This window comes from Hypomesus nipponensis, chromosome 12, assembly GCF_054491055.1.
Source record: "Hypomesus nipponensis isolate SF chromosome 12, ASM5449105v1, whole genome shotgun sequence".
Lineage (NCBI taxonomy): Eukaryota > Metazoa > Chordata > Actinopteri > Osmeriformes > Osmeridae > Hypomesus > Hypomesus nipponensis.
Window position 1 is genome coordinate 13,094,945 of NC_140372.1, and position 238,924 is coordinate 13,333,868.

Sequence of the window (238,924 nt, forward strand, 5' to 3'; positions counted from 1 at the left end):
CCTCCTCTCTTTCTCCTCTCGTGACCCTCTCCTCCTTTCTTCCTCCTCTCGTGACCCTCTCCTCCTTTCTTCCTCGTCTTGTGACCCTCTCCTCCTCTCGTGACCCTCTCCTCTTCTCCCTCCAGATCTCCATCAGAGAGCACCTCAAGCAGCTGACGGACGCTCACAGAGATTTTGGCCCTCATCTGCTACTTGGTAAGTCTTTCTTGTCTTCCTTTTCCCTCTCTTTTCCTTTCTCTGTTCATTCCTCTCTCTTTCTCATTCCCAATCACTCTAACCCTTTCTTTCTCTCAATTTGTCTATTTAAACACTATTTAAACGTGCCTCCTAACCACCTTGTCTCTCTCCATCTGTCTCTCTCTATATGTCTGTCTGTCTCTATCTGTCTGTCTGTCTCTCTCTCTCTATGTTTGTCTTTCTGTCTCTCCCTGTGTCTATCTGGTGCAGGCTCAGTTCAGGAGCCGTATGAACAGGCCATCTCCCCCAACAACGTGCCCTACTATATCAAGTAAGGACCCTTGCTTGTCTACTAGCTGGTCTACTTTTAACATTTTAAACCAGCTTACAACTGTGTGGTCTGTTGAATCCGGCCTGACAAGCAGTAACCCTACTACACATAATACTGACCGCTCTGTCCACTTACAACAGTGTGCCTTTAATATGGTCTCCAGTCCCAGAGCTCAAGAGCCCAGTGTCGTCTCTGCTGTCCTCAGCTGGTCTAGACCAGATTCATCTGGTCTACTCCTTACACAACTAGGCCAGTCTAGTCTGACCTAGTCTGTACTGGTCTATTCTAGAAGTGAATTGTCTTGTTCAGCTCGGGTCCAGGTTCATTGATCAGAATCAGTCCCTATCAGAGTGGAGTTGGAGCAGAGACCCAAGGGGACTATATCACCTGTAGGAGCAATCTCACCTGGCCTGAGGTAGAAGTAGATCCGGCTCTAGGTGGAGGGATACAGCGCAGTGCTGAGGCTTTGTGGTGGAACCTACCTGCTTTGCTGTGGTGGTGTGGAGTTTATATGGCTCGCCTGTGTGTGTGTGTGTTTGATGAACTACTAAGTGCACCAAGTTCCATTAACATACCTGGCTTGAAATTCAAACAAATGCATTTTAGTGCATTAATAGATTTCGGGTGTGGGTGTGTGCATGACAATGAAAACATGTAAGAATTAAGGGAGAAAGCTTGACTTTGAGGAGAGAGTGAGAGTGTAAATGACAGGGGTGAGAGTGAAGAGAAGTGACAGATGTTCCTCTCTACATGCAGAGACACAACAGGACCCGATGACCTGACGCAGACTCTGTGAGTGAGAATGCAGGACACACACGCACGAACACGCATGCACACACGCACGCACGCCCGCACGCATACACACACGAAAACCTCCAACAACCTATACAGCCACACATGCACAAACACGCACACACACACACCTTACCGACACACAAACACGCACACACACACCCACCCTCCCCCCTGCACGCTCATAGTAGCTCAGAGATGAGAGCAGGCACAGAGGAAGAAGGGCAGGGCTGTGTAGTGTGTGTGTGTGTGTGTGTGTGTGTGTGTGTGGTCCCATAGAGACCATAGCTCAACTCCTGGAGCAACAACCTTCGCTTCAACTGGACTCCTGTGTTGATACTGTTCTACACTGTTTTCTGTAGTCATCTACGGGATATTAACCTACTTAACCTGTTAGTTTGTAAGTAAGCCTTCTGTGTTGGCGGGTGAAGTAGGCTTAATATTTGTTGGGAAGGCAAACACACACATACTTACGGAAGATTGACAGAGTGTGAGCACATTGAGCCTGATAGGCACCCCACTCATACCTTCCCCTCTGAGGACAAGGCAAGGCTACATTTCAACTACTCAGGCGTAGCCAGGGCAACTTCTGTGTTGTTACCCTTTCTGGGATGGATTTCCATCCCATCATTGTAGCTGAGACTTGCCCAGTAAATTACAGAGAAAGCATTTAGCTAGAGCTGTACTTCCCCCAGTACTGTATACCCCCACCCCTAGCCGAGAGAGGGGTAAACCTCAGCTGAGCACAGAGACTCCCACTCAATAGAATGGGGGAAGGGAGACTGGGGTAGCTCCGCCTCGTCTTAGAGCCCAGCCTCTGCGAACCAACACACGGGCGAACACACGAAACCACGGTCGGACAGTTGCTCTCCTACAGAGGACGGTTCATCGCCGCGGTAGCTAGCTACGTGGTACGGGATAGCCACGGTTAGGAAACCCGCGCCGTTTCTGCTGTTAACATTAGGATCTGCGACCTGAACGGCGGAGGGATGAGGGAGCAGCTACGAAAGTAAGTGGACGAAAGATGCGTCGGGACCGCCGCTGTTTTTGTGTATTTCTTTTTTCCCCAGCGAGATGTGTCGGCGTGCCTAGCAAGCAGAGAGGAGGGAGAGGGAGAAAGAGGACATGACCAGCTAGCTAGTAGGACGCAGTGGAGGAGCTAGGCTATGCTAGCCAGTATTCGGGCTCAGCCAGCGGTAGACAGCAGATGTTAGCTAGTCAACCACAGCAGGTGCCCTGGCCATAAACCCCCTCGCCCCCTTTGGCCATAGCATTGGGGGATGTAATATAACTGATATGGCTCTGTTATATGACTCTTATGAGGCTTGATGAAAATCTTTACATTATTCCCTCAAATGGAGGTGTGGGAGAAAGGCGAGTCATCATGCATTTCGCTGTTATTTCATTATTTACCCTACTGTGAATGTATTTAGCAACCGTTAGCTATCTGTGATGCTTGTATTTTGTTGCCCCACGAAAATCAGTGCGCCGGACTAGCATTCCTTTACACTCGCTCTGCAAACATCACCCTTGTGTCAGCTAAATCATGGTTTCTGAAAGGGATTCTTCCTTGTTGCTAACGCGTCCTCGGTTTGCGGTGGTGTTTAAAGGTATACGGAATCATACGGTGTGTATTTGGAGATTTCGGCTGCCCAGCATGATTGTGTAAAGCAAACGGCCTCACAGCGGGCTTAGGTGCTGAGCAGCGGTCAAAATTTCCACTCGTCCTTCTCAGTCACGAGAATGATCACCGGGCAAATAAGGTTGCTCGGTCATGGTCTGATACACTAACACAATCGAGCTGTAAAAAGCTTTGCAATGTTATATTTCTGTTTATTTAATGTAAGTACAAGTAGTCGTTAAATGATAGCGGAGAATGTGGGATGGATGGTGCAGATTTTTTTGGCACAAGTGTGACTGCAGGTTTTGTGCGTGCTGTGTGTATGTGTGTGGGCGCGCGTGCATCCGTGCGTGCACGGACTCAATACAGTTCAAGCGTGAGACCAAATCCCTGTGATTCACCTCCACTGGCGAGATAACGATGTGCCTAGGCACGTTTAGTAGTGTGTGTGTGTGTGTGTTTTGTTAATTGCACAGGTCTTGTAGCGGTTCCAGGGTGGGCCTAGTAAGGAGGGCTTGTGGGAAGGTGATGAAGCTTCCTTACTTCTGGACAAACCTAGAAATGACGCAGGTTTCATCTAAAATATTTAGGTGCCGAAAACAACCGCGGGTGAATTATTGACTTTTTAGAATGGCCAACGTAGTCTGTTCTTTTCCGGTATTATTAGCCTTCCAGAATGTTACATTAGCCTGCTAGAGACATGATTTAAACCCTAACATGGTGAAGTAGTCATTTGAAACCTTTAGGCCAAATATTGGATGGGTCAACCAGAGAGAGAGAGAGAGAGAGAGAGAGAGAGAGAGTTTCTGATACATTTTACTTGCAAAGGGAACAGTAGTTGCAACTGTTTAACGACATCCAGACTGCCAGCTCAATTATCCATGTGGTGTGCTTGTGATTAAGACTATGTGTGATACTGTTGCTGTGCTTCTCGGTGATGTAGCTAGTTGTCCTTGAGTTGTTTATAGCAACGTTTAGGAGTGGGTCTTCCTGCAACTAGGGGAGGAAAAAAACAGGTGTCAGAATATCTGGGAATTCCTCTGGTCGAACGGTAGGTGTTGGGGCATGTAAATAGTCTGTGCTTCAATCCCCAGTGTTTTCTACACCTGCTGGATCTGAGGTGGTTCTGAGGTGAATGAGGTCCCTCAGAACAAAGGCTCCTAGCCCCAACACTCATATAGTAACCAGGACACACACACTTAAACTCTTGAACCTTTAAACCCTCTTCTGGTATCTCAGACACGCTGATAGACCCTCATGTAAGCTGTCCACAGGCACTGGGAGTAGGTGTGATACAGCAAAAATCCTAGACAAACACACACACACACACATGGCACAACCACATACAAATGCATGAAGAGACAGTAGGGTTGGTGTGTGTGTGTGTGACTGGTTTGTCCTCTTCCAGCCACCAGACCCAGACCACTTGCTGGGACCACCCCAAGATGGCGGAGCTCTACCAGTCTCTGGGTAAGATCCCTCCCCTTCTGCTGTCTGGTTGGCTAGCTCGTTGCCAAGGCGCAGTGTTATGATGGTGACCTTTGACCCTGTATTCTCAGCGGACCTCAACAACGTGCGTTTCTCCGCCTACCGTACTGCCATGAAGCTGCGGCGTCTGCAGAAGGCCCTCTGTCGTAAGCCCCGCCTCCGTCCGTCTGTCTCTCCTTCCTATACCGACAGCTATCTCTTCATCTATCCCTCCATTCATCCATCCATCCATTGGTTCGTTTGTCCATCCAACCATCTATCCATGCATCCATCTATCTGTCCGTCCATGCATGCATTCGTCCATCCGTCCCTCACGTCTGCCGACCCTCACACTCCATCACCTCCATCACCTCCCTCCCTCCCTCCCTCCCTCCATCACCTCCCTCCCTCCCTCCCTCCATCACCTCCCTCCATCACCTCCCTCCCTCCCTCCATCACCTCCCTCCCTCCCTCCCTCCCTCCCTCCCTCCCTCCCTCCCTCCCTCCCTCCCTCCCTCCCTCCCTCCCTCCCTCCCTCCCTCCCTCCCTCCCTCCCTCCCTCCCTCCCTCCCTCCCTCCCTCCTGCCTTTTCTCACTGCCTCGTCACTCTCCTGTCCCTTCCCCCCCCTCCCCTGGGTAGTGGACCTGCTGGGCATGCCGGCGGCGTGCGAGGCGTTCGAGCAGCACGGCCTCCGCCAGAACGAGGCCCTGATGGACATGGTGGGCGTGGCCAGCTGCCTGACGTCCATCTACGAGCGCCTGGAGACGCAGCACACCAGCCTGGTCAACACGCCGCTCTGCGTCGACATGTGTCTCAACTGGCTGCTCAACGTCTACGACACGTACGCTCACGCACAGACACACACACACACACACACACTACCCAGGGTGATACATATGCTGAGCAGATAAAGGCACACATTCACGAGTAAGATCCAGTACTGTCTGGAGTAACAGATTGATGCGTTGGCTGCTGCTGCTTTGTCAGAGGTCGGAGTGGGAAGATCAGGACCCTGTCCTTCAAGACTGGGATCATCTCGCTGTGTAAGGCTCACCTGGAAGACAAGTACCGCTGTAAGTTGGGAATACACACAACCACTGACCCACACGCACACGCTGACCCACACAATCACAAGTGGCATCAACAAAGACTAAACTCAAATACATCTCACACTAATCCCCCCCCCCCCCTCTCTCTGTCTCTCTCTGTCTCTCTCTCTGTGTCTCTCTCTCTCTCCAGTCCTGTTCCGCCAGGTGGCCAGCGCCACGGGCTTCTGTGACCAGCGGCGCCTCGGGCTCCTCCTCCACGACTCCATCCAGATCCCTCGGCAGCTGGGGGAGGTGGCCTCCTTTGGGGGCAGCAACATCGAGCCCAGCGTCCGCAGCTGCTTCCAGTTTGTACGTGGACCTACTGAACACACCCTTACAACACACGCACACTCGTAGAACACACCCTTACAACACACACACACACTTACAGAACACACTCGAAACAGAATATATGTACTATATGTAGACACACTGAAACTAGTCCTGAGAACAAGTACACACACACACACACCCTCTCTCTGGCATGTGATAGTGCTGTTGAAGATGAGCTATGTAATCTGAGAGCTAATCCAGGCTAGTGGAGCTAATCTTTAATCTGGTGCCATGGAGAATCTATTAACCACACAGAAGCTCTCACACTCAGAATACCCCAGTGTGTGTGTGTGTGTGTGCGAGAGTGATTCCATGGCTGTGTGTGTGAGTATGTGATCAGTTCCTCTCCCTGCCCCCCCCCTCTAATTGGCTGTGTTGACGTCCTCCAGGCCAATAACAAGCCGGAGCTGGAGGCGTCCATGTTCCTGGACTGGATGCGTCTGGAGCCCCAGTCCATGGTGTGGCTGCCGGTGCTGCACCGCGTGGCTGCAGCCGAGACGGCCAAGCACCAGGCCAAGTGTAACATCTGCAAGGAGTGTCCCATCATAGGCTTCAGGTCTGCACGCGCGCCACTCCGCCAACACACACACACACACGCAAGACACAAAAACACACACACGTAAGACACGAAAACAAACACACACACACGACATACTCACACACACATACATGTTTACTTATTCTATTGGTTTGTCTGTGTGTGTGTGCCCCTCAGGTATCGGAGTCTGAAGCACTTCAACTACGACATCTGTCAGAGCTGCTTCTTCTCAGGACGCGTTGCCAAAGGACACAAGATGCAGTACCCGATGGTGGAGTACTGCACACCGGTGAGTGAGTGTGTGTGTGTTTGCGTGTTATGCTGTCGTGTGCGCAGACATTGTGTTGTGCCAGCCTGATAAGACCTGTGTGTGTGTGTGTGTGTGTCTTGTAGACGACATCAGGGGAGGATGTGAGAGACTTTGCCAAGGTTCTGAAGAACAAGTTCAGGACCAAGCGCTACTTTGCCAAACACCCTCGTATGGGTTACCTTCCTGTCCAGACCATCCTGGAGGGAGACAACATGGAGACGTGAGTTACACACACACACACACACTTGTACCACATGCACCAACACACATACTACACACACTTACGCATGCACCACACATACAGACACACACTAACACACATTTATTACACAGAAACGCATACTACACACACATACACGGAGGCGCACACACTCATTGCTCAATGGCCCTTATGGAAAGGTCGTGTGTGTGGGTGTATATATGTGTGTGCAGTTGTGTCACACTTGTTATCACTTGTAGCCCCCCCCCCCCCCCCCTCCGCTTCTCACACCTCAACTCCCATCATGCTTTGCTGTCAAGGTATCACCATCTCATGTTTCTTGTCTTGCAGTCCTGTCACTCTGATCAACTTCTGGCCTGTAGAACATGCGTGAGTACTCCTGCATACACACACACACACACACACACACTCACACACACATAGACTCACACTAAGTTTTTGTCTATCATGGTATTTGCTGCTTACACTTTGCAACAAAGTTGGTTCATGTAATGGGGTCAAAAAGTAGTCCAGTTAATGTTTTGTTTAGAACTACATTTAACACACAACCATGCACTGACACTCTCTTACAAACATGCACACACACACACACACACACATACAGTTCCCTATCCCCTCCCTCAGTGTGTGTCGCTGTCATCTTTGTCAGAACTGTGGCGGTCTCATGTTCCCACGTATCATCATGTACCGCTTGAGAGAGGTCGGCATGTTAGGGAGCTGTGTGTGTGTGTGGTGGATACTGGTGTTGCCTGTTGTGATTAGACGTAAGATTGAGGTGATGCAGGTGTAAGAGTCTTCTTATCCTTCCTTCTATCTCCTCTATTCTCTCTTTCCCCACCCTCTTGCTCTATTCCCCCCTCTTCCCATTGCTCTCTCTCTTCCCATCTTTCTTCCTCTTCTTCCTGTCCACAGCCCCGCCTCTTCCCCCCAGCTGTCTCATGACGACACACACACGCGTATCGAGCACTACGCCAGCCGGTAGGAGGAGCCTATCCTCTATATTTCCTGTTTTTCTGTCTGGCCGCTAGGCTTGTCCCTCCCCCTTCCTCCCCCTCCCTCCCCCTCCCTCCCTCCCTCCCTCCCTCCCTCCCTCCCTCCCTCCCTCCCTCCCTCCCTCCCTCCCTCCCTCCCTCCCTCCCTCTTTCTCTACCTCCCTCCCTCCACCCTCTCCCCTCCTCCCCCCTCCCTCCCTCCCCCCTCCCTCCCTCCACCCTCTCCCTCCCTCCCTCCCTCCCTCCCTCCCTCCCTCCCTCCCTCTTTCTCTACCTCCCTCCCTCCTCCCCCTCCCTCCCTCCCTCCCTCCCTCCCTCCCTCCCTCCCTCCCTCCCTCCCTCCCCCCTCCCTCCCTCCCTCCCTCCCTCCCTCCCTCCCTCCCTCCCTCCCTCTTTCTCTCCCTCCCTCCACCCTCTCCCCTCCTCCCCCCTCCCTCCCTCCCCCCTCCCTCCCTCCACCCTCTCCCTCCCTCCCTCCCTCCCTCCCTCTTTCTCTACCTCCCTCCCTCCTCCCCCTCCCTCCCCCCTCCCTCCCTCCCTCCCTCCCCCTCCCTCCATCCTCCTTTCTACCTGCTTCTTCCTCTGTCCTTCTCTTTCATTCCTCCCCCCTCTCTTTGTCATCCTATTGCTGTATTTTCCTTCCTTCTATCCACCTCCAACTTCCTTTCCTTCCTCCTTTTTCATCTCTGCATTATCTGCCAGAGGCATGGAGGGATGACATTGAAATGTAACGCTGTAAAAAAAAAAAAATCTGATAGGGTGTTGGTGTTAGAGGCAGGTTGTTAGTGTTAGAGGCAGGTTGTTAGCGGTGGAGGCAGGGTGTTAGTGTTAGAGGCAGGTTGTTTGTGGTGGAGGCAGGGTGTGGATTAGGACTGACCACTGTGACTCTCTGTCTCCCCCTACAGGTTAGCAGAGATGGAGAATCGTAACGGCTCATATCTGAATGACAGCATTTCGCCCAATGAGAGCATGTGAGGCCCGCCATATCCCCCCCCCCAATCTTCTATTTGATTGGCTTGCCAATTGAACAGACTAATGGTCTATCCCTTGTTCTTAGAAACCATGTGTCTAGGCAACAGGCCTACAGCAATAGCCCGACCATAATATTCATTTCTCCAGGCAGTAGGCATACAACACAGCCACCTAAATCTCCATCATCTCACTCCCCATCATTTTCTCAGTCTCTCACACACACACACAATCTCTCTCTCTCTCTCTCTCTCTCTCTCTCTCTCTCTCTCTCTCTCACACACACACAATCTCACTCACTCACTCACTCACTCACTCACTCACACAATCATTCTTTCTATCGCTGTCTCTATCCTCTTTGTGGAAGGATTGTCAGTCCATTAGCTGGTTAACCAAATGCTGCTCCACTGATCGGTCCCCCTAATTGTCTTTTTCCTGTTCCTCTTTGTTTACATTTGTGTGTGTGTGTGTGTGTGCGCGCGCAGTGACGATGAGCACCTGCTGATCCAGCACTACTGCCAGAGTCTGAACCAGGGCTCTCCTCTCAGCCAGCCCCGCAGCCCCGCCCAGATCCTCATCTCCATGGAGACGGAGGAGAAGGGCGAGTTAGAGAGAGTCCTCAACGACCTGGAGCAGGAGAACAGGCAAGACAGACTACACACACACACACCTTCTGGGAAATCGCCTGTCATCGCACACCACCAACCCCTCCTCTTGCTGCCTGGGCAGGAAGTTGCAGTCGGAGTACGACCGCCTGAAGAAGGCCCACGACCACCAGGGTCTGTCCCCGCTGCCGTCGCCCCCGGAGATGCTGCCCGTGTCGCCGCAGAGCCCCCGCGACGCCGAGCTCATCGCCGAGGCCAAGTTGCTACGGCAACACAAGGGCCGCCTGGAAGCCCGCATGCAGATCCTGGAGGATCACAACAAACAGCTGGAGTCTCAGCTCCACAGACTCCGACAGCTGCTGGAGCAGGTACACACACACACACACACACAGGCGTGTTTGCTGGGCGCTGGGTTTTCTGTCTGTTGCGTTGTGTGTTTTGTTGAACGGAGGAAGGTAGGTTGTGGATCCGATGTAATATTGGGAGTTGAGAGGATTAGAGGTCCGAAGACGCATTCGAGGCTAAAAGGAGTTTTGGGACCAGGGTGATCTGGACCCTGCTGTGGGGGTCTGTTAGGTTTGACCAGGTTTCAGGCGAGTCGTGGTCATGTGACTGACGGACCCGGGTGAGCGGCTTTCACTGCTGGTGTTGACCAGCTGTGTCTGTGTGTGTTCCAGACGGACTCCAAGGTGAACGGTACAGCCCTGTCCTCTCCCTCCACCTCCTCCCAGCGCTCCGACTCCTCCCTGCCCCTCCTCCGCGTGGCGGCCAGTCAGACCACCGAGACCATGGGTGAGACCCCCACACACACACACACACACACACACACACACACACACACACTGTTGGGTGAGCAGGGCGTGGGTGACAAGGTGGCTGACTCTTTTCCCTTCTGTTGCAGGTGACGACGAGTTGTCCAGCCCTTCCCAGGATGCATCAGGGCTCGAGGAAGTCATGGAGCAACTCAACAACTCCTTTCCTCACAGCCAGGGTAGGACACACACACACACACAGAGTCAAATTAGGGTCAATAATATTTTGCATCCATAGAAATGGTTTTGCATCCGTATTTTCTATTTCTACGGATGATCGTTTTTTTTCAATCGTTTTCAAAATATTATTGACCCTAATTTGACTCCATACACACACTCTCTCTCTTAAAGTGTAGCTTTCTATTTTTCTGTTCTTCAAGCTGATATTCTCCCTCCCTCCCTCCCTCCCTCCCTCCCTCCCTCCCTCCCTCCCTCCCTCCCTCCCTCCCTCCCTCCCTCCCTCCCTCCCTCCCTCCCTCCCTCCCTCCCTCCCTCCCTCCCTCCCTCCCTCCCTCCCTCCCTCCCTCCCCTTGTGTGCCAGGAGGGAGAAGGGGACACCTGTGAGAGGTCAGTACTCTTCCCTCCAGCCTTCCTCCTCTCACTCATCCTTCCTCTTTCCTCCGTTTCTCTCTTCCTCTCCTGCACATACATGTTTGTTCCTACATAGTGTTCATAGTTATAAAGCTTGTGTAAAAGTGTGCGTGTGTAAACCCTCGCTCCTCTGTTCCAGGTGTGGGCGTGGGCAGTCTGTTCCACATGGCCGATGACCTGGGCCGAGCCATGGAGTCATTGGTCAACGTGATGACAGACGACCAGAACACCCAATAGCACGCCGCCCTTGCCCCCCTCCTGCCCCACCCCCACCGCATGCTTTTCTAGTCAAAACAACTGGATTGGACAAGTTTACAAAGAGAATATTCATCTATTTTTGTGAAGGATCGCGATTAGAGACGTGAAGATTTCAGTAGTTTCCTAAGTCTTGAAATTGTTTTATTAACAGACGCAGGTTTTTAAACTTCTATGCAATTGTATAAAAAAAGAAAAGAAACCAGTATGTGTGTGTGTGTGTGTGTGTGTGTGTGCGTGTTTGTCCTGTGGATGTATTTGCCATTTCTTTGTAATGGACAAGGCATTTCAGATCTTCGTATGGAAAAGAGAGATTGTAACTATAAGGGTGCTTTGTATTACAAAACGTTTATAACCACAGAATATATACTACTGTAAAGGCCATGCAGACACCCTGTACCCTTTTAGCGTTGTGTGCCTGTACGTGTGTGTGTGTGTGTGTGTGTGTGGGGAGGTATGTTTTATCCACATGACATTATAGCTTTTACTTTCTGGCTAATCCACTTCCATGTTTTTCTCCATCCATCCATCATCCATCCATCCATTTGTTAGTCTATCACTGCACATCTGGCAGAACTAGCCTGTCACTCCTGTATGGGCAGGGGCGGGGCTTAGAGGAGGGCGGGGCTTAGAGGAGGGGGGCGGGGCAGACTAAGGTCGAATCTTTTCTGAATGTAATCACTTCCAGGACTGGAGTGTTTAAGATGACACTACTCTCCTAATCTGACCTGGATGAACCCTCCAGCACGCTCGGTAACGCCGTCCCGCCACCCCCCCCCCCCCCCCCTCCACGACACTACTGACCAGACAGACTACTGACAGCCCCAATGCACATTACTGTTGTCCTGGAAACAGTCCATCTTCATCTTTGTGCTGATGATGATGATGTTTGTTTTAGTTGTGTTGCTGTGGGCGTGTGGAGCCACAAGTGACTGCATGTGTGCACGCACACCCTTTATTTAATGTGTGGAAACCCACCTCAAGGTACTCTGCGTGTTGTCATGACAACAGTCTCGTGTGCTACGCTGGGAAAGCATGATCAAAGAGATTATTTTTGAGTTGTATCTGGTCGTTACCCTATTATAATTATTCATTACTTAATTTCTAACGCTTGAGTTACATTGTCGTCCATTGCTTTCTCAATAACTCATTTCTTTTTTGTTTTTCCACAACATATCAGACTCCACCAGATATATGCCTTACTATTGTATCATAACAGGCTTTACTGTGTATATCAATAAAGCACGCAGTTGAGTTGACTTGTACTGGAGTCTAGGAGTCTTCTGTACTTCCTGGATTTCACTGGCTCACAGATCACCTGACAGGTACAGGAAGAGACCAGCTTCAGAAACACAGAGACCTGGTGTGTGTGTGTGTGTGTGTGTGTGTGTGTGAACTGACCGTGCGGCGGTGGTGGGCGGAGCCGTTCGGAGAGGCAGGACCACTCCTCGTCTGATGGGGGGAGTGGAGGAGAGCAGATGGACCCTGGACCCCCCTGTGTGGAGTGAAATGGTACGGTCCGAAACCTGCCTGTCATACAGGCTCCCAGGCAGGATGGGTGAAGAGGGGGGTTAAGGAAGAGAATCATCACTGCTAACAGCAGAGGGGAGAGAGGGAGGTGGGCAGGTCTCATTTAGACTAGATAGGGGGGAGAGAGAGGGAGATGGAGGCAGTGGGTCAGGATATTGGCAGAGACGGCCAGATCCAGGGTCTCTGTCTCGGTGTGAATGAGGAGGCTCTGGGAGAGCTGGACCTCTCCTTCCCGTCTGTCCTCCTCCTGCCCTCCACCCTCCTGCCCTGCCGCCATGGCAAACAGCTGCACCAGGAGATCCACCTTCATGCCTGCTGCCACCTACACACACACACACACACACACACACAGGGTTAGGGAAGGCTGTCTGTGGCCTGGCCTGGGAGTGTGTTTGACGGGGTAGAGAAGAACTCACAGGTCCAGGACTATACGTCACTCTAAGGCCAGTGGAGGGAGGAGGCTGTTTCACGGTAAACCTGGAAGTTTTACACACACAACCACAATCATCAATGACTCTGTAGAAACAACAACGTTGTGTGGTAACCATGTGTCAGTCTCACCTGCAGGTGTCCACGCCCACGTTCCTCATCACCACGGTAACGGCGTAGGTGGACCCCTCCCTCAGAGAGCCGAAAGACACCTCTGAGGGGAGGAGCTCGAACCCTCGCCGGGCGGCCTGCTGGCCAATCACAGACACTGTCCTCACTTTCCTCCTCACTGGCTCCTCCACAGACAGGAACTAGAGAAACACAGGTTTTGGGGGGGGGTGTATGTGTGGGCGCGCATGTGTGTCTGCTGCATATGTATGGGTGAGTTTGTGTGTGTGTGTGCATGTGTGCGTGCATGTGTATGCGTGTGTGAGTGTGTGTGTGTGTGTGTGCAGTACCTGGTGGTTGGGCCAGCTGTGTGGTTTGGAGCTGAGGATGGAGGCTGGGAGTCTGACCGGCTTTGTCCTGGGCTGACCTGCTACGTCCACCTGGAGGCCAGACGTCCTACGTCTCTCTGCCCTCTGCTCTGACCAGCCAGCACCACCTCCTTCCCCTACACACACACACACACACACACGTCAGGGTATAGCTCAGCGGTTAGAGCACAAAACAGGAGGTTACACTTTCTAAATCGCCCTGTACTGTAGGTTGCATAGGATGAAAAGCGTCTGCCATCTGAATACATAACATGGATACACAGTGCTATACGTGGAGGTGTGTTCACTGTTGTACAGTTAGGGTGCGTTCTAGTGGGCGGGGCCGACCTGCCGTCTGCGGCGCGGGATTGGTGGGTTTCCCGACCGATGTCGAGTCACTTCCTGCTGCATGAGAAGGCGCCGGATTCAGACGCTGGGCTGCAGAGAACAACACAAACAATTAACACACACACACACACACACACAGAGCTGGGAGCATGTCGAAAGGGTTAGAACATGTTTGGAGTTCTACAGGTCTTCATGGAGGAGGTGTTACCCTTCTCCTGGGGGGCATCCCTGAGGAGGCTGTCTGATTGGCCGGTCTGGGGGAAGGGGGGCAGGTCCCTGGACAGGGCTGTCATGTCTGGTGCCTGGAGGAGAGAGGAGGGGGTGGGAGTGGACGTGGTGGAGTCAGGGCTGGCTAACACCTAACAGGCTTAGATGTGTGTTGGGTATGTGTGTGCGTGTAGGGTAGGTGTGTGTGTAGTAGGTATGTGTAGGGTAGGTGTGTGTAGGGTAGGTGTGTGTAGGGTAGGTGTGTGTGTGTTTAGGGTAGGTGTGTGTGTGTGTGTAGTAGGTATGTGTAGGGTAGGTGTGTGTGCGTGTAAGGTAGGTGTGTGTGTGTAGTAGGTATGTGTAGGGTAGGTGTGTGTGTAGGGTAGGTCTGTGTGTGTAGTAGGTATGTGTAGGTTAGGCGTGTGTCTGACCTCCAGGGAGGAGTCAGGCTGGAAGTAGGGAGGGATGATCCTGTTCCTCAGAGCTTCTCTCTGCAGCTTGTCCTCAGCCAGCTCCTGTCTGGGACACACATCACGGGCATCACACATGCAGACAGACATGCAGCCACTGGGACAGATAGGCGGGCAGGTCGGTAGCTAGGTGTACCTGTACTGCTGCATCCTGCTGGGCCACAGAGAACTGTCTGTACACTCTCTGTACAGAGACAGAGGGGAGGGGAGAAAGGGTGAGGTGGTCAGATGGGGACAAGGATGTTGTACTGAATACTCCACCTTGTAGTTGATGGAAAGAGAGGTGTGTGTGTGTGTGTGTGTGTGATGCTGTGGTCAAACCTCTCTGTGTCTGTGTGTGAGGTCTTGGAGACAACAGCAGCTGCATCCCTCTGCTGGTCACAAGACACGGCCTGACAGTACAGGGCAGCTATGTCCGCTACACACACACAAAAATAATCATGTACTTATCAACAGGGTCCAAAAGGTTTCTTGTTTTTGAGGAGCGCTGAGAGGGGCGGCTGGAGTCATACCTCCCCTCTTGTTCATGCTGGGCTCCTCAGAATCTGGAAGAGACTGCAGACAGACAAGAACTACCTCAGTGGACCTATTCAGACCCCTGTGTGTGTGTGTGTGTGTGTGTGTGCGTGTGTGCGTATGCGCTGACCAGGAGCAGCTTGAGCAGGTGGCTGGAACGCATCTTCTCCTCCTCAGAGCGAGGGTCCTTCAGCAGCATCTCCTCAGACCGCAGCTCCTTCTGGATCACCTGCTGCATGTAGTCCTGCGACACAGTCCCAGGTTACACCCCCACAACCGCACGGTCCCAGCTTACCCCCCCACAACCACACGGTCCCAGCATCAAACAGCACCACCACAACCCCACGGTCAGCCCCCCTCCCCCCCCCCCTCCTACCCGTAGGCGTGCTTCCAGAGTGCGGCGGAGGCGGAGGCTGACCGGCCGGTAGCGGAGCAGCTGTCGGACCTCCAGGGCGTCTGGGCAGCTGAGCAGTGGGGGGTGGGCCTGGGAACACAGGGTCCCTCCCAGACTCAGGCCCCGACCCAGGGATGACCCAAACACAGGGCCCGGAGTCTTCCTCTGGAGAAAGAGAGGGAGGGGTGGGGGGTGTTGTGTGACAGCTGGTCCTGATGTCACAATCTGATATCATCATTGACATCTAAATATGCCTATATATATATATATATATATATATATATGTGTGTGTGTGTGTGATTGTGTGAGAGGGGCAGGTGGTGTGCAGTGCCTCTGTGCTGGGGAAGTTGTCCCAGTTCCGTGACTTGAGGTTGGGAGGCAGAATGTCCTGGTTCTGTTTGGGCATCAGCCAGCTGGACCACACACTCTGCTGGCAGGGTTTCAGCATGGTTATAGCCACCACTTCTACACACGCACACACACACACACACACACGCACACCCACACTTTATAGTCTTGCACACAAAGCAAGGTGAGTGTGTGTGTGTGCGTGTGGGTGTGGGTGTACCCTCCAGGTCTGGTAGAGGCTCCTCCAGCAGAGCGATGGTGGGGTCAGAGTAGGCCTGGTCCAAGACATCCTCCACAGCCTGGACATGCAACAGCTCAGTCCCAGAGCCATCCTCATGGACCATAAACAACCTGACAAACACACACAAAGCACCATTCCACAATGAGCAAACACTAATCCTTGGCTGGAAAAAAGTCCACGAGCTCAGAGTCCTACACTGTGGAGGAGCTGAGCTGAGGAACATCACCTCGGAAGGTGCCGTTTACGTCCCATCACACGATCAGTCAACTCTCTCTCTTCTTCTTGGCTCTCCTCCTCCTCCTCCTCCTCCACTGAGGTCTCCACTGGGCTGGAGATCACCACTGGGCACTGACCGTCGACCATCACCTGCACGCACACACACGACCACACCAAACCAGGATGATGAAGCCTCTGTGTGTCACACAGGTTCTTGCTAGTCAGTCCTGCTCCCTGGCTGTCGTACCTGGAACTGGTTCCCCTCTGGGTCCACCACCTCGCACACAATGTCAGCGGTGTGGCTCATCACGTAGCTTCCTGGTTGGTCGCGGGGGCTCCGCCTCTGGGAGGTCAGGGCAGGGTCACGAGCGGGGTCAGAGGTCAGCGTGGGGCCGGGGGCCGAGTCAGACGTGTACGCGCAGGATCCGTCCTCCTTAATGACCAGCAGGCCCTCGTTGGCGGGAAACACCTGGAACGCACAAGTCTAGAACATCGGGAACGGCCGTGACACTGAAGCACGCCGGGAACCTTCTAGAACACGCGCACGCGCGCTCCCACCTGGTAAGCGCCGGTGTGCGTGGCGGTGACGACGGTCCCGTCTGCCAGGAAGATGTTGCAGGAGCGTTCCTCGGGGAACACGACCACTGACGCAAAGCCCTCCTTCTCCACCATCAACACCCTGTCTCGCTCCGGCGCGCTCTCCGCCCGCTCCGGCGCGCTCTGGGGCCTGGGTGCGTGTGGGGGCGCCCTCTGCTGGTAGAGGGTGGTGATCCTGGTGCCGTCGGCGTGTTCCACGGTCACAGAGCCGTCCGGCTCCACCACGGTCAGAACCTGGTCCTCCCTGGTCACCACCATCTGGTACACACCAAAACACACACATCAAGAAAAACACGCGAGCATGGAAGACCAAATATGACGATCGCCTTGTCAGCTCAGGTGTATCCAGGCCCAGAGTCTCCTCAGATGGGGGTCTCACCGTCTGGGTGATGGGGTCGGTGGCGCGGTAGGCCAGCGCGGGGGGGGCGGCGGTGACCGTGTGACCCCGCGTGGCCACTCTGAGGCCCGAGGGCGTGGTCGTTACCCAGCAGCCACTGTGGCTGTGGGCGGAGCTACGCGTGTCCACGGTGGGCTCCAGCTCCCCCTGCTCTGATCCCACAGTCTGTTTAGAGCTCAGCTTCCCTACACACACACGCGCACGCATTCATACACACACCCACAAGGACAAACACACACACACAGACAGACAACCACACACCAACACAGATACACCCGCGTATGAGGTAGGGCTGCATCAAGACAGCATGATTTCTTCCACTGACTGCTTAGCTCCACCCACCTTTCTTGTCTTTGGCGTTCTTGGGGGCGGGGTCCTTGGCTGGCTCCTCCCCCCTGGAGAGCAACTCCGGGGCGAGGGGGAAGACGGGGCCGGAGTCGGAGCTGCTGCTGACTGAGCCATCGGCAAACAACACCTGGGGGGGGGGGCGGAGTGGACTATGAGTGTGTGTGTGGAAGTGTGTGTGTGTTTCCTAGTGTGCTGATCCATCCAGTAACCTGCGTTTGTGGATGCGGCCACTCAGGAAGCCTGTTCATCTCCAGACACACCACACATCATCTGGTTTGAATCTGATCAGCAGGGTTGTGATAAAGCTGGTGTGCAGCAGTACCAGTGGCGCGTGCGTGTGTGTGTGCGAGCGCGGCAGTACCTGGGTGGAGCCGTCCCTCATGTACTTGACCACGGCTCCCTGAGGAGTGATGACCCGGGACAGCTCACTGGTGAGGGAGGGGTCAGGCTGGAGGGCGACTCCGCCCCCGCCCCCACGGAGGGGGAAGCTCTGCCTCAGCAACACGGCCTGCTCCGAGGGGGCCACACCTGCACACACACACACACTATTTAACACACAATACCACACAGACAGTTGTAGCCCACGCGGGGGATCGTGCGCGTGTGAGCGCGCGTCTGACCATCTGTGCTCTCTCGGAGGACCTGCAGCAGTAGACCACTGGGGGTGGACAGAGTCAGGCCCTGGAAGGGGGGGCAGGCTGCAGGGAGGGGGGGGCTCTCCCTGTCTGCGGGCTGGGGGAGAGACGGGAGGGGAGGAGGGGGGAGACATGGAGAGGGAGAAAAAACAGAGGCGAGACAGGAACACAGATGAAAACAAGGAACGTCAAAGATTCGAGAGAAACTGGCTTGTCACACACCGTGTACAGCACGTGATGGTGTTTCCATACATTAACCGAGAGCTCCTGTGTGATTCGTTGGTTGTTTGTGTGGGGGAGGGGGGGGGGAGGAGTCACCTGACTAGCCTGGTCCTCAGGTCCGACTCCCTCTTTGGTGTGGGAGGAGGAGGAGGGGAGGAGGGGGGAGGAGGCCAGGGGGGGAGGGTGCCCCTCCAAGCTAGGCCCGACACTCAGATCACCTACAGGTCAACACAAGCACACAGAGACCCAATCTCTCACAGGATTCTACGTACACACCGTCCCCCCGTCCCCCCCCCATACACGTACACATTACACATGAACGTCAACCCAGCCCCGAACGATCACCCAACACACGCGTCAAGGTCGAACCTGTGCGTTCTCCTGTGTCTCCATAGTGACTGTAGGACAAGTGGACGCCGCTGGCCAGCACCGCCGAGAACAAGCCCGTTTTCACACTCTGATTGGTTGGCCTGCTCCGTGGGGAGGAGTCTAGGGGGAGGAGGGGGAGTTCAGAAGTCATAGTGGGCCGTGTTCGAGGCAGAGTGGATGGATGGAAAGAAGAAAGGGAGGGAGGGAGGAAGGATCTGGAAGGATGAGGGACGTCCACCTACCTCCTGGCTCCCTGGCACCAGGCTCCTCCTGGCCTCTGTAGGGCTGACAGATGTGTGTGTAGAAGCGATGCTGGTCTTTCATCACACACACCTTGAGGAGAGAAGACCCTGGGAGAGAGCGACGGTACTGTGACTACAGAGCAGCAGGGCACAGCAGGTGTGTGTGCTTGTGTGTGTGTGCACCTACCCTGGATATATTTGATGCTCTCCACCTGGATGCTTCCTCCATCTGAGGGGAAGAGGGACTGCACCTGGCCAGACACCTGGATCAGGTTCCCCTCCATGCTGTAGCCGGTGAAGCCCTACATGCACGCACACGCACACGCACACACACACACACACACACACACACACGGGTCTGGATGAATCCACCGAGGTCGTTCTTGTCTGTCTCTCCAGTCTCACACATACACAGAAACGTCACAAACACGCATTTTCTCCAGGCTGTGTGTGTGTGTGTACGCTTGCATGCATGTGTGTGTGTGCAGCCAACACTCACAGCGAAGGCGTCTTCGGCGGCCTGTAGTTCCCCGGCCTGGTCAGCAGGGGGCGGCGCTGCAGGCGTGTCGGGGGTCTTGCTCACGTCCTCGCGGCTCTTCTTGGCGACCGGAGGGGTCTTCTTCTTGTCCTTGGACGAGTCGGCCCGCTCCGCTCCCTTCGCCGGCCCCTTCCCCTTCTCCTCCTTCTTGGACCTGGACACCTGATCCTCCTCCTTCAGCCTCTCCTGCTCCAGCTTCCAGGCCTGCACCCCCCCCCCCCACACACACACACACACACACACACACATCAGACTACAATTCTTTTTAGCTCTCAAATGAAGTTACAAATGTTTCTGATAACATGCACAAAAAAAATGCAAGCCATCCCTTATTAAGAGATACCCCAGAGAGAGATTGAGAGAGAAACAAGAAACAATAAGAAGGAGAGACAGAAATACAGAGAAAGAGCCAAAGATGGAGGCATGGAGACACACAGAGACAGACAGGGACAGAGACAGACACCAACTTTGAGGGAGCCTTCTCTGATGTACTGCTCACTACTAACAGCTTCCGCTAGAACAGGGGACTTGGTTGGAGAGACTGCAACACACCAAAAAGGCTGTTACGTACGGTAATATATCAAAACATATGTACATGTTTATGAATATATGTATTTATTGTATTGCATTGCTGCGGTCTGTCTCTTCTCACTTGAGTCTGATCTGAGATCTGCAGACCCTGTGTTGGAGCGCTCTCGCTCCACCTCCGCCGCCAACCACTTGACCTCCTCCTCTTTCGTCCAATCAGATATCGAGGCTGCCACATGCTCCAAGTACTTCCTGCCACAACAGGAAGGGATGTCTGACTGTCACTATCAGTTAGAAGGAGTGTAGACAGACGCAGAGGCAGGTCTGTGCTCCTCGGCGACATCGTTACCTGAACCCAACGTCAGTGTGGAGGGCCACGTCCCACAGTTCCTTGCACTGCCGCTGGGGGCTCATGGGATTATGGCAGATGACGTACACAGTGTCGTCACGGCTGCGGAATGTGTCCATGCAGCGGTACGTCTCCGAGGCAACCTGGAGGACCTGGAGAGAGGACAGCCAATCACACGCCTGGACGCACAGCACAGCCCAGCCCAGCACTGCCCAGCCCAGCACAGCCTCACCTGAGGGAGGACGTGGGCAGGGTGGTGTTCGGTGTAGTTCCAGTCCCGGAGAGATCTGAGTCTGCTCTTCTGGATGTCTGCTGCACTCAGCTGCTCAGGGTCACACCTCTCACCTGGAGGACAGGGGCAGACATCACATCACACACCTCACACACACACACACACACACACACGTATGACACACACGCACACACAGGTCACAGACACGCGTGTCACACACACAGGTCATAGACATGCACACGCATGTCACACACAAACACACCTCACACAGGACACAGACACACGCGCGTCACAGACCACAGACAGACACCCGGAACTCCGCGCACAGACCACCCACCCCGCGTGCCGCTCCTGAGCCTGTGGAGGCGCTTGGCGAAGGCCTCGGGCTCGTCCCAGGGAAGGAGGACGGGCTCTGGGGCTCGGCTGCGGGCCAGGACCCCCTCCTGGTCCAGCTGGGTCAGAGGCATGCCCTCCAGGACACCCCGACGGAGGCCACGCTCCACCTCAGCCCACCTCAGGGAGCCTGGAGGACACAGCCGGGCTCAGAGACACAGCACAACACACACAGCAGCCGGACACCAGGAGGCATGGCTTCATCTCTGTCTGAGACGTCGAGGCGCCTTCCTGGGGGCGACTGACGGGGCTAGGGGTTGGACTGGCAGTGAAGAGAGACTAGGGGTTGGACTGACACTGGGGAGAGACTAGGGGTTGGACTGGCAGTGGGGAGAGACTAGGGGTTGGACTGACAGGGGGAGAGACTAGGGGTTGGACTGGCAGTGGGGAGAGACTAGGGGTTGGACTGGCAGTGGGGAGAGACTAGGGGTTGGACTGACACTGGGGAGAGACTAGGGGTTGGACTGGCAGTGGGGAGAGACTAGGGGTTGGACTGACAGTGGGGAGAGACTAGGGGTTGGACTGGCAGTGGGGAGAGACACGTCTAGGAGAAGGGAGATGGTGACAGACTCACGCCAGCGTCCATACAGCAGAGTGGAGAGGTCTCACCATCGGTACAGTGGTGGATTAACTGATGGGTCCTGGCTTGCTGGCTGGAGGAGGAGGAGGAGGAGGAGGCAGGGAGGTTGAGCAGTGATGTCACCGGGGACCTCCTCATCACGTCTGCCTCTATCTGCATCGCCTCGAATCCTTTACACACCTGACAACACCAACGCAACTCTGGCATGAGCACAGGCTACTGTGGCTTACTAATGTGTATAGGGCGATGTGTGTATGTGTCTATGTGTGTATGCTGTACTTACAGGCAGCAGTTGCAGTCTGAGGGCCCTGTAGTCGTGGCTGTTGAACAGCAGGGGGCGCTGAGAGTCCATGCTCGGCTGAATGCTCGGCTGCACGCCTAACTCCTCCTGCAGCCTCTACAGTACCACGGAATAAACAAGATTCCCAAGTTCCTCATGGGTTAATTGAAAGTTTGTACTCTTGAGCCAAAAGGTGTTTTGATTGATAATAAGGGGGTGAGGGGTGCATCTCATTATTTTGCTCTTCTCTTTTCTAGTATCCTAAACTTGGTCATTCCAAACTCTAAACCTGCCCAAACCAAGTGATCCGAGTTTCTTCCAAACACGACACAGAGTGAACGTGGGCCCTGCGGGACCCGACTGTTACCGCGAGTTCGTCGCCGGGCCGGGCCAGGCCCAGCACGGTGGCCAGCATGTGGGAGGCCAGTCTGGGGTCCAGGCCCTCGGCTCTCTGCTCCGTATCAGACCCACTGAGGGGCGGAGACGTCTCCTCGCTCACCACCACCTGCACACACGGGATGCAGAGGTCACCCGGGGGGGGGTCACAAACACGGGGGGGGGGGGGGTCGTCCAGGGGTCATCCGGGGGGGGGGGGTCGTCCAGGGGTCATCCAGGGGGTCGTCCAGGGGCCGTGTGATCTCTCACCTGCTCCAGCATGCAGTGCAGGATGAGGGGCACCGAGCATGCCTCAGGGGGGATCTGCTCCAGCAGGTCGCTGTACAAACGCATGTCCACCTCCGTCGTCAGCAGGGGGGAGGGCTCGGACTCTGCTGGGGGGAGCGGGGGGGGGGGCTCAGAGTGTGAGTGTGCATGGGGGGGGTGAGTGTGTGAATGTGCATGAGTGTGTGCATGGGGGTGTACCTGGAACAGACTTCTTCTTCGACCCAGGGGTCTGAGGTGTGGGGGTCGGGGCAGCCTGCACACAAATATAAAACATGACATACCCCAGTGTGTGTGTGTGTGTGTGTGAGTGTGCGCATTTGAAGGTGTGTGTGTGTGTACCTCCACAGGGCTCTCCTGGCGGGGTAATGGGGCTCTGACGATGGAGGGCACCTGCAGCAGCCTCATGCTGCTGAGGTAGTGCTGGTGCTGCCTCCTCCAGTCCAGACTGTCATAGATCACACACACCAGACCCTCAAACACACACTGGCCCAATGCCAGCTGGACACACACACACACACAGAGCGACAGAGAGTCAGAATGAGTGACAAGAGACACTGATAGAGACAGAGAGAGAGAGACACAGACAGACAGACAGACAGACAGAGAGACAGAGAGAGAGAGAGAGAGAGAGAGGGAGAGAGAGAGAGAGAGAGAGAGAGAGAGGGAGAGAGAGAGAGAGAGAGAGAGAGAGAGAGAGAGAGAGAGAGAGAGAGAGAGAGAGAGAGAGAGAGAGGGGTTAGAGGAAGTGTAGATGTGGAGGTGTGCCCACCCGAGCCTCAGCGCTCTCCCCGTCCAGAGACGGCAGCGTCTGATTGGCCGTGTAGCTCAGCCTGGCCACGTCCCACAACTTGGAGAGGGCGGGGCCAGAGTCCAGCACCGCCTCCAGCTGAGCCCAGAACAGCTCCAGATCCCTCTGCCTCCTTCGTAGTCCAACCTCTACACACACACACACACACACACACACACACACACACACACACAGTCAGTCAGTCATACAGCCTCCTCCGGTCAGGGCGACCCAGGCGAGTCTCACCCTCATCCAGGAGTGGGTGCCCAGACCCTGGGTCAGGGGTGCGCCTCTTCCCCGAGGACAGCCTGATGACGTTGGCCACGTGCACGCCCATGGAGTCCAGCACGGCAGGGAGCTGAGCCTGGTGGAAGCCCACCACCAAGATGTAGTGCTGCGGCCCATCATCTGGCTCATCATCTACACTCACACACAACCATGACCACACACACACATGCACAACCACAATGACACACACAGACACGTGTGATATGGCAGGCTAACAGTCTTGTGGTGTACAGCCAGACCAGGGTTGGGTCCCCCCAGGATGGCCTTCTCCACCCTCCCCCCCTCCCCACCTGTGTACTTGTTGGTCTCGTCCTCGTCCCCCCTGCGTTTGAGATGGGTCTCCTTGGGCGGGGCGCTGGGCTCGGGGGCCTTCTTCCCCTCGCCCCCCTTGGCAGGAGGCTTCGCCGGCCCCTTGTCCTTGTCCTTGGCGGGCGGGGCGACGCCGGCCTTAGTCTTGGCCTTGTCATCTGTAGCCTGGGGCGGAGAGTCAGGAGAGGGGGTGAGGAGAGAGCGGGGAAGACCAGCTCTGACACAAAAGTATGTTCCTATTGTGGACGTCTACATCTGCCTGATGACATGAGCCTCTACACTACACCGTCTACATTAGACTCCTGGTTATCGATGACCTTCTGCTCGGCAGCTCTCCTCTGCTGGTCGCTGGTCTTCACTCCCAGCAGCTGGAACTTCAGCACTTTCCCCAGAAGATCAGCCGGCAGGTCCTCCCCTGCATCCAGCAAGGCCTTGGCAGCCTCCAGCACCTACACACACGCATTCACACACGTACACGCTGGTCAAACCATACTGCATGTCTTCCGGGAGACTGGCAACCATCTTTGGAGGTTCCCATCACCATCCATTGTAGCAGTAGGTAGACCTACCTCCCAGAACATGGGGGAATCCTTGGTCTTCTTGGTTTTTGGATTGCCCAGCTCGTGGATCTATGGGATGGGACTACGTCACTGAGTGTTCCAAAGGTGGCCAGAACTGTCCCCAACTCGGACACACACCTACCAGAGATACTTTTATACAGCTCTTGTGTTGGTAAAGTTGTCTTCTTTCCACCCAAATACAGTGTTGTTCCGAGATAGTAGGTATCAACACATTGTAATGGATATGCTGTAGTCATTGCTAACCCAACCAGCTAGCTACCTTCTCTAGGGTGTTGTCCCTGGACACCAAGCTGAAGAGCCGGCGGGTGGGCTTCAGCATCGCCAGTTGGAGAGCCGAAATGAGCTCCTCGTCCTCCAGACGCTCCCCCACCACTAGAGAAATACTGGCCCGCCACGATTCCTAACGACACAACACAAACTCTAACTAAGCAGTACAGTACTTAAAAAAACTCAATTATAATATCATTAAGATACGGGGGTCTTCGGGAAGTCTTCTTCTAACTTCTGTTAGCTCACATTAAAGTTAATATAACAAGAGCTAGCTAACTAGACTAATAATAGATCAATAAAATAGGGCTGTAATCGTTTTGTCACTTTAGTAACTCAATGCTTGATTTCCGTTGTTTTGTTTTATTTTGGAATAACGGAATAACCATATAACACAAATGGTATGAAGGACCATTATGCACGCTGGCTCAAGTGCAAAAGAGAAGGAGGAGGAGAGACGTGTAATAATTGGAGGTGTTCAGAGCACCAGAGAGCAGCAACGACTAGCTTTTTTACTTGTAATTTATCGGCGGGATTGGCTATTTAGGCTATTTGTATTATCTTGACATGTTCTTTAGTAGAAGACACACACACCCAGCTGGATGTACATGATGACCGAGTTTGCTAGTTACTTGGTTAATAAATAATGATCTTTAATGAATAAAAGTTTTAACAGCCTATAACGGATGCCTATAATGGATGGAAAAACAACTAACCAGGAACAGCAAATTTTGAATTGTCGAAACGAGTCCATAACCCTGACATAACCCTGACCCATCGCGGAGAGGGATGAAAAACACATGAAGAAATAAACTAGCATATTGTTTATGGGCACTGTACTGGAACAATGAGGGAAAAGGTTAGTTGTGAGCTGCCCCGCCCGCCCCGCCCTTTTCTCTCCTACCCTTCCCTACTCTAGTGGTGTAGTTTGGTGTGTATAGTTCTTGTGCAAGTTTTAGGCACAAAGAGTAAAAAGTAAAGCTATAATGCTTTAAGAATGAATGGAAATGAAAAGCTAAACTTTTTTTTTGAGCAACGTTGCACTTGCAGTATTGCCGCACAAATACAGAAGAAGAAAAAAAGGTCAAATTAATATGCAAATGAAAAGACAAAACTATGTACAAAATCTTGGAGGATTAAGACTTTTGCACAGTACAGTAAATACAGGGTGTAAGTACTGTAAATGTTCTCCGGTGGTGTCAGTGGCTCGCAGTACCAAAACACCAGTCACCTGAAATGTCCAGTCAAAGCCTGAACAGAAACCCAAATGGAGATGCGAGGACCACAGAACCTTCCTGACAGTGGTTGGACTTCCGTATTCGGGGAAAACCCATTTCAGAAGAGGCATTTCTCTCTATGGCTCTAGGTTTGTAGTGTGAGCAAATCAGAGATATTTTGGCATGATTGCCTTTGGTGAAATACGTAGCACTATGCATGATCTATACACTTCCATCTCTTAACTCGCCACGGTGTGTGAAATCTTATTTTTAACAGTATGTTTTCCCCTGGAGGGGAAGTGCACCGTTCCTGGAGGTACTGCAATACCAGGTCGATGCGTGGAGTGGACGGAGCAAGCCCCTATTCCATCTCCCTGTTCCAAAAATCAATTTAATATATGGTCCCCGGGTAGGGGACGTATCAGATATTAAACTGATAAGAACAGATACTACACTTGATCTTAGCCAAAAGGCCGAGAAGCGATACCGAACTGCCCCTCGAGGGACCCGAGTCATTTCCAGAAACGTCATATTACTATACGGCGTCACGATTGTAGCCTTATAATGAGCTAACGTTACATAATCCGTAAAAAAAAACTAAACGGTGTAAAAAAAAACAACATAATTAGCAAAGTAAAATCGCTTTCATCAACATGTAGTCTTTTAAAACTAACGTGAAAACGTGGTGTAGCTGTCACGTGATACATGGCCCTCCAATTGGAAATGAAATATAAAACTGTTGAAAATAATAGCAGTTAGACTACTCTTCCGAGAAACAACCAGCCAATAACATGTTCATTGTGTAATGGTGAAATATTTTATATTTTCGAGGAAGCCTATTTGAAGAGTGTTATGATAGCTCACGGAAGAGCAAACAACAGCAGCCATGCGAACAGCGGACTCTGGCTACGACAAAACCCTGCCCTCTGCTGGGCATCATACAGAACAGCAGCATCCACAGCATCGGGCTTCCCAACAGTCAAAAGACCGGTCTGTCACGCTGTTAAGCATAACCAACATGGGTGGATATGGATTTTGGCCATCAATTGGGACAGAAGATCAATCTTGTCTGAATCATTTAAATGCAAAAGTGGAAAAGATCACATTAGCCCTACTTCAGTTACCTACAAGTTAACAAGTGGCCTTGAATTTGACACACACGGTCAGGAGGATAACTATTGTAGTTATCTATAAGTAGTAGTATAATAGTTACTATAATAGTGAACTACCATGCGGAGGCGTGTTTTGAAGCTGCGCATCATAATCAGCCCTTTAAACGGCTAACAAGGTCAATGGTAAGCAAACGCGTGGTATTGAGTTAATAGCGGGCGAGGTACAGTTGCGCACTAAATATTAACATTTGATAGAGTTGGCTTTAAAGACAACAGTTCATTTCTATTCGACCGTAATTTGCGAAAACATGTAGCCTATTCTAGCTTGCAGTTCGACGTCAGCTAGCTGGGTCGGCAGCTCGCTTCTCAAGACGTGGTGCTATAGGGCCTTTTTGGAAGGCCCCGTGACCAAACAGCCAGGTAGCAAGCAAATACATCAACGTAGGCCTTCCTAACTCTACATGCCAACTACCAACTACCTCTCAATGTGTCTTCTTTAAGTCAATGCCGGGATGCATTTGCCGTGACACATTGTGCATCGAGTCGTTCGGTAATGGGGCCTAGGCCTGCTACCAGGCCTGGAACACACACAGGCCACGACGTTAACACAGGCCAAGTGTCCTACAACTCAGCAAAACTCAAACAACAGACACGAATGTCCTGACTATAGCTGAGCGATGACTTAACATTGACACACGTTAACTACATACATTGTCACGCATTTGGTAGGCTAATAAAAAAATTAAAAACTACAACAACAAACGCGCTTTCCGAATGACTTGGATCAGTGCGCTATAGTGAGAGCCCTTTCCTTTCTCCCCATCGAAGCACTTCCACTACAAATCCTGAAAATAACTCCGAAAAGTGCTATTTGCAGATTGCACTGAAGGCAGTAAATTCTAGCGAAGAGGAAATAGACAATGAAAGTAGCCTATGTATTTTCTTTTACTCGTCACAGACAGTTCACAGCACATCGGTCTGACTTCAAACTTGATTTTTGACTTGATTTGCCACAAGGCAAGCGAAATAGCCAACAATTCGAGGCTCATCAATTTGGCAGACTTGGAAAAAAATGTGTAGCCTAGGTCTGTCTATACGACTTGCAACAGGAGTTGGCTTAGTCTACCATTAAACATACTCACAGTTTGAAGGGTTGCATGCGGAAAAAACGACAACGTCGTTCCTCACGACATTGTGGCCTCACAGTTCAAACAAAGCATCCTGCAAGGCGTCAAATGTACAAAATACATTTAAACTGCTTTTCCACATATCCGTGTAGTTGTAGGCTATGGGCCTATTTGGTCCGTTGTATCCTCCCGAAGACAGTGCCACTTGCAAAAGGACAAATCCCATACTATGTGTTGACCTGCGCACACCTGAGAAATGTTAATGAGGTGCAAAACTTGAGCGTCCTGGGGGGGTTGGGAGGTGAGCAGGTTAGTGGATCTTCATTCCTTGATGGCTATTTTCCTAATCTAACAACAGATTCACAAGTCGTTGTGCAGAATTTTCAACCGTTGACAGACGCAAAATAACTTTTTGGAACTCAAATCCACATTTAAGTGTATAGTCTAACGACTTGTTTTTTGGTAGTGTCGCTTTATTGGGGAATAATGTAATAACAATATTACACACATGTTACAAATGTGACAACGTGTCTCCAATGTCGTCCGACGAGGCAAGGAAAATAGCCAACAAGGAATGAAATACAGGCTAACATGGGACCTACACAGCAAGTAATACAAGAGATCCACTAACCTGCTCACCTCCCAACCCCCCCAGGACGCTCAAGTTTTGCACCTCATTAACATTTCTCAGGTGTGCGCAGGTCAACACATAGTATGGGATTTGTCCTTTTGCAAGTGGCACTGTCTTCGGGAGGATACAACGGACCAAATAGGCCCATAGCCTACAACTACACGGATATGTGGAAAAGCAGTTTAAATGTATTTTGTACATTTGACGCCTTGCAGGATGCTTTGTTTGAACTGTGAGGCCACAATGTCGTGAGGAACGACGTTGTCGTTTTTTCCGCATGCAACCCTTCAAACTGTGAGTATGTTTAATGGTAGACTAAGCCAACTCCTGTTGCAAGTCGTATAGACAGACCTAGGCTACACATTTTTTTCCAAGTCTGCCAAATTGATGAGCCTCGAATTGTTGGCTATTTCGCTTGCCTTGTGGCAAATCAAGTCAAAAATCAAGTTTGAAGTCAGACCGATGTGCTGTGAACTGTCTGTGACGAGTAAAAGAAAATACATAGGCTACTTTCATTGTCTATTTCCTCTTCGCTAGAATTTACTGCCTTCAGTGCAATCTGCAAATAGCACTTTTCGGAGTTATTTTCAGGATTTGTAGTGGAAGTGCTTCGATGGGGAGAAAGGAAAGGGCTCTCACTATAGCGCACTGATCCAAGTCATTCGGAAAGCGCGTTTGTTGTTGTAGTTTTTAATTTTTTTATTAGCCTACCAAATGCGTGACAATGTATGTAGTTAACGTGTGTCAATGTTAAGTCATCGCTCAGCTATAGTCAGGACATTCGTGTCTGTTGTTTGAGTTTTGCTGAGTTGTAGGACACTTGGCCTGTGTTAACGTCGTGGCCTGTGTGTGTTCCAGGCCTGGTAGCAGGCCTAGGCCCCATTACCGAACGACTCGATGCACAATGTGTCACGGCAAATGCATCCCGGCATTGACTTAAAGAAGACACATTGAGAGGTAGTTGGTAGTTGGCATGTAGAGTTAGGAAGGCCTACGTTGATGTATTTGCTTGCTACCTGGCTGTTTGGTCACGGGGCCTTCCAAAAAGGCCCTATAGCACCACGTCTTGAGAAGCGAGCTGCCGACCCAGCTAGCTGACGTCGAACTGCAAGCTAGAATAGGCTACATGTTTTCGCAAATTACGGTCGAATAGAAATGAACTGTTGTCTTTAAAGCCAACTCTATCAAATGTTAATATTTAGTGCGCAACTGTACCTCGCCCGCTATTAACTCAATACCACGCGTTTGCTTACCATTGACCTTGTTAGCCGTTTAAAGGGCTGATTATGATGCGCAGCTTCAAAACACGCCTCCGCATGGTAGTTCACTATTATAGTAACTATTATACTACTACTTATAGATAACTACAATAGTTATCCTCCTGACCGTGTGTGTCAAATTCAAGGCCACTTGTTAACTTGTAGGTAACTGAAGTAGGGCTAATGTGATCTTTTCCACTTTTGCATTTAAATGATTCAGACAAGATTGATCTTCTGTCCCAATTGATGGCCAAAATCCATATCCACCCATGTTGGTTATGCTTAACAGCGTGACAGACCGGTCTTTTGACTGTTGGGAAGCCCGATGCTGTGGATGCTGCTGTTCTGTATGATGCCCAGCAGAGGGCAGGGTTTTGTCGTAGCCAGAGTCCGCTGTTCGCATGGCTGCTGTTGTTTGCTCTTCCGTGAGCTATCATAACACTCTTCAAATAGGCTTCCTCGAAAATATAAAATATTTCACCATTACACAATGAACATGTTATTGGCTGGTTGTTTCTCGGAAGAGTAGTCTAACTGCTATTATTTTCAACAGTTTTATATTTCATTTCCAATTGGAGGGCCATGTATCACGTGACAGCTACACCACGTTTTCACGTTAGTTTTAAAAGACTACATGTTGATGAAAGCGATTTTACTTTGCTAATTATGTTGTTTTTTTTTACACCGTTTAGTTTTTTTTTACGGATTATGTAACGTTAGCTCATTATAAGGCTACAATCGTGACGCCGTATAGTAATATGACGTTTCTGGAAATGACTCGGGTCCCTCGAGGGGCAGTTCGGTATCGCTTCTCGGCCTTTTGGCTAAGATCAAGTGTAGTATCTGTTCTTATCAGTTTAATATCTGATACGTCCCCTACCCGGGGACCATATATTAAATTGATTTTTGGAACAGGGAGATGGAATAGGGGCTTGCTCCGTCCACTCCACGCATCGACCTGGTATTGCAGTACCTCCAGGAACGGTGCACTTCCCCTCCAGGGGAAAACATACTGTTAAAAATAAGATTTCACACACCGTGGCGAGTTAAGAGATGGAAGTGTATAGATCATGCATAGTGCTACGTATTTCACCAAAGGCAATCATGCCAAAATATCTCTGATTTGCTCACACTACAAACCTAGAGCCATAGAGAGAAATGCCTCTTCTGAAATGGGTTTTCCCCGAATACGGAAGTCCAACCACTGTCAGGAAGGTTCTGTGGTCCTCGCATCTCCATTTGGGTTTCTGTTCAGGCTTTGACTGGACATTTCAGGTGACTGGTGTTTTGGTACTGCGAGCCACTGACACCACCGGAGAACATTTACAGTACTTACACCCTGTATTTACTGTACTGTGCAAAAGTCTTAATTTCTTCTTCTGTATTTGTGCGGCAATACTGCAAGTGCAACGTTGCTCAAAAAAAAAGTTTAGCTTTTCATTTCCATTCATTCTTAAAGCATTATAGCTTTACTTTTTACTCTTTGTGCCTAAAACTTGCACAAGAACTATACACACCAAACTACACCACTAGAGTAGGGAAGGGTAGGAGAGAAAAGGGCGGGGCGGGCGGGGCAGCTCACAACTAACCTTTTCCCTCATTGTTCCAGTACAGTGCCCATAAACAATATGCTAGTTTATTTCTTCATGTGTTTTTCATCCCTCTCCGCGATGGGTCAGGGTTATGTCAGGGTTATGGACTCGTTTCGGCAATTCAAAATTTGCTGTTCCTGTTTTTTTCATCCGTCATAGGCTGTTAAAAAAACTGATATTTATCAAAGATCATAATTTACGTTTAGTCATTTAGCAGACACTCTTATCCAGAGCGACTTACAGTAAGTGCAAGGACATTCCCCCGAGGCAAGTAGGGTGAAGTGCCTTGCCCAAGGACACTGTCATTAAGCACGGCCGGGAATCAAACCGGCAACCTTCTGATTGGTAGCCCGATTCCCTAACCGCTCAGTCATCTGACCCCCCTAATTTATTAACCAAGTAACTAACAAACTCGGTCAACATGTACATCCAGCTTGGTGTGTGTGTCTTCTACTAAAGAACATGTTGTCAAGATAATACAAATAGGCCTATAAATTACAGGTAAAAAAGCTAGTCGTTGCTGCTCTCTGGTGTTCGGAACACCTCCAATCATTACCAGTCTCTCCCCCACTCTCTCTTTTTCACCTGTGCCAGCATGCAACAATATGGACAAACAAACGAGTGAATGGTCCTTCATAACATTTGTGTTATATGGTTATTCCATTATTCCAAAATAAAACAAAACAACGGAAACCGAGCATAAAGTATTTTCCCTTAGTCTGGATCTGACATCCGAAATGGACAAAACGAACCTATTTGTCTTTTTTCTTGCAGATACCAGCATAAAGAATATGGAATAATCAAACTGACGATTAATCGCTCATTATACCATTTGTGCTATATTTCATTATAAAAAATAAATAAAACAATAGCTACAACACAAAACAAGCCGTTAAACGTATGATACTGTAAATATGTGTTTGACTTGAATTACTAAAGTGACAATTATAACGGCCCTATATTGTGTTTGTCAACATGGGTTGCTTAATAGAAGAAGAAAAACACGGCCACCAGGTACAAGGACCCAACTTGAAATCCCCGTTTTGAAAGTCGCTTTATAAACATTTCTTACTTAGAATTAGCTAGTGCTAGCTCTACTTGCCTCGTCAAACTGTGCAGAAGTGAGCCCAGCGTCCCACGCCTTGTTTCCAACAGCTGTTGCAGCAGGGGTGGAGACTGTGCCACTTTTGACTCTCTTGGGTACCATTATCAAGACCACCTAGCTATTTACCTGTTTGCAAATGACATCACCTCATCTATAAAAACCAATCGTCTCAAACCTTCAAGTTGCTTGTAAATTTAAAAGTTTGCTAGCCAGCGGGATAGCACTAGTAGCAGTGATAGTTTGTGTACTGTCTCCAGACGCTCCGGTTGCCGTTAGCAACCTCTCCAGTGAGCTCAGGCGATTTTACCGTGGGTGCATTTGCACCCCCTATTGTTGGGATGAAAAAAATTACTTTTTCAAATTAATGTAAAAAACCTTACAATTCGTTAAGATCAAAGATTGAAGATTAACATCTACGATACATTTTGAAGACGTTTTTTGTAAGCAATCACTAGCCTACCCTTTGCACCTCCAATTTTAAAACCTAGAATCGCCTATGCATGTGAGGGTGAGCCAGGCGACAGACGGACCCAGAACCTGAGAAAGGCACCAACACATACGTGTCTCTTGGTTATACAAAATAAAATACAGAATACGGGAGTGGAACATTTCTTCAATTAATTTTATCTATGTCATACAATCATATAAGAGTGACCAAGAGAAAAAAAGCTTTGCATAGAGTGTAGCTCTGACAAAGACACAACCACAAACACCCCACACCTGCCGGTCAGCTAGCCAGTCAATGGCCAGTGACAGTCAGGAAGTCTGCTGGAAAATCTAAACAACCAGTCAGAAAATCAGCAAGTCAGTCAATGACCAGTGACAGCCAGAAAGTGACTAACGACAGTCAAGCAACGCGCCAACAAGTCAGTCAACCAGGCAGCCAGTAGCTAGGCTGTTGCTGGCAGGGCGAGGGCAGTGAAACATTCTGAGCAGTGAATTAAACATTCTGATACAAAACATGTGAGAATGACTGAAACACGGATGCAACTTTCAGATTAGTCACAAAGGTGGTAGTGTCCTCTGTGTGGCAGTGTGCGTGAGTGTTTGTGTTTAGATATGGTTAAGGGTGGTGTAACATTCGATGGTAGTGTAATCTTTGTAAGAGATTTAGGAGAGAAATGGAGATAGAGAGAGAGAGAGAAGGCTGTTTATGGCCCCCAACCTTTGGTACATTCAGTGCAAATACTTAGGAGCACTGCAGAGGCATGTCTATCATGATATGAAAGGAAAAAGGGTTGTGTGTGTGTGTGAAAGAGAGGGAGTAAGATAGAGACAGACACACACACACACAGATGTATGCCTGTGTGTCTGCATGCCTGAAATAGTGTTATGTGTGCTCCTTACTGTAATTGTGTGTGTGGGTGTGTGTGTATGTGTAGCTGCACGCGTATGTGTGCATGTGTGTGTGTACGTGTGCAGCTGTTAGTTACCTACTATCACGGTACATCCACCTTCATATGTAAACAAACAAGTGTCAGCAAGTCACAATCCTCAGTCTGCATATCAAAACATTAGTTAGATTAATGTACTCAACATGGCCCACTTAGCAAAACAGGGCAGTATATACGAGGAAAAAACTAACATCGGTAGAAAGTGTCAGACATGTAGTAGACAAGAGAAGGAGGTTAAAAACACAACAAAACTGTCAAAGTTGAAGGTTTTTTAGGAGCGTTCCTCAATCTTAGCAGAGTAGGTTGACGTAAAGCAACAAGGATAAGATTACGCCCTAATTATGAGAACTAAAACATTGACAAAGTCTTGCGGAAGATAACGGCAGTTTACTGTTCTGTCTGAGCCTAGTTCCATGACTCATCCAATCAGAGCTGCAGACTCCCATGGTGAGTCATCTGAGGGCTGCTGCTGTTGTTGGTGCACCACCTCCAATACCTCCAGACCACCAGGGGAGCCACCCTCTGGTAATCACTGTGAGCTCAGGCACAACCTTCTGAGTGAACTCAGTCCCGGCAGTGTGTGTGAGTGTGTGTCATGGAGTCTATATTCCCATTGTCTTGAATGTGGGTTCCTAGATGTTGACTGATATCAGGAGGAGAGACAGCCCCCAGGACTGGGTCAGGGGTCAGGGGTCACTCCAGTCCGAAGGTGGAAGTCTCCTCCACAGCAGTAAGCATCTTCTCATACAGCATGGAGAACGACGGGTACGGAGGCAGGTCCAGACGGTTGAAGCAAGTGTGAGCCCTGGACACACACACACACACACGTTTGGTATATTAGACCACCGTTCCTAAGTTAACAGGAGTTGCCAGATACTAGAGGTAGGGTGAGGGTGTATTACCGGGGTAGGGAGGTGACCTTGCCCCACTTCTCCACACAGAACCTGCGGGGTCCGTTGCTGCCACGCAGAGAAGCGAAGCCTTCGTAGGGAATACTGGAGGTGCCTGTCACAAACTAGAGAGAGAGAGAGAGAGAGAGAGAGAGAGGGGGGGGGGGAAGAGATTGTTCTAATCATTGACAGCAAAGGGAAAGAAGGAAATAGAAAAGAGAGAAGAAAGTGGAAGAATATGTACACCCCTCCCAAACACACACACACACACACCTGCAGCAGTCTTAGTCGCTGCTCGTTGTTGAACCTCTCCACCGCTGCCCAGAACCACCTGATCACTATGTGGTTGTCATGGTAACCTGAAAGGCAGACAGTGGAAGGGATTAATCAATAGTCATCCTTCCTATCCTTCAGATCTTCTCCAGAGCTGCCCCTCCCCCCGCCCATACCTCCTCTATACTCTGTGTTGTTCCTCCAGTCCACCAGGTCGATCTCAGCCGTGCCAGCAATCACCAGCTCCAGCTCCCGAGCATCGAATACTGATACCAGCCTGGCATCCACCACCTGGTAAGACACACACACATTGGGCCCCCGTATTCTAGAAAGATCTGAGATGAGACGGCTGTTTTTTTTTTTAGAACCTCAAATCTAGCCGGTCCGTTTTCTAGAACTTCCAAACCAGGCTGACAATGTTTTAGAACAGTGGTTCTCAACCCTGTCCTCAGGGACCCCCTGTCCTGCATGTTTTAGATGTTTCCCTGCTCCAACACACCTGATTCAAATAAAAGGGTCGTTATCTAGCTCTGTAGAAGCCTGGTAACGAACATGCATTTGAATCAGGTGTGTTGGACAGCCAGGACTGACAGCGTTCTAGAACCCCAGGCATCCCACCTCGTAGAAGCCCCGGACCAGGCTCTCAGTCTGCTGCACCACGCCCCTCTCGATGCGCCACTTCACCATGCGCTCCATGTACTCCTTCTTGTTCTTCTCCGTCACTGGGATGTTGGCTCCACCAGGCTTCAGCTCCCGCTCCGTGATCTACACACACACACACACACACACACACACACGCATTAGAAGACCTCTTTAAAGATGGTTACTTTGTGTCTATGGCCATAAGGCTGTCTGTGTCTGACCTGTCCGAACACCTCCTCGTTGACGGTGAAGGTGAGCTCCAGGGAGTCCTCGATGTCGTTGTCCTTCATCCACTGCAGGCTCTGGTGGAACTCCTCATCCAGGTACTCCAGATCACTCAGCTCGCACATGCTAGGGACACAGGACTGTCGTTAACATTGGGCTGTATGTGTATGCGTGCGTATACTGTGCGTGTGTGTTTGCGTGTATGTGTACGCATGTGTTTGCGTGGGCTTACATGCGCAGCAGGCCCTTGTAGAAGGGTCTGGTGAAGAAGGCATCTAACAGATACTGGTGGATCAGGGTCAGACCCAAAATACGACCACTGAACCTGAACCTGAGAGGGGCGAGAGAGGGAAATTGACAGAGGGAAAAAAGAGATTCATTTACTGTATGTTTGTGTTTTAAGTTTTACAATAAAAACGACATACAAACGGCAATTCCAGTGTCATCATCTTCTCCCATCCACCGCCATCTTTACACACAAACACACACACACACACACACACACACTCTCTCTCCCCAGGTCTTACCACTCATGGTGGTTGTCTACGAAGGCCGACATGGGGCTGATCTGCACGGTGTAGGTGTCGTTGGCTGAGTACTCAAACAGACCATAATAAGGGTTGAACAGCTCCCTGGAAACCAGGAAGAAGAACTCCCTGGAAGGACCACTGTAGTCCAGCCTGGAACACACACACAGACACACACCCACACACGTTGACACTGGTGGATTGTATCTGTGAGAATTCTGTATTGACCCTCGACCGAGCCTTCTTTCAGACGTCCTCCCCCCCTCCCCACACACTCACCCCTCCTCCCCTACGAAGCTGACGTAGAGCTTGCTCCTCTGCAGGTCTTTACGGGAGTAACACATGATCTGGTTGAAGGCATCTTCCAGCAGGTGGTCCCTACGGATGATCAACCTGGGGGGGGGGGGGGGGGATACGTTAATTCCGTGTTTTCCAGATTCGGGACTTAAAAGGTGAGAGGATCTCGGCATTTCAAATTCAAGTTCCACATTTTTTGCCATTCGCAACAAGGACAAGTACACTGGAATTCTTTGGCCATGTTCAATCACTGAAATAGGGTTAGGGTTAGTATAGGGTGGGAGATGGCCCCTACTTTAGTTTGCCAGGGCCCTGGCCGTAGCCCTTGGTCTCCAGCTTCCTGTAGAAGTTCCTCAGCTTGGCCTCAAAGTCCCTCTTATACGGGGCAGGGGCCCTGGCATTGGCTCTCTGGGTACCTGCGGTGGAGAGAGAAGGAGAGAGAGAGGGCGAGAGACCCAGGTTGAGACTCTAAAAGGGCTGGGTGAGAAAGAGAGAGAGAGAAGAGAGAGAGACAGTTCTCACCAGGTGAGTTCTGAGGGGAGGATACAGGTGATCCTCGTGGTGAGTGGCAGTAGCTGGGGTGCAGTAAGGCATGGGGAGGGACATACGACATCACTTCCTCCTCAAACAGACTGCCACGGGAAGACCAGAGAGTCAGTTGACTAACAGTTTCAGAAAGACAATAATACGAATCTGTATATATGTCTACCAGCCTGCCAATCTGTCTTTCTGCCTGCCTGCCTGTCCACTTGTCTGTCTGTGTTGTCTGTCCATCTATCTGTCTGCCTGTCTACCTGTCTATATGGCTGCCTGTCTGTCTGCCTGTCTGTCTCACCTCAGCAGGATGACCAGGTCTGCATCTCCTGACAGTCTGGCCAATCCTGACACTCCCTCATTCCGAATCAGCTGCACCTTCTCCCTGTAGACACACACACACACATATATACAGTATATATATATAAGCATTTTTGAGTTGGTGTGTATACAGTTTGTGTACGTACAGTGTGCATGTTGCCGTGCACAGACCTGAGCGAGTGGTTCCTGATATATTCTGGCTGTCTCTCCTGCAGAATCTCAGTGATGTTGGGCTGACGTAGAAATGCCACAATCTTGTCGTTGTAAGCTGAGAGAGGATTGGAGGACAGATTTTTTGAGGGAGGGTTCAGTGCTGAATTTTGTCCTGATTTCCACTGACTCTAGATGGTGTAATAGTGTATGGTAGTAGGAAGTGTTGATATGCAAAGTGCGTGAAGTGTTGATACTGATACTGAGGAGAATGCGGTGTGTGGTTACTCACCCACTGGTACCATGTCTTGGTGTTGGCCGCGGTTGGCAGAGCTAAATGTGCTGGAGGGCCGAGGCAAGACTGGAGGCCCAGAGTGACGAGGGTCATCACTCACCTGGATCACGCACACACACACACACACAGAGGATTGAGTTGAGTAAGCATACCATGCTGTGTGTGTATATGCGCTGTACACGTGTGTGGGCTTGTTGGTCCACAGGAGTGTGTGGGTGTGTGTCTCACCATGCGCCGTGGGCTGACTTCCCCTGCACTGTGGCTGCGTTGACGGGTCAGGTGTTGGCGGTGTGCCAGCAGGCCGGCAGGGCGGGCACTCTGCAGGGGCAACCGAGGATCGATGAACGTGGTGGCACGGCAGTTATGGTCCACAAAGAAAGGCTGTAGAACACACACACACATGCTAGAGCTGCTTGAGAGAATAGAGGCTTGTACCAGGAGCAGTGTCCTCTACCAGGTATGTGTCCTGTACCAGGTCTGGATCCTACCAGGAGCAGAGTCCTGTATCGGGTTTATGTCCTGTACCAGGTGTGTATCCTGTACCAGGTGTGTGTTCTGTACCAGGTGTGTGTCCTGTACCGGGTGTGTGTCCTGTACCAGGTCTGGATCCTGTACCAGGTGTGTGTCCTGTACCGGGTGTGTGTCCTGTACCGGGTGTGTGTCCTGTACCAGGTGTGTGTCCTGTACCGGGTGTGTGTCCTGTACCAGGTGTGTGTCCTGTACCAGGTCTGGATCCTGTACCATGTGTGTGTCCTGTACCAGGTGTGTGTCCTGTACCGGGTGTGTGTCCTGTACCAGGTGTGTGTTCTGTAACAGGTGTGTGTTCTGTACCAGGTATGTGTCCTGTACCAGGTGTGTGTTCTGTACCAGGTGTGTGTCTTGTACCAGGTGTGTGTTCTGTACCAGGTGTGTGTCCTGTACCTTGCCAGTGTGGTCGTGCTTCATCTCCCAGCCCCTCGGCAGCTCCAGCTGCTTGTTGGAGAACATGTTGAGGAAGGTCACTAGGTCACGGTTGTGCTGGTAACGCTCATAGTGATGGCCGTCTCGCCGCACCTTGCTGATCATGTGCTTCAGACAGGCGTTGGTGGTGAACATACGGTAGGCACTCTGGACACACACACACACAGTTAGATTTCTTCTTCCAAAAAGGATACTCGATTGTGTGTGTCTATTAATGTGCCTGTATGTATGCGTGCGTTTGTGTGTGTGTTTTTGGTGTGTGAGTGCATGGCGTTTGTGTTTGTAGTGTGCGTGTGTGTGTGTGTTCTTACAGGGTTGGAATGCAGCACAGTGAAGAAGTCTGGGCTGGTGAGGAACTTGGCGCTGGGAGACTGGAGGAGCAGAGACAGACGAGACCTGGAGCTGGAGGGGACCACCACACCATCCCTCCGGTACTCTGGAACACACACACACCATAAATACAGGTTTTCAATTCAGGGCACCGACATACAGTAAAGCAGACTAGCTGGTTTGACTACATCTCCCAAGATGCACTGGGAGGCTACCGGGTAGGGTGGGGCTGGTCAGGTCTGGCTCGTCAGGAGGCAGATCATTTATCGGCTCCTCCGTCCTCTCATTGGTCATTGTCCGGTGGATGCTCTGGTACCTGAGAGAAGAGGAGGATGGACAGAGAGAGAGAGAATGTGGGTGTGCGAATATACATATGCGTGCACTGTATGTATATGTGTGTGTGTGTGTGTGTGTGGTCCTGACCGTCTGTTGAGCTGCTCCATCTGCTGGATGGAGTCGGACCTCTGCAGCAGCTGGGGTGCGGGGGGGGCGGTGGGTCTCTGCCAGGTGGTGGTCCTGTTCACATGGTCCACGTAGAAGATCCGACCGTGACTGTCGATACGAGCCTCCCAGTCTGAACACACACACACACACCGGTTTAGTCCAGCAGTTCAACGAGCACAGTCACACACACACACACACAGATATGAGCCTCCCAGGTGTCCACACACACACACACACTTACTGGGAGGAAGGGCCTCTTCCACCCTCTGGTATCGGCTGATGTCATGACGGACAGAAGGAAGAGAGCGGACAGACTGGTGACCGTTCACTGCAGCCCCTGTGACACGCACACACACACACAAGTTTACAAAAGTCAAGTCTGAACAGTCCAACCAATACAACCATCCAGCTCTAGTAAATCAAGTGCACCTATAGTCCCAGTCTCACCTGGCTCTCGGTCCATCTCAGCCACACTGGGACAGGGCTCCGTAGCTCCACCCGGCTCGGCCGCCCCCTCTGTCTTTGGCGCACCCCCAGAGGCCTGCATGCTCTGCCTCCTCTGCCAGATGTCGCCGCCCTCCTCCTCTTCATTGGTCCTCCCTTCCGATGCCCCTCCCCCACCACCCTGGTCAGTGATGTGACAGACTCCTCCCACCTCTCTGGTGCAGGACTCCGCCCCTTCCTCCTCAGCCTTGGGAGCTATTTCCTGTATACTCTCCCCTTCCTGGTAGAACAGAATGTAAATTAGGGGTGGAGCAAGGGAAGGAGGGAGGGGTGTAGAGAATGGAGAAAGAGGGGGAATAGGAGGACTGTGTTCAACATGGAAAGTTACCACAGATGTTCACTGGAGCCAATGCTGCTACCCTTGGGTCAGCCTGAACTTTTCTGTGCTAATAAGACATGGAGAGGAAGTATAAAGGAGGGAAGAGGAGGTGGAGAAGAGGGCAAGTGGAGAGGAGGTGGAGAGGAGTTAGGCAATAGGGGAGAGGGGAGAGGAGGGCAGGTGGTGAGGAGGTGGAGAATAGGGCAGGTGGAGAGGAGGTGGAGAAGAGGGCAGGTGGAGAGGATAGGAGGTGGAGATCTCACCTGTCTCTCTTGAGCTGTCTGGGTAGCAGGAGCAGGGAGGGAGGTGCTGGCTGTCCTATCAGCTGGGGTGATCTGGCTGCTGCTCTCTGGCGCCCCCAGGGCTTCAGGTGGAGCAGCAGCACCGGCTTCACAAGTCGAAGACCGTGAAGAAGAGCCAGCCTCAACTTCAGATGGCGCCTCCATCACGCAACTAGCCTCTTTCTCAGCCTCGACCCCAGCCCCGACCCCGGCCCCAGGCCCGGCCGTGTCTCCCTCCCCCCCGCCTGCTCCTCTCTACCTTGCTGTCCCTGCTCAGAGACCACGGGGCTCCCCCCACATGCCTGCACCCCATTGTCCAAGCCTGTCTGCGCCACAGCCTTCCTGCCCAGCTGCGATTGGTCCACGTGTGGCTCCGCTTCCTCGTCCTCGTCAGAGTCGATGTGCAACATGGCCGACAACCGCGTGTCCGTGGGGAAGCTGGAACGTAACCGTGGCGACACCCCACCCATAGGCCCCACCCCCCCCGGAGCCTTAGATGCCTCAATGGCATCCAGGTAGTCATTCAACGAAACCTGCCGGTGGGTGTGGCTTCCTGTGTTGGTTCCTTCCAGGACCTCCTCCTCTCCTCCCCCTCCCTCCAGACTTCCTCGTCCATCTCCCCAAGCCCCTCCCCGTTGCGCAGACCCTCAGCCACCAGCGAGCCTTCAGAGCCGGTGGGGGAGGGGCCCCGGTGGCGGGGGGCGGGGTGGAGCTGGTCCTCATCGTCTGACGGGCTGCCAGGGTCCCCGTTGGCTGATGCCCCCAAAATGGAGCCCAGCGCATCTGGAGAGGCCTCTGATTGGATGAAAGAAGGGAGGGATAGACAGGGAGGAACCAAGATTTGATGACAAGCACACACACCCTCATATAAACACATCATGCACGCTCTTCCAAACATTTCCACACACACACACATGCTTTTACAAACACTTCCACACACACACACACTCATACAAACAATTCCAAAACGCACACCCTCATCTAAACCCTTCCAAACACCCACGCAGGCTCTTGTCTCACCGTCATGCCCGGTGGAGGTGATCCTGAACTGCAGCTGCCCACTGACATTGTCCGTGGGCAGACGGCGAGACAGAGGGTAGCTGACACACTGCTCTCTGAGGACACACACACACAGCTTGATGAGGATCGATAGGTCGTCAATATTGATGAGATAAACCGCGTGTGTGTACATGTGTGTGTCAGTATGCATGTATATGTGTGTGTGTCTATCTGTACGTACTCTGCTGCAGGCCTCTCTAAGAGCCTCTGCACAGGGATGGTCAGCTGACCTAGGAAACGCTTGATGATTGGTCGACTCTTGGCAAACTTATCCTTCACTTCAATTTCCAGCACGTCAGTCATCAGAGCCACAAATGTATACTTCTAAAGAGACAGGGATGGAGGGATGGAGGTCAAAGAGGAAGAGTGATGAAGGAAGAAAATAAAAAAAAGAAACATAAAAGGTGAGATTTCAAAAAATAAGCTGCCAAACGTTTCAGCCAAGTAAACATCCCCCCCTCCAGACAGGTGGGTGCCAGACAGGGTTGGTGTGTGTGCCCCACCTCTCCGTGCCAGACAGGGTGTGTGTGTGTGCCCCACCTCTCCGTGCCAGACAGGGTTGGTGTGTGTGCCCCACCTCTCCGTGCCAGACAGGGTTGGTGTGTGTGCCCCACCTCTCCGTGCCAGACAGGGTTGGTGTGTGTGTGTGCCCCACCTCTCCGTGCCAGACAGGGTGTGTGTGTGTGCCCCACCTCTCCGTGCCAGACAGGGTTGGTGTGTGTGCCCCACCTCTCCGTGCCAGACAGGGTTGGTGTGTGTGCCCCACCTCTCCGTGCCAGACAGGGTTGGTGTGTGTGTGTGCCCCACCTCTCCGTGCCAGACAGGGTTGGTGGTGTTGGTGACGATGGCGGAGCGACGTTCTTGTCCGTGGTGTGTGAACGCCGGCAGGCCCCGCCTCCTTCCTGGCTGGATGGACATCTTCAGGTACGGGTCAGGGTTGAAGAACATGCCCTTCTTCAGACCCAGCGCACGCAGGTCTGCACACACACACACGCACAGGAGTCATTCATACACACGGAGCAGAGTCCACGAGTTCCACACCTCCAAATGACCATCCCCCTCAGGATTAAGCAACCGTAGACAACAGGATAGGAATACTGCTGACAGACAGGATGAAAGATGATCAATCATTCAACCCGTATATTAATCCGTTCCTGTGGGTTGGGGTGGGGACCCTGACCCCAGGACTCACCTGATAGGGTGAAGCTGACCAGTCTACGACAGTGCTCTGTCACCGATTGGCCCTCCGCTTGACCCTCGGCTCCCACCTGATCAGGAGAGAGCCAATGAGAGATCCACTGGGAGGATGTCACTCAGCAGTTTCACAGACCAACACAGGCCTCTTGCCAGCCAATCAGACAGCAGGATTAACACCCTCGCAGTTTCATATCATATTAATACATAACAGCTGGTGACATTGCTCCGAGGGAACACACACACACACACTGACCGTGACTCCAGGGTTTTTGACCGTGATGCAGGGCGTTGTAGCTCTCAGGGCTCCACTCACTCCATGGTAGTACTTAAAACAGATCTTTGTCTCAGCTGGGGAGAAAAAACACACCACCACACACACACAACGGGCACTTGAAAATACTGCTTCCACACGAGCCCATGTTCATATCAACACGCACACGCACACACACACAGACACACTCACGCTCCATGTAGTAGGGTCCAGGCTCCAGCCTCCAGACGATCTGGCCCCGCTGGGTTCCGTTCACCCCACGGTTCTTGGAGTCCCACACGTTAGCAGGGCACGACTCATCTGGAGAGACAAACACGGCAACGTCACGCTAGCGTCACGACAAGAACACGCTACAAACATGCTAGCTACAGAGCCAGCACAGCCCTAACAGGTGACACACACACACATAAGGAAAGGAGGAGGAGGAAGGGAAGATTAGAAGAAAGGACCCTGTCTAGTAAGGCTGCTGTTACTCAGACTGACCTCCCCCTCAACCCTCCCCCCCCCCCCCCCTCACCAATGTGGTATAACCCGATCCAGTCCGTTGCATCTACTTCCTCCTTGATGTCCCAGGAGATGACCAATGGGCTCTGGAGGGCGTGGCCTAGTGTGAACTGGTAGGTGGAGGCGGTGAGAGAGGACCGGCTCTCGGACGTCATCAGGTCCGTGTCGCTATTGGCTCGCTGCAATCCCATAGGCTCCGCCCCAGACTCCCCAGACCCTCCCCTGGACCCACCCCCTTGCTCTGATAGGCTGCGGAGGTTCTCGGGGCTGATGGTGTAGCGCATGTGCGGACTCCGCCTTTGGACCACCATCAGGTGCTCCCGCGCGGAGGACGCAGCCGTCGCCATGGTCACAGAGGAAGAGGTTGAGGAGGGGGGAGGGGTGACGGATGAGGGTGTGGGTGCGAAGGGTGGTGATGGTGGTGATGGTGGTGATGATGATGGTGGTGAGTGGGGGAGTGGGAGGGAGGGTGGGAATGGGGGTGGGGGCGGGGGCGGGGGGGGAGGACGGCCGTAGCGAGAGAGGGGCGAATGGTGGAGGCTGGGGGGGGTGGGGCTAAGTAGGGAAGGAGTGGAGATCGTAGGGGGAAGGAGGAGGGGGGGGAGGCCGGTAGGTGGGCAGGAACAGGATGGACTAGGCTCCCCCAGGAGCACTCCTCAAGTCTGGCTCCCACTGATCAGCACATCCTCCCCTGAACGCCCTTGTGCCCCTGAGCAGGGCACTGTCTTGTAACTCCACCCAGGAGCGCTGCCCAGTGGCTAACAGTCTAGTCCTCTTGACAATGGTAAAGCTTTCAGGCTGCCCCCGTTTCCAATTTTTGTGTCTTCTTCTTGCTTTTTGTGTCCTCTCCCTGCTTCTTGACTCCACGCCCTGGTTTTTGCTTCCTCTTTCTGTTTTCTGTGTCCAGGTTTTGTCCAACAAAGTTGTTTTGCCGCCTCTGCTGCTAGCTTGCAGTCTCTACACACAATCCCTACAGCAGCTGAGGGGAAAAGCAATGGAGGAAAGGAGAGGTGGAGGAGAAGAGGAGAGGTCTGTCGAGAGGGTTGGGGGGCCACAGTTGGGTGAATCCTGCTGGGTGGGGAAGGGGGGGGTGAGGTAAGTCCAGCCCGGATGGAGAGATGCCAGAGGGAGGCTGGAGGCTGGAGATCTGTGAGAGAGGGAGGGAGAGGCAGAGGGTGGGAGAGAAAGGGGACGGTCAATATCACACAGCAAAACATCCCACAGAACCAAGCTCCTCCGTCCGGTGAGTCAGGAGGAGGAGGTGGGTGAGGATGGGGAGATAGAGGAGGTGGGAAGGAGGAGGGATGGTGAGGGAGGGAGTTGGGGGAGACAGTAGAGTGCTGGGGGACTGCGTATCACAGAACCGTACTCTAGGCCAGGCTGCATTAGTAACACTTAGATCTATTGATCCTTCCTCTGCTTTCTCTTTCAGCATATCTACCTTATCTACCTCTCATTTCCTCTCTTTTCGCTCTAACCCCCCCCACCCCCACCCCCCTCCCTTCCATCTCTATACCTCATCCTCCTTCTATCTCAATTAAACTGTCGTTCTCCGGGCCTTGTGTTGCCATGGCGAAGGCTGATTATGCTGGTTCACACTCAGTCAGCACCCTAAACATCAATGTCTCCATCCACACTGTTTCCCTCGGTTTCGGAGTTCTCTCTCTCTCTCTCTGACCCTCTCTCCATCACTCTCTCCCTCCCCCACTCCTGCTATGCCTCCCTCTCTTTTCCCATCTCTCTTTCTCTCTCAACTACCCTACTGACAGCAGTGCCTGAGAACGCTAATTTGGGAGACACTTGGGAATGGTGTGTGTGTGTGTGATGAGGGGGGTGGGGGGGTCAGGCTGGACAGATACCGGGAAAGGTGGTAGGGGCTGGAAGGAGAGTTCTATGGTTAAGCAAAGGTCACTGAATGATTAATATGGCGAGTGTCTGAGACAGAGGGGAGGTGAGAATCTCTCAGCGAGACGGTGATTAACAATGTACAGTGTGTGTGTGTTCCCTCAAGCTTATGCTGTGGTTGGTCCCACACATACACACACCAATGGTGTGTAAGTACTGGCAGGAGAGAAGGCAGTATTGAACAATACAGAAGGTACACATAGAGAGGTGGAGAGAGAGAGAAAGAGAGTGTGTGTGTGAGAGAGAGAGAGAGAGAGAGAGAGAGAGAGAGAGAGAGACATCGCATCAGCATCAGGGATCATTTTAAAAATATCTCAAAGGCCATATCTGAGTGTAGCACAGAGAACAGAGGCACACGTGCCCTCATACTGTATACTATATGCACACACACACACACACACACACACACACACTCTAGCATACACACAAACAAAAAACACTGTGCCGGCAAATATGACACCCATGCAGGCACACACACGCAATAGGTGTGTCCTCGATCCTGGGTGAGGATTAGCAGGAGAATGGGGGGATTTGGTGTTCACAGTCCTCACTCTTAATCCTTGTATTACACGGCTCAATCTGACCATGCTCCGCCCCGTGCCCTGCGCTGACCTCCCTCCCCCCCTCTCTTTGTCTCTCTCCTTCCCTCCAGTCCGTTCCTCTCTTTCCATCTCGCCTTACATCGGACTCCCTTCCTCTTCATCTCTTTCTCATCCTCCTTTCCTTCTCACGTGGACCCTGTTCCTGACAACGAAAGGCTTCGTTGTCAAGACCTTCTGTCCTCCCTCTCCCTCCTCCATATTCTTTGGAGTGTGCTTGTTGTGCGGCCCATGACCCAGGGTCAGCCACATGCAAAGGCCTCTGGGAGACACTTAGCCCAGTTGTGCACACACACACACACACACACACACCACATACACACAAAGACTCCAGAGGTGCTGGCGCTGTGGCTGTCCTCAAATCATCCAGGCAGCTCAGCTGATTCACATGTTTGTTTCTCCTCGGTGAAACACACTTATAGTCCTGTATGGAGCTTAGTGTTGTGCCTATGTAGGCCCTAGAATGATAAGTGAATAAATATGTTAGTGATATCTGGATGGTAGCCAGCCTTTGTTAGGCTATTTATACCATTTGAAGGCTGCGATATATATACCCTGACACCAACAAGATTCTTTCTCACACACACGCACACACAGATAGTGATATTAATGGCCGAGGACTAACAAGCCAGAAACCAAACACCCAGCAACTGACCCATATCTCTGTGTGTCTCTGCACATGGCATATAGTGGCACCACATTTGAAGCGTTATTTGAATTCACAAATGACTCTGTTTCAATTCTGATCAAAGTTCCCAGAAATGCCAACACTTATAAACACTGATAGCTTCATCCCACCTCGCTTTATATTGGGCTTCCCCTAGAATCTGAGGGCCATGTCCCTTGGCTGCCAAATATAAGCACCAGGAGCCTGCTGCTGTACCCAAGGTCCTACATGTGTAGCGACTGTTTGATACACACACATACACACAAACACTTTGAGAAAGAACAAGGGGAAACAGGGACGGCAAAAGGGCCAGAGGGGAGCTACTGTATGTGATCACACGCACACATTCTTTCCCAGGCCGTGACACACAGGAATGCAGTGGGAGGGGGCTCTCACAGGAAGTTTGACATTGTTCTCCAATCACGGCTCAGGCTATATTAGTCCTCCCAGCAGCCCCCCTCTTCTAGGCCCCCTGCCTGTATAAACCATCCTGGGATCCATTACAAAGGGTGCACTTGATTTGCCTCCCAGTTGGAACTCATAGAACTGACCTATAGTTTGAACACCAACGGGGACGGAAAAATCGAATGTGTTACATTGACCCTATTTATTAGCTAACTGTATTTTCGTCAGACCTGTCTAGGATGAACACATAGGGTGAAAGATGGTATGAACCAACAAGTCTCTAGGTGTAGGAGCACATGCTCAACAGGAACAGGAAGTGACCTCATCTGGACCAGGCGCTTTCAAGGGCTTACTACCAGGTCAGTTTGGTCAAACGTTCCACTGGACAGCTATAGAAAAAAACACCTGTACCATCTTATGATTGGTCCGTTTAGGCAGCTTGTTGAGAAGCCCCGCCGCTGATGAATTAGGCTCCTCATTGGTTCTAGATCCTGCTCTGCTCTGTTACTTTAGGCCATTGGCCTGGGGTTAAAGACCTACTCAGCCAATCAGGGCAGTACCAATATACTGACATCACATCCTGTTCCCGTGGTTGCAGGGCCAGCAGACCTCCTGGCTCCATGTTCACACACATCAGAAGGGCCAGACACACATCACTAGGTTTGAGACTTCCTGGTACTCTGGGAGACCTCACGTGTGTGTGTGTGTGTGTGTGTGTGTGTGTGTGTGTGTGTGTGTGTGTGTGTGGTAGCAGTACAGGTACAGTAAATAGGTTTCATAATAACATGTAGCCTTTCTCTAACCGGACCACGCTATAAAATCAACCTGACAAATTATTTAGGAAGTCCTCTTCTCTATCTTCTCCCTGGAGACACAGCCCTCAGTAGGCTTTATACTTACTTAGCTTCTGCATCTCTCAGCCTCCCGGTCTACCAGCTCTGCTGCTCTCTGCCTGCATCATCTTCCTGTCTACCAGCTCACCTGCTCTCTGCCTGCATCATCTTCCTGTCTACCAGCTCACCTGCTCTCTGCCTGCATCATCTTCCTGTCTACCAGCTCCGCTGCTCTCTCTGCCTGCATCATCTTCCTGTCTACCAGTTCACCTGCTCTCTCTGCCTGCATCATCTTCCTGTCTACCAGCTCACCTGCCTGCATCATCTTCCTGTCTACCAGTTCACCTGCTCTCTCTGCCTGCATCATCTTCCTGTCTACCAGCTCACCTGCTCTCTCTGCCTGCATCATCTTCCTGTCTACCAGCTCACCTGCCTGCATCATCTTCCTGTCTACCACTTCACCTGCTCTCTCTGCCTGCATCATCTTACTGTCTACCACTTCACCTGCTCTCTCTGCCTGCATCATCTTCCTGTCTACCAGCTCACCTGCTCTCTCTGCCTGCATCATCTTCCTGTCTACCAGCTCACCTGCCTGCATCATCTTCCTGTCTACCACTTCACCTGCTCTCTCTGCCTGCATCATCTTACTGTCTACCACTTCACCTGCTCTCTCTGCAGGCATCACCAGTTGTCTCAGACTGGTCTCACCTGCCAGATCACCAGGGCTGAGATACAGCCCCACACAAACTGCTAGGGTCTATTTGTTTGAGGCTACCTCGGAAAGGTAATATATACCTGATAATAAATAATAACCTGATTGTTATTATTATTATTACGCAATGTCTGGGATGATCAGAGCCATCATAGTAACTGTATCCATCCGGATTACTTACCTAATACAAAATAAATTGCATCAGAATGTAACCCTCTTAACGACGCAATCTGTTTCGAGTTGATATTGGACTGACATTAGAAGTGTGTATAGCCCCTCTAATGTGTTTTCACTCTAGCCGTCACAAACGCTGCTAGTGTCTGCCAGCGCGAGCCCTCGGTATAAAAACAATAACCGAATCCCAGAAATACATTACGTAAGGGCACTCTTACTCTTATTACTTACCGTCAAAATAACGGTGAAAACCCCCGTTCTAATATGTCACGAATCATCAATCACGCCCTCACATCAACATGTCACACGGTGGCTTTGGTTTTCATGACCGGACAGCGTCTCTGACTCCCGAGATTTGGTCATGGAGGACAGCCCGAATAGGGCCGTACCCCCGACAATCTGTCAGCTTTCTGCCGAGGATCCAACTCTCCTAGGCGGCTGTTCCCTACCGCTCCCACACGTTGTTTCTCCAGGTTCGGATAGAAAAACGGGATGAACTGGACTTTCCGTTTCACGATGAAAGTGATCCGTTTCCCAGTGGTGAGTTATTAACCGCTTGTTACAGCGATGTATTTTTGACAGCGCCAGTATAAGTGGAGACAGTCTTCATATCTTATTTATTTTGAAGACTTCACATCCGCCGCCCAGTTTCCGTTCTGCCGGTCACTATGGAGACCTTCCCAGTTCAGTGGTATCCTGCACGGTTAAGGAACGTGCATGATGCCAGGCGTGAACAAAAATAACACATATTTCAACAACAAAAAAGAAAGCCGGAGAACTTTAGGAGAGCTCTTACCAAAAGGCCTGCGAGATCATGGGGTATGGTCTGACGTTTGTGACGGCGGCATCAGTGTACCGAAAGTAGAGCGACTCAGAAAGAAGATGTTAACGGGCAGACGCCGAGGCAGAGGATCAAGCAAATCCTACTGTCTCAATCCCAGAGGAAACACAAAGAAACTACTCCACACACGGCCGACGACGTCACTTAATCACAGTAGATTAACACACACAAACACTCAATAAAAAGGAAGACGCGTAACACACATTTTATTTTTGTATAAATTAAAAGAAACTGTTGAACATACTCCACAACTTATATTAACAGCCTCTGTTCAAATCAGTTATAAGCCCTGTATAAAAATAAAGCATTTTGGCCTAGTGAGCTGTATAAAGGGAGAGAGGGAAAAGAGGAAAGGAGGGGGATTGACACAATTTGCTGGACCACAGGCCCTAATATTCAAGTGATAGCATAAACAAAGCTGAGATATGTGTGTGTGTGTTCAGACAGTACAGTGTGTGTGTATGAGGTAGCGTGCCATCTCCACGTTCCCACTGGCCTGGTATATGAGAGACAGGTTGAACGCAATCTCTCTCCTGAGGTCCACCTGGTCATCTTCTATGCCCTGGAAGTCAGGAGAGGAGGAGTCAGTCGTGACGTTGTGCGTGTGTGTTGCATGTGGTGTGTTGTGTGTGTGTGTGGTGTGTGTACCTCCAGGCGTGGCGGGGGGAGACTCAGGGCCAGATGGTAGTAGTGTAGAGCCAGGTGTGCCAGCCCCATCTGCTGCAGTGCTCTGCCCAGGTTGTACATACTTTCCTGGCAGTGCCCACGCTGCTCAACATAACGCCACAGGAACGAGAACCCCTGCCACACACACTCGTGTTACACAAACGTCACGGAAACACAAACCGCTAAACACACAGGAATCCTAGACACATACGCAAACACACCCCTGGACACAGACACACACACACACCTGCAGCACCAGCGGATGGCGTTTAGCAGTGAACCTCTGTGCGGCCATGTGAAAGAAGGTGAGGCCCACACACAAGCTGTAGAGAGGGTCTTCTGGGCGCACACGGAACGCCTGCACATATTGACCTACACACACACACACACACACACACACAAAGTTGAGGAACAGAGCCGTGTATATTGTGTGTGTGTGTGTGTTCTTGTTGTTCAGCGTGAGGCGTGTACACACCCAGGGCGTGTTTGAAGCTTCCAGACACCAGGGCGTTGTGTCCACAGAGGACTGACAGGGCGTGGTTGTCGGGGTTCTTCAGCATCAGACGCAGGCAGAAGCGGTGATGACGCAGGTCCTGGGAGTTGATGGTCACCTGGTTAAACAGGTTCCACAGCTGGGGCCGGTCCAGGTCTTCCATCAGCATCAGTCTGTACACACACACACACACACACATGTAAATACACACACACTTAAATACCCCCACACACGTAAATACACACACGTAATTACACACACACGTAAATGCACATACGTAAATACACAGATGAATAAACACACACGTAAACGCTCACACACACACATGTAAACACGCGCTCGCAAATACGCACCTGACCCTAAACATTGAAAACATCTCAATCTGTTTTTATTGGCAAATGGAAGATAAGGAAGTAGCTTGTTTCGATGTATTACAGTGAAGGCTACGCAGCCTGACGAGCTCTCCACATCCACCACTGGGATTAGTCTTTCTGCCACAAAGACCCGAGTCTCCTCACTAGAACTATCCAGGAGTGGCCATGCGCTCGACACCACTCCCATTCTTGTCTTAATCACATTATACACACAACTTTTGTTTTCGTGAGCACAGTAACCCACCCGCAGCCAGATTAAGAAGGGATCCCCCACACCCACCAACACACACACACACCTGATGTAGTTGTAGGCCTTGCGGTAGTTGTGGTCCAGGAAGGCGGCCGACAGGCCGAACACCTCCAGCTCCTTCCTCTTGGGCTTGACGTCGTAGAAGGAGTAGAACTCCAGGGAGGAGTCCACCAGGAGCTCGGCCTCCTTGTAGCGCTTCACCTCGCACAGCGTGCACACGCTCTGCACCAACAGCTGCCACCAGTCCTCCCGCGACAACACGCTGGTCTTACCTACGGGAGAGACACACACACGCACGCGCACGCTCACACTTGTTCCTTCCTGCGAAAGGTTCGAAAGGAAGGTAAGGGAGTCAGGCGGCTGAGCGGTTAGGGAATCGGGCTAGTAATCGGAAGGTTGCCGGTTCGATTTCCGGCCGTGACAAATGACGTTGTGTCCTTGGGCGAGGCACTTCGCCCTGCTCGCCTCGGGTGGAATGTCCCTGTACTTCGTGTAAGTCGCTCTGGATAAGAGCGTCTGCTAAATGACTACATGTAAATGTAAGCTGATGCCGAAGCACACACACAAACACACACACACACACTCCTACCACTGATATCCTGGTAGGCTGCCTCCTGGTCGTCGATGTCGAACACCTCGTCGCTCGTGGCCTTCACTAGGCACAGGTGTCTCACCCCGGAAACACTGGTGGCTCTCAAACACACCTCGGCACGCGTCATCGCCACCTGGAATACACACACATAGGCGTGTACACACACACGCAGGTATTAAACACACATACGCACATCCGGGAGAACAATGTATATTATGATAAGAATACTGAACTAGAATGAATGAGAGACGGGATAACATGCGTGTTACAGAGTGCGGGTTTCATGCGCGGGGCTGTGAGCGTGTGAGAGATGGTGTCGCATGCGTGTTACATGTGCAAGTGTGTGTGAGAGAGCGTGTATGCAGGTGTGAGAAGATGACGTGTGCAGGCTGGGCTGTAGCCTTCTCTCCATCTCTCGTATGCTCAAGACTGGAGTTGTTTTTGCATGATGGTTGTCAGACCTCATGGTGTGACTGTAACTGTTGCGCTGGTCGTCATTTGTTGATAAGCAAGGGTCAAGATGTGGTCTGATTGGTTGTTCTTGTATGTAATAGTTGGGTGTAAAGGGAATGCGAAGCATTGTTCTCTAGGTTCGTCTTCTCCTGAGGTTCTTTTCCTCAGGTCTGGCTTCTCCTTCTCCTTGCTCTCCTCTTACTCTCTCTCTCCGATTTGCAATAATAACGGTACGGTAGGTACGATTTTATAACATGTTTGCCTTGTAATTGATTTAATTCATTTTGGTGTTATCGAATATAAATTACATTTAACTTTACTTTAACCAGCCTTGCTTTGATTTAACCCAAAGAGTCAAATAAATGCAATTCCAGAACTATTAAATATGAATACAATGTCCAGTTTAACCATCTTCCATTAGATCAAGGGGCATACTTTGGGTTGTTTGGCCTATATACATACGTGTGTGTGTGTGTGTGTGTGTGTGAGAGAGTGATTATATATGTATGTGTATTTATATGAGAGTGTGTATATTGTGTGTGTGTGTGGTAGCCAGACCTTCAGCAGCATTCCCAGCATGGTGAGCATGGTGTCCAGGTAGTCCTCCAGCCGGCCTTGAGACCGCAGCAGAGTGGAGCGATGCAGCAGCAACTTCAACTCCTGGTGACACACGCACACACCAAATAAACACACACACACACGACAGATACAGAAATGACAACCACACAGAAGGGTTACACATTTTCAAACAGAAACACACACCCACACAGACAGCCCCCGCCCAAACCTCCCACCTGCTGCGCGGCGGCGGCGTCCTGGGCCAGCGTCTCGGGGTCGTACATGGGCTGCAGGGCCTCCAGGGCCCTCAGGGGCCGGCCCAGCTGCTGCTGCAGGGTGGACAGGCACAGCCTGGCCTCCAGGTGCTGGGGAGCCATCTCCACCACCTTCAGGTAGCTCTGCACAGCGCCCTCCATCTGGCCCAGCGCCTTCAGACACTCTGGGGAGGAGAGGGAGGGAGGGAGGGGGTGGGGCCTTGGGTCCATGTGTGCCTGTGACCCTGTCTGTGTGTTTCTGTGTGTATCAGTGTATGCGTGTGTGTGTACCCACGTGTGTGTGATTTGATTTGTGTGAGGAAGGGCGTGTACCTGCGTGCCGGAGCCAGACCACGGCCAGGTTGTACTTGTCGGAGCAGACGAGTGCAGAGAGGAGGGGCAGGGCCGAGGAGTACTGGCCCTGGTCCAGGAAGGCCTCGGCCACGTCCAGGTACAGATCTCCCAGCTCCTCTGGGCTCTGGTCCGTCAGGCTGGACAGCATCACCTGGACACGCACAGGCGCCAGAGGGATCACTGCGGGTGTTCAGTGGGAGGCAGGGAGAGGACGGACAGAAGGCTCACTCACTTCCAGGGGTTTGTAGACGCGCCGATGGATGAGGCACACCATCAGCTTCACCTTGATGTCTACCGGGACCGTGTCTGGGACCTGCACGTCTGTCACCTCCCCTAGTGGTGGGAGGTGGGACGTGTGGGTGAAGGTTTGGGTGGGAGGTGGGGCAGGCACAGAGAAAGGGGGAATGAGAGAGAGAGAGAGAGAGAGAGACAGGGGAAGCGGTGCAGAGACAAAGAGCAGAACGGAGAGGAAAAAGAGATTACGGTGGTAAACAAGTGTGTCATTGGAACACTAAGGATTATTCCAAGATGTGCTCAGTGCTGAGGTAGGCGAAAGTACAATAGGCTAGGAAACAATGGGAGGGCTGTGGTGTTGATATCACGGATATGCTGATATATATTTTTTGTTCAATAAATGCATGATGTTTCCAAAGTCAATGAGTAATCATATGGAATAATCGGGATCTCTCCATTATCTACGCCATAATCAAGCAGACCTGCAGTAGAGTTAGACGTCCACTGTGGCTATCCTACCATTCCTCTACAGTGATCCCTCTCTTTGAACAAGTCAAGTAGGAGCTTGATTGTTCATTTCTTCTCTGTAATGAGGAGCTGCAGATCCCGCCCCCCCCCCCCCCCCTCTCTCACCCTCCTCCTCCGTCGTCTCGTTCTTCTCCTCCTCCTGCTCTGTCTCCATCTGGTCCTCCCCCTGTTCTGCTGGACCCTGTTTCTGTTCTTCTGGAACCTGTTTCCGTTCTTCTTTCACCAGAACTATGTGACAGAACCGGATCAGAACCTACACACACGAGGGAGAGAGAGTAGATGATGAGAAGGTCAATTCATTCCCGCTGTATCTTTATAATGTCATCCTTACATGGATACTGGAGTAGGAGGACTTTTCTTAGGCCTGACTCTTAAGGAGAACTGAGTCACACACACCTCCAGGGCCTTCCCATGTTGGTGGTTGGCAATGTACAACTCAGCGGCCATGTTGATGATCTCATCATTGACTAGTTCTGGGTGGCGGCCCAGAGAATCCTCTATCACCCCGATGGCTGAGGTCAGATCACTGCTCTCATAGTAGCTCCTACACACACACACAAACACAAACGTGTGGTTAGTTCAGCTCAAAAAAGCTAGGGTTTCAAGTTTATGAACGGCCTAATCTGTTTGAGTGCGTGGGTTTTGTGCACAACGGGGCTTCTTTACAGTGCGTGTTGTACAGATGTGTCCCTTAAGTAGACATTTTGGGTAGGCCCATCTATACTTTCTACTCCTTACATTTTAAAAATAGCCTCGTTACTCCAATTTCAGTTCGGCTTGTTTTCATTCCGGCTTTTCATCGTTCAAAAAAAACACAATAAAAAAAACTATCCAGACAGATCGCGCCATCCGGATAGAGTGAATTCGATTGTGGTTGGATGAGAAGTATAAATATATACCATTACAACACCCTATTGGGTTGTACACGATCCATCCCACCTGCACATGACACAAACCATGTCACACTCCAGCAAGGATATAGCAAACATATGTAGCCTAGTACATAGATGTCCGTGGCAGAGACTCAAGAGAACTCGAGCGAAATGTCCCAACCAAGCACCAGCGAGGAGGTTGGTAGCCAGGAAGACCAGCCAACCCTTCGACATCCCTGGCCGTACCTGGAGGAATCTTTCAAAATGGTTGGATGCAAAAACAACTTATTTCGAATGCGTTGCAAGCTCTGAGCACCCAAGTACGACGAGCTAATGGATTTTAAAAACGTTAAAAAGCCGTCTAATTTTGGATATAGGCTATTGATAACATGCCTCTGAAGTTTGATTTTTTGCACCATTACAATATAAATATGTTTCATGGAGCGGAATATGATGACTAGTTGCAACTAGTCATCATATTCCGCTCCATGAAACACTTGTTAATGCTAAGTAGTACACATATATGGTTCTTTAATGTATTTGCTTCGTACTAAAATGCATTCATTTTCAATGGGCATAAATGCGGCTGAAGCAGGTGCATCCCAAATTTTTCAACATTAACATTTCAATACAACATTAGTCATTATGGCCTTTAGAAAAATGTTTTTTGGGGGAGGTGGCTTAGTGCATTATAGGCCCTGTGGGCGGCCTAAGCTTTCGTCCTTAATGGCATTTTTTCCCCTTACATTAATACTTTTACTTTTATACTTTAAGTCGTTTTGAAACCAGTACTTTTACACTTTTACTTGAGTAAAAAGTTTGAGTTGATACTTAAACTTCTAACTTCTACTTAAACCCTAGTATCTATACTTCTACTTGAGTAATGAATGTGAATACTTTTGACACCTCTGGTGTTGCACCAGGTGATACGTGTGTGTGCGCGCGCTCACTTGGCCATGTCCCTGGACAGCTGCATGAAATGGAGTCCGTCAGCAGGGGGCAGCAGAGAAAGGATACGGCGGTACCCGTCCATACACTGCCTGTGCTCCCCCAGCTGCATGTAGAGGCTGGAACGCTCCCACAGGTAGCGCACGTTGGTGGGGTCGTGCTTGATGGCTGAGGGAGAAAGGAGAGAAACGAGGAGAGCGACAGGGTACATCAACGAGGTAGAGGGCACGTCAGTTCCTGTCAAATCTGCGCGATGATGCCATTTGGAAGGGGTCAGGGGGTCGGACCTTTACTGTAGCAGATGATGGCCTGCTTGACGTTGCCTTGCTCCAGGGACATGTCCGCCAGCTTCACCCACTCCTCACTGTCACTGGGGTTGAGATGGGCGGCAATGAGGCCAAACTGGAGGGACTTCTCCATGTCCCCCTCGTCCTCGTAGATCATAGCCAGGGTGGAGAAGGGCTCGTAAGCCAAGGGGGCTTGGGGGGAATGAATAGGGAGGGATGAGCAGAGGGGGGGGGGGGGGGGAGAGTGGACAGGCTTGTAATGACAGGCTTGTGAACAAACACACATACACAGACAGACCGGCACAGGAACACACACACACACACACACACTCTGTAACCGTGCTGCTCACCTTGTCTGATGATCTCCATGCACATGAGGATGGCGTCCTCCTTCTCTCCACGGGCGTAACGGATGTTGGCCTCGCCCATCAGACCCCTCAGAGCTCTGGGCAGCTTGCTGCGGTGACGTCTCTCCTGCGTGCACACACACACACGATCAGTACATTGGCTAATCACCTAAACACACAGTCACATAAGCTCCTCTGAAATGCTCACACACACACACGCGCACACAGACAAACATACAAGCGAGCTCACCTTCATCATCTTCTTGTTCTCTCTGTTGAGCTCCATCTCCAAGGCAAACACGTCTCCAGCGGATGGACCCTCGCCCCCCTCCGCCTCGTCTTCGTCCTTGTCTTTCGTCCGCCTCTCCTTCCGTCTCCTACTGCTCCCCTCCTTACGCTTCCCCTCATCGTCACCACCCTCTTCGTCCTCGTCCTCGTCCTCACCCACTTCATAATCTTCATCATCGCCGTCTTCGTAGTTCTCGTCGTCCTCGTCCTCAGACTGCAGCTCTTCTGCCCCCCTCAACATGGAGTCAAAGGCCTGCTGGACGGACGGGCGGACCCCCTCATCCGCCACACCTGGAGGAGAGAGGGCGATGGGATTTGGAAAGACGTGAGGTACAGGAGATATTTTAAGTTGGTTCCGGCATCAAATTGGCTCACTTGCTCGGCTACAAACTACTGCTCGAGGTCAACCATGCAGGCTGATCCGTATCAGCTCAGAGGCTGGGAGACGCTGCTCACCTGTGGGTGCCCTTCTGGCTCTCTTGGGGCTTTGGTGTGAAGTTCCGGGGAGAGTGGCATCAGGACCGTCCTCGTCGCTTGCCTCTGGAGCCTGGAGGAAGAGAGGTTGGGAGAGAGTAATGGCCGGTCGGCCAAGCGACAGAATTCACTGTCTGGTGTGGAGCTGCTTCCTTCCATAATGCTAAGTATGATCACTGTAGCCTTTAGCACTCACCTCACACCAGGGTTCAATTGAACTGAAAGTGCACTTACTTTGACTTTGTTTTTGCGTTCCTCTCTCTGCTTTTCAAACTCCTCGAAGGATATCTTGCCTTCTAGGTAGTCTATAAGCTCCGCGCTGAATGCCGACATCACTAGCTAGTCAGGTACCAAAGCAATGTTATCGGGTACAGCTAAAGCTAAATCTGACGTTGTTATCTAGCTACAATGGTCCCTTGAAAATATCTCGTGTAAAACTAGCATTTTATGAGAGCACCTGATACCGCACGTTATACGATCAAAAGTTTACACAGCCCATCTGTCTAAAAACACACTTTAACAACAATCACATGGGCGACGTGTTGTGACGTGTCCACCGTGCGACGGAAATGCTCCCTGATTTAGCTCTCCCTGCAAGTAATGGCGGAATATAAGCACAACACTAAGACGTTCTCCGACGATGGAGGTGATATTAGTACATTTTAGAGACAGTGTGTTATTGTCTGTCTGCGGCTAAATGAGCCGCGCTTTGAAAAAAATACCATTCATATGCTCATGTTTGTCTTCATGTGTCTTGATTTCGTTTAGCAATGGCGTAGTCTTTGGCCTATTTCTTAGCTAGCTGGCAGACGTTAGTTAGGGCTGTTTAGTTACAAACAAGCTTGCCAGAGACTGGTTTTCCTTCAGCTAGTTATGTAATCAGAGTTTAACCCATGCAAACCTGCCCTTACCTGCTGACTGATGACAAAACATATACTGTAATGCAATCCGGCTGCTGTTGTAGCTAATTAGCAGTCGTTACCATAATTTATGGCATAAGCCTATTTTGCACGAAGGTACCCTCCCCCTCCCACGCTCCCCCTCGCACGACACTCCCCAGCAGACTAACCCCCCGTCACCCAGGTAACTGTAGCTCACACTCGGGTTTCCAAGGTAACAGTTGCTCACCGTGGTAAGTTGTTTCGCCTCAGCAGGGTCCGAGGAGGAGGGAGGCAGAGTGAAAACTAAGCCTGTCTCTTCCAGCACTGGAGGAGGAGGGGTGGGAGGAGGGAAGCGATCGGCCCAGGATGATGCCCCGAGTCCTGGGAGGTCGTCCACAGACCAGCCAGCGCCACCAAAAGTCGCCAAGATCGGCTTTGGCCTGATAAGCCAACCGGTCAAGAAGCCTAACCCTATCTCCATTAAGCTTGGTGCCAGTGTGAGTATTATTTGGAGGGAGTGCGTTGACTCAGGTTTCTTAGACCCTCCAATCTAATGCACTACTAAGCAGGGCTGATCCCTTCGTTTCAGAAACCCAAAGAACCTGTGCCCACACTTCCAGCCAAGAAACCACTGTCTTCAGTCTTCAACGAGGATGATGATGTGAGTTTGACACCCAAACACAAATATACACACACACACACACACACAAATACACACGCACACTAAACCAGACTGTACCCTGCACAGAGTGAGCCAGAGGAGATGCCACCAGAGGCTAAAATGAGGATGAAGAACATCGGCAGGTGAGCGGACCATTTCTTTTTTCATGGGCTCTTACCTCCTCGCTCTCTCTCACTTGGTCTTACTATCTCCCTTAATCCTCCCTCTTCTCCAGAGAAACCCCCACCTCTGCAGGTCCTAACTCCTTCAACAAGGGGAAACAGGGCTTCTCCGACCATCAGAAGCTCTGGGAGAGAAAGCTGAAGACCCAGTCCGACCACCAATCCTAGACTGGCAACACCAGCTCTGGATCGGATTGGATGATGATGATGATGATGATAATGACTGACGTCCTGTTTTAGTATCAAAGTGGGCCGGCCGGGTCACTGTTTTGTGTGTGAACCTTTTTGTTTGATACCAGTGTAAAAATGTAAATATGTAACAATTTGTTTTCACGCTCGCTTTTCTCTCTTTTTTGTTCTTTTTTTTACGTGTGTGTATGTGTGGTATAATCTTGTCCAGTGGATATACCAGACGTATGTTGGCAGGGTTCAAACATGACCTGGTGAGACTGATGGCTGGAGTCTCAGGGGCTAGACTGGGATCTCTACATCTGTGTATCACCGGCCTGTCTGTATATTCAGTCCAGAATCCTGACCATCTGTGCCCACAACCCCCCTCTTCACCTGTCTGTCATCCCAGTGCCTGAAAACTCACCTGTGGAAAGGGACCTTGGTTGGAAAATAAACTTTGATTCAATTCTGAGATTACCTGTTTTTTTATGATCCTTGTCTGATGATTATATATTTAACAAAAGTTAGAAAAAAAGTTTTAACAAGTTTGAGGCTTGAATATGAAAACAGGTCAGGGCTGTTTACAGCAGGCAGCACAGATGTATTCCTCTGTCAGTTGGGTTTGAGCACAACAGTGATGGGACCATCTGAGGCAGCTTTCACAGCCAACCTGAGATTTTGGATAAACAAGACACATTTTTGGAATGATAATGAATGATCAAACATTAGGAATGGCAAAAACTGTGCTTATAATGATCACAATTACCATTCCCTTATCAACTGTTCATACAGCAAACACTGTTTTTCATACCTGCCGAAATCCCCCCCCCCCACCCCATATCTTGGGACTATATGATCTGACACACCCCAACCATGTGGGAATGTGGACTATCTGGATGGCGACACTAACTGGGTGATAGCTTGTCAACTGGTATTGAATTCAATACTTTTTCACTACTAGACACATTTATAATGAAGCATTGGTATTTCTTTGTGTAAGAGGTAATGTTATTATAGGTGACAGTTTTTCTAATGCCATTCCTAATGTTTGATCATTATCATTCCACAAATTCGTCTTAATGTTTATCCAAAATCTCAGGTTGGCTTGGACAGCTGCTTCAGATGGTTCCATCAGTGTTGTGCTCAAATCCAACTGACAGAGGAATGTCTGTGCTGCCTGCCGTAAACAGCCCTGACCTGTTTTCATGATCAAGCCTCAAACTTGTTAAAACTCGTATTTAAAGTATCACTGTATTTCTTTCTTTTTTTCTACCTTTTGTTCAATATATCATCATGTTTAAAACTAATTTGATGGAACCATGGCATTTTGATGGCATTATCCCTTACATGTAGCACAACATCAGCATCGTTTCTTAAGTGCAGCTCAACATTACTTTCATGTAGTCTTCATTAGGTCTACGACATACAAATCGTATCCAGAGCTGGCAACTCTCACGGTTTCGCTGGCTGGCTGGCTGGCTGGCTGGCTGGCTGGCTGGCTGGCAGGCAGGCAGGCAGGGAGGGCTTTCAGACAAAAAATAAAATTCAAACAAACTTCCTCATTTATTTTGTTTTGACGAAGTAATTTCACAAGGATAGCACCGACCAACCGTAGGCCTACTTTTAACTCACGCTTAAAAGTCTGTCACAAAATGCAGGAGGCTAATAAACCCACCTTTACCGAGGGTGAATTTTATCAAGTTCATTTAGACTCGGGTGTATCTCGACTCCTTTTACTCCAATCTTGATGGTAATCCGGACGGGAAGGATAACTTCTCATTGGAGAGTCTAAACAAGATTTTCTCTTCCGGTGACGTATATTTGTATGCAAAGCCTTTATTTCGGAATGAATTCCAGTACTGGATGGTGTGACCAGAATGTATTGTACACTACTGGTCAAAAGTTTGGGGTCACTTAGAAATGTCCTTCTTTTCAAAGAAAAGCACAGTTTTTTTTAATGAAGATAACATTAAATTAATCAGAAATACACTATACATTGTTAATGTGGTAAATGACTATTCTAGGTGGAAACGTCTGTTTTTTTATGAAATATCTACATAGGTGTATAGAGGCCCATTTCCAGCAGCTATTACTCCAGTGTTCGAATGGTACATTGTTTTTGCCTTTAGAAGACTAATGGATGATTAGAAGGATTAGAATTAGAATGCCAAAGGTCTGCAATGTTGTAATTGCTGCAAATGGAGCATTATTTGATGAAAGCAAAGTTTGAAGAACAAAATTTATATTTCAAATAAAAATAATTATTTCTAATAATAATAATTAACCTTGTAAATGTCTTGACTATATTTTCTATTCATTTTGAAAGTTATTTAATAAATAAAAGTGTGAGTTTTCATGGAAAACACGAAATTGTATGGGTGACCCCAACATTTTGAACTCTTCCCAGTGGGACGTGCCCGGAACACCTCACCAGGGAGGCGTCCAGGAGGCATCCTAATCAGATGCCCGAGCCACCTCAGCTGGCTCCTCTCGACGCAGAGGAGCAGCGGTTCTACTCTGAGCCCCTCCCGGATGACCGAGCTTCTCACCCTATCTCTAAGGGAGAGCCCGGACACCCTGCGGAGAAAGCTCATTTCGGCCGCTTGTATTCGCGATCTCGTTCTTTCGGTCACTACCCATAGTTCGTGACCATAGGTGAGGGTAGGAACGTAGATCGACTGGTAAATAGAGAGCTTCGCCTTTCGACTCAGCTCCTTCTTCACCACGACGGACCGATGCAGAGCCCGCATCACTGCGGACGCCGCACCGATCCGCCTGTCGACCTTGCGCTCCATTCTTCCCTCACTCGTGAACAAGACCCCGAGATACTTGAACTCCTCCGCTTGGTTCAGGATCTCCTCCCCGACCCAGAGATGGCACTCCACCCTTTTCCGGTCGATTACCATGGCCTCAGATTTGGAGGTGCTGATTCGCATCCCAGCCGCTTCACAGTCGGTTGCGAACCACTCCAGTGAGAGCTGAAGGTCGCGGCCCGATGAAGCCAACAGGACCACATCATCTGCAAAAAGCAGCGACTCGATCCTGAGGTCACCAAACCGGACCCCCTCAACACCCTGGCTACGCCTAGAAATTCTGTCCATATAGGTAATGAACAGAATCGGTGACATAGGGCAGCCCTGGCGGAGTCCAACCCTCACCGGAAACAAGTTCGACTTACTACCGGCAATGCGGACCAAACTCTGGCACCGGTCGTACAGGGACCGGACAGCCCCGATCAGGGAATCCGGTACCCCATACTCTCGGAGCACCCCCCACATGAGCCCCCGAGGGACACGGTCGAACGCCTTTTCCAAATCCACAAAACATGTGTAGACTGGTTGGGCGAACTCCCATGTACCATCCAGGACTCCGCGGAGGGTATAGAGCTGGTCCACTGTTCCACGGCCAGGACGAAAACCACATTGCTCCTCCTGAATCCGAGGTTCGACAATCCGACGGACCCTCCTCTCCAGGACCCCTGAATAGACTTTCCCAGGGAGGCTGAGGAGTGTGATCCCCCTAAAGTTGGAGCACACCCTCCGGTCCCCCTTTTTAAAGAGGGGAACCACCACCCCGGTCTGCCAGTCCAGAGGCACTGTCCCCGATGTCCACGCGATGTTGCAGAGTCGTGTCAACCAAGACAGCCCTACAACATCCAGAGCCTTAAGGAACTCCGGGCGGACCTCATCCACCCCAGGGGCCCTGCCACCGCTGAGCTTTTTAACCACCTCGGCGACCTCAGCCCCAGAGATAGAAGGGCCCCTCCCCGATGTCCCCAGACTCTGCCTCCACGTCGGAAAGCGTGTTGGTGGAATTAAGGAGGTCTTCGAAGTATTCCTTCCACCGATCCAGGACGTCCCCTGTCGAGGTCAGCAGCGCACCATCCCCACCGTATACAGTGTTGACAGAACTCCCCCTCCTGAGCCGCCGGATGGTGGTCCAGAACCTTTTTGAAGCCGTTCGGAAGTCATTCTCCATGGCCTCGCCGAACTCCTCCCATGCCCGGGTTTTTGCCTCCGCGACCGCCAAAGCCGCATACCGCTTGGCCTGCCGGTACACATCAGCTGCCTCAGGAGTCCTACCAGCCAATAAAGTCCGATAGGCCTCCTTCTTCAGCTTGACGGCATCCCTCACCTCCGGAGTCCACCACCGGGTCCGAGGGTTACCGCCGCGACATGCACCGACCGCCTTGCGGCCGCAGCTCCGGTCAGCCGCTTCAACAATGAAGGGGCTCCGCCCCTCTCTTCACCCGAGTGTCCAAGACATGCGGCCCCAAGTCCGACGACACGACTACAAAGTCGATCATCGAACTGAGACCTCGGGTGTCCTGGTGCCAGGTGCACATATGAACACCCTTATGCTTGAACATGGTGTTCGTTATGGACAAGCCGTGTCTAGCACAGAAGTCCAACAACAAAACACCACTCGGGTTCAGATCGGGGGGGCCGTTCCTCCCAATCACGCCCCTCCAGGTCTCACTGTCATTGCCCACATGAGCATTGAAGTCCCCCAGGAGGACGAGGGAATCCCCGGGAGGAGCGCTTTCCAGCACCCCCCCCAGAGACTCCAAAAAGGGTGGGTACTCTGAGCTGCCGTTTAGTGCATAAGCACAAACGACAGTGAGGACCCGTCCCCCCACCCGAAGGCGGAGGGAGGCTACCCTCTCGTCCACCGGGGTGAACCCCAATGTACAGGCGCCGAACCGAGGGGAAACAAGTATTCCCACCCCAGCTCGACGCCTCTCACCAAGGGCAACTCCAGAGTGGAAGAGAGTCCAGCCCCTCTCAAGGAGACTGGTTCCGGAGCCTATGCTGTGCGTCGAGGCGAGGCCGACTATATCTAGCCGGAAACTCTCTACCTCGCGCACCAGCTCAGGCTCCTTTCCCGCCAGCGAGGTGACATTCCACGTCTCTAAAGCTAGCTTCTGCAGCCGAGGATCGGACCGCCAAGGCCCCCGCCTTCGGCCGCCGCCCGTCTCACACTGCACCCGACCCCCATGACCCCTCCTGCGGATGGTGAGCCCACTGGAAGAGGGTCCCACGTTGTCTCTTCGGGCTGTGCCCGACCGGGCCCCATGGGAAAAGGCCCGGCCACCAGGCGCTCGCCATCGAGCCCCACCCCCGGGCCTGGCTCCAGGGGGGGGCCCCGGTGACCCGCTTCCGGGCAGGGGCAACTGAGAACCATTAATGTTTTTCTTCATGGTTGGTTTTTTGAGCCACGCTTTGTCTGGTCTTTCACCTGGAACCTGTTTGCCTTGGGTGACCCTACCAGGGGCATAAAGCCCCCGACAACATAGCTTCCAGGATCACTAGGACACGCAAACCCCTCCACCGCGGTAAGGTGGTGACTCAAGGAGGGGCTATTTTTCACTTGATGGCTAAAAAATCAGTTAAATCTGGTTAACTACCTAATAAAAGTTTGCATATGCTAACTAGGCACTAGCTTAGAAGGCCTACATTTCCCTCAGGATCAGTCATAAAATATTTTCTTTTCAAAAGTGCCTTCTCCAAATAATTGTCTGCTTGTATTTTAAAACTATACTGTATGACATTTTTGTATTGTATATCATTTTATTGTTGGTATTTTCTATTATATGTAGCGCAACTGCAATATACAAGATGACATTGCAATAAACAATGAGCCCCATTTACCAATATCTTCCTAAGTTATTTCTTACGCATTTCAACCATTTCTCACGCTCTCACGCCACACCTTGTATCTCACGCTGAAAAGGCAACGCCAAACAAGTAGCCAATCTAACGTTGTAAACAGTAAAGGACGATTTATACTTCTGCGTTTTTACGCACACGCACACGGGGAACGCCCTCTCCGTCAAGAAACGCCCTCTGTGTGTCCTCGCAGAGCTCTGCGTGCGCCTCCTGATTTTCCTGACTATCCGTCTGTCCGTGCGTCTTTTTACGGATACCCCTTGGCTATGATTGGTCCATATTAAGAACCGCTTGCGTCAGGGGTGGGGGCGGGGTTGCCATGACCAACAAGAGAACAGAATCCTTTGACCGCCATTGTTGTAAGTTTTTACAACTCTTATTTCAGCTAAACAGTACATGTAAATCAGCATCTGAATTAAAATGTGACGAGAAATGGGCAGTGTAGTTGCTGAAAATTTGCTTATTTTATTGATGAAACGGTTCATTTGTAAATTTGCTCCGACTTTTCGATAACCTAGCTAGCATCGCAGTACAGCGCCATCTACTGTTCTGGCTGTGAATTGCTTTCAGCACGCAGAGCCGTCGGAGTAGTATAAATTCAACCAATCCGTCCGACTTCGTCCGACTCCGTGCGTGCGTCTGTCCGTTAACGGAGACGCAGAAGTATAAATCGGCCTTAACGGACGACGCGCAAGTTAACGGAGTGAAGCAACATTGACGCGCAAACAGCCGTGTAAACTCGCATTCTCTCCCCCCACTCCATGGCGAGTTACATTGGGGGGGGGGGGAGGGGGGGAGTGAAGCTAGCGAAAGCTCGCCTCGGGTGGGGGGGCGGGGGGAGTAGGCTAATAAAATAGCCTACTGGCAGTTTCCTCAAAGCCTAAGACAAGGGACCTAGGCTTAACATTTTACTCGTAAAAATCGCCTCGGTTCGCCAATCTACACAGCAATACAAGGCGTTCACTCGCAGTGGCGGAACTAGAGTTTTATACATGGGGTGGCCAAGGGGTGGCCAAGGCTACTTCAGGGGGTCCATAGTTCAGAGTCTTGGGTCACTGTTTTCATTAATATATACAGTATAATCTGGGTCTAGTATTTTTAGGAAAAAAAGTTCAAGCAGGGATTTATAATAGCATTTCTGTGTTACAGAAATAACACAGTGCATAGTTTATTTGCAAAACAAAGTGAATTTACACACCCTAAAAAACACTGCAATTTGACTTGACAGGTAGCAGAAATCAAGCAGAAATGGACTGCCCAACAACATTACAAATTTACAGTATAATGTTTATTTCCCTCGGGGGCTCATGTGGGGGGTGCTCCGAGAGTACGGGGTACCGGATTCCCTGATCGGGGCTGTCCGGTCCCTGTACGACCGGTGCCAGAGTTTGGTCCGCATTGCCGGTAGTAAGTCAAACTTGTTTCCGGTGAGGGTTGGACTCCGCCAGGGCTGCCCTATGTCACCGATTCTGTTCATTACCTATATGGACAGGATTTCTAGGCGCAGCCAGGGTGTTGAGGGGGTCCGGTTTGGTGACCTCAGGATCGGGTCGCTGCTTTTTGCAGATGATGTGGTCCTGTTGGCTTCATCGGGCCGTGACCTTCAGCTCTCACTGGAGCGGTTCGCAACCGAATGTGAAGCGGCTGGGATGCGAATCAGCACCTCCAAATCTGAGGCCATGGTTATCGACCGGAAAAGGGTGGAGTGCCATCTCCGGGTCAGGGAGGAGATCCTGAACCAAGCGGAGGAGTTCAAGTATCTCGGGGTCTTGTTCACGAGTGAGGGAAGAATGGAGCGCGAGGTCGACAGGCGGATCGGTGCGGCGTCCGCAGTGATGCGGGCTCTGCATCGGTCCGTCGTGGTGAAGAAGGAGCTGAGTCGAAAGGCGAAGCTCTCTATTTACCAGTCGATCTACGTTCCTACCCTCACCTATGGTCACGAACTATGGGTAGTGACCGAAAGAACGAGATCGCGAATACAAGCGGCCGAAATGAGCTTTCTCCGCAGGGTGTCCGGGCTCTCCCTTAGAGATAGGGTGAGAAGCTCGGTCATCCGGGAGGGGCTCAGAGTAGAACCGCTGCTCCTCCGCGTCGAGAGGAGCCAGCTGAGGTGGCTCGGGCATCTGATTAGGATGCCTCCTGGACGCCTCCCTGGTGAGGTGTTCCGGGCACGTCCCACTGGGAAGAGGCCCCGGGGAAGACCCAGGACACGCTGGAGGGACTATGTCACTCGGCTGGCCTGGGAACGCCTCGGGGTCCCCCAGGAAGAGGTGGTGGAAGTGGCCGGGGAGAGGGAAGCCTGGGCCTCCCTGCTTAGGTCGTTGCCCCCGCGACCCGATCCCTGGATAAGCGGAAGATGACGAAACGAGACGAGATGTTTATGTTCATATATATTATGTTAACTAATAGCAAAGAAAAGTTTTGGAAATGGCCTAAACAAGACAAAATCAAATCTGTGTGATAAGAAACCCTTTGGATGTATAATTTTAAAATGTCGGTGTACAAGCTAGTACACAGTGCAGGTATTATTTATTACACCTACTAACATAGATGTAAACACTGTTAGGCTAAATTGGGAACCGATCTCCCGTCTATCTGATTACCGTATTTTTCGGAAAATAAGCCGCATCGTGTATAAGGGCACCCCCCCAGAATGAGCATTTTGTGTTTGTAAATCGGAGTATAAACCGCATTGGAATACTAGTATGTCCAGAAATAAATAAATAAAAAGTCACTCATTTAGTGGCAGAATCCATTGTTATGTCTACACAATTATTTTAGATATAGTATAAGTTTAGCTAGCTTGCAAATCCTGAGCATAGCCTACTGTAGCAGACCTTTCTATGTGATAACGGACAAGGGTGTTTTGTCCCTCGGAAGTTGCCGTAGGCTTGATGCTGAAAGCATATGTGAAATCAGTGAGGGCTGTTCGAAGAGCGATGTCAAGAAGAGCAGTGGTAAAATACAAGTTATGAAAAGAGACAAAATACAAGTTATGAAAAGAGACCGCGTCCGTGTCTTATTGTCCACAAGATCATATACAATTAGATGTAAAACGAACTTACAAAGAGCTTGGTTACACTACCAAAGTTAAATTAGTAATGTTGTAAGCGATGCTAGCGTTATTTTGTTAGAGCTAGCTAGCCTATAACATTTCACTGGGTCTACTAGCCATTCGCCTACTTTAGCAAGTCACTGTATTTCCAAGCTCTGATGGTGTAACTGAGACGACACGGTAGCCTAAATAATTCCTCTTTCAAGTAATAAGCCCCCGTTCAAGTGTTGAGCATTAAATTAGCTGCACGGTCTGTAGAGATCTTGAGACAAAGCCACTTTTTGTGGTAAAACCGGATTATAAACTGCTTCGAAATATAAGCCGCACAAGCACAAGAAAACTGTAAAATCGGAGTACAAGCCGCGGCTTATTTTCTGAAAATTACGGTAGCCTACTGATTGTCTCAGTTTGTCTGTTATTGGAATCGAAGTTCTAACATTAACTTTCACAACTAGGCTAATCAACATTCGTAAAAAAAATTCTGGAAACCTAAACCCAATGCAAACCTTAAAACTTACTTCAAATATTATGCCTTTGTCAATCGTGAAAAGAGCTTGTGGAACTGTGGAAATATTCTCTATTCTGCTGGCTGTTCTTCTTATTCTTCTGTATCTGGGGACATCTCTCTTCGATTTGAATAATGCACCGCAACATAGCAAAATAAATGCCTCTCTAATGAGGTCAAATGAAATGTCAATCAGCATCAAATTTCCATTAGCAAATTACATTTTGGGGTGGCACCCGGGGTGGCCAATCAGATGTCAGGGGTGTCCAGTGCCATCCCAGACACCCCTCTGGCTCCGCTACTGTTCACGTGTAGGGGAGTTCTGGAGGGGAGTGAGATTTCGGCCAGGGGCGAATCTAGGTTCCCACTTTTGGGGGGGCTAAGCCCCTAGATAAAACCTATTATTTTTCCTGTGACCCAGCAAAACTAGGGGAGTCTGGGGGCATGTTCCCCCAGAATAATTTAAAAAAAATATCATTTAAATAGTGTCCTCTAGTGGGTTTTAGGAATCGAAATTAACACATTTTGATTTAAAAAATGAAAATATTATTTATTTATTAAAGAAATTTGGGGGGCTAATGAAACTTTTGGGGGGGCTCCAGTTCGGCCCAACACCTGTTCTGCACTCTGTTGGGTAAAGAGGACGTATGCAGAATATGAACTTTGCAGAGTGACTGGTTCAGGGGCGAATCTAGGTTCCCACTTTTTTGGGGGGGCTAACTAAGTCCCTAGATTAAACCTATAATTTTTCCTGTGACCCAGCAAAACTAGGAGAGTCTGGGGGCATGTTCCCCCAGAATAATTTTTGAAGATCCTTTTAAATAGTGTCTTCTAGTGGGTTTTAGGAAGAGACATTAACAAATTTAGATTTGTCTTTTTTTTCTTTTTTTTATTCATTTTTTGGGGGGGGGGCTAATGAAACTTATAGGGCTAGATACGCCCATGGACCGGTTCTTTCTCTGATCGTGGGAAACTAAACCCATTGTAATTGGTACACACACACACACACACACACAGACATTCCTGCAATTAATAAAGAGATGAAAACGAAAGTGGCAGTGTATTAATTCCAGACAGACAGGTAACTTAAAGTCCATATCGCAGGTTAATTTTTCCAACGAATTTGCGCTATTTGTTTGTTGGTAATAAACATTTAAACTGTTACCCATTGTATTTGATGTTGTTGGGTGTCACAAAACGCAATATAATACGAAAAAGTAACCACTTTTTGCAATGATTTTTCTTTCCCCCACAATGCACTGCATGACGTCACGTTGGGGAGACAACAGACAAAAGTCTGCTTTGAGACCATTGAAATCGATTAGAAAAAACACTAGGCTAGTACCAGAGAATGTCTAATATGGGCTCTGCTAGTACCATCAAAATGTGGGACATCTAATTGGAAAGGTGTTTACAACGTCGGGGAAAATATTTAATTTGGGATGATCTTGGGTGGATTTTACAGGTGGGACTGGCAAGTTAGCCCATAGCTAGCCCATAGCTAGCATGATGTCTTTTAGATCTAGATAGAGCTACGTTTACCCGGTAGTTTACTTATCTGAACTAGTACAACGACATGATTGTCCGGGACAAGTGGATTTGTAGGAAAAGTGGAAGAGAATGTAGTACTTGCCCCACTGGACTCAAACAAAATAAAATGGCATGTTACTTGCACTGGCCAGCTTGCAATACTGAGGATAACCGAATTGTTGAGTTAGCCAATGTCGTTAGCGATGCTAGCTAACGTTAGGTTGCTAGCTGTAGGCCCTATATAACATTTCACTGGGTCTTGCAGCTGTTTGATTGACTGAAATTATATGTTATTTTATACTACTAGCCATTTGCATACTTTAGCAAGTCACAGTATTTCCAAGCCCTGATAATGTAACTGAGAAGACGCAGTAAATAATTCCTCTTTCAAGTAGCCTAATAAGCCCTCGTTCAAGTCAAATTAGCTGCACGGTCTGTAGAGATATTGGGACAAAGCTGAAATACAGTACTTAAAAGAAAGTGTTTCATTCTGCAGAAATTGTGTAAATGTTTAATGTAACAAATACAGTTTTTTATAACACCCTAAATTGTTATCATTTGTATAATATTACAGCTCATCTTTGTTGGTCAAAGGCACAATGTTTACCCGGACGTGACTTTTGTGCATGGAAAAGTGAAACGTAAATGTAGGCTAGTGTAGTGCCTCAAAAAGTAATGTCAGGCCCTGAATGATCACTAGATATAAAGAAAACGTTGACTTCCACTTGGTGCTATTTACTGACAGTAACAATAAATTGTGTGGACTGCTGTTCGTAGACGAGCTCCAGAGGTCGTTGCTAAATGATAGCAACTCACAATACAAGGAGGACACTTCAACTCTCCGCTCATTCTCCTGGGTAAAATGAACCGTTTAATAAATGAATGATTTAATAAATGATAAATTAATAATTTATTTGGCTTTGACGGCCGGCTGCGGACCATATACATTAGTGGTTCTTGCCACCTCTTCTTCATCCCGGTCAGTCACCATAGTTTTAGTACTAGATTGAGGCTCCTCTGCTCCATGACTCCCCAACGTGACTTCATCGTCGAATTGCGCTAATATGCTAATGCTAACACAAAAGACAAAAACTGGTCTTAAACACCATTTGGAGATTTCTTGTATAATATTCATATCTTGAGTGCTTTGTGTACCCATTAATCGACAGTGGTGGTTAACCTGCCACATGGCCTTTAAGACAACAGATGAACATTATAGGAGAAGCCACCCCCTCCGCCCATGCCACTGAGTTTCCGCAGCGCTCTTTTATTTTCCTTAACTTTGCGGAAATATCGGGGTCACACTGTCATCGACTCAAGAATTCCCTGACAGTCAATTCTAATTTCTCTCAGATTTTGACACTTGCCGCCTCATGAGAAATGGTAGGACCATTCATAATCATTAGGATCCTGTATTTTTTCAATTATTGTTGAGCAGTTTTTAACTAAACAGTTGTTGCCTGACGTGTTTGTAATAAGGTGCAGAGTTGCAGACATTGCGGCGAACTTTGTCTCCAGTCTCTGAACAGGCTGCACTTTCTTATAGACGGAGAGACTATAGGCTACGTAAGTCTGAAAGCGAAAGTGTTCCTGGATTTAAAATATCTGACGATCGTGGCGGTGAAGACAACAATAGAAGCCCGTGGTAGGTCAAGATAATTAACTCTATGTCAAATACCCACCCCTGTATAACATTTAAAATTTGCTTGTGTTTGTTAATCTAGATTCTGAAAATTAGAATGTAAATGGCAGGTAACTTGATCCATCGCACAGAGCTGAGGATTGTGCTGCTGGGGTGGATAGGTGCAGGGAAGAGTTCATCAGGAAACACCATCCTGGGCAGAGAGGAGTTTGACCTGAGGACAGCTCAGTGTGTGAAGAGACAGGGAGAAGTAGCAGGGAGGCAGGTCACTGTGGTCGACACTCCAGGATGGTGGAGAGATCTCCCTGCAGAGCACACAACTAAGCTGGTTAAACAGGAGATCGTACGGAGTGTGTCTCTGTGCCCCCCAGGACCGCACGCCCTCCTCCTGGTCATACAGGATTGTTCATTCACTGAGAAACACAGATTATCAGTAGAGAAGCACCTGCAGCTTCTTAATGAGAGAGTCTGGAGTCACACTATAGTGCTGTTCACTCATGGGGACTATCTGGGAAACACAACCATTGAGCAGCACATTAAACAAGAGGGGAAGGCCCTCCAGTGGCTTGTTGAGAAATGTGGGAACAGGTATCATGTCCTCAACAATATGAACAGTGGCGATGGCTCTCAGGTTACAGAGCTGCTGGATAAGATAGAGGAGATGGTAGCAGGAAAAAGAGGAAGACATTATGAGATCAATAGAGGAATACTGGACAAGTTAAAAAAGTGGAGGAGAACAAAAGAAGAAAAAGAAAGTCAGAAGGTGCCAGAACAGAGAGAGATCCACCAAACAATAGGTGAGTTTGTGTGTTTTGTGTGAGTGTTTTTTAGTCTAAGGAACATGCAGTGAAAATGGTGGTTGTGATACAAAAGTTGTTTGAGAAACATCACCCCTTCGTGTCTCTTAAAAATGTATTCCTCGTTTATATTTGAATTGTTATCATCTTTGAAACATTTTTAGCAGAAGGCCCATTGTCGAGCATTTAATCAAAAGCACAAGGTGTTTAGGAAAATGCTCTTATTTTTAAGTTCTCTCTGACAAATAAGACATTTCACAATGAGACATAAATAATAATAATAATAGCATTAACTATTGTTTAAACTAAGAGCACTGCATAAATATGCATTATTGAATTTAAGGGGTACAGCTGGTTAGGACACGACCGTTAACAAGATTTCTTTCGCCAATAGGTGACTCCCTCAATTTCTCAGAGCTGAGGATTGTGCTGTTGGGGCGGAGAGGTGCAGGGAAGAGTTCATCAGGAAACACCATCCTGGGCAGAGAGGAGTTTGACCTGAGGACATCTGTTCAGTGTGTGAAGAGACAGGGAGAAGTAGCAGGGAGGCAGGTCACTGTGGTCGACACACAAGGATGGTATGGGGATCTCCCTGTAGAGGGCACTATTAAGCTGGTTAAAGAAGAGATAGTACGCAGTGTGTCTCTTTGTCCCCCAGGACCTCACACTTTCCTCCTGGTCATACAGATGTATGTTTCATTCACTGAGAAATACAGAAAATCTGTAGAGCAACACCTGCAGCTTCTCAGTGAGAGAGTCTGGAGTCACACTATAGTGCTTTTCACCCATGGGGACTATCTGGGAGACACAACTATTGAGAAGTACATTCAACAAGAGGGGAAGGCTCTACGGTGGCTTGTTGAGAAATGTGGGAACAGGTACCATGTCCTCAACAATGAGGACAGGGGTGATGGCTCACAGGTCACAGAGCTGCTGGACAAGATAGAGGAAATGGTGGCAGGAAACAGAGGAGGACACTGTGAGATGGACAGAGAGCTGCTGGAAAAGATAGAGGAGAGAAGGAGGGCAGAGAAAGAGAGAGCACACGAGAGGCTGGTGAAAGTGCATAAACAGAGAGAGAATCTCAGATCACAAATGGGTGAGTTTATTTATATTTATTTTATTCATTTACCAAACACTTTTATCAGAAGCAATGTACAAATATTTCCCTTTCTTGCAAAGTGTAACATGTAATCTGCATAGTGCATAGAAACATATTTTGTTTTCCACCACAATCTCTGTGGGAGCAGATGCTTCATGTCCACCAAAGGTGTGGCATCGATTCAGGTCTGGCATCTATACACTTGTTGTCTGTCAGCTGAGAAGAGAAGAGAAGTTATACCAGACAAGTGACCAGATCTACTGTAGGAGAACAACATCTATATGAGGCAGGAAGATCAGAGAGCTCAGTAATGTAGAAATAGCATGAAATAGAGAACAAGGATCATCACAGATGTTTATACAGACACACAGAAGCAACTCTTATAGGACCAGCCAAATAAGTGCCCCCTTATCTACAGTACATCCATAGATGACTGAACCTGAACTTAGTCATGAACCTACAGTGTGAACGATGACACTTTTTAACATTGGATGTAAAGTAACACAGATGTAATAAATAGTTTATAAAATGTGTTGTACATATAAGCAGTAAATGGGTTACATAACAGCAGTACACATTGTAGAGATCTTACAAACATATGGATTGGGATTAATGTTTACAGGGGTGCAGAAAATAAATCCTTCCATTTTGCTCTCTTTGTTTCTTTTCTTCTCTCTTCTTCTTTTCTCTCTCTCTCTCTCTTTCTCTCTCTCTCTCTCTCTCTCTCTCTCTCTCTCTCTCTCTCTCTCTCTCTCTCTCTCTCTTCCTGTTACTCCATGCAGGTCACTGCCACCATCTCTTAGAGTTGAGGATTGTGCTGCTGGGGTATCGTTATGCAGGGAAGAGTTCATCAGGAAACACCATCCTGGGCAGGGAAGAGTTTAATTGGATGACAATATCTCAGAGTGTGAAGAAAGAGGGGGAAGTAGCAGGGAGACAGGTCAGTGTGGTCGAGACACCAGCCTGGTGGAGGAATTGCCCTGTAGAGGACACTACTGGGCTGGTTAAAGAAGAGATAGAACGCAGTGTGTCTCTGTGTCCCCCAGGTCCCCATGCCCTCCTCCTGGTCATACAGGGAATGACTTCATTCACTGAGCAGGAGGCAAATTCTATAGAGCAACATTTGCAGCTTCTCAGTGAGAGAGTCTGGGGTCACATTATAGTGCTGTTCACCTGTGGGGATTATCTGGGAGATACAACCATTGAGCAGCACATTGAGACAGAAGGAAAAGCCCTCAAATGGCTTGTTGAGAAATGTGGGAACAGGTATCATGTCCTCAACAATAAGAACAGGGGTGATGGCTTTCAGGTCACAGATCTGCTGGACAAGATAGAGGAGATGGTGGCAGGAAACAGAGGAAGACACTATGAGATAGACAGAGAGCTGCTGGCAAAGATTGAAAAGATAGAACTGTGGAGGAGAACTGAAGAAGAGAAAGCTAAAGACAGAAGGATGAAGGTGCAGAAACAGAGAGAGATCCACCAAACATTTATAGGTGAGTTGTTTTGGTTTGGTTTACAGTAATAGAGCAATCAGCCTAATTTGCAAGAACTGGAATAGGTTAAAGTCCAGTTTAGGAGTTTATTGAAAAACGAGAGAAAAGTAGAAGGTTTACACCTGTACCCATAACTTACTGCTTTGAGGAGAGCTTTGAGGGCTGGCCAGATGTGATCTTGTCAAGTCATAGAAAACTCTAAACGATAGGACAATATAGAAGGGGTACCAATTAGTCCAAAAGGAAAACATTTTCTGGCCCTTACCTCAGAGTTCTGGGGGTAATTTTGTTTAAAGTGTCTATGCTTTGTGTCATAGTGACATTTCACGTTACCACTTTTGACAAGGGCAACCGTCTCATTGCAGATTAAACACATCGGTTTTGTGCTCCCCACCGGCAACACAAATGCATACTTGTCAGTCCATTCTGTCTGAAATTTGCAATTTACGGAATCAACTTTTAGCTTTTTGTTGGGGTTTGTCACGTCATGATTTTGGCTAAGGAAGAAACAGGTACGGTTAGCAAATCGATGAGCCTGCGTTGTTGCGAAGGACACACACAACCTGCGAGACCCACAGAGGTTGCGGCCAACGTTGAGTGAGTGAGTTGTCATGGTGATTACAGTTATTACAGCTCCCGATTGGACCTTTGGATTGGACACGGAATATAGAAACCACATCTAGTAGAAAAAAAATATTACCTTGGATCATGACTAAATCAGACTGTTGATTTTGGCTTCGGTCCCAATTGTATTGCGTCTGGGTCCGGATCCGGACCGAAGTCCGCCTATTGAGTACCCCGCAATATAGCATCAAATAGAGTGTGTGAACTAAGAGCACAGCAGTTATCTGCATTATTGAATTTGAGGGGCACAAATGGTAAAGGGACAACAATTTATTTGGTTTATTTCTCCGACAGGTGACTCCCTTCATCTGGCAGAGCTGAGGATTGTGCTTTTGGGGTCGACAGGTGCAGGGAAGAGTTCATCAGGAAACACCATCCTGGGCAGAGAGGAGTTTGACCTGAGGACAGCTCAGTGTGTGAAGAGACAGGGAGAAGTAGTAGGGAGACAGGTCACTGTGGTCGACACTCCAGGATGGTTGGCGGATGTCCCTGTAGAGGAGACTACTGAGCTGGTTAAACAGGAGATACTACGCAGTGTGTCTCTATGTCCCCCAGGACCCCACACCCTCCTCCTGGCCATAGTGGGGGTGGTTTCATTCACAGAGGAAGACGCTAAATCTGTAGAGCAACACATGGAGCTTCTCAGTGAGAGTGTCTGGAGTCACACTATAGTGCTGTTCACCCATGGGGACCGTCTGGGAGACACAACCATTGAGCAGCACATTCAACAAGAGGGGAAGGCTATACAGTGGCTTGTTGAGAAATGTGGGAACAGGTATCATGTCCTCAACAATGAGGACAGGGGTAATGGCTCTCAGGTCACAGAGTTGCTGGACAAGATAGAGGAGATGGTGGCAGTGAACAGTGGAGATGTGTTCTGCCTGGAGGGCATCAGAGATGAAGAACAGATTTCTGAGTGGAACATACCAATTTTGCCTGACAGAAGGATTAGGAGCATGGATGATCCTCCTTCTTGTGAGTTTGACATTATATAGTGATAAAGTAATGATGATACGTAATAACATTTAGACAATATACTGTAACTGTATAGTGAGTAACACAGATTGCCAGTAGAGGCAGTGGACACTTCTAGTTGGGGTGAAGTAAGTGATACAAATGAAACCTGTCAGATTTGAGTAATAGAGTATAGCCAAGTAAAAACATTTCAAGGTATACATTGTGTGTTCAAAAATCTTAGAATGACAGAATCACAATTCTTACATGTAAAACTTTGTCCCAACTGGAAGTAATATTACGTTTGATTTAATGTGAAGTAGTTATTATGACACCTAGAACACTTGGTGCTGTTGATAACGAGTGTTGTTGTTCTTCAGTGAGTGGGGCCAGCGGAGCAGAAACCATCAACAACTCTGAAGACATATCTGAGTGGGGGTCAGAGGCTGGATCACAACCTGACGGTAGGACCAGGGTCAGAGGTCATAGAGGGTCATGTCTGATGAGGGTAGGACCAGTGTCAGAGGTCATAGAGGGTCATGTCTGTTGAGGGTAGGACCAGGGTTGGTAGGATTCAGACTGCTGACTCTCCTCAGTCTAGCCTCTGGTGTTCAGTGTGATCTGGTCTGCTTGTTCCACAGGGATTGGCGATGACAGATCTGAGTGCCAATCTCTGAGAAGTTCTGCACATGACTCCGCCTATGGCTCTGACACTTCTGGTCCGTCACGTCACCTGACCCCAGTAGTGGGATCATCCAGATCTAGGACTGGTGTGAGGTATGCAGATTAATCCTGGAGTTCTTGAGACAGCTGTATCTTGATCTGGTCCATTCAGTCAACACTGTCTTCTCTCCGTCTCCACAACCTAGGAAACCCCTGCTGGCTGGAGCCACTCTGAGTTCTACACCAGAGGAACTTGTAAGATCCAACACCTTGACTCTGAACATCTGTGGAGACAAACCAAACATGATATTTCAAATAGAACAGCAGTACATATTCCAGTTCTTTACATTGCCAAATGTTATAATACAACCCCCTCCATCTAGATCTGCCCTGTAACATCAGAGAACACTGAGAACTCTTGGTTTGATCAAGTTTTTCCTTTGTATTCCAGACTCCGACTGTAGTGACTCCAGAAACTGCAGTAGAACTCACAGAAACCTCATACAGGTGAGCTTTCCAGCCTCTAACAACATACTATCAGGGTTCAGTGGTATTGTCCCAGGTGTTTCTGCAGTAGTGAGTGAGCTGGTTCTGTTGTGTCCCCAGGCTCTGTTGCCCTCAAGCAGGCCTGTTCCAGTGCAGTCTGACTGGCCTCATGTTCCTGATGGAGGGCCAGGGGGAGGTGCTCTACAGGACTGTCCAATGGGACGAAAGTCTGCTGAACTCCACAGGCCGCTCCCCTGCCGGACCCCTGTTCACCATCGATTGTCCCCAGGGCTCTGTCTGTCAGCTGCACCTCCCACACTGTGAGATTCTCTCTGGTGAGTTACACCTAGAAACGTCTCACCCAGCAGACTGTATGTGCTTGACTTCTATCTGTCCAAGATGTCCTATCCTAGACTGTCTGTTATAGACAATGAGGTAACACAGTGAGAGCGACGGGTTACTGTGTTTCAGGAGAGGGGCGTGAGGTGCTGTCTGTGGCTCATGTTACTGGAGGCAGCGTGGAGCTTGTGCCTCCACTGAGGGTGACAGACTCTCATGTGGTGGTGGATGTGACAGACCTGTCCCTGTGGGGCCTGGTCAGGTGGTTTCTACCCTCCCTCACCATCAAGGGCCAGGTGCTCCTCTTCCTCCAGCAGCTGAGCCCCATGTATACCATCCTTAACGTGATGGTTCTGCCCAGCAACGTGCCTCTCTCTGAGGTAAACCAGACATCCCTGCTCCACATCCACAGTGACCTGCTGGAATCATGGAATGTTGAGCTTTTCCATGATAGTCTTCAGGGAAGATAGTAGCCTCTGTCTGGTTTGCAGGTGAGGGAGAAACAGGAGGGAACCACCTACCTGCGTGTCAGTTCTGACTGCCGGCTAGCTAAGGGGGAAAGGTACAGTCTCACCTGTCATCTAGAAGAGACACCCAGGATACAACCAAAGGTAGGTGACTCATTGGGTCACACTAGTTCCAACATTGTGGTTTCAGTGTTGTGCTACAGTAGATGCTGACTCATGACTGGGTTCCTCCCTGTTCCAGTTTGTTGTGATGGACTCGAACTACGGACCCAACTACCACCCCACCTTCCAGGTGTTCCTGCCCCCCGTCACACAGGAGGCGGAGCTCATCCTGTTGGAGAGGAGGCTGGAGGGGGTGGAGGTGTGGTCAGGGCTGGTCCCACTGACAGGTAACACCAGCACCACCAATTCAATGTGTTTGTAAAACTATTGTTGTTGGTTAGTAGGGTTTTTGTCATAACATGACAAAGGTGAATGAGTATCTGAGGTGGATCCTTAGTCTGTTAGCTGAGTCTTCTGCTCTGGAGGGTTCTCTCCATGGAGTGACATGATGTCACTGTTTGCAGGTGCTGCTGTCACCGGGGCGACGACGTCAGAGGGACCGTCTGAGCGCGCTCAGAGTGAACATGCGGAGCAGCAGCTGAAGGCTGTGAGGTCAGAGTTTGTGAGGCGTGTCTCGGTCCCCGTGCTGAACAGCCTATTGGACGAGCTCCGTCAGCATGGAGTCATCACGCAGGAAGAGGAGGAGTCTGTCAAGGCCATCGCTGAGCGGGCGGAGAGAGCCCGCCACGTCATCGATGCCGTGCTGAACAAAGGAGCTCAAGCCTGCCACATGATGACAGTGTTCTTACTTGAGCAGGACTCCTTATTGAGCACAACGCTTGGTCTCAGATAGTGTGGCTGTGGGGGGGGGATGTCTGGACACCATTTGTGCATGAAAACAGGGATGTATAATGTTAATCACACTCAGAAGATCAGTCATTGCCGTATCTGTTCATATGTTTTCTTTTGATATTTTCCACTCAGGTAAATCCTACTGTAACTCTGTAAAGTCTGCAATGATCTGAGCAAACTCAAGCCTTTCATCAGCAATCCAGTTAGCTGTCCTACTCTGTATTCTTTGAATCTGACCTTAATCAGGTTCTTCAGAGTGCATCAGGTTAGTGTGCCAAGGCAGAGTACACCAGAAAGCTTGCATAGAAAAGGAATAGGTGAACTGTTTATGATTAATGAAAATGTTTACATGGGACCCCTGCAAAGTACGGTCTAGCCCTCTCACACAGTGCCATACACAACATCCAAAAGGGAATGAAACCTGTGTTTATAGTTAGCTTGGCACTGGTACTATATTGGAGATCTACGCGTATTAAATAGTGAAATACATGTACTTTAATTCTGTAATTGATTACATTTTGCAATACATGTTTTCTTTTGTCGTCTGTCAATAAAAACAATTAGAAAATGTACAATGTTGTGACACCACTCAACACGGAACGAGTTTGGTTGCCGGAGTAAAATGAGTCGTCACTTCTATAGGCCCAGGGTCATGATGTTCATCTGCAGAGGCTGAGCTGTTTACATGGCGAAGAGGATAAGGAACGCCACCATGAGACAGAAGAGACCCATGGCCTCAGACAGAGCGAACCCCAGGATGGCATAGGAGAACAGCTGCTGCTTCAGGGAGGGGTTCCTGGGGAGGGAGGTGTGTGTTAGAGACAGCCACCTTACAGTTCATCAACCTGCTCCTGCTAACCCTCCCCTACTGTATTAGCTACTGTATCACTGAACAGTTCCAGTAAAGTGACATACAAATATATAAGCCCAAACTGAACCCTCCTGGTGGTGCTGGTTGAGAGGGGTTGGTTAACTGGCATAGCCTATGATGAGAGGACCAAACACTGTTCCGATTCCAGCTGGACCCTGTAATACTGTAATAAGGCTTCTCATAGAACCAAGGCATAAAAACAGCAGACTGGAGATGGTGCTTTTTAAGTACGACCTGCCTTGATCAGCCATCACAACGATATACTGATTGGAAAAGCACAAGTAGGTTATCTGTACTCCATAGCATATTTTCCCATTGGGACATGTCCCATTGGGACATGGAAACCTTCCACATCAAACCAATGTAATAAGCATTCAACATTGTCAGCTTCTCTTACTCTCCCTCTAGGCCTATGTAATAATGCATACTGCATCTCTTTGTTTAAACTACTTACTGAAGGTCAGCCATGCGACTGTAAGATTGTAGTTCATACCTACTATAAGCTCTATGCTAAAAATTACATTTATAATTTTCACTATGTAAGGCTGGTTGTCACCCTCACCCCACCTCTCCTCAAAATTAAGTTGCTGGATGGTGTCTCTACTTGATGGGTCTCACACCTCATTGTGTAACTTACTGTTGCATTGCTAGTCATATTCTAAATAAGGGTTAAGATGTGGTCTGACTGGTTGTTCGACAGATTATAGTTGTGCCTAAAAGGAATAGTGAAGCTGTTCTCTAGATTTTTGATCTCCTGAGGGCTTCCCCTCAGCTCTGGCTTCTCCTACCCTTTCTCCTTCCTCACCTCTAACCATGTATCCCTCCGATTTACAATTATCATGGTAGAGTAGATACGATTCAAAGTCTTCACTTAGAAACAAGTTTGGCTTGTAATTTATTTAATTAATTAGCAATATCATTAAATATACATTTAATTGAAACATACTTTGACCAGGCTAAGTCTGATTTAACCCATCAAGTCAAATAACTGCAATTCCAGCATATTTGGTTCCATTTAGGCTACCCCTCTTCCTTTAAAGATCCCGTGACGGGATGCTTTTAGATGGATGCTTTTATATAGGCCTTAGTGGTCCCCTAATACTGTATCTTGAGTCTCTTTCCTGAAATGCAGCCTTGGTGCAGAATTACAGCCACTACCAGCAGTCCCACAATGAGCTTTCCTCCGGACGTGCCGTTTCTGTGTCTGAAGCTTTAAATGCTATGAGGAGAGAGGTGGGGCTAACTGCCATGCTTCGGTCATTTGCAAGCCATGAGGTCTCACAAGGAAAAAACTATATTGCACTCGCACGTAGCTCAGTTTCTCATGGGCGGGCCAGATATTCTGGAAGGCAAAGCAGAGAAAGGGGAGCTAACCTTCCTTCTTATGACGACACAAGGAGAGTATTTTCAAAATCGAGCATTTGAGCTTTCATTTTCTCTAAGGCGGAGAGGAATACAGAGGGCTTGGTTTACACCTATCAAAATGTATATCCACTGGTGGACCAAAGGCTAGGGGAACTCACAATAATGTTAAATAAACCTGACAAAAAGTGACATTTTCATATCATGGGACCTTGAAAGGTTTTTGACATTTTCAAAATACAAATCTAGTTTTTCTTGTGTTCGGGTGCACTGAAGATCTGTCTGTGGATTCTGTCACAATGACTGCCTGCCTGAGACAGAGAAAGAGGCATTTTAAGACATTTCGAACAGAGCCAGAGGGAATTCCCTTCTTTGAAAATCGAAAGATGCGTTGTTTTATCATTGGATGAATAACCCAAGAGTGTTCCTAATTAGTCAGATGATAAGTGAGAGCTTCCGGTTTAGAAGCAGTGGTACCAATTTGGTGACTTTCTCGCTATATCTGGCGACTTTCCAAACCGTCTTGGCGACTTATTTTGTCCGAAGTGACTAGCGACAAATCTAACAACTTTTTGGTGTTATTGGAGACTGTCTGGTGTTGTGGAGACTTGCGTGAAAGGTGTCATTCTGCAGTTACTGTCTTCAATGAGCACAGTAATTTTGCACAGAAAGATTGAAGTCTAAATTTGACATTGCATTAGCTAAAATATAGAAGATATCTTTCTCTGTGGTATATTCTTACTAAGTACAATCTCATATCAACAGTAACCTACCATTTTGAGCTGGCGTTAGCATGTTAACAATTAATGTAGGGTATAAATTGGGGGAAAGTGTTAGTGCTGCCACAATGTGAAACTGTGATACAACTGTAGTACATGCCAAAAGTAGGTTCACAAAAGCCTGTAATTACCTGCTGCATTCTAATCAGGGCCTGAACCTGGACTTGAGCTCTGGTTAGGGTCTGCACCTCTCCATCAGGGTTCGGGCCTTTGTCTGGTTGTGAGCCAGGGTCATAAGCTGGGCAAGAGCAGTCATGGTCAGTTATCGGTTAGATACTCCAGGCACAACACACACACCAGGAGAGCTGATCCATATGTAGACAGCAGGCTGGAAAGAGACAGGACACATATTATGTTAAATACACAGTTAGATACAGTAGACACCCAAGGTTTTTGATGCCACCTTGTGTAGCACACATTTAAGAAATAAATTCCTGTATGGTTTACACCTGCTGTGTGACACCAAGGCAAGGGTGTAGGCATGGGTCAGGACCTGGGTCTGGGTCAGGAGATGGACCCGAGGCTCGCTGACGACTTGCTTTACCTGGGCCTGAGGCTGGGTCTAGACCTGAGGCAGGGTCTGGAACAAGGGTGGGTAATCAGTCCAGCATAAAGAGCCAAAAATAAAAACGTACCATAGCAAAGAGCCACACATGCACGCCCGCACTACAACAGCGGTTTACAGATCTAATGACAGTAATAATACAAAGCATAACAGTTTTTGTACGACCACACAGTGCCTGCAAAGACCGATTTTGCAAACATGAGTCGGGTGCTGAGAAGAGAAATAAAACAAAAAAGAAGCAATAATTTCACAAGTCAATTCGCTGGATACATTTGTCAGCACGTCTTGCAAAAATGGGGTGGCTGGCTCTGCACGTGCGCAGGATAATAGCTGTCGGAATTATGGACAGTCTCGCGGGTCCATGTAGGGTCCATAAACAGTATATATTTTTTGTATTCCTTTTATTCCCCAAGCTGCTCAGTAAGAGCCTCACAGGAGCAGGAAAAGAGCCGCATGTGGCTTGTGAGACGCAGGTTCTCCACCCCTGGTCTGGACCTAAAGTTGGGTCTGGACCTGCTTGACTTGGGCCTGAGGCTGGGTCTGGACCTTGACCTGAGGCTGGGTCTTGAACTGGGCCTGAGGCTGGGTCTTGAACTTGGCCTAAAGCTGGGTCTGGACCTGAGGCTGGGTTTGGATCTCAGGCTGGGTACTGAACTGGGGCTGAGGCTGGGTCTGGATTTGAGGCTGGGTTTTGAACTGGGCCTGAGTCTGGGTTGGACTTGGGCCTGTGGCTGGTTCTGGACCTGCTTGACTTGGGCCTGAGCCTGGGTCTGGATTTGAGGCTGGGTCTGGATCTGAGGCTGGGTCTGGACCTGCTTTACTTGGGCTTGAAGATGGGTCTGGACATTGACTTTGATTTGAGGCTGGGTGTGGACCTGGGCCTAAGGATGGGTCATGGCATGCTTGACCTGGGCCTGAGGCTGGGTCTGGACCTAATTCTGGGGCTGGATAATGGATTTGAAGGAGGTGGACTTGAGGCTGGGTTAGGACATGCTTGACCTGGACCTTAGGCTGGGTTAGGACCTACTTGACTTGGGCCTGAGGCTGGGTCTTGACATGCTGGACTTGGCCGTGAGACTGGGTCCAGACCTTGACTTGGACCTGAGGCTGGGTGTGGACTTGGCCCTGAGGCTGGGTGTGGATCTGGGCATGAGGCTTAGTCTGGACCTTGGCAATTGGCAGTCTGGACCTTGGCAGTTGGCATGGATCCGGGCACTCATGTGCTGCTGAGGGTTGGCAATATGTGGAATTAATAATTGAATATTTATCAAAACATTGAAATGGCATCTTTCAAAAATATTTTTTTTGAAAGTTTTATTGTCAGCAAGTTGACTGATGATGATATCTATATCTATATACCTGCTATATAAATTATTTGTATAGCATTGTTAATAATATTGATAGGATTTGCGTATAAAGCAAAAATAGATTTATATGTTTATGTGTTGTAATTAGCTATAGTCAAATTGTCCACATTTTTTTGTGGTGCAGGCAATTGAACCAATAGAAATATTTCACATTTACTCATATGGTAATGCATGTTGTGTGGTGAAACGTGTGCAATGTTTCGTTTACAAAAATAACAAGGTTGTAGTGAGAATAACAATAATGTGGTAGTTTATTGAAGTTTTATTACTTAATTTAAATGATTACTCACCCTCTAACACCTCCCCTTGGAGCAGTGTTCGGACATTGCCCTGGATGGAGCGGAGGTAGCTTTTGTATTTCTTTTATTTCTTTTTCCAATTCTGCATATCTAGGGTTACATGAAAATACAAAAAAGACTAAATACATGTTTATCCTTAATTTCTACTATAATACTAAAGAAAACTACTACCATAACTACATGTCCAGAATTCTAGAGATGAGGAAAATATAAATGAGGAAAATATAATATTTTGTACAATTATCACTGGAAATAACAACAAAAATCTCAATGACAATTTCATTAAATCTTATTTTCATGGCATTTCATTTATGCAAGGCTACAACTTTACTTACTCCATTTGTGTTCTAAGTAGGCTACTTACTTCTCTTGAAGATCTCTGAGATCCACTGACAGTTGCTGTTTTTTTCTTTCTTTAATTGACGGTACCCTTGGAACAATTGATCGTAAATTTGCTGAGGGACCACTCCACCTTCATCTGTGCATTCTGAATCCTAATTGTGAAGGAGAAGCTTTGTCTTTTATCTGGAGATATTAATTACATGGCTTAGGGGCTACTTGTGTCAACTCTGTCTGGCTAAGAAATGTGAGATAAGCAACAATGCCATACACACCTACAAGTCACAGTTTAAAACAGGGTTCGTACAAGGTGCTTAAAGTGCTTGAAGTATTTGAATCTGACTTTTTGAAATTTAAGTCCTGGAAAACCCCTCATATTAAAATAAAAACAGTAATAAAATACATAAAATAAAAATAACAGTCATATTATTGACGAGGTACTTGAAAAGTACTTGAATTATTTAAAGACATTAATTTACAAAGTCATTTTTACGTTTTTGAAAAAGTATTTTCGCTCAAAATGAATGCCTCCGCCCATCCCCCTCCTGCTAATTTAATTAAAGCACCATCCGTTTTGGCATTCTTTGGATTGCGTTATAGCATATCATCATGTTCTGAATTAATTTAAGTGTTTTTCAAGCATGATAAGAGCCAAACTGGAAATCAATTCGGTTCTGAAGAAGCGCTGTCTGAAGCGGCATTCTTTGCACTAACACCAGACTCAAACACCGAGAGAAAACCCGCTTCTTCTCAGCCAGTGCGCGCCAGTAACGTAGGCCTATCAATTAGGCCTACTTGAGGACTAAACCGAAAATTGTGAAAATTACCATTTTGACGAGTATCCTCGTATGCAGTCTTTAATGAGTTTCAAAGTCTTAAATGAAGGTGAAGAGCTGGAAGAAAACTGGATTTGTGTCAGATCCGCGACATGTGCGTTAGGTCTTAAAGAAACAGACGTCTAATAAACACACTGCTGTCCGTCTCATTAATGTTAATCAAAGAAAGAGAAAATCACTGCTCTTGATTGAATAACATATGTAGCTTTAATAAGGATTATTTTAAAGTAAATAAAGTAGGCTATATGTTTTATAAATTAGATTCATTTTAGTCCTTGAAAACCCCCAAAATAGTGCTTGAAAAGTCCTTGAAAGTAGGCCTATGGAATTTCATTATACAGAATCTGTACGAATCCTGTTAAAATAAAATGCATAACCAAACACCTAAACGTGAACTTCTGTCATTGGGTATCTGCTTGTAAGTCCTACCTCATCATCCGAAGACAGCACACTTCTTTTTTTTCTTCGGTACTCTCTCCGAGGTATCCTAGACAAGGCTAGATCAGTCAGTTAACAGACCTGAAGGTTCACTATCACTAAAAACAACTCGTTTTCAGTATGTTGTGATATGTAGTACACTTTAGAGTTACATTGCAGTCACATGACATAAATAGGGGTGATTTCGGATAATATGGGAACTTTTTTGCATTGATTTTCTCATCGGAGCTTCCTGATTGACTAGTGCCCTGACCCTTTCTGTGATAGCCTACTACACCAATCACGTTTTGTGATTTCAGTCACATAACATCCATGCTAAACCTGTTCTGTGGACATAGAACTTTGACTCTAGCAGAAAAGCAGGAAAGAAAACGCTCTGGAGTTCAGGCGTCCCACATTACCCAATGTCCCAGATTACCCGAATTCACCCAGACCAGATAGGCTACTGTAGTGCAGAGCCATAGAAAAGCCATCTTTTTCTATGGCTCTGGGCTAGTGCAGTACCAGAATGTCAGACATAGGACAAGCATTGGAAAGTAAACTATTTACCAAAACAGATTATCTTTCCCTACACAGTGGGTTTTTCCTTTAGGCAGCGATAATTTTTCTAAGCACGTTGCCTTTCTTCTTAGTCTACAATTCACGTTGAACTTTGGTTTTTAGCAAAGTCAATACTGTTTAACATAGCGAAAATTAGCATAACCGTTATGGGGGGGGGGGGGGGGAGGGGGCTTGAGTAAATCGCCGACGTAACGCTCCGAACAGTAGATGGCAGTAATGTACCTTTTATGATGGAGAGAAGAAGAACACCTGGTGCTACGAATCTCTGGCTGAACACAGAAGTTGCCGATTAAAAATGCCTTCTTGTGCTGCTTTCAACTGCACTAACCGAAGGCTCCTCGGCGGGGCCCGATCAACTTTACATTTCTTCCGGCATGTATTTGTCGTAAACGTTTTATTACTTAAAACATTATTTTGTTAAAGTCCCATAAAGAAATTCCTAGCTAGCAACTTCTTTCCGGCATTTACAGACTGCCTATCTATTGACAATCTAACTATGTATCAAAGTGTCGATAGACTTGCCTATTTTAAGAATGCACACTGTATCATTTGAAACCAGTGTCAGTCATTACATTTAGTCGATTATGATTGTGTTAGTTTTCATCCAGTAATCACCTGCCCAATACAAACATTAGTGAGGCTGGCATTGATTTTGAGCTAGTATGTGACCGTCTCGGGTCATCCGAGTTTACATGGGGATTATGAATCAGTTGCTTTTTCTTGAGTAGGCGTGAACGGTACAGTTCGAAGCGATTGAAGAAATTGCTAAATAAATCTTTAGTATAACCCCTCTGTATGATGCCAATCTGATAGGCTGATGAATGCAAAAATATAATAATTTTCAAAAAATATGTTTAATTATCTATCTAATTATCTATCTTCAATAGAACTATTAGTGCTAATTAATGCTAAACAAATCCATGACAGCTTTCCTTTAGGCGACCAGGCCAGGCTGCAGCAGTGGGTCCTCAACGTGAGACGTTTACACTGGAATCCAAATCCCAACTCTCGACTGTGTTCGCAGCATTTCAAGGATGACTGTTTTTACAAGGACCGCAAGGGTAATATCAAGCTATCCACGTCTGCAGTGCCCACCCTTTTTTCCTTTCCATGTCTACGGAAGAAGTCACACACAAAGACAATAAAGCGAGAAAGTGTTATTAGGGAGCATTGTTATAGCCTCGATCTTCCAATAACACAGGAAACACAGGACATTCCAGTTTTTGATCTTCAAGCCTTGGACAACTTTTCAGATGTCGGAAACATTGAGGAAATTGATAACACTGAGGCACAAGTTGTGTCACTGAACAAGTCTGTGGTAATAGATCAAACATTTGGTATTGCGGATGACACTGAAGATGCTAGTGAGTGTGGATTATCTGAAGACAATGAAGACCAGCTACACTACATCATGTGTGTTACACATGATCACCACTACTTCACAGATAAACACCCCTGCCCTCTTGGGGAGCACGGCTACTTTGTTGCGGAATCCCCAAGAACCCTAAAGCGACGTTTAGACATAGTCAACGACCATCTGACTACATGCAGGAAGCAGCTTAAACTTCAGAGAGCGAAGAACTCAAGGTTGAAACAAAAGGTCTCTGCTTTGTCTTTTATCATTCAAGATCTAAAAGAGAGCTTGTTGATGCCAAAAAATAACTTGATGAAAAAATCCCACTCCCAGCTTGTGCCTTGACTGGTGTGTGGGCTTTCAAGAAAATCAGGTCTTTGGTGGTGGTGGTGTTTTGTTTAAGAAGTTGTACCAAGCCACAATGTAAATACTTGCTTTTGTCTCTTAGTTTGATTTAACAACCTAAACAAAGTTTCCTGGAGGCCTACATGGTTTCATTTCAAGTTTGATGATGTAAATGGAAAATCTGTATAGCCCATAATGAACAGGGACCATTTACAGCGATTATGTTTCGCTTTTCGAAGTGTATGTGTGCACTAATAATTAAATTTGCTCTAGTTATTATTTTGTTTGAAGTATTTGGGAACCTTAAAACCAAAATCTTGTTATCAATGCTAGTCCAGCAAAGCCAAGGTCATTTGATAATTATGACTTGGATCAGAACAGCATTAATGTTCATATATATTTAAAGTTGTGGTGAAACAAACCCTATGTAAAGCCTTGTTTTTTTCTTGTCTACAATTGTAAACCCGGTGTCAGGGGTTTGTAAATGTCTGTACATAATATTTGTTTCTCAATAAATAGGAGAATTAGCGTTTGCACTATAAACCATGGTCAAATTCATCCCAGACCACCACAGCAGGTGGTTATAGTGATCAGATCACAGTCAGTCTTGGTGGTCTTTACACTTCTGTTTAGCTGTGGCCACTTGTGATCCGATCCCCCAAGTTTAGGGAGTCAATAAAAGGAGTCAGATGGCTGAGCGGTGAGGGAACCGGGCTAGTAATCTGAAGGTTGCTAGATCGATTCCCGGCTGTGCCAAATGACGTTGTGTCCTTAGGCAAGGCACTTCACCCTACTTGCCTCAGGGGGAATGTCCCTGTACTTACTGTAAGTCGCTCTGGATAAGAGCGTCTGCTGAATGACTACATGTAAATGTAAGTTTCAAGTGTTAGCAGGCTTTAAACAAGGCCACTTTGTATCGCTTCTTTAATCAGCAAAAGTTTTTAGCTGTGCTAACATCAATAAGCCAAATGATTTTCTAATCAGTGAGCCATGCATTAACTTGGATTTGGAAACATATCATTGGAACTCAGGTTGCTGATAATGCCTATACAGTATTTCTGATCAATTTGATGGCATTTAACAAAAATTGGCTTTTGAAAACTGACATTTCTAACTGACCACAAACCGTTGAGCTATAGCGTGTATCATATCCATATTCAGATGGTGGGATGGTTAGTCTTGAAAGTATTGTTTTCCTTGTCCACATTACCTCAAAGAGGACAAGTCAAGAAGGCAGGAAAGTTCTGGATTAAAAACACTACATTTTATTTCGCGGTTTACAGAGAGCCATACAGAAAACATCATAAACAAGTGAAAAGGCGCTCAGAGTGACGCAGGTCACATGACTGGGTGGAGAGGGAGGTGTGGGTTTGTGATTGTCGTCAGCGGTCTAATTTGGCCTTCTTGGCGTCGGGTTCCACTTCAGGTGCTGGAACACTCACGCCAGGGATCTGGAACATGGAACAGAACCCAGTAAGCAGAGATAGGAAGCCTCTCAGGACTAATAAACCAGCAAGCTGTGTGAGGCAAGTTACCATCGGCTCAATCAGGGACATCCGGATCTTCTGGTGCTGGATGTTGGAGGAGTCCAGACTGATGGTCACCTTCACCTTGTCAAACATGTTGAAGGTGTGATCCTCCACCTGCAGAGTAGGACCCTACACACACACACACACACACACAGACTGCTTTAGCTCTTCTTCAGTTGCTAGTGTGTTGGGCTGGACATGGTCTGGGCTGCGGAGCCTACCTCCTCTTGGAAGCTCAGCTTGGGGCCAGGCTTGTCCTTGTTCTCGAAGAACACGGTGCCCTCCAGACCAAACTTGGGGATGAGGACGATGATGGCGTTCTTTCTCACAAAGAGGATGAAGCCCTCCTCGTTCAGGATGCCTCGGTTCCTGAAAAACAGCTGGAGACCAGACACACACACACACACACAGTTGAACAGCACACACCAGACACACCACTGTCCAGATTCACATCAAAACCAGTGCACAATGAGAACATGGTGTGCGTGTACCTGTGTGTGGAATGCCACCGACGCCCTCTGGGCGTACTGCGCCATCTTGTGGCGGTAGTTGAGGTTGTTGCACAGGCCAGACTGCTTGTGCTTATCCATCAGATCTGGGTAAGTGCTGTCTGCTCCGATGGCGACCGCCAGCAGACGATGCACGATGATGTCCGAGTATCTGGAGGACGACGGGAGGGGGGGAGAGAGGGTGAAGGTCTGGGTTTTGTTCACTGTCCAATACTCAGCAAGCGACTGTAATCGAGATGTGCACTGATGTGGATACAGTGCTAAGTGGCTCGTTCCTTGACTGTGACCACTGACATACTGTAGAACGACGCACTCCTGATCCATGATCTTCTACTGGGTTTTTTTACATGCACTTCATGTACGTCGCTTTTGATAAAACCATTTGTTAAATGAGTTATCTATATTGCACGTGTGTGTGTGTGTGTCTGTATTCCTGCCTCCTGAGCCCTCTGTGAAGTGCGTGTGTAAACGGGCTAGGGCCAGTCTGTCGTGTGTGTGTGTCTCTCTAAAGAGGGGTGTGCGTTCGGCCCGACCTCCTGATAGGCGAGGTGAAGTGCGTGTAGATGGGCGAGGCCAGGCCGTAGTGGTGGAAGTCGCTGTCCAGGCCCGAGCAGAAGTAGACGGCCTGCATCATGCAGCGCGTGGCCAGGATCCTCAGCAGGGTGTTGAAGTAGGGGAAGCCCTCCACCTGGGCCGCGTCCAGGGAGTCGGCCAGGGCCTTGGCCGTGTCCGTGTGGATTTCCAGCTCCTGTCCGGGACCACGGGTTGGATGTGAGGCCGGGAGACGGGGGGGAGGAAGCGCGTGTGTGTGTGTTTGTGTGAGGTTAGAAATCGTTTGCTTGTGTGTGTGTGTGTGTGTGGTGAGAGAGGGTGTTTTGTGTGTCGGAATGTATAGTGTTGAGTGTGTATGGTTATGAGACGTGTGTGTGGGGTGAGGGGGAGAGTGTGTTTGTGTGCGTCTGTATTTAAAGTGTGTGTGTCTACCTTGGACTTGGCGGCCCTGTGGAGGATGTCGTAGCTGGAGGGTGGAGGAGCGGGGTGCTTCCTGAGGAGAGCACATTCCGGAAACTCCTCGTAGATCTTCTGCGCTACGGAGATGTTGGCTAGCAACATGAACTCCTCCACCATGGAGTTGGTCTCTCTGGTGACACACACATACACACAGTGTGAACCAAGACTCCGCTGATGTCCGTCCATCAAAACAGACCAAAGGAATTCACAAAACATGTTTCGCTCCATGTGTGCAGGTGCAGTGCCACCCAGTGGACAAGGCCTTGGAAGCCTCTAGAACAAGAGTCTAGTTTGTCCTTCCTGGTCAGTGGAGGGCCACTGAGGCCAATCACTCACACAGAGATTAGGAATCACTCACTTAAGCTCCTTTGCCTGCAGGTCGATGGGGTCGTGGGTCTCGCTGTCAATATGGAAGCGAACTTCTGGAGAGGATAGGGTCAGTGCTCTGGAAGGCCAAATAAAAATGCCATGTTAGGGTGTGCTACAAATCATCTCCTTGTCCCGTTGGGTATTAGGCTGGGGGGGGGAGGACTGTGGCGCAATGGTAAATGAGGCCCCCTTGACTTCGATGTCATAGCAAGCTACACACACCATGCTGCACTGGATCATGGGTGTATATATTTTTCTGCATTGCAGATGTCTTTCTACCAATACGCCATACACAAAACAATGGCACCAACCCTTTCTCTATCCTCTGTCTCTTCAGGATCTTGGCCAACCGGTTCAGACCTCGCAAGCTCTTGGTGATGTCATCATTCATGTGGGCGTCGTCAATCCTCATCTGGGCCTCCGCGTACGTGAGGGACGCCTGTGGGAATACGGACATGACTGAGCGTGTTCCTACTTCTGAAGTGTGCCTTGATCAGTGTGTCTGTGTGTGTGTGTGAGAGAGCCTCCTACCTTAGAGTTTATGACACTCTTGGTGAATCGGGTCTTCAGAATCTCAGCCTTGTCGTTAATCTCCCAGATACAGGAGAAAGCCAGCCTGCGAGTCAAAGGGTGAGGGGTCAGATCGGCTGTACTATTGAGGTCAGTACGATAGAGGTGAGGGGTCGGATGAGCAGTTCAACAGGGGCCAGAGCCCTGCTCCGGCTGGAGGTCAGAGGTCAGTCTCACCTCTCCACGTTGGAGCGCAGGGAGCACAGGTTGGAGCTGAGGAGCTCAGGGACCATGTCGATTCTCTGAGGAGGACACACACGGGCCCTGGTTCAGGTGTGTGTATGTGCGAGCTGTCCCAGGTACGCTGTACTAATGGGCGAGACAGCGAGATTCCACGTGTGTGAGTGTGTGTGAGTGTGTGCTCGTACCCGTCCACACAGATAGACCGTGGTTCCTCTGTTGGCGGCCTCCTTATCCATAGCGTTGCCGGGGCGAATGAAGTGGCTGACGTCTGCGATGTGAACACCCACCTATGACAGACGTAAAGAAGGAACACACGCACTACATGTTGAAGCATATCCACAAACATCAGAAACTGTGCCTTACAAGACTAAAGCCCTTTATATACATGTGTGTGAGTGTTTACCACAAGGTCACAGTTGGCAAGGTCCCCACAGAGCAGGGCCGTGCGTGTGTGCACAAGTGTGTGTGTCCTTCCTCCATGTTATCAATAGCCACATCTGTCCAGGGCCGTGTGTGTGTGCGCGTGAATCTCCATACATGAGTGTCCTACCTCCAGGTTGCCGTTGGGCAGGTCTCTACAGTGCAGGGCGTCGTCTATGTCGGTGCAGCCGGGGGGATCCACACTGCAGACACTCAGCTCTCTCAGGTCCTCACGCACCCGCATGTCCTGCAAGGAAACAGCCTTCAGCACCCTGCACACCCCCACGAGCGCCTAGCATCTGCAAGGCCACTGAACCAAGACGGCCACTGTAGGGATATGACCCATCACCCATAACGTTACGGAGCCAAGATGGCCTCTACGGCCACCACTTTTGCAAGGCGATTGAGCCAAGATGGCGTCCGCAGCGGGGGGTTACCTCCGGCGTGATGGCCCAGGGCATCTGGGGCAGGAAGCTGAGCACGGACTGGGAGAAGTCCTGGTGAGGGACATCATGCTCCAGCAGGACCACCTCCGTCTCCGTGCCCTTGTCTCCTGCGTTGCCCAGGCTACGTACAAAATGACCCTGGGAGACGGGGGAGGGTGGGGGTGGGGGGGGGGAGAGAGAGAGAGATCAAGTAAGTAGCTGGTTTGCTTTACTAGGAGTCAGTGTTTGGGGTGGCTGAATGTGACTCCGTGGGCCGCACAGGTGGGTCACAGGTGGGTCACAGGTGGAGCCCTGTGCGACTCACGTTGGGGTATCTGGAGTGTTTGGGCCAGCCGTCGATGGAGACCATGATCCTTTGCCCCGCCAGCGTGGCCGCCTGGCGCGTCTCTATGCGGATCCTGGGGATACGCCTGTCGGCTGGGGTGAAGAGGTGGCGCGTCGACTAGAAACCACACAAGGAAGTGCACACACAGACAGACACACACACAAACTCATCAGCTACTTGAAATCCAAGTAATGCACACCTCTGTAAATGGTAAAGAAATGGTTTCAATCTGTAAAAAGGGGGGGTTCTTCTAAGATCTCGTCCATGGTTGAAGTCACTTCTACAAATAACAACTCATTTGAACGCACGCGCGACCCCGTGTCTGACTTGTACCTCTTTGATCTGGGACACGTTGAGCATGCCACAGAAGGGTCTCCAGTTCCTCTTGATGATGCCCACCACCCGTCCTGTGGGCTTCCTGGCTTCCGTCTGGGCCGTGGTGCTCCTCAGCTGGGCACAGGAGCACACAGCCAGTTAGAGATGCTAGCAACTAGCAGGTTAGCCACCAGCGCTAACTCCACAAAGCAAAGTTGGCGATGCTTAGAGCCCAAGGGAGGTTGGCACTGATGTTGGGGGATTAGACCTGGCTTACTAATGGCATAAATGTGTTTGATGGCGTTTAGGTCAGTGATCTGTGCAGGCCAGTCACGTTTATTTCACACCACTCACACGACAAATGTCTGTTTTTGCACAGGAGCATTTTCCAGACCAAACTGGAAAACCCTTTCCTCCAATTTTTTTACACAGAGTTTGAAGCACTGAATGATCTGGAATCAGATTTTAGGTTTTAGTATGAACATTTCCACCAGTCGAACGAAAGGCTCGAGCCCAAAACCATGAGAAAGAGCCACCGTTATTAATCGGCTTGATAATGCCCCCCCCCCCCCCCCTGCACAAAGTGAGGCCTCATTCTATCTCCACCTGCGAGCCAGGTCTAATTTCCCAACCTCAGCGCCCAAGCTCTCGTGGTTGAACGGGCATAAGTTCCAACAGACACACTCCAAACTCTTGTGGACAGCCTTCCCAGAGGAGTGGCAGGTGTTATAGGGGGCAGGCAACTCCATTATTGAGAAGGCTTCCTCACCGCCTTCTCCTCCTCCTCGGGAGCATCTTCATCCTTCTGCCCCTCGTCCTGCAGGACCACCGAGGACGGCGCCACCCACTGTTCCCGTGGCAACAGTTCCACAGCAACCACATCCTGGTAGACGGCCCGGTTCAGGTTCTGCAGGCCTTGGAGGAGAACCTGGAAGACAGAACCACCCTATTACAACTATCTGGTGTATCTGTGTGTGTGTGTGTGTGTGTGTCTTCACCTGGCCCAGTGGCACTTAGCAGTACGTTAGTTCTTGTGGTACTTGAAATTGTACTAAACCCACAAAATGGTATGACGTTAGATGAGCTCTAATGCTGTTTTGGATGTAGATTTGATATGATGCTGTTTTTGTTGCAATATATACAATATATATGTAATATTGTTGAAATGTTCTGGTTGCACTATAGTTGAGATTATTATTGCAATGTGCCTGGTAAAATACAACCGTTTGTTGACTCTTACCACCGAAACCCTGTTACAACTTCACACTTCCGATCTTTGATTTTCTGCTGTACTTTCTACATGAGTTACTTGGATGAATGCATCCGCTACATGACTCAAATGTAATGTACCTCGGTGCTCTCTCCTTCATCCCCCTGTACAAAGACAGTAGCCTCCAGGTAGTTGTCCCTGCTGGCTCTGAAGGTCCCCTGGATATAGGTGCCATTCTTGATGCCTGCCTGGATCCTGGACAGGGGCAGGTGCTCCGGGAACAAGACCTTACTGCTGCTGATCTCATTCTGACACATTTAACAAACACAGACACACACAGACACAAACCCAGACACGCATCAAACAGTGCACTCTCACGGCAGGAATATTTCGCTCAAAAAAGACAAATATCGCCTCCTGGGAGAAAACGAGCAGGTTTAAATCTGGTCTATTTCTATCAACGAAGCAGGCAGTGTTGTGTTTGGGTTAGGGTTCGAGAGAAAATAGTATTGGGTGGATCAGCGTGGATGATGCTAGCCTACCTTGTCGTCGTTGGTCAGGGCGAGACGGTCCACAAGCTCTGGGTTGGCTATAAGGCTCTTAATGTACTCCTCACCTACACACACAAATGCACATACACACCTCGATTGTAAAGAACCAGATCTGTGAAGTGCACTACGTATCATCAGCCAGAGACTGGGGTTGTTCCTTACATCTGAAGGTTAGCAGGCCACTCTCCTCCGCCTTCTCCTTATTCCCTCTGTCATTGGTCAGGAGGACCACCTTCAGACCCGCCGCCTCTGGCGCCTTCCCCAGGTGCACGCCATACCACTGGGCTGCCACACGGATCGCTCTGTCATTACGGTCGTTGGCACTCTCGCCTGGCTCTCGCTCTATAAAGGTCTCCCTGTGTGGAGAAAATACTATGGTTCACTGATGACCATAGATCCTGTGGTTGTGAAACCATGGTTTATTGGTTTACTTCGTAGCCTAAGATGGATGGATGGAGTACTAAGGTTTTACAATATGCGATGGGGCTAACATACTAAGTCGGGAAGTAGGAGTTGACTTTGAGATAACCAGTTTGGGATAAGCTACCTGTGATGTTCGTTGGTAAACGTATAGAAATGTTTCTCCTTATCGTGAATGATGTCTTTCAGCCTCTTGTAGACGGGCGCACTTCGGTGTCGTACCTCCTGCAATACAGTCTGGAGAACGATCACGTTCCTGATTAATGGGTCCTCCAGGACATCGATCTGGAAAGATAAGACAAAACCGTACAGTTAGTGGATGTTGTTTGGCAAGCGACGTTAAGACCACGAGTTAGCCAGCTCCCCATTTCATAAATGTTTAACTAAAAACGTGCCCCCTATATTTACAAAAAATCCACCTACCTGGTGTAGTACAACATTTGTGTCTGGAAGCAAATAATGTGGGAACGAACACAAGTTGCTTTCGATGCACGGGTCTTTCTGCAGCTCAGTTGATTCTTGCTTACACTCCGTACAGATCTCACTTCCACACCAAATATCATCTCTTAAGTAGTGTTCACGCACTATCTTCATCACCCCACCCGACCTGGTCTTTCTAACGAATGTTTTAGACTTTAACATGACTGAAATAATTGTTTTTAACAGAGAATATACTTTTTAAAAGTCTACCTCAAAAGAACATCAACAAACCAGACTCACATGTGCAGTGTGAGTGCGGGCGATAGCTTTCTTTCCGGAGTTTGTGTTACGATTGGGGTTTAAAAAAATACATATACCTGTATACCCGTGCACTCCCTGAACAACAACCGTGACTTTCATTTTGACAGTAAATGTTTTTTAAACTGAATCATTTTGTATGTGTAAAAAATATCAAGGCATTATCGGTATACAATCTGGAACAGCGTATAGTAGGCCATCTAATAAATCCAATGAAAACAAAACTGCGTACGCTGGTATCGCCTCCTACTGTATATATTAGGTCTTGCATTCATTCAGCTGCGCATGCAGGGGATTTCGTGATGTACACGTTTTGTCAGACAGATGGCGCTGTAGCTGGACTTCTAGTGCAGCATACTGTAGTAGGAGTAGTTCCTGTCGTTTGCTTCAGATCCCAGCAGCTGTTGGTGGTATAAAGCGGTTGCTATGCACTGCGGAGCGGGATACTTGAAATTATGGACCCCATCACTGCAGAGTCTTGAAACTGAGCCTTTGGATGCTTACTCTAAATTTTTGAAAGTCTCAAATTTAGCTTGAGGAAGTCTAAATACACCAACGTCAGACCTAATGTGACAATTGCCTTGTTTTTTTTTTAGCTTGCTAGCTAGCACCGATTCTATAGATTGTTGTCGTTCATGCCCTTGAACTCGAACACTTTAGCTCGAGTTAGCCGTTGGCTAATCCCTAATCTCTGCTAATATTCAGGCTAGAGTGGACAGTTAACTAGCTAAATCTAAGGACTCGTCCACTCTAATGAGAAAGTCAGAATGCCTCCCAAAAAGCAGAAGAAACCAACAATTAACATCTCCAGTTCCTTGGATCTGGAGTCTGAGGATCTCAGTCTCGAGACCACTGTTCCAACCGAGGACATCTCTTCATCGGACGAACGGGACGGGACGCAGAAAGTCACCCGTCAGCTGATCGAGAGAAAGGAGCTCCTACACAATCTTCAGTTGTGTAAGATAGAGTTGTCCCAGAAAACCCTCATCATCGACAATCTGAAAGTGGACCACTTGACAAAAGTAACTTGGGGGAGGGGGCATCAATCGTGTTAGTTGTAACGTTATCCAGCAATAACATTGTCAGTCAGTGGGTTTCTCCATTTCCACTGTGTGACCTTGTTCCGCACAGATCGAGGAGCTGGAGGAGAGGCTGAATGAAGCTCTGCATCAGAAGCAGGTGCTGGCCCTGCGCCTGGACAGCCAGCTGAAGCTGACCCAGGATGACGGCAGGTGAGCGCCCGGAGCCAAGAAGCCACACCTGCTCCCGAGTAGCCCCGCATGCATCCAAATCCCCCACCTAGTGCCTGGTGTATGTCCACGTGTGTGTTCCGCTCCCCTCTGTACCCAGGAAGCAGGCCGCCCTGCGCAAGCAGGAGATGGAAGGGATCCTGTTTCGTCAGAAGCAGCTGGAGGAGACGAACCGGCAGCTGTGTGAGAAGGCAGGGGACCTGAGGCGGAGCCTGAGAGACCTGGAGCTCAGCCAGGAGAGGTACCTGGAGCTCCGAGACCTCCCCGAGGACAAGCTCTCCATCCCAGAATATGTCGCGGTGAGGAGGGAGTAAGGCCAGGGGTCGAGGCTAATGATTAGGGCGGTGCCACTGGCAAATGACATGTGTAACAACGATATCGATTTGTAGAATGTGTTGACAAGTTTCCAAGGCCCGTGTGGATGTGTGTGTCGTATTTCGTTTGGAATGTTCTCCCGGGGGTTATGTGAGAGTAGAACTGGTGCTTGTGTTTGTTCCCCAGGTGCGTTTCCACGAGGTGGTGACCCCTCTCCGAGCCCAACTGACTGAGCTCCATATGAAGAGGAACAGTCTGACCGATGACCTGGACACACACAGGACACAGATGAAGGCTCTGATGGAGGTTGGACACACATACACACACATTCCAAGATTGGCCAGGTTCCCCCTGCAGAACCGTTGCCTGGTCGAGCAGATCATGTATGTGTAATGATGGTGTGTGTGTTTGTGTGTGTGTAGAGCTACGAGGAGGAGCGCAGGATGCGCTCGGAGCTTGAGATCCGTAGTCAGAGGCTGACCCTGGAGCTGGCTGACACCAAACAGCTGATCCAAGATGGAGACTACCGTCGAGATAACTACAGCACTGTCAAACGGTAAAGTTCTCCTTTAGGACACACGCACGGACACATTGTTGGAAAGCACTGTGGTTAACCTAGATATCAGTTTGGGCAGTGAGGATGAGGTCACTTGTGGGACTATAACCTGTGGTTATAACCCTGAACGTCACCCCCTCCCTCTCTTCAGAGAGAGGGATGCGTTTGAGTCGGAGGTGAAGGAGCTGAGGAAGAGGCTGGAGACCCTGGAGCTGACCCACGCAGCCCAGACCAGGGAGAGGAACGAGCTCAGCAAGGAGGTGAGACACACCACCGGGCCACTTCCCCAGACCTGGGACTTGGACTGGGATGCAGCCGAGGATCCGTCAAACCCCCGGGCAATCATGCTGACACCACGCTGGCCCCAAGTTGTCAGAAAGTTCTAGAATAAACAGGATGCACACGACAGAGCAGGGACGTCTCCCCCCCTCCCCCAGCCGTGTTTCACCTTCCCGTCCTGCAGGTGGCGACGTTGCAACAGTCTGTGACGTTGCTCCAGAAGGACAAGGACTACCTGCACAGGCAGAACATGGAGCTGAACGTGCGCTGCGCCCACGAAGAAGACCGCCTGGAGCGGCTGCAGGTCCAGCTGGAGGACACCAAGAAGGCCCGGGAAGAGGCCTACGAGAGATACCTGGCCTCCAGGTGAGTTTCTGGTTCGGATGTGATTGGCCTAGGAGAGATACGTGACGTCCTTGTGAGACTGTTGATAGGACACTACTAGGATGTGGAAAAACCTAGCCTGGTTCCTGAGACACCCGTCTTCCAGGTGAGACCATATGGCTGGTACAGTGCATGAGCCAGGGGGCGCTGCGTGTTTTTAACAGCCGCGGCACACAGCTCATCTGAAACACTGACTCCCAGGACGCCTAGAAGGTCTGTCCAGTCAGACCCAGAGCCTGGTCCCTTGCCTAGACACCACCGACCCCATTTAGGTCTTGGTCTCCCCAGACAGTGACGAAGCCTTCTCGAGAACCAGGAAACCCTGTCTGTCCGTATCATACTGTAGTCCTGAGAGCGTGTCGCTAAAGAGGGGTCAGATGGCTGAGGGGTTAGGGAGTCGGGCTATTAATCAGAAGGTTGTTGGTTCGTGCCAAATGACGTTGTGTCCTTGGGCAAGGCCCTTCACCCTATTTACCTCGGGGGAGAATGTCCCTGTACTTACTGTAAGTCGCTCTGGATAAGAGCGTCTGCTAAATGCCTAAATGTAAAGACCAATGTAGCCCCGTCCGTGTGCGACTGTGGCGCTGATAACGTTGTCGTTACGTCCCCCAGAGACCACTACAAGACGGAGTATGAGGACAGACTGAGGGACGAGCTGGAGAACATCCGCATGAAGACCAGCCAGGAGATAGACAACCTGCAGAGGACCTCCAAGGAGATGTATGAGAGAGAAAACAGGTACGCAGAAAGAGAGAGAGGTGGCTGGACGGATATCGTTTATAAGTCCCTACTCTGAGCTGCAAATCGTTTCGGGAGAGAAGCAGGTGCAGTCAAGGAAGGGATGTAGCGCGAGGGTAGACCAACGTTTCCAGGTGATGAATGTGGTCTCCCTCAGGAACCTGAGAGAGACGCGGGACAACGCCGTGATGGAGAAGGACCGGGCCGTGAGCGCCGAGAGAGACGCCCAGGCCAGATATGACCAGCTGCTGGAACAGTACGTGCTGCGCGTCCTCACTTTTCTGTCCACAGAACGTTCTCCACGACACGTTCAAACCCTCCACGTCTGACGGAGCCTAACCCTCATGTTTCGAATGTAACGCAGCGATTTTTCGCCCGTAGTAAGATGATAACGCTCTCTTAGAGAGGTCACTGTTTTGTACGCGCGCATGCACACAGCCCATGGATTTGTGTGTGTGTGTGTGTGTGTGTCTAGCTCAGTGCTGACACTGAGCTGCAGGCTAATGCCTGTCATTCTCAGGGCTCCACTGCAACAGTTGTTGGGGATTCCCAACATTTCTCCCTGCAGGCTCGCTGGCCCGCTCGCATTCGCCATCGCCATGAGTCCCAGAGCCAGCAACGACAGATGCCACCCCGTTCCTCCCCCCCCCCCCCCCCACTGGCCCTCCCTGGCCCACACATCCCTCTATTTCTGGCTAAAGCATGGACAGAAATGGACGTGTTTGATTTGGCGTCGTTAACGTGAGGAGACTCTGTGACATTCCTGCAGCAGTAGTGCCGTGAGTTAGATACAGACGCGAGTCATGGCATGGAACATTTCTTTTTTACGACATCTTCCTCCCCCCCCAAAAAATAAAAAAGGTCGATCGACAGAGAGCCCGCGTCCCTCCCAACCACACATCTGTCCACCTGCATGGCACGCCATGAGGTGACGCTTCTATACAGTGCGAGAGCTCCTCCGGGCGGACCTCCTTCAGTGGCTCCAGAGCCTGTAGAGTGGATGTGACGCTGTGGGTTAGGGTTAGCAGGGGATGGTCACGCATACCTCCACACATGATGAAATCCCCCCTCAGCAAAAGGCAATAGGCCGGCTGCTGGCTACAGTCCTGTAAGCCGGCGGCCTCTCCCGCCGGCCTCTGACATACTAAAGACTGGACAGACAGCAAGGTGTGTGTGTGTTGGGTGGAAACAGCTGCAGGCTTGTCTTCTCCGATTGTCATGCCGTCGGGAACTCTTGCAGTCGACGGCTGGGTGAAGGCTGCATTCGGATTGGCCCGTGTGTGCGCAGGTTCCGCCAGGTGCAGTTGGGAGTGGACAGCCGAGTGGCCGAGCTTCTCAACCAGGTCAAACTGAAGTCCTTCGAGTCGGAGCGTGCTCACATGGTGCAGGAGGAGACAGGCCGGTCCCTGGGCCAGTGCCAGATGGAGTGTGAGAAACACCAGAAGAAGCTGGAGGTGAGAGGTCACGGGGTCAAAGGCCAGAGGGGTTAGATCCATCCTGGAAGAGATGAAACGGACATTCCGCGACCAAACGCGCTTGTCCGTGTCTCCATTCAGGTTCTGACCAAGGAGTTCTACGGGCTGCAGACGTCCTCAGAGAAGAGGATCACGGAACTCCAGGCCCAGAACTCTGAATACCAGGCCCGCCTGGAGACCTACGAGAAGCTGGAGAAGGAGTTGGACGACGTCACCATGCAGGCTGCTGAAAGTAAGAACCACAGAGTTAAAACGGAGTCTAGACGAGGTAGAACAGACGTAGCGTCTAGACGTCTGAATGTCGGTGGACCATCAGGAGATCTCGGTTGTTGACGGCCTCTTTCCCCAGTTGAGAACGAAGACGAGGCCGAGAGGGTTCTGTTTTCCTACGGTTACGGGGCGAATGTGCCCACGACTGCTAAAAGACGACTGAGGCAGAGGTGAGTTCTCACGCCGGGCTTTCTGTGTGTCTGCCATGTCTGGATGTGGGATACATTTGGTGTTGATTTTGGTGTGTGTGTGTGTGTGTTTCCTTCAGCGTTCACCTGGCTCGTCGTGTGCTCCAGCTGGAGAAGCAGAACGCCCTGCTGAGAAGAGACCTGGAGAGACGCAGTACCCAGACAGGAGAGATCTCTGACCAGGTACACCGCCCATCCTACTGTACCTAAGCCTAATCCTACTGTACCTAACTCTACTGTACCTAATCCTACTCTACCTAACCCGAATTCTACTCGGCCTAGCCCTAACCCTACTGTACCTAACCCTGATCCTCCTTTACCTATACCAACCTTACTCTACCTAACCCTACTCTACCTGACCCTAACCCTACTCTACCTGACCCTAAACCTACTCTACCTGACCCAAACCCTACTCTATCTAACCCTACTCTAACTAACCCTAAACATGATCCTCCTCTATCTATACTAACCCTCGCCTAACCCTACAATACCCCTTTCTAAACCTAGCCGCTATCCTAACCCTACTGTAACCTATTCTAAACCTAGCCGAACCTATCACAACTAAACTAAAGCCCCACTATCCCACCTGCCAAAGCCAACAGGGAAGATGTCCATATCGCCTCCTGCTGTGTGTGTGAGAGAGAATGTGTGTTGCTGAGGAGTAAAACACCACCTCGAAATCTCCCCAGGACACACCGCAAGTCAGCACATGTGCCCAGGTCTAGCAGCCAGCTCTCTGTGTTCCTGGAGGAGGGCGAGAGAAACTTTCATAAGTAGGCAAAGAACCTTCCATAACAGAGAGTAGGGAGAGAACCTTACATAAAAGAGAGTAGGGAAAACATATTTCATAACAGAGAGTAGGGAGAGAACCTTCCAGAACAGAGAGTAGGAGAGACCCTTCCAGAACAGAGTAGGTACAGAACCTTTAAAATCTGAAATAGGGAGAGAACCTTCCAGAACAGAGAGTAGGAGAGACCCTTCCAGAACAGAGTAGGTAAAGAACCTTTAAAATCAGGAATGGGGAGAGAACCTTCCAGAACAGCGGCGGGAGCACGTTCGAGTCCCACGAGGCACCGTTGAAGCTTTAATGATATAAGTGGCGACGCCTCAAGCTTTCCTCTATTGTCTCCGTGTGAGGCGGTTATGTCGGGGTGGTGTTGGGGCAGCGTTGGCAGCTCACCACAGTCTCTGAACGTTGTGCTTTCTGCTGCTGCCATTCTCTGTGGTGTGGGGGGGAGGGGGGTATGGACTGTGGAGACAGACTGCCTGTCGGGTTCACCGGCTCTCTTGTCAACATCAACACGGCACCACTCGCCATGACTGTCATGCTTGGCAATCACCGAAACGTTGTGTTTGGCCGTGTGTCTGTTGCGCGTGTCATTTGTGCGACGGACGCTCGCGTTTCAGAGTTTGGATCAGTTCCTCGCCGTGGGCGAGCTGTGTTTTTATGCGGCGGCTCTTTCAGAGGGAGACCCATCTCTCGACCAATGGCAGCGGAGCTTGGGTAACCTCAGTGAAGGTGGGCGTCGGCTTGCGTCAACGAGCGACCCATTCACCTGTCGACGGTGACTGATTGGCACATGTCGGCTCCACATAATGATTCAGAAAAGAAGAAAAGAAAGGAAAAATGAGGTGTTTCCTTTTCAAAGGGAAGACTGGAAGGGTGTCACCTCTGGTTCTCACCTGGCCACCCGGTCTGTCCAATCGGAATGATTTAGTGTCGTCTAGAAGGTCCAAGCACATTCTTTCACACACACACATATATGCATTTACACACACACACACACACACTCGCATGTACGCATACACACACACACACACACAGTCTTCTTGGCAATCCAGCTTCAAATAGTGTCGTATTGGCAATAGGGTGGTATTTGGCAATGACTTTCCAGAAGTGTGAAACTTAACAAAGGTGTGTTTGCTTGAAATACAGGATACAAACATCATACACAACCAAAACCATGTTACTCACTGTGTATGTGTGTATATTGTGTGTGTGTGTGTATATGTATATATGTTGTGTGTGTATATGGTGTGTGTGTGTGTGGGCCCGCCAGTTGGAAGCGGCTAACCAGCTCCTGCAGCAGACCCAGCAGCCTTACAGCTACCTGATAGAAACCGTCCGTCAGAGAGACACCCACATCCTGACGCTGAAGGAACGCATCGCTCAGCTGGAGGAGGATGTCCGGTACACACACACACACACACACACGCACACACACGTGTGCCACACTTCCAAACGTGTGTACACCAGCCTCCCGCTCTCCCTGAGAGGCCTACGGCTCACCCTCAGTCCTTCGGGATAGTGAGTTTGCACAAACGAGGAATTGACTGTGGCAGGACGTACTTCAGTCTGTGAAAAAATGGAGTGGCAAGTTTGGTCCTGCTGTTGTGCGGATCGCTCCTCAGGGAAAACACAGCCCAACGGGGGGAGGGTTCTGGTTATGTGAGGGGCTAATTGTGTGTGTGTGTGTGCATGCTTGTGTGTGTGTCCAGGTCACTGAAGAAGGAGAGGACCACCCTGCAGCAGGTGAAAAACAATATGGCCGCTGACCTGGAGAAACTGCTCAACCACAGAGAGGTACTGGTGACATCATGGCCCAAGAGAGAGAGGGATGAGGGGGGAGAGGAGAGATGGAAGTGGAGAGGAGGAGGACAAGGAGAGGGAGAGGTCATTCTCTGGGTGTGTTTCACCTTTTCAAATGTCCCCATCCGTGTTCTGCACCACGCTGTCACGCAAGCTGGCAGGCTGCGTCCCTGTTTGAACACGCCTCCACTCCACATACTTGGTACACGCATTCACACACGCACAGTCACACTCACTCACAGCCTTCTGCGTGCTCAGGTAGCTGCCTCTGCTGTTAGGAATAGCCGTCAGGCAACACTGAACCTTTCTTTTGTAGTCGTCAGGTGGTTTGGTGCCAACTGAAACACTCTGGGAACACACTTCCACGCCCTCTCACACAGCCACAAGACTGATTGTGGGGACAGTTTACATTTTACATGTAGTCATTTAGCAAACGCGCTTATCCAGAGCGACTTACAGTCAGTAAATTCCCCCCGAGGCAAGTAGGGTGAAGTAGCCTGGCTCTGCCCTCCTACGTACTTCCGCTCAATTTGGATTTTGCTTCTGTACTAAGTCTGGGAGCTTGGCTCTGAAGTCGGTTTCCAGAAACACATTTTTTGTAGGTCCAATCAGCGAACAGAGGGAGTGGCTGAGAACGATGACGTCAATGTCGTGCACTAGTTTGAGTAGTTCAGTAATGGCGGCGGAGAAAGATGCGAGCTGCCGAATATCCATAGGTTAAAGCCAGAGCAAGAACATTCCCTGCTGAGTTTTGTTGGTGGCCATGATGTTGTGGCCCTCCTCCCCACGGGGTTGGGAAAAGTTTGATTTTCCAGCTACAGCAGCTAGCTCCATTACAGTAGTGGTGAAGGAGTTGGCTAAAGCGAACGCTTGCGATTGGTTATGGCAAATCAGAGTGGCTCTGGGCGGATCCAATAGTTTTAAACTTCAACAGAGGACCCGCCTTCAAGAACGTTAAAATTTGTCAATGGAGAGATCCCAGACCCTCTGTACAAATACGTACAAGGGTCTGGTTAGGACCAGGCTAAGGGTGAAGTGCCTTGCCCAAGGACACAACGTCATTTGACAATGACAGGAATCGAACCTGGAATCAAACCTGCAACCTTCCGATTACTAGCCCGATTCCCTAAACGCTCAGCATTCTGACTCTCTGACAGTTGACGAGCATCGCCGAGGCTAGTCGGCCTCCAGCTATTCCTTCAGTTCTGGACCTGTGTGTAACAGGTGTGTTGTAGGTGAATGTATGTGTGCGTGCGTGTGTAGCAGTTGTTTCAACAGAGAGAGGTGTGTATCCGCAGGTGACCTCCACCTCCTATTTTCAGAGAAGTGCACCGTGACTCAGTTCTGCCGTGTGTCTGGATCGCTGTCAGGCAGCGAGTTAGACAGGTTTCTCTAGCACTCTCCGACTCACTCTCCATTTCTCGCTGTCATCATTCCGGTTCCCTCCCCATCCACCGCTATAATTGCTAATCGGGAGTCAGATGGCTGAGGGGTTAGGGAGTCGGGCTATTAATCAGAAGGTTGTTGGTTCTTGCCAAATGACGTTGTGTCCTTTGGGAAGGCACTTCACCTTACTTTCCTCGGGGAGAATGTCCCTGTACTTACTGTAAGTCGCTCTGGATAAGAGCGTCTGCTAAATGAATGTAAATGTAATCAGTCAGTCAAAAGACAACCTTGCCAGCGAACCAGTCAGACAACCAGGCAGCTAACCAGGCAGTCAAACAGCCACCCAGTCAGCTGGCAGGCTGGTGTGTGTGGCATGTTCCCTGGCAAACAGCTGCACCTCAGCCTGGCTGTTGGAGATGCCTGGGTCCTCCTCCCTCCCTCCCACCCCCCAGGGTGATAAATGTGAAATGAGTCGTCTGCCCCTGGGTGACACACACGGACGCCATGATGCGTTCAGGTCTCACCCTGGTCACTAACCAGCCCCCTCTCTCTCCCCCTCCAGGAGCTCTCAGCGATGAAGCAGGTTCTGATCAGCATGCAGTCCCAGATCGTGGGTACCGGGGACGGGCCGGGGAAGGGGCCGGGCGGAGCCGCACACCGAAACAAACGCCTCGGCCGAACGCCGGAGGAGGAGGCCCCGGCAGGCCTCAGACCCAAACCCTCCACGGCCGTACGTGTGCCCGCTCTCTTCCTCTACCCTCTCTCCATCTCTGTCTACTTATCTCTTCCTTTCTCGTTTTCTCTGTCTTTCTTGACCTCCTTTCAATCTCCAGCCTTTAGAAACCTACACAACCTTATTGGGCTATTCCCTGGGCCCCACACAATTTAGCTGAATTAAGCTGAACTTAGCCATTTGGTCCGATTGTTTACTGAAGTGTTTTGTGTTTGTTTTACCTGCAGACAAGTAAGGAGCGTCCTGAGTGGTCCAGAAAAGTAAAACTCGTGCCCAGATAGGGCTCTTCCATCCAATTGGAGCACCGAGTTGTGCTCTAATGACCAATCAACTGTGTTGTTATCTTGATTTGCTATAGACTATAAAAGGCGCTATGACCAAATGTTTGTGACGAACATTTGTATTATGGGTGTACAAAGTTGTGACATGTTTACATATGTCAGGAAGTGGATTCGAACTCAATTTGTTCACTGTCGTTCTTCATTTTCTATGTAGGAATGTGTGGTTGTGAAAGCGTGTTTGTGGAGATTGGGACAAATGTGTAAATGCATATACTTATTAACATTTAATCAACACCGTCTTCCAAAGTTAAACGGGCAGCTGATGGATGTTCCAACAACCACGTAGAGCTCCAACGCATTTTGATTTGTTAGGCGCAAGATGTCTTTAAAAATAGAAATGGTTGGCATACCTCGATGTTCTTATCGGTGTCATATTAACGTTAGCCTCTGGCGGGAACGTCACCGACGCATGTGTTGGCGAGCCCGGTGTAGAGTAAGCTGTCCAGCAAGGGTCATTCGGTCTAGGCCTCCCATTGCTGGTTGCTCCCATTTAAAGCTCTGTCTCTCAAACAGGGGCTCACTGGACCTTACGGCATGTTATTCCGTCTCTCCCCACATTTTCTGCACTTCCAGTTCAAACACACTTATCTCTGTCAAAAATAGATAGTAAAGGCAGAAATGCTACAAAGATATATATTTTTTCAGAAGGCGCGGTGTCTCAGACTACCGGCAGCAAGATCAACTTCTCATAGGAAAAGTTGATCCACCTGAAAAAAGAAAAAAAAAATGTTTTGAACACGCCCACTTTTCAGTTTGATATGAATACATTCTTTACTTGGACAGCTGGACTAGCCAGGCAATGATCGTGTTGCAATGATCTGAATGTAGTCTAGTTGTCGAGGCGGTGACCGTGAGTGACGGATAGAAGCCTTTGAAGGTACAGCCCGATAGGCGTTCCATCTCTTCTCTACTGTACCACGCCCCGCCTCTACTCCGAGGATACAAAACTGTCTGGAGCTGGTAGAGGGACAAGTGGAGTAGACACGCTACACACACACCTGACTGACAGTAGCCCAACACATTACGTCCTATGTGCGCCCTTCAATCTCGTCTGCTTTCTGAGATTACATAAAGATTATTATCTATTGCTTCAAGCGGACGGTTATTTCTTGCAAACACTGGTGGTTGATGGCCGCGACGATGATTACGATGAGCACCGGACTGGGACCGGGCCAGGATGAGACGTTCTACGCGCTCCTCAAGCCGACACTACCGGATGGGTACCAACTGGAGGATTCTGATTTATTCGGACTGGATAACAAGGCCACCGGAGCCGACAGGACGATACCGAACGAATATACGCAGGTATGAACGGGTTCTGTGATTGTAGACTATCCCTCCGTGATTCTCTGTGATTTCAGGGATGGGCGTGGTAGTGGCACAGTAGGAAACCTGCTTTTCTGTATGGGGCAGGGTCGTGTGTGCGCGAGTGTAGGCTATAGCCTATGTCTAAGCTTGACAAAACAATAACTTTGATTTACGATAGACTAATGATAAATGAACAACAAGTAAGCTTCACCGCCTTCGTCGTTATCATTCGGGGCGATAAATCTGACGATTTGTAAATAGCAGTCAAGACGTGCAACGGGAAGCCCCGGGATAGTCTGGCGGAGCGCATTCTTCAGCGCGTGCTTCTCCTGGGCTCCTATGTGATGCCAGTTGCTCGCGAGCAGTTGGTCTCCCGGCTTCCATTCCATCAACAACTGACGCTCTCGCCCCCTCACGTTACTCCCGGGCCGACCAGAAACGTCCCGGCACCGCCGAGCCCTTAATAATAAAAAAAGAAAGAACTTGTGAACGAGATACATGAGTAGGCCTAATGTAACAGCTGGACCATGGCAACGATGGAAATAGAAGCCTGACTAACAGAAAGCTCAGGACAGTGTCGTCTGTGGCGGCCCGCAACTGTCTTCTAATACTCCCTTAACAATACCAGTGGGAGGAATGAGACTATAGTTAGGAATTTACAGTCTTGTGCATTAGTATCCCACGCCTCTTTCGATGTGTTATAAACAATGTGTCTCTCCGACAAGTCGAAGGGGTGAGATGGCCTATCTTGACCCGAGACTTGCAGGAAAAGGAAGATTACATATTTGGCAGGTTGTTCCACTGGTTCCACTGTTTCCACCCGCTAGTCTTTCGCCGGTACCGGCTGTGGAGAGCTTCGTGGGAGGGAAAGGAGAAGAGCAGTTTGCATGCAGAGGGGGAATGTAGCGGCCGCTCATTGATGACAACTCGATAAATGTTTTAGTGGTGACTGGGCTATTAAACAGTTCGAGCGACCGGCGCAAGCATCCGTGTGTTGTGTCGGTGACAAACGCTCTGGTCGAATGATCTGACCTTTACTGTGGACATTACATATCGGCTAGGCCTACGGTGGTAGGAGGTCGATAGAAATTCACAGGTTAGAATAAACTAAAATCTTTGTCATTTCAAAAGGGCCCAGGGGTGTGGTTGATAGATCCCTCACCATTCGTCCATTCATCAATCTCAAAGACAATCGATGTCCATCGTGCCCTTTTGTAGAGAGAGAGAAAGAGGAATGGGCTACTCTGAGATCAGAAAGCATTGATTGTATATCTGGAGCTCACCCTTATCTTGTTTTCCTTCCTGTCTGCTTCTCTCCCTGCCTCTTTCCTTCCATCTCTCACACTCTCTCTTTCTCTTACACCCTTTCACTCTCTCACAATCTCTCGTACGCTATCTCACAAAATCTCTCTCTCTCACACACACAATCTCTCGTACGCTATCTCACAAAATCTCTCTCTCTCTCTCTCTCTCTCTCTCTCTCTCTCTCTCTCTCTCTCTCTCTCTCTCTCTCTCTCTCTCCCTCTCTCCCTCTCTTTTTCTGTTTCTCTGTCTGTCTCTCTCTCTCTCTCTGTCTCTCTCTCTCTCTCTCTCTCTCTCTCTCTCTCTCTCTCTCTCTCTCTCTCTATGTCTCTCTCCCCCCCAGGTTAGGTGTGAGCTGGATAAGTACCTGTCCCCACAAGTCCTGATGCCGCCCCCAGAGCTGTCCAGCTCCAGGCGGGACAGTGCATCCGGGGTGGACCAGTTCTTCAGCGAGGACCAGGGCCCCCCGGCCTGCTCCCCCTACAGCATCAACATGAACGTCTTCCTGCCAGACCTAGCCTACCTGAGGATGGGGCTGTGTCGGCCCACTCGCCCCCCCCACAGCCAGGTGAAGACCGAGGCCTCCTCACTCTACTCCCCCCACCAACACCCCCCCAACCACAGCCCTGGGAACGGGGTGGGCGCCATCGCTACGGGAACCTCGGCAGCCATGACACCGGCCTTGCCGGCCCTGCCGGAGTTCACAAGCGTGTTCAGCCAATCGGGCTGCAGCGAGGAGCCATGTGACCCGGCGGGGGCGGGGCAGGTGTACGTGAAGGAGGAAATGACTTCGTTTGAGCTTCCTGCCCACGACGGTTCGCTGTTCCAGCTGCTGAGTGCGGACCTGGACTCGTCCTCCGCCTCCCTGCATCACCACGGCAACCAGACAGATGCTCATCACCAGCGCATGGGGTCATCACCGATGGCAACCTTCCACGACCTTCAGTTAGCCTCTCAGGGACAACTGACTGGCAAGTCTTACAGCAGCCTGCACTACAGCCACTCGCAACCCCCAGCACCCCCACACCCTCACACCCCCACGCACACACAGTTCTTCCAGCAGCAGCAGCAACAGCAGCAAGCTCCAGCCCCCTACCTGCCCCCCTCACCTCCCAGCTCAGAGCCAGGCAGCCCTAACAGACAGACGGAGCTGCTGCTAAACCTGTCCCCGCCGCCCTCCTACGCTGCCACCATTGCCTCTAAGCTGGCTGTCAACATCCCCAGCCTCTCCCCCAGCAGCGCAGCCCGGCCGCCAGCTTCCGGCCCTACTCCAGCCCCAGGCTCTAGCCCAGCTCCAGGCCAGGCCCAGGGTCATTCGGCCATGCCTGTACGATACAACCGCAGGACCAACCCAGACCTGGAGAAACGTAGGATACACCACTGTGACTTTCCAGGTCAGGAGCACTCGCACACACACACACTCACACACACACACACACAAATGCACACGCATGAAGGCGTTATTGTTTGTCAAGTTTGCCCTGTAATCAATTATTGATTGTGTTGTTTTGTGCATGCTTTCTTAATGCATCAATTAAGTCGACTTGTCAGTGTTTGTGTGAGTCCTGTACCCAACTTCCCAGTTCGACTCTGAGTGCAGAGTGATCTCATGTTAAATTATTCAACAGACAGACAGGCTTTTAACCAGAGGGATAGACGAAACACACACATACAGGGCCTTGTCAGATTGATATGAGTCAGTCCTCTCCAAATGACAGGGCAAATCAAAGCGAATACGCAAAACACACACTCACACACACTCAAAAGACTGTGTGTATCTCCCATTAGAGATCTTTCTCCAGGAGACCAGCACTCCCTCCCTGCCCCCTGCCTCCAGATGGCCCCTGGCTGTGGCATTGTGGGATAGTAGGCTGGAGGACGGCTGGGCGTGTTTATACTGGCCTCTCGGAGCACAGGAGTCTCTGTTTTGTGCTCTCTCTCCGTTGTCTCTCATAGTCCTAGCCCTTTCTTTCTCTCTGTTATCTCTCTCTCTCTCTCTCTCTCTCTCTCTCTCTCTCTCTCTCTCTCTCTCTCTCTCTCTCTCTCTCAGCGTCTAGTGTAGTCGCTCACAGTCTTGAAGGCCTGACTCTCCCCAGTCCCCTCCTCAGTCTCCTGGCTGCAGGGTTTGTCATACCTCTTGGACATCACTCGATCCAGCCCATGAAAGTTAGCTGCTACCTCCAACTCCAAGCCTGTGTGTGGATCTACTAGAGCTTGTCTGTGTTTGGGGGAAACCACCCACATCACTGACCCAACATGGTAACCCTTCCTTGTTCCTCTTCTTCTTCTTTGTCTCTCTCAGGCTGTAAGAAGGTGTACACCAAATCCTCCCACCTGAAGGCCCACCTGAGGACTCACACGGGTAAGACAATTCCCCCCTGGTGGGCCCAGGCACTCGCCCACTTGTTTTGATTTGTCAACGGGGTGTTGCTAGGCAGTGGTGTGGCACCGCGGTGACACACTTACAGCTCCGCCCCCCCTTAGTTAGCGTGTTCAATGTGACTCAGCTCCTCAGTGAGATGGGCCCCTTCTTCCTCTCCTATCTTCGCCCCCCACCCTCCTCTTCCTCCTGTGTGTTGTGTGTCAGCTCTGTAAACGTGTAACGTAATAATGGCCGTCCATCCACTCTCCGAGACTCGTGAAATAGCAGCATATGTTGCTGGGGGGGGGGGGGGCGGGAGGGGGTGGAGGGGGCAGGGGGGGGAGGGGGGCGGGGGGGGGGAGTATTCCGGGGCTGCAGGCGGCACAAGTAGCCAGCTGGGGCATGTTCGCTTCTCTGCTGGACCAGACACACACACACACACTCGTTTGAATTGGACTAATAAGTATGAACCGTCTTTATGTTATCCCTGATCACACGCACATCGCCTCCCAACTCCACCTTCCAACTTGTAGCCTTCCGCTCCAGCCTCAGTAAAGGCTGGCTGTTCGAGGAAAGGGGTTGTATATAAACACATTAGTCTACACGGTGGCTTCTCACCTCACACCAGCAATGATAGGCTATCAGCCAAGCCACAGCAACATTCTTCACTTGATACATTATCTCCAAATTCCAACGGTGTGTCGAGCAGTACTTTGATCTGCAGATGTACACCTCCCAATGTGTGTGTATGTGTCCGTGTGTGAAAATAGGCGTGTACATGTGCGTCCAAACACACATATATACACACACACACATCTCTGTCTGCAGTATGGATGCTAATGCATCTGGTCTTTCTCCTTTGGGGTCCATCAACATCCATTATCTGAGAGGTTGAGAACGTTGTGTGTGTTTCCATGTGTGGGGAGTGTTTGTACCCCCAATGGGCACAAAAACCCACTTCTCCCTATCTCTTCTAATTCTCTCTTGCACATGTACTGGATGAAACGGCGAGCTGAATGAAGGCCAAGGTGTAGCTCTGCTGGTCTGGCCCCATGGTAACCCGTTCTCCCTTTCTCTACTCCTCTCTCCTCCTCTCTTCCTCTTCTCTCACCTCATCCCCTCACCCCCTCATCCCCTCACCCCCTCACCCCCTCATCTCCTCTCCTCCAGGTGAGAAGCCATACAGGTGCACCTGGGAGGGCTGTGATTGGCGGTTTGCGCGTTCGGATGAGCTCACCCGTCACTACAGGAAGCACACGGGCGCCAAGCCCTTCCAGTGCTCCGTGTGTAGCCGTAGCTTCTCGCGTTCCGACCATCTGGCCCTGCACATGAAGAGACACCAGAACTAGCACACACACACACACACACTCCTACCGTTTAACCATTCACCTAACATCGTGTTGGTACATGGTTAGTAGACAGGTTCAGCAAGATACCAGTCTGGGGATGACAGGGATGTCAACCCTTTAACCAGAACCACACCCTACAGGAATCACCCACACACACACACACACACACATATATACACACACACACACACACACACACGCACACTTGCAGGTAGATAACAGCACTATTTCATTCACTGACCTACACACACAGAAAGCACTTGACCCAGCACCCCTACAGAGACGCCTGTTCACGCCTCCATGTTTGTTGAACCGAAATGACAAACAGGATTGTGACAATCTCTTAATTTGCACTAGAACTCGTCAAAAGATGTGATTAGGCTCATCTGATACCGAGAGCACTGCGATCGCCATCTTCATCATTACCCATGAACTGCATGCTCCTCTTCCTTCTCTTAGGAAGTAGGTTGGGACTAGAATGGACACAGTGTTTTGACTCGCACCATTCAAACTTGAACAGAGGACTCATTCTAGAACACAGAAGTCGTCAGACAGACAAGAGATGAGCCTAGAGTTCAGGACTCTTCATTTCTAGAACATACAGGGTGTATTACTGTACTTGCGGTTGTGTTCAGCTCTTCCTATTTATTGGCTCGTGCTAGTGAGGTGGGCTGTGATCTTCTCCGCTCTCTCTCCAACTGAAATGCCTTAATGTAAATATGTAAATACGTAAAAGCATCTGGCTTGATTTGTTTATGTTTTTTGTTTCTTTTTGTCTTTTTCTCCTATTTTTTTGTAACAAACGGGCAAATGTATAAACCGCCCTGCATCCAAAGTGATTGAGTTTATATTTTTTTTGCAAAAGATATTTTGATGCTATTGTTTTTTATTGTAATTACAAAATTGAACCAGTTATTTGTAGATTCCACTTGTTAAAAGAAAAATAATCTCTCAAAGACAATAGTTGTGTAATTCAACTGAGTTAAATAAATCTTAATAAAATCAAGTTGACTTTCCAGTTTGTTGGCTTGTGTTTGGTTCGTCACCATCTCACTAGCAAGTTCTCTAGTTACTCCACAGAGCTGAGTTACTCAGAGACAGACAAACGGGTTCAGGTGGGTGTTGTAAATCTAAGGACAGACACAACGGTCTGTCCAGGAAAAGTGATGTTCAGTATTCGTTCAAGTGTGCGCTGTTCGAGATGAATGACCTCTTCTCTCTCTCTCCTCTGAGGGATTTGAGGAGCCATGCTGAGCAACAACAGTGTTCTGTGTGATATCAGATCAGGGAACAATGAAAAACAAAAACAAATTCTCCTTCCATCCTTCAGTAGAGTGAAAGATGGGGAATTCCCCCTCCCCTTATACACACACACACACACACAAACTCTTACACTCACACACAACATATGTTCTTGGTTTGAATCATAAGCTTGACCCTGACTGGATGTAATACACCTCAGATGTCAGAAGAGAGACGTAAAAAGGAGCTTAAGAAAAGGAGTAGGAGAAAAAGAAGGAGAGAGAGAAGGAAAGACTGATGGAGAGAAAGAGAGAGAGAGAAATGCAATATAAACAATAGGATCTCCGGCAGGACCCAATCAGAGACTTCCTCTCTCCTGAGACATCCTCCTACACCTCTCCTCCTTTTCGCTCTCTCCATTAAATGAATCCCCCTCTCACCCCCACAGTGGGCCGGTCCGGAGGTATTGTTTGAATGTACAGGGAGCCTACCACCCCCGGAGGTCGGGGGTCGGAGGTGGAAACGGCAGAATGTTCTCATAACCTGCTGATCCCATCCTGGATCAATCAGAGCTGACTACCCCTGGGCTTCCTGACACGAGGGCTGGGCGACAGCACGGAGGAGCGTAGGAGAGGAAGGAGAGGAAGGAGAGAGGGAGGCAGGGAGAGAGATGGGGGTGGATGGAGAGAGAGAAGAGGAGGAAGAACATGACAGATTAAGGGGGGATTTGAAGTGGCGGAAGAAGATCGAGGGAGAAAGGGATCTTTATGAAATGATGAATCCTTTTTCTTCTTCAGAGCATTTTGAAAATCTGAGTCATTGAGAATGTTCTCAGTTAGTGCAGGAGCAGGTCAACTCCCTCCTGGCCTGACAGGAATACTGTCCTGAGGAACATACTTTGTGGTTGGACTTTCTCACTGGTTTAACTAATGCTTTTAAACAGCATTATAACATACCATAAAAAAACGATTCCTCACATTCTCTCTCTCTCTCTCGTTCACACACCCAACACACACACACACACACACACACACCATAAAAACCTATATCTCTCTCTCTCAATCACATGCACGACAACACACACACAGTGAGAGCTACCGGTTCATGTTTAGGTTCAAGTAATTAATGTCACACATCTGGAAGAAGGCTTCCTGGCTCTCTCTGGCTGTGTCAGTGGGATGTTTGTAGTGCTGTGTGTCTCTGTGTGTGTGTGTCTCTGTGTGTGTGTGTGTGTGTGTGTGTGTTGGTGTGAGCTTTCCAGTGCTCTCTCAGTCCAGACCACCCACTCAGCAACAATAGGGGACCCTGGACAGACTAACAAATGATACAATACAGAGACTCAGGTGGCTGAGCGGTTAGGGAATCGGGCTAGTAATCTGAAGGTCGCCAGTTCCATTCCCGGCCGTGCGAAATGACGTTGTGTCATTTCAAGGGAAGGCACTTCACCCTTCTTGCCTCAGGGGAATGTCCCTGTACTTACTGTAAGTCGCTCTGGCTAAGAGCGTCTGCTAAATGACTAAATGTAATGTAAATGTACTCTCTTCTCCAAGAAACAGGGGCTTTTCCAAGAATCCAACACCAGGGATTATCTTGTTATTGACCTTAACACTTACTGACAAGTTCAACAATAATTAGACAAGTTTATTGCAACGAAGCACCAAACAACATTCTCCATGTGGAACTACATGAATATACATTGAGCTCAAAGTACAAACGAATTACTCTTTTGGCCATCAGATAATGTCTCTGTAAATATGTCTGTAAACCACTAATCTGGACAGTTTGTGTGCTCACATTTGAGTAAGAACCATACTCTATTGATCTGGAGTGGTGAAATGTTTTGAATCCTTATCAATAGAGGAAGGTGATTTAGCACCCACACTCTCTGTCTCTCTCTCTCTGTTTTACACACACACACACACACACACGCACACACACACAATATATCCTTCTCACTCTCTGTCTCCCTTTCTTGCCTACACACACACACATACACACACACACACACACGCACACACACACCCTTACCACCCCACACACAAATACCTTAACTTGTTGCTCAATACTTACTTTCATATCAGATACCACCTCCCTCTACAAACAGAACTCCCCTTTCTATGCCCTTTTAAAAATCCGATTTTATGACACACACACACATACACCACAAACACACACACACACATACACCACAAACACACACACACACATACACCACAAACACACACACACACACTAATGTCTACTGGCACTAATAATGGGAGTGACAGCTTACATGGTCCAGGTGAGAATTACAGTTACTTTCACGTGCGTGTCACTAATCTCAGGTAAGTCTGCTGTCTCGGGAGATCAGCCATGTTTGATTGAGGCAGAGGTGGAGGACACATGCTGCCTGGTTAAGTCACAATAAGAGGAAGATGGGACTCGTTCTAGCAGGACAAACAGCACAGATTCATCACGCAGCTCTCGCAGATCTCGCATAGGTCACTGCCAACTCTAATCCTGTTCCATTATTAGCTTAGCTGACGCCTCAGGCCAAACTGTGACTGGCTGGTGTCCAGACCATGGCTCGGAGGCCAGGACTGGAGCCGTGGGGATGAAGCTTTCTGTACTTGAGTGTGTGTGTGTGTGTGTGTGTGTGTGCGCATGTCTGGGTGTGTTTATGTGTGTGTGTGTGTGTGTATGTGCGAGTGTGCAAGACCTGTGTGTGTGTGCCTGTTCAAGTCTGTGTTTGTTTATGCATGTTTGTGTGTAGGTATGTCGATTTCCATGTGTGTGTTGTGTCTGTCATGCTTGCTGTATTTTTCTGTAAAGAAAACTGAGAGGCACATTCTCCCAGAGTCACCTTATTGTAGTTTCCTGTCTGGCACCGACGCCCTGAGTTAGCAATAAAACTGGAAGGACAGTAGAGAGGGTGGGGAGGAGGAGTAGAGAAGGGCGTGAGGGAAAGAGAAAGAGAGACAGAGAGAGAAAAATGGAGAACAAAGAGAGATGGCGATCCAGTTTGTATGGGTCACCGAAAGCATGTGATTTTCCATCTGTAATTTACCTAAATTGTAGCTGGGCTACACCTGAGTTATACACCTGGTTCGTGACAAGACCTGCAAAGGTCAATTGGCAAACACTGAGACGATTGGAGAAGGCACACACGCAGACGCACAGCCACACACGCCTGCACACATGAAGACAAGCTGTGTTTGATAACGGGGGCCATGCTGCGGTAATGCATCCCATGCAACATGAGTTTAATTGGGTTGCGAGGGTGGACAACCATACCAGAATACCCTGGAGTTCCCACCCCCTCCTTGATACTTCGTCTCTCCTCCCTTCCCCCTGCCCCCCCCCCCCCCAGCCCTCACTCTCCTCCCCCTCCTCTCCTCCTCCCCTCATCCCCTCCTGCCCTCCTTAACTCACCTGCCCTCTCCTCATCCAGACCCCACTTACCCCCCCCCCCCTCCTCTCGTTGGACTTTTTTAACTTCCATTTTGTATTTGACATTTTATTCATTTGTAACACTTTCATCCAAAGCGACATACAAATGTCCCTTTCCCTGATGCCCATATTCTACTCCAGCTCCCTTTCCTCCTCTCCTCCTCCCCTCCCTGGGGTTCCTCTCATGATTTCATCTTTCCACATTTCTCATGCTTCAATCCCCCTGTTCAATGCAAAAATACCCCACACACCTACACACACTAACACAACTCTCTTTCCCTCTGTCTCTTACACACACACACACACACACACACATACACACAAACACAGAGGTGGTCTCCATTTTTTGTCAAACAATAGATCAAAAACACGCACCCCCCCCCTCCCACTCTCCTCTCCCCGCTCTCCTCTCATTTTCCCTACACTTCTCTCCTCTCCTTCAAGACAGCTGGGTGTTGATGATAGTTCTCCTGGCCACTCTTTATGAAGACCAGTATTCATAACAGACCCTCTAATGGTTCCTCTGAGACACACTACCATCATATAATAACACAGAACTTCATTGTTCCTCTGACCTGCGTAGGAGGAGGGATGTGAGAGTGTGTGTGTGTGTATGTTTGTGTGTAGGAGGGTTGATATCTCACAGATGGTCATCTGATGATGATCTAGAAGGTGCCTCTGACCTCTGACCTCTAATGACGACCTCAGTTTCCATTCTATATACAGCTGTGCATGGAATGACCAGCACGCCGTCACACACCTGTCACTTCAAGCTTCCACAGGCTTCCACTGAGTTCTTCAGAACAGAACTTTTCGGAATGTCAACGTTTCGGAATATGACATGTGAACAGAGATAAAGAGAGAGGGTGGGAGAGAGAGGAAGAGAGATTTTTTTTTACATTTTTATGGTTCCTTCAAGGACAGCACAGACTGGACAAAAAATGGCATGTAGCGACATTGTTCAGAAAGGACAAAAAAACACACACACACACACATGAAAGAAATACAAAAACATCCACGAACAATACAAATATCTCCCTCCGCATACCATGGAGAGAGGGACAGAGACAGAGATGTGTTGAGTCACCGCTAACCTGACCATCAGGAAATATGACAGGGAGGTGTGACACACACACTTACAGACACACACGCTGACAACAACCAGCCCTCACCGTGACTTCACCCATGAGTTCAACTGAAATGAGTCTGACCATCGGATCACAACAGCTCATTTCATTCCTTTACACCTTTCTGTTAGAACAACGAGAGACAAAGACAGAGAGAGCGATAAGGAGGGACAAAGGATGGGGGAAACCCACATATTCAAGAGCCAGCATGTGGAGCTGATTTCCGATGAGTTCACTCTCTCTTTTCCTTATTCGATTCCATTTCAAGACCTTTATTGGCATGTCAAGAGATCATTCAAATGTTTCCAAAGCAAACATACTCTACAGTACAACACAGTATATATATGTGTATATATATACATATATATACATACATACAAGCAGACATGTACAACTACAAATGTGTGCGCATGCATACTCACGCGTGCGCATGCATACTCACGTGTGCGCATGCATACTCATGCACATACAGTCATACATATTTATGCTCTCTCTCTCTCTTTCAAACTCCCTTCTTTTCTCTTTCTCTTTCTTGCGTGTTCCATCTCTCTTTAAATCGTTCGCTGCTCATAAGCAAATATTTACAAGAGGACTTCTCCCCTCATTCATGCAGAGTCAAGGCATCCCATAATTAACATCCGTCACCGCTGAACACAATGTAGTTAATGTCACTGACATTAAGGAGACTTTGCCATCTTCTAACACATGAGTGCCGACGAGTCAAAATACCGGAGACATAATGTCTGCTCTTTTTACTGAAGCAATCACGCTGACGTTCCCACAGCCAGCTAAACAGTTCCCACACAGGTGAACTGTAACTGAGACATCCTTTAAATCCAGCACTCCTTCTGAAGTATAGTAAACAATGATTCAATGAATGAAAAATATGCTGTATGTGTGCAATAGGATTAGTTGGATCGAGAGAGGCGGGCATGCTTAACCAGACGGACCAGATCATGTGGATACATTGTATAGGCTTTCTGTATTGGATCTGGACAGGACAATGTCTACTGTGGGACAACTGAAATTTACGTGTGCGTGTGTTGGGGGGGGGGCATGCATGTGTGTATGCGTGTCCTTGTTTGTGTGCTTGTGTATGTGTGTGTGCTTGTGTATGTGTGTGTGTGTGCGTGTGTGTGTGCGGGTAAAGAGAGAATCACAACTGCTTCTAATAACATTCCCTGTGTTGTTTTTGGAATATCTCTGCAGCTTCTGCCTAAACAAACTGACATTCTTTTCTTTATTCTCTCTCTCCCTCTCTTGTACACACACACTCACACGCAAATACAAATACAATGACAGCAAATCTTCAAGTTTCTTCATGTACTGAAGACTGCCATTGAGTCAGAGCTTGGCTTGAAAGGCAAGTTGTAAAACAAGATCACCAGTTCTGTCAAAGGTAGATTAAGGGTTAATAGCCTAGCTAGGTTGTGTGGGTCCGCCCTAATGTATTGGTAAGGAGTGTGTAAGGGGCATGGACATACACACACACACACACAAACACACACACACACACACAGTCTAACACTTACGTAGAGACATGGTGGAGACAGAGGGCTCGTAAACGTGTGAAAGATTTCCCTCATTAGACACAAAACCGGCCTGTCATCCTCCCTCTCTAATTCTACATGTTCTGCCTCCCTGTCTCTCCCTCTCTGACTCTCTACCTCTCTTCATCTATTTGTTTCTCACCAGTCCTGTCATATTCGTCATATGTACTTAGAGAGTATGAAACACACCTTAAACCACAGCATAACTATTTCATCGTACATGAAAGACTTGACACATGAAGACAAAAGAGTTGGAGGGAGAGAGGGCGGAGGGGAGGTGGAGGTGAAGCTGGGACCTGTGCCAAAGGAAATAAAGAACAATTTTCTGTACTTCTTCTCTCTCTCTCTCTCTCTCTCTCTCTCTCTCTCTCTCTCTCTCTCTCTCTCTCTCTGTCTCTCTCTCTCTCTCTCTCTGTCTCTCTCTCAGGGATGCCATGTCAATAAACCATAACAGTGTGTGAGCAGCCAGGGGCCCGTTCTGTTCTGCTCCAACTGAACCCCTTGTTTATACTGAAGCCCAAGAGGTAGGGGAGAAAACAGGAGAGGAGAGATAGTTGGAGAGGAGAGTTGGGGAGTAGAGAGCAGAGTGGAGGAGAGGAAAGGAGGAGAGTTGGGGAGGTGAGGAGCCAGTATCACTTACAGTTCTCCTTGAGCCTGTAAAGATCACAGCTCGTAATCCGTGACCTAATAGGTAATCTGCTGCCCCCTAGTCGACAAGGATAGTAGATCCAGTTTATTTTAGTCACAGAAGACACCAATAGCAATAACGCCAATTCATTGTGTGTTTTTTGACTATTACTGTCGTAAAGCTGAGTAAAATAAATAAAATAACTGTGCCAAAACATCCGTATTTCATAAATCGTTCCCTCCGTTTAATTTTGACACGACGAATACAAATTGGGCTACATCAACCACCGTAGGTGCGTTGTCTCTGTGCTCCTTGTCGCTGTCAACCATGAGTATTTATTTTTTAAGTTTCCCTAGTAGTTTTGAGTCCCCTGTGCCTTAGATCGCGGCAAAGCGTCTTTATTCTGAGATCTGCATCATGTTCACGACCACCGGTTCCCGGGGGCTTTGTAAGTAGCAGCAGCTGATGTTATTTGCAAATTTACTTCACGTTTCAATGTCCAGGCATTCTGGTTGCTGCTATCTTATACCTTTGCACTGTCATTCATTCCCTGTGAAATGAGGTAGCCTAACCAGATATCGATTTGGGGTTTAAATGATACAGTCACATTATTTAAGTTCGTTTGATCATGTCTATATGATAGAAGTACAATGTATTTGAAGTATCCATGATGAAAAGCTAGCTATAGCTAGCCTATAGGTAGCTAGCTAGAAATTGACAGGTAGCAGCAATCTTCCATCTTCATGTCATCGTTCATTTTATTTCATTAATAGGATCGCAAAGCTAACACTTCAAAGCTAACCCAATAATTGCACTATTATATTATTAATTAATGATCCATATTAGCTATTCGTAAATCTTCAGTAGCTCAGTATGATCAAGCCTTCGGACCAATAAATACAGCTGCCGTACTGTCTAGTAGCTAGCATAAACGTTTCTTACTTACCTAGGCTACCTTGTTAACTTAACTATTGGTTCATGTGTTGTGTTACTCAGACAAAGCACCGCTGTCCAAGGGCCTTCTAATGGTGTTAAGTGGTCTGACGGTGTTGCTGACGCTACTGCCCCAGTATCACGGACTATTTGCCTACAACCTAGAGGCAATCAAACAGGATCAACAGGTGTGTGTGTGTGTACGCCTCATCTCTGTATGACCTATGTGTTTTTGTAACCCTCCTCTCTCTGCCCTGTGTTTGTGTGTGTGTCACCCCAGGTGTGGAGGATGGCCTGTGGTCGTCTAATCTGTCTAGACCTGAAGGACACCTTTTGCTGCAGTCTTCTCTACTACAACTTCCGTATTTTTGAAAGGAGGTTTGGAAGCAGAAAATTCGCTGTACGTTCCCTCTGGCCTCCTCTGTCTGTCTGCTTGTGTAGCATTGGTGGTTCGGAATGGAGCTGCAATGCTCACTGATAGAGATGGTTTTTATTCAGGATTCAGAAACCATACATAATGAAGATGCTTTGTTCAAAGAGGGCAGGGCAGGACAGGAAAGGCTTAAACATTTCCAGTGTGGCCCACAATGTTGTCACAAAACATTCACTCGTATTCATATTCAATATCATAAGTAATTGGTGGTGCTGTCTCTATCCTTACAGTCTTTCCTGTTTGGGACCTGGATCCTGTCTGCCTTTGCTGACTTCCTGTTGGCGGGGGCTGTCCACTTCCTGTTTGGTCACCAGGTGGAGGAGCTACCATCAGGACTGTGAGTACAAATGGAGGGCTGTCACTGTGGAGACTCCTACTCTCTTCCCTTGCACTCTTCATCCAAGCCTCGTTGATTCCTCCCCCTCATCGCTGTCTTCCATACCTTTCTCCGTAGCTTGTCCCCTGTGTTCGCCCTCTACGTGCCTTTCTACTGCTCCATCCCCAGAGTTCCTGTCACCCAGCTGCTGGGGCATATCTCTATCACTAACAAGTCGCTGGTCTACATCATAGGCCTTCAGGTAGATTGCTACAGACTTTGGTTTATAGACATACAAGAAGGTAGCATTCAATTCAATGAGTGCATTCAATTATATATCCCTCTCTCTCTTTTACTTCCCTCTTTCAGTTGCTGACATCAAGTCCCTTCATGTGGCTGGTAGCTCTCAGTGGCCTGGTAAGATGAGAGTATCACATACCAACCACCTACCTACATTCTGTAAAGTTCTAGTGTTCTCCAATGTTCTCCGTGTGTGTTCCCTCCAGATCTCTGGAGGTCTGTACCATTGTAATGTCCTGGGGATCCAGCGGGTCCTTTTTGTCCCCTCCTGGCTGTCCCGTGTGGGGGGGTTCCTCTTGGAGCCCGTGTTCTCCGGCCCCCAGCCCCCCCAGGAGACGCCCTTGGGGATGGGGGCCACCTTGGACATCCAGAGGCAGCAGAGGATGGACCTTCTGGACCAACAGCTGCTCCTGGCTCAGTTCAACCACACCAGGAATCCCCCGCAACCTCAGGTACCCACCAAACTGTAAAGACATCGGAGATGGAGACCCTGTGATTCAGCACTGCCATTGAACCAGTCTGCAACACTTGTACCCCCTTTCCACCAGTGAAAAAGTGAACCCGTAGCTGGAGCTAGAGCCGGTTCGGAGCTGGTTCAATTTGCGAGCCTTCTAAATAACAAACCGGTTTGCTTTTCCACTGGCTAGAGAGCCACCATAGAGCCAAGTCTTTATGTCACTGTATATGTCTCATCGTTCCCAGCAACGCTAGCGCGGCACCGCCAAACACAAAGGCTGTTTATCAATCAGTATGACAACACTGGCATTATCAGCGCAACATTTTATAAACTTTTGCTGTATAGTGCTTGTGTATTACATTTGTGTTAAATATAGGCTCAATAGCCTATATAGCTCATAACATTTTAACAAATGTAACATTTGTGTTTGTCATTTCACTCATTTGATAGGATTATGACTTGTGACTTATGATTTCCCTAGTTCGGAGCCGGTTCTTTGGCTGTCGAAAGAGAAAGGCCTGGTTTGAGATTAAGCACTGGCTCCGAACCAGCACCCAAAATGCGTTGGTGGACAAGGGTTATTGGAGAGTCTGAATTCCTGTCCTGGTCTGTGTGTGTGTCCAGGCTGGCCTACTGAACTGGTTCTTCCCCTCGCTGCGTCTCAGAGGACAGAACCGCCCCCCTGCCCAGCCTCACCCCTCGCCCCAGGCTCCTGTAGACAACACACCCATAGCAGAAGACCAGGTGTGTGTGTATGTGCATAGATGATAATAATAATTCATTTTTTTATAGTGCTTTTCTAAATACCCAACGTCGCTTTACAAGTGTGAGGACAAGCAAACAAGACAACAGTAAAATATAAAGACAAAGGATTGGACGAAACAGACAAACAGAACGTTATAAAACATACATGAGTATGATTTCCTGCTGTGACTGTTTCCTGTAATCCCACTAACCCCCCCTTGTTTTTGTGTGTGTGTGTGCCCCAGATTACCAGATTGATGGAGATGGGCTTTTCCAGGCCTGCTGCCCAAGAAGCTCTCAGAGCTTCCAACAACGACATCAACATAGCAACCAACTTCCTTTTGCAGCACTAACCATTCGGGAGGACGTGGAATGAGGGATTGAGGAGGGCCGAGAGAGAGATGGAGGTGGAGAAGGAAGAACAGATGACCTTGTCGGGTTTCCTAGTCCCCGCTGGCTAGAGCAGAACTATCCATTGGAGGTTCCCTCACCCCAAACCAATATGGCTGTAAGCAGGAAGTTGGTGACTACAGACTAGAGATGAGAGGTTGGGGAACCTTTACTTCTACCCAGCAACAGAGTTAGAAGGAGCCAATAGGAGCCTGCCCACTTGAAGAAGAAAGGACTAGACAATACATCTCTTATACAGAGGTGGACTACATGTGAACTCACACTAGGCGAGAGGAGGTACAGCGGTCTTAAATCCTTCCTGAAAGAGGCGCAGCACTTCCTGAAAGAGGCAGCCTCAACCAGAGGACTTCCTGGAAGAAGTGTGGCTTAGGTCCAGCCTACGATGAGGCCCCACCCCTCGGGGGGGGGGGGGGGATAAGACTAAGGGCTAGTAGTATGATATTGCATCACCCTGGTTAGTTATCTCTCACACAGACACTCACACTACTGGTGTGTGACCTTTCAACTGAGCTATTTTCACACACAAGGCTTGTCACAGGTGTCATCTCGTTGCTCTGCAGTATCTTCCTCACTTGCCACAGCCGGGTTTGACTTAGGGTCCGCTGACTCCCTCAAGCAACGGCCACCTTTCAGAAACACCACTTTAGCCAACGACGCTACCCACATTGGATGGTGTGGGTGGGCAGTATGTGTGCTGAGGCACGGTTCAACCAATTCAGCTTGGCTACACATACACCACATGCAAAACACACACATAAACACAGCTGCCAGCCCCAACCACGTTTCTCTCAGTTCTACAATGTCCTTCCCTGTCCACTTAACCCAAAGCCTTATAGGGAAGGCTGAGGAAGTGTTGTTTTAGTAAGTGTCACATTAGGTATTCCCATAGTATGGATGGCCTATATGGAGAACACCTCAATACTGCATTTTGTGGGGAAAAAACATATACTCATAATGTTCTGGATATGTTAGTGTTTTCACTGAAAGATTAAGAATGAATGCATATAAGGAAAGCTGAACGACTTCTATTGTATTGTGTGTGTGTGTGTGTGTGTGCGAGCGCGCATGCGCGTGTGCATGTCTGTGCCAGTGCAGCTGTCCAAATTGACTATTGGACTGAATTATATGATTTCACAGTGGAATTAAGTTATCTGAGGATGAAATCCTATTTATGAAAACATTTTTGATTATTTTGAATAACCACAGGACTTTCGTCCTGTATTCGTTGACTTGTAACCACTATTGAAAATAATAATCCATAATCAATATTTGTGTCTGGTGGGTACTGTGGTCTCATTTACAGTGTGGAATCAACTGCTCTAACCTGTGGAGTTGATGAATCCCTCCAAGGTTGTAGTCTAGTACGACATGCTCTGAGTGACAGTTGCAAAGACCTGATGGAAGCTGTGAGTTACTCATGTGAGTATGAACTTAGTTAGAAGGTGCAAGCTAAATGGAAGACTTGTATCCAATAAAAAGAACGCCTACCTACCTCTCATTCTCTTACTACGTGTTGCTGTTTGTCAAAAGATAACACTGCAAAACATTTACACACTGACTAATACACCAGGGGGGTATTCCAGAAATCAGGTTATGTAACATACCCGGGTAATTTAATTCCTTATATGACAGCCAGTGTTGTAGAAACATTGCCAGGAGGTTGCTGCAAAATCAGCTGGTGGGTTAACTTTCTGGAATAGTCTACCCCCCAGAAATGAGAAGTGTGTGTCATGTCGGTTTCTGTTAACGTAGTGTCAGTCTCATTTGGCTGTGGTCTCGTCACTCTGATTAAATCGTGTTGTTTTGATGTTGGTTCTTGAGATGATGGGGCCTGGTGCGGACCAACACACTGTTTCGATCTTATATCGCCCCCTGGTGGACACACGTGGTTGAGCTTGATCCCATCCAGTGGAAAACAAACAACAATAAACAACGTTGCTAAATGTTTCATTTAGATCAACGCCGTACGCAGATGGTTCTAACTACGTGTATTTGCATTGTTATTTCCCATGAATGATGGTACCTACTAACTGTACTAAAGGTATTTCGGTCTTCCGATGTCCCACAATGCCCAGCTGTAGAAAACCTTCACGTTAACGCAGATGACGTGTCTAGTCCGCTGCAGAAACTAGGTTATCCAGGCACAGGCTGTGACAGCAACCTGATGTCAGCAATCTACTCTCTAGTCTTCGTAGATGCTATTTAATTTGAGGATCCGGGTGTAGATATATAATATTGACGCGTAAGATTGGTTGTCGATCGAAAAAGGAAGATGAGTGGGTCTCACAGAGCTCGGTCTGTAGAATTTTCTCTCATCTGCGGAGCTCTCCTCCTTCTGCACGGAGCTACAAGTTTCTACCTTCCGGGTCTGGCTCCTGTCAGTTTTTGTAAGGCTGGCAAAGCTGAAGGCGACAAAGATGTACCGGACTGCAAGGTATTATCATCTAGTGTCTTATAACAGTTGTCTGACACGTGAAACGTGTTACCGAAGTAAGCGTTTCGGTTGACTGTCACATAATACTGTAGCTAGCTAGCGGGTAGCTATGTAGCTTACCAGCTACTGACTGTCCAGTGTATGTTGTGTGTTATTGTCAACAATAGCAAGGAATCGACTTCCAGTTTATGATAGTTAGCTCGCTAGTTACGGCCAGCTACCTGAAACTTGGCCTGTGGATTCATTATTTGTTATTTTGGGTACTTCTCTAGCACAGTGAGCTTCAGTAGTTAGGTAGCATTTGTAGTAGTACTAGTAAGCTAATGGTCTCAGTGTTTGCATAGCGGTAGCTAGCATGCTAGCTAGCCAGCATTCCAATGCTACATGGAGGGGAAAACGCTTTGCCATTGGATTTTCTTGGATTGACATACTCTTCCAAATTGAAATAATGAGTCAGCTCTTCTCTAAGGCAATGTTGAAAGACAAAAGATATATTAGATAGATAGACTGAAGGACTTACATTTGTCGTGTCTAATCCAATATGTAATGATGGTATTCAATGACACAAGTCTGTTCTAGAAAGAGTGGTCTGGAGTCGCAGAGGTCCGATAATATCAGCTTTAATGCAGCAGTTGGAAATCAACAAGCACAGAGCTCTGGGGTTGTCTACGTTTCCCTACCCGCAACAGAGTTTGGGTTGGTTCACAAAGTCCAACTATCTGTCCCTGCCCCAGCGTATATTATACAGTGCAGTAAAACAAAAACACAAGAAGAGGGTTGAGCTTGTTCTCCTGTGCAGCAGGGAGTTGTTCTTGCCGACGTGTCCCACCTGCTCGGGTGCCGTCTCCACCCGGTTTCAAGGTTGTTTCTGAATATGAAGAGATCGAGACACAAAATACAGCCTTTTCCCCACATTAACAGACACCATGTTTAAGCCTGAGCACACTTCTAAGTTCATAAGACAGAACTTTAATAAGCACAATGCATGACTTTAATAAGCACAATACATTCTTTAGGACCTATCTATCGAACGTAATCTGCTGTATGGGACTAACCCCAGTCACAAGGAACAGCAAAAGAACAGTAAAAGCACACTCACCTGGCTGGGAAATAAGTCACTACATGCCATATCATGAAATAGCATTGAGATAAAGAGTATCACATCATTTGTCATTTTGTATCTTAAGAAAACAGAAAGGAGATATAATGAAAAATAAGTCATATGATTCCAAAACCGTCCCCTGACCCCTTGCCTTGTGTTGACAGAGAACAGACTAGAGTCTTGGCTCGACTCTGATCAGTCAGTCGACTGTTGCTGTTCCCTGTGTTTACCTCCTGTTGTTTTTGTTTTCCAGACTTCCATCGAGTTGTTTGTCAACAGGTTGGATTCAGTGGAGTCTGTGCTGCCTTATGAGTACACAGCGTGAGTACTACACAACCACACAAACAACTAAACACATGCCGTCGTCTGTCTCTCCCTCACTCCTCAGAGAGCTTGCTGGCCACTGGAGCTGGGTGTGCCTTTTCTCCATTGTGTTACCCTGGCAACTTTGATCCTTTCTTTTTTCGATTGTGATGACATCATAGGGTCGTTTGGACAACTACGGGTTCTCGTCCCCCTCCCCTCTGCAGAGTTTGTAGGCCGAGTGTGTAGAGAGAGACTAGGTTGACTACTGAAATTGAATCGACTAACCTTGTCGCGCGAGTTTCTCTGATTCTCTCGCTGGAGAGATACCCGCCTGTAGGTTGAGACTCCAACTAGGGAGGGATCTCCGCAACACAAGACAGTGAAAGAAGGAAGACGGAAATGTGAAATACCGCATTCTTCCACTCGCCATTGAACCGGGGCCGTCTTCCTTCGACATGAGAGGTGTTGCTGCTCAGAGGGACTCAAACAACTCAAACAAACGTTTCCCTCCCGTCACCGTGAGCACCTGTGGGACGTGTCCACGGCCACGCTGCTCCTCTTTGACCCTCCTCCTCCGCTGCATCTGTGTAGTGTCAACAGTGTGCCGTGCCCCGGCTACCTGTTTGTCAACCTCAAGTGCAGTGTGCAGTAGGGAGTCAGATGGCTGAGCGGATAGGGATCCGGGATAGTAATCTGAAGGTTGCTAGATCGATTCCCGGCTGTGCCAAATGACGTTGTGTGTCCTTGGGCAAGGCACTTCACCCTACTTGCCTCGGGGGGGAATGTCCCTGTGCTTACTGTAAGTCGCTCTGGATAAGAGCGTCTGCTCATTGACTAAATGTGAATGTGCAGAAAGCGTGTGCGTATCAGAGAGTGTATGCTTGTGTCTATAGGGCCCTATAGTATGTATGACTTAGTATGGTCAACCTCAGGGGAGCAGCTCCTGGGTTGAGACAACACTGGGAGCATTCAGAGCAGCGTCATACAGCTGAGGGAAGCAGGAATGCAGCTATAGCGGCTGAAATCGCCCTTACTGGGATCATCCAAATGGAGGACTCTGATATTCCTTAGTTTATCCACCGCTCTGTAACTACACTGACTGTATGGCGCAGAGAGCAAACCGGTGTCGTCGTGGCCGGTAGGAACTGAAGTGCGTTTGATTTTGGTCCCAGTTCGGCAAAGATCCGTTGTTGCGAGGTCCTGTAGTCATGCCCTTTATTGATACTTTTATCTATTGAGATGGTGTTGAAACCCCTGTGTGTGTGTGTGTGTGTGTATGTTCCAGGTTTGACTTTTGTTCAGACATGAAAGAGAAGCGACCCTCTGAGAATTTGGGTCAGGTCCTGTTCGGAGAGAGAATCGAACCTTCTCCTTACAAGGTACCCACACACAAACGCGCACTGCTTCAAACACACACGCAATGTCCTCAGTTCTTCTTTGTTTTCTGTCAGTTGTTTTACCAGCTGCTTAGTTAACTTTGCTGGTGTGTGTGTGTGTGTGCTACAGTTTAACTTCCTGGAGAAGAAGGAGTGTGAGAAGGTGTGCACCAAGGAGTATGACACAACGAAGCAAGAGGACAAGTCCAAACTGGACTTCCTGAAAAAGGGCATGCTGTTAAATTACCAGCACCACTGGTGAGACACACGCACATGGATGGAGACCACACATGTACTTACAACTGTAGTTCCATAGAGAGTCACCCCTCACACACACACACCCACACACACACACTCTGTGTATATATATCCTCAACTGACCACCAGGTGGCATGTTTCACCTGTGATGACGACCCCCCCCCCCCCCCCCCCCCCCCCCCCCCCCATTAGTTTACTGCGCACACATCCCTATACAAGAGGTTACCCTCAAGCTCTATAATGGGGCCCAGGATCAGAACTTGGTCCCTTGTTTGACTTTTAACCTTGTCCTTTCCCCCGCCCCTCAGGATTGTTGACAACATGCCGGTCACATGGTGCTATGACGTGGAGGATGGACAGAAGTTTTGCAATCCCGGCTTCCCCATTGGCTGCTACGTAACAGAGGCGGGGCGCCCCAAAGACGCGTGTGTGGTCAATGTAAGTATGTGGCAGAACATGTCTGATATATGTAACATTGATCATATATGGCAGAACAAGTCTGATAGATGGCAGAAACTGTACTAGAACAAGTTTTTTGTTTGTAACGGCACCTAAAGACCCGTGTATTTTTCTTGGTGTTTGTTAAAAGGCAAGGGAATAGCTGTTTACCTGTTCTTGTTGTTGTTTTCCAGTCTGACTTCAACGACAAGGACACCTTCTACATCTTCAACCACGTGGACATCAGCATCCACTATCACGTGGTGGAGAATGAGGAGGCCGGGGCCAGGCTGGTGGCTGCCAAGATGGAGCCCAAGAGGTAGGGAAACAGACGGGGACATGGGCAGGACGACAGACAGACGGGGAGACAGACAGCTCAATCTCTCCTCCCTCCTCTCCTCCCCTCTGCTCCTCCCCTCCTCTCCCCTCCTCTCCTCTCCTGTCCTCTCGCGCCTCTTCTCCTAGCTACAAGCACACCAATGTCGAGTCTCCAGACTGCTCCGGGGGTCCTATGGATCTCAGCAACAAGTTCACCGGCAAAATCAAGATCCCCTACACGTACTCTGTTAGCTTTACGGTACGTCCCAGACATTCACACGTTCAAACTAGAACTGTCTCCGGGCTCATATACTCCTATTTAATGTTATTCTTCTTATTTTATTGTGTGTTTAGGAGGATAAGTATATTAGATGGGCCTCTCGCTGGGACTACATCCTGGAGTCTATGCCTCATACCAACATCCAATGGTTTAGGTGAGTCAAATACACCCCCACACACACACCCCCACACTCATACACACACACACACACACTCATACACACAGACACACACTCACACTCTCTCTCTCTCTCTCTCTCTCTCTCTCTCTCTCTCTCTCTCTCTCTCTCTCTCTCTCTCTATGTCTCTCTCTCTCTCTCTCTCTCTATGTCTCTCTCTCTCTCTCTCTCTCTCTCTCAGCATAATGAACTCTCTGGTGATTGTGCTGTTCCTGTCTGGCATGGTGGCCATGATCATGCTGAGGACGCTACACAAGGACATCGCTCGCTACAACCAGATGGATTCAGTGGTATGGACGACAGCTGGTCTCTGCTGACTCACTCCTAACTCACCCCTGTACCCTACCTCTCCCCTACCTCAACCCTCACTGCGACCTCAATCCTCGCCCCTACTGCAACCCTCCCCCCTAGCTCACCCCTCTACCCTAGCTCACCCCTGTACCCTAGGACACCACCAGCCTCCCCCTTAACTCACCCGGAGCCCTCCCCAGCCCGCCTTATCCCCTCTCCCCCTCCTCCTCTCTTTTTTTAAGAAGGGAAGAGGTCACACAGCACAAGATGTGGCATGTGCGCGCACACACACACCCATCACATACACAGCCCAAATACACACGTATACACACACACACATACACACACATACTCACTCATGCTCGGTGATCAAGCTCATTACTTCCAGTAGCTCTCTTCAGCCTCTGCCATCAAACTGACAGGTAGCGTCGCCGTGGCCGTCCTCTTATGTCTATCAGCTTCCATCACTACCGAGAGCCCTGACCCTTCTGTCTCTCTGTTTTGTCTCTCTCTCTCTCTCTCTCTCTCTCTCTCTCTCTCTCTCTCTCTCTCTCTCTCTGCCCTCTCTCTCTCCCCCCTCTCTCTCTCTCTCTCTCTCTGCGCTCTCTCTCTCCCCCCGTCTCTCTCTCTCTCTCTCTCTGCGCTCTCTCTCTCTCTCTCTCTCTCTCTCTCTCTCTCTCTCTCTCTCTCTCTGTCTCTCTGTCTCTGCGCTCTCTCTCCCCCCCCCCCCCCTCTCTCTCTCTCTGCACTCTCTCTCTCCCTCCCCCTCCCCCAGGAGGATGCCCAGGAGGAGTTTGGGTGGAAGCTGGTTCATGGAGACGTGTTCCGCCCCCCCAGGAAGGGCATGCTGCTCTCGGTGTTCCTGGGATCAGGAACTCAGATCTTCATCATGACCTTCGTCACCCTCTGTGAGTCCGCAGCCGGAGGGCATACTCCTCTGGTGATACCAGAGGAGTATGGTTCGGACCAGGACCTGCGAGCGAGCTGATTATCTTAACAGAAACACAGGAGCCTAACCTCCCTTCTCCTACCTCTCCCCTCCTCCAGTCTTCGCCTGCCTGGGCTTCCTGTCTCCAGCCAATCGCGGGGCGCTGATGACGTGTGCGGTGGTGCTCTGGGTGCTACTGGGCACGCCTGCTGGCTACGTGGCCGCACGCTTCTACAAATGTAAGAGAGGGAGGGGGAGGGGGAAGGGGGAGGAGAGGGGTGCAGTGACCCTGGTGTCCCCCACACCCCATCTGGGCCACAGGCCGCTCGTTAGCACCAATCAGTGTCTGTCAGGAAGAAGCTGGGGTCACATACGCTATCACAGGCACTTACTCTCTGACACACACACATGCTCTAACACACAAGCTCTCTCACACACACACACGCGCACCCTCAGCCTTCTGATCCCTGAAGAGGAAGGAGAGTACATTTTTAAGAAAGTTGAGTCTCTCGCTCTTCTCTCACTCAGTCTCTTTCTCTCTCTCCCAGCATTTGGCGGAGAGAAGTGGAAGACCAACGTTCTCCTGACAGCATTCCTCTGTCCAGGGTGAGGAAAGCAGCCTTGTCTGCCTGCCTGCCTGTCTGCCTGTCTGTCTCTGTTTTCATGCCTGCCTGCCTGCCTGCCTGCCTGCCTGCCTGCCTGCCTGCCTGCCTGCCTGTCTGTCTGTCTGTCTGCCTGTCTCTGTTTTCATGTCTGCCTGTCTGTCCATGCCTGTCTGCGTTCCTATGTCGGGAATGTCTTCATGTCTCTACAGGGTGTGTTGATTTTGTTCTCCTCACAGATCTGGTGGTCATGTGTTTGTGTGTGTGTGCTCTCCCCAGGGTGGTGTTTGCTGACTTCTTTGTGATGAACCTGATCCTGTGGGGCGAGGGCTCCTCTGCAGCGATGCCCTTTGGCACCCTGGTGGCCATCCTGGCTCTCTGGTTCTGCATCTCTGTACCCCTCACCTTCCTGGGAGCGTACTTTGGCTTCAAGAAGACCGTGAGCACACACACATCTGCACCCTCTCTCACACACACACACACACACACACACACACACACACACACACACACACACATTTACATTTAGTAATTTAGCAGATGCTCTTATTCAGAGCCACTTACAGTAAGTGATACACCGAGGCAAGTAGGATAAAGTGTTTTGCCCAAAGACACAACATCATTTGACACAGCCAGGAATCGAACCAACAACCTTCTGATTAATAGCCCGACTCCCTAACCGCTCAGCCATCTGACCCACACGCACACATCTGTACCCTCTCACACACGCACACACACAGGACCATCCATATGGTCTAAAATGCCACTGTTGCACCTCCCATCAGTCCCAAGTCCTCTGTGATTGGTTCCAGGGCATTGAGCACCCGGTGCGAACCAACCAGATCCCCCGTCAGATCCCGGAGCAGTCGTTCTACACCAAGCCCGTCCCTGGCATCGTCATGGGGGGCATCCTGCCCTTTGGCTGCATCTTCATCCAGCTCTTCTTCATCCTCAACAGCATCTGGTCCGTAGGGCACACATAACACACACATACACACACACACACCAGCACAGTTGGGCTGACTTGCTAACGTTCAGGCTATGGACGTCTCAGTCAACCTCTCTCTCTCTCTCTCTCTCTCTCTCTCTCTCTCTCTCTCTCTCTCTCTCTCTCTCTCTCTCTCTCTCTCTCTCTCTCTCTCTCTCTCTCTCTCTCTCTCTCTCTCTCTCTCTCTCTCTCTCTCTCTCTCTCTCTCTCTCTCTCTCTCTCTCTCTCTCTCTCTCTCTCTCTCTCTCTCTCTCTCTCTCTCTCTCTCTCTCTCTCTCTCTCTCTCTCTCTCTCTCTCTCTCTCTCTCTCGCTGTTTTTCTTTCTTTCTCTTTCCTTCCCTCGTTCCATTCCCCAGGTCTCACCAGATGTACTACATGTTTGGCTTCCTGTTCCTCGTCTTCATCATCCTGGTGATCACCTGCTCCGAGGCCACAATCCTGCTCTGCTACTTCCACCTGTGTGCCGAGGTAGGACACACACACACACACACACCCTCTCTGTCAGCTGGCTGTGGCTCCGTCTGACTAAAGTCCAGAGGTCTCCAACTGGATTCAACAAAGATGTTGGAGACACAGGTGTGCTGTATTAACAGATGTTAGATACTGATGCCCTGGGTGTTCCGCTGTTTCCAGGACTACCACTGGCAGTGGCGCTCGTTCCTGACCAGCGGCTTCACGGCAGTCTACTTCCTGGTCTACGCCATCCACTACTTCTTCTCCAAGCTGCAGATCAGCGGGCTGGCCTCCATCATACTGTACTTTGGCTACACCATGATCATGGCCCTAATCTTCTTCCTTTTCACTGGTACGTACTGCTGTGTGTGTGTGTTGGTCATGAAGGTCATGTAGAGAGTCACATCTCATAGAACACGCCCGAACTCTCTCATTTTCCAGCTCACTGGACCGAACACGAGACACGCGCACACACACACACACACACTTTCACACACACACTTTCCCACACACACTGAGGGACCAGACAGGACAGGACACACACTCTTGGGTGGTTCTAGAAAGTCGAGGCTTTCTGGACAGCAAAGTCCAGCTTAGAGTTTGAAGTGTCAAGTAGCAGAAAGGAGTTTTTCTCCCTTCTGTGTTATCTGGTTCTCTCTCTCTCTCTCTCTCTCTCTGTGTCTCTCTCTCTGTGTCTCTCTCTCTCTCTCTCTCTCTCTCTCTCTCTCTCTCTCTCTCTCTCTCTCTCTCTCTCTCTCTCTCTCTCTCTCTCTCTCTCTCTCTCTCTCTCTCTCTCTCTCTCTCTCTCTCTCTCTCTCTCTCTCTCTCTCTCTCTCTCTCTCTCTCTCTCTCTCTCTCTCTCTCTCTCTCTCTCTCTCTGTGTCTCTCTCTCTGTCTCTCTCTGTGTCTCTCTCTCTGTCTCTCTCTCTCTCTGTCTCTCTCTCTCTCTGTCTCTCTCTCTCTGTCTCTCTCTCTCTCTCTCTCTCTCTCTCTCTCTCTCACTGTTCCTGATCTCTCTCAATACGTAACTGCCTCTACACTCAGGTACCATTGGGTTCTTCGCTTGTTTCTGGTTTGTCACAAAGATCTACAGCGTCGTCAAGGTGGACTGAAGTCAGGCCGCCCCGCCCCGCCCCGCCCCGCCCCGCCCCGCTCCAGCTCTCCTCAGCCCTGAGGTCTCCTCTGACTCTCCTCAGCCACAGCCTCCATACAACTAAACACTACAAGTATCCATTCCACGGCCTGTCAGCTATGGATGTGTGTGTGTGTTTGCTGTAAACACACACACACACGGGCAACCCCCCCCCCCCCCCCTCCCCCAGATTTATTCGGGAAGTATGCGAGGCACCATAGTTCTCTGGAGACATACGGAGGATGACATCCTCGAGCCCCCCCAGCCCCCCCCCCCTCCCCTCATCCTCCATTAGAGAGATGGGATCAAAAAGGCGCCCCCGGCGTTTCCACGGGGACATTTGCTTCAAACGCTGCCTGAGTTTATTGTGCTATTCTGCAGTGTGGTGAGCAGCCCTCCACAGGAGCCTCCACGCACAGGGTCAAGTCTGCTCTGCGTTGTCGCCCAGGCGTCCCGGGTTTGGGGAGTTGTGCTGATTGATTGTAAATAACTTTTTTTTTTTTCTTCTTCTAAAGTTGAACCGAATTGAGGATGAGCCTTCAAAGGAATTCACCCTGTTACCATGGACACACACTTCTCCTGTTTGTCTTATCTGGTATTTATTTACTTTCTGGGGTTGTTTCAATGTTTTATTTTTTTGTTTGTTTGTTTCCTCTTTTTTGGGGGGTTGTTACAGATGCGTAAGTATTAACCAGCCGGAGGGGTCTCTGTTATTTAATGTTTTATTATTATAAGTCATTATACGTTTTTTTTGTGGCTTTTTTTTTTCTTTCTACGCCTCTTCACTCTTGTGCCTCACTGCTCGCTGTTTGGCTGAAGCCCAGAGTCACGCCATCATCCGTTCATTCATTCATCCATTCATTCAGTAATCCATTCAGTCATGCATTCAGATATTCAAACACCTAATTCATCCATCAGTTCACTCATTCATTCATTCATTCAGTTGTAGGAAGATCCATATCCTGTGTTATTGTATATAAACTCTCATAACCTCTAGTGGTGTCATGGCCAAAGAAGGGGTTCCTTCTCTGCTCCATTTACTTCGAATAATGTAATTACAACCTGAACACAAAACAAATGGTACAAAATAATAAAAGTATTTTTTTTCCTGGGAAAAAAAAAAAAGAGATTCAAACAAGTGTGTCTTGTGTGTTTGAAAAGGGGTGGATGGCTCTCAAATAATCCGAACATGAGGTCCGTATTCACACGTTTTCATAAGAGGTCGAACCATGTTAGTCATCAGTCATCGCCCCCTGGCAGATAGGACGATAGGAGTGTGACCGCCTGTCTGTTTTCCCATTGGGCAACATCTGCCTGTCAGTAGATTAAAAAGGGCTGATTGGTACGACCCCACAGAGCACCTTATGGCCGAAGCATGATGGGATATTGTCCCAGCCGACATCTGCTGAGCTGTGTTGACCCCCAACACACATACACAAACGCACAAACAAAGTCTAATGTCCACCCTCCCACCCTTCCTCACTTCTCTCTCCGTCAGTATATAATCGTACTACCAGTCAGCACTTCTGGCCGGCTGTGTGTTGTGGATCTATGAGATTGCCTGTTAAAAAGAAAATGAAGGTAAATAACAGAGAGACTAGGGTAAAAAGGAGGGAAGCATTTGACTATTGTCAGCCTGTGTCCTTCAGATGGGAAGCGTTCTCGGCCTCTGACTAGGGGTCCGATATGCAGATTTTCTGTGTACATCGAAGCTTGTGTGTCTGTGAGGTCAAGAGGTCATACAGCGAGGCCCCCCACTGAGCAGAATATAGCACACAGCCCAGACAGTTAGGAGACAGTAAGGCAAACCATGTACAAACTGGGACTTGTGAATGTAATTAACGACCACTTTACCAGCTGAACGTTCTAGTGGATCAGTGCACTGACCACTGAAGACCCGTTAAGGAAGCGATTCTGTGCATTCTATGTTTGAACTATGTCCAGAAACTCTATTTAAGCTCTCTGAAGAGAGATGTTTCTCACTCGTGCTAGCCACTCTGTTGTGGATTGGTGGCATGATCCGACGTAGAGCTGATAAAACCGAGTCAACCCTTTTTCTAATTGTCGTGACTCTTTCTGGCCTGCCTACTGACAGATCCATCCTTACAGGGTCGATTCAGTACAGTGTGGTTCCCCCCCCCCACACACACACACTACACACACACTACACACACACAAGTAGAGCGCTAACGAAAGGGGAGGACAGTCAGTAGACTGGAGCAGCTGTACAACAGAAGTGTCTTGTAAGGCCTGACTCATGTCAGCCCCTCCTCCTCTTCCTCCTCCTCTGTTCCCCTCAGACACACTTGCGGGGTGAGGTCATTGTGACGTCACGGCTGTATTCCGGAAGGATCCCTGAATGGCTGATTGTCTACTCCTAGAGGAGCCAAGGGGAGTGGGATCAGTCTTTGACTGAAAGGACGGAAAGCTTCGAGTGTTCGGTTGTCTGTAGAAGGGAGGTTACTGCCACTGTTCATTTGGTGTAACGTCACAGACACACACACAACCCCAACCCATGCCTCATAGTAACCTGCTACGATGATGAAGATGGAAGAGACGAAGCAAGCATTCCTCTCATGCTGCCTTTTACGGCTCGTCCTTTACGAGGGCGGACGGACGGCCATATTTCCACAATGCCCGGTGTCACGGCCCTGACGGAGGAGGACAGGGGGATGAAAGTGTCCCAGGGTGCTGGTGTTGGGGGGGGGGCGAGTGGGCGACCCCTTTGTTAAACCGGTGTCTCTCTTTGATGACTCCTGTTGCTCCAGGGTGTCTCTGTTCCCTTATTCTCCTCCACCCCCACCCCTCTCCTCCTCATTGCTGTTTTATTTCTGGGTGCTTTTGTCTTCCTGGTCATTATTGGTGCTCAGCTTTAGTCTCTGCCATTTCCCTCTCCTCGCTGCTTAATCAATTACAATACCCTTCCCCCGTGACCAAGTTGTGTGTGTGTGTGTTTGTGTGTGTGTGAACGCACAACACGCCTATAATGTAATTAAAACATCCACCACAAACTCAAACTCACGGAATTTGTTAGTGTCGTAAACTGAACTCCAGTAAAGTTGTGTCGTCGACGGGTCCTTTTCGTGTGTTTCGTCGCGGTGAATGTGTTGTGAGTTTGGTGGTTGTGGTTGGTTGTGTATGTGTGTGAGTCAGCCTCTAACACCTCGCAATACTTGCATGTTTTGCAAGGCCTCTGCCTCCTCTGCTAGCTAGCTTTGTGGTGCTATAAATATCTACCAGGTTCTGCCACCGAACTGTTGGGTTTTGCAACCTAAATTTGAGGCCATGCAACACAGTGCAGTGTTAAGCAAGGTTCTGCAACAGAGGTATCCTATTGGTCATTGCTGACTGACTCACAGACTTCCATACATCCCTGGTTCCATCCAGCATAACCTCTACACACCCCTAACCCTTGTATTACCCTGCTACTACCTACACACACACACACACACACACACACACAGACAGACGAGAAGAACAGTTGTGCCCTCTGTTCTACGGGGGTGTTTCAGTCAGATTTCAGCAGGGTTTCTCTTTCTCCTCTACAGGGAAGCCTGGCGGGGGGGCTGTGTGTGTGTGTGTATGTGTGTGCGCGCATGTGTGTGTGTGTGTATAATAACTCTGTAGGGGTCCTTCATGCCAGTGTGCCCATGGCGGATCATTTAGTCTAGTTATTCATCTCCTCCTGCAGTCAATACAAACACCCCATAATAGCCCTTCTCCTCCACACCCTAACACTTACTCCTCCTTTCACTCCTTCCTTCGTTCTTTATCCCTCTGTCATCCCTGATGAATGAGTGTGACTAACCGAGGATTGGATGGGAAGTGTATGGTGTTCAAGGGTCATAATGGACAGACCCACACGCATGACTGTGCTATAGAATGTCTGTGTGTGCGTGTGTTTGTGTGTGTTCATGAGCAGATAATAGTCAAATACAATGCATCAAAGCTAACAGAGGGATTAAAATTGTAGTCCTGGGGGTAATTAATTCCAGGTAATCTCGTATTCCAGATTAAGACTTCATCGTGGGCCAGCGGAACAGAACAGCCTGGAGGGCTTGCTCGTTAACAGAGTTGGGTGACCAGAGTTAGACAGTGTCTCTTTCTAACTTTGTCGATGACGACCGGCGTTGGAGAGAGAATGTGAAAGAGAGGAAAAGGGGCAAAGGGAAAGAGAGAGCGAGAGACATGCAGGGGGAGACAGAGAGAGTAAAGGTAAGAGTGACTCCTGTGTTGTTGTTGTTTATAGGGGGAACATGGAAACAATTAGAGGAAGGTATTTCTCCACAGCCTTCATTACCAGTGTGATGGTGACACTCTACTACACACACTTCACTACACACACACACACACACACACACACACATATACCGAAGACTCCTAAAACCTTCATTACTTCTTCCTTCTTCTATTGCCCCCCCACCCCCAATGCAGAGTCATGGTTGACTAGTCTCTAAAGGCTACACTCATCTGTTTACCCCTGTGTAAGGGTCTTTCAATCCTCTTTTCCTTTGTCCATCTCTACCTTCCCTCGTTTGGCCGACGAGGCTTATTGGCTAATAATGAGCATTAGTCAGCCTCGAGCACATCCTCTTATTAACACATACATACACTCACACACATACTGGACCCTCAACAATGTATAATCTGTAATCCTCCATCAAATTCTGACCATTCATCATCACTGGAACCTTAAGTAAAGAATCACTCCACACATATAGCATTAACCCACCACACATTGTACTCCCCTGCTGTGCACACTCACACACACAAAGAAGGTCCATAAGTTTAAACATTAACATAGTAGCCTACTCACTAGTTTCAAAGAACAGATCGTTCATATTAGTTCATGCCCTTAAATCAAAACATGGTGAATAGTTGAGATTTGTCAAACGTTATTGATGAAGACTGGGTTCACTTTACATTAAGTCTGACTGTCCTGATGTTTCATTATCCAAGTTCTGACATGCTAGCCTGATTTAACACAGTCTTGATGAAGATGGAGGTTCTCTGTGTTTTGGAAGGTGACGAACCAGACTCCGTTCTTAATCGTGTTTTCTCCAGCACTTTCACCTCTAGTGTCTTTTGGTGAAGTGCATGGCGTCACCGTGTCTGAGAAAGTTAGCCCACTCATTCTCAGTCACCGTGGCTAAAGGCGCCCGGCATGAAAGATATCTCAGCGGCCGGTTCACTATAGGGGTGAACAAATCGCTGACAAAGAAACCGTCTTTTCAATTCAGCGGCGTCGTTAAGACAACGGCTCGGTATCTCCACAATATGTTCCACTTCAAAAGCGGTCTTCATTCAGTGGCGTCTGCCAGGCAAATGAGAATGTGTGTCTAACTATACCCTTCGTTACAAATGATTGTGTTGACTCACTGCATTTTCAACAGACGTGTTCAACACTGACCGGAGACTCGAATTGTCCACTTTCAGAGTAAACGAGACAAAAGACTGAAGAGACGGCAGGCCCAAAAAGGTTGTTCGTGTCAGGAACCCCATTGACTCCACCTCGGTCATTCAAACGAAATCCAAACGGGTACAAACAGATAAATAGGGGTAAACAAATATATTGACATTGAAAGCAGCCACCAGAAACGTGTGTATATTAAAATTTATTCAGTCAATATGAAAGGATGGGAAAATAGATTTTAACACTCAATAAATGATGATAAAGTACAATAAACAGGACTCATGTAAGCTAGCTCATCACTTCAGAACAAAATACAGCCATGAGCCAACATCTCAGTAAGTACAATCAAAGGTAAACAAGGTTCTTGGGTCATATGCTGACCATCCAATACACATTTTAAAATTCGAACTACTTGAGGTGCACTTGATTTAACTTAGCTTTCAAAGCAGAGGTTGTCCTACTTACAACGTATTTGTCCTATAGGGACAATTCAATCAGTTCTATGGTGCCTGTTAAGTTAAAACAAGCATACCTCCAGTGTTTCTAATCCATATCTGACCCAGGTGTGGTCACATCTCATTCTGGCAACACAGTTCATCATGGTCTAACTCTCTCAGGCCAACTACCTGCTGTCTGCAGCGGTCACACACACTCGCCATAAAGGGACAATTCACTGGTTTGTCACAATAACAAATAAATGTAATCTGGTACCAGAAGTGCCAGAGGGGTCAGCATCGCAGCTCAGAGAAATGTGTGTTTGTGTGTGTATACCGTTTGGGCATGTGATACCATGTGTCCACTGCAGCTTTATACCGTTACAGCAGGGCGGGCGGGCGGGGAGTTGTGAGTTGTCTATATTTAACGTCCAATGGGCAGTGTTCCCATGTACATGTCAAATGCACGGCATAAGATGTCACACACTACCGGTCTACATGCATCCCTTCATCAATCCCTCCCTCCAGCTGACAAAGAACTCTGGGGAGCATAATGATGAGGCTGTCATCGTTACAAGTGGGTACAGGATTAAACATGTGCAACATCAGAGGGACATATGTAAAGATAATACAAACATATACAATACAAATACTCCCCATCTCTATCTCTCTCATACACACACACAGACACACACACACACACACACAGCTATGCATAGTTGTCATGACCTCAGTGTCCTAGAGTAACCCTGTCCCTCCAGAGTGAAATGTTTCACACACGCACAAAAATAAATCTATCATATCCATTAACCAGGACTTCCTTTCTGATATTTTAACTTATTTAACAAAATCCAAATATTTAACATTTTGATATTTGACCGATCCCAGTTAGTTATAATGAAGCACAGGACCACATCTTATCCCAAAGAGAATAGTGTTGGGTGCCACCACATTAACACTAAATAAAGAAATAACAATTTAAGAACTACCTCAATGGTTCCATAGAACACCCTTCACAGGTCCAAAAGTTTCCATATTGAAACCTCTGTATAAACTAAGAACCATATAGAGTTCCAAACAGCACCGTACAGAGCTGAAAGGGGTTCTACTGTATGGGAACCTTTTTCCAGAGGGTTTGGAACAAGTTTGGGTGGAGATGTGTGGTTCCATCCAGGGCACCACAACGTCTTCTGAGGAACTCGACCGTCCTCCATCCCTATCTTAGTTCTCTTATGGCAACACGTTATAATGGCTTACAAAATGACCCCCAGGTGAGCAATGTGGTCCCTGGGGAAAACAAGTCCAGTCCACCCGCAGTGATGATGGTCACTAGACTTGCTCACCCCCCCCCTCCCCCCCCAAACTCAAACAGACAAGTCTTAGGGACACTGCAACAGAGCTGGTTCGGTGACGAGCAGGCCCAGACCTGAACGTCTGTGCTGGGCTCCAGTGCTAATGCCAAGGCCTTCAGCTTAGCGCGCAAACATAATTTATGGCCGGCAGGATACCCCCCGCCCCCCTTCTCCACCCCCATCCATGACCCCCCTACCCCCCCCCACTGCGAGGTCCACCCATGTACACGGCGGCCCCAGAGTACTGGAGGCCTGGTGTTACGTGTTGTACTCGTCGTCGTCGCTGGGTTCTGACTTGATGTCGTCAGGGTGGATCTGGAGGTAGTTCTGGGTGGCGGTCCTGGTACACACGTACCACTCCTTCATGTCTGTCACCTGAGGTAGTGGGGGGTTCACTGATTGGTTCCTCTGTGTCCTAGGGGGAGGGTTTGCCTGGTTCCTGACCAACCCCGACAGGGAGAGGTCAAGGGGTCCGGAGTTGGGGGAGGGGCAGAAGAGGACCTTGCGCTCGATGGATGAGGGGGAGGAGTCGAAGTGGATCTTGAGATCTAGTGGTTCCGAGGTAGGCGAGGCCTTGACGTGGACCTTCATGTGTTTGCGGAGGGAGCTGGGGTGAGTGTAGGACTTCCCACAGCCCAGGGCTTTGCAGTCGTAGGGCTTGGAGCTGGTGTGGACCTGCGAGTGCTTCTTCCTGTCGCTGCTGTTGGCGAAGCGGCGCTCGCAGAACTCACACTGGAACGGCTTCTCCCCTGGATGAGAGGAATGACAGGGAAGAGGAAGGAAAGAGAGGCACGATTTGGAAGGTTGGAGGGGAGAAGAGATGGAATGAGAACAGGATCAATAAGAGGAGCGGAGGGATGGAGAAGTGCAGAGGGGAGGGGTGGAGGACCAGAGCGACAGAGAGGAGTGCAAGAAATAAACAATTGATTCAATTGTAGACTAAATACAGCACCTTGATGTTAGCATTCTGTTTTCAGATTCATCAGTGGCAAACTACTCCTTCATAAACTGTGTTTATGTGGGCCACACTTTATCTAGATCTACTTCCTAATTACCAAACCAACCCAAATTTATATTTATAAATACCAACAGGTTCACTTATTCCATATCCTTGTAGTTCCTGCACCCTGACCTGCCCTTGGAACATGTTACACTCAACACTGCTGTAAGGAAGGACACCAGCCTTAGCTTCTTCAAGCATAGCAACATGATGTCCACCTTAACATCTATAGCCATGAAAGGTTAAGTTTCAATCAGTTAGTTTGACACTTTCCTACACACAAACGGACATGACACTAGACAGACACTGCTTCGCCTTAAGGCAAATTTATAAACAGACCTTAAGACAAGACAGTTGATAGGCTATAGTTACCCGCCATCACAAAATGAAGCACAATGCACGCCATTCAGACAAGCCTAAATCAAGATATCCTCGAAGCCATTACATATGGAGTCTTTGCTAGCTAGTTTAGCTAGTCAGGTTACACACTATTTTTTTCAATTGTGATGGGGTCGCTATGGGGACCATTTGCCGTGCCCCTTCTTCAAAAAACATACCAGTGTGCGTGCGTGTGTGAATCTTAAGGTTTTCCGAACGGGCGAACATTTTCCCGCAGTCAGGGAATGAGCATGAGAAGGGTTTCTCCCCGGTATGCACTCGGATGTGGTTAATCAGTTTATATTTCGCCTTGAAAGCCTTCCCTTCGCGCAGACATTCTTCCCACATACAGACATGGCTCAGAGACTCGAGCCCAGCGACGTGATCCATGGTGACGTGGTCGACCAGCTCGTGCATGGAACTGAAAGTTAGATCGCAGATCTTTTGTTTGGAGGTTTTGCTAAGCTCGGTCCATTTGCAAATCAACTCGGTCTTTATTGCCCCGTTCGGATAGGAGCCAGTCGGGGCGGCGCGAGGAGGCGATGCGATGCTCGAGGCAACCGAGTTGTTGTTGCGGAGCGGAGGGAGGCCATTGTGCCGCGCGCCCGCCCGCTGCATGGTAGAGACGGGCAGCTGGCTAGCTCCGTCGGCGGATTGAAGCCGCTCTGGTTTCGTTAAAACCGCGTATAACTCTCTCCCCCACCCGGTTTTGAGAAGGCGCATGTGGCAGTCCAGGGGTACCCCGCGGCTCGGTTACACCCGGGCGGTCCGTCCCTCCATGCTCGCTCGATAGTACAAGGAACCGTATTCACACCAGAGGAGGTATCAGCTATAGCGTCCCAATAGTCTGAAATGGTGCCCTCTCCTGGTGTTTGCCTTCTGTTTATCTGACCTTAACAAATGGGATAGACTGAAGCAAGATGGCGTCCTTCTTTAAAAGGCCTATTTTGCGTATGTGATGTCTTTTAGATTAGTGTTTACAAAGGAGAGGACGAGAGGGAAGGACGGAGTTTAAGAGTGCACCTAGTGGTAGGTATGCAAAACTCTCACAGCTAGTGCCAGTTCAACTAGGCCTCCCACTGTGTGGCTGTATAGAATAGGGCTAGATGAAGCCTGTGTGGAAATGTTTTTCCCAATAGGCTACACATTTATTTTCATTTCACTTCCATTTTTTTTTCTTTCATGTTAATAAATTCGTTCACAACCATCCGTTTATTGATAATTAATTAGGACTCGTTGATATTGTTGAGCATATGGAGGAAATGTCGGACCAGGGTTTTGGTCCATCAGATCTAATAAAACTTGAGTTCTTTCAGCTTGGCGAGTCCAGAGAGACACACTCCTCTTTCCTGTCCGACTGGAAATCTATTTTTTCCTCCTGATTTCAGCCCTTCCTTTGAACTTGGGCCACCCCCGCAGTTCTGTCAGCGGGGCAGGGAGACACATGGCCCGGGTATGGAGGTGGTGCATGTCTTTACCCTCCATGCTTATCATCCCACCCGCTACTATAGGGTGGGATTCGCTAACCACGGATTCGCTTTTAAAGATTCCCTTTCTCGTACCTTTAGGGCCAACAAAGATTCAACAACAAAAATAGGTTTCTGATCCCACAATGGGTGTTATTTCTAATGCTTACATAACTAGGGGCTGTATTAGAGGCAGCTGTAAAAGTTTGCTGTCCAGGAGGATATAACAACCTAATAAATTCAATAGATTTTCTTTGAAAAAACAGTTTCCCGTCAAGGCCCCCTGCCCCCCAAAAACACAGTCTGGGCGGGGCGCCCACTGGAGACTAACCTTTAATTGGTGGAAGGGACGGGGGTCCACCAGACGACGTGTCCAATCAGCGCTCAGCTCGGGGACCCCCCGGGCTCCCTAAAAGAGGAGGTAAGATGTGACTCGTGAGTACCTTGGAGAGTAGAGCCGTAGACTTCAGGGAGCACGAGAACAGGCTGGTCTAATCTTTTTCGCATTCCACATTGACAACAATATATTTTTTATATGTTTGTTTATAACCGAAGCTATTGATACAGCTATAGCTGTAGGATTTTCTGGTCCAGCTGTGAAAATATTTGCTCTACATTGCAGCTATCATTTTAAAGGAACTTTAAAATCCTTATAGATCTTTTTTGGTTACATTTGAGGACATTCAGTGTTCAAATATTGTCTTGTGCGCATCGACAATACCGTGAGCCCAGGGCCTCGCTGTGATGCTGTTGGAGTCTAGTTATCAGGCCGCGAGCACAGGGGTCAGCGCGTTCTCTAGACACCAACCCGCTTCTGAGATGCACGATCGGGAATCTGGCTTCATGGACGCAGTTCACATGGGCGCTTTTAAGCTAAATGATCATTCACCAGGTCAGGGTACTACGTTCGCAGGCCAGGGGAGTGGGTACGCGGCCTCCTATGCCAGTTCTACCCGGGACTTTATCCTACGTAACCGGGGGTTCGGAGGAGACTCACCCTCAGGTAACGACCAGCACGCACTACTCAGAACCATGGCGGGGTCCCTGCATCACCCTCACGCGGACGGCCAGGGGCACGGGCACATACTCTTCCCTGGGATTCATGAACAGCACCATGGCTCTGCCAACGTGCTGGGCGGGCGGCTGGGGATGCCTGGCGAGGTGTTCGGGCGAGCGGACCAATACCATCATGTATCCGGACCAAGAGCGGACCCTTACGGCCAGTACGGTGCCATAGGTCTGAACATGGGAATGGCTACGCATCACCACCCCGGCGCTTTCTTCCGTTACATGCGACAGCAGTGCATCAAACAGGAGTTGATTTGCAAGTGGGTTGACCCTGATCAACCAGGTGGCTCCAGCCGATGCTGTGGCAAGACCTACGGCACCATGCACGATCTGGTGGCGCACGTCTCCGTGGAACACGTCGGTGGGCCCGAGCAGAGTAGCCACGTCTGCTTCTGGGAAGACTGCCCGCGAGAGATCAAACCGTTCAAGGCCAAATACAAGCTGGTGAATCACATTCGCGTGCACACCGGGGAGAAACCGTTCCCGTGCCCATTCCCTGGTTGTAGCAAGGTGTTTGCGCGCTCAGAAAACCTTAAAATCCACAAGCGGACGCACACAGGTAAAACATTAGACCGCTAATATTTGGCAACCTTACAATTTATGTTAAATGGTCAAGAGATTATTATTGATGTTGGCCATGCTTATTTATTTAAACTTTACCCGTAGTAATGTGTTCTTATACCCTTTTGTAATATATTCTAAACCCTTGTATTCTTGTTCTCTCCTTCCTTTCTTTCCAGGAGAGAAGCCGTTCGTGTGTGATTACTTCGGCTGCGACAGACGCTTTGCCAACAGCAGTGACCGCAAGAAACACATGCACGTTCACACGTCTGACAAGCCCTATCTGTGCAAGATGTGTGAGAAGTCCTACACGCATCCAAGCTCTCTGCGCAAACATATGAAGGTATGGTAATTCTCCTTGTACATATGTATTTTACTTCAACGTTTTTGCATTTAAGATCAATAATTTCCATCAAATGATGTACTTATTTAGCTCATGATGTGTTTTTTTTTTGCAGGTCCACGACTCGCTCTCAACCACCGAGTCCTCTCCAGCCGCCAGCTCAGGGTACGAGTCCACTAGTCCATCTGGTCTGGTGTCTCCCGCCTCAGAGTCGCAGAGCAACATGTCCCCGGACAGCATCGTGCTCGGACACAGCGGACACAGCCACAGCAACTTCAGTGAGTGGTACGTCTGAACGCCACGCAAAATTCTTGGACATCGGATCAACATCTCGGGGAATACTCAGGGGACTGATGCACCTGAAACAGAGACAACATGTGGGGGCTATTGGACTGTAAAATGGACCATGCCTCCAAGAAATGATTGTGAACTGATGCAAGCCGTTAAAAAAGAAACGACCAATAGGAACTGAAATGGAAGGTTATAATCAGTCAAAAGTTGGTTAGGTTCTGAAACCCTTTTCTGAGTGGTTGGTAACCTTATTAATTCCAAAAAAGTGCCAAAGCAAAACATTCTTTATGTTCGTCTATTTACATTTTAAGAAATATCTATCGATAAAGATATTTGAGTAAGTGTTTTATATTATCCTCAGTAAAGGGCAACTCGTTTATAGGCTGCTGTAAAGGAAACTATTTATAGATATATTGTTGACCTTTTTATTTTGTTTAATTACTTGTTCATATAATGTTTGTTTTTGTACTGTATAAAAAATAAATGAATGTAAAACAAATCAGCGTTTTCCATTTATGATGCCCATGTGTGTAACAACTTCATAGAGACTAAATAGCCTAAAAGATGCATTTTTGGTAGGACTACATCTGACAATGACCATAACATTTTTCAAATGTATTTTAATTGTTCCGTTCAACTATATTCACAGTTATTTTACAGATTCAACATTTAGGATTTACGTAATTAAGAGACTAATTAATTCAGACAATGGCTTTGTGGTCATCACAGGTCAGTGAGTGTGGTAGCTACAATATAGCATAAGGTACTGTCAGGATCATGCAAAATAGAGCGTAATAAGCCTACATTTTAAAAACGTTGGCATCTGAAAAGACACTGTCTGGTTAATGTAGGCCTAGTCTTTTTTTACAATCATGTCACGAAGGGATTCGTGGTTGTCCTCTGATAACTTATTTATATGATATAATCATGTCTAACTGATATCTTAGTTAAACTCTCAAAGAACACAAACTCAAATAGGAGCGAAATGTAGTTGTAATTGAAGCTCCCATAATGTACCATCAAACCAGAGTAGGCTAGCCTGTGTTGATGGATGTGAAGCCGTGTCCTTAGGCTTACCCGTTGAATGACAAACATTACCACGTTTACCTGACTTGAAAGGACTCGCAACCATGTAACATTGTAGCCTGAAATATACAGTATTTGGAAAAATACGTGCAACCTCGCGTTTTTACGCCACGGAGCTAGGTAAGCACTGATTGGGTGAAAGAAAGACTCCCCTACCCGACGTCATCACGTCGATGTCGCGTCCCACCACAGACTCCCAGACATGGCTGCCTACATGATCACTCCAACCCTACAAAGAGTTTTGTGTGCTGCAAAGGTGAGCCAACATGATAGATTGTATTTGTGACGATAGGTCTCGTGCAATACGGGATGTTTGACTAGACACTCACTGCCAAGATATGTACACCATAAATGGCTTCACTCCAGTACGAGACCCTCGATGTCTGTCCGCTAACGTTCTCTGGTTATCCTGTACTACATCAAACTCTACTCACACATGCAATCGTTATTTGACAGCTTGGGTGATGGTACAAGTTCTGGTCCAAGTTCTGACCAACTGTATCTGTTTTATATAATCTGTCACATCCAAACAATATATCGGTAGAAATCACTTTGCAGAACTTTTGACGACGTCCATTCCTACCCTGTCAATGTCAAATCTGATAGATCACATGCTGAAATACGTGTATTAGCTGTTATGAAAGCTTAAACAGTGCAATGCTCATTTGAGTTATAGCTCGACTATGTGTAAAATCACGGTTGTAAAACTGGCCACGGTCATTGCAGCGGCGTGGCACAGAAGTGTTAAGTTGGTCGTTAGCGATATGCAGGTGTACCCGACATGTAGGTGGATGTGTGAATTCATAGTGGTTGTATGAAAACATTTACACGTATTTCCTACCATGGCAAACAAACCAATTATGTTTTAGCTACATATGCTAGGCTACATATTGACATTATCGGATACTGATGTCCCTCCTGCCTCTCCAGCTGTCATCCATCCAGCACAGAGGCTGCGTGCTTGTCGGTCGGGCGCACTACTCCACGGTCTACAATGCCAACGAGAAGGTATTTGTTTTCATCGATCTTTAGAATGTAGCTCTAGAGTTCTGTAGGTACACAGTCAGCTGCACTATTGTTTAGAATGTACATTTCTAATGTTCTTATTTGTGCTGACCTTATGAAAACCCCGATGGTAGCTCACCGTATACGGCCACAGAAGACTCGTTTGTGTACTTATTAGGGGTTTGAGGAAAAAAAAACTAAATTTCCAGCCTTCCAACCTTAATTTCCAAAGACTTTGATCCACACGCACACACACACACACACACACACGCACACACACACGCACACACACACACATCCAAGCCTGCCCCCTGGCAGTGAGGCAGGGGGCCTGGAGTCAAAGGAAGTTGGAGAGTGGAAAGAGTTGGAAAAGAGAAAGAAAGAGTATTAATACAATGTTCAGAGGGGAGGATGGGAGAAGGAGAGCGAGAAGGAGGGATCCTCTGTGTTTTATAAGGTGTGGAGACCTGAGGAGTGACTCAGACAGATGTTTACACTTAAATTTACTTTCCACATGTGTGTGTTTACAAGGCTGTGTGTTTGTGTGTGTGTTTCCTGGTATTTACAAGGCTGTGTTTGTACCTGGGTCTACAGAGTACAGGGTTACTGGGTTATTGTACGTTAACACTGGTTTAAGAGAGCAGAATGGCAACAGTCCCGACAATGCTGCCAGGACTAAGACAGAAAAAGGCAGAGATGATGTGAGGTGCAAGTCATTTGTTGTGACAACTCGTCCCCAGAGACTAATCTGTGTGTTTGTGGTTCTCTCTTTCACCCTCTCAGACCTTTGATAAGATCCTCATTGCCAACAGAGGGGAGATCGCCTGCAGGGTGAGACTTGAAGCAGAGCTGGTGGACACCCATACTGTACCACTCACTGCTGTCACCATGTGGCCCTGGGCCTCATACAGTACCACTCACTGCTGTCTCCATGTGCCCCTGGGCCTCATACAGTACCACTCACTGCTGTCTCCATGTGGCCCTGGGCCTCATACAGTACCACTCACTGCTGTCACCATGTGGCCCTGGGCCTCATACAGTACCACTCACTGCTGTCACCATGTGGCCCTGGGCCTCATACAGTACCACTCACTGCTGTCACCATGTGGCCCTGGGCCTCATACAGTACCACTCACTGCTGTCACCATGTGGCCCTGGGCCTCATACAGTACCACTGACTGCTGTCACTGACTTTTGTTTCTGTGAACACACTGCTAGGTGATTAAGACGTGTAAGAAGATGGGCATCAGGACGGTGGCCGTGCATAGCGATGTGGATGCCAGTGCGGTGAGTGTGTCTCCACCCCCCCCCCCAACCCCCCCGCTGGCGTGAAGGACTGTACGACTCTGAGATTGAGGCCCTCTGGAGTCAAGTGACCGGTGAACGATATCTGCCGGTGGCCCCAGATTATGTGTGCGTGCGGGATTTGATTCTCCACTTAGCATCTCTTTGGGAAGACATGCAAAAGGACCAACTGGCCTATCAAGCCCCCTCCCCCATCATATACACACACACACACACACACACACAGACACACACACACTGCCACCATGTTGATCCAGATGTTTATGTTAATCCCTGTGGAATGTGCCCTCTCGGCCTGTCACTCTCCTCGGGGGGGCGTTATGGAGGCGTGTGTGTTTCTCTCGCTGTTGTTTGTTGCTACCTACAAAGTATAAACGGGCCCAGACAGCCACATCCCCCGTGCTGCCCCCTTCACCCACGTGCATTCGGTTTAACCCCCGATCTGACCTCCGACCCCTCTGTCCCATCCCCCCCGCGGCCTCAGGTCCACGTCAAGATGGCGGACGAGGCGGTGTGCGTAGGCCCCGCCCCCACCAATAAGAGCTACCTCAACATGGACGCCATCATGGACGCCGTCAGGACCACTGGGGCTCAAGCTGTGAGTCGGGGGGGGGGGGGGGGGGCTGAGGAAGGGGAGGAGCGGGAAGGGTGAACAGGGAGATGGCGGGAACAATGAAAGATGGAGGGAGCAGAAGAAGGAAGGATGGCGGTCGATAGAAAGAGATGGCCGCCACCCTGCGTGTCCTGGATTCTAGTGCGAGGGTACAGTGATGAGAGTTCTCCCTCTGTCTCTTTAGGTTCACCCAGGGTATGGCTTTCTGTCGGAAAATAAGGAGTTTGCCAAGAGACTGGTGAGTAACTCACCCCCCCCCCCACACACACACACACATTTTTCCCTCCCCTATGCTCCTCCTCCTCTCAGTTCTCCTATTAGTGTCCCCCCTGAGGTAACTTCATTAGTGGTGTGAACCTGATTAGCTGCTCCACAAACAAGCAGATGCCACCAAAAGGCTCGTTTGATAAGGAAACACGATAAGGAATCAGCCCTGGCTCAGACTAGGACTAGATAGTCTCTTAACCAGGTCTACTCTAGGGTTATACTAGGTAGCCCCCTTACCCAGAGAATAGGTTTTTTTAACCAGCAGTGTGGATTTGCAGACTGACCCACAATGGGCCACTGCCCCTAGAAGTTTGAATGTTTATTCCTCTATATTGAATGGACTTATGTGCTTCGTGCTCAACTAGAAATCACTTTTCAGTCGCTCATATCCTTCCCATACAAGATCACTCTCTCCCCCCTTTCTCTCTCTATCTATCTCTCTCTCTCTCACACACACACACACACACACACACAAACACACAGGCATACATATGCACTCTCTCAAATGTATTCCTTCGGGGCTGTGTATGAGTGGGCTGGCGTTTGCCTTCTGTGTCTCTGTGGAAATGAAGATGCCTTTACATTAGCAGCTGAATGGGCCCTCCCCCACTCTAACAGTGGTGAAGAGTTAGTACAGGTTTACGCATTGCAAAACACTCTGGGGGTATAGCTCGGGGCTGGGAGGACAGGAGGGGTGGGGGGTGGCAGTAAGGACCCTCTTAGCATGAGAAAGAACCCCAGGGTGAATAGAGCTCTGTGTGTGTGTCTGTGTGTGTGTGTGTGTGTGGTAAGAGGTAGGTGTGAGCAGGTGTCTGTGTGTGTGTGTGTGTGTGTGTGTGTGTGTGTGTGTGTGGGGGGGGGGGGGTTAGGACAGATTGTCATTTTTCTCATTAGGTTGGCCTGTACTCCAAAATAAAAAATATTGGGGGGGATTTTTGGACATGGGATTCACAACGCCCTGCACGCAGACACACACAGACAGACACAAATGCATCCACTTAACATTGGGATGTTTCCTTTTGTGGTTGTTTGTATGGGTTGCATTGGTCTCTGTGGAACACTTTCCATAAAGTATGTGTGTGTGTTTGTGTGTAAAGGCCTTTAAAAGTGCGTACTTGATTGGCAGCTGGAAAGGAAGAGATGGGTAATTGTATTTCAATTGTGACATTTCACAATGTGTCAAAGGGTGTGGGTGACTCTTTGTGTCTACTTAGTGGCTGAAGATGTATTTATGATGTGTGTGGTTTAAACATCAGTGCAGAGTGCAGAGTTTGGACCATGAGGAACATCCACCTTATATTAGAGTTCTGAAATCAAGGAGAACATAACCACCAGGCTCATCTGCTCTCTGCACTGTTTGACCCTTTAGGCCCTCTGTCCAGAGGTACCAGGAACCAGCGGAGCTGGAGTCTAGAGGTCCTCAGAGATCTAGAACACAGAGCTTAAATCAGTCATATGGCGTTCTGCCACAGAGCTACATTCTAGAGAAATACAGAGTAGCAGAAAATAGAGCTAGAATATAGAGTTTAGAGTCCCCCCCCCCCCCCTCAGTGTTGTCATCTATAGGAATCTGCCTCCATTCACTTGAATGGCTCTCAAAGAGGAGCACAGGGCTTCGATCTGCATGCTAACGACAGCCCTTTTACATGTGATTGGGCCCGAGGCACAGGGGCAATCAGGAAGTAATATCCAGCAAGCTGTTTGGAGGACAAAGCCTTGCAGTCCTGGGCTTCCCCAGCCTGTGGTCTGGGTGAGCTGGTATATGACCATGTGTCCAGGGGCTCGGGAGAGGGGAGGGGAAATTTACTTCGAACCACCCCCAGATCAGACCTCTTCCCTGGGCTGGTGGGATAGGGCTGGGAGTCATCTACGGCCCACCTCTGCACGTCTGTTCCCCCGACACAACATTTGATACCGATAATACTGTTACACGTAACGGTGAGTGTGTTTGTGTTGACAAGTCATATCGGGTGTGTGGCTAATGTCAGTGCGTGTGGTTCTGACCTGTGTGTGTGCACCAGGCTGCGGAGAACGTGACGTTCATTGGGCCAGACACGCATGCTATCCAGGCCATGGGTGACAAGATAGAGAGTAAGCTGATCGCCAAGGCTGCCAAGGTCAGCACCATCCCAGGATTTGACGGAGTTGTCAAGGTAACCCACACACACACGCGCACGCAAGAATACACACTCAATGTATTGTTCTCTCGTCCCAACCTTTTCCTTTCTTCCATCTTCCTGTTCATAGCCCTCGCTTTCAGGGCTCCCTCTCTTATTTACACCCTTTTTCCCCTCCCTCCCTCCCTCCCTCCCTCCCTCCCTCCCTCCCTCCCTCCCTCCCTCCCTCCCTCCCTCCCTCCCTCCCTCCCTCCCTCCCTCCCTCCCTCCCTCCCTCCCTCCCTCCCTCCCTCCCTCCCTCCCTCCCTCCCTCCCTCCCTCCCTCCCTCCCTCCCTCCCTCCCTCCCTCTTCTCCTTCTCCCATCTTCTCCTTGTTTCTGCTGTTCCCTCCCAACTTTCTCCTTTTCTTCATCATTCCGCCCTCCCTCCCTCCCTCCCCAGTTCTCACCTCTGTGGGACCGCCCAGGGGGTTAAACCAGCCGTCCTCCGTGGGAGGGGGAGGGTCTGACCCACACACAGCAGGGGGCCGAATAGACAGGCAGGCTAGCACCTCTGGGTCTAGATAAGCACGCTCGACAGCACAGAAAGCAACACACAGACACGATTGGGGTGTTTGTGTCACACACACGTCAGAAAAGGCTCATTTAGGGCCTAGGTGAGAGAACACCCCCCCCCTTCCCCACACCTCCAAAGGACCAAAGGACATGGAAATGAAATCCTTAAAATTCCTCTCCACTCAAAATGTTCTCATTTGGTGAAAGCACTCCCCCTGCTGGCTACGTCTGGCAGTCCTCAGTACTACACCATGGAGAGCCTGTGCAGAGACTGGTCTGGATGCTGCTGTGGTTGTTCTACAATGTCTCCTTGATATGATAGTTGGTAACCAGGACTATGTTTACTATGTTGTGTTGTAGACCGTGGAGGAGGCTGTGAAGATAGCAGGGGAGATAGGTAAGCGTGTGTTGTGTATGTGAGGGGTTGGTGTGGATGGGGTTGTGTGTGTGTGTGTGTGTGGCTAGAAGGGGGCCTATATGTGTGAAAGAGGAGCTGTGTGTGTGTGTGCGTGTGTGTAAGGGGGGCTAATTGTGTGTGTATGTATGGGCGGCTCTATGTGTGTGTTAAGGGGAGGGGGATGCTCTGTATGTATGTGTGTGTGGGGGGGGGGGGGGGGGTAAGGGGGTCTCTGTGTGTGTGTGTGTGTAAAAGGCGGAAGGCGGGGCTATGTGTGTGTGTGTGTAAAGGGTTGGGGTTGTGTGTGTAAAGGAGGGGGGGGGCTCTGTGTGTGTGTGTGTGTGAGGGGGGGGGTAAGGGGGTCTCTGTGTATGTTTGTGTGTGTAAAAGGTGTGAGGCAGGGCTGTGTGTGTGTAAAGGAGGGGGGGCCTCAGCGCGTGTGTGTGTGTGTTGACTTCTAGATGTGCGTGCGTTTCTCCAGGCTACCCAGTGATGATCAAGGCGTCAGCAGGAGGTGGAGGGAAGGGCATGAGGATCTCCTGGAACGATGAGGAGACCAGGTCTCTCTCTCCACCTCTCTCTCTCTCTCTCTCTCTCTCTCTCTCTCTCTCTCTCTCTCTCTCTCTCTCTCTCTCTCTCTGTCTCTCTCTCTCTCTCTCTCTCTCTCTCTCGCTCCACCTCTCACACTCGCCCCACCAGCGATGCACGCCTCGCCCTCCTCCCACTCGAGAGAACCCCCTTTCCCCCCCCCCGAGTAGCCATTCACTTTGACCGACATCTTTGTCCCTTTTTGACTAGCTCTCTATCTCTCCGTCGCTATCTCTCCCTATCTCCGTCTCCCTCGCCCTCAGTGTAGTATTGTAGTCGGCGTTAATGTGGATCTGTATCAGTGTCTCATCGGCTTGTCTCTGAAGGGCTTTAGCGAAGTCTGGCGAGATAACACACACATAGCTAATCACAAGCTAATGGGATTTCCCTCCACTATTACAGCGAGACTATAGAGACAGAGGGAGATCAGAGGGAGAGAGATAGCGAGAGAGGTGAACAGGAGGAGGGGTGCTGCAGATTGGGGGCATGACTGTGGGAGTAAGAAAGCTCTCTTCACGTCTAGCTAGAATACCTGATCCTGGGTTCCTCCTGGGATCATCACAGTATTATCATGCTACGACTGGAATAAACACTTTGTTGAAATTCCTTTTTTCTTTCTTTCTCCCTTACCTACTCTTCCCTTTCTCACACGCACACCCCTACTCTCCTCCCTCCCTGACCCCCCCCCCCCCCCCCCCCCCCCCCCCCGGGCAGGGAAGGGTTCCGCTTCTCCTCCCAGGAAGCAGCGTCCAGCTTTGGAGACGATCGTCTTCTCATAGAGAAGTACATAGACAACCCCCGACACATCGAGATCCAGGTACGCTCTCCTCTCGCCTCTTCTCCTCCTTAGCCAGATCTGGGATTCTGGACTGTCCCCCCCCCCACCTATCATTCTCTCTCTCTCTCTCTCTCTCTCTCTCTCTCTCTCTCTCTCTCTCATTCTCTCTCTCTCATTCTCTCTCTCTCTCTCTCTCTCTCTCTCTCTCTCTCTCTCTCTCTCTCTCTCTCTCTCTCTCTCTCTCTCTCTCTCATTCTCTCTACTTCTTGTTTTCTTTTTCTCTCTCTTTCTCTTCTTCTTGGTCCCTGCGGTGGGTTAGGTTGGGATGTTCTGTGTGTGTGTGTTTCAGATGGTGATGATGATTATAAACGTGTGTGTGTGTGTCCAGGTGCTGGCTGATAAGCATGGTAACGCCCTGTGGTTGAACGAGAGGGAGTGTTCCATCCAGAGAAGGAACCAGAAAGTGGTTGAGGAGGCCCCCAGGTCAGCGTCTTCACCCTGACCTCCACCCTCCTACCTTCAGAAAATACACCACGTCTGTTTAGGAGGGATTTTTATAGCCTTTGTGGGTGTGTGTGTGTGTGGTCTTGTGTAAATACCCTTGTGGTGGCCAAATGTCCTCACAAATATAGTGAAACATGAAAAACTTGACCTTGTAGGGCCTTTTTGCTGGGCCCCATAACTTCCAATGCTATAATGTTTTTTTTGTGTGTGGGGAGGATTTATGGGTTGTTAAGTTAGGGTTAGGGGTCAGTGGTCAGAGGTTAGCGATAACACAATTTTGAATGGAAGTGAATGGCTGGGCCCCACTAGGATAGTAAAACAAACCCGCGTGTGTGTGTGTGTGCAGTATGTTCCTGGATGCAGAGACACGCAGGGCGATGGGGGAGCAAGCTGTGTCCCTGGCCAAGGCTGTCCAGTACTCCTCAGCAGGAACCGTAGAGTTCCTGGTCGACTCCACGAAGAACTTCTACTTCCTGGAAATGAACACACGCCTCCAGGTAGCTGGGTGGATTGGCGCTGACGTGTGTGAGGATCTGGGGGGGCTCTGATTGGATTGACTGACGAACGCCGCCCCTTCCCCAGGTGGAGCATCCAATCACAGAGTGCATCACAGGATTGGACCTGGTCCAGCAGATGATCCGTGTTGCTAAGGGTTACCCGCTGCTCCACAAGCAGGAGGACATCCCCATCAATGGCTGGGCCATTGAGAGCAGGGTCTATGCTGAGGTACAAACACACACACACACACACACACACTACCTTGTATGAAATAGACAGCACTTGACCGTATGTGCCTCTCTCTCTCTCTCTTTCTCTCTCTTTCTCTCTCTTTTTCTCTTTCTCTCTCTGCCTTTTTCTCTCTCTCTCTCTCTCTCTCTCTCTCTCTCTCTCTCTCTCTCTCTCTCTCTCCCTCTTTCTTCTCTCTCTTTTTCTCTCACTCTTTTTTTCTCTCTCTCCTTTTTCTCTGTGTCTCTCTTTGTCTTTCTCTATTTTTCTGTCTCTCCCCCCCCCCAGGACCCCTACAAGTCATTCGGTCTTCCCTCCATCGGACGCCTTTCACGGTATCAGGAGCCCCTGAACCTCAGCAATGTAATTCATACACACACACGGGATCATACACACACTGAAACACACACGCGGGATCACCCACTCAGAGTTGGAGAATGTGTTCACATAGTGTGGCAGCAAACCCTGGTAACTTTACCAATGTATAGCTTCTTCACGCACACACACAGCATGTACAGGCTGGTGGAGATCTGTGTGTGTGTCTTTGAAGCCAACCAAGGACAACAAACAGCATTAGGACCTCATGTTGGCTTCCTGTCAGCTTTACGGCCTCACATTACAGTTTGTTGTTGTTGTTCCAAATCCACCATAGTCAAGCTATTCGTACTTCCTGTTTCTCACTCGACATGATAGCATTGTGTTTTTTTATTCTTGTTCTCTGATTGGCCCTTCTCTACCTCTCATCTCATAGGTAAGAGTGGACAGCGGCATCCAAGAAGGAAGTGACATCAGCATCTACTATGACCCCATGATCTCCAAGGTCAGCCAATAGTGTCCTCTTTGTGTGTCAAATACACTCTGGTTGGCTAGTCCAGATGTGTTTTTGTGTCAGTGCCAGGGTATTAAAGTGTTTGAGGTAACGGGATTGTCCCTCTGTGCTCTCTGTAGCTGGTGACGTACGGTGCCACAAGAGGAGAGGCACTGAGCAGAATGCAGGACGCTCTAGACAACTATGTCATCAGAGGTGAGGCGTTCTCTCACACACACACACACACACACACACACACACACACACACACACACAGGTTTGTATTTCTATCCTAGTTGGGCCCCACCATTGTCTTCCATTTAGAATTGGGTTATCGCTAACCCCTTACCTTAACCCTTAATGTAATTCTAACCCGAACACCCAAAACCCCCTGAAAAAAGCATTTGAAGTTATGGGGCCCAGCAAAAGGACGCCACAAAGTCATGTTTTTCCCATTTCACTGTACTTGTGTGGACATTTGGTCCCCACAAGTCTGCGTAAACAAGACCACAAATACACACACACTTCGGTGTTGTCTTCGTTTAAACCCTCCGTCGCCCCCAGGCGTGACCCACAACATCCCTCTGCTCCGAGAGATCATCACACACCCCCGCTTCATCTCCGGGGACATCAGCACCAACTTCCTGCCCGAGGTCTACCCCGACGGGTTCAAAGGTCACCAGCTGACAGCGGAGGGGCGCAGGGAGCTCCTGGCCGCCGCCTCCTCTCTCTACGTCGCCGCCCAGATACGTGCCCAGAAGTTCCTGGGTAACCTCAGGTAGGAGAGGAGGGGAGAGGTGGAGGAGGATAATACAAAGGAGAGAGGAGAGGTGGAGGAGGAGAAGGGGAAGGAGGGAGGAGGAAAAGGGGTAGGTGAAGCATGAGAGGGGGAAGGAGGGAACGAAAGGACAGGATGAAAGAGGAAAGCGGAAAGGCATGCCTTCAAATGTTTCTTTTTGACTGAAGTGTGTGTGTGTGTGTGTGTGTGTGTGTGTTGCAGGGTTTCCACCACCCCCCAGGAGCGTTGCCAGTGGGAGCTGTGTGTGGAGGTGGGGGGAGAGACACATACTGTGGCTGTGTTGCGGTCAGGGACCAATTACACTGTGAGTACACGCACACGCGCGCACACACACACACCCATCCCTATGTAACCATATAGGCATCTAACTCGGTGAGGGGTCTGGATGCAGTAGGAAGGGGGAGGGGGGGGGGTGTTCTTACTTAGTCGGTGGATGTTTAGACACCTGCATCAGCAGAACCCCCCCGCCACCACCAACACACACACACACACACACATACAAACACAGTAGCAGTGTACAACCCCCTGCCTCCACATCCCCCTACCCCATTAAGCCTCCTCCATCTTTGAAGTTGTTTTCTCAACTGGTTTAGGGGTGAAAGATACACCCTCCTCAACACCCCCCCCCCCCCCCTCCTTTTTTTCTTTTCTCCCTCTGTACTCTGTAACTGATCACGGATGATGTCATTTAGAGGGAGGAGGAGGGAGGGAGGGAGGGAGGGCGTAGTGACCACCCTGTGTGTCTCTCTTCCAGGTGGAGGTGGGGGGGGAGAAGGTGGAGGTGGGGGGGGAGTGGAACCTGGCCTCCCCTCTGTTGCCCGTCACCATCAACGGCACCAGCCGTGTCCTGCAGGTAACACACACACACCCCCGTACACACAGTCACTTACTGCCATAGAGCTACCTCACCATGCAGCGTGTGAGTCCTAACCCCCCCCCCCCCCCCAGGGTGTTATTTAGCCTCTATTTCTTTTATTTAGCCACCAAAATGCATCAAACCAATAATAATAACCCTTTTAATACTGTAATATATGTGACTGTTGCATAATTTGTTGTCATTCTGTTGTTTAAGTTCAGAAAAAAAAGTTCAGAATGTACATGCACTCTGCAGGGACCACTCACGCACATCACACTTGTGCATGGAATGGTTTAGGAATTGTTGCATTTGCTGCTCAATAATGTTTCTCCCTCTCTCTCTCTCTCTCTCTCTCTCTCTCTCTCTCTCTCTCTCTCTCTCTCTCTCTCTCTCTCTCTCTCTGTCTCTGTCTCTGTCTCTGTCTCTGTCTCTCTCTCTCTCTCTGTGTGTCTCTCATTGTCATTCTGTGTGTCTGTCTCTTTTTCTCTTATACACTCAATTTTGTTGCTGCAGTGTCTGTCCAGAAATGCTTCAGGAGAAATCACCCTGCAGTTCCTGGGCACCTTGGTCAGTCTTTGTGTGTGCGTGTGTGTGAGAGTGTGTCGGTACGTACATGGTAAAGCCCACAGATGTATATACAGAATGTGGCCTCCGGTGCTCTGTCACAGCAGAACAACAACAAAGTCCCTCTCCCTAACTCCACATGAGGTATAGGAAGCAGGAACAGGAAGTGAGGTCAGAGGTTGCGATCGGCCTGTGTAAAAAAGGCCCCCTCCTAGTCAGTTCAGACCAGTCACTAATAGCCTGGCCTTTTAAACTCTTTAATGGACTGCTTAATGGCTTCCTGCTATTCTTGTGTGTGTGTGCCTGTGTGTATCTTGTGGTCTGTTGTGGCAAACAGCTGTCAGGATCTTCCTCCTTCCCTCCCGTCTTGACTTGGGGTGATGCGCGCGCGTGCGCACACACACACTCACTCTCGTCGCTATATCTGTATGCGGACGCGTGTCTCAGTTGCCGTGCGGCTTCCTCGAATGAATTCCTGGAAGGCGCGCGTTTCCCCCGCCGGCTGTGGTGCTCACTGGGGCCTCGGCGGGTCCCTGATTCAGGAGCGCAGCGGGTCACCTCAGCCCGGACGAGGGGAGAGGAGGGGATGACTTATGTCCGTGTTTTGAGGAGGAGCTTGGGGAATGTTCAGCTGTGGAGAACCGAGCCCCGACAAAGTCAGGAAGTCACGTCGACGCAATACGCACGCATCGTCGTGCTCCCTCTCAGTTCCTGGCCCGGAGCAGTCTCCTCGTTCTCATTAGCGTGCAAATTAGCATCCAGCCACAGCTTAACGAGGCCAAGGCAACCCACTCAGAACTGCCCACGTTTAATTAAACAGCCATTTCATGAGGTGCTCAAGAGTGTACAAGCAAAGTTAGATGGATGAACTGTCGGGTAGCTGATGGCGGTGTGTGTGGGCGTGGTGTGTGTGCGTGGGGCTGTGAGGAGTTTGTGCGTGTGTATGTGTGTCGGCGTAGGGGCTGAGAGTGTCACCGCCATCTTCTGGACAGTGTAAGTAACTCCTTTGCGTGTGTTTGCAGTTCAAGGTGCGTGTCTTGAGTAAGCAGGCAGCCGCGCTGAGTTCCTACATGCCAGAGAAGGTTCCAGAAGACACCAGCAGCCTCCTGCGCTCACCAATGCCCGGTTCAGTTGTAGCCGTTTCCGTCAAGCCAGGAGACACGGTGAGAACATGCACACGTGTTTCTCACATGCTATGAACACATGCACAGGTTACATGCTAAAAACACACACGTACCGATCACATGTAAACAGGCCACACATCACACTTATACTTGTATACTGTACCGTACCATACTTGTCTAGAGGTTACAGTAAATCCATAGTAAGCCTCGACCAAAATCAATACACCAAGTAGCACCCACACAGCCTTTCTCTTCCTCCTGCTCATGCACACAGGGACACCCACCTTTCTCTTCCGCTCAGTTGCACACATACACAGACAGTAATGGAGATGGCTGTTGTTATGAATATTACATGTGCACGGTGGCGCCTGCTAATGCGACCATGTCTGCTGTCCTGATGACGAGCCGGGGCTCAAGGCCTGTCTGATGTCCATGTGAGATTGATGTTCCTCAGCAGAGCCAGGTTCTATCGTGTCGATGTTCCTCAGCTGAGCCAGGTTCTATCGTGTTGATGTTCCTCAGCAGAGCCAGGTTCTATCGTGTTGATGTTCCTCAGCTGAGCCAGGTTCCATCGTGTTGATGCTCCTCAGCTGAGCCGGGTTCTATCGTGTCGATGTTCCTCAGCTGAGCCAGGTTCTATCGTGTTGATGCTCCTCAGCTGAGCCAGGTTCTATCGTGTTGATGTTCCTCAGCTGAGCCAGGTTCTATCGTGTCGATGTTCCTCAGCTGAGCCAGGTTCTATCGTGTCGATGTTCCTCAGCTGAGCCAGGTTCTATCGTGTTGATGCTCCTCAGCTGAGCCAGGTTCTATCGTGTTGATGTTCCTCAGCTGAGCCAGGTTCTATCGTGTTGATGTTCCTCAGCTGAGCCCAGGTTCTATCGTGTTGATGTTCCTCAGCTGAGCCCAGGTTCTATCGTGTCGATGCTCCTCAGCTGAGCCAGGTTCTATCGTGTTGATGTTCCTCAGCTGAGCCAGGTTCTATCGTGTTGATGTTCCTCAGCTGAGCCAGGTTCTATCGTGTTGATGCTCCTCAGCTGAGCCAGGTTCTATTGTGTTGATGCTCCTCAGCTGAGCCAGGTTCTATTGTGTTGATGTTCCTCAGCTGAGCCAGGTTCTATCGTGTTGATGCTCCTCAGCTGAGCCAGGTTCTATCGTGTTGATGCTCCTCAGCTGAGCCAGGTTCTATCGTGTTGATGTTCCTCAGCTGAGCCAGGTTCTATCGTGTTGATGTTCCTCAGCTGAGCCAGGTTCTATCGTGTTGATGCTCCTCAGCTGAGCCAGGTTCTATTGTGTTGATGTTCCTCAGCTGAGCCAGGTTCTATCGTGTTGATGTTCCTCAGCTGAGCCAGGTTCTATCGTGTTGATGCTCCTCAGCTGAGCCAGGTTCTATCGTGTTGATGCTCCTCAGCTGAGCCAGGTTCTATCGTGTTGATGTTCCTCAGCTGAGCCAGGTTCTATCGTGTTGATGCTCCTCAGCTGAGCCAGGTTCTATCGTGTTGACGCTCCTCAGCTGAGCCAGGTTCTATCGTGTTGATGTTCCTCAGCTGAGCCAGGTTCTATCATGTTGATGTTCCTCAGCTGAGCCCAGGTTCTATCGTGTTGATGTTCCTCAGCTGAGCCAGGTTCTATCGAGTTGATGCTCCTCAGCTGAGCCAGGTTCTATCGTGTTGATGCCCCTCAGCTGAGCCAGGTTCTATCGTGTTGATGTTCCTCAGCTGAGCCAGGTTCTATCGTGTTGACGTTCCTCAGCTGAGCCAGGTTCTATCGTGTTGATGCTCCTCAGCTGAGCCAGGTTCTATCGTGTTGATGCTCCTCAGCTGAGCCAGGTTCTATCGTGTTGATGTTCCTCAGCTGAGCCAGGTTCTATCGTGTTGATGTTCCTCAGCTGAGCCCAGGTTCTATCGTGTTGATGTTCCTCAGCTGAGCCAGGTTCTATCGAGTTGATGCTCCTCAGCTGAGCCAGGTTCTATCGTGTTGATGCCCCTCAGCTGAGCCAGGTTCTATCGTGTTGATGTTCCTCAGCTGAGCCAGGTTCTATCGTGTTGACGTTCCTCAGCTGAGCCAGGTTCTATCGTGTTGATGCTCCTCAGCTGAGCCAGGTTCTATCGTGTTGATGCTCCTCAGCTGAGCCAGGTTCTATCGTGTTGATGTTCCTCAGCTGAGCCAGGTTCTATCGTGTTGATGTTCCTCAGCTGAGCCCAGGTTCTATCGTGTTGATGTTCCTCAGCTGAGCCAGGTTCTATCGTGTTGATGCTCCTCAGCTGAGCCAGGTTCTATCGTGTTGATGCTCCTCAGCTGAGCCAGGTTCTATCGTGTCGATGCTCCTCAGCTGAGCCAGGTTCTATCGTGTTGATGTTCTCCAGGTGGCTGAAGGCCAGGAGATCTGTGTGATCGAGGCCATGAAGATGCAGAACAGCATGACGGCTGCCAGGACTGCCAAGGTAACCCTAACCTCACCGATGATGACGTTATCATGTATTCATTTTAACAGACACCTTTATCGAAAGAGAAGTACAGTGGAGGCACTTGAACCTGCAACCCGTTGATCCTCCTGTCAAACACTCCACCGCCGAGCCATACTATTTGTTGATGTTATTATTGTTGTTGTTGTTAATTATGTTGATGTTGTTTGCCTCATCCCAGGTGAAGAGTGTCCACTGTAAGCCTGGAGAGACTGTGGGGGAGGGAGACCTGCTGGTAGAGCTGGAGTAGATGAGCCCTGACCTGTGACATCATCACCACCTGGGTCCGGGATCACAAAGACCTCAATAGGAAGTGGAGGACAGAGGAATGGGCTTAGGGACAGAGTAGACTAGACCCAACATTCCCCATTAGCTTTTTTTTCCTTTTGTTGTTTTTGGGTTATTTCCTTTAGTACTCCCGCCCTCCTGTATCAAGCTACGGGATTGGCTGGGAGGTTGTACAGTTCTCCAATAGCAAGGATGTGTTCTTGTGCCTTCCCCCCCAGAGAAGAAGGTTTCCATGTGGCCAGCATGTGACGTCATATCACATGTCCCATGTTGAACTGTTACGGTAAACTCTCGACCGGGGTCAGCTCAGTTTTAACTCCACCAATTCAGGAATAAAATCGATCATTGTCGCTGGGCAGATTGCTTTAAAGGATGATTTACCATTGTATTATAATAGTCAACACACAATATTGCTGTATGCATAGACAGGTTTCCATGAACTGAACTGACCCCAGTCCTGCTCGTCACATCTCAATGTCATGTGTATTAAAACCCTTAGTACACAACTCCCATGGCTGAATGTTGACTCCATTTACCAGGAAGTCTTTGCCTTAAATAGCCAACCTATTAGACACCACTGGCGGGGGTGGGGGTTGTGTTTGTGTTTCCATTTCTATATGTCTGATTATATTTGTACATTTGTGGGACATAATGAGATATTTAAAAGACCCCTACTCGAACAAACACACAACTGGCCTGAATTTGATGCTGTCCCGGCCCCATCGGGACCTACCCCAGACGTGTGTGTGTGTGTGTGTGTGCCGTGTGTGGAAATGGGAGGGGGGGAGGGAGGAGGGGGGGAGAGAGAGAGAAGATAGGACCTTGGATTACCTTTTACACTCCTCTGCCCTGCCAGTCCTCCGACGATGAATCACATGTGGAGATCCAATGATGTGTGTGTGTGTGTGGTTGCAGGGACTGGCTAGGTTCTGTAACCCAATTGGCGTCCTGTGTGCACTTGTAGCAGTGTTATTCACATGGTGCTGGGTAGAGATGGAGGAACATGGAGCAGGGCTGTCATCAGGGCTGTGCTCTAACGCGACGGGATGGATGGAAGCGTCACTACATAGCTGACACTCGCCAGGCCCTCTCAAATCTGGGGTTTTCTAACAAATGACACCACACATCGCCAGGGGTCAGGGGTTCTGATCGAAGGGTTGGTTGGTTTGGGAGTCTGTAGGCAAGCAAGACCCTCGTAGCAGTCACCAACACAACGACTCTTTGTACTTCTGGCTCTTGAAATGATTTTGTAATAAAATGAGAAAGATGGAAATTCAGTGACATTTGATGTTTGTTTCGAATTGTGAATTGAGAAATGGAATAAAGAAAAGTCATGCTTTGACAGTGTGTCCTCTCTCCAGTGGCTGAGTTTGTTGTCACCTCAGGCCTGTAAGGTCAGGAGAGTGGTGGAGAGAACACAGGCGAGAGAGAGGGAGGGAGACCAACACAGAGACAACCAGTATTGAGAATGAAGACCGTCACAGAATGAGAAGCACACGCCAGGACAAAGCGCTCTTGTTTTCCCTGTAACTCTACTCTGAGAGAGGAGATGAGTGTGAGAGCAGTGAGGAGGGGAGCAGGGGGGGGGGGGGCAGGCCCATAGAGAGGGAGACCTTGGTTCGACACCCCGCCAACGTCATATCCACAGATGAAAAACGTATTTTATTACATCATCGTCTGTCGTTACAAACACAGGAAACAGAATCGACCCCCACACCCAGTGTCTGACCTAGTCCCATCTCTGCAGCAGAGTCTGTCGCTCTCCTCCACGCCTGTCTCAGGCAAACAGCCACTAGGCCTCAACCGAGCCTCAGACCGTAGTAACTCTCATGACCAGCTCTCGGCTGCCTTCGCTGGGCTCAGCCGGGACCGGGGCCTGGGCGAGGACCTGTGGCTGGATCTGTGTGACCCGGGGAGCCTGCTGCCTGAAGTGGCTGAGCAGATGGAGGAGGTTGTAGGGACAGTGGTGATGATAAGGATGATGATGACGCCGGTCCGTTAACGACGGCGCCTGTCCGTTGCTCCGCTCCGACAAAGAGTCCTGCGTGGTTGCCGTGGAGGCGGTCGCTGCGGCGCCCAGGGCATGGGCGGCGACGGCGGCCATGAGGGAGGAGGTGGAGGGGGAGGCCGGGTCGTCTCCGAGGCCGGCCCCAGACGAGGCAGCGTTCCTGGGATTGGGCAGGGCCGGCGGCCTGGGTGTGGGGCCGTATTTCTGGTGGTCCTCCGTGTCTTTGGTCTTATCGTAGTTGAGGACCTTCCACTGCTGGTTAACAGCCTGCCAGCGGTTGAAGATGCGGAATACAGAAGGCCCCTCGTGGATGATCAGAGCTGGGGAGCGGGAGAGAGAGGTTCGGCACAAACATCAACACACACACACGGAAACAAACACGTTTGCTGTTGAAATGACGGCCAAGCCTTGATGGGGGAAGGACCTCTTTGTTGCCTGGTAACCTGGCACCTGTGTGCATGATGGTGAGGACGCGGTTTGGCACGTTGACCTCATAGGTTTGGCGGTAGGTTGCATGTCTGGGATCATCTATCCCCTTTCTCTCCCCTTCCCTTCTCTTCTTTTCTATTTTCCTGTTACCCCCTCTCCTGTCTTCTATTCCCCGCCCCTTCCTTTCCTCCCCTTCCTCTCCTCCTGTGAAGGGTTCATTTATCTGGCCCATCAGGACTCTCCAGGAAAGACATACATCACCGCTGAGCTCTGGAGAACTCTCCCATTGATTTACTGTGTGTGTGTGTGTGTGTGTGTCTGTGTGATCTACTACAGATGAAGCGTTGCAGCTTGCTCTTTCGAGCCTATTCACGAAGCCCTTGTTTCCTCTGGGAAGAGATCATCTCATATGACCTGCCTCTCCTCAGTGTCACAAATCAAGTCCGCCCTTCTGTCTGCGCCTCACCGTAAATATAACCTTCTATCCTTGTCTGCATTCTTCCAGTTCTGGTTCATCGCCACACAACCTAGTATGTCCTTTAGTGTGCATATAACACTACCTCCAGCATGTTGTCCTTTGGTGTTTGTGTAGCACAATATCTGCTAGGTCCTTGATTGTGTATGTAACACATGACCTACGCACTACCTAGCGTGTGTAACACAGAGGGAACCATGTCTCTTAGCTCAGAGACAGTGCTGCCACCAGACATGAGGGACTGGGGTGGCTGAGCGGTTAGGGAATCGGGCTAGTAATCAGAAAGTCGCCAGTTCGATTCCCGGCCGTGCCGGTGTCCCGGTGTCCTTGGGCAAGGCACTTCCTATTTGCCTCTGGGGAATGTCCCTGTACTTACTGTAAGTCGCTGTGGATAAGAGCGTCTGCTAAATGACTAAATGTAAATGATGGTTGGGTTTACGAGAGGCAACAGCTACTGGATCTCCACTCTGGCATACACATACACACACACACACACACTCATAGACATAGACACACACTCCTGCCAACACATTTGGAGAGACATACCATGCACACCAAAATGGACTCACATTGACTTGTAGACACACACACACACACCTTTATCTTTTAATTATATCCTTCCCACTGTGGGAGTCACATTCTCCTTCTCAATTAGTGCTTAGGAAAGCAGGGTGAGATTTGTGCGTGTAAGTGTGTGTGTGTGTGTGTCTGCGTGTGTGAATGAGTACTCATGGGCCAGACATGATTAGTGTGTTCAGCTTGCATCTTGTAGAAGGGCCCACTCGTGCTTGTGTGTGTAGATGTGTGTTTATTAGATTTAATAACTACATAGAGTGCCCAGTCATTGACTGTCTCAGACTTCAGTAGCCAATTAAACTTAGAATCAGCCTCAACCTAAACCTCAGCCCCACTCATTCCTTCAGCCCTAGCTACACCACCAGCCCCTTCCCCAGCCTCTGTCCTCAGCCTCTACACCTGTCACCAACCTTGCTCCAGCCAGGGATTCTCTCCCCCATCACTAGCCCAAACCCCATGTCTAGCCTCAACCCCAACCCCATCTCTAAACCCAGTCACAGCCCCAACCCCCTCTCTAGCCCCAACCCCAACCCCATCTCTAGCCCCAGTCACAGCCCCAACCCCAGCGCTAGCCCTCCTCCTCACCGATGCAGACCAGGTCCATGAATCCGTACATGGCGTAGCAGATCTGGAACAGCAGGTCCTGGCGCTGCCAGCGGGCCGAGGGGCTGATGGAGGACCACACCAGCCAGGAGATGCTGGCCACCAGGAACAGGGTCCCCAGCACGGCCGCCGCGATCTGGACCCTCTCGATCACCGTCAGGGAGATGGCCTGCCACTGAGCCCCACGGAGGACAGAGGGTCAGGACACACACACCACCACAGAGACTCACTCACACACACACATACAGAGACACACACACCAACAAAGACGTACACACACACACACGCGCTTGTACACCCAGGGGCGCCGCCAGGAATTCTGGGCCCCATGAAAAGGAAAATATTTCTTGATGATTTCTATTCGTTTTTCTATTTTGGGGGGGCCCCTGTCAGTCAGGGGCCCTTAGAATCGTCCGAGCTTTCCCCCGCTATACGGCGCCCCTGTGTACACCGAGACACACACACACGTACACAAAGACTCTCTCACACACACACACACACGCGCGCGCTTGTGTGTACACGCCCATCCTTGGACGTCCTCCTCGCACACACCTGGAGGGGGTTCTTGGCGCTGATGGCGATGACGTGGTACTTGTAGTAGCACAGCTCACAGCTCCACGACCCTCTCTCGCTGATCCACTTGATGAGGCACAGCTCATGGGTACAGCGCACTGATCCGCTACAGCGGCACGGGCTCAGTAGCTCCCCCTACAGGACGCAACAGGAATGCCTCCGGGTTGATTGTTGTCGTATCACAGACGATGGAACCAAATACATAGTATCCGAAGTGGGCGACCTGTGCCGTCTGGTGTGGTGAACCAGGCACACCTCAACTTCATCACATCGGATTGGAGCAACTGCTTCTGTTTTCTTGGTGTGTGTGCGTCGGCAAGTGTGTGTGCCCTGTGGTCACGTGATCCGGGGTGAGGTTTCTCTCCTCCCCAAAGCTCATGTAATCTGTTTGAGCAGACACCTCCTCCGAGATTAATCCTCACCCCTCTAATCCTGTTATGCGTGAAAGTGTGAGTGTGTCAGTGTGTATGCCCTGTGTGTGTGCTTTTTCTGTATGTGTGTAAGGGTGCGATTTTGACATCAGAGCACTCTACCATGAACCAGTCAGTTCTAATCCGATCAAAGAGTAGAGAGAGAGATAGAGATAGAGACAGAGATGGACGGAGACAAGAGTTGAAGAGGGTGAGAGAGATAGAGATAGAGAGGGGGAAAGAATAGAGGGATACACAGACAGTGAGAGGGAGCAAGAGAGAGAGGGTGTGTGTGAGAGAGAGAGAAAGAGAGAGAGAGAGAGAGAGAGAGAGAGATACAGGGTAAAGATAGTTAACTCCATCAGTCTGCACCCTGCCCTAGGAGCTACCACAGGTTGTCTAAAAGGTTTGGGCTTGCTCAAGGGCCACCGTGACTCTAAAGGCTGGTGTGGCTGGTGTCCCTAGTCACTGGTCCAAACTAACTAGGTCCCTGCCATTCCTTTAGGACCTCCTAAACACATTCTCTCTCTTTTTTACACACACACACACACACACACTCTGGGCTTGAGGCTGAAACTGAGGGCGGTGTGTGCACAGGAAAAGGCCTATTTTTAATGTGTGTGGCATGCAGGCCAAGATTGAGAGAAAGGGCTTTGATTGGTTGAGTGGAGCGAGAGATCATTCAGCTATGCCCAATCCTCACCCCTGGACTCTCTCTTCATCTTAACTGCAGCACACACACACAGCGTACATCGGAAATCCACACAATCTCACGTACAATTTTGCAGTTAGTTTGCACATTCAGACTGCGAGTCTACCGCGCACACACATCTCACCTCTCATTCATCTCATCTCCATTTCTCCCATTCTCCATCGCTGTCCGTCTCTCCCTCTCTCAGTCTCTCCATTTCTCCCTCTCTCCCCAGATCTCCATGGGTCCACCTCTGTCTATCGCTCCCTCTTTCCACCTCGCACTCTCTCAATTTCTCCCACCTCTCTCCCTCTCATCTTTCACTCCCAACAGTTTACCTTCCATTCCCGGACTCTTTCTTCGGCTTCGGGTCATTGTGACCCACCGTCGTGGTGAAAAAGGTGGGTCACAATGACCCAAAGGCAGCACAGGGGCTAGTCTCCTTATCTAAGACCAAGCCTGGGGTACTGAAACCCACCCCGAGTCGACATAGCTGTGGCAGGGGCGAAAATCTCATATATACTTTGGGGTGGGAAAAAAAAAGAAAAACATGACATTTTTGAGGAGGGACACCAAAAGAAGTTCTGTAACACATTACCCACATTGAGATGTATGTTGGGGGGACAAATCGTATTTTGATTAGGAATGGGGGGGGGGGGGGGGGGTTGTGTGTGGGTGTGTGAGGCCGTGAGAAAATCATTACCTGCCCTTTCAAGCGTGTAATTGCTCCTGTGTGTGTGTAAAGTATCAAAACAAGGCTTAGACTGGGAAGACCAAGAGAGAGAGAGAGAGAGAGAGAGAGAGAGAGAGAGAGAGAGAGAGAGAGAGAGAGAGAAAAAGAGAAAGAGAGAAAAAGAGAGAGAGAGAAAAAGAGAGAGAGAGAAAAAGATAGAGAGAGAGAGAAAAAAAAAGAGAGAGAGAGAGAGAGATGAGTTGAGGGAAAAGTGTGAAGGCGACAGGACTAAGACAGAGTATCGGGACAATTTGCATGTGTGTGTGTGGAAAAGGAGAGAGAGAGGATACTATATGGAGTTGTTAGACCACAGTTCATTTTCAATCATCTCCAACCAATCAAATCTAAGAACTCTCTAATCATATTGTCTCACCTGCTCAGGCCCTTGGAAGCAGATCCGGCACAGGGGAGTCCTTGAGCCGCTGTCCGTGCAGCTGTTTAACGACATCCCCTCGTCAAACTTCTCCTTGGAACAGTCCTCCGATGAACTGCCATAGTCCAGAGGTCCTGCCTGCCCCGTGGCCGGCCAGTCCTCAACCACTTTCGGCTGATCCGTCCCGGCTGAACCCGCTGCCGGTGGCGCAGGTGCATGCTGGGCTGTTGAGTCGTTCGTGTTGGCAGCATTGCCGGTCGCATTGCTGTCGTTGTTTTGCCCGTTCATGGGGCTTGATGCCGGTGGCGGGGCCGGCGGCCTGAATAAGAAAACCTTCAGGTCACTGAACAAAACACAACAGCGGCCTTTGGGCTTGCCCTGGCGGCGGAGCTGCATCGGTGTGTGAGATCCCCAGCACCATATAATCACCCCGGGAGACAACAACATGTGCCCGTCTGGTCAGATGTGAGAATACAGGTGTGGACAGATTGAATATCAGAGCAGCGCCGCTGAGGTACATATATATAATAGACAAGCTTACTGTATTGCAGGATCAGGGGAGACCATTCTCCTCTCTTGCTTCTCCTGTTGGGCTGTATCAGTATCATGACATTCAATTGTTGATTTTCAAATGAACGCCCCAAAGCGTTCTGGTTCTGATGTGGTCAATAATACGATGGGGAAATGTTGTCCGCGCGCCACCTCACACATCTGTCCTTTCAACTCTGGTCCGGGTTAGCTACATCCTATCAAACATGAGATTAAATCGACCTCGCCATTCGTGTGAATAAACAAAAGCGCGTACATGCTACACCACAAAATTAATGAACCAGCACAATAATCTCCTTCTAACGTTACCTCGGAGAACATGGATACACTCGAACTTATTGAACATTTTATTCAGCCAGAATCCATACAGTATGATAGCCTATGGCCCACTCAGTCTATAGCTTCGTCCAGGGAAGGACTTCAGACCGTCCAGACCTTCTCATCTTCACCCTCTCTTCTGTTGTCGATCGATTCTGTAACGTGCCATGCCCATACATTCATTAGTCTTGTTTATCCAACCGCGGGTCTCTCATCAACCCTGTCTGATGCAGGTTAGTTATGATGGTGGCTATTCACTTCCCATCCCATGTAAGATTCATAGCCGTCATGTCGCTGTGGGCTTCCCGCAGACCATTTAGCCTACTACCGTCCCCCGTTGTCCTGTTTGTCGAGCTTCTGTAGCCTACCCTGGGGTGGTCCACCGCTGGATAGGCAGTGGTTGTCCGACGTTTTAACAGCTTGGCTACCCGATGCAGTTTGAATTGGGTGGTTATCCGCACATACCTCTAACGTCTGAGAAGGTTCCTTAAACAAAAGGATGAAAGAACCGTGTTCGATGTCATGGACCTGGCATGCAGGCAGGCTCCCCAGAATGCGAGCCTATTTTTCCGATGGAGCATCCTTTTAGTCACCTGCCAATTTCCATACTTGAAGGAGACAAGTATTTCAAGTCATCCACAAAGCGTTGTTTCGATGCATTTCTGTCCATCAGATCAGCTAAACCAAAACGAGGAGCGCTGTTCCGGTGTTTTGTAATTTGTTGGACGCGGCGGTCTCTAGCCGCAGGTTCAGCACCATTACGGCTGGGATAGCTCCCAGGCGCGGGCACGTCTCACTACACCAGGGGCCGAGCACAGTCTGACAGCGAGAACGGCTTTCTTCTGCTAGAGTCTTATCAGCAGGCTTCGGGGGGTGGGGAGCATACGTTAATGTAGGCTACTGCCAAGATTCAGATTATCATATTGGATCATGTTTCTGTTGACCCCTACGGCAGTAAACTATAGTTTATGTTTCGGAAAGATATCAATACGAGGCCAATTCTGAAGTGAAGCCTATAGAAGGCTAGGCTAGGCTAGAGAACATCAACTCTCCTTCCCACATAGGCTACACAGTTGTGAGCACGCATAGATTAACTAGGTCTCGTAGGATAGGTTTGCGTCTTTAGCCTGGCCCTCTCATAATGATGAATGTGGACTATGGATCAGTGTATTTCTGTAGGTCTATTTATTCGGTCTGCTTTGACTGAGCACTAGCTCTCTTGAATTTGTCAGGGAATTAGTGTTAGCTAACATTTGTACTGTTAGGATCTCCTTCCAATCTCAGGCTCCGATAAAAAAAAAAAGTTGCTGGCTTTTGATTGTAACTGATTTACATGGCCTACATTGAATACAAAATGGTTGACTGAAAATTGCATTTGACCTCCCCCCAAATATTATCTTAGAACTAGGCAAAAAATGTGACAATCGTTGACCTCGTTACCACGGTTACTTTAACTTATGTGAATTTCCATTCTATTCAAATAAAGCCAGAAAATGTTAAAAGCGCTGTTGAGCAGATTGAAAATGGATTGCTAGAAAGGGGGAAAGTAAGTAAAATAATAAGCCAAATTCTTCCGTTTGAAATGAACTTTGTTCAAGTTAACTTGACTCGCTTTGCCTCCCAATCCTCCTTACCTCGCTACTGTACGCGGTTGACGTTATTTCTCGCTCTATAATCCTGTGTGCCTAGCTACAGTACAGTGCTATTTCTAGAGCTACGTACAGGTGTACTGTACTGTTAGTTGGCAGCCTCATGTACAGAAACTAGCTAGTTGTATTGCAAGCAGTGGATACTTGTAGGACAAAACACCCTTATTATATGACAATAATACACTGTAATCAATTTCAAGCCTGACAGAGCTAAGACCCACAGATTTCCAGAAGGTAGCTAGCTAGCCGTTTGTTTAAATGTTCATAATTACATTTCAGTAGGAACTCTGATGGCATTTGGACTGACACTGTCCCTTGCAGGTGATTAAGGAGACCAAGCAGAGATGGGAAAAGGGGCAGCCATTTCCAAGGACCTCTCCTATCTCTACGAGAGGCTCCTCTTCAAGCTTTCCGATGACGGTTTCCAGGACGTGTGGAGCATCGGTAGCTTCTTAGTCATCTTTATCTTCTGCACCATCACCATCACTCTCACCCTGACCGTCATCATCAGCTGGTGCTGTGGCTGGTGCTTTGAGAAGCCGTCCCAGAACATCAGCAGGGCCAGCATTGGGCCCCTCAACCCGTCCATGTCGCGGGTGATGTCCTCACAGATGCAGAGGATAACCAGGAACGCGCACACGCAGCACTCGGGCATGCTCAGAACACCGGGGCCGGTGTCTCTCACGGAGAGGCCGCTGACCAAGTTGAAGGCCAAGCCTGCTAAAAAGAGGAAGAAGGACAGGAACGACATGCCCAGATCTGTCTCGGTGAAGCACAGGCACAGAAGCCGACCTCCCACTCGGATGAAGCCCAAAGAGACCCCTGTCTAGAGGCAGCTGACTGCTGTCGCTGCTTATGCACCGAGGCGACAGGGCTATGGCAACCCACAGATAAAGCACTTCTCCCCCAAAAAGAAGCATTTGTGTATATAATTCAAACAATAAGTCATTGCTGTAATAGTGAGAATATATGTAAAGGTAACATTTGTCTATTCGAAGGTATATTTCATTGCATTTATGTAATTGAAGAAATATGGATTTATATTAGGCTATATTAAATATAACTCATGGTTAACTGGGCCTAGGACCTCTCTGACAGGGAGGCCTTTTGCTGGCTCACAAAAATGTCATTGTTAACTGGCCTTCAAGAGGATTTCCTTAAAAGCGACAGAGTAGACCTTTTCGGATCCAGTTGGAATGAATCCAGCATGGTGGCTCATGCAGAAAGGGATGAAAGAGATGGGTGAGCCATGCCATAACCCATAAGACTGCTCGTGTTTGAGTGTGTCAGTATGTGTATTCCTGTGCATTTGGTCACCACGACCATCTCACTGTTTGTGTGTGTCTGTCTATATGGTGGCACGGTGCCCTTTTCAAAGCATTAGGCTGATAGCAGTGGCATTTGGTGAAGGTCACTCGCTTGTAGCTGCTCTTGTGAAGTGGTATTGCACCAAAAAGCATTGCATTGAATGTTGTCATATATTTAATGCAGTTGATATATTTGAGTATTGCATTGGGACGGTGAATAAAATCTAGCAAGACACCTATAAATCTGAGACAAGACTGACTCAGTCCGAAGAAGTCGTCACACCATGAACTAGCCAGCTGAACACACAAACCACCCAATACTGATAACACATACGAGCTTGTGAAGGGTTTTGAGTAAGATTAAAAACCGCCATGTCCAATCGTGGGAGTTTCTTCTGTCCTCTGGCGGTCACAAGGGAGCAGAATTTAAAGGTGTGCTACCTGTTAACAGTTCAACAGCAGACACACGGGTTTTTTTTCCCCTTCATTTTTTTATTTAATCTAGCGGACGCTTTTATCACAGTGATGTACAGGAAAAAGGAGAGGATTTGAACGTGTGATCTCAGGATAGTAATAGACAGTGGCAAGAACATTGTAAACAGTAATGTAGAATGCTAGCAAACGTTGCGACTGTAAATGCACCCCGTTGAAACCGTGACGTAGCACGTGACAAGGAAGAGAAACATTCGTTTTGTATAACCGTGTCAACTCCAGTTACATGAATCAACACCATCAAACGCCGCCCCTCTCCCATGCAATAGGAATAGCCGATGCCGTCTTGAAAATCGAATGCTAGATGGCACCTTGGGGCACCGTAGGAAAGCCCGGTGAGACGCAATGAATGTACATCTTGTCATCTTCCGTTGCAAACAAGGAACACATCAACGTCGCAGCGAGCAAGAGGCAAAAACAATGCCTTTTTGATTACTAAAATGTGATTTAATTTAATTGGATAGAGTATTACCACAAAGCTTTTACAAATGTCTGAATCGGCTGAATCTCCAGACACTCGGAGTCTGGTCTCTGCGTCCTCCCAGCTCAATCTCATGGAGATAGACACGGTGGGTTTGGTTTAAGCAGCGCTGTGTAATTGTAATAAACTAGCTAGCTGGCTGGTTACAGTACTGAGACATCAAAATTACTTCAAATCAAAGGACATCAAATCAAAAGTATATTTTCTGTGACGTGGTGCAACATTCAAAAGCTCATAGTAGTTTGCTAATCCATATCCCAAAATACACTTCGCTAAACCCTGTTGTGAATTTTGTGAACATTACGTGAAGCACAACCCTAACCGCGCCACAACCGGGGTTTGGTTGCCAAAGTCACACAACATTGTAGCATGGTAGGTATTGCAGAATGTTAGGTTTCAGTGCATTTGTACCCTCATATCTTCTCTTCAGATTGACGACAAAGAGTTCGACATTCCTCAAGTTGATACACCCCCCACTTTGGAGAGCATCCTTAACGAGGTAACTCCCCAATACCAAACACAGACATCCACCCTCAAAGTACTGTGAGAGATGCATCAAATTGATCGAGATACAGTGTGACACCAGTACTTCCTGTTTCCTCTCCAGCCGGAGGAAGAGGAGGAACCTTTCATTCTAGAGGACACCTGTCTGCTCAACACCGAGAACATTGACGCACACTCCTGCGAGACCTCCTCATTGGCCAGCTCTGACAGTGGAGACCGTACCAACCTCAAAAGGTAGGAAACACATCATCATTGCCCGTACTCACATGTGTGCAAGGCCTGTGGTGTGATTGGTTCTGTGATCGTCTGATCTGGTCTGCGGGGGGACAGGAAGAGGAAGACAGTGGAGTTGAACGCCACGGTGCACGGCTCGGTGCTCAGACACAGCCTCCTAAAGGGCATCTCTGCTCAGATCGTCTCTGCCGCCGTGAGTCATACACACGCACACGCACACCCTCACACGTGTGTGTACACACACACGCATTCACACGTACATGAAGTCAGGCTTTCTCTTTGGTTCCGCAGGACCGAGTAGATGCTGGACTGCCGACGGCCGTCGTAAGTGTTTCCCTCCTCCACCTTCATCCCAGAGCTCTCCTGGCCTCTCCACTCCTCCCCTCTTCACCCACCCTGTCTGTCTGTGTCTGTCTGTCTGTCTGTCATCTTCTGTCTGCAGGCGGTGTCAGGGGTCATCGTCGTGGGGACGTCTCATGGTCTGGCACTGGTGTTTGGTGAGTTAGTTACACAACACTAGGTCACACTCTGCTGTATTTATTGACTGGACAGGACACAGCATGCAGGGATGAGCAGGGGAGGGACTTGGGGTGTGGACTGGCTGGCTGGCTGACTGAGTGATTGACTGGCTGTCTGGCTGACTGACTGGATGAATGGGCGGGTGGACAGATTCATTGGGAGATACAGTGGTCTGATTGCTAACCGTGTGTTGTTGACACACCCTTTCTGTCTGTCCGGGCAATTTCTAAATGGACAGCAAAAGGTACAGTCTGTTTTCTCTCTGTGCAAGAGCATGCTGCCGCCGCCGCCTTGTTTCCAGTCAAACTGGAGTGGCGTTTCTGATGCTGCATGGCCATCCATACATGCATGCTGTCATTGGTTTCATGCTAGTGAGTGTTATGGTCAAGAGAGGACACCTTTGGCATCCCTCACTGGTGCCTGATGGGAAATGCGGTCCTTTCTCAGATTTGAACCAGGCCCTGCGCCTGTGTCTGGGGAGCACGGCCACGGGGGCTGAGTATGGAGCCGTGTCCGCCCTCAGCATCAACCACGACTGTACGCGTCTGCTCTGCGGCTTCGCCAAGGGCCAGGTAACCACGCCCCCACTGCCTGAAGCCCCGCCCCCACTGCCATGGCCACACCTCCCTCCAGGAAAGGATCCCCCCCCCCCCCCCACTCGCCGCTTACGCTGGCTGTTTTTTTTTCCGATCTATGGTTGTGTGTGTGTGTGTGTAGATCACCATGTGGGACCTGGCTAATGGCAAGTTGCTGCGGACCATCACAGACGCTCACCCTCCTGGCACGGCCATTCTACACGTCAAGGTAACCCCTCTCTGTTCCTTCCGTACGCAACCTCTTTCATCCTCTCCTCCGGCTCCCCGCTCTCTTCTTCCCCTCTTCTCAGATCGTCTTTGGGCCTCCGTGTGCTCTGTCTGATTTTGTTCTCCCTCTCTCCCTTTCTGTCTCTGTCTCTCGCCCTCCCTCTCTCTCTCTCTCTCTCTCTCTCTCTCTCTCTCTCTCTCTCTCTCTCTGTCTCTCTCTCTGTCTCTCTCTCCCTCCCCCAGTTCACAGATGACCCCACCCTCGCCGTGTGTAACGACAGTGGAGGATCGGTGTTTGAGCTGGCCTTCAGGTGAGACGCCACTGTGCCTGCAGTACCACCTCTGTCCACCGGAGAACAGCGGTGCTCCGCGGACAGCGGCGATTCCTCCTCCAGCCTCCTGGCCGCGTCTCCTCTCCCTCTGTGGACGGAGCTGTTGTTTTCTACATCCTGTCAGAGTGCGTGGACGTTTCTGGAAGGACATTGCCGTAATGAGATGGGGTGGAATGGTCATGAACTGCCTCTTTGCAAGAAATCCCGAGACGAGTTCTCGTCGTTCAGAACGCTTTGTTGCTGCGCGCGCTTGCGTGGGTGTGTGAGTGTTTGCCGTGCGTGTGTCTCAGTGGAGAACTGCTTCAGGGTGAATCAGAGTGTTGTCCAGTGTCTGAGTCGGATCTCACCCTGCCGCTCCACGGCCGAGGTTCTCTTTGCGAGTCCCATCCGACGTTTCGTTTTTGCGAGATGACCTGTCCTCATCGCCCCTCTCTCTGGCTTTGTCGAAAGTGACAGGAATGGGGCGATGGGGAATGTTATCCTGAGGCTGGTCGCCGAACATGTTTACTCTCCCTCTGTCTCTTCTAACACTCTCTCTCTCTCTCTCTCTCTCTCTCTCTCTCTCTCTCTCTCTCTCTCTCTCTCTCTCTCTCTCTCTCTCTTTCTGTCTCCCTCTCCTTCCTCTCACGCTCGCTTTTTTTCTCTCTGTCTCGCTGCCACTCTCTTTCTCTTTTTCCCTCCCCCTCTATCCTGTCTCCCTCTCTCTCTCCCTCTTTTTTTCCTCCCCCCTCTCCTCTCTCCCTCCCTCTTTATCCTCTCTTCCCCTCTCCTCTCCCTCCCCCTCTCCTCTCCCCTTCTCTACCTCTCGCTCTCGCTCTCCCTCCCCCTCTCCTCTCTCTCTCCCTCTCCTCTTCCCCCTCCTCTCCTCTCCCCCTCTCCCCCTCTCCCTCTCCTCTCCTCTCCTCCTCTCTCTCTCTCTCTCTCTCTCTCTCTCTCTCTCTCTCTCTCTCTCTCTCTCCTCTCCTGTCCCCCTCTCTCTCCCCCTCTCTCCCCTCTCCCCCTCTCCCCTCTCCCTCCCTCCATGTCTCCTCCCCCTCCAGGAGAGTGATGGGGATGCGTACCTGTGATTCTCGCTGTCTCTTCAGTGGCTCTAAGGGGGAGGTGTGCTGTGTGGAGCCCCTCCACACCCCCCCAGACCTCCGAGAGCACCCCATCACACAGTACTCCCTGCTGGCCATGGCCTCACTCACTAAGGTACGCTACACACTGCACACTGCACACTACAGTCTACACACTGCACACTACAGTCTACACACTGCACACTACAGTCTACACACTGCACACTACAGTATACACACTGCACACTGCACACTACAGTCTACACACTGCACACTACAGTCTACACACTGCACACTGCACACTACAGTCTACACACTGCACACTACAGTCTACACACTGCACACTGCACACTGCACACTACAGTCTACACACTGCACACTACAGTCTACACACTGCACACTGCACACTACAGTCTACACACTGCACACTACAGTCTACACACTGCACACTGCACACTACAGTCTACACACTGCATTCTACACACCACTTTCGACGCGCTGCGTTCAACGCGCTACCCACTAATACATTCTACACATTACGTTCCGCGCACTACCCACTCCATTCTACGCACGACACACTGCATTCTACGATCTGCATTGTACATTCTACACTGTGCATTGGACACACTACGTTATGCACACTATACATTACAATCTATGCCCTACATTCTACACACTACCCCACTACATTCTACACACTACGTAATGCACGCTATACATAACAATCTATGCCCTACATCCTACACACTACCCCACTACATTCAACACACTAGTATGCACTAATGTAATGTAAAAAAGATATACTCATATTCAAAACAGAAGTAGTCATTCTGTGTGGATGAACTGAACTCTGCTGTCTCCCTCAGATCCTGGTGATTGGACTTAAGCCGTCACTCAAAGTGTGGATGACTTTTCCCTATGGCAAGGTGTGTGTCTCTCTCTCTCCCTCTCTCCCCAACTCCCAGTCTCTCTCTCACTCTCATCTCTACTATGGTACAATCTGCTCTTTAAAGGGGAGAAAAGGGGCAGACATACTGCCGTAGGATTTTTTTAAAAGTGCGTTGATGCTCGGGATATTGTTCTTGATGACAGTAATGTTGTTGTCGTGTTCAGACGGACCCCACCAGTGTTCCACAGCTAGCCTGGCAGTACGTCCCCATCCAGAAGGTGGTTAACCCCATCCTGGCCTTCTGCAGAGGGGACACCGTCCACTTCCTGCTGGTACGCACACACACACACTTCCTGTCCAGATCCTCATCTTTGATCCAGAAGGTGTAAATGTGTGTGTGTGGAGATCACGGTGTTGAACTGTTGGTTTGATGGTGCGTGTGTGTGTGTGTGTGTTTGTCATCCTCAGGTGAAGAAAGAGGAGTCAGGGACCATCCATGTCATCAAACAGAGACAGCTGCACCTCAACTGTGACATCATCAGTCTGAGCGTAAGTGGTCGTTAGCGAGTCGTTTCCCGTGTGGGCGATACTGCTGTCGTTTGCTGGCCTGATGGTCTGCTCCGCCCTTCGCTCTGCTCCTGCTCCTCTGTCGTTCATCTCGCACACCTCTCCTTATGTCTCCCCTCCTCTCATTCCTCTTTCTTCATCGACACATTTTCTTGGTTTCCTAAACGTTTTGCTGTACATACAAAACACTACCTCCATTGTACTCTCTCTTTCCTCTCACTGTTTAATCTCTTGCTGTCTCTTTCTCTCTGTATATCCATTGCTCGCCTACTCCTTCCTTCTCCTCTCTCTCTCTCTCTCTCTCTCTCTCTCTCTCTCTCTCTCTCTCTCTCTCTCTCTCTCTCTCTCTCTCTCTCTCTCTCTCTCTCTCTCTCTCTCTCTCTCTCTCTCTCTCTCTCTCTCTCTCTCTCTCTCTCTCTCTCTCTCTCTCTCTCTCTCTCTCTCTCTCTCTCTCTCTCTCTCTCTCTCTCTCTCTCTCTCTCATCTCTCTCTATCTCTCTCTCTCTCTCTCTCTCTCTCTCTCTCTCTCTCATCTCTCTCTATCTCTCTCTCTCTCTCTCTCTCTCTCTCTCTCTCATCTGTCTCTCTCTCCATCCGGGTCTCTCCTTCTTCCTTTATCTCTCTCACTCTCCCATTATCTCTCACCCTTTACCTCTCCTTCTCTCTCCCTCTCCCCCCCCCCCTCCGTCCTCCGTCCTCTAGTGGATCAACTCCAGGACCCTGGTGCTGCTGAACAGCGGGGAGCAGCTGCAGGTGGTGGACCGGCCCAGCCAGGAGCTGCTGGAGTGCCTGGACCTGGCAGAGGTGCAGCTGGTCTACAACAGCAGCCACTTTAAATCGCTGGCCACGGGGGGCAACGTCAGTCAGGCACTGGTGAGGGCGCGGGGTTAAAGGTCGAGGGGTCAGGGGGAGGCTGCAGAGAGGTCAGAGAGGTCAGAGAGAGAGGGTCAGGCGTAGAGGGAGGAATGATGGCGAGGGTCGTGGGTAAGGGGTCAGGTAGGCCAACGCCGTTTCGCTCTGTGGGGGCGGTGGGTCAGAGAGAGGGTTGAGGTCAACACAGGTCAGCTCTGGTGGTGTAGGGTCAGGGTCAGTTCTGGGGTCACTGAAGTGATTCTCCCCTGAAGAATCAGTCTCCTCTATTAAACAGGAAATGTCCAGGAATCTCCAAACTGCAATTTGATTCTATAAAAAATGACATATCTCTACATCTCCCACAGCACAGACGAATAATTTGACCCCCCTAAACTTTGACCCATAATGAACTAAACCAGTCTGGTGTTCCCAGCGGACCAGACCAAACTTCCAGAGCAGGGGCGAGACTGTTTCTTCAATGGGGACGTTAAGTGTCTAATCAGGAGGCAGGGTTTCACCCATGATTCTACCCTGCCTCTTTTTGTTTGTGATGTCATATCCTGTTGAGTATGTCACTTACCAGGCAGAGTTGCTGTCTCTCTGTCTCTCTCTCTGACACGCACACACCACTTTCGAGTCCTCATAGTGATTCAGTGTCAAGGACACTTGTGCGAGTGTGTTGCCGCGCTAACTGTGTGCGTTTCAGGCCCTAGTCGGAGAGAAGGCCTGCTACCAATCAGTGTCCAGCTATGCTGGACAGACTGTCTACCTGGGAACTAAGGTAATGTCTGCGTGCGTATGTTTGATGTACTCCAGAGTGCTATCGGCTCATCTGGTCTGGTGTTCTGATCGGCCAGCTCTCTGGCATCCATGCGTAATGCCTGAGTGTGGGGATGAGCAGTGTGTCTTACTGTTTCCTGCATCAGTGTGATCACATCGTTCTCTTTTCACAGTCGGCCCATATCATGACTCTGAGGAACTGGAGAGAGGTAATGTCTGTTTGTCTGTCTGTCTGTCTGTCTGTCTTTTTGTTTGTCTGTCTGTCAGTGGTCTGGCTCAGTGGTCAAGTGTGTCACCTATGTGTCAGAAACAATGGTGCGTCCAACATACACAACACTACCTCCATTGTACTCTCTCTTTCCTCTCACTGTTTAATCTCTTGCTCTCTCTTTCTCTCTGTATCTCCATTGCTCGCCTACTCCTTCCTTCTCTCTCTCTCTCTCTCTCTCTGACTCTCTCTCTCTCTCTCTCTCTCTCTCTCTCTCTCTCTCTCTCTCTGACTCTCTCTCTCTCTCTCTCTCTTATCTCTCCTCGCCCGTCCTCCCCAGCGTGTGGACTTCCTGTTGAAGCAGGAGAGGTTCCTGGAGGCTCTCTCTCTGGCCTGGTCCTTCCACGAGGGAACCGCCAAGGCCGTCCTGGGTCAGTACCTTCTCGGAAAGCGGTCTGGAACCCTCTAGGAAACCCTGTACACCCACCCAAGACTAACGAGGCACGCGAGGTCCAGAGCCTGTCGTGTTTAACGCTGTGTGTGTGTGTGTGTGTGTGTGTGGTGTCTCTCCAGGGCTGTTCGGAGACCCGGCCAAAAGAAAAGCAGTGGTGGCTGATAAGGTGAGACGGAGGGATGGAGAGATTTGAGTCGATCCATCCTCTCTTCTGCCCGAGACTACCTCCCTGTTCTCCCCTGAAGCTTACCCCCCCCCCCCCCCCTCTACCCCCCCCTCAGATGGTGGAGGTTCTTCTCCAGTTCGTGGAGCGTTCGTTGAAGAAGTGTCCAGAGCAGGGCAAGATCCAGATTATGGAGCAACACTTCCTGGTATGGTTCACCGTAAATAAAGATGCAACACCGTAGAACTGTAGTCATACATAACCCTGACCTACTAGGTTCATAGACGGCAATAACCTTCTAGAATCACAGTTAACGATGCCATTACGGTATATCGTCCGACTTGCCTCAGTCGAAAGTGACCACAGGAACATAAACAACCATAATCATACTTCCATTTTATAGTTGTGTAAAATGGAACTTGATGAGCCGAACCTTATAAAACCCGTCTCTCTTCCGAGGATGTGTCTCTCCTCCCCTGTGGACTCGTCTCTCCCCTCTGCTCCCTGGCTGTTTGTTTATCTGCTTTTCTCTCTCTTTTTCTCTCTCTTTCTCTCTCCTTCTGTCCTTCTCCGCCTCTCCGCCCCCAGGACGTGGTGCCTGTCATGGTGGATTACTGTCTCCTGCTGCAGAGAACGTGAGGGAAACACACACACGCACACGCACATGCTCGCTCTCTCTCTCTCTCTCTCTCTCTCTCTCTCTCTCTCTCTCTCACTCACTCACTCACTCACTCACTCACTCTCACACACACACACACACACAGTTAACTCACAGACACTCTTGCTCCTCCTTGGATAGGAAAACGAATGACAAAAGCCCTTAGCAGTCTGTCTCTAAATTGGGTAGTGTGTGTACTTCAGTGAAGTGTGTGTGTGTGTGAGAGAGTCCCTTGAGGGCAGTGTTACTAAAGCACAGAAACATCAACGCTGTCCTGACTGGATGTAAAACATCAACACCATTCTTTCTCTCTGGTCTTTGGCTCTCCCCCGTCCCCATATGAAATAGATGTGCATGTTATGAGTTGATCCCTTAGTCGTGCGTGTGTGTTTGTGTGCGTGTGTGGGTTTGCCCATTCTTTTGAGCACCTCTTCTTCAATACACCGCTGCAAGAGTTTGGTGAAAGGGCGTGCGCCGAGAGGGGGAGAAAGAGAGAGAGGCAAGAAAGAGGCACGAGATGGAGAGAGACAGAGAGAAAAAAAGAGAGAGAGAGGGGAGAAGGAAAGAGAGGAGAGAGAAAGAAAGAAAGAGCCTTTCTGCGTCCCCCCCCCCGCTGTGCGCTGGTGGTCCCCACCGACCTGCGTCCGTGTCTCCAGGGACCTGCTGTTCGAGCAGGTGTACGGCCGCCTGGCGGAGAACGTGGTGGCCCGCGGCGTCTTCCTGGAGAGCCTGGAGCCCTACATCGTCAGCGAGCGGCTGGGCTGCGTGACCGCCGCCGTCATGAGAGACCTGCTCCACCACTACCAGGGCAACGGCATGATGGACAGCCTGGAGTGCTGTCTGGTCCACATGGACGTCACCAGCCTGGACATCCAGCAGGTCGGGCGGGGTGGCGTGTGTGTGTCCGAGTCCGTTGGCCGAGCACTCCTCGTGCTCGATGGTGTTTGCGGACCGACGGTGTACACCGTGTGTGTGTGTTTGTGTGTGTGTGTGTGTGTGTGTGGAGCAGGTGGTGAAGATGTGCTGGGATCATCAGCTCTATGACGCCATGATCTACGTGTTCAACAGTGGGATGAACGACTACATTAACCCTCTGGAGGTAGGAGCCGCGTGTGCGTTTGTGTGCGCCTGGGTCCGCGAGGTGCGTGTGTGCCCGCGTCTTTCTGTATGCCTGCCTTTGTGTGTGTGTGTGAGTGTGTGAGTGAGTGTTGATCCCCATTAGAGGGAGATGAAAGAGTGTGTCCGGTGTTCTGGACCCAGATGAAAGACAGGGAGGGAGGGAGGGAGGGAGGGAGGGAGGGAGGGAGGGAGGGAGGGAGGGAGGGAGGGAGGGAGGGAGGGAGGGAGGGAGGGAGGGAGGGAGGGAGGGAGGGAGGGAGGGAGGGAGGGAGGGAGGGAGGGAGGGAGGGAGGGAGGGAGGGAGGGAGGGAGGGAGGGAGGGAGGGAGGGAGGGAGGGAGGGAGGGAGGGAGGGAGGGAGGGAGGGAGGGAGGGAGGGAGGGAGGGAGGGAGGGAGCTGGGGGTTGATGTATTGTGTTCAAAATGTCACAGGTGGCTCTCCTCACCTCTTTCACATGCACTCACACACACACTAGTTCTCACAAACACACACACACACACTCTTACACATTACGTCCAGTCCTGAGCTGCCTGGATGAAAAGGCCCCGAAGGAGCCGAACTGACAGGTTCATAACAGCTTTGTGGTCTCCTTGTCTCCTCGCCTCATCTCCTTGTCTCCTTTTCCTCATCTCCTCACCTCGTCTCCTCCTCTCCTCCATCATCTGTTGAGGTTGACAGCTACTGTAGATCTTCCATCACTTACTGTTATTTGTTGTTGATTATTATTGTGCTTCCTGTTTTACAGAAACTCTTTCAGGTGATTGGCCCACCACTGAAGGAAGGCAAGGTTCTCACAGGTAGGCAGGACACTATGCTACCCAGAATTCCTAATGTGCAGTTCTCCGGGAAGCTGTAGTTTTGTAAAAGGTTTGTTTCTCTCTCGCTCCCTGTCTCGCAGATGAACAAGTGGTGATGGGCAACAAGCTGTTGGTTTACATAAGGTAGGCTCACATGTACACCCAATCAAACACATGCACACTCTCTCTCTCTCTCTCTCTCTCTCTCTCTCTCTCTCTCTCTCTCTCTCTCACTGCGTCTCCTGTGTGTCCAGCTGCTGTCTAGCAGGACGAGCGTATCCTCTGGGGGACATCCCAGAAGACCTGGTGCCCCAAGTCAAGAACCAGGTACATCCCTTTGTCTGTGTGTGTGTGTGTGTGTGTGTGTGCGTGTGTTTGAGTCAAGCCTGTTTGTTGGCGCCAGTCTAGGGTCGCAGTCTTTAGGGGTGTGTGTTGGGGGGGGGGGGGGGGGTTGAGGGTTTGTGCGTGTCTCAGGGTTTGGGTCTATGGGGGGGGGTGTTCGTTGGGGGGGGGGGGGGGTTTGGAGGGGTTTGTGTGAGGAATTTCCATATTGTGAATGACTAATTATAACCATGGAAATGGGCGGGGTTGGTCTTAACACACACACACACACAAATACACAGTCACACACACACAATCTTAGCCTACCCTAGCTATCGTTGCTAGGGCATCATTCCCTTTCTTTGTCACCGTCTCCGTTCAATGGAGACTAAAGCTCACTGAAACCATCCTGGTCTGGGAAAACTGGGAATGTTGCCTGGGTTGAGTCCTCTCTCTTTCTGTCTCTCTATTTGTCTCTCTCTTTATGTCTCTCTATCTGTCTCTCTATCTGTCTGTCTCTCTGTATCTGTCTCTCTCTATCTGTCTCTCTATCTGTCTGTCTCTCTGTATCTGTCTCTCTCTATCTGTCTCTCTATCTGTCTCTCTCTTTATGTCTCTCTGTATCTGTCTCTCTCTATATGTCTGTCTCTCTCTCTCTGTCTCTCTCTATCTGTCTCTCTCTATCTGTCTCTCTCTATCTGTCTCTCTCTATCTGTCTCTCTCTATCTGTCTCTCTCTATCTGTCTCTCTCTATCTGTCTCTCTCTATCTGTCTCTCTCTATCTGTCTCTCTATCTGTCTCTCTCTTTATGTCTCTCTGTATCTGTCTCTCTCTATATGTCTGTCTCTCTCTCTCTGTCTCTCTCTTTCTGTCTCTCTCTTTCTGTCTCTCTTTCTCTATTGCTCTCTCCCTGTTAGTTTTTCTACTGCCTTCCTGCATTTCTATCTGTCTGTTTGTCTGTGTGTGTGTGTCTCTCTCCCTTCTTCTGTATCATTATCTACCTAAATGTGTGTGTATGTGTGGGGGGGGCGGGTGCTGTGTTGTTTGATCTATTGTAATAATGAAATCCTGAACGATGGAGGTAAATGTTCAAAGAGAGAGACGGATGGTTTCATCCTTCACTCATACACACACACACACACACACACACAATCCCTTTGTCGCTGAAAGGTACACTAATCATCCATAATTATGAGGTGGGAGAGTGGAGTGGAAGCAAGGGGGCAGTGCATCTGTGCTGACCCACCCACCCCCTCCTCCACACACACACACGCGCGCTCTCCTCCACCCACCCCCTCCTCCACACACACAAACACCTCCACCCACCCACCCCCTTCCTCCACACACACACACCCTCCACCCAACCCTTCTCCACAAACACACACACACACCACACACACTCCTCCATTCCACAGTGCAGCCCTCGGAGTATGCGATGATGATGATTACAGAGAGAGAGCAGCTCCATTGTCCTCCATAGGAATGGAAGACAATTGCATCCCTTTCTCTCCCTCTATAACTCTCTCTCTCTGTCCCTCTCTGTCTCTCTCTGTCATCACTCACCCATCCTCAATACCACGGCAACCACTGCATGGGGCGGGTCAGAAGGCAACAGAATTTGGTATCCATGGAAACCTGCCTTCTATTGGGGCGAGGTTTGAGTATGATACCATGATGCTTGTTCAGTAGATTCAAATGTAGTGTGTGCGTGTCACCTCCCAGGTGTTTGAATTTCTCATCCGTCTCCACTCGTCGGAGGGCCCACAGGAAGAGGAGGTGTACCCCTACGTGCGCACACTGCTCCATTTCGACACCCGCGAGTTCCTCAACGTCCTCGCGCTGGTGAGCCACGCCCAGGACGTACCGCAGGAAACACCCCAGGGACAGGTAGCGAGCAGCTCTCATAGGCCAGCTAGAACGCCAATCGTCCAGGCCAACCAATCAGCAGTCAGCAATCAGACCTCGTAGCCAATCAAAACCCTCGGTTTGTGTGGAAAAGCAACTGTTTGATTCCCAGGTGGACCCTGAATTTCCATCTCGCATTTCCAATCAATGCTGCTTCAAAGCGAACCCTTTTAATTACTCTGTGTGTGTCAAAGTGTTTCTCTGTGCAGGGGGGCGGGTGGGTGTGCTTTTGTGTGCGTGTGTGCGCGAGACCCTCCTGAAACGTGCCATCATCACATGGTCTCCTCTATTTGTCTCCTCCCTCCGTTCCTGCCGCGGTGTGCAGACCTTCGAGGACTTCCAGAATGACAAGCAGGCCCTGGAGTACCAGCAGAGGATAGTAGACATTCTGCTGAAGGTAAGAGAGGGCTGCCTCTGCCTCCTCTCTTTGTCTCCAATACTGTGTGTGTGTGTGTTTGTGTGTGTGTGTGTGTGTGTGTAAAGAGTGTACGATGTCGACCCCCCTCCCCACCCCCAGGTGATGGTGGAGAACGCGGACTTCACCCCCTCTCAGGTGGGCTGTCTTTTCACCTTCCTGGCCCGCCAGCTCGCCAAGCCAGACAACACACTCTTCGTCAACAGGAAGCTGTTTGACCAGGTATCCATTCAGAGCCCTGACCACAGGAAGTATAGATTTTTTTTTTTTTTTTTTTTGCAATTTGATTGAACTCCATCCTCCTATCCCGGAAGTGTGTGTCTGTGTGGTGCAGGGTGTGAGTGTGTTGATTGGGTCTCCCCTATGAGGTTAGTTAACACCTCCTATAAATATCTGCTTCAAGACAGCTCTTGGAGCAGAGACTTCCACTGTTCTCTGGTGTAATCATCTGGAATGTTCCTGTTCTGTTTGGAACCCCAGGTTCTGGAGTTTCTCTGCAGTCCTGATGATGACTCCAGACACACAGAGAGACAGCAGGTATCAGACACGAATACACACACACACACGCACGCACCAGTATTCAGTTTACAATGAAAATTGTGATGGAAAATATATGCCAACAGCCTTTTCTCCATGTGGATGACAAAACGAAAATAAACCGAGTCTAAACGAGACTAAAATAATATATTGATGAGAAGGTTGCAGGTGGACTGGAAAGTTAGACAATGCACAAACCAGGTTTCTTCCAGTACGCAGTTGTTACACCTGTTCCAGGACTGGAGGTCTACCGTACTGTACAAATCAAAGCACCAGTCGAGTTAGAGGTTGAGGTGCTCATTTGAATTTCCTTTCTTTTGAAGATTTTCACGAACCATAACTTACCACATGAAACAGTTTTTAGTTTTTAATAACAGTAGTACAGTGCCTGTGATGCAGCTGGTGATTAAGATGTTAGTGGATTCGGTGTTAGTGTAATTGCAGTTTGTGCGCACGCACAGGTAACACCTTTTCATAGTTTGATCCGAGATATTCCTGCGCATCCACATAGATTCTCAGTAAATGTGGTCATTCATTACCTGACAAAATTCCCTGATCTAAAGTGGAAACTGATCTGAAATTAAAATAAAGTTTCTACTTTAGATTGCTGTTAGTTAGCTTGCAGGCATTTTATTGATAAAGGAAATCCTGATTCAAACATTAAATCAGCTTTGTCACCTGTTTTTTTGGTCACACTTTTCCAGTGATACACACACTCATAGTCCCTCCACACACACACACACCAGATCATGTGAGTGATGGCTTGCTGTTCCTAGGTGCTGTTGGAGTTGCTGCAGGTTGGGGGCGTGGTCCAGTTTGACGAGACAAGGTTACTGGGCCTGGCGGAGAAGGCAGAGTTGTAAGTAGCCAATCAGGGAGTGTGGGAGGATTGCCATTTCGGTGATTTGGCCACTTATCACCTGGGCCACTAGATTTTCTAAAGTATTGGCCAGAACTCTGAAACTATTGGCCCACATCATCATAGACACACATACTTATTCAAAGTATCACAATATAGGTACAGTTTAATATGGCAATCTAGAAATCTAGCTAGCTACATTGGTCATTATTTGGATGACAATATTAAGATGTAAATGGCAGAATTACAAAGTCATCTAAACATACTACCATCGCTAGGTAGCTAAGAAATGTGTTCACGTCCTCAAGACTACTGTCCTCAGTTCTTGTTAACTGAAATGCCTTAGCCAGGACACGGGGTGTTAAAACATTCTATCCTGCTAGCTACCCGTCCCTTCTCCTGCTAGCTACCCGTCCCTTCTCCTGCTAGCTACCCTTCCCTTCTCCTGCTAGCTACCAGTCCCTTCTCCTGCTTGCTGCTGGGATTTAAGATCCTCTTTACGTTTGAGCTATATTTGCAGCCAGGTTTTTAATGTTTTTGGTGAGATTTTTTTGGTGAGACAGTCTTGTGTGACCAGATGTGGGTACAAGTGACATCATTAGGCCTATCCAAACAAGATCCACTGGCTCAACATTTGGGATACAGTGCATCATATGAATGACCTGACGTTGTTGATTTCAATAATAGTTGTGTATGATAGCGATAGTTGTGTATGATAGTTGTCAATGATAGTGATAGGTACAATATAGTGTGGTAAATGGGTCTATAAATTAGGAAGAGGAGTTGATTGATTCATGTGTTTTATTTGTTCCTACTGGTTCATCTGGTCATCAGTGTTCTGTGTTACAGCTACCAGATCTGTGAGTTCCTGTATGAGCAGAAGCACATGTATGATAAGATCATAGACTGCTACCTAAGAGATCCTCTTAGAAAGGTAACACTCTCTCCCTCTCTCACTCTCTCTCTCTCTCTCTCTCACTCACTCACTCACTCACTCACTCACTCACTCACTCACTCACTCACTCACTCACTCACTCACTCACTCTCACACACACACACACACACACACACACACAAACATTCTATCTCCCTCTTTTGCTTACTCTAACTATCTCTCCCTCTCTCTGTTCCTCTCCTGCTCTGTCAATCTTTTGTATCTCTCTCAGTGTCTCACTTGTGTATGTGTGTGTGTGTGTGTGTGTGTGACAGGAAGAGATATTCAACTACATCCACAACCTGTTGTCCATGCCTGGTTACAGCCCAGAGGAGAGGCAGTGTGTCTGGGACAACACACTACAGCACATCCAGGTAAGAGTCACAAACACACTGTATAAATACTCACACTTCTCAGTTTCTTGAATCTTTCCCTCCTGTTGTTCCAGGAGCTGGTGATCATTGATCCCAGTAAGTCAGCCGATCTGGTGGCTGCTCACTTCCTGGAAGAGATCCGGCCAATCATCATCAGCCTACAGGTCAGAAATGCCATTGTTATATTAGATTATGAACACATAACACGCTACCTGATAAATACGTAAGGAGCAACAATTTAGAGACACACTCAACGTATACTCCTCCTTTGATTAGTTTCTCTCTCTCTCTCTCTCTCTCTCTCTCTCTCTCTCTCTCTCTCTCTCTCTCTCTCTCTCTCTCTCTCTCTCTCTCTTCTCATCTGTCTCTCTCTCTCTCTCTCTCTTTCTCATCTGTCTCTCTCTCTCTCAATAGGAGGAACATCTGGTGTATCAGTTCCTTCGATGCCTTCTGGACCCAAGGTGTGTGTGTGTGTGTGTGTGCTCTTTGACTGGTTGTGTTTCATGGGTAGCTGGATAAACACATACCATCCAGTCCAGTTCTCTCATGCTCCACTGACGTGTGGCTGAACAGCGCTTCTCAAAGTCTGTCAGGGGAAATCAATACAGGTGTGTGTGTGTGTGCGTGCGTGCGTGTGTGTGTGTAAAAGTAAATCAATGTTCTGCTTGCTTAACTCCCACTTGTCAGTCTCTTGAACAAACAATTTAATGAAGGAGAAAATTAGACAGATTTCAAGGCCAACATGGTTTAAAACACACACACACACACTGTACCATGCACACCCACGTCTCACATGCACACAGTGTGTGTGCACGCGTGTGTGCATGTGAGAAGTGTGCGTCTATCTGTTTGTGTGTGTGTGTGTGTCTCTGTGAGTGTTGCTGTGTGTGTATAGACGTGTGTCTGTGAGTGTGTGTGTGTGTGTCTGTGAGTGTATGTGTTTTTCTCCCTCAGGGTCTCCATTAGTCTGTGTGTGCTTGTTGACTTGTCATGTGGACTGACCTACAGTGGCCTTCAGAGAACACACCTTTCCCCCCTCTGGCTCTGAAGAGATAAGCCACTCTGCTCTCATACTCGTCTCCTGTTCGCCCTCCTCCTCCCTCCTCCTCTCATGGACCCTCCTCCCTTATCTGCTCTCGCTCTTTTTCTCGTCTCCCTCCCCCTCTCTCCCCGTCCTGTTCTCTCTTCATCTCTCTCTCGCTCTCTCTCTCTCGCTCTCGCTCTCGCTCTCGCTCTCTCTCTCGCTCTCTCTCTCTCGCTCTCGCTCTCGCTCTCGCTCTCACTCGCTCGCTCTTTCCAATCCATAATGTATCTCTCTCTCCTGCAGTCCTTCCTTACATCAGTGTTGTTGGTAATGATGACAGGGTTCTCTCTCTCTTTGTGGGACCTCCAGAGAAGGCCCTCATCCCCAGGCTGTCGTGGGGCTGGAGCCCGACCTCCACGAGCTCCTCATCGGGCTGCTGTGCCGCTTCAACCCCCGGGAGCTCACCTCCTTCCTCCAGACCTCCCAGGACTACCGTCTGGAGGAAGCCATACAGGTATCAGCCGCCAGGCCAACTCTAAGTGTGTGTGTGTGTCTGTGTGTGTGTGTGTGTGGGTGGGTGGGGCTTCACCTCCCAGCATTTTGAGGAGGGAGAGTGTGCGTGTGTGTGTCCGTCCGCCGACGATGATGGGAGGTGTGATTCTGTTTCCCCGGGCGTCTCCTAGGTAACAGAGCAGCATCAGCACCACTCGGCCACAGCCTACCTGCTGGAGAAGAAGGGCGACGCCCAAGGAGCATTCAAGGTCCTGCTCAAGGTAAGACACACACACACACACACATGCCCTCTCGTCACAACCCAAACACGCCTGCCTGGTGGTAGAAAAACACAAACAGGAATATACCTACTTCCTAATGCAGATGCTGACTCGCTCTGTGTTTCTTCTCTGATATGTTTCTGTTGCGTTGCTGTGTTGTTGTGGGCAGACCCTGAAGGAGAGGCTGAGCAGCCTCACCCCTGGGGGGGAGGAGGAGGGGGGGGAGGGGAGGGGGAGGGGGAGGAGCCACCCCTGCAGAGAATCGAGTTGGCCCTGAGTGACATCATCGCCTTGAGTGACCGCTGCTCCCACAACCTCAACCAGCAACAGAGAGAGGTGTGTGTGCATCGTGTGTGTGTTTGTGTGTGTGTGTGTGTGCAGAGTGTGTCTTCTGTAACTGCTGTGTGTGCGTTCTAACCTCTTCTGTCTGTCCAGGTGCTGTGGTTTCCTCTGCTAGAGGCCATGATGTCTCCACAGACACTCCTGAAGGGACCAGATACCAGGAACACCTCAGAAGGTGAACACACACCCACACACTCTCACACACACACACTAGCTCTTGTTTTTCCAAAGCATTAAAAGTACTGTCTTCACTTGAGGGGATTCAAGATCTCAAAGGAGTCTGCACACACACTAGCCAACTGCTCTACTTTCCCTTTGTGTGTGTGTACGTGTGTGTGCGCGTGTGTTCACGTGGGCGTGCGGGCGTGTGTGTCTGTGTGGTTTTCCTCCCAGCGTTGAAGGAGCTCACCATGAAGGTTCTGAACAGCATGAGCAGCTTCATCTCCCTGCCAGCCATCATCCAACGCATCCTCCAGGTTCTTCCTCTGTTCTCCGCACACACACCACGCACACGCACGCACGCACACAGGGAGGTTTTTGCCAGTGTGAGTGTGTCAGCAACGGGATGGCAGACTGGACTGACTGACAGGCCGACACAGATAAGAAATACCATCCGATGACCTCCAGTATTACCACATATCCCCCATCTTCAGCTGACCTTTACGGCTGTGCAGTCTGCTCACACACACACACACAGGAGTGCACACACACACACACCCACACACAAGGGTTAGCCTCCCTGCTAACGCTGTTCTGTCTCTCTCTCTCTGTGTGTGTGTGACAGGACCCGGTGTATGGGAAAGGCAAGCTGGCTGAAATCCAAGGCCTCATCCTGGGAATGCTGGAGACATTCAACTATGAACAGGTAGGGAGGGGTTCGTGTTTGGTCCTTCTCTCCCTCCTTCTGCCCCCCCACCCCCCCTCCCCACACACACGCACGCACGCCTTCTGGGCAGCTCCGTTCCTCAGAAGGCTGGACTGACCCGTTACAGTGGACTCTCCGGCAGGACTGGACTTGTGGTCCTGTTTTGTGTGTCTGTGTGCTCTGTCTCACAATGTAGATTAATTAAACCACAGAGACTCCAGATTGCCCAGGCTTGCTCCCCCCCCCCCGCCCCCCCCCCCCCCCCCATGCTTAGGGGTGTGTGTGTGTTAGCAAGAGAGAAGTGTGTGGCAGGGAGAGAGGGAGCGCGAGGTAGTAATAGAGGGCTTTATGTTTGAGTGTGTGAGACGGGAAGAAATAAGTGGAGGCGGGTGAAGGAGTAAAGTGAAAAGTGTGAGATTGAGAGAGAGGAATGGAGAGGTGTGTGATGAGGAGTGGTGTGTGTGAGAGACAGAGAAGTGTGTGTGTGTGTGTGTGTGTGTGTGTGAGTGAGTGAGTGAGAGAGAGAGAGAGAGGGAGGGAGGGTTTCATGTGCCCCCCCCCCTCCCTCTTTCTCTATCTTGCTCTTTTTTTCTCGCTGCTCTCAAAAGATGCTGCCTTCGCTTTAAATCACCTCAGTTCAGTTTCCTGTGAATGTGTGTGTGTGTGCGTGTGTGTTCACACATTATTCTCCAGCTCAGTCTTACCCTCACACGCCACACTGTCAATATAACTGATGAAATGGTGTGAAATGAGGTGGAGTATTTGATTTAGTAGACACACACACACAACTCTCTCTCTCACACACACACACCTCTCTCATACATACGCGCACACTCACAAAAACAATGAGCTCAGACAGAACAGCTGGAGTAAAAAGGAAAAAGCACAAATATGGCTGTCTGTGTGTGTGTGTGTGAGTGGGAAGGGAGGGTGGGAGGTGGGGGCCATGCACTGTCGTCCCCCTCTGCCCGCTTCTCTCCACCTTTGTCTCCCGCTATTTCTCCTCCGCCCCTCCCTCCCTTCCTCCCTCCCTCCCTCCTTACTTACTCCCCCCCCCCCACTCCCCCTCTACCAGACTCTGCTGGAGACCACCACCAGCCTGTTGAACCACGACCTCCACTGGTCCCTGTCGCACCTGCGTGCTGCCGTCAGCAGGGGGCTCCACCCCCGACACGACCACTGCAACATCTGCCTGCAGCAGTACAAGAGACGCCACGACTCCCCAGAGGAGATCATCATCTTCAGGTCGGACACACACACACACACACACACACACACACGCTCCCACACACTCCCACACACACATTCACACACACTCTCACACACACATTCATACCCACAGACACAATCACGCATACACACACACACATCCATACAAACTCACGCATGCATACACACCCACCCAAACATTTAATGGATTCAAATCAGTTCTAACTACACTGTGTGTGTGTGTGTGTGTGTAGCTGTGGCCACCTGTACCACTGCCAGTGCCTGCAGAGGAAGGGGAGTGGCCTGTCGGGAGAGAGGCTCCAGGGGTGGAGCTGCTACAAGTGCACGTCCAATCAGGGAGGGAGGGGCGGGGACAGGGTCGCCACGGACACCGGGAGGGGTCGCACTGCTTCCTTGGCCCAGGTGAGTGGCATCGTCTCCAAGACCGTCTCCAAGACCGTTCGGTGTTTTCAAAAGCAAAGAACTCTGTTTGAAGAAATGCTACACACTTATCCAGGACCTTTCCCCCAAATTTGTCAAAAGAAGCTCTGAGATCTAGAAGGTGCTAAAACAAAGGCAAACATGTTTTTACGAAACCATTACACCTTCCACCAGGGTCCCAGTGACCGCAGAGATGCCGTTAGTACTTGATACCAAATAAAGGACGTTTGAATATAATTTCTGCCTATACTTAGGCTATATTTTGTAGAATCTTGCATTATTAATTAAATATTTAATTTACTCTGTGTTGTAATGCTTGGCCTACGTCGTTCCATGGTGTATGTTATCTTTTATCTGTTAGCGATTAGCCTAGTCTGGCTGCTCTTCAGATCCTCACACAGGTTTCCTTGTTATCATATCGCAAACGAAATAGTAAACCACAAAAGAAGTACACAATTCAGAAGGATTCTTCAAACCTCTTGTTGGTTAGGGCATATAGGGTCTCTCGAACGGTGCAGTTCTGTTCGGCGGTCTGGCAGCCTGGTGTGGCTCGTGAGGGGGTACTCTGCTCCTGGAAGTCCCAGTGTTAACGACTCCATGTCTGACCCGTGTGTTCTTCTCTCACGTCGGGTCTCTCTGGATCTCTCTCCCTCGGGCCAATCCAGACCACAGTCACATCCACACACAGGGACGCGGGAGCTGTGGCTCATGGGGAAAAGGTAAGGGGAGGGGATGTTTGTGTTGTTCCCTGTCAGGTTGAGGGGAAGCCAACCGCCAACCAGTCTAAAAAGGCATGTAAGTGGCTTATTTAAATCAGACCCCAGTAAGTGAGTCAATAAATAAATAAGGGAAAATAAACAAGCACACCGGGCCGTGACTGTTACAATGATTCTTTCCACCCTCCCTCCCCACCCTCACTCTCATCAAATCCTTTCCCTCACCCCGGATTTGTCTCTCTGCTCTGTCTTCTCTTTCTTTCTGTTTTCCCCCTCCCTCCATCCCTTGTTCAGTCAAGTCACGTCTAGTGAGTACATCAAACGAAACGACTTTTGACAAACCTCGAGTCTGGTCTTGAATGAATCGAACCCATCACAGCACAGAGCATCAGGCTATTGGAGCTAAATATCAGCAGGCTTCTGGCAACCAGCCAGTCAGACTGTCCCAACTGCTCTCCTCTCCAGGCTAGCTGCCATTTGACAACTAGGACAGAATACCCAGGGTGCTTTGCGGCGTTGCAGATTTACCCAGGGTGCTTTGCTGTGTTGCAGGGTTTGGCAGAGACGACCCTGGACCCCCAACAGAGCCAGTCGTGGGACCAGCTCCGCTGCCTCTACAGAGGCCCCTCCAGGGTAGGGAGGGAGGGAGGGAGGGAGGGAGGGAGGGAGGGAGGGAGGGAGGGAGGGAGGGAGGGAGGGAGGGAGGGAGGGAGGGAGGGAGGGAGGGAGGGAGGGAGGGAGGGAGGGAGGGAGGGAGGGAGGGAGGGAGGGAGGGAGGGAGGGAGGGAGGGAGGGAGGGAGGGAGGGAGGGAGGGAGGGAGGGGAGGGAGAGAGGGAGGTGAAAGGAGAGGGGCTAGTCTGAAATAGGACTTTCCCTCAGTTCCACTGCAATCATAGCGTGAAAGGAGAGTTTGACAGTGTGACACACACACACTCGCACACACTCACGACTTACTGATTGAAAGCTTTGAGCTTTCTCTAGCATGAGATCATTCTAGGCCGTGGAAAATCCCCTCCCTCTCCTTCAGTTTCTTTCTCCTCTCTTTCCCCTCCCCCCCTCAATCTTTTTCTCCTCTCATCTCTCTCGTCCCCCCTCTCTCTTCTCTCTCGTCCCCTCTCTCTCTTCTCTCTCGTCCCCTCTCTCTCTTCTCTCTCGTCCCCTCTCTCTCTTCTCTCTCGTCCCCTCTCTCTTCTCTCTCGTCCCATCTCTCTTGTCCCCTCTCTCTCTTCTCTCTCGTCCTCTCTCTCTCTTCTCGTCCCCTCTCTCTCTTCTCGTCCCCTCTCTCTCTTATCGTCCCCTCTCTCTCTTCTCTCTCGTCCCCTCTCTCTCTTCTCGTCCCCTCTCTCTCTTCTCTCTCGTCCCCTCTCTCTTTTCTCGTCCCCTCTCTCTCTTCTCTCTCGTCCCCTCTCTCTCTTCTTTCTCGTCCCCTCTCTCTCTTCTCGTCCCCTCTCTCTCTTCTCGTCCCCTCTCTCTCTTATCGTCCCCTCTCTCTCTTCTCTCTCGTCCCCTCTCTCTCTTCTCGTCCCCTCTCTCTCTTCTCTCTCGTCCCCTCTCTCTTTTCTCGTCCCCTCTCTCTCTTCTCTCTCGTCCCCTCTCTCTCTTCTCTCTCGTCCCCTCTCTCTCTTCTCGTCCCCTCTGTCTCTTCTCTCTCGTCCCCTCTCTCTCTTCTCTCTCGTCCCCTCTCTCTCTTTAGGCCACTCTTCCTCTTTGTCTTACCCTGACTTCCTCCTTCCTTACTCGTTCATAGGCCAGTGTTTTTTCCTTTGGAACCTCTTCAGATTCAGCTATCACACACTCAGGCACACACACACACACACACACACACACACAGACGGGCAAGACGTGTAACTTTGACGATTGTGATTTGACTTTGACCCTAATCTTTCTTGAGAAAAAAACCTTCCAACAGATGTGATCTCACACACACATAGGCACCCACACACACACACACACATGGACACAGGGTATCCCTCTAACTAACATCTGTCTGGGGTCTTAAGAGCGTTAGCATGAGTGATATGAAAGCCAGGCTTTATCCTCTAGGCTGAACTGCCTTGTATATTCAGTCTCTATCTTACACACACACACACACACACACACACACACGCGCACGCACGCAAGGCACAGCCAGTTCCATGTGACTTTCCACATGGTGGTGTTAGGAAGACTGCTTTAAGCTGTTTGCGTGTGTGTGTGTGTGATTGTCTGTCTCCGCCTCAGTAAAATGAGCTAGTCTACTGCATGGGAGGAATGATCTCTTATGTATTTACATATCCTCCTCTTATGCTCCCTTCGCCCCCGCCTCCTCCCCCTCCCCTCCTCCTCCTCCCCCGTCTCCCAAAATATCCCACATGGAAAACAGGACAGCCCCCCCCCCCCTCTCCCCCTTTCAGTGTCCACTGCAGCTACATCATCCATCAAACACACACACACAGACACACACAGACACACACAGACACACACAGACACTGCCTCTCACTGCTTGGTGGGGTTAGCTGTTAGCCTATTTGGTTAACAGGGCATGTTCAAACTTCTGAGCTTTTTAATTAAATTCTAACAGGCTTTTAAGAGGTGTGTGTGCATGCGGGTGTGTTTGTGTTTACCTCGCATAAACACTTATCTGTCAGTGGTGAGGTGCTTTGACTGTGCTCAAAATCGTTAGCAGCTTTTTACCCGACACACACACATTCACCTCTTCTCTTCCTTCTCTCCCCTCATCTTTACTCTCCTGTCTCCTCTCCTCCTTCCTTCTCTTGTCTCCTCCCCTCCTCCTTTACTCTCCTGTCTCCTCTCCTCCTTCCTTCTCTCGTCTCCTCGTCTCCTCCTTTACTCTCCTGTCTCCTCTCCTCCTTCCTTCTCTTGTCTCCTCCCCTCCTCCTTTACTCTCCTGTCTCCTCTCCTCCTTCCTTCTCTCGTCTCCTCGTCTCCTCCTTTACTCTCCTGTCTCCTCTCCTCCTTCCTTCTCTCGTCTCCTCCTCTCCTCCTTTACTCTCCTGTCTCCTCTCCTCCTTCCTTCTCTTGTCTCCTCCCCTCCTCCTTTACTCTCCTGTCTCCTCCCTTCCTTCCTACTCCTGTCTCCTCCTTCATTCTCCTCTCACTTCTTCTTCTCCTTCCCTTTCAGCTGGCCATCCTCTCGGAGCTCTCTCAGTGCCACGGCAACGAGAAGGCGGGGCTGCTGAACCCCGTCCAGCCAGGAACAGGAAGCATCTTCCACAGCGAGAACTTCCTGCTCAAGCTGTCCCCTCCGCCATTGGTCGAGGAGTAGCAGCCGTGGGCCGGCGGAGGGCCGAGTCTCCCCGCCAGCAGCTGTTCCAGGGTCGGGAATGCCCGGAACACATGACGTCGACCCCGATGTTGCTATTGGTTCATTTCCCTGCGTGATGATGCAACGTCGGTTGTCAAAGCACGAGCCGCTCCGTGTGCGTCGACCAGTGTCGACCATCTTAAAAAGAGACTCGGCTCCCGAGACTTGGTCGCACACCGCCTTTAAATCCCCTCCACATCATCTCCTCCATCACCCTTCGCTCGACCTTCCTCATCACACCCCCTAATTCACCTGTTACGTCATCATCTACGTCCACTCCTTAGTCTCCAGGAGCTCCTGGATCACCTCCTGAATCCTGCATCACCTCCTGTAGTAGATCCCCTGCTTGAACACCTCCATCATCAGCTCCCGGAGCCCATCTTCAGTAGATCACCTCGATCCCCTCCCTTTCAGTAGATCACCTCCCTTTCAGTAGATCACCTCCCTTTCAGTAGATCACCTCCCTTTCAGTAGATCACCTCGATCACCTCCCTTTCAGTAGATCACCTCCTTTCAGTAGATCACCTCCCTTTCAGTAGATCACCTCCTTTCAGTAGATCACCTCCCTTTCAGTAGATCACCTCCCTTTCAGTAGATCACCTCCCTTTCAGTAGATCACCTCCTTTCAGTAGATCACCTCCTTTCAATACGACATCATCTCCTTCCTCCGCTCCTAGATCCTCTCCTTCCGTGGATGAGCGCCCACGTCACGTCTCCCATCACCTCGTGGATCCTCTCAGAGCAGCCATGCAGCTGGATGGGTCTGTGTCGTGTATAGAAAACACTACCACGTGTACCTGCCCGTGAAGTTCAGCCCCTGCTCCCATGCATCTGGTGGCGTCTGTCTGTGCATAAACAATAAACACCTTTCTGATGTTGAACGATGGCTCTTGGCTGTTCCTGTCAGCTGGAGTATAGGTGGCTATTCACTTTGTTTAAGGTCATGCCTAGACCCCTTTGCTTAGATCCCTGGACCCTCTGGTAGGTTCACACAGACAACATGGATCGGGCGGTCTGCTTTTTGATTATGGAACACTCAGCCTAAGATTTGTTGTTGTCAATGCATAAAAGGTTGTTGTGAGTGTGTGTGTGTGTGTGTGTGTGTGTGTGGGGGTCATAAGTAAATGATGACAAAAGGTCGAGGCTGATCCTCAACTCTGCTTCTCTTGACGACTCACCCTCGTTATCGTCATCTGGAAAGACCTGTAATGTGCAAACACAGACACACACACACATACAGACACACGCGTACACAGGACGTTTGACAGGATCATGTGTAAGTGTATCCAGCACCCATTTTCCTCCATGTTACATCTTCCCTGCACTCCAGACCCACACATACACACACTCCTTTGTAACAGTACTTCTTTATCCCTAACTAAAGGTGTGTGTGTGTGTGTGTGTGTGAGTAAGCTATGAAAGACAGAGAGAGGGAGGGAGGCAATAGAGAAAGAGAGAATATGAATAAGTTAATTAACCTCTGGAGGCTTCTCTCTGAAGGGCCTGCCTGGCTGATTACATCTAGTGAAGGAGAGAGCGGGGGGGGGGGATATGGAGAGTAAGCGAGTGAGAGGGGAAAGGTTGGCGGAGAGGACAAATAAATGGAGGGATGGAAATTGTGTACCGATGTACTCTCTAGGAGAGAAGGAGGGAGGGGCTCCTCGCCTGAGGAGATAGAGAGAGAGAGAGAGGGGGGGGGGGTCTACCTGAGTTCATTTCACCAAGGCCCCCTGTGGGTCGTTAATTCCCTTCCTGCCGTTTTCGCTCGGCGCAACCTTTAAATACGGTCCTCCCCCTCACTTTTTCACAAACACACAGGAGTCGCGTTCAGTTTCAAAATCATTTATAGTGAAAAATAGGAGATAATAACAATACTATCTATTTTAATACAAACAGCAGAAGTCAGTTAAGCCTAGGGTTATCTTAGTTCATAGGAGTATCTACAGGATGACGTCATCGAAATGTGTGTTGGTCGTTCCTTGACGCACCCAATCACATGTCTAGGAGGAACAGAGATTGACTCACCAAGCATTTTATGACCAAGTGTGTGTGAAGGTTTCGCATGAGCTTGTTTCTGTGTGAGTGTGTGTATATATATATGTGTGTGTGTGTGTATTTGTGTTTGGTCATACTAGTCTGGATGATTGTCAGAGAGTATTGAGGATTCTGTGCATGTTTGTTGTTTAAACAGTGCTAATCCATGCTTTCTGGGTTTGTTGGCTTTGGTCTGTAAACAGGTTGAGCTGTCGATGGCAGATGGCTATCTAATAGATCCATCGCCACATACTCAGGATAGTGTGTGTGTGTGTTGAAAATAAGTGTACATATATTTTGCATATATATTGCTACAATGAACATGGAATATTTCTAGAAGGGTCGTCTCTATGGGTGTGATCACATGCTGTGGCTGGCAGTCCTATTGGTCGGTATGGCCCATCCTGCATCTCATTGGTCCTGTAGTCTTGTCTGTTGTGGTCCGGGCTGTGTGAGTGAGTGTGTGTGTGTGTTCAGCGTGGTCAGACAGTGGTCTCTATCTTCTCCAGGACCTCCAGGACAGACAGGGAGGGGGCCACCACGGCCCGTGCCCCCTGCACACCCCACACACTGCCCAGACTGGACTCCCCATCGCTGCTCAGCTCCTCCTCTTCCTCCGACTCCTCTTCCTCCGACTCCTCCGACGAGCCCTCGTCACATGACCCCGCATAGGCCCCACCCAGCGCGTTGATCCCCGAATCCTCGGAGCTGGAGGGGGAGGAGCAGTGGTCCATTTTGGGCGCCGCGTTGGCCGCGTCGGCCGAGACACGGGGCCTGGCCTGAGGGGGGCGGGGCGGGGGCTGGGGGGAGCGACTGGGCACGTGCGGTGGCGGTAGGATCCTCTGCACGTAGCACATTTTGCCGTTGATGCGTTTGACCAGATAGTCGTCGTGGAAGAGGTCCGAGATGAGGCAGAACTTTGGCGAGGGCGGGCAGGGCGGGGCCTGGAAGGCGGAGGCGGTGCTGAGGTAGCGGTCAGCCAATGAGACGGAGAGGTCCGTGGTGTGGGTGTGGCTTGAGGGCGAGGCAGGCACGGGGGTGGTGGGGAGCTGGCACACGGACGTCATGGGCTGGTACACGTACTTACCTGGAGGAGAGGAGAGGGTTAGACCTGGGAGTGTGTGTGAACTGCCAATCAGACAGGGGAGCAAATTAGAGGGAGGGAGGGAGGGAGGGAGGGAGGGAGGGAAGGAAGGAAGGAAGGAAGGAAGGAAGGAAGGAGGGAGGGAGGGAGGGAGGGAGGGAGGGAGGGAGGGAGGGAGGGAGAGAGGGAGGGAGGGAGGGAGGGAGGGAGGGAGGGAGGGAGGGAGGGAGGGAGGGAGGGAGGGAGGGAGGGAGGGAGGGAGGGAGGGAGGGAGGGAGGGAGGGAGGGACAATAGAACATGACAAGAGAAAACCACAGCAGAGATCAAAGTAAGTCTGGCTCCAGGCTGTAATGTAGCTCAGAGTTTTATCTGGGAGGAGAGAAGGGAGGTGTGTGTGTGTAAGTGTGTGTTTAACGGTAGAGATGTTATTGTTCGTGGATAGCAAGAACCAGACAGTGTGTTTAAAGCTTTATATCTTCGTTAGAAAGATGGTGACAAATGAAGAGTAAGTTGTTGGGAAAAGCGATTGAGAGGCAGATGAAAAGAGAGAGGTTTAACATAATTGGGTGCGCTGGGGATGAGAGAGAGAGGGGGGGGGGAAGGCTGGTCAAAGATGATGATGAAGGTGAAAGCAGCGAGACAAGGGAGGGAGGGAGGGAGGGAGGGAGGGAGGGAGGGAGGGAGGAAGGAAGGAAGGAAGGAAGGAAGGAAAGAAGGAAGGAAGGAAGGAAGGAAGGAAGGAAGGAAGGAAGGAAGGAAGGAAGGAAGGAAGGAAGGAAAAAAACATGAAAGAGAAATATAGATGGACCATAACACAGTTAAAGAGATAAATGGATGGATGCGGTCTCTGGGAATGAAAGCTGAGCTGAAGGCCACGGCGTTCCTATAGAGGCTTTTGCTCAGGAAAACAATTCCGACAAGCCTCCACACACTCCTGTTTGGTCTGACCTGCTCCAGAGATGGTGAGAATCCAAGACGAGTTGACATTACATTAAGCAGACGCTCTCATCCAGAGCGACTTTAAGGTATATGTATGAGTTGATGAGTAGAAGGGAGGGATGAAAAAGAGAGAGCCGTAAGAGAGGGGGATAGGTGGAACGTGGAAGATAGAGGAGAATGTTGTGACGGAGAGAGCGGGAGGAAATGAGAGACAGGAGATGGAGTCATTCTTCCAGCAATCCTCAGCTTCGCTCTCATCAGGACACAATGAGAACTGGTAAATGGAACACACACCATACACACACCCCACACAATACAAACTAGTTTGAGCAATTCTGAGTCCATCTATGATGTGTGTGCGTGTGTGTGCGCGAGTGTGAACGTTAATCGGAAATGTCAGAGCAGAGATAGAGGAAGAGGTTGAAGACTCTGCCTTTTCGCTTCACTTGCTAACACCTCACCTCACTCTGACAGCCCCGGAGTACACAGACACACACACACACACACACACTCTGTTTCTTTACAACAGTACAACTCAACTATTCTAAGGTCAATGACCGTGATCTAAGGTGGCAGGAGAATGTAGGTGAAGTTATAATATATACATCCTCACTCACTCACTACCTGACTCCCAAACTCACTCACACACTTAGTCACACACTCACTCGCACTGTTTACCTCCTCTATCCTCATCCTTGCTCAACTTTGAATAACTACGACAACGCAGAGGAGAGAGGCGGAAGGAAAACAAAGAGAGGAATAGAGAGAGGGAGGGAAAAAATAGAGCGAGGGAGCGATAGAGGGAGAGAGCATTAGAGAGGGAGTTCTGAACCCTTTAGATAAGCCACCAGGAGCTAATAGGGATCCACACACCCAGAGAGAGACAAGAAGCTAATTCCCCTGGGACACACACACATTCACCCAAGCCCCGGAGGAAAATCCCACTCAGCCCTTCATGGACTTATCAGTGTGCAATTGTGCATGTTCCTTGAGCATGGCTGAGAGCTGGAAGCAGGAGCTGACCAAGCCCACCATTTCCACCTCGAATCCTACCATGGCTGAGGTTCTGCAGCCTGGGTTCCCCCTACTGGTTCTACAGCCTGGGTTCCACTGAAGAATGACGGTCTGGATTTGACTTCAACTATTCCTTGCAGTTTTGGGTCAGGGTGTGCAAAATGTTCAATAATTCATCCTCTATGTGTGCACGGACGTGTACGCACACACACACACACACACACACACAAATACTAACCCCATGTGAGGCGGAACATTCGGAATGCTAATACTCCTATCTGCTGCCGGGATATTCTCTCACACTGGCACACATTCATGCACACATAGACAGTTTATGCGGTATATACACAAACTCACTCTCACACACAAACATTTATTTTACCAGGATGCAAAAGAAATGTTCCCCTGGGATTTGGCAGTGACAAGATGGTAAACTCAAACAGGAAATAGGACACATAGCACTTCCTCCCAGAGGACTTGCCAGTTTCCTCTTAATGATGACACAGTATAAAAATGAGAATACACACAGACACACCAATACACAGATATAAATGGCCATGAAACACCGTTTTTTCTCGTATTTATTTTTCATTTTCAACACAAGTTTTCTCAGAGGGTTTAGGTGTGGTCTCAGATATTTGTTAGGTTCTTTGTGAAAGCGCTTGTTAAAACATGAAAACAGGCTTCACAGATAACATCTGACTGGATTTAAAGGCTTTTCCTCTCCATTCCTCCACTCCTCCCTTTGTTTTCTTGCCCTGGTAGTATCTAATATCTATCCGTCTTTTATTATTCTCTTCACTCTATTCCCAGTCTATCTTTTTTTGTTTGTTATTTCTTTGTCAACGTTTTGGATATATATCTATTTTAGGGCACTTCTGCTTTAGGACAGGGGAAATGAGGAGCGACAGGAAATGCAAGGGGAGAGAAGTAGAGAGAAAGAGAGAGTGAGTAAGAGAGAGAGCGAGCGCGAGAGAGAGAGGACATACAGGAAATGGCCTGCCTCGAACCCCGGGGCCACTGGTGAAAGACCTTAGCCTGCAGGTACGTGCATTCATCTGGTTGGCCACTCTTTCTCTGTCCCTTTGGTATTCCTCTCTCTCCCCTCCTCCTCTTCTGTCAACATCCCACTCTCTCTCCGTTCGTCTGCGTGAGAGCATTTCATCACGACCTCCCTGGGTCCTCTCATCCTCCCCCTGCCTCTCTGAACATGCAGAGGTCATTATGCTTTTCCTCGGGGGCTATGGAATCTGAGGAATGAAGTCACATGACCAGGCTGCCTTCCGCGTTAGCAGGCTGTTAGTTGACAGCAGAGACCCTCCGTCTCACCGCTCCACCCCCGATCCCACCCCACCTCCATCCTGTTCTCCGTTGTGGTCAGATCTTTCGTTGTCACTCACTCACGCTCTCCTTCTCTTTCTCTCGTTCACACCCCCCGTCGTTCCTTTCTCGATCTCTCTCTCTTTCTTCCCTTCCTACTTCGTTTCCCTCTCCTTCCTTCCTCCCTTCCTTCCTTCTTTCCTTTTTCTCTCAGACCTGGTGGCAGGCCTCTGGTTTAGTTCCGCGTAGACGGACAATACACTGCCTGCTCCCTGGTGCTGCTACTCTTTGGTGTGTGTGTGTGTGTGTGCGTGTGAGTGTGCGTGTGTGTGTGTGTGTGCGTGTGTGTGTTTGTGTGGGTGCATCCGTCGACGGAGGACAATGCGTTTCCCACTCTCCCTCTTCGAAAAGCATTAGTCCTTTTAGAGGGTTTGCTCTGAGAGTTATATGACACCGACCTGGCCATGCTACCCAGACTTGGAAGAACCATTCGTTTTCTGGCTGGCTGCCAGCCTGCCTGTCTGTCTCTTTCTCCGTGTCACGTCTTGCCACTTCAAACCTATAGGTCTCCTGCATGTCAACAATGGCCAGGTTTCCCAGATTTGTTAAGAAGCTCTTAACGCTCAGAGCTTCTTAGGAGCGTTCTAAGAACGCTCTAGAACGCTCCTAAGAAGCTCTTAGCGTTAAGAGTTTCTTAACGAATCTGGGAAACTCGGCCATAATCAGTCAGTTCACTGGAGAGGCACACAGTTGGCTTTAGTTTTTTTCTTAAAGGCTTTCTCAGAATCCTGCAGTCTGATAGTGCTGATGGTGTTGTTTTAAATGATTAATGATAAATGATCTTACTACGTTTCAACGCTCTGTAGACAACAAACAATATTGTCCTAGTTCCTTGTGTGTTCTTCACTGTAAAACGTATTGAGACTCGGAACGGGTTTTCAGTCAAAAAAGTCATCAAAATGGGCCCGTGATTTAATCCTGCCGGATTTGTCAAGCGGAAGTCTTTAGATAGAATATTTGAGAAGAATTCTGCTAAACACGATGATAGATATAGGCCTGGATATAGTCTGATAAAAAGTAATATGAACAATATCCCTGTTCTAATCCGTTGATGTCGTCAACATCTGTTTTGGTTGTGCGAGTTATTAATTGGTGGTTCGGTGACGGTTGTTTCTCTTTACCGCGGAACAACCCTAGAGACACTGACTCACAAGTCTGTGCGGCTGTCAACAACTACGTCAGTAGCCTTCGTTACAATTTTATCGGATATGTTCCTTGACGTTTTGCCACTGTAATCATACTTTGCAAATACGGTTTGGGAGCATCCACTGTACATACTCTAACATCGAGGTCTCATTGAACGACATGCGAGTTCGTAAGGCTAAAGGCGGGGGCTGGGAGGATGATAGGGCGAAACTTACAGTGGCACCAGCCGAGATGACAGCACCAGTGGAGCTTGAAGCACTTCCCGTGGCTGTGCGTTGCGCACATGGACAGTCCGTCGCACGGGAGGAAGTCCGGTCGCCCCGCACAGCTTCGCGCCGATGCCTGCGCCTCGTCCAACTTCTCGTTCCTCTGTCCGGCCGACGCGGCCATTGCGCGTACGCCCCAGGATCAAACCAACGCTGTGAACCGCATTTAACAATCGCAAGACTGTTCACCGCCAAAAGATGACCAAAGAAGTGCGTTACCAAATCCAGCAAATAAGGTAAATATCCTCTCAAAGAAGACAAAGAAAACAAATATTTCCGGTGGTCGTTGGTTTTTGGCACTTTTGTACAATGTCCAAAACGCAAAAGGAAATTCTGTTCAAAAGTTCGTATCAAAACAGATCCCAGACAAGGCTCTACCCCTTCGTATTGGTAGATCAATCTTCAGTTACCTCTGGTAAACAATGAGCAGCGTTCCAAGCCCGAACTCTCCTTTCCAGGCTCTCGGTGGACTGAACGAGAAGGAGGTTCCTCTCTCCGTGGACCTCTCCACATCTCCACGTTCCTCCTCCTCTTCTCCCTCAGAGACGCACACCCACACACACTCTCTCTCTCTCTCTCTCTCTCTCTCTCTCTCTCTCTCTATCTCTCTCTCTCTCTTCCATTCTCTACCCCCTCCCCTTGCTCTCCCTCTCACTCACTCTCGGAAAGTCTTATTTCTCCTCGACTTTGGGTCTCGCATATAATTATCTTCTGGTCGGCTCTGAAATTGCATTTGAACTCGAGATTGCAAGTCAAAGCACCACACTACATTACTGATGCCCGCGAGAAATATTTCTAGCTGTGCGCCCACAGACGCACACGCGAGAACAAGCGCTAGCACGTAACGTGTGTGATAGAGGTCAACATCATCAAAGGAATAGTGGCTAGTGTTCCTCTCACTTCAAAGGGATACAGATTCCCTGGTACATCCACAATTTGTCATCTGTGCGTGCGTGCGCGCGTGCGCGCGTGAATGAAGTGTGATAGAGAATAATACATCTTTTTGGATGTATTCAACCACCGCCCTCTCCAGGGCGACACACACATGCACACACACGTGCACACACACACACACACTCCAGGGGGTGTATAAACATGCCAGTAACCCTGCAGCGTCCACACAGCTGTGGCCTCGTGACACGAATCTGGTTTATCGTCTCCTCTCTCTTTCTCCTCCTCCTCCTCTCTCGTCCCCCTCTTCTCGGCCCCTCTTCCTCTCCCACCCTACTCATCACCTGTCCATCAATCATATCCAGCTGATGTTTCCCCGCCTCCTTCCCCGGAGCTAGGACTGTCACTGGGGCGGATGTGTCGTATCAAGTCCACTTCAGCTTCAATCTGCTAGACACACTGGACATGGTACTGGTAACGTCATGACACACAGTCATATGTTTTAGTTCAGTTTATACTGAACGGGGGGAGGGGGTGGGGAGATGGTAAGAGGGCTAGGGTGCGATGGTGAAGAGCACACATATAGAAGAACAAACACATCCTTCCACACGTACACACGCACACTTTCCGGTGTGACCGATAATGAGTACCTGTCATCGGTCATTAGTTGCTGTCGGTAGTCTAGCGAGGCAGTAACCATAGAAACGACAGAGGTGACTAATTCAGAGGACAAAGATGGCCGACATGGAGTTATCCAGCTCAACTCAGGTCAATGACACTCGTTCTCTCTCATCTTAGTCCACTAGTTCAACTTTGGAAATATACACACACTTACACATATTCACACACAAACATACATTCACATTTACATTTATTCATTTAGCAGACGCTTTTATCCCAAAGCGACTTCCAAGAGAGCTTTACAAAGTGCACAAGTCACTGATAATAACAACAAGATAGCCCCAAAAACATTGCGGGTAGCCAAAACATAAAGCACATATTGTGAACAACCAAAATAAGTGCCAAAGGGAAGAACCATAAGAGCATGTAGTTAAACAAGTTACAATTAAACAACATGAATAGCTATAAGTGCAAGTGTCCCTGTAGAAAAGCCAGCAACAGTGAAACATATTTCACAGCGAGTACAACAATTTAAATCAGTTACCACTAACCAACAAGAACAACAAGTCTCTAAGCAAGAGTCATTGTGATCCTTGAGGAAACCAACATAGGGTCCAGCAAACCATTCCTAAGTACCGTTGGAACATACACTCTCCAACACACCATCGCACACACACTGGCACACACACGTCTGTTTATGACATATCTTCCATCAATGTGCTAGAGGTGTGGAATCTGACACTTCACAGCAGCCCCACCTGTCCCACACACACACACACACACACACACACACACACACACGCGCAGGCTAATAAAAGTCAGACAACCAGCAGGAAGTAGGGTCCGGTTCCCCTTTTCACAGGACTCATGACCAGAGCAGCTCATCCCAGATCCATCTCCAGCTATTGATTAGACCACGAGGGAAGACTGGGGCCGGTCAATCTATACCTCTCCAATGAGACGCCTGTCCTGTCCTCTCTCTCAGTCTCTCTCTCTGTCTCTCTCTCTCTCTAACCTTGAGTTGATGCATGCCAGAGCTCAGCTGTGTAAGGCTGTAGATCACAGCACACTATCAGCCAGTTAAATCCCTCTTCCCTCTGCTCTCTGCTCTGCACTCTCACCTCCTCTTCTCTTCATGGAAAACCTTGACCTGATTGGATTGTTGTGAGGCTGTACTGCAATAAACAGTCAGAGATTGTATACAGACATGGTAGACAAGCAGATGGAGAGGCAGAAGGTTTGGTGATTAATATTCTAGTGATGCTCTTCTTACATTCTGCTGAATAATACATTAAACAGTGAGGAGAACACAAACAGAGAGGCAAGGAACAGTATCTCTCTGGTGTCTGATCTTCCCCTGTTACGCAGCTACAGATGCACATGGGTGCTCTCTGTCTCTCGCTTTCTCTCGCTCTCACTCGCTCTCTGTCTACAGACACACACAAGCATGTGAACCTACATACTTACACACACGCACACCACAGGTCCAACGTCTGTGTTAATTCTTTGTGAACTGATAGGAGGAGTCCCTCTAGTGGACACTTCTTCAAAGTACAGCGAGAGACCCCAAATACCGTGATCCATGCGACAGGTGACACGCTTTCAAAAACATTTCAAACAGGCGATAGAAGTTTGTGAACTTTGCCGTTCAAAAAAAAACAATTCTACTTGTTGTGATAACGGTGTAATAACTATACACGTATAGTCTACAGTATGATCTAAAGGTGTCAAAGTTCAAAAGTTAAAATCTAATTTGAGGGAAAGGAAATGATAACGGAGTCGGTCATGTTTTATGTGTCCATGTGATCGGTCTTGGCCCAACCCATTAATGATAGGCTACAGAATTTCACCGTCAGAAGCTTAGTCAAGCTGGCGTTCCAGTATCAGAGGACGACACAGCGGGTCGACACAGCGGAAGTGCAGCTGAAGTTTACTCAACACGCTGAGAGGGAGACACCGGTGGTTAAAACTGAAAACAAACCGTTTTATCGAGGAGTTTAGCGCGGGGAAATGCGCTCCCTAACGGGACTTTTAGCAGTAGTTGCAGCAGCAACCTTTTACCTTTATCTGCTTTCTGCCTTCCTACCGCCCTGTCCACAGTTAGTTCACCACCGGCGAGATGATACCGTGGAGTCCAAAGACACCGCAGCGGCTGAAAGTGAGGTTGTGGTTGAGCAGTATAGGTATGTAATTCAAACGAGCGATTTTGCTCACCCAGCTTGTTCTGGGCATGTGTACTGAAACTTTAGCAATACATTATAATACTACCCGGCAGAGAAATCCAGAGAATATAGTTATTTATCGGCTCTTTGTTAAGATTGAGATATTTAAAATAAAGACTGTTAGTCAACGCAGCTAGCTCCAGGCTGTATTACATTGAGTTGTTAAGTGGAAGCGTGTGTGTGTAGACAGTGCAGAGTTCACAGTGATGCTGCAACGTGTGGCCTCTCCCCGTCAGACTAATAACCTGACTGCCCAGTCGTCAGACCACCAGCCTATGTCTAAATAATCTCTTATCTCGTCGAGTTTATGACTCCGTCCTGTGATTAGGATACATCCAGCAGCATGGGCCCTGTTTTGGCTGACAGGAGTGGACACTAATGTCATAGGTCAAGTCCAGAGGATGCTCTTTAACTGTCTCACACACACACACACACACGCACGCACGCGCACACACACACACACAGAGAGGAGGTGGTGGTCTTTGCTGGCGTTATTTTATCGTCGCCCAGCGTCCTGGGTTCCCCCCAGGGGTCCGGCCAAGGGGCTGAGTGTCGGGGAACTTTAGGGGAACGTCCAGGACATGTTCCCCTGGTGAATCAAGAGTAATGTGACCTGGACTAAATGTGCCCCTCCTCAAGACTGATCCTATTTCTGATATCTGAGGGAAATGCTAGAAGGATGGCGTGATCAGAGAAGTGTAAGGTGGGTGGGGGTGGAAAGGTGGACGGGGGCAAAAGGGTTGGGGTGTGTGTGTGTGTGTGGGGGGGGGGGGGTAGGGGGCGAGAGTGGGGGCAGAGGGCACAGGAGGCAGCTGGAGGTGTCACAAGGTAGGTTTGGGGACGGAGCGGGGAGTGAGCGTGGGCGCACTGAGGTTCGCGGTTCTGAGAAAGGGGCGGGGGGGGGGGGTTTGAGGGGTCGAGGCTGCAGAGCTTCACAGTTCACCAACCTGGCCTCACTCCACACAGAGGGGGGAAGGAGGGGGGGGCACTGACCTGGAGGGGCTGGGGGGGGGGGGGGTGAGGGGCTGGAAGACAGGAGGACAGGTGTGTGCAGCGAGCCGGCAAGAGAGGAGAGGCCCTTTTTTGTTGTTGTTGTGAAAGCGGTTTTTGCACAGCCTTCTCCGTCGGGCTGTTTATCAAACAATGGTGTCACGTCCTGGACAACCCGTTCCCTGGCCTCCTCCAGCTGCAGTACCCTCACCTGACCACATGCCTCAAGATCAGTGGTCACACTCTGAGACAGATGTGGAACTCTCAACTTGTCTGTCAGATCCAGTGGAAGGGGCATGCCTGTATCTATTTACAGCGTCTGTCTCTCTGTTGTTCTAAAACCACAGTCTACCTGAGGCTGTTGGACACATTTGGACCAAGTGTCTTAAGCAGGCGACCCACACACATGGTCCTCTTGGTGTGTGTGGTTGTGTGATCCCAGAGGTTATGTGTAAGCGAAATCAAACCCTCCCTCTGGCAGAATCATCAGTACAGTATGTGCAGACGACAGCACCTCATTGACCAATGGGGGAGCAGTATGTGTCTCTATTAACCAATAGGAGTGCTTCGCTGTGAGCTACACAGTAAACAGGCCTGCCTTCCTGGCTGAAACAGCCATCTTGAGTTTCAATTTGCGTGTGTGTGTGTGCGTTTGCGGCTGTATAGTTTGTGTGGCTTTGGATAGGTGTGAATGTGCACGCCGGTAAGTGTGTGTGTGTGGTGTGTGTTTGAGGATGGTTGTGTGTTACCGTGTGTGTGTGCTAACAAGCCACAACCAAAGCTATTTCTGTACTAGATCATGTTACAGCCCTCTCTTCCTCTCTCTGTCTCCCTCTCCGTCTCTTCCAGTCTGCTGCTGTGAGGTCAGGGCAGGGTGTTGTCCCGACACTATCCAGACCCAGAGCATGACCTAGAACAGTGCTTCTCAATCCTGGTCCTCGGGACCCCCCGCCCTGCATGTTTGAGACGTTTCCCTGCTCCAACACACCTGATTCAAATGAATGGGTCGTTATCAGGCCCGTTTATTTGAATCAGGTGTGTTAGAACAGGGAAATATCTAAAACATGCAGGGCAGGGGGTCCCGAGGACCAGGATTGAGGACCACTGACCTAGAATACAGCAGACTAGACCGGACCCAGACTGTGCCTGCTCTATGGCATGTGGATCTGCCCCTGTCAGACTCTGCTCATCCACAGACCCTTGCTCTGTGACGCAAACGTGCTCTCTGTCTCCCTGCAGTATCTCGCTTCTGCACAGCGCCACAGAGAACGCGCAGAGGGCTGCGTTTCCATGCGGCCTCACGCGCTCCCACTTTCTGAGCTCTCTTTCTCTTTCTCTCTCTCTCTCTCTCTCTCTCTCTCTCTCTCTCTCTCTCTCTCTCTCTCTCTCTCTCTCTCTCTCTCTCTCTCTCTCTCTCTCTCTCTCTCTCTCTCTCTCTCTCTCTCTCTCCTCTCTTCCACTCTCTGTCCACCGTGCATGCTGACCCCCTCTCTCCTCCCCCCAGGTTGAAGTTTCCCTCCGACCTGGACGAGCTGCGTGACTTGGCGGACATGTTGCATCTGTACAAGGAGGAGCACTCCAGCTACATCCTGCTTCTCTTCTGCTCCGCCTACCTCTACAAGCAGTCCTTCGCCATCCCCGGGTCCTCCTTCCTGGTGAACACGCGCGCACGCGCACAGATTGACCTGTGCACACACAGACACATCTAGGGCTAATACATTCTTGTTATTACTAGTTTGAATCTCCGGAACTTTCCTGTGTCCCCCGACAGGCCCTCCAGCTCAGTGTTCCTCAACCCGGTCCTCGGGACCCCCTGTCCTGCATGTTCCAGATGTTTCCCTGCTCCGACACACCTGATTCCTAATGAATGGGTCGTTGTGCCCAGCAGAAGCCTGATAACGAACATGCATTAGAATCAGGTGTGCTGGAGCAGAGGAACATGCCGGACAGTGGGGACCCCGCTCTCCCGCTCTCTCTCATGTCAGTCCCGTGTGTTGTGGTTCCCAGAACATGCTGGCGGGGGCGCTGTTTGGTCCCTGGCATGGTCTCCTGCTGGCCTGTCTGCTCACCACCACAGGTTCCACCTTCTGCTACCTGCTGTCCCGGACCTTCGGCAAGCAGTACGTCATGAGGCTGTTCCCCGATAAGGTGGCCATGTTGCAGAGCAAGGTACGTGGTGTCTGTGTGTGTTTTCATCGAAACTAGGAATGTTTGCGACTACACTTGAGTTTTCACCAAGCACTTTTACGGAAAGGGGGGTCGCACGCACACACACGCACACACACACGCACATACATACACACAGACGTACCTTGTAATGTCCCCTGGCTGTGTTCTGGATTATCCCTCCTTCTGTGTGGCATTTCAAATCAGATTGAACATTTTGAGATGGACAAGGATTCACAGCTTATACCAAGGCTGGAACAGATTGACAGAGTTGGAGGATCTCTTTGGAGTTCAAAGACACACCAGAACATAGCAGTAGTCCAACTAAGACGGTGCGGTGATTCTGGTGGTGAACTGGTTGTATTTTGCTTGAACGGTCTCTCTCTCTCTCTCTCTCTCTCTCTCTCTCTCTCTCTCTCTCTCTCTCTCTCTCTCTCTCTCTCTCTCTCTCTCCCCCCCCCCCCAGGTGGAGGAGAACAGAAGCAGTATGTTCTTCTTCCTCCTCTTCCTCCGGTTCTTCCCCATGACTCCTAACTGGTTCCTGAACATCACCTCCCCCATCCTCAACATCCCCCTCCCCATCTTCTTCTTCTCTGTCCTCATCGGTGAGACACACACACACACACACACACACACGCACTTCCTCCACACTATAAACTGCTCGAGGGCACCCTCTGACTGTAAGCCCTTGGCCCCTGTGGCAGAAAAGACTCCACCGACGGCGTGGCATCTCAAACAACGCAGACTTTCAGTCCCAAACGAGCCAATCCTTGTATCATGTATCGTCTTATTGGCTAAGCCAATCAACTCTCTTTCCTGGCCAAGGGACCAGATATTTAGGGTCCTAAATATGTCTAGACCCAGGCGCTTGCTCTCTGGCCATAGGCCCTAAATAACCCTTTGACCTAGGCATCCCCCTCTCCAGCCTGGCCATAAATGGCCTCTGCAGCTGCAAAAGAAACCAGTGGGCACACTGGGTATACGGTTACATCCATACTCACCTTCCACAATCAGTGTGAAGCAAAACAGGAATATGGAATCAATCACTGATATAGTAGATGGATTCCATGTTCAATGAATGATGTCATGGTTCATTACAAGGCTTGAGCGACTGCCTGTAGGAATCTTTTATTTCCTCCCACGCCCTGCAGGTCTGATCCCCTACAACTTCATCTGTGTAAGGACGGGCTCCATCCTATCAGAAATCTCCTCCATGGATGACATCTTCTCCTGGGCGACCCTGCTGCAGCTATTGGCTATCGCCTGCATGGCGCTGCTCCCTGGTTGGCTCATCCGGCGCTACAGCCACGGCCATCTGAAACTGGAAGGCCTCGATCACAACGGACAAGCCCAGGACTGTGACCGCAAGAACAGATGACTACTGACCTTTGACCCCTCGATGGTGACTACCAGAGGTCCCGGGTTGAGAGCAGATCTAGTACGCAGAAGTCTGACTTTGAAGGTCTGGACTTGTTAACAGTTTAGAAAGACTGTTTATGTGGTTACCATGACTAGTTAGCCAGTTAGCAAGACTGTTAAGCTGCTTAGAATTACTAGTTAAACTAGTTCATTAGTGAAGGTTACACGCTTTGTTGAAAGTCACCAAGTCTTAAATGCTGTCACAATGACACCTGTTATTTTTACCCAAACAAGCATACCGATGCGCAATCAGTGCAGACATTTTACAGCTTTAATTTATTGAACCTTATTTCAATGGAATGTCAGGGAAAATCTATTTATTCAAGGGCTGCTTGTGTTTTCAGTGTTTAATGTGGGAATATAGCGTAGAGCCCAAACCTAGGATATGTCATATACAACGTGTATATATTTCATAAGTTCAACCTAGGCCTAAATTGTCTTTATAAGTACAACAGTTCCCTCAAAAAACACTGAACACTTTTACGTACTGTCTAAGAGTATGTTTGTACCTTGTGTTTTGCACTTTGACATGCCTCTGCATGCCTGGATATGTGTGCTGATTGAAGATAATTGTTTGAACATTTACTATTTATTTTTGGACTCTGTGAGTAGTAAAGTCTGAATCAATAGCAGCTCTATCTACAGTATGTATTGTACTGTTACAGGAATGGTGGAATGTGAAATCCTGTGTTCTCCAGCTTTGTAAAGGAACCGAAGGCCAGGAGTGTGGTGTTTTCAAGGCTAGTGCTCTAGGAACCGCTCATTTAAGAGTTCAAGAATCATAGGACTCTCAATATCCTGAGTATTCCAAAAACCTGATTTACATTGTGGTCTTCTTGTTGTGCCAAATCATGAATCAATGTGTTGGGAACGGAAATTCCCAGAGCAGGAAGTCCAAATGTCCTATCTCTGACATGAAGTTGTACTACACCACAAGAGGACAATGTCTGAGATGCTGTTTGCTTGGTTTTCTGAAGCTACTGTGCACATTCTTTTGATAAACTTCTAGATGCTTCTTATCAGTTTTTGTGCTCTGTTCTGTGGTTGACCTTGCAGAGAAAGCCTACAGACCAGGTCTGAACTTGAGTTTCTTATGCATAATAGTTTATTTGTGTCAAAGTAAACGTGATAATAATGCATTCCTTGATTTTGGCATAGGTTCAACTTCCATGACAGATGGGCAACAACAAGAACAACAACAACAGTGTTACTGCATGGGCATGCAGCAGTAATACACTCACACCCCCCCTACTTCACCTCACTCTCCTAAAGAACATAGGAGGACATCACTTCCAATGACACAACCTCCCCCCCCCCACACACACACACACGTTAGTTTAGGATGCTACAAGCTCCCTTAGTAGTCAACGGATTTGGCTTATTTAAAGGGGAAGAGTGGCTCTTTGCACACACACACACGTAAACTAATAAACACATTATAGATGGACACACACACACCCCTCAGCCTAAACATAGTAAACACACCACATTCAAAAGTATACTGTAACACAAAGGATTCAGACCAGTGTTTCATCACAACATCTTTACAGTACAAAAAGGTTCTCAGTGCAATTGTACTTCTGGTTATGCGGTCGCGTCCAACAGACATATTCTAAAGTTGCATCGTGTCTCCAGGGAAACGCCGCCTTCTCGGGGCGTGTGGAGGTCGGCGGTGGAGCAGAGGGTGGAGGAGGACTGCTGGGGGAAGATCCACCATGCTCTCCTCGAGTCTTGTTTCCCAAACGCTTTGTCCGTCTCTCCATCTCGCTGTACCCACATCTCTCTCTCATCTCTCCCTCCGTCGGCCCCTCTCTCGACCTCCTCCAATCCCCTTTCACCGGCTCCTTTCTTCCTCACCGTCCACCGGAAGCCCCTGGAGATCCGGGAGAGGCAGGTGTCTCCTGGCGCGTCTCCCCAGGGAGGGGGCCTTCCCCCTGGGTGAAGCAGTAGAGCAGGCCGGGGTCGTCCCCGAAGCCGCGCCGGAGGCCGCGCTGCCGGAGGACCCCGCCCTGCAGGAGACGGGCCCCGTACGCCCGGGCCTCCGGCCGGCCCTCCGCCGCGCCCCCCCGCACCAGCCAGTCCACCAGCTCGCTGCCCGGGAACCAGGCTCCGTCCCCGGCTCGGCTCTGGGGGGCCGGGGCCGGACCCTCCCGTCCATACCTGCATATCAAAGGAAGGATTCACCGACAGGACCACTCACGCTCTCCCCTGAGCCACTGGGGGGGGGGGAGAGTGTGGAGAAGGGGGAGAGAGAGAGAAGCAGAAAGAAGGAAAACAGATCAGAGACCTGCAGTGAGAAAGTAAAGGAACAGTCCAACGCGCAGCGCTGTATGGTATGGTGCACGCCCCCTCGCGGCGAGATAGAGGTGGGATCGACTCACCAGCCCCAGACAAACACGGAGAAAACTCGGACAGAGCGTTAGTTCACGAGTGACACGATGAAAACATAACGGAAGACGCGTGTCAGTTGGGCTCTCAGAGGGACAAGAGGGAGGAAAAACGAGTGGGGGGAGGGGGAAGGGAGGAGGGAGGAGTGTCCTACCTCCTGTTGTGGACCAGGTCCTGGACACACTGGTCTTTGTGGTAGCGGACAAACTGGGTGCAGGTCAGCCTGATCTCCTCAGGGGCCACCGGCTGTGTCTCCTCCTCACTGTCCTTACTCTGCCACAGACCCTGCAGTCTGCACACACACACACACAGTGGACAGTGGTGAATGGACCCTGGAGCCAGGTTATCGGAAGGATACTGTGTGTATACTTGCGTGTGGGTGTGTGTGCCCGTGTGTGTACATGCATGCGAGTGTGAGTGTGTGTGTGTGGCCAGAGCAGGCAGCGTCCAACCTGTTCTTGAAGGGCAGCATGATGAGGTGTCTGTCCAGACCAAACACCCCGAACGAGATGAAGCCCTAAGCAACAACAATTCCCTGACTTATTCACAGATTGAACTGACCGAAATCACAAGTGATCACCAAGTGAATCAATTAAGTCTATAAAGAAAGAACGTAGTCATGAACTGATTCGATTCCGGGGGGGAGATCCGAACATAGTCGTTCGTTGAGGTTTACAAACACATTTGTTGGTGGAGGTGCTTGGTGCGGTGTGGTACCTGTCCATAGTTGGCCACAGCACAGAAGAACTGCAGCTCCAGGTACAGTCTCCCTGGGTCTTTGTTGAACAGCCACCACAGACAACTGGACAGGTTCTGGAAGACAGCACAATGTTGGCACAATCACAGAACGCTTTTCTAATAATAGAATCATAAAATCCAGCGTGACAGCAGAACCATTTTGGAACTGACAGAATGTTCGATGATGATCTTTTGAGCTTCCAGGAGAACATCGATGGAATTTTAGGAGTGCTCAAAATGACAGACCGCTGATAGGTTTTTTCAGTTTAACTGTGAAGGAATAGGATTAGGCTTTAGATGGAATATTAGAAGGGAGCTGGGAGAACCTTTAGAACACTATAGGAACAAAAGGTCTCGCTGTAGAGTTGGGAGAACATTACACGGTGAGTAGAACGTTGGGAGAAAGTTATGGAAAGACCAGCAGAACATTGCTCCACGAGACGGACGGCATGACGTCGTAGGACAAGGTGACGGCATGACGTCGTAGGACAAGGTGACAGCATGACGTCGTAGGACAAGGTGACAGCATGGAGGAGGTTGGGACCTGCCAGACTTACCGCTAGCAGACTGACGGTGAGGAGCAGGCAGAGGAGGGCGTGTCGGACCAGCTGTCTCTCATCCTGGACCTGGGCCGGGGCAGCAGCGCCCTGCCGGCCTTCGCACAGCGCCCCCGCCTGGTCTGGAGGGGGAGAGCAAGCCAACGGGTGAGCCACGAGCCGCCATCTCAACAGCGCTGCCTTAAAGAGATGAGGACGCACCTTCGCGTACGTGCATGTGTGTGTTGTGACGTGTTGTTGGTCCTGCGGGCTGTCAAATGCGGGCCGTCACAGTGTGTGTGTGTGTGTCTGTGTGTGTGTCAGTCTACCTGTCTGGGTTGAGCTGGTGTTGTTTCTGTGTATGCTGGCGATCATGTCAGGCATGGGCTGGGCTGGTGCACAGTGGTGAAACTCTGGCGGGACACGGGAAAACCACGTTTACAATACATCTCTCTCCCACGTCATGCTGACAGCGCATGCACTTTCACACTACGGTTTGCTTTTCAACGGGAGCACAACGTCCCACCTCGGATGATGTCGCTGTCCGGGGAGAGGCCCAGCGGGGCCTCGTCTTCAGCTTCAGCCTGGGGCCTCAGGTCCTCGGTGGTTCCCAGGATGGAGGCCCTGTCCAGGGCTTGGTAGTCCTGCGGTTCCCCCTGGGCCCCCTGGCTCAGGCCCATCAGGGAGAAACCTCCCAGCAGGATGCTAACGGCTACTACAACTGCTGTACTTATGATCTGGAGGGAGAGGGGGAGAGGGGTAGAAGAGGAGGGCAGAAGAGAGGGGGAGAAGAGGAGGGCAGATAAGGGGGGGAGAGAGGGGGAGAAGAGGAGGGCAGGGGAGAGGGGGAGAAGAGGGGGGCAGAGTAGAGGAGGGCAGAGGAGAGGGGGAGAAGAGGAGGGCAGAGGAGAGGGGGAGAAGAGGAGGGCAGAGGAGAGGGGGAGAAGAGGGGGAGAGAGGGGGAGAAGAGGAGGGCAGAGGAGAGGGGGAGAGAGGGGGAGAAGAGGAGGGCAGAGGAGGGCAGAGGAGAGGGGGAGAAGAGGAGGGCAGAGGAGAGGGGGAGAAGAGGAGGGCAGAGGAGAGGGGGAGAAGAGGAGGGCAGAGGAGAGGGGGAGAAGAGGAGGGCAGAGGAGAGGGGGAGAAGAGGAGGGCAGAGGAGAGGGGGAGAGAGGGGGAGAAGAGGAGGGCAGAGGAGAGGGGGAGAGAGGGGGAGAAGAGGAGGGCAGAGGAGAGGGGGAGAGAGGGGGAGAAGAGGAGGGCAGAGGAGAGGGGGAGAAGAGGAGGGCAGAGGAGAGGGGGAGAAGAGGAGGGCAGAGGAGAGGGGGAGAAGAGGAGGGCAGAGGAGAGGAGGGCAGAGGAGAGGGGGAGAAGAGGAGGGCAGAGGAGAGGGGGAGAAGAGGAGCAGCAGGAGAATCAACAGAGAACATTCCACTGTAAAAGCGAGTGAACGTGAGTATGTCAGAGGAAGAGTGGGAGTGTACGAGCCATCACCTGGGCCCTGCCATAGAAGAAGGCGGAGTCTATGGTGTCCGCCCTCCGTTCCCCCGCCAACAGCAGACCACCGACAATAAGCAACGGAACCCTGAGGAACACACACGTTGCTAGACTGGGGGAGGGGGGGGGGGGTTGGAAGGGGGGTGCGGTGCTGTTGGAAGCCAAGGATGGAAGGACACCTCTCCCTATCCGTCCTGAGTCAGTGACATGTACACATGCAACATGCATGTGTGGTGTCTGAAGAGACCTTGAAACCGTTCAGATCCAATCTGAGAAATGGAGACAAGTGCCCTTTTTGGCCAGACTTCCTTTCTATTTCTATTTTTCTATGTGACCGTGTCGTAATGCCCGACAACGGCTTTTCAGTTCTAATCCTGTGAGACCGCACAAGCCCCGGCCCCGGCCCCTCCCTCCTTGACCCAGTCCCAGTCACCATAGTGACCGCACGCAAATCAGCATCCATGTCTCTCTGACCTGCTGTCATGAGTGACGGTTAACATTGGGGGTTAACATTGGGGGTTAACATTGGGGGCTAACACTGGGGCTTAACATTGGGGCTTTCGAGATGTGCTAAAGACATAAATGTGACTCTGATGTGGAGGGGAAAAAAAGAGTAACCAACATAAAGTCACACACACACACACACACACTATGGCTGACTCACCCCCAGCCTGTGATTATGAAGACTCCAGGTCGTAACCTCAGCAGGTCATTCCTCTTCGTCAGAGCCAGACACAGAGGGATGAGGCCTGCACACACACACACACACACACACACACACACACACACACACACACACACACACACACACACACACACAATTTAACACGCCACTCGGGGGACAACATATTAGTTACTGCTCCACGGTCAGTACATCTCTGACCACCCCCCCCCCAGGCGTAACAATGCTACCTGTCCAGATGTAGGTGCTGTACAGGGAGCCATAGAGCAGGGTGAAGGTCAGCACTTGGCCCAGCACGTTGTCTTGATGCACCACAAAGTTCCACAGGATCATGCTCACACACACCAGGAACTGCACGCACACACAAAGGAAGAGATGAAAGATATTTTATCGGTTCATGAGCTTACATGCTGATGTTCGTAACGTAGAGAAGCAGCTAAGCTCTCGTTCCAGTCTGGGAGAGGTCTGGTTTGACCTCGCCACTCACAGCATGGATCATGTCAACGTGTGTGTCCACAGTACCTGGGCCAGAAAGAGGTTCATGGTGAACATGTGAGGGAGTCTCTTGAACTTCTTACTGAGGAGCATCACAGCTATGGTCCACACCTGCAACATAACAGGACAGAGGAGGAGGGAGGGAGCAGGAGGATGGAGGAGTGGAGGATAGAGGAAGAGAGGATGGAGGAGTGGAGGATAGAGGAAGCGAGGATGGAGGAGTGGAGGATAGAGGAAGAGAGGATGGAGGGAGCAGAAGGGGAGAGGATGGAGGGAGCAGGGGAGGAGAAGACGGAGGGAGGTGAGTCGGTTGAAGGGAACCCGAGTGTAGAGAAAAAACAGCAGAGGAACGTTCCGGGTCTTCGTCCAAAGCCCGCGCCCGGCGTACCAGCGCGATGAGGCTGACGATGCTGATGTTGAAGCTGACATTCTGCAGCTCGGTGACCAGGGGCGTGGGGTCCATCAGGGGGATGGTCAGAAGCCAGGCGGACACGTACATGATGGGGGCAGACAGGAAGGTGCTGATCACCATACCTGACGTCACCTGGGAGGAGGCGGGAGGAAGGGGGAGACAACTGTGGTCATGCACGTGTCCCTACGTCTGTCTGTGTCTCTGTCTGTACTGTATGTATGCACCTTGGCGTGCGTGTATTGGCTTGTGTCTTGACGCACTGTGTATGCGTTTCGCTCAGTAGGTATGCGCGTGTGTGCGTGCGACGCACCACCTCCAGCTCCATGTTGTACTGGGAGGCGTAGATGGCCACGCTGGGGGCGGTAGGGAACACACCGTACAGGAAGGCGTAGTTCGACAGGCTGCTGTGGTTCCCAGAGCTGCCGTTACCTCCAGAGTCCAGCAGCTCCACCATGTCCTTACAGATCAGAGGCATCACCAACCTGGATGGGGGGGGGGGAAGTCAACCGACAAACTCTTCACGAACCGACTCACCGACCCGGCCGGCCAAGCGGCCGGTCGTCTCTACCGCCAAACATGCGGTTCAGTTCAAAGTAGCCCCGCGTGTTGCGGCCTCACAGCTTGGCGGTGATGAGCAGGATGAGGGCCACTCCAGTGTCCCTGGTGAGCTTCCGTAGCTGGCCCACCATGGACAGGCCCAGGTAGAAGAGGGCCGCGCCGCCGAACGAGTTGGCCAGGCCGTCCACAAACTCCTCCATCACCGCCGGGATGCGCTGGCCCAGCAGGAAGTGGGATACGATGCCCACAACCACCATGAACACGATGGGGTTCCTCAGCACCTGAGAGGCGGCACGCGCAAACCCAAAACGTTACGAGCGTTGGTGTGTTCAAATGGACTCAGTAGTAAGCACCCAGTCTCACCAGTAAGCCTGTCAACACGTGGCCATGACAAGGTCTCTCGCCTTGTTCTCGTTACCTTGAGAAATACAACTCCCACGATGCTTAGCGTGCTGCGCTGGGGCTGCCTGTCGTCCCGCCACCTCTGGACCTCACACAGGGAGAACCCTATGGGGTTCAGGATCATGAGGGAGACCGGAGCCACCAGGTAGATATACTGAAGATACTCTGGGTGGGTGTTCCTGTAGAGGGCATCCACTAGGGGGCAGCAGAGAGAGAGAGAGAGAGAGAGAGAGAGAGAGAGAGAGAGAGAGAGAGAGAGAGAGAGAGAGAGAGAGAGAGAGAGAGAGAGAGAGAGAGGGAGAGAGAGAGAGACATAGGGATAGAGAGGGACAGGGTGCAATGCCAGGTCAGGTTAAGGCAGCACACACAAACACGGGGTCTCCTATCCTGTACTCACCTATAGGGTATCCCAGGGCAAAGTCGTTGCTCTGCGTGGCGAAGATAGAGTAGAGTCCGGCCTTGCTGTAGCGGCTCTCCGGACTAGCGACCAGGAGGGTCAGCACACACACAAGGACGAACACAGACACCTTGGCGACCAGGACGCTCCACAGGAAGGACCAGATGACGTCTCCAAAGTCCAGCAGGACCATGTTCTTGAAGAGCAGAGCCGGCAGGGCAAACTTGGACACAAAGTTGCCCATCCCCTTGGCCTGGCTGGGGGTGATGATGTCGGCGCGGCCGGCCACGTAGCCGCACAGGATGATGCCGAAGCACTCCAGCAGCGCCGGGAACAGCTTGTCGATGGACATGGCAGCCGGGGCGGCCGACAGGGGCGGGTGGGAAATGTTCCTGTCGTGGATGAGGACGTAGCTGCTGTCCTCCATGGCGGGCGGTGGGAGTGCTGGCTAACTGCCCCGGAATGAATATTTGTGTGTGTGTGTGTGTGTGTGGGGGGGGGGGGGGGTGGAGCGCGATTTCTGCTACTAACTGAGACCCAGTACCACACGTGTGTGGGCAGGTCTGCTGGTCAGTGGGCTGGCAGATGTGATGGAGGGTTTAACTTGGAGGTGGAATCGACAGCTCGCAACAACATAGATGGAGAGCTACCAGGTCCAAAGAGACCTGTGTGAAAGGAGAGACCAGACAGGTTATCCTACGTTACCAGGTCCGATATCAAGCAATATGTCTTCCAGCCCCATTTGATTTGTATGACTAGAATTCACACACGCAGAGTAATTATACTGAACTGTTCGTAACAACAATCCCATACAGTTGTTTTCTAGGCAACAGAGCTTCCAACAAATGTACGAACAAGCATTGCTCATGAATAGACATAGACGCATCAGCATAACGTTAGAAAATGGTTCGCTAGCTTGATTTAACAGGGCGAGAAACTGACCAGCGCATAACGTTTGCTATATCACAGCATGGAGTGAACTGTAGTGTTGAGTAGGGTGCCGTTACGTTGTGTTATTAAACTGTCCAACGTTTCAAAACATTAGTCTAGTTCGCTTGTTAGCTAGATTCTCGTTGTACAGTAGTAAAACAACATGACGAATAACAAGTCAAGAATGGTGGTCACGCCTTTTTATGCGGTTGCAAAACAAACTATATTTACCTGCAATTATTTAGCATCGGATTTAAGACTCCTTGATTCGTTAAAATCTAATATCTGGTTGAACTGTATAATGATTTTAATGCAATGTAGCCAAAGTAACTGTATTGCCACTACCAGCTGTTTTCGCTAAGGATGTCGCACCAAATGTGACTGAAAGGTGAACCAACCAATTGATCGTGGAGATGATTTCAGTGTAGACATATTACGCTGCTGTGATTGGTAGAAACAAGAGACGATGCACCTACGTATGCTTGTGACGCTCACGTGGTGTTGGGAATGTTAAGTAAATGAGGAATTCATCAAGCTGAATATGAATATCTCCTTAAAATGTCAATTCTTAACCTCTATGTGTCTAATAATCATGCTCATAACAACATACCAGTCAGATATTTGAGTCTCAATTCCATCTTTATTATTTTAATTTGAAAAGAGTGACTTGTAAAAAACGACTGTATTTTTTTTTTCTCTACAATGATCAGCATCAGGGGAAACACAAAATAAAATTCTATGACATAAAATAGAACATTCGAGACACAATCTAGAACAGACATGGCCACAGACTGAGAGGGCTCCCCTGACGCCCAAAGTGCAATGAGGAGACAAACACTTTGAAGTACCATGGTTACCGTCACCAGGGAAGACAAACGTCAGCGCGTCTTGTCGGAGACTGTAGAAATGGTCCCCAAAAGGTGGGTAGACAGACTTAAGGGGGTTGGTTTGAATGTAAGACATTAAGCCACACAGTCCAGCAAGGCGCTGCATCAATGAGTCCGAACTTTGGTCAAGAGCATCTGATTGTACAATAGTCTTTAGCCCGTCATGACGTCCAGGCTATGTCCTTGGTTCGACAGTCTTTGGTCCAATAGCGGTCAAAGCTGCATCTTTGGTGTGACAGCCGAGACATCATATTTCCTGCTAACCTCTCCCCTTGCTCTCGAGGAAACTGAAAAACATTGTCTTTCTCTCAACCGACATTGCAGCATGTTCATCTCATCGCACTCATGCTTGACATTAACAGTCGATTTCTCTGTGGCGCTCGGATCTCGACACCATTCATTAAGGGGCTCCCTAAGTGGTATCAGGTACGCAGCAGAGGCATAAAAACATACAGATTGGGCAGCAAAGCACGGCAGCAAGCACACTGTAATACTGCATTGTCAATGATACGATCTCACCAAACAGCTCACACACACTACTGGCAGACTGCACTCGAGCGTAGAGCGCGACGACATCGCCGCCTGACCGATAACCGTCATATCGACGGCCGGTTCGAGATCTCTCCTGGTCCGGTTCTAGACCCACGGAGCGTCTCTCATGGCTATGATCGAGTACCCTTTGAGAGACGGATCCATCGTTTGACTGAGACTGACCTACACACGCGTGCATGCTGACCATCCCGAGGTTTCCCTTCAAACATGGAACAATTCTGGAACCGTGCGAGGAGGGTTACAAACGGAGAGCGAACAAACGGGGGGAACCAAGCTGGCGTCGTGGTGAGGCGGTGTTCTGGGTGGTGTGGTGTCGGCGATAGGGTGTGGGTGGAGTGGCGTGGTGTTGTGTTGGTGGTACTGGCGCTAACAGTGGATGAGACGCTAAACTGTGACATCAGGGAACCTGGACGTGCGATCCACACACGAGGGAGGGAGAGAAACAGAGAGGGAGAGCAGTGAGAGAGAAGGGGCGTGGGGAGAGGGGGAGGTGGTTGGACAGAGACGGAGAGACACATCCAGTTGAGGTGAGCAGGAGAGGGAGGGCGGGGGGGGGGGGGGGAGGCAGTCCCGTGCAGTCATGGAAGGAGGAGGGACTCTTCGACCCCCCGTGATGGGAACCATCTTCACCTAGGGATGGGAGGCAAGGGAGGGGCACCACGATCCTTTTTACCTGAGCCTAGAGGACACACAGACACAGGGACATTACATGTCGTCATTTAGCAGACGCTCTTATCCAGAGTGACTTACAGCAAGTACAGGGACATTCCCCCCCGAGACAAGTAGGGTGAAGTGCCTTGCCCAAAGGACACACCGTCATTTTGCGCAGCCGGGAATCGAACAGGCAACCTTCTGATTACTAGCCCGATTCCCTAACCGCTTAGCTACCCTGACTCCAGTTGAGTCTTGTTCCAGTGTAACTGACCTACAACTCCTGACCCCTAGACTGGTAGGCTTTTGGACAGGCACTGACAGAAGTGCCTCAATATAAATATTGTATATACATGACATATGTTGCCATGTTACCATCACTAAGGAGACTAAAGCTACTCACTGTCTTACCCTGCTGTCTTACAGTACGGTGTGCTGAGAGTAGGACAGGACTTGTGTGGGTAGCGATTTTTGGGGGTCTTTCTAACGTTTTTATTGATACTTCACCGTTGACATACATCTAAAACGTTTCTTTGTCATTTCTTGGTACATGTCTTCTGTGTGCTTTCTTTAAAAAAGGTACATGTGATACAGTAACATGGTAACTAGGTAAAAACACTGGTGTATTCTTAAAAGCACTCCATTCAATCCTCGTTTAAAAGTGCATCAAATGAATTTTTCAGAATACCACACAGCGTTTAAAGGGGCCGTGAAAGGGTGCACATTTCAATACGAAGACGTCTTTAAAAGATCATGTAGACTGAGAGGGCTAGCGATGGGGTTAGGACAGGGGCTCACCTCTGCTGTCGGCCTTGGCCAGCTTGCTGGGGTAGGTCTTCTGGCTGGGTACGTAGGCCTCAGGCGGGGGCAGCTCAGACAGGGCGTGGAAGCTGAAGCGGGCCTCCCAGTCATCTGACACAGTTGCATGACACCACATTAGCACAACAGCAGACACAAGGCCACCGGCGGCCATTTTGGGTCAGTGGCCCCCTCACGGGGGTGCATGGTGCAATGGTGGCACGGTTTTGTTTGAGGGTACCGCGATGGGTGGGGCGGCTCACCTTTGGAATGGTGGGAGCCCTGGAAGCCGTTGCCCATTGGGGGCGGTGGGGGGGGCAGCCCACCAGAGACGGACCTGTCAGGGGGAAGGGGGGGCCTGGGCCCCCCGCGGGGGGGGTCTCCACCCGGTCGACCAGGAGGGGGGGTGGGGATTGCCGGTGACCTCACGTTGCTCCCGCTACGACCTCCCGAAGGAGGAGGAGGGGGGAGTGGGCCTGTGGGAGGAAGTGACGTCATCAAGAATTTAGCCAATCACGTTACAGTTGGAAAGCACGGACGAGGACGTCACAGACACCTCGAATGAGCCGGAGATAACTGCCTCTTTTTCCCCAGTCTGGCCCGTGCTGTAATTGGTTAACGCCAGAAGACGAGAGGGAGGAGACTTACCAGAGCGACCTGATTGGTTCCTCGCTGGTGGTCCCCCGCTTGGGGGTGGGGGCAGGGGCCCGGATCGACCCGGAGGGGGGCCGTGGGAGTTGAGTGACATGTTCCTCTGGGGTAGTCTGGGGGTGTGGTCATCTCCCCCAGCTGGGGAGGGGGGCAGGGGGGGCCCCGGTCTGCCAGGGGGGAGGGGGGAGGGCCACCACCAGAGGGGCGGCAGGAGGCAGGGGAGGGCGGTGGAGGGAATCCATCGCGGGGTATGGAGGGTCTGTGGCCCCCTTGGGGGCCTGGTGGGGGTGGGGGACGGTCATCTGAGGGCCTGCCGGGGGCGAGGGGGAGGGGGGGCCTTCCGCTGCTGGGGACCGAAGGGGGGGCCGGGAAGGAGGGCTTGGGCCCAGACGGAGCCCCTAGCGGAGGAGGGGGGAAGCCTCCATGTCGGCCAGGAGGGAGGCTGGGGGGCGGAGGGGCTGGGCTGGAGCTGGTGGGCCGGGGGGCCCCGGGGAGTGGAGGGGGGGCGCCTCTGCCCGGGAGGCTCTGGTTGGGTCGGGGGGTGTTGGGGACGGGAGGGGGGGGGCCGCCAGGGGTGTCGGGCCGGGAGGATGGGACCGATCGGCCTCTGGGGGTCGGGGGGGGCGCTGCTCCGGGGGCCGGGTGGGGCCCCGGGGAATCTGGGGGGGGCGGCTGACCCCCCTCCTCCCCCTCCAGCGGCCCGCGGCCCAGAGGAGCGCGCTCCCGGGGGGAGCATGGGGGGTCTGCTGCCTCCCGAATCTGGGAGGAGACACACACGCACACATCAAAACATGTCGACTGTGACGGTTACAAAGGCCACCCATATTCATCTCATCCCGAGCGGGGGGGAAAAACTTGAAACCAATCTTGACTGTGAAGTGGCCAAGGGGGGATGAGGTGGGGGGGGGGGGGGGGCCTGAGGGGGGGGGGGGGGGGTTTGAGGGGTGGCTGTCGCTTCAGGAAGCGAAACTTACCGTTGGCGTCTCTGGTTCCTGCCGACCTCAGCTTGGGCATCCCACCCTGGAAGAGGCCTCCAAGACCCCCGGGTGCACCTCCTCCAAACCCCCCTCCTCCTCCCCCTCCTCCTCCTCCGCCTCCTCCTCCGCCTCCTCCTCCCCCTCCTCCTCCTTTAGGCTCTGCAGAGAAAATAACATATAACATATCAGTGGCTCTCGGCCAGACTCACTGACTTAGCACGCGCGTTTTGAAATGACGCCCTTTCGAAGCGTTTCAAGACATGCGAATCCAGCAGGGACTCGAGGTGTGTTTTCATCCGCTCTGTCCGGCTGCAAACGTTCAGTCGAGTTCTCGAGAGCCAACTCCGCCTTCGAGACACTCTGCGACACCCTGCGCGACGGCGTACGACGACGCGAGGCCCTTGGGCCCCAGCAAGGGGGTGTGGTGACATCTGGCGACGTGACTCACTCGTGTCCAGTAAGGGTCCACTGCGGTCGTTGGTGACGGCCTTCTTCAGTCGAGCGCCTTTGGAGATGTCCGAGAGGAGGGCACTCCTCGTTTGCGCTTCGCCTCGGTTCAGACTGGGCTTTTCCGTGTTGGCCTGTGGCGCACACACACACATAAACGCACACAGTCAGAATCGAATGAACGTCGTGCCTGGTTTGGCCACAGTGTGGCGCAAATTGTTGCGCTCACTGTCCGAGGGAAAGAGCAGGAGAGCTAGGCTCCAGCATCATTCTGGTACATCATCAAGAAACATTGCCCTTTTAGTTGTTGCCGGGGATGAGAAGCAGTAGTGCGTGTGTGTGTGTGTGTGTGTGTGTGTCACGAGCAGGACTCACCACAGCGAAGGTGGGTGGGGGTGGGGGGGGCGGGGGTGGCGGGGGCGCGGGCATCTTGTCTGGTCAGTCTTCCTCTCTTCGATGTGTCCCCTCCTCTCTAGACCCCCCGAACACACAACACACAGCAGCCTGAGTAAACCGTCAGCCCCCCCCCCCCCAAACACAACATTAAAACGCACAGACACACTCGCCTCTCTATCCTACACACACACTCCCACACTCTGTCAGACAAACACACACACACACACACGTCTGTCAAATCTGAGGGCTGTGGGCACGAGCCTTGTGACACTCAACCATGTGTCACCGGGCCTGACACATTGAGCCCATCTTCCTGTGTGAACGCTAGGTCGGAGACGATTGGCGGACACGGGCTGGGTCTCTGGATACTTTACATACGAACAAAAAAAACTCCCACGAGGCACTTCCTGGTAGAGGAAGAGAGGAAGGAAACTCGGGAAGGAGAGAGGAAGGGGGCAGAGGGAGCAAGGGCGGAGCATGGAGAGATAGGTAGGGAAGGAGGGAGGAAGGGAGGAGCATGGAGAGATAGGTAGGGAAGGAGGGAGGAAGGGAGGAGCATGGAGAGATAGGTAGGGAAGGAGGGAGCAAGGGAGGAGCATGGAGAGATAGGTAGGGAAGGAGGGAGGAAGGGAGAAGCATGGAGAGATAGGTAGGGAAGGAGGGAGGAAGGGAGGAGCATGGAGAGATAGGTAGGGAAGGACGGAAGAAGGGAGGGAGGGGCAGAAGAATGGAAGAGGAAGAGGTGGAAAAGGAAGATGAAGAGGAGAACAGTTGAGGTGGAGGAAGGAGAGAGTGATTACACCTAGTTACCAGTAAACTACAGCTGCTCCACTGCCGCTTAAGCCCCTCCACTTCCTGTCAACGGTGTGAAACAGGAAGACAAGACTGAGCCCACAGTCATCCTGTCTCTGAACGCTACTGTCTCTCTTCCTCTCTCACACTTGCGCTCTCTCTCTCTCTCGCTCTCTCACAAACACACATTCTCCCTCTCTCTCTCTCACATGCATGCTCTCTCTTTTGCTTCCTCTTAACTGCACCTCTCTCTCCCCATGTCTCCCTCTCTCTAACTGTTCCTCTGTCAACCTTTTGTATCTCTCTCTGTATCTCTCAGCTTGCCTCTGAATCTCTCGACTCATCTTCATCCGTCTGTCTCTCTCCCTTCTTAGAACTTCTCTCTACTTCTCTCATGGCATGACCAGAATAGCATCCTCCTACACTGCCGCAGCCCCCCCCCCCCCCCCCCCACACACACACACACTCCATCCTAACCCTAACACTAGTACGCAGAATCTGTGTCCATAATTCCACCCCCCCCCCCGCCCCCCCAAAGCACACAGCCAGAAAAAAAGGCATGAGCTCATGAGATCAAGTCACTTGGCTGAAGTAAAACTCGTTTGAAACTTTTGCCGTGACTCCGATTCAGACATGCGTGTGTGTGTTAACACACTTCCCGTTACCAGGGGGACAACCCCCTGTCCACATCAGGTTTGGCGACGAATCCTGAAACTGGTTCTCTGACCACAAACACCAACAAAAACAACTTTATGTTCCCCGTGCTGCTCAAACCAGGAACCAAGGCCCCACACACTTTGCTTAGCTTAAATGTAACAGCACACACATAACGACACACACACACACACACACACACACACACGTACACACTCCAGGGTTGCCAAATGCTGCTTCAGCCACCCACAATGGACCCTTTCAGAAAATTGGACAAACAGGACACTAGGGCAGGAGAGGAGAGAAAGGTCATACCATAAGATGAGAAGGATTTGATCAAATCATTTAAAAAGAGGAAGAAAGAGAGAGAAAGAGAGTGACAGAGAGAGAGAGAGAGACAGAGACAGAGAGACAGAGACAGAGAGAGGAGCCAGAGTAGGGGGATCGGGGGAGACTCCTTGATGTGTCGGCATACGGTGGGGGCTGGAGACACACACACACACACACAGACACACACAGACAGACACACACACATGCTTTCGTTTAAATAGCCTCTTAAAGCCTACTCTTTCATCCTGACATCCGCCCTGGGTCTTTACACTAACGGCAGACACACACTGAAATTCTCACACACTTCACACAAACCACACACACAGATATAGTAACACACACACACACACACAAGACTGTACACTTAACATCCTCAATTTGAATTTGAGCAACTTAACTGTTGCAATCTACCCATGTTGTTCAGAGCCTATACCAGACAATAGATAACAGCATACATCTAAACTTCCCTTCTCTCAGAATGTTGACAGCACCATAAACCCTGCTTGAGTCTGAAGAGGGGACCGCCAGAGAAGTCAGAAACCCCCTTTTGGAAAGCAAATGGAAGTGGGTAGGAGAGCTGGCAACTGGGGAAACTGAGGAAGTGAAAGAGGGAGAGAGAGAGAAAGAAGAGGGGAGAAAGAGAGGGAGGAGAAGAAACAGAGTATTTTTTAGGCGATGGAGAAAGAGAGAAGGAGCGAACAAAAACAACACTGCCGTATATGTGTCCGCTCGGCAGAAACCAACCTTGCTGAGTGGCTGTCCTGACATCCTGTAGGTGAGGTCACACACACACACACACACACACACACACACGCACACACAGACTGCTGTGGTAGTGCTGAGTTTAGAGGAACCCTGTGTGCTCTCTGTAGTGGTCCTTTTCTAGGGAAGAGCAGAACTCCCCATCTCCAGTCCAATAACCACCTCCACTACCCTCTCCCCAGCCTCAAGTCCTCAAACCGCCTCCACTACCCTTTTTACAGTCTCTGACCACCCTTCACTACTCTCTTCCCGGCCTCTAGTCCTCTACCCACCTGTCATACCCTCCCCCCAGCCTCGAACCACCTCCACTACCGTCTCAGGTGCAGTTGAAATGACCTCTGTCTGTGGACCTCCTCGCTGCGTGTTCAGAGGACCCAGCTCGTTACTTTCCTTTTCTCTGCCCACACGTTCTGGCATCTCATACCTGACAAATATGTACTGCAATCTCTGAGATTGTTAAACAAGTGTTTAACTTGTTGTTGAGGGAGGTACATAGAGGTTTACAGGAAACACATTCAGATTCTTCCAAGCATTGCCTCACCTTTCTTAACCAGTCCATCTAGTCAACAACAGAGTCAAACATTGCACAAACTAAAGTTACGTTGCCCAACTAACCATAACAGACAACCGGCGCTGTCAAAAACACCGTAAACTATCGACTCACAGAACTTGTACTCAAGGCGCCGTTGACAGTTCAGGTTCTCTGGGAGGAAATCATTCTTCTGCAGAGCGACGAGACAAACGAGAAGATTGCGAGGGACCCAAGGAGAGCACGTTGAAACTATTTGGTGGAGAGTCACATTCGCTTCCTGAATGTGCCGTGGCTCCTGTCAGCCCTCTTCACGCGTTCCAGAAGCCTGCACTTCCACATTCACACCAGACCCTCCAGCCGGCTTTCACTTCCTCCTCTGAGAACGGGGGTTCCTGGGCAACAGAGACCCCTGATGGTGGGACCTGGTATTGCACCTCTCCACCACAGCAGGGGAGAGGGGGTACAGAGGGGATATAGAGAGGAGAGAAAGGGGAAGAATGAGGAGGAGAGAAAGGGGAGGGGATGGGGGAAGGACGCGAGTAGAGGAGGGGAAGAGGAGAGGAGGTCTTGAACGAGGGCTGTTGGTTAATAGGGGTGAACTCAAACGAGTGCCATTTCCTGTGAGGGGCGGAAGTGGGTGTACCACATCCTCTCCCTCCGCACGGCTTCCAGGCAGCCTTCCGGCTCCTTCTCAACATGTCCCTTTGCCCTCCGTTCTTCCTCAAAGTCATATTGGGAGGAACATGGCTTGAAGCATGGGTCCCGGAAAACCTTGGGGCCTAGTCGTTTCCCTTCCCTTCACTCATTGCCGCTGCAAAAGCCCCTCTTTTGAGAGAGGAGGAGGGCTGAAGGAGCTCCGACGAGGAGGAGCGCTTTGAGGTGCAGCCCCCCCCCCCCCACTCATCACCGCAACGGTCACATGACACACACCTAAGGTGCATCATCATCAGACATCTTTTGCCTCATTGTCTCTTGTGACTCACAAACGCAGCCATGACATGGGAAACAGGCGTGCGCACACACACGCACACACTTTCCTTCCTTCTCTCTATTTCTGTCCATCTTTCTTCCTCGTAATCAGCCCTCTTTCCTCGCGCTCGCCAAGTTGTGACAGAGCATTCGTACAAGTCATCCACAGAACAAGAGAGCTTTGTAGTGTCGGTAACTAGTCAGCAGCTTAGCCCGAGTTCGAAACACACCCTCAGGTTCTCACCTCACAAGCCGAGCCTTACTTCTACCATCATGTGCCAAAAGCTATGTAGACAGGATATGGAGACAACAACATCATATCTCTCTCTTTCTCACACACACACACACACACACACACACACACACACACACACACACACACACACACACACACACACTCTTACTTTCTCTCCTTTTCTCTCACACACACACACACAATATATTGTTTTCTATTTAATTGTATATGGCCATACTGTAGCCCTGCTTTTAGAATGCGAGCATAAGAGCGTGTGCTTGTTTGAGTGCCTGTGTCAGACAATGGAGTGAATACCAGTTTCATTCCATCCGACTGGTTACACACGTTGCAAAAGCGTTCCTTATCCATAGATCAGAACAACTATCTATGGATCTTTCCTCCTGTCCACCCGGACATTCCTGCTCCTAGAAAGTTGCTAGACCAGAGCGTTGATGACGGAGCTCCACTCCACCTCACCAAAAGCAGACCTACTGTACGATCAAACAAGCAAAACGGTCCTGTCTGAATGTTTCGGAACCCTTTTAGACTTGCCTCTGAGGCGGCGTAAACTGCAGGATAACCAATATTGTGTGGTGCGAGTTGACGTGACATGCTTGAGGTAGATACAAAAAGTTTTCATAATACATTTTTCTAAGTCAAGCTGAAACTTTCTCGGTTTCACGGGTAAATCTAGTTTTGTTCAAATTACGTTTTGCGGTGAATCAATCGTCCCATGCCGATAGTCACAATTATGCGGCCTATGTGCCATGTCACTTCTTGGTAGCCTTTAGGTCCACCAATGTCCAATATTAGGCCGACTCACTAAAAACGAGCCACTCCTTTGCAGTAAACACAACTTTGCTTCGTTCATTATTTCCGCTTCTCCATTCCCAGACGGTGACAACCGGACAGACAAGCAAACTTTGTAATAAACTAACTCAACTTACCGTCAAAATGATAAACAAGTGCGCCCTGTTCAATAAACCGACATCTCTCGAGATTTCTTGGATTTGTGTTCTAATCTGCCAAAGATGTTTGTCATGTCACTTGTGCGACGAGTCTCGTTGAAGCACACTCGTTTTGTAACCCCGTGGAGCTCCAAAGGGCTGAGGTTACTTGGTTTGGGTTCAGCTATTGCAGCATAAACAAGCACCGCCCACCTACGCGAGACCGTTCCCCTAAACGCACGGCCCCTATATTCAGACTATCGACAGAGAATTCCAGATGTGGATTTGAAGGTTTTTGGCAGCTGGGACGGACTGAGTGTACATAACAACCCAAAATACGAACACAAAGGCTACAAGTATTCTAGCCTTTGATGCAAAAAACATCCAATCTCGCAATTAGTCTGATGGACAACTTGCAGTGGATTATGCGTGCAAACATAATAAACAATAACAGTTAGGCTATATTGAATGCCGTCTTTCATTAGCTGGTAGGTCTTTAGGCTGTGTCTGGTGGTAGGCTACATTTATTTTAGGACTTCCAGTTTGGTTCTCTGTGAATCTCTGTGCGTTGTTCAGACAGAATCGCAACCTTAGACAGTTCAACCAGA

The 238,924-nt window shown here is 49.9% G+C and overlaps 21 protein-coding genes, 1 long non-coding RNA gene and 2 other non-coding genes across 43 annotated transcripts in view; 13 read left to right on the forward strand and 11 right to left on the reverse strand.

Moving 5' to 3' along the window:
• The window catches only part of dmd (dystrophin), a 68,195-nt gene extending 55,828 nt beyond the window's left edge, over positions 1-12,367 (forward strand). The window contains exons 63-82 of one of the 3 annotated variants that reach the window (XM_084667696.1): positions 126-195; positions 448-508; positions 1,265-1,300; positions 4,330-4,391; positions 4,481-4,555; positions 5,029-5,230; positions 5,377-5,462; positions 5,629-5,786; positions 6,200-6,366; positions 6,526-6,637; positions 6,742-6,878; positions 7,209-7,247; positions 7,791-7,856; positions 8,776-8,841; positions 9,325-9,483; positions 9,569-9,812; positions 10,122-10,236; positions 10,346-10,435; positions 10,798-10,823; positions 10,987-12,367. In XM_084667696.1, coding sequence (XP_084523822.1) covers positions 126-195; positions 448-508; positions 1,265-1,300; positions 4,330-4,391; positions 4,481-4,555; positions 5,029-5,230; positions 5,377-5,462; positions 5,629-5,786; positions 6,200-6,366; positions 6,526-6,637; positions 6,742-6,878; positions 7,209-7,247; positions 7,791-7,856; positions 8,776-8,841; positions 9,325-9,483; positions 9,569-9,812; positions 10,122-10,236; positions 10,346-10,435; positions 10,798-10,820 — 1,968 coding nt within the window. In that variant the 3' untranslated portion in view covers positions 10,821-10,823; positions 10,987-12,367. The remainder of the gene's footprint in view (positions 1-125; positions 196-447; positions 509-1,264; positions 1,301-4,329; positions 4,392-4,480; positions 4,556-5,028; positions 5,231-5,376; positions 5,463-5,628; positions 5,787-6,199; positions 6,367-6,525; positions 6,638-6,741; positions 6,879-7,208; positions 7,248-7,790; positions 7,857-8,775; positions 8,842-9,324; positions 9,484-9,568; positions 9,813-10,121; positions 10,237-10,345; positions 10,436-10,797; positions 10,824-10,986) is intronic. The other 2 variants (XM_084667694.1, XM_084667695.1) reach the window with 2 other exon arrangements.
• Positions 12,253-33,429, reverse strand: spag17 (sperm associated antigen 17). Of its 4 annotated transcripts, none has more exons than XM_084667698.1 (46): positions 32,923-33,429; positions 24,875-25,015; positions 24,604-24,663; positions 24,352-24,483; positions 24,016-24,199; positions 23,684-23,857; positions 23,420-23,586; positions 22,990-23,148; positions 22,849-22,903; positions 22,633-22,754; positions 22,355-22,492; positions 21,991-22,104; positions 21,737-21,887; positions 21,072-21,257; positions 20,735-20,847; positions 20,503-20,654; positions 20,278-20,405; positions 20,093-20,166; positions 19,587-19,829; positions 19,275-19,389; positions 19,088-19,195; positions 18,846-18,965; positions 18,573-18,694; positions 18,240-18,351; positions 17,981-18,147; positions 17,614-17,746; positions 17,254-17,456; positions 16,836-17,132; positions 16,525-16,746; positions 16,288-16,427; positions 16,041-16,171; positions 15,804-15,937; positions 15,455-15,637; positions 15,209-15,322; positions 15,075-15,117; positions 14,884-14,980; positions 14,699-14,746; positions 14,524-14,611; positions 14,094-14,187; positions 13,886-13,975; positions 13,520-13,674; positions 13,194-13,372; positions 13,049-13,109; positions 12,789-12,954; positions 12,504-12,660; positions 12,253-12,420 (listed from the first exon to the last, which is right to left on the reverse strand). In XM_084667698.1, exons 1-46 carry the CDS (start codon positions 33,025-33,027, stop codon positions 12,417-12,419), a joined length of 6,081 nt encoding a protein of 2,026 aa, XP_084523824.1. In that variant the 5' UTR covers positions 33,028-33,429; the 3' UTR covers positions 12,253-12,416. The 4 variants fall into 4 exon arrangements, with proteins under 4 accessions (XP_084523824.1, XP_084523826.1, XP_084523823.1 ...); XM_084667700.1 differs by having other exon boundaries at positions 15,804-15,934; positions 22,633-22,757; XM_084667697.1 differs by having other exon boundaries at positions 22,633-22,757.
• LOC146261239 (U2 spliceosomal RNA) lies at positions 26,394-26,584 on the reverse strand. Its single transcript, XR_014724912.1, has one exon. It is a non-coding gene; the product is annotated as a U2 spliceosomal RNA (small nuclear RNA).
• Positions 31,033-31,223, forward strand: LOC146261240 (U2 spliceosomal RNA). The gene has a single exon (XR_014724913.1). It is a non-coding gene; the product is annotated as a U2 spliceosomal RNA (small nuclear RNA).
• A 104-nt stretch (positions 33,430-33,533) lies between the features above and the next one.
• On the reverse strand, positions 33,534-44,771 carry hecw2b (HECT, C2 and WW domain containing E3 ubiquitin protein ligase 2b). The gene is given in 31 exon segments (XM_084668607.1): positions 33,534-35,124; positions 35,222-35,334; positions 35,483-35,568; positions 35,659-35,773; positions 36,101-36,247; positions 36,346-36,475; positions 36,582-36,680; positions 36,877-37,029; positions 37,156-37,269; positions 37,469-37,589; positions 37,696-37,805; positions 38,009-38,092; positions 38,200-38,296; positions 38,471-38,573; positions 38,702-38,854; positions 39,395-39,580; positions 39,745-39,869; positions 39,979-40,079; positions 40,187-40,337; positions 40,449-40,544; positions 40,655-40,931; positions 41,294-41,483; positions 41,519-41,900; positions 41,903-42,106; positions 42,332-42,426; positions 42,552-42,694; positions 43,178-43,347; positions 43,563-43,638; positions 43,821-43,915; positions 44,031-44,138; positions 44,356-44,771. Coding segments are annotated over 31 exon segments (4,470 nt in total). The 5' UTR covers positions 44,690-44,771; the 3' UTR covers positions 33,534-35,012.
• A 5,886-nt stretch (positions 44,772-50,657) lies between these two features.
• Positions 50,658-58,965, reverse strand: gtf3c3 (general transcription factor IIIC, polypeptide 3). The gene is made up of 18 exons (XM_084667702.1): positions 58,685-58,965; positions 58,433-58,523; positions 57,939-58,267; positions 57,692-57,815; positions 57,342-57,533; positions 57,057-57,222; positions 55,631-55,778; positions 55,340-55,487; positions 54,705-54,805; positions 54,452-54,623; positions 54,101-54,303; positions 53,865-53,966; positions 52,851-52,986; positions 52,308-52,533; positions 51,620-51,810; positions 51,392-51,516; positions 51,127-51,279; positions 50,658-51,040 (listed from the first exon to the last, which is right to left on the reverse strand). Exons 1-18 carry the CDS (start codon positions 58,781-58,783, stop codon positions 50,918-50,920), a joined length of 2,829 nt encoding a protein of 942 aa, XP_084523828.1. The 5' UTR covers positions 58,784-58,965; the 3' UTR covers positions 50,658-50,917.
• Positions 58,966-59,000: 35 nt separating this feature from the next.
• On the forward strand, positions 59,001-60,817 carry pcnp (PEST proteolytic signal containing nuclear protein). 3 transcript variants are annotated; one of them, XM_084667703.1, is made up of 6 exons: positions 59,054-59,096; positions 59,467-59,582; positions 59,654-59,828; positions 59,921-59,992; positions 60,080-60,135; positions 60,228-60,817. In XM_084667703.1, the coding sequence occupies exons 1-6, from the start codon at positions 59,091-59,093 to the stop codon at positions 60,340-60,342; spliced, it is 540 nt and encodes a 179-aa protein (XP_084523829.1). In that variant the 5' UTR covers positions 59,054-59,090; the 3' UTR covers positions 60,343-60,817. The 3 variants fall into 3 exon arrangements, with proteins under 3 accessions (XP_084523831.1, XP_084523830.1, XP_084523829.1); XM_084667705.1 differs by lacking the exon at positions 59,467-59,582 and having other exon boundaries at positions 59,001-59,096; positions 59,605-59,828; XM_084667704.1 differs by lacking the exon at positions 59,467-59,582 and having other exon boundaries at positions 59,012-59,096; positions 59,602-59,828.
• Positions 60,818-70,848: 10,031 nt separating this feature from the next.
• Positions 70,849-81,143, forward strand: LOC146261244 (uncharacterized). 7 transcript variants are annotated; one of them, XM_084667780.1, is made up of 16 exons: positions 72,032-72,487; positions 72,651-72,749; positions 72,908-73,543; positions 73,938-74,642; positions 75,428-75,585; positions 75,955-76,141; positions 77,060-77,740; positions 78,100-78,183; positions 78,361-78,496; positions 78,589-78,637; positions 78,834-78,889; positions 78,989-79,203; positions 79,340-79,587; positions 79,699-79,818; positions 79,916-80,063; positions 80,241-81,143. In XM_084667780.1, the coding sequence occupies exons 1-16, from the start codon at positions 72,478-72,480 to the stop codon at positions 80,567-80,569; spliced, it is 3,861 nt and encodes a 1,286-aa protein (XP_084523906.1). In that variant the 5' UTR covers positions 72,032-72,477; the 3' UTR covers positions 80,570-81,143. The 7 variants fall into 7 exon arrangements, 6 of the variants coding, with proteins under 6 accessions (XP_084523905.1, XP_084523903.1, XP_084523904.1 ...); XM_084667777.1 differs by having other exon boundaries at positions 72,025-72,487; positions 75,428-76,141; XM_084667779.1 differs by lacking the exon at positions 72,032-72,487 and adding an exon at positions 70,849-71,961 and having other exon boundaries at positions 72,651-73,543; positions 75,428-76,141.
• On the reverse strand, positions 78,550-88,123 carry LOC146261245 (uncharacterized). Of its 4 annotated transcripts, none has more exons than XR_014724731.1 (8): positions 87,974-88,123; positions 87,416-87,473; positions 86,176-86,305; positions 85,803-85,901; positions 85,184-85,368; positions 84,030-85,150; positions 83,712-83,908; positions 78,550-78,666 (listed from the first exon to the last, which is right to left on the reverse strand). It is a non-coding gene; the product is annotated as an uncharacterized LOC146261245 (long non-coding RNA). The 4 variants fall into 4 exon arrangements; XR_014724732.1 differs by having other exon boundaries at positions 84,074-85,150; positions 85,184-85,371; XR_014724730.1 differs by having other exon boundaries at positions 85,184-85,371.
• Positions 88,124-90,926: 2,803 nt separating this feature from the next.
• dis3 (DIS3 exosome endoribonuclease and 3'-5' exoribonuclease) lies at positions 90,927-98,361 on the reverse strand. The gene is made up of 21 exons (XM_084667763.1): positions 97,966-98,361; positions 97,670-97,827; positions 97,285-97,478; positions 97,114-97,187; positions 96,712-96,879; positions 96,131-96,289; positions 95,380-95,496; positions 95,026-95,163; positions 94,713-94,859; positions 94,406-94,522; positions 94,041-94,142; positions 93,850-93,914; positions 93,634-93,718; positions 93,414-93,541; positions 93,092-93,178; positions 92,707-92,863; positions 92,256-92,470; positions 91,705-91,873; positions 91,435-91,593; positions 91,220-91,342; positions 90,927-91,135 (listed from the first exon to the last, which is right to left on the reverse strand). The coding sequence occupies exons 1-21, from the start codon at positions 98,182-98,184 to the stop codon at positions 91,067-91,069; spliced, it is 2,850 nt and encodes a 949-aa protein (XP_084523889.1). The 5' UTR covers positions 98,185-98,361; the 3' UTR covers positions 90,927-91,066.
• Positions 98,362-98,656: 295 nt separating this feature from the next.
• On the forward strand, positions 98,657-108,826 carry pibf1 (progesterone immunomodulatory binding factor 1). Its single transcript, XM_084667764.1, has 17 exons — positions 98,657-99,302; positions 99,412-99,512; positions 99,631-99,829; positions 100,032-100,151; positions 100,268-100,401; positions 100,553-100,661; positions 100,865-101,046; positions 101,677-101,802; positions 101,960-102,058; positions 103,091-103,256; positions 103,359-103,509; positions 103,627-103,717; positions 103,816-103,918; positions 105,796-105,926; positions 106,235-106,319; positions 108,274-108,441; positions 108,672-108,826. The coding sequence occupies exons 1-17, from the start codon at positions 99,048-99,050 to the stop codon at positions 108,723-108,725; spliced, it is 2,274 nt and encodes a 757-aa protein (XP_084523890.1). The 5' UTR covers positions 98,657-99,047; the 3' UTR covers positions 108,726-108,826.
• A 146-nt stretch (positions 108,827-108,972) lies between these two features.
• On the forward strand, positions 108,973-116,124 carry klf5a (Kruppel like factor 5a). The gene is made up of 4 exons (XM_084667768.1): positions 108,973-110,090; positions 111,739-112,789; positions 113,698-113,757; positions 114,928-116,124. Exons 1-4 carry the CDS (start codon positions 109,914-109,916, stop codon positions 115,104-115,106), a joined length of 1,467 nt encoding a protein of 488 aa, XP_084523894.1. The 5' UTR covers positions 108,973-109,913; the 3' UTR covers positions 115,107-116,124.
• A 7,246-nt stretch (positions 116,125-123,370) lies between these two features.
• Positions 123,371-128,174, forward strand: ubac2 (UBA domain containing 2). Its single transcript, XM_084667771.1, has 9 exons — positions 123,371-123,530; positions 124,079-124,203; positions 124,296-124,415; positions 124,679-124,785; positions 124,903-125,026; positions 125,134-125,181; positions 125,271-125,516; positions 126,146-126,265; positions 126,511-128,174. Exons 1-9 carry the CDS (start codon positions 123,500-123,502, stop codon positions 126,616-126,618), a joined length of 1,029 nt encoding a protein of 342 aa, XP_084523897.1. The 5' UTR covers positions 123,371-123,499; the 3' UTR covers positions 126,619-128,174.
• Positions 128,175-128,735: 561 nt separating this feature from the next.
• On the forward strand, positions 128,736-138,898 carry tm9sf2 (transmembrane 9 superfamily member 2). Its single transcript, XM_084667766.1, has 17 exons — positions 128,736-129,110; positions 130,466-130,533; positions 131,804-131,897; positions 132,025-132,152; positions 132,461-132,590; positions 132,785-132,909; positions 133,056-133,167; positions 133,263-133,342; positions 133,548-133,656; positions 134,433-134,565; positions 134,705-134,824; positions 135,134-135,191; positions 135,467-135,626; positions 136,000-136,151; positions 136,532-136,643; positions 136,809-136,980; positions 137,673-138,898. The coding sequence occupies exons 1-17, from the start codon at positions 128,949-128,951 to the stop codon at positions 137,738-137,740; spliced, it is 1,983 nt and encodes a 660-aa protein (XP_084523892.1). The 5' UTR covers positions 128,736-128,948; the 3' UTR covers positions 137,741-138,898.
• A 6,267-nt stretch (positions 138,899-145,165) lies between these two features.
• On the reverse strand, positions 145,166-147,245 carry LOC146261251 (uncharacterized). Its single transcript, XM_084667770.1, has 2 exons — positions 146,517-147,245; positions 145,166-145,708 (listed from the first exon to the last, which is right to left on the reverse strand). The coding sequence occupies exons 1-2, from the start codon at positions 147,058-147,060 to the stop codon at positions 145,218-145,220; spliced, it is 1,035 nt and encodes a 344-aa protein (XP_084523896.1). The 5' UTR covers positions 147,061-147,245; the 3' UTR covers positions 145,166-145,217.
• Positions 147,246-147,339: 94 nt separating this feature from the next.
• On the forward strand, positions 147,340-150,835 carry LOC146261252 (zinc finger protein ZIC 2-like). Its single transcript, XM_084667769.1, has 3 exons — positions 147,340-149,430; positions 149,612-149,775; positions 149,891-150,835. Exons 1-3 carry the CDS (start codon positions 148,548-148,550, stop codon positions 150,068-150,070), a joined length of 1,227 nt encoding a protein of 408 aa, XP_084523895.1. The 5' UTR covers positions 147,340-148,547; the 3' UTR covers positions 150,071-150,835.
• Positions 150,836-151,326: 491 nt separating this feature from the next.
• pcca (propionyl-CoA carboxylase subunit alpha) lies at positions 151,327-168,249 on the forward strand. The gene is made up of 23 exons (XM_084667765.1): positions 151,327-151,408; positions 152,083-152,160; positions 152,941-152,988; positions 153,376-153,444; positions 153,947-154,060; positions 154,260-154,313; positions 156,364-156,495; positions 157,374-157,410; positions 157,892-157,970; positions 158,713-158,815; positions 159,165-159,259; positions 159,627-159,777; positions 159,863-160,006; positions 160,295-160,369; positions 160,758-160,826; positions 160,955-161,030; positions 161,379-161,592; positions 161,815-161,917; positions 162,368-162,466; positions 162,983-163,036; positions 164,056-164,196; positions 166,521-166,598; positions 166,801-168,249. Exons 1-23 carry the CDS (start codon positions 151,355-151,357, stop codon positions 166,867-166,869), a joined length of 2,136 nt encoding a protein of 711 aa, XP_084523891.1. The 5' UTR covers positions 151,327-151,354; the 3' UTR covers positions 166,870-168,249.
• A 321-nt stretch (positions 168,250-168,570) lies between these two features.
• marchf4a (membrane-associated ring finger (C3HC4) 4a) lies at positions 168,571-174,468 on the reverse strand. Of its 2 annotated transcripts, XM_084668624.1 has the most exons (5): positions 174,320-174,468; positions 173,779-174,097; positions 171,551-171,706; positions 170,981-171,173; positions 168,571-169,235 (listed from the first exon to the last, which is right to left on the reverse strand). In XM_084668624.1, the coding sequence occupies exons 1-5, from the start codon at positions 174,343-174,345 to the stop codon at positions 168,718-168,720; spliced, it is 1,212 nt and encodes a 403-aa protein (XP_084524750.1). In that variant the 5' UTR covers positions 174,346-174,468; the 3' UTR covers positions 168,571-168,717. The 2 variants fall into 2 exon arrangements, with proteins under 2 accessions (XP_084524750.1, XP_084524749.1); XM_084668623.1 differs by lacking the exon at positions 174,320-174,468 and having other exon boundaries at positions 173,779-174,240.
• Positions 174,469-176,001: 1,533 nt separating this feature from the next.
• LOC146261255 (uncharacterized) lies at positions 176,002-177,210 on the forward strand. 2 transcript variants are annotated; one of them, XM_084668625.1, is made up of 2 exons: positions 176,002-176,191; positions 176,616-177,210. In XM_084668625.1, exon 2 carries the CDS (start codon positions 176,639-176,641, stop codon positions 177,122-177,124), a length of 486 nt encoding a protein of 161 aa, XP_084524751.1. In that variant the 5' UTR covers positions 176,002-176,191; positions 176,616-176,638; the 3' UTR covers positions 177,125-177,210. The 2 variants fall into 2 exon arrangements, with proteins under 2 accessions (XP_084524751.1, XP_084524753.1); XM_084668627.1 differs by lacking the exon at positions 176,002-176,191 and adding an exon at positions 176,229-176,528.
• Positions 177,211-178,333: 1,123 nt separating this feature from the next.
• Positions 178,334-203,412, forward strand: vps8 (VPS8 subunit of CORVET complex). The gene is given in 46 exon segments (XM_084667825.1): positions 178,334-178,662; positions 179,005-179,073; positions 179,182-179,312; positions 179,409-179,505; positions 179,604-179,636; positions 179,755-179,809; positions 180,279-180,403; positions 180,549-180,635; positions 180,878-180,945; positions 182,007-182,160; positions 182,891-182,950; positions 183,138-183,245; positions 183,382-183,462; positions 184,183-184,353; positions 185,039-185,113; positions 185,286-185,321; positions 185,661-185,751; positions 185,894-185,940; positions 186,056-186,145; positions 186,526-186,572; positions 187,252-187,474; positions 187,605-187,694; positions 188,460-188,511; positions 188,613-188,655; positions 188,766-188,838; positions 190,555-190,674; positions 191,063-191,134; positions 191,255-191,374; positions 191,633-191,689; positions 192,466-192,548; positions 193,398-193,482; positions 193,758-193,856; positions 193,931-194,020; positions 194,271-194,317; positions 195,250-195,394; positions 195,564-195,653; positions 195,823-195,877; positions 195,880-195,989; positions 196,089-196,170; positions 196,389-196,471; positions 196,780-196,860; positions 197,936-198,105; positions 198,324-198,492; positions 199,176-199,229; positions 199,779-199,859; positions 202,349-203,412. Coding segments are annotated over 46 exon segments (4,224 nt in total). The 5' UTR covers positions 178,334-178,581; the 3' UTR covers positions 202,493-203,412.
• A 945-nt stretch (positions 203,413-204,357) lies between these two features.
• Positions 204,358-211,237, reverse strand: c12h3orf70 (chromosome 12 C3orf70 homolog). Its single transcript, XM_084667530.1, has 3 exons — positions 210,806-211,237; positions 210,345-210,548; positions 204,358-205,652 (listed from the first exon to the last, which is right to left on the reverse strand). The coding sequence occupies exons 2-3, from the start codon at positions 210,517-210,519 to the stop codon at positions 205,048-205,050; spliced, it is 780 nt and encodes a 259-aa protein (XP_084523656.1). The 5' UTR covers positions 210,520-210,548; positions 210,806-211,237; the 3' UTR covers positions 204,358-205,047.
• Positions 211,238-211,622: 385 nt separating this feature from the next.
• On the forward strand, positions 211,623-219,723 carry tmem41ab (transmembrane protein 41ab). The gene is made up of 5 exons (XM_084667528.1): positions 211,623-214,090; positions 216,624-216,774; positions 217,127-217,288; positions 217,752-217,890; positions 218,437-219,723. The coding sequence occupies exons 1-5, from the start codon at positions 213,918-213,920 to the stop codon at positions 218,661-218,663; spliced, it is 852 nt and encodes a 283-aa protein (XP_084523654.1). The 5' UTR covers positions 211,623-213,917; the 3' UTR covers positions 218,664-219,723.
• Positions 219,724-219,781: 58 nt separating this feature from the next.
• LOC146261259 (lysosomal cholesterol signaling protein-like) lies at positions 219,782-228,103 on the reverse strand. 2 transcript variants are annotated; one of them, XM_084667526.1, is made up of 17 exons: positions 227,968-228,103; positions 226,807-227,471; positions 226,426-226,604; positions 226,068-226,288; positions 225,760-225,931; positions 225,426-225,581; positions 225,065-225,148; positions 224,773-224,893; positions 224,525-224,609; positions 223,858-223,948; positions 222,893-223,103; positions 222,696-222,779; positions 222,388-222,509; positions 221,810-221,905; positions 221,545-221,609; positions 221,247-221,384; positions 219,782-220,864 (listed from the first exon to the last, which is right to left on the reverse strand). In XM_084667526.1, exons 2-17 carry the CDS (start codon positions 227,231-227,233, stop codon positions 220,558-220,560), a joined length of 2,559 nt encoding a protein of 852 aa, XP_084523652.1. In that variant the 5' UTR covers positions 227,234-227,471; positions 227,968-228,103; the 3' UTR covers positions 219,782-220,557. The 2 variants fall into 2 exon arrangements, with proteins under 2 accessions (XP_084523652.1, XP_084523653.1); XM_084667527.1 differs by having other exon boundaries at positions 220,724-220,920.
• Positions 228,104-228,356: 253 nt separating this feature from the next.
• Positions 228,357-238,434, reverse strand: LOC146261260 (WAS/WASL-interacting protein family member 1-like). Its single transcript, XM_084668426.1, is given in 10 exon segments — positions 228,357-229,854; positions 230,625-230,738; positions 230,888-231,100; positions 231,273-231,464; positions 231,467-231,896; positions 231,898-232,034; positions 232,250-232,411; positions 232,701-232,833; positions 233,075-233,171; positions 238,317-238,434. Coding segments are annotated over 9 exon segments (1,488 nt in total). The 5' UTR covers positions 233,129-233,171; positions 238,317-238,434; the 3' UTR covers positions 228,357-229,801.
• Between the last annotated feature and the right edge of the window lie 490 nt (positions 238,435-238,924).

Bases quoted from the DNA above. Each gene is read 5' to 3' on its own strand.
- LOC146261244 (XM_084667777.1), top strand. The intron at 77,741-78,099 runs GTGAGTTTGACA...GTTGTTCTTCAG, and splicing joins CATGGATGATCCTCCTTCTT to TGAGTGGGGCCAGCGGAGCA. The intron at 78,638-78,833 runs GTAAGATCCAAC...TTTGTATTCCAG, and splicing joins GTTCTACACCAGAGGAACTT to ACTCCGACTGTAGTGACTCC.
- klf5a (XM_084667768.1), top strand. From the start codon at position 109,914: ATGGCCGCGACGATGATTACGATGAGCACCGGACTGGGACCGGGCCAG. The intron at 112,790-113,697 runs GTCAGGAGCACT...TGTCTCTCTCAG, and splicing joins ACACCACTGTGACTTTCCAG to GCTGTAAGAAGGTGTACACC. The intron at 113,758-114,927 runs GTAAGACAATTC...CCTCTCCTCCAG, and splicing joins CCACCTGAGGACTCACACGG to GTGAGAAGCCATACAGGTGC.
- LOC146261259 (XM_084667526.1), bottom strand. From the start codon at position 227,233: ATGGAGGACAGCAGCTACGTCCTCATCCACGACAGGAACATTTCCCAC. The intron at 224,610-224,772 runs GTAGCATTGTTA...GTGTGTGTGCAG, and splicing joins CAGCACCTACATCTGGACAG to GCCTCATCCCTCTGTGTCTG. The intron at 223,104-223,857 runs GTGATGGCTCGT...CTCTCCCTCCAG, and splicing joins TCTTCTATGGCAGGGCCCAG to ATCATAAGTACAGCAGTTGT.
- marchf4a (XM_084668623.1), bottom strand. From the start codon at position 174,225: ATGTTGTTGTCTCCCGGGGTGATTATATGGTGCTGGGGATCTCACACA. The intron at 171,707-173,778 runs GTGAGACAATAT...TGCGTCCTGTAG, and splicing joins GCTTCCAAGGGCCTGAGCAG to GGGGAGCTACTGAGCCCGTG. The intron at 169,236-170,980 runs GTGAGGAGGAGG...CCCGCTCCCCAG, and splicing joins CATGGACCTGGTCTGCATCG to CTCTGATCATCCACGAGGGG.
- LOC146261251 (XM_084667770.1), bottom strand. From the start codon at position 147,060: ATGCGCCTTCTCAAAACCGGGTGGGGGAGAGAGTTATACGCGGTTTTA. The intron at 145,709-146,516 runs GTATGTTTTTTG...CCTCTCATCCAG, and splicing joins TCACACACGCACGCACACTG to GGGAGAAGCCGTTCCAGTGT.
- LOC146261252 (XM_084667769.1), top strand. From the start codon at position 148,548: ATGCTGTTGGAGTCTAGTTATCAGGCCGCGAGCACAGGGGTCAGCGCG. The intron at 149,431-149,611 runs GTAAAACATTAG...CTTTCTTTCCAG, and splicing joins CCACAAGCGGACGCACACAG to GAGAGAAGCCGTTCGTGTGT. The intron at 149,776-149,890 runs GTATGGTAATTC...TTTTTTTTGCAG, and splicing joins CTCTGCGCAAACATATGAAG to GTCCACGACTCGCTCTCAAC.
- pcca (XM_084667765.1), top strand. From the start codon at position 151,355: ATGGCTGCCTACATGATCACTCCAACCCTACAAAGAGTTTTGTGTGCT. The intron at 154,061-154,259 runs GTGAGTCGGGGG...CTGTCTCTTTAG, and splicing joins GGACCACTGGGGCTCAAGCT to GTTCACCCAGGGTATGGCTT. The intron at 157,971-158,712 runs GTCTCTCTCTCC...CCCCCCGGGCAG, and splicing joins TGGAACGATGAGGAGACCAG to GGAAGGGTTCCGCTTCTCCT.
- ubac2 (XM_084667771.1), top strand. From the start codon at position 123,500: ATGTTCACGACCACCGGTTCCCGGGGGCTTT. The intron at 124,416-124,678 runs GTACGTTCCCTC...CTATCCTTACAG, and splicing joins TTGGAAGCAGAAAATTCGCT to TCTTTCCTGTTTGGGACCTG. The intron at 125,027-125,133 runs GTAGATTGCTAC...TCCCTCTTTCAG, and splicing joins TCTACATCATAGGCCTTCAG to TTGCTGACATCAAGTCCCTT.
- spag17 (XM_084667697.1), bottom strand. From the start codon at position 33,027: ATGGTACCCAAGAGAGTCAAAAGTGGCACAGTCTCCACCCCTGCTGCA. The intron at 21,888-21,990 runs GTAAGTACAGCA...TGGTGTTGTCAG, and splicing joins TCAGACTGCAACTGCTGCCT to GTGTGTAAAGGATTCGAGGC. The intron at 19,196-19,274 runs GTAGGTGCACAC...GCTCTCTCCCAG, and splicing joins GAGCATCAAATATATCCAGG to GGTCTTCTCTCCTCAAGGTG.
- tmem41ab (XM_084667528.1), top strand. From the start codon at position 213,918: ATGCGCTCCCTAACGGGACTTTTAGCAGTAGTTGCAGCAGCAACCTTT. The intron at 214,091-216,623 runs GTATGTAATTCA...TCCTCCCCCCAG, and splicing joins GTTGTGGTTGAGCAGTATAG to GTTGAAGTTTCCCTCCGACC. The intron at 217,289-217,751 runs GTACGTGGTGTC...CCCCCCCCCCAG, and splicing joins TGGCCATGTTGCAGAGCAAG to GTGGAGGAGAACAGAAGCAG.
- pibf1 (XM_084667764.1), top strand. From the start codon at position 99,048: ATGCCTCCCAAAAAGCAGAAGAAACCAACAATTAACATCTCCAGTTCC. The intron at 99,513-99,630 runs GTGAGCGCCCGG...CTCTGTACCCAG, and splicing joins CTGACCCAGGATGACGGCAG to GAAGCAGGCCGCCCTGCGCA. The intron at 101,803-101,959 runs GTACGCAGAAAG...GGTCTCCCTCAG, and splicing joins ATGTATGAGAGAGAAAACAG to GAACCTGAGAGAGACGCGGG.
- tm9sf2 (XM_084667766.1), top strand. From the start codon at position 128,949: ATGAGTGGGTCTCACAGAGCTCGGTCTGTAGAATTTTCTCTCATCTGC. The intron at 129,111-130,465 runs GTATTATCATCT...TTTGTTTTCCAG, and splicing joins AAGATGTACCGGACTGCAAG to ACTTCCATCGAGTTGTTTGT. The intron at 136,644-136,808 runs GTAGGACACACA...CGCTGTTTCCAG, and splicing joins ACTTCCACCTGTGTGCCGAG to GACTACCACTGGCAGTGGCG.
- c12h3orf70 (XM_084667530.1), bottom strand. From the start codon at position 210,519: ATGGCCGCGTCGGCCGGACAGAGGAACGAGAAGTTGGACGAGGCGCAG. The intron at 205,653-210,344 runs GTAAGTTTCGCC...CCTCTCCTCCAG, and splicing joins TCATCTCGGCTGGTGCCACT to GTAAGTACGTGTACCAGCCC.
- dis3 (XM_084667763.1), bottom strand. From the start codon at position 98,184: ATGTTAAAGTCTAAAACATTCGTTAGAAAGACCAGGTCGGGTGGGGTG. The intron at 95,497-96,130 runs GTGAGGAAGCCT...TCCTGTGCCCAG, and splicing joins CCGAGGAGGAGGAGAAGGCG to CTGAGGAGCACCACGGCCCA. The intron at 93,719-93,849 runs GTGAGACTGACC...TTTGACTCGCAG, and splicing joins CTGCGCTCCAACGTGGAGAG to GCTGGCTTTCTCCTGTATCT.
- LOC146261255 (XM_084668625.1), top strand. From the start codon at position 176,639: ATGGGAAAAGGGGCAGCCATTTCCAAGGACCTCTCCTATCTCTACGAG.
- pcnp (XM_084667703.1), top strand. The intron at 59,829-59,920 runs GTGAGTATTATT...CCTTCGTTTCAG, and splicing joins CCATTAAGCTTGGTGCCAGT to AAACCCAAAGAACCTGTGCC. The intron at 59,993-60,079 runs GTGAGTTTGACA...TACCCTGCACAG, and splicing joins TCTTCAACGAGGATGATGAT to AGTGAGCCAGAGGAGATGCC.
- gtf3c3 (XM_084667702.1), bottom strand. From the start codon at position 58,783: ATGTCGGCATTCAGCGCGGAGCTTATAGACTACCTAGAAGGCAAGATA. The intron at 54,624-54,704 runs GTGAGTGAGCCT...GTGCGTGTCCAG, and splicing joins GCGTCTACAAACCCCTGGAA to GTGATGCTGTCCAGCCTGAC. The intron at 51,280-51,391 runs GTGTGTGTGTGT...TGTGTGTGGCAG, and splicing joins GCCATCCGCTGGTGCTGCAG to GGGTTCTCGTTCCTGTGGCG.